This window comes from Aptenodytes patagonicus, chromosome 17, assembly GCF_965638725.1.
Source record: "Aptenodytes patagonicus chromosome 17, bAptPat1.pri.cur, whole genome shotgun sequence".
Lineage (NCBI taxonomy): Eukaryota > Metazoa > Chordata > Aves > Sphenisciformes > Spheniscidae > Aptenodytes > Aptenodytes patagonicus.
This window is the reverse complement of record NC_134965.1, coordinates 5,793,411-6,075,142: the sequence shown is the minus strand read 5'-3', so window position 1 is coordinate 6,075,142 and position 281,732 is coordinate 5,793,411. Positions and strand designations below refer to the sequence as shown.

Genomic DNA, 281,732 nt, shown 5'->3' with positions numbered 1-281,732 from the left:
TGGGAAAGCAAAATAGCACCACAACTCTAATCAACAAACTCATCTTTCCTAATGCAATGGGGAAACTGCTGTGACAGTTCTCCATGGGGAACATTTAGGGAAAACAGCTCCCTCTCCTCCTCTTAATGCTCTCTGCTGCTTTGTTTGCACACTCTGTGGGTTATTTTGAATTGGCTTTGGCAAAGGTTTTAGTCTTCTATGACTGGGGGAATCTCCAGCCAGCACAGGGGCAGCATAGACAGCTGTATAACAGTGCTCTGCAGAGGTCATCTCCAGGACAAGTCCTTGAAAGGATCTAGCTGGGCTGTTCCTAGACCCCAAGTATTGCAAGGTATAGGAAAATCTGTGGATATCCAGTGTAGTCCATGCCAGACTGTACGAAAGACAAGAATAAGGCAGCAAAGCCACCTCTGCATCCCAGCTTTTCTTCCAGCACCGACAACAGAGCTAAACTGGATCCCAAGTGTTGGCTCGTATTTCCAAACACTTTCTAACCATTGCAAAGAACAAGTGCTTAAGGGCTTGGCTGTATTTATGCTTTTGCTTGTCTTTAATAAAAGCTGCATTTATAATGCATGATTAATTATTTTGCACAAGTCTCCCTTTTATGGGAACCTGTGAAATGTAAGTGATTTTTAATACCACCTCACAGACATCACTCCTTCTTCCCACCCCCATTACCATTAATCCACGCTGTAGAAAGATGTAACATTTGTCACTGGTTTATTATGAAGTGCAATGTTGCGAGTTATTTATGAGCTTGCTATTTATTGAAATATTTGTGGGTAGTTTTAGCACTTCAACTCTAGGGTGAGAATCAGCCACGTTTTACCCACTGCCTGGCAGAACCCTCTGCTGTTTAACCACTTCACTCCCGCTCGCTGGATGTGCCCTCACAGCACGTTGCCCAGGGATGTGTTTTAGGGCAGCCTTTCAGCCATGTCATTTCCAAGGGACCGGACAAGTAAGCTCAATTACCTCTTGTTCTCATTACGTGGAAGGTGATGTTTGGAAAGGACCCAGAGGCAGTGGGCAGAAACAAGCAAGGAATGGAGACGTTACTGAATTCTGATTGCTGGAAAGATGGCAGTGTGGGGGTCTCACTGCATAGGAGCGAAGCAACTGGCCAGACCACAGATCAAGCCAGTCCACTATCCAATGCCTAATAACAGATACCCAAGAAACAGCATTAGAACAGGACAAACACATAGCAACCCTTCCCCAGAGCATTCCCCCTGCTCCCAGCAATCTGCCACACAGGAACTTTCCATGTGAGAGCTTTGTGTCTGTCTTTAATAGACCTCAAGAGATCTTTATTCCTTGACTGTGTCCAATCCCTCCTCAAATCCACATAGGCTTTTTTGTACCACAATGTCCTGATGGCAAGGAGTACCACAGCTTAAATTACATGTTGCCGAAGGAAGTATTTCCTTTTGCTTGGTTTGAACCTGCTATCGCCTCTTCTCACTTGATGCTTCCCTGCGTATCCGAAGCTACCTCTGCACCGCAAGTCCACAGGACAACCCCTGTCTCTATTGCACTTCAAGCCTGAAAGGAAAAAGCTGGCAGATATGCCAAACAGATGGAGAGAATGGGAGATAATAGTGTAACGATTAGGTGAGGAGGGTAACAAACAGCAGTCAAGAAAAGCATCCGTGAGCCCCAGCACTCCTGCCACTCAGAGAACAACTGTCTCCAAGCCCATGCTCTGCTCTGCCTTGTACCTAATTGCAAGAGAGCCCCTAAAACCCGCTGAGCCAAGTCACTCATGCCTAGCTGGGATCTCTGTCTATTCGTGGCTAGCACAACCCAGGAGATCAGGAGGACGGGAGACCTTGAGCGGTTTGTACAGAACAACTCCCAGCAGAACGTTGATGTCACCACCGCAGAGGCCATGGCAGTTGTGCTGCGTTCACCTCTTTGGCCGGGAGCAATACAATGGGGGGGAGCAAATTGGAGGCATAAAGCTGGAGGAAAATTGCTCTACAGCAGCTTGGCCCCATGTTTGAAAGTATGCTCTGAATTTAACCAGCTGTGAATGCAATGCAATTGTGGGGTTCCCTTGGTTAAAGTAGCTGAATTCTATGTTTCAGCTATTGCTTTTTAAAAATTCAGGGTAGCTTGATTTGCCACAAGTGAACCTGCTCATATGACCATGATCATAACCTCTGTTGACCTTCTGAGTTTCCCGCTTCCAGCACATAAGTGAAAGGTGCAAGGTCCCGAGCACTTATCCTGCTCCAGCCAGTCCCATGAGACCAGACGTGAGCAAGGACAACCACAAATTTACTGCTGAGACCTTGTGAAAATCTGGCTTCTTCTCTGAACATGCCCTGCTGTCTTTCAGGCACCCATTTGACCTTAGCATTCAAGGATTAATACTTTAGGAAACTGGCCATACAGTGAAATTAAGAGCAACAGTGGTCGTTGCTTATCAACAGCCCAAATTGTACATCACTATAGCTGTATAGCAAATAGCTGCTGCAGGCACAACAGCTAGTCCTAGGTCAGTCCCTGATTTTTTCCTCTACATTACATACCGTTTCAATAAGAGGAAAGAAAGAACAGGAGCCAGTGTACAGCAGTATGGCTTTCCATGAAGGAACAGAAATGAATCTCCTCCATTTAAAGGTGCGGAAAATGAAATACATTGAAGTGTTATACTGTGGAGTTTAGACATGCAAGCTGTGGAAACTTAACCAATCAGTCACCCTGCATTATCCCAGCCACACTAATCATCTACAGAAATGCTCCTAGTCCATGGCAAACACGGAACGAACTTATGTTACTCCACAAGAAACAGAAGAAATTCATTGAAGCTCAGACTGCCAACAAAGCGGGGGAAGCAAAGAGACCCCATGCCTAGGATGGAATGCTCAAAAAATGGCTGTTAACTTGTAGTCATACTCATAGACAGATTATGAGCTGAAGTTGCCAGTCACACAGCTGACTCTGGTCAGCCAGAGGGATTTGAGCAGAAAACACCACGGAAAGCAGAATATTGCCTTTAGTGAGCTCAGAGAGAAGGCTTCTGATTTTACATTTGCTTTTTATCAACTGCAGCTACCTAAGTAGTCAGTTTTCAGCACCTGAAATGTCTTGCTGGAAACTGTTTACAACACTTAGCACTTTGTGCTGAGATCACTTGCTAAAATGAAAGCCCATATTTTATTAAAAAGAGCAGACACTTTGCAGGCACAGTTTTATTTCACTTTAAACACCAGGTGCTCCCCGGCACTAGCAGGATACAGAGATGCTGTACTGGTATGTAGTTTGCTGCAGGTAGAGAGCATTTGAAGGGTGTGAATTAGAGGGCCACAAAGTCTGTTCAAAAGGTTTAGTAGCCGTCAGCAGGCGGATCTGAACACATTTCCCCTCATTCTATACATTTTTGTTCTAATCCTGCTGTGTCTGTGAGTGCTTCTGTTGTGTTAGCTGTAGTTAAATTTCCTTACGCCTTTTCTGACAGAAAATGCTATACCATCAAAACAAGCCAACTTGATTTTGATAAAAATTCCATGTTTTAAGAGAAGTCCGATGATTGGAAGCATTTTGTAAAAATCAAAACAAATCTGGAAACTTTGAGGTTTGGCTTCAAACTACCTTTTATTATAAATAATTTTTGGGGGGAGGACCCACACTCCTACTGCATTTTTTAGAGCAAAGCACAGACACCTGTAATTTCTGAACACTAAACGCTCTGAAATACTGTGGCAGAGCATTTTGATATGGCTCAGTGATTGTTCCAAAGAGACAGCGAGACAGAAAACCACTCAAAGTCTTTTAACTAGCTTTTAGCAGACCTGTTCCCACCTGATCCAGCTGGCTCCTAGACCCCCTTCAGAGGGTCAAACAACATAAAACCTTCACTCACCGGCATTTTATCCTGCGCCACGCACTAGGCCTGATTCTGCTGATGTGAAGTCAGAGTAATTTCAAAGTCATCAGAGCTAGTACAGATCTACTGAGGCATGAATGAAGAAAGATGATGTTTGATTCAGACTCTGTGGTTGCATGGCCTCCAACTGGGGTTCAGTAAAGCAAGTTTTCCACAGTGAAAGTAAGGACCAGCTTCTCTGCATCAAAAGGTGGGTGTCAGTCCTGCTTCCACTCTTTGAACCTAGCCACTTTTTCTTTCACACTGTGCCTCAGTTTCCCTCTCCGCAAATCACAGCTCACTAACCCTAATAGTTAAGTGTCGCTACAGCTCCCTGGTGTGGCTGAGGTCCGGAGCCAAACCACAAGCTCCAGAGCCTCTTTCCCCATTTCTCCTGAGAGCCAAAGTGGAGAGGCATGGCAGGATGCTGGGCAGATTGCCATGCGTTAGACCTTCTGGGAGAATTTTTTGCCAGTCAAGGACAAACTGGGTTTTCAGGAGCTGGTCAGAGTGGGGTGATGGGGTGAACAGCTTTGGGAAGAACAAACAGGATAATAAACCCACCTTAATGCCTACAGAGGGACACAATCTGACCTTATCTATATGCAAATTGCGGTGCCTTCTTCCTCCTCTTTGAGGGCAGGTGAGCTGGCTATAATGTGTCTGATAACAGCAGTGCATTTGCATTCTACCAGAAGCTGTTAGGAACTTTGTTCAGTGACTTAGGCTGTATTTAAAAAAAAAAAATCCCTTCTGATTAGAAAGGAGCTCCATTTGGCTGCCACCTGTTACAGAATCACCAGAGCCTCGGGAAACTTTCAGAGACCAGCTCCCACACCCTTTGTCAGCAGTGTTTGCCTCCTTGTTCTTTGTCATCAGGTTGTATTTGCATGGAAACCAGCCTCTGGTGCTGAGGAATCCATCTGTTCCTACTGTTCCCTCCTCACCAGAAGTCAGGCAGTCCTACTTACAGTGTTTTGGGTGCCTGTGAGTTGAAAGGACCTAAGAAGTTAGAGACTGGGAGAAAAAATAAAGTAAAAGTAAACAGCGGATGTTCTTCCGTCACGCAGCAAGCTTAGGATGGTTCCCTGCAGAAGGAGGCCTCAAGTATCCCAAAAGCAGTGTGCCACACTATTTTTCTTTCCAAAATTAGAGGTGAAATACAGCAGGAACTCAGCAGGATCTGCCCATACAAACTACTATATTCTCCAAGGTTTTGCAGAAACCAGTATGTTCATACAGGCATATGCATACCAACCCACAGTAAAATCCACATCCTCCATAAATCTACATAGCTCCCTTGTCCATCATCTCTTTCCCAATTTCTTTGAAGCTACCCCATCTCCTACTGAGGACCAGTTACCCTGTCCCAAATGCCACCAGCAGTGTAATCATGCTTGCTCCTATCTCAACCAGTCTGCAGTTAGATGAAGTTTGGATGAACTTTCAAATCTGAGGCATTCTGCTCCTCCACAGTCTGACATTAGTCTTACACACTGGCCCACAGCTTTCAGGGGAAGAAAGTAAAAAGAAAGAGTAGTTGGATTTTTAGAGGGAAAAAAAAATGAACATCATGTTTTTATGCAAATAGCCTTAAACTTTGGGTAGGGGCAAGAGAGAATATGGGGGAAGAAATCCATTTAAAAACCTTTCGGCTTCTATTCTTTTCTCCTTTATGTTTTCAGTGTGGCTTTAGTGGCTCTTTAAAGATGTACTACAAAGCTTTTAATAAAAGCCAGAATGAAAGGCAGAATCCTCTTTAAGATCCTAAATCAGTCTTGCAATAGGTGTCTAGACTCACATGTTACTAATACATTAACTTTTTACAAGTGAGATATTGTAACACCCAGTAATCCCTTCAGCTTCTGCTAAATTCCCTGTCAAGGAGGCTGTGTGTTTCTGTTTAGATGGGAAGCAGCAACGTTAGCAATGACCCCTTCCAGAAAACATTTAATAGGCAAGTAGATCACTCAAAGTACTTTTCATTTCTGCCTCTCATTCATTTAGCAGTCCTTTCCACCACTCTATGAGCATTGAGGGTGCGATTGCTTTGCATCATGCAACTGCTGCACTCACTGAACAAAATATGGAGGAGTTTGGGCCTAGTGCTGAGAGCAATGTGCTGGTTTTGGCACTGATCCCACCAAATCTAGGGTTACACTTTCACAGCAATAGCCATTCCATCTTCACTGAGCAGTTAGCCATTTCCTCTGGTCACAACTACCTAGTTTCTCTTCTCCAGGAATTCAATTTTCAGTGCTGCCAGCTTTCAAAAATGTGAGTCCAAGTAAGCTTTTATCAGCCACAGTAAGCATATTCTCCTATCATTTGCAGTTGTGAGACATATGATAGTTTCTAGCTTGCTTTCAGGCCTAAATGTGGCATCTACAAATTGTCTATTGAGAAAAGGTAACAAGCGGTGTCTAAATGAAGCGTGGATTTTTTTTTTTTTTTTCTTAAAAAGACCCAACATTTCTCAGTCACAAGCAGTGGCTGTACTGCATCTGTTTTCAGTGGAGATGCTAACCCGCTGATTCTTTTGCTGGGGAATGCCAAGGGCAAAACAACAGGTCACTGAAAAATCACCTGGTTTGTCTGGAGCTACAGAAAGAAACTGGTTTTGAACTCAGATCCCCTGAGACCCAGCTCTGTACCCGGCCTCTCCACTTACGGTACAACCACAGGCAAATCACTTCATCTCACCGAACTCCAGTTACCCAGCTGTGAAGCGAGGATAAGAAGAGCTTTGTTCACCCAGGCCCTTGTTTGACTTTCCTGTGCAGACTGCAAGCCCTGTGGGGCACAGACTCTGGCTCTTCCCGAGTATGTAGAACAGCTTTTCTTTTTTTTAAATAACCACCAAACGCACCACGTGAATCCATGAGCCCCAAAGACTTAAGAGAGGTACCTGGAAACACAACAGAGCAAGTGTGTTGCTCTCCTGTGTTGCCTGCAGCCTTTGGATGCAGATTCAACTTCTAAGCTACACAATGCTGTGAGCAACTGCCCCAGCGGTCACAAACCTCAGGAGCCCCAGGCAGGCTGCAGCTAAATTTAGATCCTCTCTTCCATGCTTCAGCTGGGATTTTCACAGATTGATTTTCTTTCTCCAATGCAGTCAGGGCTGCTCAGAGGGATGCCTTGTTTCTCTAGTTAGTTATTACCCTCCTGCAGGGAGAAGGGGCCCTGTTTGCACTAGGAACACCAGACAAGCTGTTCTGAGCAAAACGGTGAATGCCGAGTCCCTTCATCAAAGCATCAAGGCTAGAAACACCCCTGCGTGACAGTGACTATGAGGAACCACATGAAACCGTCGCTTCTGCTGCTGCCTCTGAGACAGCCTCCATGCAGAGCAAGGAGAAGGGCCCGAGAGAGCAGAAATCCTGATCCAGCAATGGGAGAACTCCTCAGGTGCTCTGGGGCGCTTTGTGCAAAGTCCAGCCATCTCCCTTCCCCAAGGGCACACAAGCCATTTGTAACCCACACATATGCACAACCCCATCCACTCCTCGAGGTTCGCCTGCAGCATCACTTTCTGTAGGACTCAAAATTATCAAACCAAAGATGTGTCCCTTGCCAGATCAAAAAAAGCTCAATGAAACCGAAACATCTTTGCCCTGGGGCCACTTGATGCTTGCTTTAACTGCATCACTCCATTAAGGATGATAAGATTTAAGTCTGAATGTCTGGTTTGCATTAAGATTAATAGCAGTTGGTTAGCCATATTCCTTGGATATTAACAGCAGAGCTTTTTCCTGGTGATTTCTCATTGCTCCTAACAAGATGAAGGACTCCAGTCTCAGCAAGCAGAAAACTAAGTTTGACTGTTACCAGCAATTAAATGGTCAAAAGAAAGAAAAGATAACCCTGCATCACTGTTAAGCAGCCAGATACCAATTAGACGCATTGCTTTTCAGGATCACCATGTGCATCACTTTACCCAGGTTTCAACCTAAGCTGTGAAACAACGTTTCAAAGACAATTAAAACATCATAAGCAATCATGTGTGAATATTCCTGAATGCAGCTACTAAATAAGAAACAATGACAGATCAGCAAAGGAAGAAATCATAGTTTAATCTAACCTTTAATGGGTATTTATTAACTAAATTATTACCCCAATTTAGAACTAGCCACTTGTTACAGACTGGAACTATATCATAGCTTTTTCCATGTCGAAGCCAAGGCTCAATGAAGATAGCATTCAACAGGTTTATGGGCAGTGAAAACGTCATACACTTACAGGCTGAACACGCCTGATCCCGCTAGATCATCCTGTGCCCACTAAATGGTCTGGACAGAAGGCCACTGGCATATACTGGAAACTAGGGCAGCAAACCAGGGAGTCATTGTAAAAAATGTGGTTAATATCAGAGCACAGAAGAAGTAAAAAGCTTCATCCAGCCCCACATGCTGCAGAAGAGACAGAAGCATTTAAAAAAGCACTCCCTGGAGGAAGAAGAGTGGCTGTCTCTGAGAGAAGACCAAGGGAGCCAAGGTCTTGTGGGTTGCTGGCGACAGGTTCAAGTTGCTCAGGCTGAGAAGGCAGAGCAGGGCAGGAACTAGTGGGTGGAAGCTGGGCGCATTCACTGCAAGAAACAGTGAAAAATGTTAACCGGTCAAAGTTACCATCAGCACAAGCTAGTTTTGCTGTTCCCTGCAGCCCCTAAATCAAGGCTGGACACCCTTGTGAGAGAGATGGTACTCGGGCTGCAGCTGCCAGGGTGACATTTTACGCTGTGTTGCAAGAGGCTTGACCAGCTCAGCGGCCACCCAACTTTTGTGCCGCTGGAGCACCGCCAGCTGGGCCCAACACTGGGGCAGCCTCCCCCTGCCCACCAAACTCCCGACTGGAAGAGCTGCAAGCCCACGTTAAACAGCAGCAGTCAAACATCTCTTGACCACACTCCTGCAGACCCTGAGACAACCACGGTGGCCTTCTTTGCCCTCAGACCTATAAGCCCAAGGCCCTACTCAGTGATGGAGTTGATTAGCTTCAATTTATCTGCAACAAAGCCATAAGCAGAGGAGCACAGCAATGGCTCCGGCAGGTCTGGCCAGCTCTGGATCCTTCTCTCTAATTGTGGCCATGAGCATTAGCCTGGGATAGGATATATGGTAGCGCTTAATTTTATATTAGAGTGGGTAAGGGCTGAATAGGAAAGGGTCTAATCTTACATCCAAACACCGCGGTGATAGGGGAGGAATTTAACCAAAGAGAAAGGGCAGTGTCCACCCACCTTTCACCCTCCTCTAATATGCTCTGTCTTCCCAGACAACTAATTCTGTTCTCTCAGGGATAAGTCGACATCTTGCTCAGCCATTTTTTCTCCTCCTCAGCTGCCAGGGTGGACGCCTGTATTTGCAGCTAGTTCCCCTGGCAGTCTGAAACTCACTCAATTACCAAATCCTTAGGTCTTGGACTCCGCCGCCTGCTTCTTCACAGGGAACCCCATCGCTCCTCCCTCAGGGCCTCTGACCTGACACACATTTCTTCGTATTGAAGCTCACTTCATTAACTGAGCAGTACCTAACTCTCACTTTATTGCTTCCATCTTTGCTTCTTTGGGTTTAAGGTTTTCTAATGCTAAGGGTTTTAGCAAAGCAGATAGTCTGCAGCTGATGTTAGTGCTGCAACAAAACAGTCTACTAATTGCCCAGCCATCTGGAATTAAGCTTTCGGTCTCAGACCTGTCCAACAGTGTCTCCGCACAAGGCAAAGTCAGTTCCTTTGTGTCATTGTCTTGACATTGGCCTACAGTCTGAGATGGGGGGGCTCAGTCCTGTCCTCTGTTGATGGAAGAAGGGTAGAAGGGTAGAAGGGAGACACATCTCATTTGCATGAGTAACCACGCACCGTGCCAGGCCAAATATTGTCATTGTTTTCATCAGAAGATTAATTTGTGCTTGGAAAGAAAAGATTAAAGTGAGTTGCCTTTACTGCACAGACAGGGGGGAGGAAGAAAATTACATTCATTGTGTCTTCAGCAATGGATTCACCCACCCGTATCCCAGTGGTACACCACTAACTCACAGTATTTGGACACAAACAGGACACCCTGGGATAACAAACAGTCCCAGATGGCCTGCTTCTGCAATATAGCTCATGTCACAACTCGATGGATTGTTTTCCACTCAGATTTGTCTCCCAAAATGATTAAAATATAATATTCCGGGGCACTTCTTCCATTTAAAGAAAAAATAGGTGATTTATATATTTGGGGGAAAAGTCTGGAAAGGCAGTAGTTTCTTTTTATGGTTGTACATCCAGGGACATGATCAAGCACTGGTGTTGGTTAAGGCATTATGGCTGCTCTAGCTCCCATCAGTCCTGTAGTACGGCAGGTACCCAGAGCTGCTTCCAGGCCACTCCAGCATGAGGGAGTCACTTTGGGGTTCACATATGCTTCCTTTACCCTGTCAAGCAAGTGGGCTGTGTACACAGTTAGCAAAATCCCTGTCCCCATCACCTACTTCAGAAAGTTAAAATACGAACACATGGAGGAACAGAAATGAACTTCCTTGTGTTTAGCTCTAACCATCAGGGAGGGCTACCCACGTATATTTTCCCTGTGTTTCCCCAAACTTGTTAATACAGAGTCCCAGTGGCCACATACTACCTACAAGGATGCTCCAAACCATAAGTTGATCTCATCTACGCATTCTACACCATCCAAGACAATCTCAGGAGGTTCTGAGAGTCCATAATCCTCAACAATACAGGGCAGAGACTTCATGGTTTGCTTGAGCTCCCTGAACTCCAAAACCCTTTCCATCTGAATGACCACCATTACAAAGGTTATTAAGCCTCTGCTGCTTTTCCCAGTGGGAAAAACAGGTGATCTATGCATTTATTTTATGACAGAGATTTTTTTTTTTGGTACATATATCTGACAAGATCCAAGAGACACTCCCACCAGTCAGTCCAGAAGGTGGAGAAGTTTGCATCAATCTTTTGGTCATCGGGGATTTCATCATAAATCCCATCTTATGACATGAGCTACAAGAAGTTTCACCCCAAGGCCAGCACTGCATGTGATACTGTGACCCTTAGCCTTAATGTGCATATTAACATATCCTGCATGCCTTTGTAAAAGGCTACTAAGAAGTAAAGGACATTTGAAACTGCTGTACGTTTGCAAGAAATAGACATTTGCTGGTAGGTGACTTGCAATGCATTCTAATAATCACGTAATTATAGCTACAATCCACTCACCCTGCCAGAGAGAAGAGCTGAAATTGTTTAAGAGAATTCTCTCCCTGAGGATCCTCACAGCTCCCATAAGGTGACACCACAACACGGCTCCCAAAGCCAGCAGAGGAATGTGGGGGTCCTCAGGAATAGCTGTTTGTGTTCACTAACAACCAACGAACCACCAAGCGCAAGCAAAGGACAGACGTCCAGGGATGAGACGCTCTCCTATGGCACAGTGCTGTCAGGGGATCACCCTCTGAACTGAGTCCTCAACCTAGGTATCTCTTAGGAAAACAGAAAGAAAATCAGAGCTTCATATGAGCTTCTAGGAAATAGATTTATTGCCAGTGCTTTTCTTGGCCTCATGTTTTCCTTCTTGCTGTAGTCCCAGTATTGCAGAGAGGAATGTAACCCTTTGGTTTACTGGAAAAGGATGCTTTGTCCTTTTCCCAGTGACTGCAGCAAGCACAAGGAAATACAAAGCCCAAACAAACCTCCTGGGCAGCCTCAACCCAAGGCTAGTTTGGGATGTTCAAGAGTCAGAAGACGTTTTCCATGATGGGAGTAACATCATTTTGGGGATAGGCAAGATCAAACTGCAGGACATAGGGAGAAGTGACACATACCTGTATTTTGAAAGTACAAAAAAGAACAGCAGGCTACAGTCTGTATTGGCAGAGCAGACAGACAGACATCTATAGCGCAGTGTGAAATGGAAAAACTGAATGTTAACACATGCATCATTTGGACACTGCGGGGACCAGCACTTCAGCCTGTCTCATCAGAAGGTTCTTAAAAGCTAAAACCTGCTTTGCACGCATATCTAAACTATAGGCAGGGTGCATCTATTGCACAGACTCCTCTGGTGCCAAAGGACCATAGCCGCTTCTCAGGGTCTTCCTGAAAGTGTTAGATGTGTCCTAGATACCTCAGATGTGAGCTCAGACAACAGCAAGAAGATCAGGACTAACATGAACTTGATTCAAATCGCATGGGAAGTCAGCCTGGAAAGTAGAGGGAGAGAAAACTACAGAGCCAATGAACTCCAAGCAGCCTCTGTTGCTAAGGAGACACATTACTGCATCCTTTAGTTGGAAATTCCTAAGTGATGAAGGGCTCCATGCCCAGGAACATCACTTCACTACAGCTCAGCCCAAAGGGGATGAAGACACCAATAACCAAGGTCGGGTCATCATCTGGCAGGCTGGAGCAGAATCTCCCAGCCAACTGGACACAACAGAGCAAGCCTTCAGATGGCACCAAACCCAATCACAAACATTAATTTGTTGCAGTCCCTCTGCTAGATGGCTTCAGAACAGGATTTAGCGATACTACATCTTCCTCAGTGCTGAAGGTCACAAGTTCAATCCTCAGCACCTTGGTTATCACACCTGGAAATAGGACAGAGACAATGGTAGGAGAAGGGGTGTGAAAAAGGCAGCACTGGCCAGATGGTGGGGTGGTTTTATGTGACATTTCTACTGGCACAGCAAGCTGTGAATCTGTAAGGAAGGCTTCTTCCACCTACTTAGTGGCTGTACACGGCTGGTTATTAATGCTGCTGCCAGATCCGCTTCTCGGAGGATTTGCTTATCTCCTGTAGTGGATGCTTTGTGAAAGGCTAACAGCTTTTAGGATTGCTACTGGAGACTTCCAGGAAGAAGACGAAAGGTAAAATCAGGCTAAGCTGTTTCCCTGTTTATACAGCAGCTTCAGTTCTCTGCCATCAGAAGCAAGGGGTTATGGATTGATGGACAACAACCCCCCAGTCTCCATGGTGCCTCACAGGGGACACATCACACCTATGACCAAAGCCTGCCTCATCTCCTCCACCTGGAGCCAATATGCTCTTGGCTGAAAAGAGAAGCACTGGGGGACAGTGCTTCTGCATGGAAGAAGTCAACCTTGAGGAAATGTAGCAAAGCTTGTCTCCTGCCTGACCCTCAGGGTGCAGTGGGGGTCTGGGCTCTTTCAGCTGAACCACTGCTGGGTTGCGTTGCTGGTCTGCAGTAGTACCTAGCAGCCATGGATAGGGGTTGGACCCCTCATGGAGCTGTACAAACACAACAAACTGGCAACTCTCCAAGCTGTTGGTTGCCAAACTCAGACTTATGACTCCAAGTGGGAGACTAGACTTTTGTCAGCTTTTCCTTGGCTTAGTTGGGATTGATGCTACAGATCAGTCCCACTCCGTCTCACGCTGAGATGATGCTTTAATACACCCAGCACAGAGGCTTTGACAGCCAAAGGGCGTGAGAACTTCACCCCTACCAGTTCCGTCCCTCTCCCATATGCCTCATAATCACTAACTCGCACAAGCAAAGAGAACTCAGCAAACCCTTGGGCCACAGGTGGCTGCGAGGTGCTCTGAAACTTGCCAGCTGCTGGAACGGGGGGGGCTGTCCCCCATAAATGTCTTTAAAAAAATAGTTTTAATGAGGGAAAGCACGCTCAGCATTCACGAACTCCAGTATTTTTGTGTTATTGGTTCCTATTTTATCTATTATTTACAGGAAAAGATCTATCTGGGGAAAAAAAGAAGCCCTCTCTTCTGACCTCTTTCCAGAACTGACTCAGCAATTTAATTTTTATGCTGGCTACTTTTTTGCTTCTCTTCTCTTTATTGCTAATTTTTTTTAATTTTCCACTTAGAACCCTTATTTGCATGACAGCTCTGTCCAGCCTTAAGCAGATTTTTCTTGTCTTTGACTTTTATCTCATTCTCTCTTCACTTTTTTTTTTAATTAAAAAACAGCTTTGAATTAGTTCACTTAAGCATTCCTTCCCCCATCTTCCTCTCCCCCCAGAGAGCTCCTCTCACTGTAATCCTGCCAGACCCTTCTGCCATCTCAGCACACTGCCATCACAAGAGTAAGCCTTCAGCATGGAAACGTTGATCCAGATTCACCCCTGGATGTCAACTGCTGACTGACTTCCAAGCAGACCCTAGCAGCACACAGGTGCCTCACACTGGTCGCTCCCAGAGGAATTCTGCTTTGGCTATGAACCTGCCCCAGCTATTGTCCCAGAGGGAGTGGTAGCTCTAGTGCATTTGAGTAAATCCCTTCAACATGCAACAAAATGAGCACTTCATGCTTTTAAGGCATTTTCACCTCTGCAGGATTAGACAGGATCAGACCCTCCATACTTTGCAGAGGAACAATTTTAACAGAAGGTCTGAGCCTTTCTGTTTCCACTACCCATTCTGCCCTGGCATAGCCTTTTAGATGACTGGGAGGAAAGGAAAGAAATCATTGTCAAGATGGCTCACTTGGCATTTGCTAAGATCCTAATGAGACCCAGTTCCACACCTACCCTGACATGGCCTTAAGCGTTGCTGCAGAGACTGTTTGCAGAAGGGAGAGTGCAAATGCCTCGTGAAAACATGTGCAAGCCGAGATGCCGGTAGCTACAAATCAAACTGGCACAAATCTGGGTAATGCCACTGATTTTAAGTGAGTTGCTCCTGGCTCACATTAGAATGAGTCAGCTCACGATATGACTTTTTTTAATTTTCCAGGTAGTTACAGAAAAATGCAGAAAGAATCTACGTTGCTAATTGCTTGCTTTGCCTCATTCTGGATTGCTGTAGAGACCCACTGGATCTTGGGGAAGGAGGGAACAAAGGGTTACACTGCTCATTTACCAACTGAAGTATCACTGGTGTTCCTTCACTTGTTTCACTCTTGAAATAGCTACTGTTTAGCAGTAATACCAGTATTTTTCAGCTCCATTTAATGCTTAGCAGGATCATGCTTGCATTGAGGTCACAGAAATGAGCGCAGTGTGTTGGAGAGGGAGACCCATGTTGGCTTTTATTGTCTGTCATGTGTACTTGTATCATCCCAGCCACAGCAGCAGAGAAAGCCACACAGACTAAAATTGATCTTGCTTTTCCAAACAGCTCTGTAATCCTGCTGCGGTGAGGCTATTACCACTAGAACACAGGAACAGGAAAACATACGAGCATAAAGAGCAGTTGGGTCACCCCAAACATCTGTGTAGCTCTCTCTGACAGTGGCCAAAAATAGATACCTAGGAAAAGCACAAGAATTAATAGCAAACATATATAATCTTTCCCCAAATAGTCTCTCGGACTCCAACCTTTGTGTCTCAGGGACATTCAGAGTTGGACAGTGCTCCCATGTATTTAGTATCCCTGAGCAGATTTCTCTTCCATTAATCAGTCTAGTGTCCCCTCGATACTGTATAAACCATCCTGCAGCAAGGAGTTCCTCAGCTGAACTACCAGTGCAAGCAACAACCTCCTTTTGTTTCTTTTAATCCTGCCACCTACAATGGGGTGCTTCACCTGGTGCTTTCTAGTTCTTGTGCTGGAAACAATAGTGCACAACCAATTCCTGTCCATCTTCTGCAGGCCACTCACGACTCCATACACCTTTCTCATACACATCTGCAATCAGTACTCTTTCAGATGGAGGAGTCAGAGCTACCTACTCACCCCTTGCACAGAGGCTATTACAGACTTCTGATCACTTTTGTCACCTTCCTCTGAACCTTTCCCAGTTTTCCTAGATCCTTTATGAAATGGGAAGACCAGAACTGCACAATGCAGGTGGGCTGCCAAAATTAACTTGCTTGGCAGTAGTTCCCACATCCCTGCTGTATACTGTGATCATTTCTAGGGCAGAGCTACAGCTCCCGATGTGTCTGCTAAAAAGAGAAGGGATGCAAGTGGAAGATGTATTTGATCTCTGCCAATTGCTGCTATTCAGGAAAAGGGGCTGAGCAAGATCTTCCTAAGCAAAGGCTAAAAAATCACTGTCCCAGACACAAAACATCTCCCTGCAATCCTGGGCCCATCCCCAGTCTCAATTATTTTGGGACAGGAGAGAAGGAGAGAGACAGAAAAGGATTAGCTATGCTCCACAGAGTAACTGGTGTGATCCAATTAGTGGCCTGTTCTAGGAACATGGCCACTGCTAGGAAGAAGTGAAGCCAATTGAATCCTGTCATCGCTCTCCTTTCATAATAGATGCCAAGTCTGGACTCCTCAGCACAGCTGTCCATCACTTAACTCCCCACCGGGCACAACCGAGCGTAAAATCCTGGCTAGGGGAACGGGAAGCATAATCATTCACCAAGGACCACAAGCAGCAATAAGCAGATGGACAAAACCAAACCTTTCCCCCATCCCCTCTCCACAGGAGGCAATTGCACACATCCTGACAGGCGGCCATGCAGTGCCAGTGCGGAGCAGGCACTTCGTTACTCGTCTCCTGTGTAGCCCACCATCTTCAGTTCCCCGCTATTGCCGTACCGCCTCTGCAGCGCTTTGTGGAAAGCTGGTGTTTGGCCAAATGCAAGAGGCTCTCAGAAGAGAATGAGCCACGCGGCGTTACCAGCTGACATCCGCAGTCTTATCTAGTCTCTTCGGAAAGCTCCTCAACTCAGGGCAACCTCCACCTTTTTAATTTCTAAAAGGCTGATGCTCAGTAATTGTTTAATATCTCCACAGCATTTGCTCCCCTTTATCTTGAAATCCCTGCTGTAATTCATTGACGGAGCCGTCTTTTCTCTTTCTCTATTCCACCGTGTACGTACTTGAAAATGCTTTCATTGTAGGCAGAGATACTTGCTGCTAATTGATGCTTATTATTCCTTTTAAGCCTGTAATTGCTTTTTCTTGTCTAAATTTACTTCTTTCTCCCGCCCCAACTCTTCCTAAAATTGCTTTGGTTTTCTCTTCTAATCAGCCCGAATCCTGGTGTTCGAAAGATTATTTGAACATGTGCCAAAGGTTTTGCTGTGGCTTTGACATGCTGGCTTTTCACATCTGTGGAGTTTACTTCAACTTCTTGAATATTTACAGGCAAATCAGATGGCCTGCAACTGGTAATCTCTCAACTGTCTTAATGAGGGCAAATTTTAGGTGTCAGCTTCCATGCAGACTTTTGATTAGAAGGCTACAAAGGGTCCTTAGATTATCTCATTTATCTCTTACACAACATAGGATTTCTGAGTCAATTCTCTCAGTGGATAATAAAACAAACGGAGCAAGTAGAACAAAATGCAATTTTGTTTGTAACTGAAAGAGCACCTGTGCTTTCTAATGATCTCTGTTTTTTCTTCCACAGGCCTTTACTAGACTGACCCAGAGGAGTTTCCAGCCCACCACTCCCTGGAGGACCGTACTCCCCCTCACTGAGACCTTCCCAGAGCCCTCCTCTGGATCCTCACCATCAGACTATTCACATCCACCCTCACCTGAGACAGGACCACAGTCTCGTTTGGGCACGAAATCCCCACAGGGAAGAAATCCAGTCAGACAGGCAACACGCCGTGGATTTTGCCATCTCAGACTTTGTGTTGCTCTTGGCAGCTGATCCAAGGCACCATGCGAAACAAATGTAAACCCCTGCCAGCTGGAATTCACCTGCGCTGGGGAAGACCTGTCATATTGGCTTTGCTCAGCACCAAGGGGCAAGGACTCGTACCTGGGATACATTGCCCTGCGGTCACAAGGGAAAACGGGACTTCTAGCTGTGTTGCTGAAAATTTGACGGGTCTCAGCACTTCTCAGCTGCATCCTGTCCTGTGATGTCCAGAAAGGCCGAGTGGCCTCGGGAGGCAGTGGCTGTAATGCCAGCTCCAGCGCTGACCATTCGTGCCATTTTTAGGAAGCATCTGTGCCTTTGTTTTCTCTTCCCCTTCTGTTCAGCGGTGACTGCTCCAGCTATGCTTATTTACTTCTTTAAAGTTTTACAAAGCCTATGGAGGTCTTCAGCTTCGCTCCTTAGCATAGTTGTCATGCTATGTCTACCTGATATTTAGGTCTGACCGCAGCAGTTGCTTTGAGCTGCAGAAGCCGTTCTTCCCAGCCTATTCAATTCCCTGCAGCCAACACAGGAGCTGTCCAGATTGCCTGGACTGGACATGAAGCAGAGCTTTCCCAGCAATGAGTCTCTGCTCTTCGTCTGGGCTTGCCTCCAGTAACTGAAATAAGAGGAGGGGATGCAGAAGGGCCAGAAGGAACAGCGGAGCTGATGAGCACAGGAAATCTTCCCACCGGGTTTATAGGAATGAGTAAGCTCTAAACATCTCTCATCAGGAAGGGGGAACAGGGCTGAACTCAGACCCATTCAGCAGCACTCCCAGCTGCAGCAGAGGACTAGGTTTGCTATCAGAATGGCTTCTGGGAGTGCTTTCAATACTTCCATCCTGGAAACATCATCCATCATCTAGCTTATGTCCACATTGCAATCTGATAGCCAGTACAGAACAGCCCACCCAGGTCTCCATAGGAGAGAAGCAGGGGTAACCATGGACTCGTGAAGTACCTGGTGAGCAGCTGAATCTATGCCATTGTAGAGACTCAGCCACAAGCAGACACACCACATTAATATCCCCTGCATCTCAAAATACCAAGCCAGAACACGGAGGAGCAAGAACAGTTACTATCATACAGGAACATTTACTGTTGGGAGTTTGCTGCATTTCATTTTAAACAAGTTTCTTTTGTAGCTCTAGTGACCTGAGGAGCCAGGAATATGAACATTAACAAAAGAAACAAATAAATAACGCACTCCAATTACAGCTTTAATAAGATGCAATGTGCTAGAAGTCCATGCGGATGCAACAGCAATTTCTAATTAAAAATATGCAATTAATTATTAACCTAAAAAAGTTCTAGCATCATTCCAGTGTGTTCAAATCCAAGTGTGCTCTCAGAGTGAATTCAGGATTATGATTGTTAATGCTTGGGGTGTTTTTCTGTTTATTTCTTTCTAATCTTATCAAGGGAAAAGGTAATTTTTCAGCCAGCAAAACTGTGCAGCTGATAGAAGGCCATTAGGAGCTGTTCTGATGGCTCCATCACCCTCACCCTTCTTTAAAGGACTAAGTCTGGCCTCTGTTTTCTGAGTGGTACCTTCTTTAATCCCTCTCAGACACCTTTGTGAGCTTCAGTCAACAGATCGAAGTCCCTGCTAGTGGAGGAAGCCCATTCCGCCTGAAGCATCCATTGACCATATCAGAAGACAGAGTCCAAGTGTTGCTTGGGGCCAGGAGCTCTTCCATACAGGAAAGTGTAACTGGTGAGACTATATAGTCCAGCCTACAACACCACAAACTGGGAGTCCACGAGAAGAGCATGGCAAGAGAGATTGCTAAGGGCATCATGGGCATGTTGTGCATCTCTAAGACGTTCTTTGTTTCGAGAATTAGTCAGGAAATTTGTGGCCATTCACCACTGGAGTGAACTGGGCCCATGTCCAGCATGATTCATGCCAAGTGAGAACTTGCTACCTATCAGCTGCCTTTTCATGGAACAGAACGATGCCACCAAATTTAAATCAACTCAAGTCCAGTAAGATACAAACACAAGAGGTAAGGAAGAGGATTGGTCATGTAATCATCAAATAAATCTGTGATTTAGACACTTCCATGAAGCCCTACCCTTCCATGAAGCCCGACAGCAATCAGGATATTTGCCGTTGGAGCATGAATCTGACAGCAGAGCGTCAAGTAGATTCTTCTGGCATGTATAAAATGTGTGCAAAAAATTAAGAACTAGTGGCTCTGGGCTGCTAGAATAGAAAGCACCCTCAGGAGAGGCCTGAGGCAGTGAAAGTTTGGAGTCAGACATCAAGAGCTTCACATTTTACTGCAGGGGGGCAGATTCAGCCCTCATGGAAGTGAGCAATTTCAAACTTACAGACAGCATAGCCTGATAGATCAAAGATTGGATTGAGGCTTAGGAAACCAAAGCTGATTTTTCAGCTCTCCCAAGTAATCTGGCTTCTGTCTGTGCTTTTGCTTCAAGCTCAATGGAACATGAGTCTCCCTCCCTATGCACAAAGTACAGCACCTGGCAGCTTGGTCCTACCATAACGCAGAGGATATTAATAGAGGAGCTGCACTTCTGTATTTAGCTCCCTGTTTTGGATGAAGATGAAAATGAGCTGAACTGTGAATCCAGCTAACAATGGCCAAAAGCTCCCTGGGTGGAACACAGAGTGATGACAATCCTCAAAATGCCTGGAGAGATCTCCTGCCAGCTGAACGGCTTTTCTGCAAGAAAAAGGACAGCTTTAGGGAAAAAAAGAGAAGCCTAAACAGGAAGGAAGGCTGGAAGTAAAGAAGTTGGAGAAATAGCTGAGGAAGTCTTTCCTCCCCTCCCCTATATAGACTGCTAGAGACCAGCACACAGGCCACTCAACAGCAACACACAAAAACAACCACTGCAGCTGCTTGTCTGGGCAAGGTTAGTTGGCATCTTAATACTTGGAAGCTACTAAGAAGCCTGTCAGCACTATACACAGTGAGAAAAGCAGAGAGAAAGGAGGAGATGGGTCCTCAATGTGCCCTTTATTGATTATAGTTCAGTTCATCTTGCATCTCCATCTTTGGGGCCAAGTGGACGCACAATCTGGAGAACTCTTAGAAATGCCTTATGGCGAGTGAGTCTGAGCTTATGAGGCATAAATAAGGCACTTCCCAGCATATCCCAAGTCCCTGAACTTTTTTCCATGCCACATGGGAGGAGGGAGGAGGCCCTGGGAGGGTTGTGCCTTGTGCCTTGTTCAGCCTTTTTCTCCAGTGAAGACCTTCAACATACAATGGATTGTGCCATCTTCTTCACAGATTTAGCTGCTTTTCAACTGTATTGTGTGCATACATTGTATATGTAGTACATGATGCGTTTTGCACTTCTTTGGGATAGAAAGTTGTTATGGACTTAGGAAGGCAAGTTTGAGTCCTGCTACCAATAATAGCTCTTGAATACACATCTACTTGGGAACTTTCCTCTGAGTCACTCTATGCAGGGCACAAAAAATTATTTCCACGCTCAATGGAAATATATACACTTCAAGAAGTAGAATTACACGAGAAAGTTGCCCTTTTGGGTATTTAAGAGTGTGTAGAAACTTCCCAATTTCCATGAGACAAGCTAATAACCAGCAGAGCAGCACAGAACTTTGCAGCATCTCTAATGCATTTTCCCTCTCCACCCCAGTCCTTTTCATTATGACACATTTTCTTGCTTTTTTCTTCTCTTATTCCAAGTCAAAGCATTTTGACACCCTGCCCTTTGTGAACATTGCGTGTCAGAAGATCTACAAGGATGGCAAATCGTGTTTTCTTCTGTCTAATCTATGCAGGCAGCTGGACCACTTTCATCCATAATCAGGCGCCTCTGGGACAGCGTCACGGTTACAGCGTACCGGTGGGTGGGTACCACTATAATGCAGCAATCCAGCAGAACTAGTAGGTACATGCAACATACGATAGAGGAGGTGATCTAGACCTCAGTGTACATATACCTAAAAATAGGAAGAGATCAAACTGCAGGAGTTGAATTTAGTACTAGGAGAGGCAAAAAAAAAAAAAAAAAAATCACTTCTCTCTGAAGTCAGCAAGCAAAAGTCAGGCTCCGTCAAAGAAGATGCACAGAAACTGCAGGAGAGCAAAGGTAGACTTACACCAGCAGACAGCTGGTATCAGAGTCTGCGCCACAGTAATGGGTGTTTACGGCAGGGCTACCTTTGGCTTGGAAACGGCATTTAAATAGCAACTGGTTTGGTATACAATCACCTTCACCTCTGCTGCTGGCCATTCTAATTTGGCAAATGAGACAAATCCAGATGTTTCAGCATTGTAAAAAGGGAACACATAAAGCAAACCACACACTGGCTTAATTAAATACTTCTCTTAGATGCCTCAGATCTACTCATTTTTTGTTTTTTAAGACGGTTTTCTTATTCAAAAACAAGATTCCTCCTCCCCATCTCTTGCCACGTGTGGCAACTACTCAAAAACATGAGGGAAAAAAGCAGCTTTGTTTAACACAAAACAAGCAAGTATTTGCAGTTGCCAGTTCCCTTTGTACAAACCAAGGTCTGTGTGGGATTTCAGAGGGAAGGGGGGATTTATGAGGTAGGCAGATGCTCAAAGCAGCACTAACATGTTCTGACACCCTCGCTTCTGTCTCCCATATGACAGTCTTGTTTTACACTGAGATTTAAACCACTCAGGCCTTCCCCCGCATGAAGGGACACAAGCATGCATGGCTCCCAGGCTTTTCAAGGAGCCCTGAGGTCCTGCATAGAGGCAGCTCGCCACAACCAGGTCATTTGGGATCTACCACCTCGATCGAGGCAGGATGGGCTCGGTGGAAAGCAGTCCACACATGCTGTGAGGAAGATGCAAACCAGGAGAGGTGAGCTCTGCTGAAGGTCCCCCTGCCTGGGGCATGAACCAAGGAGAAAAGGACAGGAAGAAAGTCAGGAAGGGCAGATTTCCACATTGCCTTTCGCCCCTAGTATCTGCTCGTTCTTCTTATTTTTGCTCCTGAATAAGACTGAACAGCTTTGAAGGAAGCAGAAAGTGATTGCAACCCTTTAATGTGGGTTGCATTAAAGCAAGAGGAACATATAAGTCCAGGGTAAGTTCATTATAACAACCCATCTCACACAGCAGAGTTTCTTATTGCAAGTGCATAAATACATGAAATAAAAGCCTTTCTTCATACCTGCAGGCTTCACCATCCAAACAATCCCTCTTTTTCTGAGTACAGTGTTCTTAAGACAGTTTAAACCCTTGTTATTTGTTATGCACCATTATAATCCCCTTCTTTAACTCTGCATTATTGGCAGGGATTTGAAGTCTGAACACGCAGCACAGACTTTGATGCCTTGCTGAGACATCTTGCTACTTATTAAGTAAAGAGGGAAGAGCGGCTGGGCCCAGAGTTGTTTGTGAGGAGCCCAGTCTGGTGCCCAGGACAGGAGAGAGAGCTGGGCCCACACGTGGTCCAAAGGAGCAGCAGCCCCATGTGATTGGAGCCAACCCTTCCCATGGCACCATGGTGTCACCACTCCTGGGAGACAGTGTGGGCCCAGCTCTTTAAAAAAAATCTTGTTTGGTTATTTCTGAAGATGAGGAATTTTTCCCAAGGAAAGAAAGACAAGTCCCAGGAAGAAAACTGTTATTCTTTATAAAAAAATAAAATAACTTAGCTAAAGCCAAGCAAAATTTAGCAGTAGAAAAACAGCTTGTGAAATTCTAAAAATGTAGAGACAGATGTGGAAGGACAGGATTTCTTCAACAAGGATATTTTTACAGTGGAATCTGTGAGGCCCCTAAACACGAAAGCCTGTTTCCCTCTCCCCGTTCACCCGACACTGGAGGAAAAACCTCTGAAAAGTTGCCCTACTGTCAGGGCAAAAGAGGAAAAGAGGCCAGTTTCTCAATGTAGCAATGAATGCAGGGAAAGCGAAGGAAGGGAACAAAGATCTAATCCATGCTCAGCATGCCACAGACACTTGCACAGCCCAAAGCACAGGTAATTTTAAAAGAAGCAGATCCTGAGATGGCTACTAAACCAAGTAAGTAAGGTGCAAGCTCTCAGAGGAGACAAGGGGAGAAATTGCAGCCCTGCTTCAGCTGCTCCCGGCTACTGGGCAAGTCCTGGGGTAAAAGTGGGACTCATACCACGGAGAAGCCTGCTGCAGCCCCCCTTTGCAGTAAGCGGCTTTAAAACCTGCAGAGAAACCTGACTGGGCCACAGTGCTGACCCCCATGGAGGGCACTGCTACAAATAGTAGGGCATTCAGAGAGGCCTGCAGGGACTGCTGGCCAGGGTTCCTCAGCTGATTCGCTTTTGTTTTGCGGATAAAGGAACAGGCATTGAGGAAAGGTTTTCAAAGGCTAAATGCTTGGAGCCCAAGTTCCTTCCCTGGCCCGCTAAACTATTAATTTATTTCCATTTATTGAAGAGTGCAGCCAGAACTGCAGCTGCTGAGTGTGACCAGGAAGACGTGCATGCAGGGAGAGCTGTGGCCATCACACACTTCTGCAGAGAAACAACAGACAGAGCAGCCTTAGGGGAAGAAGAAAGGGGCCTGAGGTACCTCCAAGGGGCTTTCTTGAACTCCCCCTACTTTGTGTGCTCAGTAACAGGCCTCAGGTGATTTGGGGCAAGATCCATCTTTGTGATAGCCAATGAATTGCATGTCCCTGCTGGCTCCAACTGTAGAGATAATCAAAGAGAGGAGAGCATGGAAGAAAGGGCTGCAGGTTCCCTGTCCCCCTGCCATTACAGCACTGCCTTGTTCAGTACATGGGTGCCCTGGACTATAATGATGAAATGGTCAACCAGCTCCACTCAGCCAGCAGCTGTACCAGGGTTTGGCTGCCAGCATTTATAGACAGGCAGGTTTCAGGGGGTCTCAGCAGGAAGAAGATAGTGGCAATGGATGTGCAGTGAGGTCACCCATCCACCCACCCATCCATCTCGTCCCACCCCAAAGAAATTAGCAACAAATACATCATCACTGTCAAAATAGATGCTACAGCCTGAAGATGGGCACCAAACTACCAAACTCACGGCAAGATGTAGATTTCGACAAGGGATTTGCACCATGAACTGGAAACCATGCAGGAAATCTGTACTCAGGAGCAAGGCTGGAGCTCTCTTACAGCACTGCAGTGTCCATGCCTCACTGCTGAGCCTGAAGTGGGGAAGGAAGGACAAATGCAAAAGGCATATTTGTGCATTCCTGTCCATCCTGATTTGATCTGGAAACTTGTCAAAGCCATTAAGGGACAAACAGCAACACTGAGTCTACCTGTGCAATCAGATAGGTACCTGCCAGAGTTAAGAAAACAATATGTTGCTTCATTTTATTAGTTGCCTTTTTTCTTTTAATGAAAGCAAATTTTCAACACACACAAGCCCCAAGTTTCCTTTGCAAACAAATGAAATGCTGGGCTCTCTGAGCCTTCAGAGACTTGTGCATACAATTAGACTCACACTGTTGACAAAGATGTTGGAATAGGAGTTGCCCAAAGAAGTTGCACATGCTGCCTTTGATTTTGCATTTATGATCTATACTCAAATTATCTATATGCTTTGTTAGAAAGAAAGAACTCAACCAACATGCCACTGATCGTTTCTTGTTACCCCAATACTGTGATATGAGTGGATCTGACTTTGTAATCTCAGCACTGTTAATACTGATTAAAAACAAATTATTACATATTTATATCAACCCTGGCAGCAGAGTCTCCCTTGTCCTTCAGCATTAGCAAGTGAAGCTCTGAAGCAGCTGATGCCCAGAAAAGCAGCTCATGTCCCTGGAGAATGGAAAGCAAAGAAGCCCCCTGAGAAAGGAGGTAAGAACTGCTCCTGAAGTCAGTGCTGTTTCAGGGTGGGCAGCGTCTGAACTTCTGCAGAGCTTATCTGTGCCTGTTGCTCACTCCTCTCCGAAGATGCTTTATCCTTTGGATGCAGTCATCACTATAACACACCAGGCTCATGCACAGCGGATTACAGTAATTAGAAAGCCTGCCACACTCTTTGCTGGAGTAGGTAGCAAGGCACAGAGATGCTGTCACACATGATTCAGTCTAGAGCGAAGTGATTGCTGTCTACAAAACTAATACAACAAGATGAAAGGTGCTTTGTACAGACTGGGGATTATCTCCTACTATCCAAATCCTGCACAATTTGTTCAAATCTCCAGACCTTCTCTTCTTATCGTATCCTGGGCTATTTACATTATGTTTAGGAAAAGAAAATGTTCTTGGGAAAGCCAAATAAAATCCAAACTCTACTATAATTCCAAGACCAGGTTAAAAACACAAATAAGGAGTTTTATAGTAATATCAGTGTGTCCTGGCCTTGATCACAGCCCTGTCGTGGTAGGTGCTATAAAAATGTGGAGTAAGACATCCCTTGCCTCAATGACATAGATGTCTCTTAGAACTTCTAATCCTTTCTTTGATGAGACATGATGCAGCTTGACTGGAAGCCCTATGATTTAAAGCCCTGCAGAGGGGTCTAGCCAGTGAGAGTAAAGGAAAGGCCCAAATAGCTCCTATAAAGTATTTTATTACTGAGGAGATACTGTTAAATTGTTTCGTTGAACTTGTTTAAGATATTTCAAGTTTACAAAAGAAAACCAATTTTCAAAGAGTAAAACTGTTGGGAATTGATTTCATTATTATTTTTCCAACACAAAAGAGAAAGAGTCCAGCGAATAATCCAGTCAAATAGATTCCTACAGAAAAGGGTCATTTTTGCAGAACTGTCATTTTTGTCCATTGGGAAATTCAACATTCCTTGAGAAGTCACTCTCTCGTCAATTTTTCACCAATGAGGTAAGAAGAGTCAGAGCTAACTGAAAGGTAAGAACTGTCTTTCCAAAAGAGTTACCCTTTCTTCCACTGAAATGTTGATTTTAAAAGATTTCACACATTTCAAAGCTGGGAGCAGTTCTAATAACTTTTCCCCTACTCTATTTTGTTAAGTAGATAATTCTTCAAGCCAGTGACTCTTATAGTCTTTGTACGGACTTTAACACAACAGAATCCAAATTTCCAACAGTGAATTAATGTTCTGGAAGTAATTAGAAAAAGTCTTGTTTTTTAAAATCCTGATTTAGGATTGTATGGTGCTAGGGATGTTTGAACTCCATCAAGAACAAATTCTGCATCTCATTCCTCAAAAAACAGCCCAATAGGATATGTTTTCTCCAACCCAAGGTCAATGACTCTCTTAGTACCAAAAAAAAAAAAAAAAAAAAAAAAAATTACAAACCATCCAATGATATAGCTAACACAACCTAACACATCCCAAACAGCCTTAATTCTGCCCAAAGGCACTGTTAGCCCCCTACTTTCTGCAGCTGTGGAGAAAGAACTTAAATGCAAATCACAAAGATCTTCTACGCTTATCTCCGATGCAAGTATGAGACCCATACAGGACATTGCTCTTTCTGTGTTCTGCCCACCCCATGCCTCTGGCTTCCCCCCTCAGAGAGGGTCTTGCATCAACCAAAACACAACCTGTGCTCCCAGGTGGAAATGGAAGGCCTTGTGCTCAGGGTAGGACAACAGCCAGCCTTCAGGAGGCTCTTATTTAACCAGGTCCTGTCAAGTGGCTGTTTCCTCAGGTTGGAGAGGCACTTAGGATACACATGAGCAAGACAGATGATCAAGAACAAATCACTGACTGCTCTGAGAGGAATGGGAGATGAAGGGATTACTTTGTCTCCTAGTTCCCAGTGGTTGACAGCTCAGCTTTGGTACGGGGGCAGAGAGAAGGTCGTTCAGACACCATTAGATGGTGCTTTTGCTCATTTCCAGCGCTGCTGGCAGGTTTCCCAGCAGGCAGCACTCAGAGGCAGTCACACCATCGGAAGCCAGAAGAAAGCGTAGTACAAAAACAAGGAAAAGGGCAGGGAAATATAGTAGAAATGAAGAGGTCTGAGGAGGTGCAACATTATTAACTCCTGTTGCGCCCACTCCAGACAGAACAGTCTTTGACATATGATCTCTGGGCACCTCACTTGGTTGACTTGACAAATGGCTCTCTCCGATTCCTAGAGGGGAAGAAAAATAATAAAAAACCCCTACCCTTGGGTCATGCTACCCATCCAACTTATAGAAATCATTTATCATTTATCTGATAGCTTAAGCATATCTGCATAATAAGTTACACGCAACCAGAGAAGCTCTCTGTATTTCACAAATCCTTAGCAATGCATTTTTTAATAGAAAACATCAATCCCAAGTAGCCCGAAGGAACAATCCCTCTTTAATCATCCACCACACTGAGGACTAATTTTAGACAAAGGCTCAACGCTCCAAGTCACCTATACCATGTAATAATGCAGATGATTCTGAAATTCACAGGGAAAGGTTCAATCGCCTTTTCAAAGCTGGATTGCAGATCCTGCGTTAATTACTACGGGAAATTACATCTACAGAAATACTCAGCAAGGCTTTACAATAAATGCTCTCTGATCTATTCCTGCTCAGCCTTGAACTCTTTGTGGAATATTTGTAAATGTAATGGGTACTTCATTTTCACCACTGCTCCTGAATAATTCATACAGTGGAAGAACCTTGCATGGTTCCGTGAATCGAGAGACTTGGGGTATTTTGTTCTCTATAGTTAATGGATTAAAACAGTTTTTTTCAGCTATGAAACCAGGTAATTTATCACCGCAAAAAGAAGCATGGTTCATACATCACTGGCTCAACCTAGAAACACATCTGTGAGTATGGATAGCAGAACTTAACAACCAACAATTTTTAAATCATCCTATGTTGTCCAAAAAGCCAACGAAGTTGCAAAATGAAATGCTGAAGAACTGCCTTGGATCAGTCAAAATATTTTATTTCCTTTTTTTCAGGCATTTCATTCAGACTCAGCCTTTTTTTTCCCCCACGAAACAGTACATTTTGAAACATCATTTTGAAAACAGAAAAAGAAATAAATCAAAACTCCTTTCCATTCAGAGAATGTCATAACTGGGAGCTCCAGCACTTTCAAGATATTCCTCCCCAGCTCCCTTCCAAGCAGAATTGTCAAAATCAGTAAGATTTCCTGAGCAATTTCTGTTTCATCAAAATGACATTTTTCAAGACAAAACTGTTGCAACAAAAAAAAAATCAAAACCAAAACTCAACAAACCTGAACATCTCTGATCCAATTGTCTTTGACAAAAAGAGATGTCTCAAAGATGCAAAACCTTTCTTTGGGGGAGTCCCAGAACATCGGTATGACACATCCAGGTTGAGCATGTAAGTTCCTCTTAGGTAACCAAAAAAAGAGAAATGAAAACAACCTGAACCCCAGAGACCAGAGATACCTTCAAATATGTTCAGAGCCAAGCAGAGACTTTCCTAGATGGCAATTCTTACACCATTTTAGCTGAGAAAATTCCAGGTTCCAACCTTAAAATGTGGGGACAGGAATACTGATACCTTGTCAGCGTCCCTCTCTGGAGGTGTGCACTGACCTCTCTGTCCTGTACCAATGCAAGATTTGGTGTTACAGCTCCTTCCATGAGTGTTGGTGCAATTTGCACTTAAATCTCTGTGTTCCTGTCTGCTCTCATGCTGGCAGTTTTACCCCTTACCAGGCACTAACTCTCAGTTCCCACCTGATCTCTTCAATTAGAAGTGAGGAGTGCCTAGCCAAGTAAACAGCTGCATTGTCTCTATCAAACAAAGGTAATTCATCAGAGGAAAATCCAGAGCTGTCACACATTGTTGGGGTTTTTAAAGGCTGTGTTTCCAAAGCTTCGTTGTGGGGCACCACCTCCACTTTCTCAATGTCAGCAACAAATCTGCTCAATTCACATGTTAAAAATGAGTCCTCATACCCCTCTGCCAAGAGAAAATGCCCATGAACTCACTTGGGGAGATCAAATCATTTTCTTTTTGGCTCTATCATCATCACCAGCCATAAAAAGATTCCCCAGGCCATGTTGGACACCTCCACAACCCCTTTCCTGTAAAAGGATTGCACAGCTGTAGCTCAAGGCATAGGCACAAAGTCAATCAGGATATGTAGATAGCCCTCATTTAGAGGAAAGTTCATAATTCTGTTGATTCACAAGGCATAGAAGACTGCTGTGTTCTCCCAGAGCAGAGCTGATTCTGCAGGGAAAACAGTGGTAAAAATAGTGAAAACCGCCTCTATTTTTTTCCTCCAGCAAAGCAAATGTGACTCAGATGCTTGCTGTTTGCTTTCAGAGGACAGAAGGGTCATTTCTACACAGTCACTCTGCTGACCTTCATCTCTCCAACAGCGTGATCTGGGTTTGGGTTTTTAAAGCAATGCTGTGTGTGCTGGGGCAGGACAGATGCTTGACCACTGAATCCCAGAGCAAGGAGGGAGATCTGAAATGGCACACTGCAACAAAGGGTCTGTCAAGCCAACAGGTGCTGTAGAGAACAAATTTTCCATTTTGAGCAGAAGAGGTCAGCAGTATCGCAGGTGCCTGTGATGGAGCCGAACAGCTGCCTGTTTCCCAAATTCACAGGGTTGGGTTTACCATTTGAACCAAATTCCAAGCCCTTATCTTTGCCAGAAAAAAAAGGTCTTTTTTTGTCCCACACAGATTTGCAGAGTTCAGGGGCAGAGAAGGCCTAATGTAGTGTCAAACCTCATTCCTTTATATCACAGACACCACATCTTTCTTGCTAAGCCCTGCAACAAACCCTCCCTGAACTGATGCAGCATGTCCTTAACCCACAGCAGCCAGCCTGAGCAACCTTTGTGTGAACAGCTATTTGCCTACCAGAGGAAAATCTCCTTGCAAATCCCAAAGCCTGTGGAAAACTCACCAGATTTTGCCAGTGTGTCGTGGTTTAAACAGGGTAACGCCTGCCCAGCAGAAACAAGGAACTTGCCAAGACAGATAGCTCTAGAAAATGGAGCACTCTGCTCCAATTTAATTAAAAAGGTATTTGGGAAAACGATAAGTGCATCACAGAGCTCAGTACTATCTGGGGTAGACATGGAGCTTTGAATGCTTTTAAAAGCAATTAGGAGAAGACAAGAATCACCATTAGCCTAGGGGCAAACGCATGAAAAAGAAAACCCACAAGCCATTTTCAGCCCACAGGCAAGAAAAACGGGGGAAATGCCACCTCCAACCCAGAGCTCAGCATGGCTACCAGAGCATCCTCCCCTTTGAAGCCCAGGCTGAGTCTGTCCTCCAAAGCGGAGCTATTCAACGCACAGGAACACAAACAAGGACTGGCTTTTTCTCATCAAGCTCAGTCATGTTCTGCTCTTTGTGGGCAGCTCCGTTCAATACATGACAGGACCATGATTTATTTACACAGTTTTGAAATTCTGGGGCCTAAAATGACTAAATGCAGAGAACAGGTTGCATGAAACAAGCAGGCAAGCAGCGGGGCGTCCTTCCTCTGCCAGGCTCATTGGATGTTTCCAACTGCCTGATTCATGTACCAGGAAGGGATGTTCATGAAGACAGACATGTCAGCCCTGTCTCAGAGGGGCCAAAGAGGACTTTTGTATGGCTCCAGTCCAGAAATAGGAATCAATCTTCACAGCTGATACTGCTTCAATCAGCAGGGACCCAAGCAACATGGGGAGCACCGTGCTGATTGCCCCCTTTGCCCAAGAGTTGTTTAGCAGGTGGAGGGAAGATACTATTTTTGTTTCCTTTCATGCCTTTCCTGCTTTCCCTTCACACCATTTCACCTTTGCTGCTCTTTTTCCTCCAGGCGGGAACTTCAAAGTAGGCAGAAAAATTGTCAGACCAGCCTGGAAAGAGAGATTTCCCAAGGGACCTTCCCCAGTTCCCCATCACCCACCCATCCAAAGAGCCCTGAGCACCAGTTCACAGTCTGGGTGTTCACTTCAAACAAGAGGCCACCGGGCCAGTTCAGGCCCCAGGGTAAGCACCCTTCTGCTCACAAAAAAGGAAGAAAATATCCTTCAGCTGGTACAGCCTATCCCACTCCAAGCTTTTGCACCAAAACTACTTCAGCTGCTAGAGCTGCGCTCCCAAACTGTATGGACAGGAACCTCTTTTAGACAGAGACAACAGTACAGCATGAGATCGCAGACCACCGGACAGAAAGGGAAACTGAGGTACAGCCATGGGCACAACCCACCCAGACTCACCTAGCACACCAGTGGCAAAAGAAACAGCAAAGTCCAATATCCTACATTAATTTCAGCAGTATTTTCACAACAGTCACTCTGCTTGGCTGGAAAGAAATTAAAACAGTGGTGGTTAAGGTTATCATGATGTTCTGCAGACATGTTTGACTGACCACTTAAACCAGCCCTTGCAGGGCTGGCAGGCAGAAGAGAAGGAAAAAGTCCTCCTCCTGTCTCAAGGAAAGAGACAGCTCGAGGTGGAACCAGAGGATTAATCTGCTACACCGAGACGCCAGGGTCATTGCTTGACTCTTTTTTGCAGGCAAAAGTGCGCCCCTCTGCCTTCTATTTTGATCATCACTTATGCCTTCAGCTTAGTATTTGGTTGTCCAGAACACACTTAAATATTACCAAATACTCTCCACTTACAATAAAGTGAATTTCAGCTTTTGGTTTCAATTGCACCACCATTAAATATCCAGAGAACCCAGACTGTAAGATGGTCCCTCCAAATGTCTGCATGATGAGATTGCAGCTAAAGAAAACACAGCAGGGCCAGAGGTGAAAATCTGAAACGTTGGAATTCCCACCTGTAGATAGTTCTGGCTGAACATCAACATCTGCTTTCATCATGAACAAAAAATTTAAAATCTCTGAATAGAAATGCCAAGAATTCACTTTGGAAGCATGCAGTTCCTCATTTCTGATAATTATCCAAAAAGCAGAGACATAAATAAAAATATGGTAAATGTGTTGTTTCCTTATTGCAAGGTAAAGTAAAAATTGTGTCTCACTCAAATCAAAATAAAAGCATTTGTTTTGACACATTCCAGTTTAAAATGATGCTGGAAGAGACATGTTTCCATTCAATGTTTTGATTTTGACAAAAATGTTTTCAAAAACAAAAAAAAGTTTTCCTGCAGCTTTTTCTGCCAGCTCCCAGAGGGATCAGTCAAAGCTTCCTGAAGCTCAGAGTCATTAGCAAGCTGTCACATAGCTGAGACCCTAAAATGCACTTGACACATCAGATCACAGTTCTATCAGACCTGGCAAGCGTGCCATTGCTAGATCTTCATGTCTAACTCTTGGATCAGACTCCTTTAGGATTCACTCTCTTTTCTGACAGAGCAAGAGAAAGGAAATTAGCCTAGTTCATCCCCCCAGCCAAAATCACAGGTTCATCTGCTCTGCAGAAAGAGAAATTTATGGAGGATCTCATGACACTCCCACTGTACAAAAAGCACAGTTGCACGCAGATAGTCAAGCCTTCAAGGTGAAGGGAGAGCAGCAGCACCCAAGACCTCAAAAAAAGAGCAGAAGAAAACATATCGTGTTTTCTTTATAAGCATGATGCTTATAAAGAGACAGGCTCTTGGGGATCTAGTGGGCACACCACACTAAAAAGGCCTCCGCCTGAAAATGTCTCATCCTGAAGATCCCATGTAAAAGCTGCAGAGTGCAAAATATACTGGTCTTGGCAGAGCAAAGGATTGGAGTTGACCCATCTGGCAGCTGACCTTGCGTTTCCTACAGAGCTGAGCTATTTTCAGATTGGCTGCTTAGATCACAAACCTCTCCGGCTGTTCTCTCTTTGAGTATCAAGATAATGACTTTCTGGGAAAAAGATTGTTCTTGCTCCAGTAAGCAAACCCAAGGCCTCCACAACATGACCCCGCACTCGGTTTTCTTGTTGTAGTTGAAATAAACATATGTTCCAACAGCACTGATGCAAGTCTAAGTCCAGGTGGTCATACGGAGCTGTTGATGGAGGCAGATGTCCCCATTTATATACAGGCAGGTTTAGGGCATGGCTTGTTTGACTTTTTCAGACAGGTAATCCCATCAGTGCTTTGTGTGGATTTCTTGCTGCTCTCATGGCTGTGATATGGAGCTTGTCTGCATGTGGTGGAACTTTTGCCTATATCCACCCCAGAACAGCATGCACCTTTTCTTGGCTTTTCTTTTCCTTTCCTGATGGACATTGGGACTTTTCCAAATGACAGTGCTCTCACAGAGAGCCCCATGACATGCAAAAGGGAGAGCCTTCCAATTGCTGTGAAGTGGCTCAACTTCCATGGCACATCTGCAGTGCTCAGGAGCACTGGGAGTCCAGCTGGATCCCAAGTGCAATCCTTTATTGTTACCACTATGATCCTCCTGAAAAAGAGATCAGGTTCTCCTCAGATAGGAAGCATCATAAGGGGCATAGTGTCCTGTACCTTGGACGTTAGACTGAGAGCTCAGAGCTCCAGCTCCTCACACTGACCTTGTCCTCAATGAACTGGAGCAACCTTGGCTTTTTAGAGTATAGACTTCTGCGTCCTCTCTGGGAACATCTCACCTTCTTGTGTCCCACACTCAACTGAGACTGAAGTTTTATTAATACATAAAAGTGTCTCAGCCCAGATCTGGCTAAGGCTCTCTCTTTTCATGAAAGGACATTTACTGTTCCCCCCCCCCCCGCAGAAACTTGTTCTTTATGAAGAAAACATGGAGTAAAACATAAATGAGGAGCTGACATTCATCAGCCTATCCAGCAATGCCAAAACTTATGGTTGGATCACCCAGACCCTCTGGATCATCATTAGCTATCAGGGTATTTCAGTCAAGTTTGCAAGATGCTTTATATCAGTCAGGAGAGACTTTCTAATCAATGGACACAGTTTAAAGCATTTTGGATAGGGAAGCACGTACGTAGGAACGTGAGCCTGAGCACAGATGTATAAAATTGTAGGTGATCAAAGGTAGTGCATCCAAGGCAGGATTAAAAGACATTTAATACAGCTTTTCCCAATAAGCCTGAGAGATGAAAGAACTGCCACAAGGCCTTGCTGGAGGCTTAGAAATTGCTCTGTGAAATCAGCTGCAATTGGTAATTAAATGGAAACCTTGGGGGTGTTCTGAAGACTCTTTTCATAGCCTGGCATAAGGCAACTCATCTTCAAATTACGCAGACTTTTACCTTCCACGGAGGTGAAAGTAAAACACCATCCTGCTGTTCCTACACGTCCTGCCTCAGAGCAGCTGGCTTCATCCATGAGCAGAGGTGGCTCGTCAGACCTCTCTGTGAGAGGGTCAGGGTGCATGATCCAACAGTCTGAACCCCTCAGGACACTCCTGTCTTACCAGTGCCTGCCCTCAGTTGACCTAGCTGTAAAACGGGTAACTCACGATTCACACTGAGTCTGCAGGTGTGGCCAGGTGCCGCAATAACTGTGCCCCTGCCTCGTGCAACACAAGAAAATCAGCTATGCTACAGAAGTCTCCCAGCAGGTCCCAGAGGACCTCCTCCTTCTTGGAAGTACACAGAGCTCCTACACAACTTCTTCCAGCATAGGTCTTTGCTCTGCTACAGGGAGAGCCCAAGGCAGGCAGGAGATCCCTTGGTTGACTGGGATGTGGGGAGAAAAAGGAAAATCCTGGTCCTGAGAAAAGACAGGAGAATGACTATGTTTTGTTTAACTGATTATGATAGATTGGAAATTCTGAGTGTGCACAGGAAGATCAGGGAGGGAAACCAGACCACAGCAGAAAGCACAGCCTCGTGGGAAGAGCATTCAAATGGATCTGAGGAGATTTTGGTCGGACTCTCAGCTCTGCTACCACTTTTCCTCAGTACGGCTGAGACATAGCCCTTCACATGGCCCATTTCCCTTCTCTTTTCAATAAAAGGGGTCAGTCTTTTTTGATCTATTTGCAAGAATGGATTATTTACTGTTTGCTTGCAGAGTTCCTAGGGTAAGAAGGGCTATAAACAAAGCAAACCTTCTACTTCGGATTGCAGTTCTACAGTGTTTGAAATGCCTGTTTGATGCAAAGTGCTTTGTTTCCTGTTGTAGCCTTTCATTTCTAGACGGCATGACACTCTTACTCTGTGGCAAAGTACTCTTTTAGACAAAGCTGAATCTGCTGAAAAGTAGCACTTCATATCCCATTTTCAGCAGAACGACAAGCAGCAGGTGAGGGCAACTCAAGTCCAGACAGCTCGTCAGCTGCTGAAAAACAAACTAAGATAAAAAAGGTTTGAAAAAGAATTAAAAGGAGGTTCAATTTTTTTAAAAAAGTGCTAAATCTCCGCTGAATACAAGGCAGGTAGCCAGAAATAGCTGCCACTGGGAGAGATCGACAGCTGATATAAATAGTAGTGACTCATAGTGTAATGGGGATCCAGTTTAGGGGAACAAAACCCTATCAGTTGCTCAGACAAAGCCTCCTACAGCAAATGCCTCTGACCAGCGCAGGCCTGAATACCTCTAGGCATCTGGAAATAGAGGTTGGGATAATACCTCTCAGGCAGAAAGCCCTTCGCGGCAGTCCCCTGTCCACTAACCATCCACTGCTGTGGATGGCTTTGGTTTGTGGCCTGGGACAGAAGGATTTATGCAGTGCATAAGGATACTGTCTCAGACAGATGTCAGAAAAAATCTCCATGCATCAACTGTACGCAGCTGCTGCTGAAACCTCTCTCCCAAGAGTCCCTCCTTGAGGGCCTCACACGCACACACGTTCTTTTAGGTGAATGTGACCCACACACACATGCGGGGTTTGGGAAACAAACAAATACCCTTTAATTTCTTAAGGACTATGCAAGCTCTGAGCAGAATGTAGCTATATGCTTTCCTAGCTGTGAACCAGAGCTCCAGGCTTTTCCACCCACTGGTTTGCAGAAGTTGCCTATCTTACATCTGCTAGCAATGGCACGCAACCACTACAAAATTTTTGCCAGCTGTATTTGGCCCTGCAAACTCATATAGACTAAAGTTCTCCTGCATGTGTTACACAGCTGCCAGTGTTCAAGTGCTAAACGTTCCCAGAGGACATGGCCACTCACACACACACCACAATTCTCGCTGCTGCCTGCCAGCAGTCAGAACCCATGGGCAAAGCCAAACCGACCAGAGAGGAAGGAAGCAAGAGGGAGAGATGGGGTTCTTCATCATGAGCAGAAGTCCATTGATGGCTGGAAGGCATCCCTGGGATGCCAGGTGAAATGTTGACTATCTGGTACTTGTAAATCCTTTACCTTCCTTTTGCTTTTAGGGTCCTGGTAGCTAGCCCTGGAGGAGATGCCAGCTCTTTGCATCCAGCACTTCCAGCCTCTGAAATTGCTTCCTGCCCTGTGCTGATGTTGAAGTCAATCCCAGAGGCAGAGGAAGCCTGAGAAACAAAGAAGTATGAGCCAGGATGGGCAGGCCAGCAGCTGGGATATTGCACAGAAATGGCAGTCTCTCCAACACAGAGATGCTTTTCTTTCAACTGCTTTAATTTTTTTGCCCCTCCATATAATTCTCTAATAATCACCCTATTAACAATGTTCCATTTGCCACACAACTCGGGATATTAATCCTATTAGCTGGTACTAATCCTCTGCAAAACAAAATAGAAATATTCACTCTCTCATTTTCTCAGGGTAAAAAAAAAGGAGAGAAAGAGGTGGGGAAAACAGAAGACAAAGATGCTTTCAGAGGTTTGCTGTTTTGTAAGTTAATTGAATGGAACTGGGTCTCCTGTGGTCTCCATATAGGATTCCATTATCACGTAATGGGGTGTCACATACAGCCTGTTGATAAGAGACAGTCTGTCAGATTAAGCATTAACTATCATATTTGGAAACCATGCATTTTTCTACCCATTGGGGCATCAAAACACAATATCCCATTTCCCTTTTCTTCCCCCAACACCTTCTTCCTTTACTACACGCTAATTAAGAGCGGGGGGGGGCGGGGGGGGGGGGGGGCAGGAACTGGCCTGTGCTGCCGAGCCCAAGATAAACTTTGCTGAGTAGGGAAAAAGAAATGAAGTGAGCATCCCAGAGAACAGAGGTCTTTCCTATAGGCTTTCATTTTTCCTCCCACCTCCTCTTGCGCTGTATTTTTTCGTATTTCTGTGAAGAATTGCTAGCAGTTTCCATTCTCCCCTGCTCCACAAGGTGAGACTGGCACCTACTGGAAGCTGCCTGGAAAGGCTGAGACTGAGAACAAAACAAAAAAAACCTTTTCTCAGTCTAGTTTCGTCTCTAGCTTCACATTATTTTTCCCCCTTCATCAGACAAACAAACAGCTCAGCAGACACAGCAACAGACAGCACCCGCTGGGATAAGGATTTGACACAGCCCCATTTTTTTAAAGGTGCTCAATTTTTAAGTTGTTTCGTGGTAATTGGGGGTAACCATCATTAGTCACTTCATTTGTGTCAGCCCATACGGAGGGAACCGCGGGCAGAGGTCCTGATAAAGCTCCCAAGGTTATTCTGGGTCTTTGAGACTATTCACTCTTCTCATATGTCTGAATACCTAATGGAAGCAAGAGCAAACATCCCTCCAGGTACAACATCTATCTTCATTAGTTTTGTCTCCCCTTCCCCCACAGCTCTAGGCTGGTACTGAGGATTTCCTCATGTGATGTGTTCACATGCTGGTCCATCCTCTGGGATTTAGATTTAGACCCCAAAACACTGCTCTTCCATGCTTCTCCCCTAGCCATAGACTTATTCTTTGATGTCCCCCCTCCAAAGCCTCACTGGCCAACCTCAGTTGAGCGGCAGCTTGGCTTCATTCTGCCTCTCTCCCTCCTCCCATCTCTCCTTGCCAGCCCCACTCCCCAGCCGTAACACCAGCCTTGTTCCCACTCCAGACCTCCAACACAGCTCGTACACACATCCAGGAAAGTCCAGCCACCCACTGCTGGTCTCCAGGCTTCTGTAAGCCCTGGAGAACACATCTTGAATCCATCACCTTCTGATCACCCAAGAGAGCAGCTCTTTCACAAAGGTTCCCTGCTAGTTTTGCTCTGTACCACACTGTGTATTTTATCATTAACTTTGATACGCAGAGCAACAAGCCTCCCAACTCGGAGATCATCACACCAAAAGCCACAAAATAGGCACCACAGATTAAGCGTAGGCACATAAAACAGAGGAGAGGAAGGGCTGCATGCCACAGCATGATGTGGAAAGATCAAGGGAGAATAAGAGAAGAAAAGCCAGAGAACAGAGCAAATCCAGCAGATTTTTAGCTGAACAAAGTGCAGCTGGAGGCTGGGAACATCTCATGGACTGGAGCTGCCTCGATTATAGGGCTGCAGATCTTATTAAGGGAAAGTCCTCTCTCTATTTACACTCTGCCTACCCCCGAGGCTGCTAACCTGAGCACGCATGACTCACCATTATGAATAAAGCTGTCCCAACACAGGGCACCAGACATCTCCTGATTAGCAAGTCTCATCCTCCCTCTCGCAACATCTCCATTAGGGAGCTCTGGCTCAATAGACTCCCCCTTTTTTTGAGAAGCAGCGGCTTGTCAGACACCTGTCAGCACCAACAGACGAGGCTGGCCAGATGGAGCTGACTCACATCCCCTGGCTGGGGATGTTTCAAACAGTCCTCTGTCCTCAGGAGCAGCATGCCCCTGCTTCGAAAAATACAGAGTTCAGCACATTGTAATTGCTATGGGCTGCACAAACAAATAGATGTTTGTTTGTACAACAGCTCTCCAGAGCGGCCTCAGCAGTTCTGTGTGTGCAAGGTGGGGTGAGATGTTCTTCTCCACCTCCCACATTGATCCGCTCTCAGCTGGGAAGGAACCAGAGGCACACAGCATGGAGAAGCTCAGCAGGCTGCCCTTGGTGTGTGTGTCTGGGGGTGGCAGAAGGAAATAGAGACTCCTCCTTCCAACAGAGCTTCAAGATGTCCTGCTGCCTTCAGGAGCGTATTGGATAATGACCAGGAATCGGATGTACTGGAGAGAAAAAGGAGCTCCATTACACTGATGCAAGCTTGAAAGGGCTGTTACAGCATCTGTGAAATTCCTCTGGATTTACATGGGGATAAAATGGAGTAGATTCACCACTCTGCGGGACTGACTGATAGCATCTACAGCCACTGATGGGAGCTGGGATAAAGCGAAGAATCAGGTCCAGGGGAGTACATATGGGTTCAGCCACCAGCCAGCTCTCTGCCTGGCAGCAATTCGTAGCCTGGTTCTGAAATCAATAGAGGCTGAGAGCACTCCACAGACAGACTAAGCCAGGTCTGTAATTTACTGTAATTCTGAGCTGCTAGATGACTTTCTTCAAGTTTTCCATGAGGAACAGATAGTCACAGTGGTGAGTTACTTCCTGTTGTAGGCTTTGTTTTCCTTTTTTCCCCTTCCTGATTGTCACCCCAACTTCCTTTCCAGTCCTGAGGAGCAAAGAGTGCTATTCCAGCCTCCCACCATGCCCTCTGCTACCTCAGTGCTGTCAGTCTGGGGGAAGAGAGAAGGCTTTGCTGGTTTTTAGAGTCTAACTTACTCTCCAGCTTCATTACCCCCACTCCGGCAGCTACACAGATATCTGAAGAGGATCTAGCTCTACTGATGCTTCCATGAACAATTACATCCCAACCACCACTTGGGAGATCCCACAGCCTACAGATTCAGCCAAAGAGGACCAAATGCTCAAGTAAAGCATTTAGTGTCTTGGATTATCTCCTCACCTGTGTTTGACAGCACACACTTAGGAGACCCACCTATAGGCAGCACATATAAATAAGAGCTGCTCTGGAGAGGCCTAAGATGACTTGATGAGACAGTGTCATTCCCTCTCATGGTCCACATTTGGGATTTATTGCTCCAAATACCAACATATGCTACAGGCCCTCTCTTTGGCAAAAGATGATGTTTTATTCTCCTGAGCATAGAAGACTTGTCAACCAACTACCAGTACTGAGTTGTGACTCTCATTGCTCTAAAGAGATCACTTTGTGTAGCTGGTGACAGAGCCCACGTGGGCTTCTTTTAGGAAGGAGAACCACCCCCAGCATAGTTCCAGATTTGCACTGCCAGAAAACCATAGCTGGCTATCTCGCTGCTAGGAACAGCTTGGGAAAGAAAGATTTTGACCTCTTTCATCTTGACTGGGTCAAGGGAACACTGACTCTGGTGATGGATGGTTGACTGTAATTCCTGCCTACTCATTTAATCAGCATGAACAGACAGAAGCATGAGCATGCTCAAAAGAGAAAGCAGCAGGCAGTGGTGGAAATCCCAGAGGCTCTACAGAGCAGGGAGGTGTGAAGGGGAGATGCTGGCAGGGGAGCAACACACTGGGGCTATAGTTCTGATACGAGGGACCACAGGGAAGGAACCTGGGGCTTTTCCTTGGATGAGAGTTGAAAAACAAAAATCACCTCCACTAGCTGTGCCATTTCAGAGGCTGAAACCATGCTGCAATGAAAGAACAGCCCCTAGCATAGCATAAACCACAGCATGTGCCACATCCTGCCTGCCTGCCCATGGGCAGCCTGCCTGCCATAAATACATAGGGGCATTCAGGCATGGAGGAGAAAGGAGGGGGTCCAGCCATACCCAAAGCTACTTTTACAATCTCGCAACATGAAAACCAAAAAAATCTGCTCTTAAGGGAGCCTCCTATCCATCAACAGCCAACACACACACAGAGTTTAAGGCCAGAATAGACCACATGGTCTGATCTCCTGCCTAAAAAAGGGTGGCCAGTAAAATTTCTCTGTTTCCCGACCCCGATAACATGCCCCAAAAACAAGAGCACCCAAACTCTACCCCTCAGCTCAGCAGCGGTCCTGTTTCCACAGGACCATGTAGCCATTAGAGCATTTTCAAATCAAAACATGGTGGTGTGGTGTGGTGTGGTGTGGTGTGGTGTGGTGTGGTGTGGTGTGGTGTGGTGTGGTGTGGTGTGGTGTGGTGTGGTGTGGTGTGTGGTGTAGGGGGCTCTCCACGTGCTCCCTGGAGCTGGCACTAACCTCAGGCCCCCAGCCTGATGGCCAGTGGGTCAGACAAACTATCTCTGCTTACAGAGGAGCAGAGTGTTGTGTAGCCAACAGGTTGGAAACAGGAGAGGCCAAAATGGCACCACAGCATTTCTGGGCTCCTGCACAACCAGCAACAAGGCAGCTCCACGGCTGCTGAAGCAGGGAAGCAGCATGACTGAACACATCCAGGTTGTGCTGTCAATGAACAGCCTGCTCCGAAAGAAGAGGGACGCATTGCGAACCAAGTCTAGCCCTGAATGTCTATTTTTGATGTAGCAGGAGTACCCTCTAGTGGGAGAATAGCTTGGAGAAAGCCTTTAAAATCATTGCATACACACACAAATGCAGAAATTTAGATCTCAAAAAAAAAATGCACTGAGAGTGAGCATAAGACAGAAACAGAATGGGCTTGAAAACAGAGGGAAACATAGTATCGTGGGGAAATAAAGGCATAAAGTCTGATTATGACTTACAGTGTTATTTTTTACTTTTCCAAGAAAGCCATCTAAAAATACAGTCAAAACCACTATGTCAAGTATTACCATGCAGGGAGAGCACTGAGTTGGAAACCAAATAGAAAGTCTACTCATATTCATGAAGCCAGGCCAAGACTGTTTAAACACCCAAAGGTCACAGAAAAGCCTACGGCTGCATGTCTTAATCCTGCTTACTGCTTGAAAGCTTCTGGGTGTGGAAGTAGTCTCTGTACTCATGGCAGAAGCCCAACACGTTTCCTGAGGACATCAGAGCTGGTGAAGCCGTTTTGCTTTGGCTCATGGATGAAAGATTTTGCTGTTAGAGGAGGGGGGGAACTGGGCAAGGACTGATGCATTAGACATAAAGGATGCAGAGGATGCTGTAAACTGTATACAGATGGGATCAATACGCTCTCCCCAGTGACCCGCTCTAATATCACACTGACACCACAGTGACAGGTACAGTATTAGAACCTCAATAGAGTGGAATTATGTAGTACCTTCGGGGCCCTTCCCATGCAAAAGCCTATCTAACCTGAATGTTATATATAGATCCATTCATCCACTATTGAAATGCACCTACCTCTAGGGAGAGGTTCCTGGTGTCTAAGCCTGCAACCCTTCTGATTTGGGCAAAGATAAATACAGCTGGGGAGTCTGAGCTCTTTTGTTTTCAGATTAAAGATCTAAGCACTGTTTCCTGCAAAACAGCAATTGTAAAGGAGTGAGTGGATTTAAAGAAACATAGTCCACTTTTACAGCCAGGGATAGGAAGGAAACTAAAAAAATCCATGCCAGACTCAAGGTGATCTTTTCTATAGAGATGTAGCCCAATTAAGCATCTCACAGAAATCCGTGCTGGTAGTCACGCAGTCAAGTGAAGCAGGAGTGAGAGTTGGGAGTGGGAATGCTTTGCAGGTCAGTTTAGAAATGGCGGAAGAGGTGACAGGCAGAGGAAAGCGGTGGGTTAAGCCCAGCATCCCCTGTGGGAAATGGCACAGTGCTCCCTCTGCATAATGTGTCATGTGCAACCCACAACTTCCCTACTTTCTTCAAGCTCCAGTTACTCCCAGGAAATTTGGCTAGGGTCCTAGAGTCCCAGTTTCTAGTAGTAACTATCAAATTCCCCTTTGATCCCACCGTCAGTTCAAAGAGCCTCCTCCCAAAGACGATGCCCCCACAGTGGAGCTCACCGCCACCTTCCTGGGCCAGACTCACCATCCACCTGGCTGCTTCAGTCCACGGGGACTTCCCAGCAAAGCATTGACCCAGCAAGGCACAACATGAGAATTACAGTAGCATAAAAAGATGCCAGTCCTAGGCACTGATTTCACCCTGGATCCTGCTTACTTCACTGGGAAGCCTCCTGGAAAAGATATTTACTCACCGTACAGAAGGGAGGAGCCTGGCCCAAGGTGACTGGGCTGCAGAACTGGACCAGAGCCCAGACCTCTCCCAGAGGTTTTCCTCTACCAGAGGCAGAGGGAGGGAGGGAGGGAGGGTGGGTCTGGCTCTGTGGAGGGTTACTCTGCCTTCCAGAGCAGAAGGCAGAGAATTCCCCATTTCCCACGCTGCACACTCAGTTAGACAGATGACATTATGTGTGCACGAGCCTCCATCACTGTAGAAAGGATAGTGTAGATGATTTCTTGGAGAGAAAGGAGAAGGGAAAAAAAAAAAAGAGAGAAGTTTGAAGTAAATGAGGAAAAAAAGAGGAAGAGATTCTCTAGATACAGAACATGCCACTGCAGAACCAGGGACACGCCTAGGGAAATTTTTAAAAAGTTTAAAGGAAAAGCAAAGCTAAAAAAAAAAAAATGAAAAAGGATCCCATTAAGATTAATGCTTTTTGGCTTTCCATCTCCCTCCAGCACGGCTCTTCCATTTCCATAAACCCATTATCCTCACTGCTGTTTCACTTAATTGGAAAATGTCTATTGCAACCTAGCATGTTCCAAGACAAACCTTGGGTGTATATATAACAGGCACTTAAAAGCTTTCAAATATTTCAAATTTGCCTAACACAATTATGTTAACAAAAACCCTGCGGGACGACTTTTTTTTTTAACAAAACAAAAAAACAAACACCAAAACCACCAAAACCCACAATAGTCATAAAGCATGTGTTCACAGGGCTAGAAATGCTCTTACATTTATCCTGATTAGCATTCACTAAGCTTTTATGTGCACAAACAGTTATTGTCAGGGTAGGGAAGAGGGGAGAATAGGAAATGACAGTAAATGATTTGGCTGGTGAAGGTCAGGGAACTGAAATACGGATATTTGTTTCACTGCAGTGCCACAGTGACAGCACGCCGAACAGGGAGGTTGTGCTCCAAGTCCCCTCTGAGCAGCACCCTCATGGGGAAACCCCCGAGTTGTGCTTGGGGAGGGCAGGGGCAGTGAGCAGAGCCTGGTCAGGACCTCACTTGGAGGAACTGGGACTTTCTGATGGTTTCTGTCAGTTCTACAATTCTAAGAAGCAAACAAGCTCCTTTGCCCGAACTCCTTTTGCTGTCTCCCTTCCCCCATCCCCACCAACCTCTCATGGAGTAGCCAGGAGCTACTGGGGTGACCATGGCATCAAGACACGCTATGTGGATTCAGATGCTCACTGTGGGAGCTGGCTTGGTGCTAGGTACATCAGCCCACCAGGCAGGCTAGGACCTGGCTTTTGTCACCAGTTGGCTACAGGACAGCAGGAGTTGTGGGAAACGGAGCAGGAATCAGATAAAGTTTTCTACCCTGATAAGTGGTGGCTCTACTGGTTTTTAGCTGGTAAGGATCTCAGCAGAATATTTTTAAGTAGACTTGTGTGCACGTATGCATGTAACAAGTTTACAGGGTCCTTTAGAAGATAATGGCTAATTTTTCTGTTTTCACATGTCCCAGCTACTCTCATCTTGGTTGTATTATCTTGACAATGAATAAACTCTGCTATTCTTGTTTTGTACAATAACCTCCACTCCATCATGACACTAGTGCACACCACTATTAAGACAGAATGACAAAGATTTCAGCAAGCTTTATAAAGCTCTTTGGAGATGAACCCCACTGTACTTCAAGGTAAGTGCCAGCCCTGGCCCTGAGAAGCTGCGTTAGGGCACAAATCTCTCAAATATTTGCTCTGCTCTCCTTTCCAGCACATCTAGGCTGCTGTCCACAGCCACTATTCTCCTGCTGACCTACCCACTGTGTAATGAATACCACACCACTTCAAAATACGAGATTTCCTCTTGCTATCCGTGCATCTGGCTCAGTCCAGCAACGCCCGTGAAGAGAATGCCAGAAATGCTTCCCATCTGCAAGAAATGCAGGAAACCCCCTTGACAGTATCCCTGAATGCATCAAGAGACCTGCCAGTGGTATTCCTGGCCCTGCACCTTCACCCTGCCTGTTTTGTAAAGGGTAAAGAGCTGAATATGCCAGGACTTGTATCAAGTGTATCACAGCATCTTCCCCTCCAACTTTGTTCTCCTTCCTCATCCACACCAACAAACACCTCTCCTCGGACCTGCCTTTGCCTTTCTGGGGGAATCCTGAGAGCATGTAATCTACAGTACAGGCTGAAAGTAGAGGCAAACCATTTTCTGGCAGCAGCACACAGGCAGCCATAACCAAGCTGTCTCCTGCAGAATGGCATTGCCTGTGCCAGAGCCGGACTCTGTGTCCTCAGCTGGACATTTACTGAGGTGGATAGCTGCTCCTCTTCCAGCACTGTTTAACACGCACTAATCCTGCATGTAGAAAGTGCCTGTGTTGCGTAATGGTCCTTGCAACGCAAGTGGAAACTGCTAGCTCCTGAAGTCTTTTTGGAAGAAGAATTGTCACGCCCAATGAATGAAACAGCAGCAACAGTGATGATGATGATGGTGGATGATGGTGGATTGCAAAGTCTGGGCATCCAAAGCAGTACCTAGACTTTGAGGATGGCTCCTGTTGCGTTTGTGAGTGAAACAACTACATACCTTATGCTTGTTGCACTGCAGTTGAGTGAAAGGTCTGAGGTGGGGAGGTGGCTACACACACTTGGGGTGTCCAGGCTGAACTGAGACTCCCTCTGCTGTAAGGGAACGAAGAATGAGAGGGCTGTCAGAGGTAACTATTGCCTTGGACTCGCTATTTCCAAGGCAGCACAGCACCTACAGTCCAGCTTTGAGTGGCACATCTGGCAGCTAGAGCTGAAAAACAAAGTCTGTGCTGAAGTCAAAGTGTGAGGGGGCATGCAGTCCTAAAGGAGGTTGTGGAGCATTAGCAAGATCTGAGCGCCGAAGGGGGAAGACCAGGAAGAAGGTGAAATGAGGATTCCTGCTAGCCAGGCAAGAGAGAACCAACTCAGAATGCTTCTAATAAACAAAAAAATTATGACACAATGGGAGACAGATTTAGCATGTTTTCCTGACAAGTACAATTTGACTCCAATGGTCCCACACCACACCAGTTCTGTCTCTGTTGCCTCCTCCATAAAGACATTAAATCAAATGTTGAAGCTGTTGAAGTTTGCAACTAATGATATGATGCCATTGTTCATGCTGCTGGCTGCTTTAGATGCAAGTGTTACTGAAAGCCCTGATAACTTATCTGTAAAAGAAACAAGGCTCCTGAAAGAGGCTCACTTCTGCTGTGGAATAAGAACAGAAGAGGCTGGAAATACCAAAACATTTTGCAAAAGCAACCAAGAGCTGCAACCTACGAAACAAGGATGTATGCCTTAGAGGACACAGACTTAGTACAGTCCCAACTTCCATTCAGCCACAGCTATATGATCTTTTTTCTCCAGCTGTATTCCTGGCTAACCCTAAGGCCTGATATATGGCTGGTAGAAAGATCTGCTCAGTGCCCAGTTAAGAAAATGCTCCTCTAACTTCTGCAGAGACTACAGGGCCACACTTCATGTGGGAAACCCACAATTAGTGAGCAGCCTGTTGTTCCATGCCAACGGAAAGCACACGCAAGGTGTGGAAGGTACATACCAAATGTGTGTGCATGGCATGAGCAAACGTAGTACAAAGAGAGACTGAAATATCGTCACATCTTTCCCCTCCCCACGCATCAGGTGGTGGCTACAGCCTCACCCAGACAACCAGGACACAGGAAAAAGTCACTTTTGGTTTATTGGTAATTCACACAGGGAAGAAGAGGCTAAGTTGTCCCAGTGACTACCCAAAAGCCAGGCAGGGAGACGTAGAGAAGAGCAGCAAATCAGGAGAAGACAAATAGAAGTATCTCCCCATAATTCACAAATTCACACACTCACTGTTTCCTTCCCCCCCCACTGCAGTTCTGCTTAACCCAAGAGACAAATTTATTGCTCAGCACAGATGTCCAGACAGTGCAATTTATTGTTTCAAGACAGAGGCCAGAGATGATAGCAGAGATGATAGGTCACTACACCTAGATTAATTTTTTTTAACTGTCAAGACAAAGGGTTATGATATGGTCATGTTGGGTGCACGAGGAATGAGCAGGAAGAAACAGAAATTTTGGAACACAACCAGAGAAAGCAGCAACTAAACTGACATCTGATTTGGTACATGAATGTTTTGCAGAGCTTTGGACTACATAAGCAACTAATTTCCTCATTTAGCTAGCTCTAACTCTTAGTCCTGTCTTCTGCTAGTTTCAAAATCACTGGCCCATCTAACTGGCATTCAAACATCTACTATTCCAGATGCAAACATAAGTGTTTTTTCTTAAGTCCAGCACTACATTTTTCTGAGGGAGAGATCATGTGCATGTTCCCAAAACAACAGGGGAGTTTTACAGTCCTGTAAGAGCAGAGGAAATTGAGGGCTGATCTGCGTGCTGCTGCACAGTGCAACATGCCTATGGCATGTGAACAACCAAACCCAGTATGTGTTATCACAGCATTTTTGCACTGCCTGCTCTAAACCTGCTGGCCCATCACATTGACAGAACAGCAACTCCGCTATCTATTGCCCTAGGGCTGTTCTTCCCTTCCCTACCCTCCTCTGGGTCCAAACACGATTTCCCAATATGATTTCCTCCTTCTCCATCACAAGAAGAAAAAAGCTTCTTTGCTTTCTCCTCTAATGGAGGCTGCATTTGATGAAGCAGCACCGTTATTAGGGGAATGGACTGTTAACAGTATTTGGGCATTTCTTAGTAATGAGGGCAGTGAGATGGAAGGGGGGAAGTAATCAAAATACACGTACCAGATGGGCTATTTCAGACACATTTTTCTCCCTTAGCACCTGTGAAGGGCATTGGCTTTCAGCAGGGACATTTTTTGTAATGAAGTTAAACCCACAGAGCATGGTGGGACAATTTGTATCTGCTCACAGACAGGAGGAGGGAGGGAAAAGCATTGTCTTCAGAGGAGTTTTCTGGCACTAAAGGGATTCTGCCTTGACTAGGCCCAGGGGAGGGGGCCGAGAGCCCCGTTTCTCTACCTGTCCCCACCACAAGCAGAGGATGATTCAGTCTCCACAATCTTTTCAATCATTTCGCTGTTAGAGGACAAAAATAAAGGGGGACAGGGAACAGATGGAGAAGCTTGAGGCAGCTGCAATTACAGAGAGCACGACACAGAGTTGCACTGTGTCTCAGGCTGAGAAGCCAAAGCCTGTACAGAGCCCTAACACCATGACATTAACTGCTGCGTTAGCACAAGTCTCACTGTTCCTTCAAATTCCGCAGTGGTGAAAAACATCCTTAGGACAGAACAGGGAGCAACTCTCCTTCACTTCAGGGAGGCTCAAAAGTGCCAAATGCAGGCCAGAGTGAACCCCTCTCCAGGTCTCTAGGAAGCCCAGACACTGCTCTGGCAAAGCCATGGCTCCAACCATTTGTAGGGGATTGCCTGCTCTGTGAAGGAGCTGCTTAAGGAAAGTTGCTTCAGACAGGGAGAAAGGATGTCAGAATGGCACTGGATGCCTCTGAATATGGAGAGGTTTTGCAAAAAGATGTTTGCAAAAGGATGGAAAGGCAAGTCTTGGGTGTGAGATGCTAGGCTAGAGGCTAGGCGAGTGAAGTGTGTTTCACCACTGAATCAATGCCTCTTCAGGTAAACCAGACAACTCAGCCAAGGGCCACCATATAAACCAGGCTCCACTAAAATCAACAGTATCGACATCAGTGCTGGGCACCATAGTACAGTATCTGCTGCAAAAATGAGGAAATTTTGTGGGCAGCTTTGGTACAACTGCCAGGACCGAGGCAAGAACTGTAACAAGCATTGAAATGTAGAATTTTTCCCAGCCAACCCGAAAGTTTTTATACCACGAGTTTCCAGCTTTCCACTACTTGTTGAGCTGAGTGCATCTTCAGCCTTGAAAAGGGAACAGCTACAATTTCAACTCATGTTGCTGTGTACAGAGCATAATAAGATGGTAATCCTACCATTAGCATACGAGCTTTATTTACCCAGCTGTTACCTGCAGATATGACAAGTAACTAAGGGGTGCAGGGTGGAACAGGCAGAGCTCAGCGATGTCAACATGCAAAGATGTTCTATTATCTCTAAAGCTGACACAGTGAGGATGGAGCTTTAACATGTCTTCAATACCATGCTGCAAACACTTTGCCCCCGCCCCAATCTGTCTGAAAACCATCTCACAGAAAACGGATGCTCTAAAGTAAAACAACAAAACCCAGCTATCAGTGTACTATTTGTATGAAATAGGCAGCAGGAAATTGTGGGTAAAACCTGCCTGAGGCATTTGGCTTTGAAGGACAGAAAAAAAAACCCAACCAAAACTGTGCTTGCATTCATAGCAGAAGGACCCGCAGCCACAGGGCTGTCAGGAACACTACTGATCACCAGAGGACTGTTTTATTGCTCGGCTTGTTTTGCATTTATACAGTGATAAAGTAGCAGGAGTTCCTCAAGCAGGAAATGGTGGTATCAGCTTTACCTTTTTTTAAAAGGGAATTTAAGGTGAGACTTGGGAAAAGGTTGGTGCTTGCTTTATTTATTTGTATCCCCTTTCTGGTCCTGTTTGCTTTCTAGTCAAGAACTCTGCTTCTTCAGTGTGCATTCAATATTAAATTGCCTCTTACCGTACTAACAGCCAGACTTGCCTTGAAGAATATGCTCCAGCATTTGTCAAGGAGAAAAGGATTAAGTGAATAAGGACTTCAGCCAAGTTTTATTGATATTTTTTTTTCCCAGGTACTGGTATTTAAAAATTACAAAACTTCCTGGAGTATTTATTTATTTATTTTTCCTATGCCTACATAAGCACTTTTTTTGTTGACGAAAACATCTCAAGCTTTCATCTCAGCCATCCCCATCACAAGCAGGACTTATCGAAGGTCACAGAGTCACTGGCAGGGCAGGGAATCAGACTCCATCTCCCAGATTTTAGCCTTATAAATCTGGCAGCGGCCAGATTCTTTTTGTCCGGAATATCCTGAACTCGCTACCCCAAAGCTGGTATGGAAAAAGACTGAAATACCACCTTGATGTTCAGAAAGGGCTTTGACCCTTGAATTTAGTTGCAAGCACATTCCCCAAGGAAGGCACCTCACCACGGGGGCCAGCACAGGCACTGGAATGCAGTGTTTCACTGCCGACAGCACCTCCAGTGCTGAGCATCGCAAAGACATTTCTTATCACAGAGGAAATGAAGAACCTCCCAATGGTTTCTTATAGGGAAGGGAACAATCTTCCAAGCCTACAAGGACTGTCACCTCTGGGTTCACCTTGTGATAAAGGAGATATTTCCCTCCCTGTATTTCAGAGACAGCAGTTGGAAAAAGCTACCTTTAAACTAAGTTTTTAGACACACATGAGCAGCGTTCAGGGGGAGGGATAATGTGCCGATTCAGAAATATGACACATCCTTTGCAATCACTCTTTATGGCTTTGACTCCTTAAAACACCATGGGCTCCAGCAGCGTTTCACAGACGGTTCAATTGCTCTCATGTAGCGCTCTGCCGCCCACTTCCCAAGTTATGGAGGGGCTAAGCTATATTTCGAATGAGAACCACATTAGCCGGTGGAATGAACATGGCTATAAGGATCCACATCAATACTGCTTATTGCACCAGAGGTCAAGATCCTCAGGCTGAGGGCAGGAGAGGATGAATCCCCCTCTAAAACCAATGCTGAAGGAAAAGATCTGGCTAGCTAGATCCCAAAGATCAAAGCAGAAATGGAGGAAGGACCTCCCTGCTCTGCAAAGGATGTGGTGGAGGCCTTTTGCAACGCTCCTGCTTCCCATCCATCCACATGGCGATTGAGAAAGGTTACCTGGAGGGCTGCAGCCCTCCTTCAAGATGCAGGAGCAGTCTGGAGAGACAGCAGGACTAGTGTTATGGAGACCAAAATCATGTTTAAAGCAAACTTCTGATATCCTGACTGCCTCTCTGAACAACGTCCCTCTTTTTTATCTAGGGACTGCTGCCCTCTCTGACAGGGCAAAAAAAAATCAAGAGGGCGCAGTTTGGAAATCCTAAAACTGCCTGCAGAGTAAAATGGGATTGGAAAAGTCCAGATATGTTTATACTCCCACACGTCATGAGGCTGCCCCTCAAGCAGGACAACAGCTAATGCTAGGTATGAATCCCCCTTCCCACTGATCAAACAACACTGTAGCAAAAGCCTATCCTCAGAGTAAGGAAAGCTTTAATCCTGTTTGAAAAGCCTTCAAGGCAGGCTGACTTCCCACCCAGCTTTTCCAGCAGCAAGGCAAATCCCAAGTGCTTTTAACTCCATTGCACTGTAAACATGCAAGCATTAACAGTCCTCAGAAGCACATTTCTGAGTGAGCCTTAGGGACCTTGAGCAAAGTAAATAAAGTGGCAGAAAGCCTTTCTAGGGGTTTCATAGCCTCTAATTTCCTCACCCAAGAGTCACAAGTACAGCAGCTGTCACTTAAAGCTCTCAGCAATTCACACATCCCAATCCAGCTCTTGCTGTTTGGTGTTTGAGAAACACTCAAAGCCATCTCCTCAATTGTCTCCAGAGTAAATAAAGTTCAAGGCAGTATGACAAGAAAATTAGAGGCTGTAAAGTCTTGAGAAGCAGTTGTAAGGTAAACTGTCTTGCCCGGTGCAAGGTGCATTAACTTACAGCCCCTGTAAGTCATTTCTCCCTGCCTGGAGTTTTTGCTCAGAAGAGCTAGCTACTCTCCTGGATACTCCAGTAAGACACCCAGCTGAACAAGTCGAAGTCGATACTGCTACCCTGACAGGTGGGTGCTCAAAGGACAGAGCACTCTAGTGTGTCAATGGTATTTCTCCAGCCCTGAGAGAAGCAAAGCAGAGGTGGCTCACAGATGAGTGCTGGAATGAAGGTCTGGAGAGATGCTTAAATGGTGGGATGTGCCTCTGGAAAGAGGACTGTTTGTGCAGGAGGGACTCCAGACGACTGGAGGAGCAATGCAAAAACCTTCAAGTGCAGAAATGCAGGAAGAGCATTAGCACAGACACAAGGTCTTGTTATACAGCAGGAGTAAAATGGGAAGAGGACAATAAGGTTCTAGGAAGGGATAAAGGAACAACTTATAACAGGAGGGCAAATAAAGTGAAAGTACAAAGGAAACGAGCAACATGGCTAGAGAAGGGCCAGTGCTGCATTTAGACAGGGAACTTGGGCCTACCGCCCTAATGCAGAAGCTCTCATGATAAAAAGAGAAAGGGCTGGGACAAAAACATGAACAAGCATATGACAGATGTGACCTCAGCATGAAAAAAGATTCATCGATCCATCAGGTTTGATCACAGGAACTAAATATGGAATGTTCAGGAACAAAAGTAAGAGGCAAAGGTGGGAGTATGTCAAAGACAGTAGGTAAAGAGGGCAGATAGGACAGAGGATGAAAACAGGAGACTTAAGTTTGGCTCAGAGCCATCTTGGGGAGAGAATTAGAAAGTTCTCTGGGTGGTAGCAGGCTGCTGGTCAATTTTGAATCCCAAAGGAGAAACTAGAAGGTATTCCTGAGTAAGAGTGCCAGATTTCTTCACTTCTTGTTGGGACACTTTGTTTTCCATGATCTTGGGCTGGGGGCAGGGAGTGAAAATTGCTCTTCAGGAGATCTAACATGCTATTCTGTACAGCACTCTTCCTTTGCAAAAAGAATGTTAAGATGGAGAGGATAAAAGATGAGAAGTGTGGGCAAGGAACCAAAAGAAAAAGACTACAAGGTATGCAGTGCTGTAAGGGGAGTGGCCAGGCTGGTGGCAGGCAACCGGTGGACTTCTGCTACGAGTCCTGCGATTCACATAGTCTAAAAATATCACGATTGTTCTGTGGTGCCAGAATTGTTGCATTTCAGTTGCCACGATAATGCAAAGAGGGCAGAAATAACTGGGTGACCTTGAACATCCAAGACACAGAAATAAGATCAAACAGCCTAGAACAGTGGAGTTTTTGTCATGCATTCACTGCCTGCAAGTAACAGGGGATCTAGATGAGTTTGGACTCTCAGTCCTTCCAAGACCAGCTAAATGATGTAACTGTGACAGGCGCAAGTGTGACAGAAGCGAGGCATTTCCAACAGAGAAAGAGCAGCAGAAAAATCTCATCACCCATAGTCCAGTTCAAAGCCACAACACGTAGGCACAGAGGACCACCACGAAGACGTTCAACGGAACAGAAGGCTTAACAAACAGAGGTTGAGATTTGCAATATCTCCAGGTAGCTGCACACAGAGCCCCCAGCTCCTCCATTCTCTACCCAGCCAGGCTGCCCAGAAGCTGGAAATGTGCACTGGCACAGCACGAGGCCTGGCTTAACACACCTCCCCAGCAAATGGCCAAGAGGTTGAACTTGCTGTAACCTTGGCAAAAGAGATCTGCCTTTAATCGTGCTTTGTGGCTGAGCTTCTGGGCTCCTTCCCTGATGCAGAGACATGGCAGAAAAAATTGCAGCCTAAAAGTTGAGCTTTTAAAGAAAAAAGCTTTCCCTGCTATATACATCATTACCCAACAATACAGAGTAGCTACTTAGAGTATCTCTACGTTTGTTGAGTAAGAGACCTGATTTTAAAAGCCAGCAGCTTTATCCATGGTGTAATGTATCAAGTGCAAACTGAATTGACACTTATGCAAGTCAAAGCAAATGTTTTTAAGATGTGACAGCAGAGCCATTACCAGCTTCATATATTTCATTCTACTTTTGTACACACAACCAAGCATATTATTGGCTTTTTATTTCCCTCCTTGTTTGCTTCAGGATTCCGATTAAAGCAAGGAAATATTTCATGAACTGCCAGGTTGTGCTTAAACCATTAAGTCCATCTATGAGAAATATTTATTGTTTTAGGAAATAGGAGAAAAGGAAAGCTGGAGCACTGGTGATACATCTCTTCCACTTAGAAAACAGAGCAAAAGCTTTTCAGATTCTTGCTATAGCCAAAGCTCTGATTCGTGAGAGGCTAAAGTTGGCTCGGTATCAAAAGCTGTTAATGGCCAGATGATACAGAGCCCTGATCTGCTCTAAAGCTCCTGATTCTGTTCAGCTTTGTATTGAAAACGTTAATGATGATAACAGAATTTATGCTTGGTTAATATCTCGTAATAAAATCCCATAGGCCTCTGTAATAGTCCTTTTTTGCAGTCTCCCCTCTCCTGATGCTGTTTGTCTGTGTGGCCCCCTTAGCCTTTAGACTGAAGCACTGAGTCTCCTTTGGCATGAGCCAGTGGGGTTTTACTGCTAGCACTCCTGAAAAAATGCTTGCTTTACCTGACATGAGATGGCAGGAAGGCAAGCAAGGTCTGAGAGCCACAACCATCTGCGGTTCATAGGAGAAACCCAAGCAGATTTGGGTGCAAGTGCTTGACCTGCTGGAGCTCCAAGGAAAAAGAGAGCAGACAGTGCAGCAGACCAATACCAAATGACATGATGTACCACGGCACTGCGGAACAGACCACCTCATGCTGGTACCACCAAGATCTTGCGCAGTGCTGTGCCGAGGCTCTGAAGAGGGCTTACCCAAGGGCCAGGTACTCCCAGCAGGCACCTGGCAATGCCAGATCAATGCACTCCAAGAGCACAGATGCAGGGAGTCACAACTGACTGGGAAAGGCAGGACCAGCAGATATTGTCCCAAGAAGTCCCACTATGCAAAGGTATCCAGTATGATACAAGACAGAGTGAGATGCCAGGCAGCATGCCAAAGGCTCATGTCAGCACAGCGTCACTACTGTACCGCCTTGCTGATTTGACTGTGCAACTGCTTTATTTGTACCCAGATCCAGGGTAACTTTGTGAAATTACAACCTAAAAGACCTGTCCTTTAGACAACTTGCTAAGCAGAAGTGGAGCACATGCACATTCTCTCATTACCAGACATGAAACGAAGCAGAGAAGGGAGGCACATTGTTTCTGGACTTGCTTGGGATAACAAGACACAAGGGTACATTTCCAACCATGCTGGAATGAGAACCTGCACCGTTTCACTACATCTTAAAGCTGGATGCAGTCTAAAACCTGAATAGCCACAATTAACATAACCAGTTCAAGGGCAGACAAAACCTAACCTTCACTATGGGAACACGTTGTCTTCCCTTTTCATTCTGTAGGGAAACACAGGGCATAACAGGAGTTGGTCTGCAATGGAGCTGGTAGACATCAGCACATGAAGTTTCTGCTGTTCAAGCTTCCACAGAGGTGAGGGGACAGTCACAGCTGAGGTTACAGCACACAATGCCCCGTCCGCATCTCCAGGGCAGGTACAGAGCTGAATGAGTAATGGACAGGGGGGAGAAGAAGAGGTGATTTAAGAGGCTTCTAAATCAGTTCACTGAGATGGCTGACCTTCTGACAGTGACTTAATCAGCACAAAACATTTTCTTGATTTGTCACCAGGGAACGGCAAAATATTCTCGGAAGAACTTCATCTTTTATCTTAAGAACTATTTACATCAAGGATGTTAAGACACAGCCTTAACCACACATATAGCATAACCTTTGGAGCACAATCAGGTTTGCTGTTCTTATGAAACACTATCTGGGAACACAGTCTTTCTTGCCTTGACTTGTATCTGCTTATCCACAAAAGAAAAAGCTCTGTGTTGCATCATTTTTATTCATGAAGATAAATCCATTGTGTATTATTCTAATGATCTCTTAAGTCTGCAATTTGTACCATTTTATAGCACTAAAAGTTAGAGAAGCAGTAAGCCATGTATTTAAGGCTGGTAACTTAATGGGAATGGCATTAACTACTATTTCAGATTTTTAGTTGTCCCCCTCCCCATTCTTTGTAATTACCTTGTTACTTAACAGCAGCATCAGCAATTTTATTGATGCGCTTTTAGCACAGGCCACTACCAAAGGACAAGTGTGCTGGAGCATGTTATGGACTCCAGAGGCAATTTTATCTCCTACTCTTTTTAAAAAAGTATGACAGAATTACCACCTCTCCCCCATCCTTAAAAATCTGCATGCATTGGCAAGGCCTGCTTCACAGATATTTTTAGCTAGTCATCTTTTAAAAGATAAAAGATCACTTTTGGCCCCCAAATCAGAACCCAGGTTATCCTAATAGATAATATCCTCTAATAAGCCTGGCTTTCTTATTTCTCTTATAACCTTTTGGGGTGAGGGTATGGGGGGAAATCTGCAACCCCATTACGATCAAGTCTAATTCATGACGGAAGTCCTTTTGAATAGGTAAACAGAAGTAAAGAAAGTTTTAACAAAAATATCATTGTGATCCTTCACTTATTTCTGACCTGGGTGATACTGGCCTGTGAACCTTTAAACGGCCCATGCTCACTCGCCCTGCTTCCTATTGCTCAGAGGAAGGAGTGCCTGGCTCTGTGGGACCCCACACAAGCATCTCTCCCTGCGGCCAGGCCTCTTACCAAGGAGACACCATGCCCACAAACAGCCAGCTGGTATCAGCACTGGCCAGCACTCCCGCTCTGCTATCTACCTTCTCAGCCTTATGAGGCTGTCTTATAAACCAAATAATTCCACATTTGGCAGTGTTCAACCAGCATCTACCTTCATTAATGAATTTTCTGTACATCCCCACAGCTGCTGGGGAGAATGAACACTGTCTTGTAACAACCCTTATATGACTGGCAACAGATCTGGGGAGTTGTATCCACTATTCCATTGTGCACTTTGTCCTGTACACATGCACCAGGAGAAGACAAAAGGTCTAGCACAGAGCTTATCAGCACATGGCAGGCATTTTAAGCCATCTAGCAAAGTAAAAAAACATGTTGTGCACGTAAGAGAAGGAAATCCCTAATTGGAAACACAATTGTCTCATAAGAAAGGCTCCAAAATCAACAGCCACTCCAATTTATATGGTGTTTTATTAAGCCAAATAGCCCCCAAGATCTTTGCAAGATGAAACTCTAATAAGGCTTATAAAATTAGCCCTCTATAATAGAGGCTAGGGCCGAGGGGGTGAGTGTCAAAGGCCTTTAAGCATGTGAACTGAAACAGAAATGTAAGCCTGTCAAATCTTCAGCTAATAGAGGCCCGAGGAAGCTCAGAGGGGATCTGCAGTAGTTTCAAGTGCAGAGGTTCTTGGGAAACAGGTAGAGCAGCTGGGATCCAGCCACCCAGACTAGGCAGACAGGGCAGGCTCTGATGTGGGACTGGGCACCACTCTCAGCTCTGTGACATTCCACTGTCTGGATCAGAGCCACATGTGCAGGACACACCCTCAGTCCATAGAGCACAACTTTGGTAGATCAGCTCAGAAGACGCTCCCCCAAGTGGAGAGCAAAGGTCTCCTGTCTCACCAACACCAGACTTCCCCGTGGTTTCTAAAAGGAAGCTGCGTCTTCATCCCAGCCATCAAGTCATTTCACAGAAGAATGCAATTTTAAGGCTTTTTTATTCCCTCTTTCCCCCTCCACCCACATAAGAGGAGAGAGGCTGAACGAAAAACAGAGGGGACATTTAGATTCTAGCCTTTACGGTGCATCTGGAAGGCAATGAGATACTACAGCAATGAGCATGCGATAAGGAACCTGAACAGGATGGGGAGCACTCATTGTGCATGTGACATCATCCGCAGGAGTACATCCTTTGAGTACCATCGCTCCATCATCACTGTCCTATCCAAGTGGTAATACACAAGTCAAGGAAAGCAAAACCAGACTGCATACAAGTCACACCTCACTGCACTGCGCGGTTCTGCAAAATGCACTAAAAAAACCCTCAGAGGAAAGAACCATTGCACAACTAGTTTCAAGTCTATTTTGAGTTGAACACTGGAGTTGTCGATACCTTGTTTCCAGCACTTCTACAGTGGTTTAAAAAATACATAAATTAGCCATGGAAAACCCAAAACATAAATTTGTTGCAGAAAGAAATGTCTCCTTCCTTTTGCAACAAAGAGAGCAAGTATTTTAATTGGGTTTACATTTTCTGGTTGTTGCTATTTTGTGAGCAAGTTTATAATGGCAGATCTGTGCTTTGTGGCGATGATTCAAGAAGGATGTACCCTGCCCTGCTGTGAAGGTGGAAGGCTACACATAGCCTGTTTTTTAATCAACACATCACTTGTCTACATGCATGAGCTAACAGATTAAGTAAGGCTGTCACTAGTTTCAATGTCTTTAAGATCATCTTGCTGAAGTGTGGGGGAAAAAAAATCTGTTTTAACATTTTCTTAGACATAAATAAGTGGTACATGAAAATCATTGTGGTTCCAAGGGTTCAAAGCATGCCCATCCATAGGGAAAGATATGTAATTTAGAAGCCACGTGTCAGGGCCTCAAGTGCATCAACAGGCTCTGCAATCTTCCCCATGCCTTTAGGACTCCCCCACAGCTCAAGACTGACCTCCAAACCTTGGCAGAGACTATGGCCAGCCTATAGAGGCAGCTTGTGGTCCTGCAGGCTTCTGCAACACACTCCTGCTCTCCTTTCTCCAAGCCACTTCATTTTAGCCGTGGAAAAGGGATGAGCTCTCTGCAGAAGTTCTCCAGGCAATCGCAAGCATCCCACTCCCAGCATAGCATTGAACTGGCACAACATCCCCCAGCCTGCAAGACCAGAAAGACTGTCTGTACTGGGACAAGCAGCTCAGCACCCAGAGGGACTGCTGTGAGCACGTCCTCCCCCAATGCCACGACGGACCCACAGCTGGCCACCGGGAGACATAGCACCTGATTACCCAAAGGACAGCATTACACACACTTTTCAGCAAGTGCCTGTGCCCGGTCACGTACCTTCCTGATCCTGACCTGCTGGCTTAACTTCCCAGCTTGACCTCAGACCTGCCTTGGCACTTTGGACTTGGCTGTGGCTGACCCTGGTTGCTGTCACTGGACCTGCGCTGCTCTTCTTGCTGGGGTACTGTGGGACTGCACCGCTTGTCAGCAAGGCCACAGCCTCTGCTTGCCCTGCTGTCACCCTTGGCTCCCTGCTCATTCTCCCTTGCTGCTCCCTGACAACATGAGCCTGCAATTATGCCTAGAATTAGTAACAGAGGAACAGAAGCAGCCAGACGGGCAAGTAACTGGCCTAAATAAGAGACCATCTTCCTCTGAAAAACACAACTCAGGTATGACTAATGCGCCAGAAAGCTCATGTCTCAAGTAATCCCCTGCTCAAGACTTTATCAATAATGCAAATCTGGATTGTGGAATACAAACCCCTTGAAACTTAATAAAAGAACTAGCTTAAGCACCACGTTAACATCATTGAAATTGGTAAGTAAGGAAGGACAGCTTCAAACAAATTGCACCTCAGAGCCAGATAAGACCTATCTCCAGGCGACTGGATGAAAGACAAGGAGTTCAGAGTAGCTGTTCTCACATCCAAAGTGAAGAGGCTCCGAGTGGAAAACAATGGGTGTAAGAATTAAACACACTTGCCAACCAGATTCTTCAGAACTGAACGGTTATAAATTGACGGGGAGGTCTGTCTAATGCTATTTTAGACATTCCAGAACTTGGCAAAAATTCATCCAAACATGGGGGGGGGGATGTTGGTACTATGCTTGCATTGTGAAAGTCACCCAAAGAGCCACAAATCTAGGTGTCTTACACCCAGCTCAGTTTCCCCTCACATCTGTAGATGCCTGTGCTAAAGTCTTTCTGCCCAAATACCCCATGACTGTCCCAGCACAGGCATGTGCTCAGTGTTGTCCTGAAGGCAGTAGTAGGGTCAGCCACAGCCCAGCACACTGACCCCAGCAGACTTAGTTTGGCCCTGGAACAGGCAATGCTGCTACAGGAGAACAGACTCTGAGGGAAACTGGACAAAATCAGCAGTGTGTAGCACACAGAAAGGAAATTTCAGAGGCAGCAGACATGTGGGCTGAGAGAACAGGGAACGTACACTGGGTACCCGTCAAACTGGTGCCAGGACTTTTGGAGGTAATGTATGAAACTGTGGATGGTGCAGAAAGAAGGGAAGAAAAGTTAGAGACGAACCTACGAAAAGCTGAGATTCTTAAATGAACACACACCATTAAATTATGCAGACTGTGCAAGCAGTGAACTGCAGAGGTAAAGCATGCATACCACACCCCAAGATCTGCCAACCAAAATCCCAGTTTCTCAGGCTTATGGATGGAGCCTGATCCACCCATATCCTGATCTGGATCCTGATCCTGATCTTTGGATTAAGGCTGTGCTGGATTCTCTGTTACCATTTCTGTGAGAGGCTTCTTCAGTGAATACCACCTCCCTGGCTAGCTGAAGACCAGGGCTGGTGTTTGGGTTGCATGTCCCTCACAGGATCCACCCTGCACTATGCCTCCCACTCACAGAGCCTCTTCTGAGGTTGTACAACTATTCTGCAGTGTCCTCAGAAGACAGTGAAGGCATCAGCACTTCACATCGTATCAGTTCCACCCACCCCGCATTCAACACCCACAATGTGCGCGCAGCAGGCTCCAACAGTACAAGCAGAGCACCATAGGAGCCTGTCAGGAGGAATTAGCCCCGTGTCTCCCCCAGCGCTAGCACAAGCTAACAGGATAGCACGGACAAGCCCAGCAGTTCTCAAGAACACTTTATATGTTGCAATCCAGGGTGAGAACATCTAGTCTGGAGCCAGGCTCCAACCCAGCTCTGAGTACCAACTGCAAGGAGATAGCTGAAATGAGAGTAACGCAATTTCAATATCCTCACAGAGGTAAATGCATTCAGTTGCCTCAAGGCCTCTGTAATCATTAATTATTAACTTAATGTCTGTCTTCCCTGAGGTATCCATTATCCTGTGTATTAATGGGCCTTCCAAAAAGGCAGGGGGTAAACAGCTTGCAGATTACCTGATAGTATTTATGAAAGTTTGCAAATTGATTTGGTTGGATTAGAAAATGCTTGGCAGCTAACTGATCTCAGAATTTGGAAAAACAGCAGTGAACAATAAAAGATGTTTTCTTTCCTCTCAGCTTTGTCTGCTTAGAAAAGCAGAGGAGTCAGGCACGGCAGTGCTGGCTGTTCTTTTGGATGCTTCTCTTTCCTGTCTCCCATCCAAAGTGTTATTAAGGAAAGCCTCAGGCAGAAAACTCAGTTGTAGCAAGAGGTAACATTAATGCTGCCGTGTTCTAAATGCCCCTTCACAAAAGTTAAGTCAATCTTATTACTAAGACCTGGATATTTTCTCCAGGCTTCCATATTTTCACTGCCAAGCTATGGGATAGGTCTGAGCGGTCAGATTCACAAAAGGATTTCAGTGAACAAACTCCAATCCAGTCCAACACCGAGATCCTCTGAGCTGCCTGCCTAATCCTTTAAATACCTCCAGATCCACAAACACGGAGTGAGGTAAGGGCGACAGGCTGAGTGTACAGACATTTACAATTTGCACTTTCTTCTTGCATAAGCTGCTGCTCAGCTTATTTTCTGACTCCCAGAAAGCTGCTTTTATAACCCTCTGAAACATCTCATTTAACCAAAGGAGTATTTGTTCATTAGCCTTACTTGCAGCAGGATGCACATGTCAGCGTGGGAGTTCAATCCCCAAGGATATGACAAGACAATTCATACTGCAACACACGGACTCTAGAGATGCTTCAGTTCCAAGTTTGCAGCTCATCTCTCACCCCAGTTCCACTGGCTGCCACCTCCACCCTGGTCAAAGTATCACAGTCAATTTGCAAGCAGGGCAACCACATCTGCAGGCTGTTCAACATAAGACTGACCAATAGTAAAAGCAAGCATCTCCCCCTTCAAAAGATAAGGCAAGCCTGAGCAGATTACCATTACTATTTTTCATCCAGAATACCATATGCTTTTAATAGCCACATGCACAACAAGCAGCAGTCACGTTTCCAATCTGCCATGCAGTTTGCTGGGCCCCTTGTGCTCAAAGACAGATCTGTATTCTATGATTCTATTTGAATGTCAGGGAGTGATTTAAACTGAGACCAAGTAACAGTCTTTTCTTAATAGATTTTTGGATACGTTGCAGTTTGCTGTTTACTCAGGTAGCATCTGTTCTTCAAGCAGAGGAACACGATACTGCTCTTTCATGTAAATTCATGGAAGAAGTTATGATTTTATCCTATATCCTAATAAGCATTCAAACTCAGTTTTTAAAAGGAGAACCTTGTTTGTGCTGGAGTTTTGTGCCTGTTATTTTATCATAATTTAAAATCAAACTAGTCAGACACCAAATTATTTCCTGCTGAGAAATGTGCAAAGGCTCCCTTTATTCCTATATCCTCTTTACCACTGGCATCTTATATTTATAGAATGTAGATGGAGAACTTAACATCCATGTTTTCTCCTTTAAAAGTCTCTCCTTTGATGTAGTTATCCATCCAGGAGATTGCTTTGATCCTTGCAGTTTTACTAATTCCAAATATGCAATTATGCTTATCTAGTCCTGGAGGATCTGAATGTTCCAAGCCATCCCTCATACACTGCCAGTTTACCAATACACCACAGCTCTAATCAAAAACAACTTGTTCTTGCCCAGAGCACTACAGGCTACAGACTGCTCATCATCCTGAAAAACCCAGGAGAGCCTGTTTCTCTTTGCCTGGCCAAGTCACAGGATGACAGGTCTCTTTACGGAAGCAGGATGGAGAACAGGCTGACATACTGCCTGTGATAGAAGGGCATCTCATCATGCTGAAAACTGAGGTTGGTGAGCAAGTGGAAGAGTCCAGAAAGAAATGGTCACAATGAGGAACAGAGCTCTGGGCTCTCAGACAGCTGCACCAGCTGGAAGCCTGCTAGGTCACCTGATCATGCTGCCTTTCCCTCTCTCTTCCACCACTTTTCAGTCATTCAAAAGTCATTGCTTACAGGGCTGGCATTTGATGCCAGGAACCAGGAGATATGTGAGAAACTGGACATCATGGCCCATGAAGGAACTGAAGTTAGTAGGGAAGGCAGCAAAAATGGCACAGGGAGCAGTTCTCCAAAAAGACAACCATATTCCCCCTCCCATCAACCACAAGGAGAGTGGGCTGAGACTCTGATTTCAGGCCTGTTTGTCGCTTGTTTTTAAATATCTTCTCTCTTATAATGCCGCGTGAATGAAGACTGGTTATCTAAAATGGCCCGATCTCTCCCCAGGGAAGCAGAGAAGGAGGCAGAAGAGGAGGAATGCCATTATTTCATGATGGGATCTAAAGTAGCAGGGGATTTCCTTCCAGGTTCCAGGGGGCTGAAACAAATTGAGATGCATCATCCTAATGCTTCATTGCTCAGTATTTTGACACCACATTATTGCTTAGCACCTGAAACTGATCTGATGGAAGACATGACCACAGCCGTGTTTTCCCCTCTACTACTAACTTCTTGTTTGCCATTCCCCATTTTCAGAAAGACATAAGAATGTTTTCTAACATGTTAAAGAATGATAGGAAAAAATAAAAAAGGGGGAAGAAGATAATCTGAAGAGGACAGCAAGTGGCCACAACTACAGTACAGCATTTAAATAATTTTCTTCTTACATGAGCCCAGACGAGCCTGCTGGAGGTGCAGATTTCTCCCATCGAAAGATAAGTGCAGGTTCCCTTCCCTTCCCTCCCTACACAAAGGCTAATATTTCTGTTCTTGCAAATTGAAGGTCAAAGTGGCAGTTTCTGTGCAAAAGCTTCTCCTACCAACAGCACAAGGAAGAAAAATTACCTACTATGGCTTAGCACCACCCTGGTACTACCAGCAGCTTTTCAAGTGGCAGATTACACATGGAAGGTAGGGAGCTGAGCTGCTAAATCACCCTCTTCTATCCAGCAACCCTGTCAGCAGCAAGGCAAAGCACATTTTTCATGCTTCGCTTCAAACAAGACTGACAACACCAGAGCAGCCCCAACAACATCTTGTATTTAGTAAGTCAGTTGAGAGATTAAAGAGGACTTTATTTTGCCAGTCTGCCCTAATGAGAACCACTTTTCAGGAGCTCTCAGTAGTTCAGACAGGTACGTGACAGAGGTTCAGTGTTTGCCCTCGCAGAGTGAATCCTGATGCCACGAGGGGGTGCAAAAAAAGAGGCTTGCAGCTGGGAGAAGACAACTGTTACGGGATGCTGTGTGCACAATCCTGTTACACTGCTCTAGTGAAAACCCTTCCAGGAAGAGTTGTAGCAGTGGAAAATTAAAGTAGGTGCCTGGTGGTGGAGCTTTTATGAAGTCGCCTTTCCTTGCCACACTGCAAAGCTCTCGCGCAGGCAGAGTTTGCTCCCTACAGAACTTCAGTGGCCACCATTACCTGAAGTTTCAGGCAGGGTCACCGAAATCTCAGCAGAGTTGTGTTTTGCAGACTCGCTGCTTCAAAGTTGCAGCCTTCTGAACCAGCTTTTCCAAGTTTAATTACTTGCCTGACATTTGATAAATCTCAGTGAACTCCCTTTCTTTGTAAGGGAGAACTGCTAAAATTCATTCTTCTTTGTATTACAGAAATTCCCATCTGGTCCTCCTCCAGAAAAGCTTAACGCTCTGCTTGCACTGCAACAGGTCTTCCTGCCCCAACAGATTTTAGAGTATCAGTCCTAGATACAAGATATGCCTGTTGTATCTTTCTCAGCTTTATGTATCAGTGTTTTGCCTGAAAAAGGCAGGTTAATCATAAGATTGTTTGTAAATTCAGTGGGGGAAGGATGGTGTAAGTTTAAGATACCAAAATCATTAAGCACTTAGAAAAGATTTTTGGTAAAGTTTTAAAAAACAGACCCAGTAACAAAGTTACACTTTTTATGACTGCCAGTTCAAAAATTCCCCCTATCGTCTCACTACTTGTACCTTCAGTTTTAAAACTATTTGTTCTACTATAACACCTGGCCTCACTAGGTGAGAGCAGATATATCCCAGACTGTTTGCTAAAAAGTAGGTTCATCTTTCTCTGAAGAAAGATGACTCACTAGGTGATTCTACAGACATTGAACTGAAACATATTTAAAACTTAGAATTTCGGAACCTCACTTTTCTCTCCTCAAAGAAACATTTGTCTGCACAGGTGGTGCACCTTTGGTGGCATGGGGTGAAAACAGAGGGAAAATGGGAGTATACAGAGGTCATGCATCTTGGAAAGAAAAGAGGAAGGAAAAAAAAGTACCATGGGTATACAAATTGTTCAAATCTCATTCCTTTGCATAGAATATAAGCATCAGGCATGTAACGTGGTCCCAACCAAATGCAAGTACCTAACACACTCCATCTGCACAAGTAGCAAACAATCCAAGCATATTTTGGATGATAGATGTAGGACTGGCACGTATATATCACTTAACTATCTGGAGATTTGATCATCAGATAAGCAAGACGACTGTTAAAAAGCATCTGCCTCACAGCACAGAAATTCAGAAGCTCATACTCTGGAAGTTGCCCAGACTCAAAAACTGCTGCATTTGATTTTCATGCCTCTTTTACCCTTAAAAGATAGATGGCTCAAAGTCACTTGACATTTGTACTAGAAAGCCAGAGCAAACAGACAAAACTGGATAAGGGCTTCTCTGCTATGTCTGCTAACAAAGAAATGGACAAACATGTCAAGCCAAAAGCCAGAAGCTCTGGGAAGCATGTTCGGCAAGGCTGCAGCTCCTAATAGATCCAGAAAGAGAGGCTGTTGACAGTTTCAGTGTGGAGCGCAGCACTAGCAGTGAAGCTAATTATCATGGTAAGCAGTTGCCGTTGGCATTGGTTGTTTAAGACACCTCCTATGCTTGAGGGATGGCTCTGGAGGAAAAGGAAGGTACGGTAGTAGAGGGAAAACTGGAAACTTGCCCTTCGACAGCATCTAACTGCCTTATGAAGATGTGACGTGATCTACACAGCTGCTGCATGCACAGTTACCCTCCTACCAAATCAGCAGCTTCCAGGCTTGATTAGACTGCAGAGCTGGATAGCATGGGGTTTATATTACAGATCAGAGACTTCTCACAGGTTTTTTAAAAATGCAGCCTGACCTCTGTTCTAAAACACTTTAGGGAATCTTTGTCCCAGAGCTTGAGAAAAAGGTAGAGCTATAAATTAAAACTGCATTAGTAGTTTCTTTGGTGGTCTGCAGAGCAGGAAGGAGAGTAGCAGGGAATTTTTTTGCATTTATAAAAAGTTATACCCCAAAATTATATGCAGTGCTTTAGCATGGAAACACAGATCCAGCAAAAAAGAAAAAATAAAGTTTAAGCACTGTATTGCTCAACAGAGAGGAAATGGCATTACTGAAAGACCTAGTACATTAATTGCTGTTTCTAGCATTCCCATAATCCTATATGTCTTTGTGATATCTACATAAAAGCATAAACCTCTTGTTCTTTCTGAAATAATTCTTTCTATGCAGTTTCATATACATGGAACGTACAAAATTTGGACACTTTTACTTGCAGTTGGCACTATTTCCAGGTGATTTCTTGTTAGCGCATAGAGAACTTTGATCTACTTTTAGCTAAAAATCGAGTTATATTCCACACATTGGTTTTATACCTAAAGGCTAGTCTGAAATTAATCCATAGACATACTATTTTATTGCTTTTGCACTGTATTTCCTGTTTTAATGCTAGATTTTTTTGATGGAAGGTAGCAATCATTTAAACTTTAAGAACAGTCATCTTGGGGACACAGTTGTCAGATTTAAGCATCAGAAATTATATAGGCAGCTATAAAAGGATAGGAAGTGAATAGATCAATATTACGAGGTCCAGTAATTCTTTGAAGTATTAAAATTAAATGGGAGAATTGTTTGCAAGAACAACTTGATGATTTAAGTTATGCAGCGACGCCAGGGGCAGGTAAGAAAGCAGCTAGCAACCTCTGTATAGTGTCCTGAAAGAGTTAAGGACATCTTTATCAAAAAGATGCCCTGAAGCAAGGGCAGGCTAAGTAGGACTTGCAGTATGATCCCATTCTGAAGGCTGGAAAACAGAAAGCCTTGACAATTTTAGTGCGCGGAACAGCATTGGCAGCCACTTCATCTGTAGGAGAGTCACTGGGGGAGCATTTATAGAGAACAGATCTCTAACATTACACAACCCCTTTAGAGGGTCCTGTCAGCATCCTCCATATCACTATTTACATGCAGAAAATTAGCAAACCATCACAGAATTAACCTTCCATTTCTATCACATAGTTAAACATGTTTATGAGCGAAGCCCTGAGCGCATAGTAACATACTGCTTTGTGATATCACTCCTAAGAGAATCTGGCATTGTTTGGAAGCATTTGGTCAATGATTTTTTGGTGCTCATTCCGCATGCAGAGGAGTAAGGAATGTCCCATCACATTAACTAGAACACCGGTTCCCCATAAGGATGTGGGTATTTGAAGGCAAGCCCAGGATGCAGCAACCCTGCCAGTTTGAAGATCTACTCAGAATTCACATTAATTCAGGAAGAGGTACACAGCTCACACGGAAATGCAGCGAGTCAGAGGAGACCAAAGCTCAGCTAAAAAAGCTACGCATAGGGCAGGACAAAGCTGGGTATCCTATTCTACTCTGAATTTCAACCAGATACATGAGTGTCATTTGTTGTGTGGGAAAAGTGATCCAAATCATGTCAATATTCATCCCATCTGACTCTAAGGATGCAGTACAGGTGAGTTAAACTCTTAATCTAAGATGACTTTACATATTTCACTGGGATTTCAAAATTCAGCCTGTAGACCTAAGCATTTCAGACAGGTCCAAAAAGCAGTTACTTGGTTTAGTGTTTTTTCTAGGACACAGACATTTAAGGCTGCAGCATGAAAGTTTGGAACCTTTAATATTTTGCTGGGTCTTTGAACATGACAAAGCAATTCTTCCTCACTATGCAAGTCCAAAGCAACAATCCAGATTTCTCTTCCAGTCCCATTTGAGGATAAATCTAGCTAGAAACCCCCTTTTATCTGCCTTTAGAAGGTAACTTTCTATCAGCAAAAAAAGCTAGTAAGATTATTTAATTAATGAAGAAAACATCTACTTTTGGTTCATTTTCCTGGTACTGTTATTTCCCAATGCTTTTCAAATAAGCCTTTGTTGACAGATCGTAACAGAAGAATCCAAACAAAGTTTCAGCTCAGTGCACTCCTAAAGGAGGAGAAAATTCCCCAATCTGGTTCATCTGTACCAGGTAATGGGAGAGTACGCTGGGAGGTGGAGATCACTCTAAGCAACACACATCTAGAGAAACGGTCATCCTGGTTATCTCACTGAAGTACAAAGGCAGGATCATTCACCTCATGTGTTTAGGCATACTGTCTTTCAGTGCTCAAGAGCCTTCGGGGCATCTGAGATTCAAATTGGAAGCCTCTGGTTTCAAAGTTTCATCAATGACTTGGTCTGCTTCTCAGCAGTGATATTAGCCCAGGCCATATTTAAGCTAGCATTAGCAATTCAAAGCACCGCAAAGCAAGGACATAATCCTTACAGGGAGTGGAAACCTTCCTTTCCTACATTTTCTAGCAGCAAAATGGTAGAACCCTAAATTAGCAAAAACAGGGCAAAGTGCGGAAGGTTCCCATGGGAGAGAGGTTAACCCACTTGTTTCAGATTTCAGCTAAGAGGTTTCAACACCAGGGTAACCTCAGTGCCTGTACTTTCTATGTAGTGAACACAGCAACTATACCTCAGTGACTAGCTTACAGTAATAACTCTTCTCACACGTTGCATAATGAGGTCCCGTGTATAGCCCCAGAAGTTGTTTAACCCTCAAAAGTGACTTATTCCAGGCTGTCAGCCAAGTGAATGCTTAAGTAGAATCTATGTAGCTATGATCTTCACAGGCTGGTATTCATCTTGTCTCAGAAATTGTTTAGGGCAGAGAGGTTAAGGAGAATAGAGTGCAGGTTTAAAAAAGATTTGTTTCTAAGAGACACTTCACTAGATTCGTTCAATTTAGCGAAGAAACTAAGGTTAGGAGAATGGCTTTTAGAAACTATTGTCTCATAGTAATTTAATACACAGGTTTTCAAAAGAAGACAGAAAGCAGTTAAATCTTGCAGTTCAGTTAGATAAGAAGCTATCTTATTAGTATGTATTAGATCTAAACACCTTAAGAATAGCTGTCAGCCTCCTTACAAGGCAAATCCTACACCCCTTCCTTTTAGACTCCACAAGCCAAGCTACCCAGAGCTTTTAAGGGGTCCTGTCATATCACAGACTTACCGACTAGTCTAAAAATACCCCTGAAAGTAAGGAGGAAAAGACACTGATCTAGACAAGGCAATTAGACCTGGTTTAAAGAAAATTCACCGATCAGACAGGCATCATTCTCAAATAGTGTTATTCAGCACAGCATCTCCTATCATACGGGGAAGGAGTCTTCAGAAACACAGGAGAGAGAGTAAAACTCCTAGCTCTGGGCCTGAATACAGCCCACACCTCACTCTCCCCAGGCAAAGAACCAGCAAAGCTGCTGCTTGGGGTTTTTATAACAGCACGAGGCCGGTTAATTGGGTTTCATCTGCAGCAGGTGGGTGTTTCCAACACTGTCAGCATCTGCTCAGACAGTTCACATGACCTTGTGTGTAACGGTAATGGTGTAACTGCAAGCAGACTGGCTTTCTCCAAAATTACCAACAACAGATGATAACCAAGATGGAAAAGCTTTTTTTAACGTTGTTTTAAATGTATTTGCTTCAATGTGCAGGTGTTTTCACTCACTCAATGAGATTCCAGAGTTGGAATAACAAAGGGGGAAAACTGGGAGCCAGGAAGGAATGGGATGAGAAGACAGAGGGACAGGCCAAGCCTGGACTTTAACTGAGGGGCCTCAACAGCCTGGAGAAAGGGGCCAACAGGAACCTCATGAATTCAGCAGAGCCCCTCTACCTGGGACAACTTAGTCTCCATGAGTAAGTGCAGGCTGGGACCTGATTTTCTGGGCAGCAGCCCTGCAGAGAAAGACCTGGTGGTTCTGGCAGCAACAAAGTGACTGTGCAGGTATTTGGCTGGAGATACAAGGAAGCCAAATGGCAGCTCCTCCGTTCATCTTAAGTCATTTGCAAAACCCTTAAGATAGAAAAAGGAGTTTCATTTCATTGAAAGCGAAGCAGTAAGATATCCCAAGCAGCAATAAACCGGCATCCCCCAACGTGCTCTGAGGATACACAAAAACAAATAGCCCCAAAAGGAACATTTGCAGATAGGTCAGAGGTTTTGCATTTGCTTTGGCTTTGTTTTTATCCCATTCCCATGCCCCCGGGCGCTGCAAATGAGACAGAGGTATTGTGACAACCCATCCACTCTCCAGAGGGGGGAAACAAGGCACTTAGCAATCATTACCACTCACGCTGTTCAGGCAGGAACCCAAAACCCCTGGTTCCAACACTGGAATCTAGGTGCAGGGTCTCTGGAGCAGAAGCAGCAGCAAATAGCCCATCCCTGGAGAGCTATTCTCTGCATAAACAGCTGCATAAACAGCTCTGCAGTGGCAGTCACAATCTGGCTCTGGAGACTTTTATGTCTCCAGTTTCTAATGAGCATCAGTTTAATATTTTTTTAACATCCTGTCTCCCTAATAAAAGTCAGCTCCAATGTGGAATTGGCTCTAAGAATTGCAGTCCCCTGATCATAAATGCTTTCAAGAGATGTGGCATGGTGATGAACACGAAGGTTGGATTAAGGTTTAGACTGTAGCTTTTGGGAGTCATACAAGTCACTAATTACACATACAGCCCTTAGCACAGCAATGTGTAACGCTGCATACTACTTCGGGAGAGATTCAAAGAGAAATAACGTAGTTTAGCGCTAAAGTAAGAAAGTTCCCTGTAACATTAAACAGCAGAATTTCCCTCCAAGCAGAGGTTTGTCTATGCCTCCTTAGCAGGTGGCATCCTGAGGCTCTGTTAAAGCCCACAGATAACAACTCCTACACTTGCTGAACAGCAGAGGCCAAGAGCTGAGGTCTCCAGAAGTCATCTTGTACCTGAATTTCCATCTGCCTTCTGAAACACGGTCTTGGCTGTGGAAAGCCTAAAGAGTGCTAATACTTCATATAGCTAAAGATATCCCACAGCCTCCTTGGGCAGGACAAAATGGAGCGACTGTCATTATTGTTACTCAGATATCAGAGTGAGATTAGATCTGCACTCAGGCGTATCTCAGTCCCACATAGCAGGCAGCAGGGCACAATCTACATTGAATTTATTTAGGAGTTTCTTTCATTTAACTGTCTGTGCTTTGAATGTATGACACCCATACAGACCAGCTGTCGAGTACAGATTTGACAGATGTGGCTTGAAAGAACATAGGAAAGTGCACAGCAGCCTTGGGACTACTTTGTATTAAAGCAGAGAACACAGATTACCTGAGACAAAAAAAGGAGTTAAAACTGTCTCGGCCCTGTCTGCTCTGTATTGGTACACAACTGCCACTTAGTATAATGAAGAAAGAGAGAAGAGAAATTGGGAATTTGAAACCTGCAAGATTCCTGGCTGTTAAGATAATAAGCAGTGCTTTGCATGCATATGCTTTTAACACAACCAACCACAGATCTGATGGGGACAATGAAAGGTAGGCACCAATTAAATTGCACCGTTTTCTTTCTGGTCACAAGTGTTACTTTGCAGGAGAACTAGTCAGAAGTGTTTCAATAAAAAGCTGTTTGCATTCAAAAATAGCCTTTTTGTCAGAAGCCTTAAAGACTTTCCAAAAGAAAAAAAGACAAAAAAATTTCAACTTTTATAGCCTTTCTTGAAAATATTCATGTTTTTCTGAAATTAACTTTAGATGTCGCAAAGAATGGTATCAAAATGATCTCTAGGTTTTAGCAACAGCAATTCCCTAACAAGTTCAATTAAAAAAAAATTCAGCCGTGGTTTCAATCTCATTCTCAAGAATTCAAAGCTAAAATTTTCAATTAAAATTTTGAAAAAAATCTTCTCCAAGCATGCAGAAATGACAAATGAATTTGGGAAATGCTTTGAAACAAACCAAAATAAAATTGTCAACCTTTTATTTTAGCTTTCCTTTGTTTTCCAAAAACAGGTGTCATCTTTCAATCAGCACCAACATATAGTATGAGATTTGTGTTCACTATATACTTGCATGTGTAATGATGCTGATATAATTTGCAGCAGATGTACATTTGGGGAGAAATTATTTTCCTCAGAATCTATTTGTGTGGGAGGATGAAGTATGGTTATAATGAAGGTGCTGTGGGAGCTGAATGACTTTGCATCTCAAGTACAGGTGCACTTGGGTGTAACTTAAACATAGTTTGCAATCTCTCTAAATGGAGCATTTATAGCCAATTACACTTGTCATTCACCCTGCAAATACGTCTATCTAATTTAACAGCATATGCAGTAAGCAGAAAAATAAAGGATATTATATTAGCTGACAGCAGAATAGAGGTGTAGATATCAGCATCTGTATATATTGCACATTTGGCAGATTTCTGAACCGAAATATAATGAATTCAAATAGTGGCCTCCAATGCCCTTATTCTCGCTGCATCAGAAGCCTCCTGTCAAATGTAATTTCCTCCAGGAAGACATGAATTTAGCTGAGCCTTTCCAAAAGCTGTCCAAGTGATTTGGACACTCACTTCTCATTACTATTAACAGCAAATGGGCATAAGAACCTCCTAAACGCCTTTGGAAATCTCTGACACATGTTTTCGTGGCTGTTAAATTACTCTTTGGGCAACCTGCACTTGAAATGATAAATTTCACATTTGTTTCCCTGTACTCAGATATTCACAATGTCCATGCACCAAATGTCAAGACTTTCCCTCAAAAAGACAGCTGAGATATGGTAAGAGAGAGGGCAGAGACAGACTTTTGCTGTGTTTGGATTAAAGGACAAAGTTCAAATTCCAAAACTCTCTCCTCCGCAGAGGGCTGTATATACCACTTTCAGGATAATACCACATTCATTGTCATCTTTTTGTCACCGCCCTAGGCAGGCACGTCACTGCGATGGGAACAGGGATGCAGAGTTACATGGCTGTATGTGTCATATGCACTGATCACAAGCACTGCCCTGGAGAGCACTAACATGGAGGGAAAAGAAAGGTGAAGTACCATCCGTACATCTGATAACATGTCCTACAGAAGGGAACAGCTATTCTTTTGAGATCCAAATTTTTAGCGTTACACCTTAGATTAAATTTAGTCCCACTTATGGTTCCAGGAAACACCCCTCCTGTCCATAAGAAGAAAATACAAATGGAAGAAAAGCAAACTTATTTGTAAACTGACACTAGATTATATTCTCCCCTTTCCCCACCAAATTGAGGGCCAGAAAGAGGCTTGTAAGAGATTTCATTCCTGTTATATCCAGCTTCAATTTCTCACACCCTTAGAAGCCAGAAAGCCTTGTAAGCCACTTCTCAAACCAAAAGCACTGTGAATCCTTTCAGACTGAACTGCCATCTACCACTCTATGTTTGATTTCACCATTAAGCCTTTAGTAACTTTTCCTTTCAAAGCCCCACAAAGTCTTACCAACAAACATATATGCAAATAAGTGAGTAATATTGAGCTTTATAACTCCCTTACATGGCTTCTTGATCTGTTATTTAACTGTCATCAGTTCCCTTTTTTCCAAATGTATTTCATGTATATATGTCTGTTTTCTATAATCTCCATTTCTCTTCTCTCTTGTATTTTAATAAACCACATGTCCAGATTCAGCATCTTCTTTAGCAGCCAGAGAGGGAGATATATTTGTTCATTGCAGTTATTCAAATTCTAAACATCTCCCTCCCTTTATTTGATTTTAGTGAGATTCTGGACATTTTCTCAATACCAAGAAGATTGAATTCATTGGAATGTAACTCTGAAAGAAGTCTTGCATCAAAACTTTAATTTCAGTTCAAAACCGCATCAATTTAAGGTATCCCCAGAAGATCTGGACAAGGTGAACCTTTTTTTATGAACTGTTTTCAACACTAGTTTAAGATGAAACTAAAATTGTTTTTCACTTCTTCACACTGAGAAAAAACACACAAACAAAATCCGAGACCATTATTTCACCTTCACACATATTCTAACTCCTGACAAGACTCCTGATGGCTACTTAAGCAAGGACACATTTAAACCTTTAAATCTGACTTTTGGGGCATTATCTTCCCTGTATTAATGGAATAAACTACCTAAAACAGAGCTCTACTTTCCGAGGGGGCTCTCTACTGGTCTGTCATTGATGACTCGTAGACAGAGAGAGCATTATGTTAAGAGGCTCATCTCAGCAATTCCAGTATTAGCTACCAAGAGAGACACCAGCAGTGATTCCTCACTGATCCTTTGAGAAACAGCAGTGATTTGTCTCCTAGTTTTCTCTCAGCTTTCGGTGAACTCAGTGTCCTGAGTTTGTGGAAAGACGCTCACTTGATATATTGCTCTAGTCACAGCTGTTTAAAGGTACTTCTTGGCCAAAGTGGGAGTTGGAGGAGTTTATTCAAATAAAACTGTAAAACCCAAAGTAATTTTAATTCCTCCCCTTGCAAACATACCTTCCCACTCAGAATAAGAACAGGAGATGCACATTGCAGCTTCAGGGAAAGAAAGTGCTTACGTGGAAAACTTAAGAGCAGTAACCAAAATCAGGGCTTTTCAGCCCCATGCCAGTTGAAACTTTCCTATTACTTCCTAATGTTATCTCAGACCTGCTAGCCACAAAAAGATCACAAGCTGCATAGTTTCAACTTTTCACCCATGCCCTTGGGGCCACAGTGGAAGAACAGCAAAATTAATGCTCCAGGCTGAAGAGTCTTCAGCTACATTGCTCCAGAGAAAGAGAGCTGGAATTAAGAGTGCCCCAGCTTTGCCGCTGTTATTCCCAGCCCTTTCAAAAGCAACCAAACATCAGTTGTGTCTGTTTCTCGCTGAAGAAATTAATCTGAAACTCACGTTTTCTCCCGGCAGCGTTCTGCCACCTGCCTGTGCATACTGCATTTTATCCCGGGTCAGGTCATCAATCTCCAGCCTCAGCACAACTCTCCAGAGGGGAGCCCTCCTATTTCACTTACCCGTCCATGCTGCCATCTAAACACCCTCCAGACTGAAAAGAGCCAGAAGGCAATTCATCTCACCCTAACTTAAGCCTCTGAAATGCCCTCAGCAGGTTCCTCTACTGATTATAGACACAGCCGAGTGTAGATCATGTTGCTGACTTCTAGACAGTAAAAGTTAGGGAAGCGAATCCTACTGCTGAGAGGTTGCTCAACTGCCTTATTTAAATCCGATACCACCACACTGCAGCGAGTGTCAGCCCCCGAGTCTATCTTTCCATCTCTTTTACCAGGCTCAAACACTCAATGAATGAGAGATCTCACCAAAAGGGATGCCGTGAACACTGCACTGTGCTCTGTGCTCCCTGCAAGCTCTCTCTGAACAGTGTACCCACCACATCTTTTCCTGGGTTTTATTTTCTTCCCCCATAAGATGTCAGCGTTAATGCAAACTGTTGCACCAGTCACTGCTGGTTCTGTAAATAATTTCTCAATGGTACATCTTTTTCAAAGCAATTTGAACAATTAAAAATTTAACCACATTAAACTCGCCCACATACCTTTAATCCGAGTCTGTCAAATGCATGGTCTTGGAGCTGAATACATAGAGTCTTTTGGTTCAGCGTTTTAAAACTGGAGCATAGTGCTGGTCTGGATGTTTTCCATGTAAAGTCAATAGCAGTCAAGAAGTCCTTCATGAACTCCCTGAATCCTTCTGCAAGTCCTCTTCTGTGACTCAAAGCCCCAGTTGGATTTGTTTGGGGGAGCTTGTTTCTTTTGTTTTGGGGTTCCCACCACTTCTGGGCCATGAGGGACATGAAGGCGTGTTTCTATTCTGAGATCACGGATTGAACGCATTGTCCGAGAGCAAAGTATTGCAATGTAAAGTATTGCAAATTAATGCAGACTGACTGCTTTATAGCCAGATCCTATTGATCAGAAATGCTTATCTCATGGACTTCATCCCAGTTTTGTGACCAGACGCAGTTATGCTCATCCACAGCTCCAAATAGTGTGTTTTTTGTAGCTGGAGTTCGGCGTGCCGAGAAGAGGAAGACTGCCTGTAGCTCACCTTGCAACTAGCTGGAGGCCAGCAAAAAGACAGACACGTGTCTGGTAAAGCAAATTCTGTACCTTATGCCTCATACTCTGCCTTTGAGGTATAGCAAAGCAGGTCAGGGACAGCCCAGCTGTGACAGCCTATACAGCATCCTTTTCCTGGATGAAGGCAGAAACCCTGTTGGTCGTGTGTATGGCATCCACTCCAGCTTCCTCAGCAGCCTCCTGGCACACTGCAACAGAACTTTCGTCAGAGAAACAGGGACAGCTGCCACCACCAGAGAGCCAACAGCTGGACTGCAGGCATGTGCCCATCTGTACCAGGATGAAGGGCTGTTTTCAGGGGGCTGGGGTGATACAGCAGCACCTCAGGGCCTGCACAAACACAGGAGAGTGCTCTTGAAGGGCCTACGTCGGGAGCCCAAGCACAGGGCAGCACCTCAGGCTCACACAAACACAGCGTACGGCTCTTGGAGAGACAATTTCAGGAGGCCAGGTGACAGAGCAGTGCTTCAGGCCTGTGCAGACATAGCGCAGCACTCTTGGAGGGCCCATTTTGAAGGCCAGGTGACATGGCAGCACCTCAAACCTGCATGAACATGGCACAGCAGCCCTGAAGGGCCCTTTTTGAAGGCCACATGACATGGCAGCACCTCAGGCATGCGCAAACACAGCATAGCACTCTTGGAGGGCCAGTTTCATGAGGCTGAGGACAGGGCAGCAACTCAGACCAGCACGAACACCGCGTAGCACTCTTGGAGAGCCGATTTTGAACGCCAGGTGATACAGCAGCACCTCAGACCTGCACCAACACAGCGTAGCACCCTCGGAGGGCCGATTTGGTGATGCCAGGGATAGGGGCATCGCCTCAGACCTGTACCAACATGGCGTAGTGCTCACAGAGGACCGATTTGGGAGGCCGGGAACAGGTCATCGCCTCAGACCCGGACACGCACGGCGCAGCTCTCCCGCAGAACCGCCCGTCTGGCGGCAACGCGGCATCGCCTCAGTCGCGCCCAAGGCGGGAAGACGCTCCCCGGCGCCTGCGCGTGGCGGCGCAAGGGGCGGAGCCTACGCTCGGGGGCGGGGCCAGCGCCGCGCGGGCGAGGCCAACCGCCCGGAACGGCGCTTCACGCACGCGCACGACCTGGGCGCCACTTTCGGGCGGAAGAGGTGGGACGCGGCGCAGCGCGCATGCGCTGTGCTCTACGGAGGCCTGCGGGCCGCGTTTAAAGGCACGGCGATGGCGGCGGCTCCGGCCTAAAGCGAGGGCTGGAGGGTGTCGCGTCCGCCGGCCGGAGGCGAGGGCGGGATGGCGGCGCCGTGAGGATCTCGGTGAGCCCTTCACGTCGGCGGTCGGCGATGGGCAGGGCGGGGGCCTGGGGCCCGTAGCGGCGGGAGGCAGCGGTTGGGCCGGGGCGGGCAGCGCGGGAAAGCGGCCTTGGGGCGGGCTGGGGGGGCGGGGCTCGCGTGTGAGGGGAGAAGGGGCTGGGGGCCTGAGGGTGAGGAGGGGGCTGTGGTGCGGGCGTGCGGAGGACGGGGGCCTGTGGGGCAGGCTCTGGGGGTGATGGAGGCCGTTGGGGGCTGGGGGACCGGGCCCCGGATGGGGAGGCAGCTGTGGGGCAGGCCTGGGAGGGAGGGGTGAGGATTGAGGGCTCTGAGAGGCCCCACGTCCCACACCAGGCATCAGGCACGGGGCCCACAGGCGGCCGCGGGGCGGCTCAGTGTCTCCTCTCTGGCTTGCAGCACACGCCGGAGCAGGCTGGATGCCCACAGGCAGCAGGACACTATCACAGGCTGCCCGGGCACTCGGCAGGGGCGCAGGACTTTTCTTCCTCCGCACACAGGTCTCCTTGCCAAGACCCTGCCTTTGCTGTGCTGGCCTCCCCAGGGCCGGCCCCAATTACTGGTACCAGCTGCTGTTAAGGAGTGTATCTCTCCGGTCCACAGGCAGAAACCGGGGTGGTGGTGCTGGGGCTTTCCATTTCTCCCTGCTTTTGCACGCTTGGCTTCGCCAAGCCTGCACAGCTGCAGAGGACATGGCAGAGCAGAGGTACTGTGTAGACTATGCCAAGCGTGGCACGGCAGGCTGCAAGAAGTGCAAGGAGAAGATCGTGAAAGGAATGGTGCGCATTGGAAAGATTGTTCCCAATCCTTTCACGGAGTCTGGCGGGGACATGAAGGAGTGGTACCATGTGAAGTGCATGTTTGAGAAGCTAGAGAAGGCCCGGGCCACCACCAAGAAAATCGAAGACATCACAGACTTGGAAGGATGGGAAGAGCTACAAGATGGGGAGAAAGAATTAATCAACAAGCACATCTCAGGTGAGACGCAAGGCAGCACCTGGGTCACTTTTCTACTTTACTCATTTTCAAGGTATGCCACCGATTGCCACACAGTCGTGCCTTTACCACGAAATCCTCACTGATGTATTAGTATGACCTAGTGACAAAGTGGGTAGCGCTGCTCAAATCTGTGTCTCAGCTCCATAGGAAAGGGAAGAAGTAGTCACTTCTAGAATAGCACTTCTTAATTGATTTGTCACAACTGATTATGGAGAAGGTCTAGGTGATTTAATTCACGTGCGGACACGGGCAGATAAATCCCAGGAGGAGGCATCAGTTATCTTCCATTTTCAGCTTTTTTCCCCATGATCTTTAGTAAACTATGTAGTCATTTAACTTTTGATATCTGAAAAATGTTCCTTCAGTTTTTTTCTCCTCTATCCCCAGTTCTTTTAAGACTTGTTTGTTGCAGTATATCTTACATAATATGTTGAGGGATGTACGAGATTATTTCTGACTGCTGGTTTGAACCTCACTGTTTTACAGAAGCTAATTCCAAGGCTGCAGGTACACCGAAAAAAAAAGTGATAGTCCAAGCTAAGCTCACTGCCACAGGACAACTAACTACAAAAGATCCATTAGCTCTCATCACTCCATCACCAAAGAAGTTCTCTGGCTTCACAGGTAGGACTCAAGAAACTGATTCTGGGAAATCCTTCTCTTCTAATATCAGCATCAGAGGTGTTTTAACTTGGCTCAGATCAGTAGTTTTTTATCGATAGAAAATGGTTTAGTTTTAATTACTTTTTTAAAGTCTGGTTTGCCAAAAATTGTTAGTGCTTTCTTAGGCTGTCAGTCTTGAAAGAACTGATGTTAGAGTTTCTGGTATTCCCAAGGAAACAAAGTTTATGCAGTAACCCGCATTGTCAGGCTGACTCCACTACTGCCTTAGTCCGTTGGCCACTTTCAGTCAAACTGTGAAGATACAGACTAAAGATATCCCACATGGAGCTCAAAACCTCTAAAAAATTGGTTGTGAGGGATTCCCAGTTGCAGTGTTCGTGGAAGGGAAGACTGTTATTCTTCAGCAGCTTGTCCTGAGAAACAGCTGCCAGCGGGACAGTCAGTGTGTGAGCACTGACTGACCTGACACAGATGTGTAGCTCTGAACCACCCAGAGCACGTGTTGCCACATACACAGCCAAAGAGATGAGAATGTGTAGGGGTGTTAGTATAATGAGAGAAGAGGGGATGGGGACGTTTTTCCCCCATTTTGGAAATGATCTTAGGAAAACATCTTGCTGTGAAGGGCAGAGGCCTATAAAGTAGAAATAGAAGAGAAGCGTCTGCCAGCAGGAATTCCTTTTCACCAAGGTTTAATCATATTTGTCTGGTAGAATTAAGGTCCAGAAAATTCTGGTGTACTGTGAAGAGCAAAGCTAACGAAAAAATAGTTTAATTTTTTTTATGGTAATTAAAAAAGTCACAAATTTTGGCGTAGCACACATCATTATTCAGTTCTAAAGCTTTGCCAGCATACTGGGATTGTTCTTTTCAGCTTGCCAAGCAGAGGTAGCTTCAACTTCAAAATTTGCACCACATTGTACTTGTTAAAAAAGCAACTTGTTATGTCTTTGATGCAGCCAAGCCAAAGAATTCAGAAGATGTCTCTGCAAACTCTTCCCACAAGTCTAGCCTATCTGCAAAAAAATGTGATCCGAAGCACAAAGACTGCTTGCTGCGAGAGTTCAGGAAGCTCTGTGCCACGGTTGCTGAAAAGCCTAGCTACAATGTGAAAACACAGATCATCCAGGATTTTCTGAAGAAGGGATCTGGAGGAGGTATGATTCCTGCTTGGCATTCTCAGCATATGAAAGCCCTCTCAAAATCAACCTCAAAGTATTATTTCAAAAGCAAGGGTGAAATAAAATCTGATTGCTGTGTAGTCCAAGCTGTGTGCTGTGATGATTTCTGAACTATGGAGATAATGTTTGCAAAGTGAACTGTTTAAATAAAAAATTCAGATAAGAATGTCTTAGTCTAGGATTGTGGGGAATGGTTGTAGGTGCTGCCAAACTTAGTGCTGAGATCAGATTTGGAGGACAATTGTGGGTGTTTCCCCTAAGAAATCTCCTTTCACGTGAAGCAGAACAGCATGGTGGAAAGAGGAAGCCCGAGGTGCGGGGCTTTTTTCCCCAGGGCCATGCTAATGGGCAACAACCAGAGCCTGTATGTGAAAATAAATTGTGACAGTTTCTAATGGTCTGTGCCTTGTTTTCCAGATGGTTTTCATGGTGATGTGTACCTGACCATTAAGCTGCTGTTACCAGGCGTCATTAAAATTGTTTACAACTTGAATGATAAGCAGATTGTAAAGCTGTTTAGTAGGATTTTTAACTGCAGCCAAGAAGAAATGGTCCGGGACCTGGAACAGGTGAGTACGGACAGCAGTTCTCTTAATTTCTGCTGTTCAGTCCCTTGGTATGGAAATTCTGTAATTTTTTTTACTCCTATTTGAAAGATTGTTAGCTTGACTGTTAGAATGAGAGTTGGTGATTTTTTTCTTTTTTTTTTTTTGCTTTAGCAGTTTTCATAGCACTTTCTGCCATCTGGAACCTTTAGAAAACAGTATTTGAATAGAAAGCAAGATACAAATTCACCTGCAAAACTTTAGAAAGCAAGACTAAAATATCTAGGCAAGTTGGGCTGCATCCGCTTTGTCTAAACTGCTTGGTCTAGCATATTCCTATGTAACTGATTTATATTACTTTTTTTGTAACATCACGTATCAAAAACTCTGTGATTCAATTAACAGATCTGTTACGGTGAGCTTAAGTTGGTTCATACAATTAAGCTACGCTCATACAATTGCAAGTGCTCACATGCGTGTACTTTATTCCTGTGCATAGGAGTTGGTAATTGACTGCACGCTTCTGATTCACTGCAAGATGGAGAAAATAGGTGAATCAGATAATGAAGCTAATTCTTTCACCTCTGTTTATTGCCTTGGTATATACTGCCTTCTAGTGACATCACTAGACTGTTTCAGATCCTTGGATTTACAAGTGGGTTCATCCTGAATGATGACCCACAGAAATAAAGGGTCTGTGATGCTGCAGCAGTGAAAAATAGAGCAATGAGATGATACTGGTACTCTTACTTTTTTTTTGCAAATGAAACAGCTGAGAAGCTTTATTCTGTGTCGTGGCAGCTTTTTTCTAATGTTTGATTCCAATTCCTTCGTGCAATCCCAGCATCATTCCTGTGCTTTATCCTACTTTTTGGAACCATGTTGAATCCCCAGTGGCGTCCCCATTCTCTAGCCATAGCTCTGATCCACAGCCTTTTGTTTTTGGAGACAGGGAGATGTTTCCGAGACCGTCCGCCTCTTCTTTGAACAGAGCAAGTCTTGTCCTCCAGCAGCCAAAAGTCTCCTGACCATCCAAGAGGTAGATGAATTCCTAATCCAGCTGTCAAAGCTTACTAAGGAAGATGACCAACAAAGCATGCTGCAACATATCACTTGCAGGTAAGGAAAGTAATCGGCCTCTGAAGGTTTACCCTAAAACTAGGAGTGGTTATCCGCGTATCAGAAGCTGGAATAGGTGAAAACTAATCATAAGCCACAGAGACTGAACTTTGCATCTGTAAGCCGCTATCAGTGGTTTGATTAAGACACCCTGACTGCTGACCAGCAATGGAGAACATGTACGGCTCCTGTTCATGCCAGAGAATTTCATCCTTGCCTGTCAAGACACTGTTCAATCGGTACTAAACAAGTGGCTTGCAGAACTACCTTAATGGTACTTAGCTGTTAATTAAGTTTCTGTTCTTAGGTACGTTGGGAAAAGCCTTCAAGCCATTTAGACGTGTTGAAGATTCTTGGTCTGGCTCAGTTTGTGTTGATCTGAGGCTGAGGATGTTACTATCGCTTAATCTTGATGCGTTAATTAAGTGAATTTTGGAAGGTGCGTCAACACTGAGGCAGAATTAATATTGGCATTCAAACATAAAGATGCTAAAAAGCCTTTTGGATATTCTCTTGTGCCTCTGAGATGTCACTAGTAACATGTGTCCTCATTTGAGTTTAAACCCTACAGAAGGGGAGGATCTTTTTTTAGAGAGGCCTGGATCAGTTAATTTTTTTCAGCTGAAAAGTAGTTTAGTCAAATGTCTACCATTTCTGAATCTTCTCTCACGCTTCAGATGTACGGGCAACGACCTGAAATGCATCATCAGGCTAATTAAGCATGACTTGAAAATGAATGCTGGAGCAAAGCACGTGTAAGTCTTACCTTTCATTGTGAGATAAAATCAGAAGTGGGCATTAGCCTCATAAGCCAGGAGCAGCAGACCTGAGATTGATCCATGTTTCCCTCCTCTCCTCAATTTGTTAAAGGTTGGATGCTTTGGATCCCAATGCTTACGAGGCGTTCAAAGCATCACGCAACCTCCAGGATGTGGTAGAGCGAGTCCTGAAGAACCAGCAGGAGGCTGAGAAGATGCCAGGTCTGAAGCGAGCCCTCAGCGTGCAGGCCTCTCTGATGACCCCGGTTCAGCCCATGCTGGTAATGTTGGCTCCCCTGCAATGGTAACCTTCAGCCAAGCAAGAGATGGAGTTCTCATATGTACTGTCAGAGACCCTCACCTTTAAGAATCAGTAGACGGATAAGTGACTGTGTGTGGTACGAGCTAATAGAGTGTGCAGTGCTGATTTTTATGTTTAATGCCATTTTATAAAGTGTTTTCCACCAAGAGGCCAGTATTCAGTGTACTCGGTACTTGCACCTTCAGTGCCACTGCAGAAGCTGAAGTCTTGACTTGCTTTCAGTCCAGAAGTGACTTCTTTTGTTTGTTTGCTGTTGTTCCAGAAGTTGATCCTTTCTCTGGAAATAGCGTAAGCTTTCCATTAGAGATTCAGATAAGTTTGAGATTCTGATCAGAGATTCAAATAAGTTTGTTTTTTTGTTTGAACAAATCGGAGTTAAATATTTACTTCTGGGCTAAGTGCACTGCTACAAAAGGCACAGTACTTACACCTTTAAGAATTTGGAGGAGATAAGCACTGAAAAGCTGTAATTATCTGGGCATATGCACATGATTCTAAGTAAATGAGTAACTAAGAAAAGGAAAATTTAGACTAGATATCAGAGGCCCTGGACAAAAAGATCTACGAAGGAATTGGTAGTTCATTCATGAACTTAGGTAAGAGTAGCTTTATTTTTAAATATATCATCTGAGTTTGTTTGGAACTGACCTCTCTCCACCTTTCTAAGGCTGAAGCCTGCAAGTCAATTGAGTATGCCATGAAGAAGTGCCCAAATGGCATGTATGCAGAGATCAAATACGATGGCGAGCGGGTGCAGGTCCATAAAAATGGAGACCATTTCAGCTACTTCAGCAGAAGCCTCAAACCTGTCCTCCCACATAAAGTAAGCACCTATAAAGTCTCTCTTCTGTTGTGCCAGCTCCTCTATAAACACGGCTGAATTTCACAACAGTTTCTATAGGCAAGGAGGATACCTTGTGTTGCAGACTTTTTTCTAATTTATGTAGATACTTGGAATTTGGAAATGCAACACTTAATTGTAATCAATTAGTTTTGGTGGACATTAAGAGCTTGAAACTAAAGTTAAGCTATCTGCCTTAGAGTCCTCTTTATACACTGCATTTTGGGAGGCTTGATGCCAGTTGGGTGACTTGGTTACATTTGTTCAAGACTCATTTTTCTATTTGTAGACTGCTGTCTGTACCATAGTAGAAAGTAAAGCTAGTGCAGATACGCCTACACATGTCTCAGACACGCTTCTGGAGAAAACATCTGCATCGGAGTGAGTCCCGCTCTTCAGCCAGTAGATGTATTTTTCTTTTCTTTTTTTTTTTCCCAAGGTAGCCCATTTTAAGGACTTCATCCCCCAGGCTTTCCCTGGTGGGCAAAGTATGATCCTGGATTCAGAAGTTCTTCTGATTGACAACAAAACTGGCAAGCCACTTCCTTTTGGGACTCTTGGTGTGCACAAGGTAAAAAAAAAAAATCCTTTGTTGTGGTTGGAGGCTGTTACTCTGCTGACTTAAATGCACTAGCATGCGATCTGTTATCACAGGATAATTTAAGAGATCTGGTGCTTGCTAGAGCATCTGGGGAAAAAATAAGTTCCCTGAGAAGGTTGATGCTAATGAAAAGATACTGCTTTAATACAATAGATTTGATATTAACCTAATCATTAGCAGGACAGTAAGAAAACTTCAGCTCAAGATAAATATTAAAAAACCCTTGGAAAATCTTGCAATTCCATCATTGCTTGAGCAACGTATGGCAGACTGGAAGACCACAATGATGCAGAGAGTATTTAGTCTGTATGAATATTACGTAGTGCTTATGTCTAGACTAAATGGTGGCAAGGAAGAGGACAGTAAAATGAAAATTAAACTGTAAGTGCTTTAACTTAAAGTAGCCATTAATCTGAAGTCCCTGGAAGGCTTGTTGGTTTTTTGTTGCAGCAGTAGTGACGGATGCTACATTGCCCCAAGTCGTTAATATTTGTGGCGTTATTTCCCCGTCACTAGGAAATTAGCATGTTTTACCTTCTTAGTTTGTGCTTTGACACATTCAGTCTAAATCTTAACTCTCAGAATACTTCTGTCTTTTAGAAGAGGCCTAAGCTGATTATAACTAAAAGATTATGGAGATAAAAATACATCCTTTTGTTTCTGTTATTTTTCTAAAACCCCACATTGCTGCTTGCTACGACTGCAGATTTCTTTTAATCACTCTTAATTGTCTTTCAGAAAGCTGCTTTCCAAGATGCCAACGTTTGCTTGTTTGTGTTTGACTGCATCTATTTCAATGACATCAGCCTGATGGACAGGTATGTGGCTGGCATAGTGTGGGAGTAGCCTGACTGGTTTCCCAGCATGAACCTGCTGGAATACGCTACCACTGCAGAGGGAGCAGTTCACATTGGCTGTTAAGACTGGCCACTTACCCCTGTAAAATCAAGACGGCATGGGAGAATCCTTGCTCTGCTAAGGAGTTTCACTATGGAGCTCCGTCTTGCTCTGCAATTCCAAAATACCAGGATTAACTGCGTTTCAGCTGACCTGAGTGTGGTTCAGTACCCAGCTCATCTTAGATCCTCTGAAACTAAATGCACTCTTAACACAAAATTTCTGTTTTATAACTTACTTCCCGGAGGAAAGTAAGAATTGATTGTCCTTTCTGGAACTCTGTAGGATAAATCATTTAATTATTTAATAGCTTTTCTCAATCTTCATGTGACTGGTACTTCATGTTAAAATTGCTCGCTTGTCCTTAATTATCCGTATCCTGGTTTAGGCCTCTGTGTGAACGTCGTAAGTTTCTCCATGATAACATGGTTGAAATCCCCAACCGGATCCTCTTCTCGGAGATGAAGCATGTCACAGTGAGTTCAACATTAAAATAGCATGCATGGTGATCTCATAGATTGCACTCTGGACACTTCGTTGCTCCTTTACCTCATGGCCTTTTTTATGATTAATGCTGCAAACCCAGCAATTCCCTGCCTGTCAAAATGGTTCTACTTCTGATCTGTGTGCAAGACTTCCTGAGATAGCGTTCTTCAAGAGGGCCGTGCCTGTGCTCCCATCTTGTCTAGGCTACAACCACTTCAGTATAGTCTTAACTTGCACATCTCTGTTTTTGGCTTCTTAGTGATTTTGTAGCCATTGTAACTTCGACATTGTTAGGAGGAGCTAAAGCCTGTTGCAACTTTGTACTGTGCAATGCTGAGCTGTGTAAAGAAGACTGAAGTATGATTGAAGGGAGCTAGACTGCTTCCAGTTCCCAAACTGGCAACTTCAAGTGCCACACAGCCCAAATACATCCCGAGTGCTAAAAACTGCATTTAGACAGCAGCATGCTCAGTTTTTCCTTTGATTGTTATGCACAAAGCCCTGTGGTCCGTTATTTCTCCCCACTGCTACTGATTTCTGTTTCACCTTGGTTTTGGTGGAGAATGCTTGGACATTTGGGGCAGAGAAAGCAGTGTCTTGGAAGAAGAAAAGAGCATAGGTCCCAAGGCAGTTGGATAGAGAAGTAAGCAGGCACTGCTGACTGAGGAAAATCTGATCTTGTACGTATGGGACATACTTAGGACACAATCAGTGTGGCTACCTTGTCTCTGAGGAGTATTTTTTAACTAACAAACCGTTCTCTTCTTGGGACATATTCTCAGCTTAGTCACTGGATGTGCAGCAAAGAGAAAACGTATGGGACTCTCCTTGGAAAACTATTTTATGAAATTACCCATTCATCTCTCTGCAGTTGCTTTGGTTTTAGTGCACCGCTGCTCCAAATAGAAAGCCTGAAGACCACAGCCCTTTGACAGCCTTGAGCTAACCACGATTCCTTTCCTTTTAAGAAAGCTTCAGATCTGGCAGATATGATCACCCGAGTCATCCGTGAGGGACTGGAAGGACTGGTGTTGAAAGATACGAAGGCAGGTTCACATTTACTCTTCACTGATGCATGCTGGGAATTGGGGAATAACAACAGACAGAGGTCTGTGGATGAAGCACACAAGGCTGACCATCCTTGAAACATCTCTGGGTTCTTATCGATGCTGACATCCAATCCAAGTTGCTCTTATATATCTGAGCACTGCTGTGCTCTGGTACCGCTAAGCTGGATAAAAGCAAGGGCTGTTTGAGGAGATAGCTGTCCACCGGATGGTCTTTCTGACTGGGGGTTCTTGCCTTCTTTTGCACAGGGTAATTATGAACCAGGAAAACGACACTGGCTGAAAGTGAAAAAGGACTACCTAAATGAGGGTGCGATGGCTGACACAGCAGACCTGGTGGTGCTGGGAGCTTTCTACGGACAAGGCAGTAAGGGTAAGTCTCTGGAGTTGGCTTAAGTCAGAGATCTGTCAGTTCAGAAAACTCTCAAGTGGTTTCCTGTTCCAGGCCTCCTGTAGTATTTGGTCTCCAACCAGAATGAGACTGGCTGTAGCAGTGACTGTGTGCTGCAGCCCATCACCTGCCAGGCTATGAGCTTACTGTCGGTTAGTTGGCACAGCAAAGCCTTAGGTCTTGGGCTGGGCCTCCTACACAGTGGAGAGGCTCTCTGTTCAGCTTTGTATATGGGAGCTGATGCTGTGAAGCCATCACAAGCCCAAGGCCCTTTGACTCCCAAAGATGGAAAAGGGTTTTGGTTCGTTACTTCGCTTTTTGAAAAGCTGTGGCTTGTCCCGTAGATGATGTGAACACCCTGCTCTCCCCTCCTGCAGGTGGGATGATGTCCATCTTCCTCATGGGCTGCTATGATCCCAAGAGTGAGAAGTGGTGCACTGTGACCAAGTGTTCCGGTGGCCATGATGATGCCACCTTGGCGCGTCTGCAAACAGAGCTGGATATGGTGAAGATCAGCAAGGTGAGAGGGGCTCTGGCATGGAGGCGATCAAAGGAATGCTCAGCAAGGGGCTTGGTAAAAGCCGCCTTCCTGCCGAGCTACCGTTGAGGTGCTGGCTAAATGCAGAATTGAAGTGCTCTGCTGGGAATGAATAGAGGCTTGATTAGAGTAAAAGCAGATAAACTGCTCTGACACAAATGAGATGGAGGTGCAGCCAGCTCCTGAAGAGAAGTCGCTGCCTGAGATTTGTACTCGGACACTGAGCGGGAAGCCAGGCACCACCTGTTTCCTGCTAAGACAAAGTTTTATTGGGAAGAGCAGAGCAAGTACCATTTTTGGGGGCATATTGCAATTGGTGAAGACAGTCACTAGATGGGGCTGTAGGTGAGAAATGCTCAAGTCAGACTGTTGTCTTGTGGCTAGATAACCTGACATGTTGGAGTTAAGACTTTTTTGAGTGACTTATTCAGGTGAGGAATCTTATTTTTCAAGACTTGACATACAGAGAGCTGAATTTTAATATTTACTTGATATCCTGAAGGCCATTTGCATCACGGTTATAGAATCTTAAAAAATGTGTAGTTTTATATGAATCACAATTGGAGCAACAATGTTACCGTTTTACATATAGAATGACAGTAATTGAGAGCTGTGTTACAGATAATTTTTGTGATTCTCTAGATAAGAGAAACTGCTGCACATCAGTGCACCTTGCACTGCAGGCGAAAGCACATTTCATCCATACGAAGGCAATGTAATACCTATGTGCTAATCTACTTCTAGGTTATCTTTCAGCAACTTCTTTTGTAGAAATAGGTTCATATACGATCATAAGTGCTATCATTTTGGTTTTCTGCTTTTAATTAATAGGATCCTAGTAAAATTCCAAGGTGGCTAAAAATTAACAAAATCTACTACCCAGACTTCATCGTCCCAGATCCAAAGGTGAGTGCTGTCATACTCATTTAGCTATGTTTTCCAGCCCTGATACAGCAATCTACTAGACTTCATTGAAGTGTACAAATTGTCTCTGTTACAAGATTAGTCTTCATACTTGGAACAGGAAATTAAGCGCAAATTTTTATCTCTGAATCTTGCAGGTGCATTTGAGGCTAAGAGCTTCATGAAGAAATCATACCTGCAGCACTTCTGGGAAATACTCTTGTGCATTAAATCCCTTCCAGAAATGAACTTACTTTAAATTTGAGGCATGAAAAATCCGACTTAAAACGGTTGAAGCACAACTGTAACCCAAAAGTTGCTATTTTTTTACAAAATTTATCAGTATGCTTTGTGCCATGTATGTCTGATAGAAAAGGTGTTATTCAGAAATTGGCATTATATATTAGTTGAGGATTTCTGACTCGCTGAAAAAAACAGAAGTTTTTCTAATTGAGGTGACCAAGAAGGTCAGTTTGTGTATATGGAACTCTGTGTGCTGGGGCAGGGAGGGGGGGTTGTTGTAGAGGAACACAGACGCGTTAGACTTAGTTCATCAGAGAACACAGGAACGCAATGTGACTTCCTCACTACTGTGTTTAGAAAGCCCCAGTGTGGGAGATCACAGGGGCTGAATTCTCTAAAGCTGAAGCCCACACTGCAGATGGGATCTCCATTCGCTTCCCTCGCTGCACCCGCATTCGAGATGACAAAGACTGGAAGACAGCCACCAACCTCCAGCAGCTTAAGGTGAGTTAACACGGTATGTCTGCAGCATGTTCGAGAATAAGTTCTGACAACAGTCTATATTTAAAAAAACAAATTCAGATAGCGGGGTATGTAGTGAAGATATCTGCTGACTGGTACCTATGATGGCATGTTACATTTTCCATTTATTCTAGGCTCAGGCTGCTTGCTGGATTATTTTGATGTGAATCTTATTGTTTCATGGGGCCCCTCGAGTCTCTTGAGCTGTTGTGTTGTGCACTTTCAGGAAAGTCTGTGCTGGCAGCTAGTCGTATCAGCTCTTGTAACAGCCTTCATGGTGAGGAATTTCCTTCCTGAAAGAAGTGACCTTTATTCTCTTAAGTGTTTATGGTCATTCGGTCTCCCATTAATTGCTGAGACTGGGGGAGGCATCTGGGAAGTGACTGAGGTTAGCCTGAACCAATTCCAGGGTGCGGGGGCCCAAATGGCAGTCTGCCAGGACCCCTGGGGCTGCACCCACCCCACGCTGCTTCTACGCCTCCTTTACTGATAGAAAGCGGTTGGCTTGCTGCCATCCCCAGCAGTAAGTCAGCTGTTGATGAGCTCTGTTCTCAGTCTAGTTATTGTCGTTCGGGCTGTCTTCACGCTGCCTACAGGGGTACTGGCAGCAGGTTCAACTGCTTGTTATGCCATCGAAGCAAGGAGTGTTTCAGCCCACCTGCTGCCTAGCAGTCTTTCTGGCTCCCTATGCAGGTAGGGGAGAGAAAGGTAAAATACCCTCTTCAGACAGCCTATTCCCCGAGCGAGCAATGGGTATTGTTCATCTTTCAGGCTAGGGAGCCAGGCTCTGAAGAGTTTGTCTTGCTCTGTAGCAGATCGTGTGAATATGGCTTTTGGTACCTCCCGGTATGGCTTCCCTTAATGTCAAGCAGCTGGGTGGAACGCAGAGAGCTTGAACAAAGTTGACAGGAAAATGGCTACAAAGAGGTGCAGAAAGAAAAAGTATATGAGCAAACACTTTGGGGGGGGCAGGACAAACAAGAGGAACCACATGCATTATGGCTCTTGTCTCGTATCAGAGGTTTCACTGTGGCTAAAGGCAACGCTTTGTTTCTGGTGGGACAGGAGCTGTACCAACTCTCCAAAGAGAAGGCTGATTTCAGTGTTGCTGCTGGGGAGGAAGACGAGTCCACAGCTGGCAGCAGTGGGGAGAATGAGGGAAATTCCCGGTCTTCCACACCACACAGCACTACTAAAACTCCCCCAAGGAAGTCACCTGCAAAAGCCCAGAAGCTAGAAGGTAAGATGGTGCTTTCCAGGGAGAGGACCCTCAGGGTGTGTTCTCTGCATTTGGGGCAGGCTGGCTTTGGATCTTTGCCTTCCGTCCGATGCTCGGGAGATCCCGTGGCAGCTTTCATGTGCATGTCAGGGTTAATGGGCAAAGCTGTTTAGACCCTTGGTTTGGTCTGTGGTGTTCACAGCATAGACTGAATAGCCACAGCTCTGAGGTGTGCTGGGATTGAGAGAAGATGGAAACAGCACTGATGGTGCTGTTCAGGTTGGTGCTTAGGCAACTCATTTAGACAATAAAAGCTCTCTGAGATTATATGCTGCTTAGAACATGTATCTTGAACCTAGCAGAGTCTCAGTTATAGTTAGTACCAGAACTACTTTGGAGGGATTTCTCTGGGACTGCAGTCCCTTTTAATCTTCTTAGATAAAGGTCCTTAGCAGACTGTGTAAGACTGGTCTGAAGAGCAAACCTGCTGCTCCTGTTCCTGCAGATCACATGCCCTTTGGTTAGACGTTTTTGGCCATGAACCAGTATTTAATTTTATTTGGATGAAATTCATGCATATAATAGGCCACCTGGATGGAGGGGATTTCCAGGTAGTAAATTGCAAAGCTGTGAAATGAGTTTGCTTCACCAGCGCTTTGTCACTGGGGAATAACTTGAAGCAAATTTCTGAGCAGTCTCAAAAAGGCAGTGTGGTGACAGCAAGGAGGGAAGCTGAATAGCAACATCCTGGAGATGAGGGCAGGAAGATGCCCTGCGCCATTTGCAGCAGAAAAATGTGTCTTACTAGTTATATTCTAATTCATGGATTTTTCAGAAAGAGGGGGGAAAGGCCTTTTACCCTCCTCAGTCTTCTCCCCCCACTTTAACACACAATCAGTATCCGGACAGAGAGCACAAATGAGACAAGTTTTTGTTTTTAGAAAGCAAAGCAGTCATTGGATCCCCTCAAAAATCAGAGGAGAAACGAGGGGAGAAGCGAAAAGCATCTGAGATGGATGACAATGGAAAAAAGGTACGGACAGCTGGGCAGCAACCAGTTTGGGGTGGGAGGAAGCAGAGGCAGTTTCAATTGCCTGTTCACTTTTGCCTTCCATCTGGAAAAGTCTTTGAAATCTTCCTATAGCAGCACCCTAAATTAAAATGAAATGCAAAGGCAGAAATAGCAGCAACAAGCCCCCTTGTAAAGGAAGCGGATGGCTGCAGCTCTTCTTTCCCGTCTGCAGAGCTGACATAACTGGGTTTGTCCTGCTAAAGGCCGATACCCTGTTCACCCACCAACAATGTCCTGCTCCACGAAGTGGAGTGATTGCTGAGCAGCTACTCTTCCCGACTGCTGCATATGGAAGAGCTGGGAGCTGTAAAAGGAGAGAACTGTCCTTTCTAGCCCATTGTGCAGCAAATTGTAGGATTGGGTTAAGAATCACTGAGATATAATTTCCTGATAAGCCTGGAGTAGCTGTTTTGATGTCAGCAAGTCCTCTCCCAGTGCGGTTATGTTCTCCTACTTTAACTAAGAAGCATCAGCTTGCAAAGACGAAGACGTTAAGATAATGTTTACTGGACCACATCAGCATCATCACCAAGGGGAACAATGGGGTAATAATTCCCCTCAGCTAGGGGTAGGGAAGCACTATTCAGCTGTAACATCTGGCTTTCAGAGGAACTGTATGGGTGTTGCTCTTGTGTATGATTTAATGGCAGTCCAAAGAGCAATTTACAGTTGCCAGGCATGGGATTAGAATGATAACCTCGGGAACTGTGAACGGACTCGTTCATGCCTCAAAGAATTTAATGTGATTTCCAGACCAATCTAATGTTTTTACCAACCTGTGCTTCTCATCCTCTTTCACGATACGCAGACGCTGCTGGACATATTCACTGGTGTGAAGCTGTACCTGTCGCCCTCTGTGAAGGACTTCGACAAAATCAGGCGGTACTTTATAGCGTATGATGGGGATCTTGTGCCAGAGTTTGACACAGCCTCAGCAACACACGTTATAGGGGACATTGATGAGAATCCTGGTGCTAAGCGTGTGTCTCCCAAGTGGATCTGGGAATGCATCCGGAAACGGAGACTGGTAGCCCCATGCTAGCAATGCGGGGCAGCCGACCAGTCTTGACACAAGAATTCCCTGAAGGGAACAGCTGAGAACTAGGTAGGTGGAAGAAAGGGTGAGATTCCTCCGTGGAGACACGGATAGAAATAAAATGTCCAAGTCCATCAGCGGTAGTTATAAAGATCCATAGCAACCATACAGGATTAATTAAAACAACTCTCTGAAGAAACGTCACTGCTGAATCCATTTTTCTGCCCATAATGTAGAACAAGGCACTTACTAGGTGCTGGTTTAGTCCCCTTGGGTTTTTAAAGTTTGGGTATTTTTATAGATAAATAAAACTGAAGCAGTTTCTCCTTTGCTGTCAGGACTTACTTATTTTCCAAAGGTTATTCTCTGCCTGGACAGGAAAACAGACCACCAACTATGTGAAACTATTGGCTGTGCTGCCGGGATAATTTTGCTGCATGGCTACAATTTACACGAAGGACGCGCGTCCTCCTGGTTTGACTTTTCTTTCCTGTCTTTTAACATTCAGCACAGGTCTGTATCCAGAGTTTACACCTCTGCTGTAGGTTTCATAATAAAACTAGGACACCAAATAAGCTTCCATTACAGCAACTGCTGTAGCATTATCCAAGCATCCTCTTGGAGTGTTTGTTTTCTAGAACATGTTGCTCGTGTTCTGCCATTCGTGTTTCAACAAGTAAAAAGCTGAGAAAGGAACTCTACCATCTGGATCTTTTAGGATAGTTGACAGACCTCCTTCTCTGAAGCAGCTCAAAACTATTGCAAGTACTTGAATATTAATGAAATAAGGAAGATAGTTAAAATGAACCCGTTTCTAAAACCTGTTTTGCAAATGACAATGTGCATTTGCTGAATAACTGCATGAGCCCTGAAAGCTCAGAGTGCCAGTGAGTGGTCCAGTTTGCTGCTTCCCTTAGTCTCAAGGGTACGGAGTGTGCTCTCCCCTTTGTAATCTTCACAAAGTTAAGATTGTACTGCTAAAAAGTTAGTGTTTTCAGTTAACTTGTTTCCTTCAACCTCTTCTGTACTCGTGCCCCACCCTCTAATGATCCCAAGCCTTTTCTGGCTGAAGTTCAGAAGTAGCTGTAGGATCTCTGCTTTCTCTTAGCCTGTTGGCAACAGTCAGAAAACAAGGTTACCTAAATCACATTTCAACTTTATTATAAAATTATAAACCAAACTTCTGTACCAAAACTAGTAAGTTTAACCATCATAGTACCAAGAGGATTTACTAGAGAATAACAGGTCATTTCAAGTAGAATATTAACTTTTAAAATATTTAAACTATGTACAGTGTACATAAAGCACATAAATATTTCCATTTACTTTATTAGTTCAGATCATTATATTCCTTTGGATCATTAATCAGTTTCCTCCAGATTTTGATTTTCCTTTAAAAACAACTCAATCATATCCATAGTAGAGAATCCATTTTTGCAAGAGAAACACTGTAGTCAGGAAAAAAAAAAGGAAAAAAAAAAAGAGAAAGTCCTCCCTTCAGAAAGCACGTTTCAGAGTCATATGGTGGGTATATCTTCTCATTCCTAAAATTTCAGGCATTGATCTGCAACTTGATTTATCTGCTGTAGAAAATAAGCCTACCCTCTACAAGTAAAAGTACATCTGTCCACAGGGGAATAATCTTCCTGCTAAATTCCCCCAGCCCTGAGTTTATTGAAAGATACAACAACATGAATTTTCACAGTGAATTTACTAAATGAGGCTGTTCAACACTGTATGTGTTATTCCTGTACCTCTCAAAGAGGTCCCTGTGAACCTCTTGAAGAGTAAATACAGTTAGTGCTTACCTGCATTTTTTTTTATTTTTTAACATGATGCATTGAATTGTACCAGTACTCTTCTCATGCTGGACACTGTTGAACTGTAAGCCAAAGATTAGAGAACAACCCAAACAGGGAAAGAGGTAAAACTCAGAATTTTTAGTTCAATAAACCTCAGCAGCTCTTGCATTTTTGTGGAGTTCAGAGACCACCTCAATAGTGCAGAGGTTCTGCTACCTACCGAGTGGCAGATTTCTTCATCTTAAGTGCTTTTTTGATTACAACTTGCAGAGTAGAGACCCTCCACTCCATGCCAGTTGAGAAGTGAGTTGCTACTCATGCAATATTCCATGTTAAAGATTACACAAGTTTAATTTGCTGTTAACATGTATTACCACTTATTGCAAAAGTAGATGGCTTTGGTGATTATTTCTGTATCTGCACTTCCACTACTCCAGAAGCTGTAAGTGGACACTTGTTTTTTATGCTGTTCCTCTGCTGGCAGCCATGTGGAGATTCAGTTTGAGCACTAAATGATCACACACACACCCCCATAAAGGGGAAAGCTAGACAGGAAAAAACCTGCAGCAGAAGGTACTCAACTTCACAAATGACTTGAAATGAGCGTACAGTCTCATGGTAGCTGAAAAACTTAAGGCATCAAGATTCTGAAACTTAGCTGAGTTACCAGCCAAATGGACTGAATGCTTGCAGGCCAGTTACAATTTTCTCTAGCAAGGCTTCCAAATGAACATGCTGGTCATAAGGATAGCTGCAAGGGCTTGCAATTGTCTCAGATCAGACCACAGCACCTCCTATCCACCCTCACAAGCAGAAAGAGTACAAAATAAATTGGTTTTGATAAGCAGTCTGAATGCAACAGGACTGTAAAATTGAGCAGAGGGGATGATAGGGGGGAAGCTGATTAGTAAACAGAAGCATCTGCAGTGATGCTCACTCATCTTACTGATTCAAGGGAGATAAAGCTTGCTTTCTTTCATGTCTCCCCTCTAAGAAGTCACCTGTACTTAAATATGATTGTGTAACAATGAAATCCTCACTACTATTAGCTGTATGTTTTCCTCACTAAACCCTCTAAAAGACAAGCCTTAGATTCATAGCTCCTTAACCAGGTGAAGTCAGTTCAGTTTTAGAACAATTGCTGGCATATACTGTAAGGAAGCCTGTGAAGTCAAAGGAATCAACAACAGTCAGACTGGAAATCTCCCTCTCCCTGGCATGTAAACAGAAAACTACCACCACACAAGGTAAGGCTGTATGTTTCACAGAGTCTCACTCCCCTTACATTTTTCAATAATACAAAGTCCATCTTCAAATAAAATTACACATTTTTCCACAATTGCACTAGGCTAGAATTATGCTTATTCTGAATATGGAAATCAGAGGCTGGCTGCCTGTCCTGCAAGCATAAGAATTTAACATTAAATTAAAAAAAAAAAAAATTAACAAGCACAGTAAAATTTTAATCTTTGAAAATAAAGTCGTTGCTGGGTGTATAGCCTAAGCAGCAAAACAAACGTCACTTTTTGAGACCCCGGTCCACTTTTGTTTATTATTCAGGGGAAGACATGAAGCCTCTGAATCTGATCTTTGTGGTGGAAAGCCAAGCATCCATCTATGCCCAACGCTAGTGGATCAAGTTATTCTAGGATGCAGGTTGTTAATGATGTCTGTGTCTGCTGCTGGCAACAGGCTCCAAGGAGTCCAGGCACTGTGGTGTAAAGCACTATAGTGGGAAGAGCACAGCCAGGCACGGCTTGAGCAAGAGCAACTTTCCCCAGGCTTCATCCTTCCCTCACTTCCAGCTTCCAGTGGGGTCCATATGCTAATCTCTGACCTATCTAGCGATTTTGACCATTTCTCTAACAGCAGATGAGGCTTTAAGGCATCGCCAGTCTTCCTTACACACACCTAGGACTTAAAGACGTGGACAGCCCTTATCACGTACTGCCTGCATATGGGACATTCGCTCATCCGCTTCCCACACTTGGTGCAGGTGACCATGTGGCCGCATTCTAGCAGGACGCAGTCAATGGGTGCATCCATGCAGATTTTGCAGAGGTTGTCCTCCGTGCCAGGGAGCCCAGCACCACCTGAGTAAACAAGAGACCACAGTTTGCATGAGACAAAGAGGTATGTCGGTTTTGTGCCATCTGTGAGTTGGCTTTATCAAAGGGCTTCCCTAATGTACTTTTATACACTGAAGGTCTGGAAAAAAATTCCCTTTGCGTCTACACTGATGAGGATATATCTGCTCCATCAACTGGCAAGGAGCAGAAAGTTTTATCTTTTACACAGTAATTTCTGTGTGATGAAAACAGAAATACCACTGAGAATCTTAGCAATGAGGCAAAGGAAGCAACATTGGTCTCTTCTTCCAGGTAACAAGTGATAGGACGAGAGGAAACGGCCTCAAGTTGCGCCAGGGGAGGTTTAGGTTGGATATTAGGAAAAATTTCTCCACCGAAAGAGTTGTCAAGCACTGGAACAGGCTGCCCAGGGAAGTGGCTGAGTCACCATCCCTGGGGGTATTTAAAAGACGTGTAGACGTGGCGCTTAGGGACATGGTTCAGCGGTGGGCTTGGCAGTGTTAGGTTGATCTAAGATCTTAAGATCTCCATGATCTTAAGGGTCTTTTCCAACCTAAATGATTCTATGATTAAGACTATCACTCACCAGTTTGATCGTCAGTGTCGGAAACTGCAACATAAGAAGAGAAAGTTATTTGGTGAGAATAAGAGAAGCTGGAAAAAAAATTTACTCAAGCAATATTATTAAGCAGGAGATGAAAGCCTTGAAGGGAGATTACTAAACCAAAACTGCTTTTTGCTGATCCCCATGCAGAGGTTCAAGCTGAATCTCTGATCAGGATAGGTTGTTCAACTGGCAAGAAACTTCCTCTTTTACTGAGCTTACACAATAGCTAAGACTTCACAAAGATAAGCAACTATCTAAAGTGATGTCTCAATTTTTAAGACAGCCTTGGAATTTATGCAGTGTTTGCCTTCCGAGAACTACACTTTCAGTAGCCCCTTGTGCCAGTTTCTTTGGTGTTACACAATCTCACCGATATTGTTGAGCACAGCTGAGACACATGCACAGGCAACAGAGAAAAGGATAAATTCTGTCAAAAGCACAAGATACAATGAAAGAAGAATGTAAAACCGAAGTGGTTGTCTTAAATCTTTTGTCATTCATAGAGGGCAAAGCTTAGAGAGATGTGTTTAAGAAAACAACGCTACTTTGGACAGCACTGAGAAACAAACCTATCTATGAAATCAAAGTGTTAAAATATGTTTCTCTCTTGTAAATAATTTACAAGTATTTGTCTTTTTTAACTAATCACCTAGAATTGCAAACTGGCACATAGTTGACTGAAAGTCAAGTCAGATACATTCTCTATGCACCTCTATCACACCACTATCCCCTCATCAGTCACCTGTGCAGGCCCAGCAGGAGCAGGTAGTGCACAAGAGGAACGCTCTTGTGATCGAGAGGACAGAGTCAAACCACAGATAACCACAACTGTTCAGCAGTGCGAGCCACTGTCACTGAGCACATGCCCGCTCTGAATTGCCCGGCTGCTTTTTGGTGGCATTTTCCTGCTAGAGCAGGGCATCTTCCTGCTGGCTTTGCCAGTTACCGTGAGTCAATAGGTAAGAGCTCACCCCAGTGCTTAGTTATCCGTCTACAGTCGTGGATCAGCTGTTCTGCGGGTGATGCAGTGACCAGTGCACCTGCCACAGCTATACAGAATCCCAAGATGAAGGGCGCACAGTTCTCATTTGTTCCTACTACAGGGACATCGCTCTCCAGCGCTACCATAATGCTCTCCTCTTAAACAAGTACAAGTAGTGGTGAACAGAGTTTAGCTACTTTCACTCTAACATGCATATCAGAAACACTCCCTCCATTCTCCTCACTTGCACAGAACAGAAATGTAAGATAAGTTCTATTCCCTTCTGCAACTGTCCGTAGAAAGGGAGAACCTGGAGAACAGGTACATGCTTGCTAAGTTTCTTACCTAGATGTTGAAGGTCTTTCTCTTTATAAAGACGAGTCACCCTCTCTAGCAGCTCCCACTTTTCACAGCAGCCTTTGTAGTTGACAAAGTTGCGAGCAAGAATTTCCTTCAGCTGTCGCACAGAGAGCGCATTGATGTCTCCGATGCTTGTTAGATCAGAGAGAGAAGCCTTCCTCCCCTGCACCAGGTTATCTTCTGAGTCAGTAGACTGAAAGGGAACAAAGATGGAGTGATTCTTGCCCTCAACACCTAGCAATACAATTTAAATCAACTTTCAACACGTGCACTAGCAGGAATTCATGTTTGGATGTACATATAACTCTGATTACTCTGTAAATTCCTCCATCTATCAGAAACACAAGTCCTAGGATGGAAATAAATAATTTCTATTATTATAGTGTCCAAGTGACACCAGTTTTTTCTATATGTGGAGGATAAGATGATGCTAAAGAAAGGGGTTGATTGGGTCTGCCGGTGGTCAGCCTGAATTACTGTTTAGCCACCCATTTCTCTGCAGTAATGATTCTGTGGTGTCAGATACAGCCTAGAAAACTTGGTATTCCTTGTCATCTAATTCCAGGACACACAAACCTGTGTCTCCTCCTCTGTTGGTGCTTCTGCTGCATTCTCAACTCCTGTCATACCGACTTGGCTTGGAGGCACATAACCATTTGCCTAGAAGAAGAAATAAAGCTTTCACCAACAGCGTATCTCCGTGTGTCCGAAGGGAAATAAGCTCGATAGTTCAGCACAACTGCAAACCCTGCCCACTGGAAGGACGAACTGCGGCACAAGGTAAAAGCGAGGCACGCTCGCCGAAGGCATTTCCTGTGCAGCACTTACAAAAACAAACTTTAAACAAGTGAATCTTTTTGAAACTGAAGTGCAGCATCTGACCCTTTAAAGCCCCACTTTATTTAAACCCTGATAGAGTACTTGTACAGTAAGATCCCACATGATGTTCTTGTGAGGCTGGATCAGGAGGAGACCAATTTTATACACGTGTGTGTATATATATATATATATATATGCAATCCTTCACTGAAGTGTTGCAGTGTGACATGGTGTGGTATCACAGCTCTGATGGCACATCGGCTATCAGTGCAAGGCTCTGTATAAGACTCCTCTGTAACACAGCTCAAAGCCTACAGGTCATCTTCAAAGTAACCATACAGAAACACCTCCTCAGGTGGGTTCTGGACTGGACAAACAGGAGATACTAAGTGAAAGACCAGCAGCAACAGAGCTGGAGAATGAGAAGGGGCAGTTGCTTTGAGCGCTTAATAAAATGAAAGGAGCTGCAGTGCAATTCTAGCCTACTTGCCTTCAGCGGCTGTCATTCCCCTCTGTGGTTTCCCTACTGACAAAGGAGACTGTAATGTTACCATCCTACTTATCTAAGTGGTGAGTTGTTAATGTTTACAAAGCAAAAGAACAACAATAATGATGATGAAAGAGCCTGAACTGTAGCAGGATGTCATACAAGTAGAGACAAGAAGCTGAAATGTATCATGGGGCAGAAAGGGAAGACAACAGAGCTGAATTTGCTGGTAAAAATTGGAATGGCAATATCCAGAAAACCAGAGACTGAAAAGTCCTTTTAATGATTTGTAAAAAATGTCCTCCCAGGAAAACTCTTCTTTTGTACTAGATATGTCTGCTGAGGAAGGAGAAGGTACATGCACTTTCACAGCTCTGGGCCACAGGGAACTAAATACACCTATTAACTTCCTAATAGGACTACGAGCAAATGTCAAACACTGAGTAAACTTCCCATACCAGAAAGCAGAAAGACAAACAAAGCAAAGTCAATAAAAAATAATTAAGCTCAAATGCCCCTGACAAGGTTCATGAGAACTGCAGGGTTCATCATAAACTGAAGACTTAACAACAGACTCGGGTTTTGTCTTCTACTGATCTGAGTGCAGAAGACTCCAAAAACGCCGCCCATCTCACAATCATCTTTCCCATCAGTTTCAGTTCCAAAATTGCTTTAAACCATGCTTGCTGTCTTGCACACAAATTAAAGAACAATAACAACCATTTCATCTAACCCCTACATACAGCTGTCAGAAAGTTGTCAACATCAACACACAAGACAGACCTGTGCGCCAACACAGACATCAAGTACCAAAGGAACCAGTCACAGGAGTATCTAGCAGCAATGGCAAGCGTGGACCAGAGCACCAGAGAAAACACATCTCAAAACAGTGATGATGTTCTCAGAGTGAATGTTCAATTAAATTCCACTAGTATAGAAAGGGAACAGCACATCAAAGTTGGTGACAGCAAGTCACAGTTTTACACAGCAAGGCAGTGTAAAATAACTCATCTTACTTTCCTAACTATTCTGTGAGAAAGTGTGAAGTCCTCACTTCAAAATTAGAAACAAACCTGAGAAGAGCATGTGTGAAATGCAACTGAAGTATTTTGTCATCTGTTCTAAACAGAAGCCCTTCTTGTTTTTTAAGCAGGCATCTTTAACATAGAACTTTTTTGGCACATTATCTACTTGGAAAACCTCATGCAACACCTTAGCAGTTAATCCAAAAATAGAGATGAATGAGTTTGCAAAAGATGCTTCTGGCTAGAGACTGTACCTGTTGATGTTCCTGAGCTAGTGAATTTGAGATGGGATCTGCAGACACTGGAGACGCATCATGTGAGGTAGAAGATGCTATGCCGGTTGGTGGGAGAATCACAAAGTCTTGCTGTCCAGAGGTACTACTATTAAATGGATTTGTTCTTATCTGATCTTCCTGGGTAATGACAGGCTGCTGGCCAAGGATCAGAAATACCAGGTCCTCCTTTTCACGACACAACTCTGTAGAAATCTCACGGAGTGCCAAATAGTCTCGCAGATCCTTCACCTTCATCTTTATCAACTCTTCCCGCTGAAAAGCTGTGGCTCGGAAACGCTGGCATAGATGGCAGAGAAGGGGACCACCTTCAGGCTGGTTTGAGCAGGACGTACAAAAATTCTTCTTACAGTCCAAGCAGATGTGCTGTTAAAGAGAAGGGAACAGAATCAAACCGATCCACCATGACCTGCAACAGAGGTGCATGACGACCGCAGGCAGTGCTCCCCTACCATCTGGAAGCCAAAGTACGTAGTAGCCTCTGTTAAAGCACACAAAACCTTCTAATTTATGAAGAAGTGCCAAGTGTGTTACTCATATTCCTAGATGAGAAAAAGGATTGATCCCATGAGCAGATCACTAGATCTCTCCATGAGGCAGCAGACTTTCAAGTAAATTACAGCTAGTTGTGCATTGCTTTATAAAACAATGAAATATTGCTCTGTGCATTAAGAAAGCTCTAGCATTGGAGGGAACTACTTAAAAACTTTTCTCTATTTTATAAATTTAATACTTATTTAAGTAAGTATTGGAGTGACCTCCCCCCCCGCCCTTTTTTTCCCCTCCAATTTGCTGCAATCACTAAATGAATCTTTTTTTCATCGTAAGAGGAAAAGGAAACAGCAAGGCTTACAGTCTCTGACAGACATCAAAGAATTCAATATTTATTTATGCAACAAAAATAGCCAGCTTATTTTGAAAATAATATGCACACTGTGTGCCAGTTAGGTGCTAGACAGAAAGTGTTGGAAGTTTTGGAAATATTAGGCCCCAGATGTTTAAAAACTTTACAGATTGAATTCTGTTGTTTAATGTTTATATTTTATACTGTTCTGGTCTTGTCACTCAGGGCTCGATTTTCAGAAGTTCCAAGCACTCACAGTCCGTGTTGACTTCTGCAGAAACTTGACTGTTCAACACTTTGGAAAGTCAAATTCTACATTTTCCAATAGGAATAGCAGCAGAACAGCCACATTACGCGCCTTTTAAAAAAGTCCTGAGGGAAGAAAGAACTGGTTTCAGTGCTGGTTAAAAATGCTAATTCACAGTCTCAGAGAAGACAAGTATCTCTATGAAATCCTGACATCGACCCTTCAGAGCTATGCAAGGAAAAATACACATGCAGAGTTGGAGAAGCAACAAACTCAGAGACAAAAAAAATTGCTTCATTAATTGCTTCTAGTGATTAAAGAACATTTTTAACTTCACAGTTCAAAGAAAGCAGATGTTTCTCATGTTTTAAAAGGTGTAAATACACTACTTGCTTACATAAGCACCTTCTGATCCCCTTTACAGCCTGGCAGCCCCCTTGCCCCACACACACCCTTACAATTATAATCAACAGACTTCTCATTTAGACCCTGTAATAGGCTTGTGATGACAGTTAGTGGAAAGAATCCTGATTTCCTGCCTAAGCATTTTAAGACATGAAAAGTTCTACCACAGAGAGAATCTCTGGTCATGCAAACTTGAAACCTCATCTCAAAATTGCTGTTTGGGGGCCTGCCAAGTAAAAGTGACTTTCATCAATCACAAAGCAAGACAGGAAGGGCAATCTCCACATACCATCCAGTTTTCAGAAATTTTCCTTCACTTGGTCATTATAAAAAACATTAGTATGTAACTGGCTTTTTTTGACCCTACAATTGCAGAAGCAATCCAGTTTCTTGGGAAGTTTTCAGGGCAGAGACAGGAACTACTGGTTGTGCATGTGTCTAAAGCAGGGGAACAAACACTCCACAAAGGCAGAGTAATGGAAAATAACCCCGTTGACAACACTTTCCCTCTCTCGATCACCCATCTCTGACAGGGGAGCAATCAGAAGAACTGGCGGGGTGGGGGGCGAACCACAAAAAAACTGCTTTACTCTGGCAGAGGGAAGCCTCCCCCGTGCTCTGCAGGCTGCCAAACTGGCTCCAAAAGGAACCGCTTGTATGGCCAGGGACCTTCCAGCCAGAAAACCCCTACTTCAGTGCTTACATGTTTAGGTATCACGTAAGCGAGCACAGTACAAGGGCTGCATTATCCAACATGTTTTTTGCAAGCAATTAACAGTAATAACACGAGTCTGCCTTAGTTATCAAATGATACATTTGAGAAGTCAAAATAAAACCGGGCATGTCTCTGGCTTATCAGTTCACCGCTAGGATTCATCTTCAGAGAAAAAAAAAATTCCCCAGGCTGTATCTGAGCATCAAGTATTTAAACACGCACAGAAGCTGTTTGCCACATCTCAGTGTTAAGCAGCTTTTACAGCTTTGATATATTTGTTGAACTCTGACTGAAAGAGCCATGATTGAAGACACTGTTCTCTTCAGAACGATTAGTTTCAAATGTTGCTGTAAATTAAACCCTGTTACTAAAAGGTCAGACCACTTCTGAATGATGCTTACTAACTGGCAGCACAATCACAGGACGGTCAAACAGAAGTGAAATACTGTAAATCAGAAGCCTGTCCAGAATGGAAGCTGTTCCTGGTTGTTTGCTCTAACAGCTAGTCTCCCAGAGATACCAGGATGGGGCTTTGATACACTTGGCTCTTCTCCGCATGCAGGGTAAAATGAAGAAATGCCAACATTCAAGCTTTCACTACGGCTACTGTCGTTCACTTGGGGTTTTTTTTTAATCTTACACTCTAGCTTGCCAGGAGCTTTTTCTGTAAGTATGCAAAGAAAAGCATCTTCCTGAAAATGTCAGCCAATTTAAGGCACTGAAATCAGAAAATGGGGGAGGAAGGAATAACATTCTGACGTATCCACCAAGAATGCCTGCCGTAGCTTTCTATCAGCAGAGAGGGAAATGAAGAATGCTTGTTTTAAATTTGAAAGATTTTGTGGAATCAGTTTGCTACAGAAAACCAAGATCAAAAAAGTCATCTAAGAGAAGTAAAACACCAAAAAACCTCAGAGATTTTTGCTACCATGATTAAATTTTACATCCTTTAAAGATGCTCCAACAGTTAAAAGCATCTTATAAATACATGCTCCATTCAAACCTCCCCTACCCTAATCCTTTTAGTAGGTGCCATGTTATATGAAAATTAAAATACAATTATGATAAAAGATCAAGTACTTAAGATACCATCATTCTGCTTTTTTTTGGGTGGGCGGGGGGTGTTTGTTTGGATGGGTTTTTTTAAAAACAATCTATGTTATCCTTATGGTCACCAGTGTGGAAGGAATTAATTTTTATCTGTTGTATTTCAGTATAAACATTAACTGGACACTAAAGTTCAAAGTACTGCCTCTCTTGGGACAAAATGCAGAGTTTTTGGTGCTCTCGTTGCAGCAAAGTGAGATTTCATACACTTCTTGGTCCGCATCAACAGAATTAAAGAATTAACATGGCTTACAGACACGTCAGTGTTTTACCAGTTATGTACTCAGTTCTTTATCTCAAATTCTCTTCTGGCAACCAAGGCCCGATGGATGACCTCGCAGACCTTCCTGCAGCTGTTGAAGCTTTGCCACCCGTAGCCATCTAGCTCAAGTCAGTCCCTGAGATTACTGCTCAGTAGTTGTGGTGGCAGAAGGAAGGTGGAAGGAAGGTTTAGGAGCCCCCGTTCACAATACAGAATATAAACCTCAAATTCATTTTCATTAATAGTCTGCACTGAATGGGAGCAGCTGAGACACAAGCACACGTTGCACTCTGCTGCCCCAGTTACACTGACAGCCAACTCCAGCAAAAAAACAGGGAAGTCTGCTGGGGGCAGAAATGTCTTAAATTACTTTAGCAGATCCTCTACAATTTGCACACCAGAGCTTTACCTAGCCCCAATCAGTCAGTGTGTTTTCGCATATCTGGAGCGGTACTGATGACTCTTATACAAGAGACTGCTTTAAAGACAGCTTATATTAGAACATATGTTTTAGAAGATACCAGGAAAAATGGGACCATGGTTCTAGCACTGCTACTGTATAGTTGATACTTAACTGCATGAATTGTCTTCAAGAGCAGAATCGTCTACATCCACTATTTGCTACTATGCAGAAGAGTAAGCGCTGGATTCAGAATAATTCTTTCCCCAAGTGTTCGCGAAGATACGTCGCATTAATGAGGACAACATTAAAGACAACACTATGTGGAGTCATGTGCAGTGACTGCACCATTCCCACCTGACCCAGAATCTGCCTACTGTCAGAAATCTAAGCATACTGACATACCCAAAGTGTATTAACATACATACCCAACCCCCAAAATATATTCCCAAAATTCAAATTTGTAGTGATCTCTGGAGCAATAACACTTCTCAGTGCAAAAAAACATAAACATCCCCATTGTTCTGCGAGTAGAAAGCAACAGCTCTGCCAAGGCTTACCATTTCTTAGATATGTGCCAGCATGCACGAATAAAAAGGTGCAAGAAAGACCAATTTATTAATTTCCCCATCTAATCTAAAAGGGCTGTAATTTTTAAGTTCTCACATTATTAAGTTCAGTAACATGCTATATATAAGACACTTAAGCTATACAGATTGGACTCTGAACAACTTTCCTCACTAAAACATTTTTCAAGCAGCATTATAGGAACCACCATGCCCAAATAACGTCCCAGACAGGGTTTGCTGTCTAATTAAAAATCTTGTGGCAACAATTATTTTGGCATCTATATCCGCACAAATGAAGTTTACAAACAAGATTAAATGGATTTGGTCTTTTTTTCTTTGGCATCAAGCTTCAGCAATTCAACACACACCCTCAATAAACTTATATGGCTTTTTAGTTGAGCAACAATAGTTTGGAAGAGAGATACGTACATCATCTTCTACTGAAAGCACAAATGGATTACTAAACTTCTCGCCACAACTTTTTTTTTTTTAAAGGACATTAGTGTTTTTAAATAACAAATTTAAAAACTCGTGTTCAAGTTAATGCTCCTTTAAATGATTATAAGCAGTTTGGCTTGCTTCTTTCAGCGCCTGGGAAAGCCAAGTCTACGGAAGGTTAACTACCACATTTCCAGTCATCTTCAACTACATCTGCTAATTGCGAAAGAATGACTAAAGACACAGAAGCAAAGGCAAGCTGTCTTTTCCCATACCGTATGTCCTCAACTCGGAGGCCTCTGACGTGCACCCGTTTCTCTTCAAATTGGCTTTTCATAATTAAATGAAAGTCAGATGGCATATTGCAGTCAAACTGAACACTCCCCTAAATCAGCGGCGCCAGAGAAGACGTTTGCGACTCACCTTCCTAGAGGAGTTGTCGAAGTGCACACCACAGGCTTTGCAGCTCTGTTCAGAAGCAGTGGGAGACGGGTAGGAGCTGTACCCAGGGTTGGAATAGGCTTGGGCTCTGGCTCCCTGCTGCGGCTGCGGCTGCATCTCTTCGGGTGAGCCATCCAGACAAAGCCAATTACAACAGCTTGCCCACATAGTAACTGAAAGTGGAAAAGATACACGTTAGAAATGACACGGGAAAATCTGTCAGCTAAAGTGAGAACAAAGCATAAAATGCATATTTAAATTTCCCACCAGCAATTCATTTCTGACAGCGTGTTTGTAAGTTTTGATCTTTCCTCTAACTTACAAGCACATGCAAAAACCACACACCCAGTCCAGCATGGTACGCCTTTCCTGAGAAAGGACAAATAAAGTTCAGGATAGTTATTACTGGAATTTCTTAGAGTTAAGAGATTACAACAAAGATAAGATAAATTTTATGTTCCAGTTTGCTGTACAAGACTATGATCAAGTTGGCTGTAACAGGCTGTCTCTATTCCACGTAACCCGTAATACACTGACTTTGTTTTTTGTGCATTGGGAAAAGCAAACAGAAGCTCAAATTATGTCTCATATATTATTTAAACAAAATCAGCAGTAAGATCATAGATGCCTATTCTTCAATTTTATTCTAAATCCCTCTACAGATTTACAGCTACAAATCTAAAAAGACAAAATAAAAGACAAGGACAGTGGAGCCACTGATTTAACATATGCCAGTTCTCAACTGAATTTGCAGCATTACAAGGCTAAATCATCACACAGCAAGTAAATGTCAGTAACTTAAGAAAAATCAAATATTAGCTTCTGGTAACTTGGGAAAACAATTGTATCTGAGACACAATTGCTTGTGCAGGTTTTTTGCAAGCCAAATAATTTTTTTATATATATATATACACACACACACTCTTACCTAAAATTCTAACAGTCCAGAGCAAAATGCACAGTTTTGGAGCCTTCTAAGACCACCCATGTAGAAGTATTCCAGAAACACACTGCTATAAACTTGCTTTTGGGAGTTTACAAAGAAATCTGAATTCATCTGGGCATTCAGTTTCTAGAGCATACACCATGTGTCATCACTTACTGGTAAACAGAATACAAATTGCCTCCTCTGCATTTCTGCATTCACACTGTAGTTCCTGAACTCTGTTTCTTTTCTGTCTTAAAAATTGGGTCCATCACTGATAGTGTTGGACTGCTCGATTTTACAAACATCTGGAAATAAATCATCTCTCAGCTACACAGCCAATTCATTTCTTTCGCCTCAGTAAGTATTGCCACTGTAAAACTCCAGATTCCCAAGGGAAGGGGGCTGGTATGAGTCCCAAACGTTATTTGGTACAATATACTAACGTACTGTTCTGTTGAATTTTTTTTTTTTAAAGCTGTGTTAAGTCTTTTGGGTTGATGTACTCAAATTGAGAAGCTTTTGCAGTTTGGTGCTGTTCCAGTATCTGTAGCTTTAGTGGCATCTTTAATCCTTTCAAAATCTAGCTGAATTTGGCTCGTCAAAGTTCCCGCTGTCACTGCAGTGGACGTATGCCTTTCAAAATCCACAATGGTGAGCTTACCAATGAACTCTACCCTGCAGGCTCAGCAGATTTTAATGTTTAAGTGAAAGTCTACAGATTCATGACAGAGAAACAATTCTTGGCGTAACTGATGTGCACAATGCTGTAGTGTAAATTGCACTCAGACTGGCAAATAGATCTCTAATAACGGAACAGTAACAGACAAAAAGGAACACCAGCTGGCTGCTGGAAGGACAGGGCTGACCAAAGGCACGGCAGAGACACACAGGCCACAAGACTGTTACTGCAGATATTCATGATATCAAAGCCATCAAATGCTGATTCTATCAAACACTGAAAATCACAACACTAAAGCGGCATCAATATGTTCTCCATCCCCTACAATCCTCTCACCGAGTGCTGACATAAAATTTTGGAGGTGCCTTGACCATCCTCCTCCCACATCATTTGGAGCTATTCTCAGCCTTAACAAGCAAGCTGCCAGGCTTCCCCAGCAGCTTCGGATAGCAAACCACCTTGGCAGGAATGTGTGTTCTGCACAGAAAACACTTGGGATAGTCACCACACAGCAAAACGACAAGATCCTTTAGGCCACCAACAACTTTGATTCGTGTTACATCCCTGTGTACAAAACCTGGTGTCAGAAGATAATAAGCTTAAACAGTTATTCTTTATAAGCATAAACAAGAATCAATGAAAAACAGTGTGAATTCTTACTGACACTCAGGGATCTGAAGCCTGAAAACATTAATGACCTAACTGCAGCATCTTAGCCTAACGATTAGTTTCACATGCCACAGTACTCATCCTGTATAAGCAGGGGTAATTATCACTTAATAAATACATGGAGAGAAGCATTCCATGAACAGGAATCACGTATCATCCATTTGTATTAGCTCTGCACTGCAGTCAAAACGCATACTTTAGATATACATAAAAGAAACAATCACTCTTTTTCTTTCTGCACATTAATTTTAAAGCTATTGGTCCCACTCAGAAGTTAACACAACCTTTCTATTGCAAAAATACTGAATTTCTATTTTAAACTATGTTGTTTGGAGGTTTAATTTCTTCCTAGGAATAGCAAATCTAAACAACACGAAAGCTGCACAGTCAAACAAGTATTCACAACCTCCACAGCAGTGGAAAACGGCATCCATACTTAAGTTCCCTTCCTGTTTCAAGGACCCCTGCAAACTGAAGGCCACCCACGATAACAAAATACACAAATGCTACTGCCTGCCCCAAAAACTTTGTTTTCCTAAAAAAAGACAGCCCACTAATTCACTCTGCAACATTGCAACATGTCAAACATTGGGAAGAAAAACACAAGGGAGTGCACAAACCAGGATAAAGTAAGACAGAACTCAGCATTCAGCTGGAGTTGTAAGTTTTGTGTAATTGCCAGGGAATGAAAAAGGTTGACAAAAGGCTCAGATGTTGCTTTAGAAGAACCTTAATCCTGCTCAACTACAAAAGCATGGAAGGGAAAGGTCCATAAACAAACAACTAATAACCAGGACTGTCCTCTGATCTGTAACGTTTTTCCAAAGATATCTCCCATCTTTAAGAGAAAGGAGCACATGGAAACACGGCAGCCATTCATACAACTCAGGCACACTACTTCAGCCTGTACCGGTGTATGTCAGGTTTTAATTATTCAAGGACCTCTACATATAGGCGTAAGTTTAAGTTAGGGCTTGCTTATATGCAGTGTTTACATCGACAAAGATGCTTCACTGAAAACCGCTTTGTGCTGACAGTTGATAGCCACACAGAAACGGACGGCTCTCACTTCACTATCAGCATTTTGGGAGGCTGGTGTGTTCCTGCCGAGCATGTACTTTGCGCTGTGAGCGGGCATTCCACGTTTCTTCCGTGCCACTGTCAGCTCTTACGCAAAGCGGGATTCTCCTCCAGGCACACTGAGAGATACCTGCCAGCCAGCAACCATCATCTCTCAACACGGCATACAGGTTGGGGACAGCAGCCGGGCGATGCCGCAGCCTGCTCCAGCTGCAGCTTAGACCGCTCCAAGTGCAAGAAAAGGAGCTCACAAACGTTTCCACCTCTGCCCATACGGTGGTCATCATGCTCTGCATCTCAGTCAACACTGCCCCAACTAATTTTGTAGATAATCTGCTACCATTTCCAAATTCCCAGGAGACCACAATGGCTGAACAGCAAGAATTACACTGTTGATACCTGGAACACGCAGTGGACGCTACATGGGAACTTAAAATGCTGCCACCAGTTAGGCAAAGCTTTGCTAACCGGCAGCTATACTACCAAGCAGACATGACCGAGGCTTAAGATGCTAAAAGGCCTCTGTATCTGCCTACAGCTGCACTAAGACAGCGACAAGAAACGCAGATAAGATTCAGCAGCTGCTTCAAGAGGGATTTTTCCTTTGTTCTGTACAGCATCCGTTTTAGACCTGAGGAAATAGGCACTGCCAGTGGGAGAGGACTGGTAGCAGCAAGCAGAATTTCACGGTGAAATTCAGGATGGCAATTTCCTAAATATCTCCACAATGTTTGCTACAGTCTAGTTATTCCCTTATTTATTTTGTTACCCATTCAGAGGAATGTGGCGGACACCATCCAGAAACTGATAATTTCCGTAAGCAATGCTTTGACAGATGGGTTGTTGATACAGATGTGACAGAGTTTGAGCATCATAACTAGAAAGCACTGCCCTGCGTAAAGCCCATCAATCCTTTGCAGATGAATAGCTGTTCTGCATGCAAGGAGCTCCCTAATTACACCGAAGCAGCAAATAAATGCCCAGCCACAAAATTTACCAGGAGAAAGAGCTACTTCTTTGTTGTGCTCCAGGGCTGGGTAAACACTTACAGTAACCTGACTAGTATTAACATGTCAGTTTGGAAAAGTTAACGACACCATAGATTTCAAGAATTCTCAAGCAACTTCTTGAATAAAAGATGTTGACTTACTGGCATGACTAATGTTACAGGCATTACTGATATCAGCAGTCTTCACTGTTCTTGGACATGATGCTCGTACTGGCCAACGGGAGCCACGGAAAACAACTGTTTTAACTATGCAGCTGAGCGTGTTTTTGGGAAACTGAAGTCTGTGTGGCAGGCACTCAACAGATGACTTCTGGCAGACAAAAAGTACCTGCCCTAAATCCTGACTGCATGTTGTGCTTGGAGCATCGGCAAGAGCAAAGGGAGAAGGAGCTTCAGCAAGGGTGGAGATGCAAGATTAAACACTATCCTGGACCTGCAAACACATCCACCCACATGGCAATCATCACGCTAGGCTTGTTGTTGGGAAGGGGGATTGTTTTGTCTTCTTTCTTGAGTTTCTTTAAGGAAAAGCCAGAAGAAATGCATAAACATTGGACGAGGCAGGGAGTTGCTTGCCATGGTCTGTGGGCAAAGCAGTGCTAGCACAGTACCACGCTCTGACAGACTGCTCTTTTTTTCCCAGTATGAAGCTGTGAATGCTGTGACTCTTTTCACTGATTTTAAACAGAAGAGTGAAATTCATTTCACCACCTGTTCATTAACACGTTCTATACATCACCATGAGTTTTGTATAAATTTGCAAGCATGATTTAATTCCAGAGGAAATACCAGTGATGTCAAAGTTTTCCTCCCATACACTGTTGAAGATAGTCTTCATAATGCAAGCCTGGATTTTTATATTTTCCATCTTCATTAAAAAAAGTGTTTGAACTCAGGTTCTCACTATATATGCAATATTAATGCCATAACCTTGCTGGCTGGAGTATGAGAGATCACTGTCTACATACAGAATTTATTACATGTGCTTTGTGGATTTCTATCAAAGGGTAGGCTTTGGCTGTATAGGAAAACTGTGGTTTATGTTTGAATATAAAATTTCCCTTTATTTTCCTAAGAGTGCAAACAATAAGGGACTAGAACAAGTGAAAGGAACATCTCAGAATCATTGAGCTTTTGGCTCAGTATAATAAAGCTCTTGATGACTGTGTCTGGCTTCTTTTCGTGACTGCTCAGGAATTTGGGGGCTGGAATGCAGTAGCACCAATGAGACACTTGAGTTAAGGGATCAAAAGGAACTGAGCTCCCACGGGCAGCTGATTTTGCTCCCACACGAGGAGAAGCCACAGCAACAAGTACTCCTCCTCCTCCTGAGAGGCCTTCAACCACTGGAACACCAGGGCTGATGACCCTTGAAGCTACTGCGAATGGAGAAGGGTGCCAAAAAGAGAGGGAGATGCAAGACAAATAGCAGCTTTGCTAGGGCATGCTTTCCTACAGTAATGCTTGCTCATTAGCTCTATCAGGTGCCCTTGCACCTCCTCATTTAGAGGAAGACTGATCACCACAATGAGCTGCTTTTCTATTAGCTCCTTGAACCATCAAGCTCCTCTTTCCATCTCACTCACTGAGAGGCCATCCTCCATGACTACCTGCTTACTCCCTTTCAGAACCCCCCTATGATCCCAAATTGCCTTCTCCTGTTTCTCAGCAGTTTCCACGAGATTAACGCAGAGTGTCTCAGTCTTCTCTCTCCACCTTCCCCTCACTCTTTGCCAAACACTGGGTAACTGCCAAACTGCAGAATCCAGTAAGGTCTGTGTGCTTCAAGTATAGATGCTATACAACAAGGCATATCCAACCTGTTACCCATTGCGTGGCCTCCACAACAGCAAAACCACATTCATTGGTAAGACACCACTTTCAAGGCAACACACCAAGACTAGGATTAATGTTATTCACAAAAGCAGTAGTTTCTGCCATTTCTAGTAGCTTGAAGATCACTGAAGCCAGAAGAAGGCAGTGTGGCTTTAAAATACTGATGTCTTGCTAAAGCACATTTAAAATTATTATTTTTGCATTATTATTCCATGCTGTATCCCCTACAAAATTCATCAGATCCCACTTTCATGAATGCTGTTTTGCAATGATTTAAGTATTTAATGAGTTAGTCATCTTGGTGCCTCATTAATAGCATTGCACAGTTGCTCACTGTTACAATTTACTTTTTTTTTCCCCCCCTTCAGTAAACCTGCACTGATAAGAAATGCCTTGCTAAAATTAGTTTCACTAATAACCTACCACTTACAAACTGAATTCACAGCTTGCTTGGTCAAAAAAATTAGTATTTACTTGATAACAGAGCTACAGAATAATCTGCTCAAATGACATTTATGCATGAAGTATTATTTTTATCAGCCTGTGTCACAGGCACACAGACCTGAATTATGATAAATGGGAGCAACCATATGTCGGGACAGGTGGAAAAGTCAGCAAATTAGCCATTCGGAGGAGGCACAAGGGAAGGAGGCAGGTTGCCAGTCTGAGCATGACATTTGCAGAGGTGGTGTCTTAACCAGTACGAAGTGTAAGAAAACGAAGAGTGGGGACCAGCCCTGGCTGTCTATCACAAAGCATGTAAATCTAATTCGCTATATACAACAACTGGTTTGAACACATTAGATTTTTATCTAGGGATAGAAAAAAATATATATATTTATGAGTAAAGGTACTAGTTCACATGTGCCTAAGGTGACAACATGCACATCTTGCAAAAATATGTAAATAAATATCAGCACAGCTAGAAACATGAGTGTTCAGAGGGAAGAGAGACCGAAATTTTGGTATGGAAGGAGGAGGCATTTTTCCCTTTTGTTCTGTGCCTTCAAAATGTCTGGAGACATTTCACATCTCTAATCATCTAAGTATGCAATACCCATAATCTTTACAAAGACAAATATATGATTGCTCACCAGTCTGATCAGCAACCTTGATGTCAGTCTAAAATTTTTCAGGTGAGAAACTGGCCAGCTACAAAGGCAGAGGACAGAGCATTCAGGTCAATCTGCGCCAAGCATAGTCAGAACTGGGTGTCCAGGTTAGTTTCTGTGGCGTCTTGGTCAGACTTCTGTGCATCCAAGAGTGCCTACGCTGTCGGGCACATCAGGGCTAGCAGTTGCACTTGAACAGCATCTGCATACTCACATCCACTGGCTGCTTTCGACGGACAGAGCACGCTGATAACTGGCACCCCATGCCCATAGGCTGTCTAGACCATCCCAGTTGGATGTGGACAGTACACGGCTGGTAGTTCAGCTTGTGCCTTCTGGTAATCCATCTTCAGGCCCCCTTTAATACAGAATGACGCAGCTGCATCTGTGCTTCTCCACCTCGGAGATGCCTTCAAAAGCCTCTGTGTGTGGGCGCCAGGTGTCTCAGAAGGCAGGAGATGCGGCACATCCCAGTGCGTCCAGCCAGGAGCCAGATCCAGGAGCGTGGCACACAACTGGATTCAACAGTGTGCACGCTTACTAGGTGCGCTGCTTCTCCGACCATGTGAGCCCAAAGGAAGAGAATTTGGCTGCACACCAGCATTTTAATCAAGGAAGTGACATTCATTTACCACAGAGCAGAAAGTAAACAGCGTAGCCCGTTGGGGCAGGGTGCAAAGCAGTGCAGGAAAAAGCTGGAACGGGGCCACGGTAGTTCAGCACAGAGACAGCCACACACAACTTCAATGAAATGCTATTGCCTTAAATTATTGCTGATTCAGAGAGAATAACTTCCTAGTTATATGGTACAGAGGAAACCATCATGCAGACAAAGATCCTTTTATACCGCTATAACCTGGTTTACAGTGGAGTAAATCATTTGCAAGGTAAGCCCTTCGAAAATTTGCTTAAAAGATAGGAAAATGAAGAATTGGAGTTCTCAAATACATGAAAAAAATACAGTGGGTATTCTAAGAACATCTTGCAGCTTTATCAGTGTTTATCAGCATGCTATGTAACAAGTAATCTGCAAGCTTACTCTCAGCAACACTTGCTGATGCTGTTTGTTAGAAGATTTACAGATCTTCAGTGAAAGTGCCTTTGCCCATCAGCAAATCCCACCAATACTGTTACAAGCACAAAGGATCTAAGCTTCAAGCACCTCTTCAAAATTGGAGAGCTGCAATTTTGATTTTAAAACTGAGAAAATGTTTTTAGAAAGCTGTGTGATTTATAGAGCATTGCATGGGAAGCTAATTCCAAAGGCAGAAACAGAAACCCTCTCACTTGACTCCCAGCCTTGCACCTGAATTGCAAACTCAACACTCGCCCACTTTCTCTCTCCTCTGTAGCACAAGTAAAACCAAACGATTTTTCCCAAGTTTAACATGAGAAGCTTGGAAATCCTGTCTGTTTTAAAAGGAACTGAGTACCTGGGGTGTGTATTATTTCTATATAAACTGTTTATTTTGACCCAAAATTGCACTTTATATATCAAAAAATGTTTAGATTAAAAGTTCTTCCTGCTATTAGCTGTAATTAGGTCTCTAGACATCTGCCAAGATGGAAATTCAACAACAGCCTTTTTCCTTTGCAAGTCAGTGACATTCTTCCAGCAAGTTAACACAAAACAAAACAAAGTGATTAATGAAATCATGTGACGAGTTTTAGAAAATTATTTATCTTACCCAGTCTATCTTAATTCCTTAGTCCCATACCTCTTCCCAAGTCATGTGCTGTGACCTCAGACCAACTATCTCCCTTCCACTCTCCTGCTATGCCGAAAAACAATTAAAAAATCCGGAGCGCTCTTTCACACTGGTATGGTATTCATCAGCAAGACAAAATTAAGTCAGCTGTAATATATAGCATGAACCAAGTCAGAAATAGAAGAAAGAAAACTTTGGAGAAGTAAGATTCCAGACTACTCCATTTTGCTACCATTCCCACCCTCCTAGCATCCTGCGTGGGTGTCTCTCTATCCTTTGTCCCACACAAAAGTGGCAGTGAAAGTGGAAGCTCTCTGTCAAAACTTTAGCAATGAGCAGTCCAGGAATCCTAGACTATTACGTACCATTTCAATCAGTCCTTTTCATTACGGGGGAAAAGGGCAATGCTGCCTTGTGCTCTGAATTTTTTTCTCTGCTCATTCACATCATCACAAGTCTTCCTTGGATTTAGTTTCAGCTGTTTTTTCAAGCAGTAGGTAGCTGCTAAAATTGTATTTGCAATACGTAGCAATAAATTGCTAAATGAAAACCTGAAAATTTAAATAACTGTGTAGCTTCCTTAACCAGCTCTATTCAAGGGAGGTAATCATTCCATACTCTCCAGACTTCATCTTAAAACCCACCTAGACCACTCTTCTGTGACAGCCACGCGGCAATAGCTGGAGGAGGTTAGCTGGATCTGTGCCCACCTGAAAGCCAGAAATGGTCTCCAAAGGCACAACATAAGCTTTTCAGGGAGTCTTCCTCCTCATAATGCTACAAATACCTTGCTCTCTTTGCAAATTTTACATTGCCCAGAATAGAAAGTTACTCAAACTAAGCTTCTGCTGCATGAACTAAATGACTTCAGCATTCAGATATTACAAACAAGCAGGAGCGATTCCACAATTTAACGAGGGACATCAGGGGAACAGCTTTGAATCACCTTGGCTTTCACCATGGAAGAAGGTAACCACTGCGGGATGGCATTAATGATACTCTTCTAAACGGGGGGAACGCAGGGAGCTGGAGAATAAAGGGGAGGAGAACGGATGTCAAGTTATATTTTCATCATGTCACTAGAGTTCCCACTTCAGATAAAAAGAGATCAAGCTATTTCCATTGAAATCCTTGGCCCAAGAGGCCTATGATGACAGCTGCACATCTTGTTTCATCGTGACAGGAGGTTTCTCTCCAACTGGATAAATTACATATTCATAGAATCATAGAATCATAGAATCATTGAGGTTGGAAAAGACCTCTAAGATCATCGAGTCCAACCGTCAACCCAACACCACCAGGCCCACTAAACCATGTCCCTAAGCGCCTCATCTACACGTCTTTTAAATACCTCCAGGGATGGGGACTCCACCACTTCCCTGGGCAGCCTGTTCCAATGTTTCACCACTCTTTCAGTAAAGAAATTTTTCCTTACATCCAATCTAAACCTCCCCTGCCGCAACTTGAGGCCATTTCCTCTCGTCCTATCGCTTGTTACTTGGGAGAAGAGACCAACACCCACCTCGCTACAACCTCCTTTCAGGTAGTTGTAGAGAGCGATGAGGTCTCCCCTCAGCCTCCTTTTCTCCAGGCTGAACAGTCCCAGTTCCCTCAGCCGCTCCTCATAAGACTTGTGCTCCAGACCCCTCACCAGCCTCGTTGCCCTTCTCTGGACACGCTCCAGCACCTCAACGTCCTTCTTGTAGTGAGGGGCCCAAAACTGAACACAGTATTCGAGGTGCGGCCTCACCAGGGCCGAGTACAGGGGCACAATCACTTCCCTACTCCTACTGGCCACACTATTTCTGATACAGGCCAGGATGCCATTGGCCTTCTTGGCCGCCTGGGCACACTGCCGGCTCATGTTCAGCCGGCTGTCGACCAACACCCCCAGGTCCTTTTCCGCCAGGCAGCTTTCCAGCCACTCTTCCCCAAGCCTGTAGCGCTGCATGGGGTTGTTGTGGCCGAAGTGCAGGACCCGGCACTTGGCCTTGTTGAACCTCATACAGTTGGCCTGGGCCCATCCATCCAGCCTGTCCAGGTCCCTCTGCAGAGCCTTCCTACCCTCGAGCAGATCAACACTCCCACCCAACTTGGTGTCGTCTGCAAACTTACTGAGGGTGCACTCAATCCCCTCATCCAGATCATCAATAAAGATATTAAACAAGACCGGCCCCAGTACTGAGCCCTGGGGAACACCGCTCGTGACCGGCCGCCAACTGGATGTAACTCCATTCACCACAACTCTCTGGGCCCGGCCGTCCAGCCAGTTTTTGACCCAGCGCAGAGTCCACCTGTCTAAGCCGTGAGCCGCCAGCTTCTCGAGGAGAATGCTGTGGGAGACGGTGTCAAAGGCCTTGCTGAAGTCCAGGTAGACCACATCCACAGCCTTTCCCTCATCCACTAGGCGGGTCACCTGGTCATAGAAGGAGATCAGGTTGGTCAAGCAGGACCTGCCTCTCATGAACCCGTGCTGGCTAGGCCGGATCCCCTGGTTGTCCCGCTCATGCCTTGTGAGCGCCCTCAAGATGAGCCGCTCCATAATCTTCCCCGGCACCGAGGTCAGGCTGACAGGCCTGTAGTTCCCCGGATCCTCCTTCCGGCCCTTCTTGTGGATGGGCGTCACATTGGCAAGCCTCCAGTCTTCCGGGACCTCCCCCGTTAACCAGGACTGCTGATAAATGATGGAGAGCGGCTTGGCGAGCACCTCCGCCAGCTCCCTCAGCACTCTCGGGTGGATCCCATCCGGCCCCATAGACTTGTGAGTGTCCAGGTGGCATAGCAGGTCATTGACTGCTTCCTCCTGGATTACGGGGGGTTCATCCTGCTCGCCGTCCCCGTCTTCCAGCTCGGGGGGCCGAGTACCCTGAGGATAACTGGTCTGCCTGTTAAAGACTGAGGCAAAGAAGGCATTGAGTACCTCAGCCTTTTCCTCATCCTCAGTGACAATGTTCCCCCTTGCATCCAATAAAGGATGGAGATTCTCCTTGGCTCTCTTCTTGTCATTAATATATTTGTAAAAACTTTTTTTGTTGTCTTTAACGACAGCGGCCAGATTGCGTTCTAGCTGGGCTTTTGCCTTTCTCATTTCCTCTCTGCACGACCTAACGAGATCCCTGTACTCTTCTTGAGTCGCCTGCCCCTTCTTCCACAAGCGGTAAACTCTCCTTTTTTTCCTGAGTCCCAGCAAGAGCTCCCCGTTCAGCCAGGCCGGTCGTCTTCCCCGCCCATTCTTCTTACGGCGTACAGGGACAGCCTGCTCCTGCACCTTTAAGACTTCCTTCTTGAAGATCGTCCAGCCTTCCTGGACCCCTTTGCCCTTCAGGACCGTCTCCCACGGGACTCTCTCAACCAGCGTCCTGAACAGAATTCATCAACAGTTCATCTTTGGAATGAAGCACAAGCATATGTGGGGGCAGTCGAACAGAGGAGAACGAGAAGCATTATCCCAGACACAGCTCCTCCAGCTTATAAAAACCCTTACCTCCAATCTACAGAAGCAGGGTAGGGACACAGAAGATAGGAGGTATCTCACCACAAATTGCAGCGATGTGCACAGAAACTCCCTATCTCACCTGGTGTACAAAGATTCAGAGGGATGAAGTACTCTAAAGCAGCTGTTCCCAAAATAAAGACAGTTATAAGTACAATCTTAAGTCTTGCAGTGTTATTCATCCAACAGCTGAGCTTGGGTTGGAGGTGGTACAGCATTAGCAGTCAGAATTACATTAAGCTCGTCTGAAATTGGGACTGCAGTTGGCACTAATGCTCTAAGGACTCCATGCTATCGCTGTCTCTCAGACACCCAGAATCGAGAGTGTTTGCTGATAAGCTGTAATACAGTTGGCAATCCCATAAATTACTTTTCATGCCAAGCTTTGGGTTTATTTTTTAAACACTACACTTCTAAATCTTCCCCCTCCACCCCCAGAAATCAAAAGATAGCCTCAAAATTCCTCACACACAAAGCATACTCTTCCCCCTCCCCCACCATTTAGTAGAAAATCAACCTAAACCCCATGGAATTCATACATGTGGAAAAGTGCACGTTCAGATCGATGATGCTGCAGTAAAACTGCATGCAACAGAGATTTGAGTAGACTAGTAGGCAACCTCTAACCTATTTAAGTGTAGCCTGAAAAAAGATCATTTTTATTTGGCTAGACTGAAAAAGATCTGAACATATATAATTGAGGCACATCATAACAAGTACAAGCACTGCAGACTCATTTCTTAGCTATGCCTATTCCAAATTAATCTCAATTCAAACCCAAACTAGGTGCTGAAATAGAATAAAATGCAACTGCATATCATCTCCTTTGGAAGACATGTACAAAGACCAGCACATACGTCACATCTGAAGCGGTGTGGAAAGTTCTGTTCTCCCAGACTGCAGAAATACTTAGGAGTCTGTCAGCAGTTAAAGAAAGGTCCAGGATATTGAATACAGCACTGAAAAGCAACAAACCTGAATACTAGTTTTGTTACTGAGACAACAAAAGATATCGGAATTAAAAAAGTGAGTTTATTTATGGCTTAGTCACCTCATCTGTGGACAAGGAAAATACTCCACCCTCATTTGAAGTAAGTTAGTACAGGTGAAAGTTTGAGAGAGACTTTGAAGTTGCACTCTTAAAGCATTTCCGTAAATACTATTTTTGTGCCAATCTCCATTTAGCACGGAAGCGTTTGAAATTCAAAATTACTTACATGTAGCCCTGGATAAGAGCTTGAAAACTGAGGGAGAGTTCAAGCCTTACCGTCCAGTGTCTGTCAGTACAACTAGCATGAATGCTTTTAACATTCATGGGACAGATGTGAAAGTCCATTTCCAACCATCTACAGTGGTTGTTTCTAGGGCTGAAAGATTCTAAATTGGTTGCTTTACCACTGCCCTTGTTCAATTGCCATGCCTCTCTTCTTCCAGCCTCAATCTCGGCAGGCCGTTAAGGACTAGTAACCCCAAAACAATGCACACTGAAATCTGGGCTTTATTCAAACTGAAACATCAACAAACCCAACAACCACCTTGTCCTGTATTTTTGGTTACTGAGTTGAAGCGTAACATCCCTAGGAGATTCAGAGACTGAGAGGATACTAGGTAATGAAAGCTTCAAACGGCCTTTAAGGACCTGCATCTTCTGGATTCCCTCCCTACCTTTGTCACAAAGAGGAAATTCCCCATATATGGCCCAAGCTGACAAGCAGATTAGGGTCACATTTCAGTTCAAGACTTTTGGCAAGCCCAAGCATTCAGACATCATGAGTCAGTGCTCCAGAAATCATTGGGGTTTATAAACCAATAAATCTATTTCAATTTGATTTTTTTTTAATTTGCCTTGGGTTTGTTGGGGTTTTTTCCTCAATTTTTGCAGTACACAGGCATCGTCACATTTTAATTTTGCTTCTCTCTAACTGGGAGGAGCACTTTTTTCCATTCTGGGTTTGTTTGCTTTGTAAAATAACAGACAAGATTTTCATATTAGACTAAATCCTGGCATTGGGGCATTAAGGAAAAAAAAACATACCAACTATCATGGAAGTTGGGAACAGATACTACACTGTCTTGTACTTTCACACAGCCCTTTAACAGCAAAGAACACTTATTTTTTAAATAAAACCTCAAAACATCTTCGCTTCTGTTCTCAGATCCCAAACAAATAATAACTTATCTGGCATTTCAGCACAAGCGGACATGACTTTTGTGGCTAAGCAGCAGCCTGCAACACAATCTGTTCCACCAGTAACCTGATAACATCAACATGAACTTTCTTCCATTTTGAGTTCTACTTTTCTCAGTTCAATAGTTCAGCAGAAACGGCCCCATTTTTTGATTACACACACACAAACCACATACCACTTATTCCTATTTAAAAAAAAGAGACCTGAAGCTCAACAAATTCCATTGGGTAATTACTTTTAGATTAGTAACGGGATAAATTAATATGGGACAATTGGGGCTGAGGATTTTTGGTTTCAGTTTCTAGCTCTGTTACGGACGCTCTGTGCATCTGGGCCACTTCAATTCTCTGTGCATCAGTCTTCCGTACATAAAATACAGATAATACCTCATCAGGGAACTGAATCAAGTTAATATTTAATTTCTTCAAAGCAGTAGTCATAATGCAGTTAAATACTTTCAGAGAACTATCACAGCTCACAGAAGTACGGCACTTCTGGGAAGAAACGCTTATAGTGAACGACCTCCTTGCACTTTTTCAGAGCATCCTAACAATTTAACATTAGAACAAAACACATAAATATTAAAAAAAAAAGGGTAAGACAAGATTATTTTGAAGCCAACTTCATGTTTCACACAAGTGCAAAAGACAACGCAAGTTCAGTTAGTTTTTTGGTCTTTTTTTGTTGGGGTTGGTTTGTTTTAACTCTTTACGAGTTCACAGTGAAAATTATGGTAACATGCAGAATAAAATATTGCTCAAAAAGTTTGTTTTTACTTAATGGGACATTTTAACTTAAAAAAAAGTCTCTCTGACAAATGTGGCCATGTCCAAAAAAAAAAAAAAAAAGACATTTTTGGTACTTGAAACAAGAATAATGCCTGAAGGAGGCAGCACACTATCAAATTGCTGTTTAGAAAAACATCTAGGATTTTAGATTTCAAATCTTTTGTGGATGTTGTAAAAATTCCTTTTTATCTAAAATTTCAGAAGGTTTGATAAATACTTTCAGACTGTTTCCTCCATAATCAAGGATTAAAGCTGATCAGTCAAGTATACAGTAGACAGTAACAGTTTATATCCTTTTCTTCACATTTGTTTTTATTAGGAGAATTTTTACGAAATACTACCATGTATTACACATTTAATGTCAAGCTTGCATCCATTATTCCAGGCAGAGCAACAAAAGCCTTAGCTTGTATTATTAAGAGCCACATCCAGAAGTAAAAAAAACAAGCTTAGGCCTCCATAACAGTCTCTTACCAAATTACTTGGGTTTTGAGCAGAACAACACTTGGAAAACACTGATGGAGAGACAGGACTCATTCCAAGAACAATCATCTTACTTCACTTAGAGAAAGTAAAGCCTTTCATGAATTAGGCTTGGGTTTGGCCTACATTCCGTTGTATGAAAAGGCTTCAATATATGCAGTTGAACACATTGTTTGAAAATGTGATACAAATAGCATTGAACGCAGCAAAAGGTGAACAAACTAAAATGATAAAACTGTATTAAATGTGCTATATATGATCTGTAAAATACACACATTTTGAAAATCTTTAAATAGGTTTTCACCCACGGAAGAGTTCAAAGATGGTATCAGCACCATTCATGACTATCAGATAAAGCTATCTACAGATTTAAGATGTCTCAGAAGGCAGACATCGGCAGATAAAAAGAAATACTGCAACTACTTTGTTTTTAAGCGAGTTACTTTGCTATATACAAGTAGTCATTTACTGGTGCTTTGAATTCCAACTGCATTCTCTATGCACATTTTGTAGGCATTGCAGTTCACTTCTGAAGCTCCAGCAGCAAGCTAAACGACATATTTCAATTCTTTTCAGGAATTTCTTACTTCACTCAGAATGACATTCTTGATTTAGTTATTTCCATTGCAAAATCAGTCTGTGATCTGTCTTCAAGTCAGAGAAGCAAGTAACAAGAAGCAAAAAGTATAAATAACAACAGAAATAGAAAGAATAATAAGTTAGTCAAAAAGAAGGCTGAGGTTTTGGGCTTTGTTTTTATTAAATGACTGCATCAACTCCCTCTCGCTTCTCTTGTGCATATGAGACGAGATCTTACTCCTCTTACCCGAGAGCCCTTCGCACAAAAAGATGCACAACGACAGACTAGATTTGACTAAGCCGACAAGGAAACACATGACCACATGCAACAACTGATAAGCCTTTCAATCCGAGAAACATAAGGTAAGAATTATGCAAGTATCAGCCTCTGACCGGAAGAAACCTGCGTTCTGAGCTCCGAGAGCATAAATCAGTCTCTATAAAAACACCAGCTTCTATTTCTACTTTTTTGATTATACAGTCAAAAGGGATTTTGAAATCTACACTTTATTTGGAATCTGAAAAATAAATGGTTTCCAAACTATGTTGTAATGCTTGTGTAATGGCCTCAAGACAGCCAGTAATTTAGACAGCTGTGCGACTAGCCACGGAAGCTGCATTTTAGAAATCGCCCTTCTTTGGAACAATTGAAACTTTCTCCAGGACGAAGTCCGCACACAGAGAGCAGTGTTTCCCTGCAAGCATGTAACAGTTTCATTATTGTTTAACTACCAAAAAACAGCTCCAACAATCTATCAAGCTTGACATTTTATCCGTCTCTGCTGCTAGCCCAGAATACAGGGCATATATAGGAAGAGGTTCAAGGATTCAATAAATTATTTTGTTAATCTAAACAGAGAAACATTTCCCTTTTAATGATTAATTTGCCAGTTTTAAAACCTGTTCAGGAAACCATGGGCCTGTTTGTCCTCCAAATTATCAAATCCAAGTATTTATAAAGAAATCTATTCCACCAGATGAATACAAGCTCCATCTTAAGATATGTATAAAACAAATTCAAAGGCAATCCGATAGAGAAGGGATTCCTCACTGCAACAGAGCAGCAGTACCAGTTGCGGTTCCAGCCCAGCCGTGATTTTTGTAACATTAAACTACAGCAGAGTATTAACTTGCTGCTCACCAACCCTCCCATCCCGAGAACGCCACTGCTCAGCAGGTTTCCAAATAACTGTGGCTCAGGCAAAGGCCTAAGAAGCACCAACATACTCATGGAACAAAACTTACCAATGCATGATGCAACCTCGCGGAGTATGTCCTCAAACACAACATTGGAGAAATTATTCATCTGAGTGACTCTAACAACTCAAAGTAGCTGGGTGAATGAAACATGGGAGTCATTCACTGATGCCATTGCTTTCTGAGCAAGGTATTCTGACATCAACAAAAAGTGGCATCACATCAGTTTCAGTCTGGATTTCCACAGGATGCAATATTATGGTTTCTGACTCATTTGGGGAGCAAGCCAAACCAGTATAAGCTCATGCACATAGTAAGTGGCATTGATTTAATGATGCCACTTGTGACATCGCAATTTGAAATTATCCGTGTATATAGAGAGAATATATAATGCCCAAAGGAATTATCCTTCTGCAGTAGAGGTTACTATGCAACAAGCTACTCCCAAAAGAGAGTATTTTAAATTTGCCTGTTTAAAAGCTCACTTAACATCAGTCTAGAGGCTAAACTAAAAGACTCCAAGCATATGCTGCTTAAATATATTCTTATAAGCGTATCCCACAACCTTCTGAATATAAATAAAGAGGTGGCAGCATTAAAAAAAGCTGACGTTAAATTAATATTTTAGTCTACACTGAAATACAATGTGGAAATTCCTATTCCAAGACTATTTGGCAGAGAAGCCAGAGGGCATTAGAGAAGGAAGCCTAATTAATATTTTGGAGTAAAGTGAAAACCTCAAGAGCAATTAATGTGAAGAATTCGTCGATTTTACAGACACTGAGAAGAATAAACAGTGTCTCAGAAAGCAACAATTCTTTTTAAAGAAAGTCCCTTATGGGAACATAAATTTAAAAAGCCAAAAAGGGCTTTCAGAGGTTAGAATAAGCCATCGCTCAGTTCTGAGGAAACCGGCTGAGAACGAAGGGAGAAATTAATTCAAATTTTGAATTCTTGATCTGACAGTCATGCTCTGTTTCTTAAAGAAAACTAATTTTTCAACCTGCAATGTTCTTTGAAGACTGAATAACCGACTTCAGAGGGACATACCATCAGGTGGTTAGAAGACTTGGCATGCAGACGAGTTCTGTTTCTGACATCAATTCAGCGGTGATGCGATTCTCCCCACCTGTGAAACAGAGATTACAGTTATTCATCCCTGCAAAATGTTCCGTGCTCCCTGAATGCCAGCTGGTGCAAGTTCAAAGTACTAATTTCCAGCTTCCTGTAATGGCCGTCCCCGGGAAGCGGAGGATATCAAGTGTGATGGGGAGACGCAGATAGGTACTATCAAGACTAATGACTGGAATTACTTTGGGGAGCAGGAGACTGGCTGGGGCTTCGCAATGGAAGCAGGCGATCAGGGGAGGGCTGGAGAAACATTTGCGCCACGCGAGCACATTTAAGCGCAGGCAGATAAATAGCAGTGTCATCGCAGCAGCACAGACCTTACCACAGCATTGACCGTAACGCTTCCCGAGAAGTTAGATCAATACTCAAGTATTTAGCCCACACCAGATTGCTAGCAATATTCAGGTAATTTAAAGCCATGCTATGCTTGGAGTCAGAGCTCAGACTATAGAGAAATACTGAGTTCCCTCGGTTTTTACTACCACGTACCAACAGGTCCTCCTTCCCTGGTCAGCAGCAGTTCACACGCAGTTGTGTCCAAAAAAAGGGACATGTGCACACAATTATCTGCATCTCACATTATCCTTCTGCCAGCAAAGTGTTTTATTAAGCACCAAGTACTTGGTTCAACGTACTTTCTGATTTCTTATCTTCGGATCAGGCTCTGTATCCCTTCGGACTGGTCAAAGGCTTTAGAGAAGAGACGCTCTGAGATATCCTACATACATATAAAAATGCACTTTTCCTATAAGGGATGGGAAGGTAGCCTAAACTTAATTAAACACAATTTTTCCTACATGTATTCCAGTGAAACCAACACAGACTAGATGAGGACAGCATTTTACCTGGCTAGCCGTGAGGACACAAAGCTGCAGTACTGGGTCAGACACACAGCCTGTCTAGAGAGGCTAGACAGGCACACATCCTCCAGAGGCAGGCACACGGATATAAGAACACCACAGCAGACGACTGCATGAAAATCTGCTTACACCCTTCCACCATGCAAAAGCTGGCTCAGAGTCTAAAGCACAAGTTTTAATAACCCTTCTATATATAGCACTGGAGATTCAACTCAAATCACACTCTAGCCTGATTGAAGAGTTTACAATCTAAGTTGTTATAACAACAAACCATGGTACAAAGTTGCATAACAAGTGAAAATTACACAATTAAAAAAAACACAAGCAAAACAACAACAAAAAAAACCCACAAAACCATACTGAAGTCAACGACAATAAAGAGAAAACTGAAGGCCTGGAGAAGAAAAAAAAAAAAAAAAGAGAGATTTCGGTCATAAACTCAACTAGTGACCACCAACCCCAAAATATAATTCATATATATTATTCCCTTGTACTCTCATTGCAGAGTACTGCATTCAGCTCTCATTTTAAGTTGACTCCTAAGAGCCCAATCACAGGTGCCTGCCAATGAGAAAGACTAAGCCTCACTGAAAGTCAGCCTACTTTTTCTACTCTACAATTAAACACAGTATTTAAATGATGGCTTTAAAACTAATCCAATTCAGCAAAAACTCGAGCAATTAAGCATTAAGCCATGAACACCAATGTCAAGACAATCAGCTTTTAATTAAAAGTTCAATTGCTATCAGCCGAGGAGACATGCAAACCACAGAGTGCTACAGCCGGGTAACTCTGCACCGGGATTCACACAGCCAGAGAGGATTGCCCGTAATGGAAAATACGACAATAGCCTAAGTAAATTGTTTTGTTTCATTAGGCCCAATTGTTCTACCAAAAGCAATTATGTTTACAAAGAACAAATACAAGATCCCCCTCCCCATCGCTGTGAACACAAAACGTGTTAAAGAGATAACAGTATTTGATGGGTGGCGGTAAGTAAATGCAAGGATCTGGAATTCGTAAGAAACAACATTAGAAGCTCACAGCTTTGTGTTCCAGTTCTCGGCTCTGGAAGAACAAGGTAACAGTGGAAATGATCACAAAGGGTAAATACTCTTTTTGTTTGTGTCACGTAATCATGTATCTGCCTTAATGATCATTTATCTTAAAATACGAGCTTCAAAGTTTTGAAATACAACCGACTACAATGTAAACACACAAAAAATGCCAACTTATAATGCACCTGTCATTTACCATCCTAATGAAATGGAGAACTGAAAAAGCATTTTGTAAATCCAGTAAGTTCTTTACCGATCCCATAATCAGGTTAGAAAGAACAGAAAACTGCCACAAGTTCCTACACTGCCGTGAAACAATTCTCCAAAACCAACATCCAAGACCTCCCGTGCTACCCACGGAAGATACGTTCTGTGTCAGAGAGGAGGAAGTGAGCTCAAAGAAAACACATAAACAAAACCATTTTATGTCTCAGCAAATTAAACATTACCCTGAACATATCTTAATCAAAGAACCATAAAACTAAAACATTCCTATCTACGCTTTAATATTATACTTACCTCTACAGTATCTAAGTAAGCCTGGCCATCCTTGCAGTGTTTGAAAACACGTGAAACGATCAAATGCAACAGCTTATTTATCATACGGTCATAACATTGAGCGCATTCATCCTCAGCTGTTTTGCCACGTCCCTGATCTGTAAAGGCTCAGACTGGACTGCATGCATGATCTCACTGCAGAGAATTGACATCTATTAACCTGCAATCACATGCTGAAATACTGGTAAGAAACCAACTTGACGATACGTCAACACTTTCTCCACAGGAAACACCTTGACCAGTTTACAGGAACAAACTGTTCTGAAGAACACTTGAGTACTTTTATTTTCTGAACTCCTTTTGCCTTCTGCGGCAAAGGAAGAACTCTTATCATTTTCACTTTGCCATACACCCACGATTTTGAGCAGAAGCGGGGCAGAGTTCCTCATTAAGAAAATAACTTGGGTCCTTGCCACCAAGGAAGCATCGCCCACCCCAGCTACGCTGCCACCATACCAAACAAATTAGTAACACGATAAAACGCAAAGAGACAGCAATTTAAGCAGAGAGCTGTACTGAAGGCTGGCGCTTATCCAGAATTCCTCAGTTCTCATAGCATTTCGAGCAGAATAACCTACTGAACCTCAGAGCGCCTTTCGGAACAGAACTCAGAAAAGAGTTCCTGAACACCACTTTCTAAACAAGAGAAAAGAAGCTGTCCCCACCTCGTTAGGGAAACCCTGCAAGCGCTCCCCGTGAGGGAGCCCCTTCACCCCATCTTCCCAAAACTAAAATCCAGGTGCTCACAGCCCCTTTCCAGCCTCTCCCTGTCTCCCTGCCAGCCCTGGTCCCAGCAGCCCCACTCTCCCTGCCCCGTCCCCCCCCAAGCCCTGGCAGCCCCGTCCTGCCCCATGTCCCCCCACACTTGACAACACTCCCAATCCACAGCGGTTCCCCCACCCCACAGCCCCTTGATAACCCTCAGTGGCCACTCCAGTGCCTCACAGCCCCCACATTTAACTGCCCCCCATTACCCCATGCACCCTCCCTACTCTGTCAGCACCCCCACTGCCCCACACCCCCCAAACCCTGGCAGCCCCCTCACTGCCCCATATCCCCCCAAACCCTGGCAGCCCCCTCACTGCCCCACCGCCCCCCAAACCCTGGCAGCCCCCTCACTGCCCCAACACCCCCCGAACCCTGGCAGCCCCCTCACTGCCCCAACACCCCCCGAACCCTGGCAGCCCCCTCACTTCCCCAACACCCCCCGAACCCTGGCAGCCCCCTCACTGCCCCACATCCCCCCAAACCCTGGCAGCCCCCTCACTGCCCCACATCCCCCCAAACCCTGGCAGCCCCCTCACTGCCCCACATCCCCCCAAACCCTGGCAGCCCCCTCACTGCCCCACCGCCCCCCAAACCCTGGCAGTCCCCTCACTGGCCCAACGCCCCCCAAACCCTGGCAGCCCCCTCACTGCCCCAACGCCCCCCGAACCCTGGCAGCCCCCTCACTGCCCCAACACCCCCCGAACCCTGGCAGCCCCCTCACTGCCCCACATCCCCCCAAACCCTGGCAGCCCCCTCACTGCCCCACATCCCCCCAAACCCTGGCAGTCCCCTCACTGCCCCACCGCCCCCCAAACCCTGGCAGTCCCCTCACTGGCCCAACGCCCCCCAAACCCTGGCAGTCCCCTCACTGGCCCAACGCCCCCCAAACCCTGGCAGCCCCCTCACTGCCCCACCGCCCCCCAAACCCTGGCAGTCCCCTCACTGGCCCAACGCCCCCCAAACCCTGGCAGCCCCCTCACTGGCCCAACGCCCCCCAAACCCTGGCAGCCCCCTCACTGCCCCAACACCCCCCGAACCCTGGCAGCCCCCTCACTGCCCCAACGCCCCCCGAACCCTGGCAGTCCCCTCACTGCCCAAAAACCCCCCAAATCCTGGCAGCCCCCGCGAAGGCCTCACGCCCGCCCTCCTCTCCTCCCCTCCCCCCCCAACCTGGCAGCCCCCGCCACAGCCCCATCCCCCCAAGCCCTGGCAGCCCCCCGAAACACTGGCAGCACCCCAACCCCCTCACCTGCCTCCTTCGGCAGCCCCGTCCCGGAGAGGGCGGCGGGGCCGGGCCAGGCTGCGGGTCGGCCCCGAGCCCTCCGCTCGGCGCGGCGGCGGCGGCGCTATGGCAACTGCCCACCGCGGCGGCGGCCAGCCACAGAGAGGCCGGCCAGAGCGGCAGCCGTAGAGCGGCGAGCTAGGCAGCACCGGGCGGCCCGCCCCTGGCGGCGCGGCGGCTTCTCTAGCGCCCTCAGGAGGCCGAGAGGGCAGCGCCGCCCGAGGGGCGCGGCGGCTCCGGGGACCGCGGGTTCGAGCCCCCGTCCGGGCAGCAGGGAGGGGGGGCTGGGGGGGGTCCCGTGTGCTTCGGAGGAGTTTCTGCTGTGTGCACGGGGGCTTAGCCTCATTGCACGGGAAGCGTACATATACATACAGGTACACCATATGTATCTATACAGCCGTATATAGATATATACACACAGCCATATATACACAGACATGCACACACACCCCCCACGTGTACATATATGCACACAATACGTATAAACACACACTTATATATGTATTTTATACATATCAAGGGCAAATGAGCCCTCAGTGCCAAAAGGCATCCCCACTGCTTGGGGCGAGGGGTGCTCTGTCGGCCCTGGGACGGGTTTTATCACCTCGCTCCGGGCCTTTCCAGCAGTTTTCCAGCTGATTTAGGCAACGGGAAGGAGCAGGGAGAGGGGACATCCCCGTGCGCGCTGGCACAGCCAGGCCCTGTCTTACACGGTTGCAGAAATTCCTGTCTGAGCACAGACAGAAAGGCTGAATTAGGATATTTAGGTCAGAAACTCTTTTCAGCCTAATTTTATTATGCAAATTTAGGGCAAATCAGCTTGAGTAAGAAGTCAAGTTTTTCCAGATCGGGTAATAGATTCCCATAGCCTGAACCCTTCTGCTGTCCCCGCACCGAGCAATAACCAGCACCCACAGCAACGCCTGCCCTGCGGCAACGCAGCCAGAAATTCAGGACGTCACCGTCACCTCGCACGCAGGCTGCCTACCTCAGCAGCAAACCCGGGAGCGGAGGAGCTGCTACCCAAAGCTCAGCTGTGCCCCGTATCACACCGTCCTCCCCAACCTATCCAGCTGTTTCCCAAGAGGGCACAAAACTCCGGCAGCTGCAATCAGCTGATTGCCAAGGAGAGAAAATCCCCCCAGGTCACGGCTATGCCCAAAAGCCTGGGATGGGTAGCTTTAGAGGAGCACAGCCCACACGTCCTCACCTTTCCCCGGTCTCTTCCCAACCGCCTGGCACCGTCGCCGTTGAATCACCGTCCCATGACTGTTCCCCAGTGACTAAGCAGAAGAGCAGAGTTTCTTCTGTCATTTCCTGGGGGCCACAGCAAAGCAGCACGCTGGGAGCACGGCTGGTCTCACGCCAAGGCCGATGCAGGGTTCAAAGCGGGCTGTTCCCCTTCTTATCCTCCTGCTAGTTAGGGGAAGGAGACAGCAAGAAAGCCCCCTCGGTTCAAATATAACCAAAGAGGTTTCTATTTGGCTCTTCCCCTGCTCCACACTCCCCTGCGAGAGCTTTGCTTCCCCTACAGAACCTCGGGCAGAGAGGTAAAATAGTAGCGCAGAGTTTTGGTTGAAATTTGCGTGTACCAGCTCTTTATTCACAGCTTCAAGAGACATAAGCTAAATTTTCGGCTTGTAAGGACCAGCCACATCAGCATGGGTCTCCAGCAGACAGGAAAACGATCCTCCTCCTTGCCCCAGCCAGCCAGGCTGCAATCACTGGGGCCAAACCTCCCCTCCCAAGCTTGGAGAGCCCAGAAATGCAAATAAATACACAACTTTAAAATACATTTATTTTTACTCAAAACTGTTTGATGGTACAGTTCATGTTGCTTTGGCACACTCCCCGCCTCGGGCAGGACCTGCTGGGAGCACAGCCTTTCCCACAGCCACATGCAGGGGGCTGCAGTGGCTGGGTGGCCACGATGGAGGAGCTGGGAATCTGTCCCGTAAATCACAGCCCTGGGAGCACCAAGAGCTCAGTTTTGCAGGAAGCACAGCTCTGGCAGACGGGCAAAACAAAAATCTGTGCTGAGACCTGGCACTGCCTCTTGGGAAACCAAAATATGCGTTCACATACCCCTTTTAGCTGCTCCTTCCCTACAGCAGCTATTTGCTCAGGAATACAGGGCTGTAACGGTGTTGTCTACGCTGGAGAAATTAGCCCAATTCTGGGTAAATCAGACTCCTCTTTGCCCAGCACAGCCTTAGAAGGTTCCAGGAGCTGTACTGCTGTGTTATTAGTTTAATGAGCGTGCCCCGATGAGTCCCAGCCCCCACAGCCTACATCAGCAGCCTTGGAAGTGCAAGCCAAAGCTCAGCTCACCTGCCAAGGTTTCTTATTAAGCAGAGGATGAGGGTGTCTCAAACATCTGGGATCAAGAGGAGAGGCCACAATCCATCCCAGCCTCCCATCTCCTCCCCAGCACTGCACGAGCCTCCAGGAGATTGCCCAGAGCAGGCAAGAGCACCTAAAAAGCACTGGAGCAAGGAGAGATTATTTTAAACTTCACCACATGCAACTGAGTAGGTCCTTGAGCATCAGGCAGGGCCAGCTGGTGTCAGTCAGGACTCATCCACCCCAACTGATCCAGATCATAAGCTTCATCAATGAACAGCAATTCTTTATGCAGCACAGTAGTGCCCCAAAAATACCAGCAGCTCCCTACAGGGTCTGGTGTTACTCTGGGGAGAAGGTCAGATCAAGCATCCGATTATGTCCCTGCTCATCAACAGCCTGTCCCACCCCAGTCCTGCTAGGGACTAAACCTCAAAATTTTAATTAAATTAACAGCAGTTGCCATTAATTGAATTCCAGCTCTCAACAGCCACAGCAGTATGCAACATCTTTTTATTTCTGAACCACTGTGGGCTGCCCAAGGATGATCAGAGCTCTGGGACCAGAGAGGGCAGCGAGTTATGGGGGGAACAAAACCACCGCGAGGAGTCATGGGTTTGTGCAGGGACATGCCAGCTGGTCCCAAGCCAACACCTTAGGACAGGGCTGGCTGTGCTGGTTGAAGACAAGCCTGCAGCAGAGGAGAGGACCTGGTTGTCACACTGCCCACACAGCCCAGCCACTGCAGGCAGCATCTGCTGAGGCAAGGAGATCTCCAGGGAACCCCACGCTCATTTTATCCCCAGCACAGAAGAACAAGAGCTTCTTCATGTTGGTCCTTCCCAGGGCTGCAGGACTCAGAGGCAGTCTGTAAAACCTTCAGCGTGCTTGCCTGCTTTTTTTGCAGCTCTCTTGGACCTTGACATTTGCTTTTCCGCCCGCATCAGAGTCCCTGTGTGGGTGTCGCGGGGCTCAGCTCCTGCACATCACCATTTCCAGTATCCAGCTCCACCTGTATCCCCGTCGGCTGCAAGGAGGAACAGAGAGGAGCTTAACCTCATGCTACGGGGACTAAGGGCAAACCTGTACATCACTCCACCTGCCCCAGAGCCAAAAATCCCCAATTACATCCCCTTGAGGATTTCTTTCTGCTGGTGCCCTCATTTTAACTGGGTCTGCTGAACACAGAGATACAAACAGAGAATGCAATTTAATAAAGAAAGAACATCTTGCTCCAAGATATCCCCAGACACGCTTATTTAGCACATCCAGGATGCGTTTCACTGCCCAGCACACCACCACATACAAATCCATTTGGATCAGGCCACAGAGCGGGCTCAGAGCCAGGAGGCTCAGGCAGCGCTGCCCCGTACGTAGGCAGCATTCAAGCCAAAGTCACCTCTGCAGGTGACATGGGTCACCCAGTGAGGCCTGATCCTGCCCTACCCCCAGGAGGAGCCTCCCTCTGCTCCGAAGCCAGGTCCACATCACATAGCTTCTTCTCCATTACCAGAGGGACTGGTCCAGGGAACCTCACCTGCCGGGGTGACTTTGCCAAGGAAGCGACACGCTGCGTGGTGGTTTTCTCCCAGGTGGCTTCTTTGCTCTCCAGCAGCACCCGGGTGCTTGGCACAAAACTCCAGGAGCGGCCAAGGGCTGGCTTCAGTGGACCGGTGCTGCTGTCCCTTGTCACCTGGTTAGTCACCTGCAGCACAAACAGGCTTATCAGTGCCTGGGAAAAGCAGTGCCACGTGGTGTAATGAAACACTGGAGATCACCAGGAGATAATGGCCAGTCTGCTACTTCTATGAAGTTTTTTTCTTCTCCATCCTGAGCCCTCCTTCTTGGCACACCCATGCCATCCCCTCTAAACATAGCCCATGCAACTGTCCCAGACATGTACTCAGGTAGGAGCTCGCTCGTATCTGCAAGCTGCAGTGACTCCTGGTGCTGAAGCCACCTGCAAAGTTTAACTTGGAGCCTCCAAGCGTCCTTCCAGGCACCCTGTCCTTGTCACTTTATCACTAATCAGAGCAAAGGGCAGGACTGTCTCGACGCCTTCCAGTGCCAGGTTCAGCAGACCACCATTTTCTGTTGTGGCCTTCCCAATTCAAACACATTAACTGTGGTCCCAACAACCTGTCTGGGTGCATTGAAGCAAAAGCAATTGCTTGGCCAAGAGCTGGGGAAAATGAGAGCAGGGCCCCTTCCAGTTCCCAGCTCCTGCAGGATGATGCAACGCCCTGCAGTTCCTCCAAGGCAACTAAGCAAGAGATTACTTAGTAAGCTGGCCAGCCCCTTAAATGAATGGTGTTGTATCAAAAATAAATACAAACAACCTTTCAATCTGTCTGTACTTAACTCTACCCTTGCTCAATCGAGTGAATGACTTGTTGGCTGAGGACAGCAATAAAAGCAGGCAGCAAATCAGCCCTGTTCTTGCTCCACACTTGCTAGAACAAGACATCTGCGGGCTGCAGAGAAGCGGAGCTACATCGGGGAGCAGAGCGCTGTGGGATACAGGTCTCTTGCTCCTGCTTAGCTGGGAGCAGGGTCCCCCCTCCCAGGGGCTCCAAAGCCTCTCCAGGGCTCCTCGCCATGGCACACGCCAGCACGCGAAGGACAAGGCGCAGCAACACTCACCACAATGGCAAGGCTGAACTCCCTGGCCAGTGTCTTCAGCTCCCTGGCTAGCTGCATCATGATGGCCAAACCTGGAGAAGGACAAAGCATTTGGGTGTTTGGGGATCAACCCCCAAAGTGCATCTTGGAGGCAGGTGACATCTAGATTTGCATGAGCACTAGGTTTAGTGCCAGTGCTGGTGTTCACGGACACCTTCAACCCATTCCCATTACCAGCACCCCAACGTACCCATTGCACCTGCACACTCCAGGGCACCTCGGCCAAATGGATATGGCACAGAGAGACCAATCCCCAAGTCGTCCTACACCCTCCTTTCCTATCTTAGAAGCCCGAGGCCAAAAAACCCTACAAAAGCACCAGGAGCTCCAGACAAAGCTGGCCAGATTGATTTAACAGGTACGGGACCACTCTCCAGCTCACAGCTTCATTTCCTATAGCCCATGGCTGCAAGGGGACCTCCTGTGATAGCACTGGCTGCCACCCAGGTGTGCAAGACCCTCTGGAAGGCGTTTGAGGGGCCTCCTTGGCATCTCAGCCAGCAGAAAGCCCCTCACTCCTGATTTATGGTCCTTTCTGGCAGAAAGAGCCTCAGGGGAGCTTTGCAAACTGTGCCAGCAACCATGATGTATCTGTGACACTGTAAGCAGAGGTTTTAATCTGTGAGCAAACAGTTCAGTGCCTCCTCTGTCCCCTGGCTGGGTTTCAGACCACCGGCATGAGCTTGCATGGCCACAGCCAGCTTGAACGTTTGCCGATAACACTGCAAACAGACTCCCCTTTTATCGAGTTGCAAAGGAAAAGCTGGGAGCAGTCGCACCCACATTCGTCCTGCTCCAGCTCCAGGCACAGCACACATGGGAGGAAGATGCTCTTCAGGACGAGGTCTGCAACCTCATTGCACATCCTAGCGAAGCAGCTCACCCTCTGACTGCTTGCCACCCAGCAGTGGGTAAATCACAGCCGAGACAGAGTCGATCACCACGATCTTGAGAGGTCCCATGGAGCTCACGACCTGAAAGAAGGAGGCACCATGTGCAATGTAGAGAAACAAATCCAGCAGTTTTGGAGGTTGTGAGCTGCACTGAGGCTCAAATGTCCCTAGGACAGGGTGATTTGGTGTCACTCGTCAGGCACACAAGCCCTGCTGCCCTCCTTGCAGCACTGGGGAAGGGAGAGGGGCCCAGACCCTCACTCCTACCTGCTGGGAGAGGCGATCCCGCAGCTCCTGCAAGGCTCTCAGCATTTCATAGATGTCGAACACACGGACCACCTGGATCCGCTGCAGAGCCTCCAGCTGCAGCACAAAGTGGCATCACCAACAGCCTCACCCCCTCCAGGACTCCTGCCTGCATTATATTCCTCCTGCCCCAGCTGCTACCAGCTCTTCACATTTATACCGTGCCACGGAGTCAGGGACCCTTATTTCTTCCACATTTGCCTCCACCCCGTGAACACTGTTGTCCCCATTGCACTGATGGAAGAAGCAACGCGGACTGAGCTCAGGGAGCGAAAGCAGGAGCAACTACAGCAACCCCTCCCCTTCTCCCCAAGAAAAATAGTGCAGTGTCTGTCCCTGAGCACAGCACCCACCCGACCATGGGAGGAAGAGTTTGGGCCCAAAAAAGCCCATGGGGACAAAGGCAGAGCTGGACAGAAAAATCGTCTCTGGGGGTTGTCTGCAGGCAAGAGCCAAGGCAGTTTTAGTGCGAGTGGAGGGACCAGCTCCAGGGGAACCTGCCTGTTCTTCCTCATCCTCTGCCCGGGCTCGAAGCATCTGGTAGAGACGGGAGGCGGTGAACCCCCCCGTGGAGTCGAGAAACAGGACGTGCTGCCTGAGGCCAAGAGACACGCTGGCCGCAATGGCCAGGCACACCTGGAGAGGCAGGGACCAGGCGTCAGCCAGCCCTCCCAGATCCCTCTGCTTCACGTGCCTGAAGGCATCATCTTCACCCAGCCTGTCCTCTCCCCTCTCCTCCGTCCCACTCACCTGCGTCTTCCCACTGCCTGGTGCTCCCATGAGCTCCGTCACTTCCCCCGTGTACAGCCCGGAGTCCAGCAGCTGGTCCAGGCTACGGGTTCAACACAAGGTGGGATTATCAACACCCCTTCAGCCAGAATGGCAGGGGCATCAGGAAGCAGCAGTCCCCAGATATTTGTCCCTAGAGTCTCCTTCCCAAATGCAGACAAGTGCCTCAGGCTCTGCTCCTTCCCTCTCCACATTGTGGGCAACAGCAGATCTGCAGCGTGGGGGCTACAAGAGGACAGTCCCGAGCTGGAGAAGAGCTGTGGTCCTGGTAGCAAGGTTTGAATACCCAGGGTTTCTCTGCATAGTCACTGTAACAACCCAGCGAGGAGACATGGGAAAAGAAGAAATAAGGACATGCAATAGCATAACTCATTTCCATGCCTGATCTAGACAGTTTGGACCATCATCACTCACCAGTCCTCCCAGATCTATAACCCTCTCCTCCGGAGCCCTCGAGGGAAAGGCTGAAAGCAGCATGTTGTCTAGTCTAGAAGTGAGACACACAACCACTTCCCAAAAGGTGTGCAGGCTCTTGCAAGGACAACGGCAATGTCATTCCCTCAAGGGACACAAACCAGCTGGCTTTGCAGCCACAGGACAAGAAGAATAATCATCTCTGCTCCCAAAAGGCAGAGACAGGCTGTGGCTGGATTTTTTTTTTTAAACAGCTGCTGGAGATGGTTTGGAGACCACTGAGCCTGCTCAGGGCATCACCACATTGAAACCCAAAGCCTGCATTGGGCAACCATGGCCTTTTGCAGCAAGCCCAGCCCCGGGCGGACCTGCTGGCTTGCTGGGTGATGTACCCACCTTGGGCTCCCAGTGGGCAGGATGGCCGTGGAGCTCTTGAGCTCCTCGTAGAGGTCTGCTCCATTGGCAGGGAAGGCAGAGAACTGGGCCAGGAGCACACGTCTCACTGCAACGAGTACCTGGGGGGCAGAGACGCATCTGAAAACGGGACTGAGGAACTCCAGGGCCGACAAGGTCCCCCCAGATAAGCCCATCCAAGCTGTGAGCTGAACAGCTCCTGAGCTCCTCGATTAACGTACCAGGACTTTGGAGTCACCCTTTACCTTGTAAGACAGGGAACACTTCTGGGCAACGTCCTCCAGGTCTGATGACACGAAGTCCACCACTGCAAATAACACAAGGGACAAGAAGTTGGAAGCCAAACCTGAACAGACCACGAACACCAAAGAGACGACCAGCTTAGACAAAACCTGCCTGTGGGCACCAACAGGCAAAATGTCTGTCCCCTCTGCCAACACTTCCAGTGGGTGGGCAGGATGCCCCACAAAATGGAGCATTGGAATTTTTCCTCTTAGATGGCCCCACCGCCCATTGCAAAACAAATTGTTTCTTGCAAAACAGATCAGGGAGAGAAGCTGGTAAAAATTTTCCCTATTTTGCTCAAGAGTACCAAAGTCTGAAGGGGCTAGTGACTGACCCAAAGTGCCAGCCCTGGGCATACCAGGAAGGGCTAAAGCCACAGAAATTAGAAGAACTAGTGGCCCCATCTCTGCTCCCAGGAACCACTCAAAGATTCATTTTTTCAGATAGATGTGTATGTTATTGGTTGAAAAAAATAATGGTAAAAAGCAGTTCTTATAGGGGAAACAGGGATTACAACATCCATGGCTCCAGCACACGCAGGATCTCACAGATCCCATTTAACAAGAATAAAATGGTGTTTTTCTCAGCCCTAATCCAATTTCTCAGAGCAAGTAAAGAATCCACCTGAAGTCTTTTCTTCCCCCCCCCCAAGAGCAGGCCTTGCCCAGGGTACAGCGTGCCAGGAGCTTGGGCGTTTTTCAGAGGGAAAAATACACAAACCCTCCCAAAATACCTTCTAAAAGCCATAATTGATCGTCCCTCAAAAAGCCTCTGCAGAGACCCCTACCATGTCCTAACACTCTCCTGCTCCTATGGAGAAGTCCTGGACTCATCATATCCACCCAGGGGGACCCAGAAGACATCCAGCAAGGAGGACACGGGAGGGATATTGCACCGACATCACCCTTCCAGGGTGTGGGGTGACGCGGGCACAGGGACTGGAGCTGCAGCCCCCCAGGCTCCTGCAGTCAATGCCCAGCGTGCTCATGGCAGACAACCTGCGCCCGCTGTCCTTTTCTCTATGGGGCTCTAAGAAAACTCCCCACTGCAGCTTCTGGGCTGCAAGCCAAAGCCACAGAGGCAGGAGATCTTTTCCCGAGGCTGCCCCACAGCCCAGACCACTCAGCCTGGCAGATGGGTCCTGCACGGGAGGAGAGTGCAGTGCCACCCCAAAATGTGCAGGGAATGACATTCCCCAACCCGAAACCCCGCTGCCGCCCCATTACCCGTCCTGATGCCGTTCGCCCTGAGAAGCTGGATCATCTCTTCGGTGAGACCAGGGCAGAGCCCAGCCCGCAGGACCACCATGTCCCTGGCCACCCCCAGGACAGAGCACTGCGGGGCCAGGAGAAGAGAAGAGACCTGTGGAGGAGATGGGAGAGTGGATTCGGCACTGTCCTGACACAGATCACACCCCACATGTGCAGCAAAGCCACAGCCTGCTCCCAGAGCTGTGGACACTGGGGAAACACTACCCAGGCTGTGTCTGGGATGGGTGGTTACGGTGAGTGTTTAGTCTCCCTTTAGTGCCAAACAGCCCCAAATTCTGCAGGCAGGCGCAAGCAGGCTGGCAGAGGGGCACTGCCATGGCTCAGCCAGTAGCTCCTGCTCACGGGGTGCCACAGCGGGCGAGCGCATCCCCATCCCGGCTACCTTTAACAGAGCCCTGCGGGGCAGACGTGCCCACGTGAACACAGAAAGCCCCACGCCGCGTTTCCCACCCCATCCTCACCACCCTGCATTCCCTTTGCACCCCAAATGCACCTCCTGCTCCCCCAGGCACCCGAAGCCGGGCTGCCCCAGGGCCCTGTCCCCGTCCCCCCGCTGCTCCCCTTCCTGCTTCCTGCAGGCAGCGGAAGGGCCGGGCAGGGCTCATATTTGCACTCCCATCTAGTGGCTGCACAGCCAGGCTCCAGCCTCACACCTAAACCCCTGCGCAACCGCCAGCCCCTCCGGCCACCACACTCCCCAGCCAGGGGCTGCACAGGATTTTCCTTCCCTGGTCCTTCACCAGGCCCAGCAAAGACCCTGCAAGCAAACGGGTCTCCTGGTCCTGCCTGGTGGGAAGCGCTGCCAGCCTCTGCCTGCAAACACCCCTCTGGAGCCTCTTCCCTCCTGGCTGGCCCCAGCGAGGAAAAACTTCTCCAGCTGCTGACACCCAGGGGTCCTTCTGGAAGTGCACACAGATAAACGGGGGTTTTCAGCTCACAGCACAGCCCGATACCAGCAGAGACACTGGGGGAGCACCTGGAAGGACCAGAGCCTGCTCGGGAGCTGCAGCAAACCTAGAGCAAAGGAAACAGAAATGGGAGTTCCTCTTTATCTATAGCAACTCCCCCAACCACCAGCTGTCTTTAAATGACCGTAGCCCAGGTGCCAGCAATGCCACGGCTCCTGGGCTCTATAAATAACAGAACCAGAGCCTGGGCTGACTGGTTTTGGGGGCAGGTGCTGCTGCTGGAGAAGGCTGGGGAGAATCAAGCAAGCTAGTTTAAAAATTGAGACAGGCTGAAGAAATAGGAGATAGAGGCAAGGCAACTCGAGTCTTTTCTTACAGGGTTGTGTGTGTTTCTGAGTAGGGCTTGTTTCACTTTTAAAAGTATAGCTTGTGTTCAGAGCTGGGTTCTCTGCTGCTGGTGTGGCTGGGCAGACCCATGGTCCCCTGCAGAGCTGACAAGGTCTGAATGCTTGCTGGGAGAGCAGCTGATGTGAATAGGAAAAAAACTTTAATTATAATTTCTGAAGTTATTTCAGAGATGAACCTGAGCTCTATACACGTACTTCAGCTGCCTTAAATTTGCATTAGGGGTTTTGGGGGGCAGCTCTAAAAGGGACTGTATACAGCTTTACCCTTAGGAGAAGGTCTCTAATGCTGTGTTGGAGAAAAGCTCAAGCCCTGGGTGCTGAGCACAGTTACCTCTGCAACCCTGCTGTTGATCTAGAGATACTGGAGCTCATCCTGGGATTTTCTGGAGGGTAATTTCACCATGGACCTTGCCAGCTCTCTGCAAGGTCCTGGATTAGAAGGTGGCTTGGAGCCACGAGGTAAGGTGGGATCCCAGGACTGGGTTTGGTTAGACTCGTCAGCCGATGCTTGCAGTTGGGGTTGCAGGGTGGAAAATGAAGCTGCATGGGGGTGGTCTTCGCTGCCCTGCAGGTGGGGAGACCGCTGTCCCCGAAAGGGGCTTGCTGCAGGGGAAGCCCGGGGACTGTCCCCTTCCCTGGCCGCCTGGGACGTGAATCTCGCCAGGAAAAGCTTTTTTTTTTTGCTTTCTCAGCCGAGGCCTGAAGAGGGCCCCCCGCACTCGCTGCTGAGGCTGCCGGGGCGGGGAGCCCGGCCGCCTGCCCTGCCAGCCCCTCCGGGGGCTATCAGGGAGCGCATTTACACATCTGCTCCAGCTGCAGAAAGGCACGGGGATAAGGTAACTCCCGGGGCCGGCACCCCCGTCCCGGGCAGCTGCTCTTCTTCCCTGCTGGTGTGGTGTAATCACCGATACCCCGTCCCAAAACCGTAGACTAAGGGGAGCTCAGGTCACTCTTAGCTCTGTCTCGAACATTAGCAGCAACAAACACAATTTTTTGTAACTTAGTTTACTTGAAGTACCCGCAGCGCTGCTGCTTGTGAAAATGAAGCCTTTATTCTGGGTAACTCGAGAAAGGCTGTGCCATGTACACCGTGAGTACTGAAATGAAGCAAGCGGACCCTTCCCCTGTACCTAAAGCAACGTGGGAAGGGGGTTCTGGTGTGTTAGCCCATGTGAGTCCTAGAAAAGCCACGGTACTGTGTCTAAGGCGGAGACGGCCTCTTATACCCTTCACAGATGTGGCCCTTGTGCCTTGGACCTATCCCCAAACAGGGGAAGGTGTTTGAGCTGCCCGCAACTGCCGTGCGGGTGATGTGCTGCGAAGGGACCTCCAAACTGCTTTGCAATCGCCTCCTGCCCCAATACCAGGGACTGAACGGTGCTGTTGGTGCAGGGTGAATAAAACAGGAGACCTGAACAGGGCAGTCTTGTGCCAATTCTTGCTGCATAAGTTCCACAAGCTCCAACACAGATCACTGGTGTTAAAGATAACTGACTTTTTTTTTTTTTCCCCAGCAGAGCTTCAGTGTGGAAACGCGTTGTCTGCTATAGCTCGGTTCTGTGGCATAAGCCTGACCGGAGCAACTGAGCTGATATTGGTCGGCCTGTGCTCCCCTCGGTCATTTCCCTGTCCCTACTGCCAGTTCCCCCATTTGCTTTTAGCTGGGATGCTCGTAGGTACGCTCGGGAAGGCAAGGCCTGCATTTTTGGGGGAGATAAGTCACAAAGCAGAATTCCTGATTGACTGTGACCCCTGGGAAACAGGGAGGTTTGAGAGGCTCAGCTCTTTTGGAGCTCAGTACTGCTCTCTCTACTGGTGTCACTCAAATTGAGACCCGAGACACTCGTCACAGCAGTGGGCCAGTATGCTCTGGCACAGATGTCTGTGCTGACGGGCTGCCAAACGAGGGGAGGTGGCAGCATGGGACACGGGTGGGATTTCCAGCAGGGTGGGCTCCCAAAGGCCCTGCAAGGAGGAGGCAGCACTGGGTGCGAATCGGCTTTCCGTCCCAGGGTGTTCTGGAAGGTGCTGGGCGCTGCCGCAGCTGCTGGCGTGGGGCCGCTTGTCCCTGAGGCTCAGCTGTCTCATGCTTCCCTAAATAGAAAAGGAAAAGGGTCTGAGCACTGCAAGGGGGGTCAGCTATTCCAGCCGTGGGCTTTTCCGGCATGAAACCCCCCTGTTCCTGCTCCCCACACCCTGTGCAGCTCTGCAGGTAGAAGGAAGCTGGGATTTGCCCCGGTGGGTGGGAGAGGATCCCTTCTTGCTGCAGAGAGGTGCTGCCTGCTTGCATGCAGGTGCCCCCCCACGAGCTGGGCTGGCTGCCGGGGACCCTGGCTCGCAGCCTTCCCCAGGCACTATATAGCGGGGGGGGACAACGAGGAGGGGGACAGGCTGCGGTGACAGGTGACGCTGACAGGCAGCAGGAGCTGCCAGGTCCTGCCCAAACTTGGAGCGGGAGGCGAGCTCTTTCCTGAGCCACACAGACCCTTCGTGGTGCTGGCGAACTTCTTTAATTCTTCTTTTTTGTTGTTTTTCTTTCTTTTATTAATTGACTCCTAAGGATCTACAGCTGTAGGAAAAGCTTCTGAGAAGCCACAGTCTTGAGGAGCAATTTAGGTCTTCATTTTCCAAACTCTTCAGCCTGGTAAGCTGCTTTCATTAACGTGTGTGTTAATTATATGTCGGTCTCATGGTGAAGCTCAGCTTGGGGGAGTAAGGCAGGTGACACAGGCAGCTGAAAATGGGACACAGATTGATATTTTTCCTTAAAGCTCTCCAGATGGAGGATCCCATCCAGCTGAAAGAGGAGGGCAATAAATACTTTCAGGCCAGTGACTACGAGAAAGCTGTGCAAAGCTACACTCAAGCCATAAAGCTCAACAAGGACAAGGCGCTGCAGGCGGTGCTGTACAGGAACAGGGCAGCGTGTTTCCTCAAAAAGGTGAGAAAAACTCCCGGCTTGCCTGGGCAGTGCTCAAGGGGAGAAGAGCAGGGGGGCAGCCAAAGGTGCACAGTGGACTGTGCAGTTTGTCCATTTATTGAATAGGGTGTTTGCAAACTGGTCTGAAATTATTTGTTCTGGGCTTGTCCTGGAGCTGTAAAGCTGCCTCCCTGCTTCAATCCTGATGGGGCTGAGCACGCCGGTTCAGCTCAGAGATGGTCCCAATTAATCGCTTTGAAGCAAAAGCTTTTGGCAGCCAGCCTGCCCCACGCTTGCGGGAGAGCTCTGTAAGCCACAGGTTGAGGTGCGGAGGCGTTGCTCTTGCTGTCTGTCCCAGCACAAGAGAAGTGGATGTAGGTACTTAGCAAAGCAAAAAGTTATTAGTATCTGTACCAAAATTGTCTCAGCTCCCTGCAGTCAGCTTGTAACGACCTGCTGTGGGATTTTAGCCGATTGCTTGCATGTTCCTGAATTTTCACTAATCCAGGAGAAGTGACACCAACCCAGAACAAAATGCAGATAGGCTGTTGTGAGTATCCCCTCTCCCATCGCTGCCCGCGGTCTGTTGCTGCATCATCACCAGCGTATGTTGTCTCACCTGTGTTACAGACCCTTTCCTCTCTCCCCTGTCAGTGATTAAAAGGTACCTAAGCCCCCGTCTTTCCTTCTGTAGGCTGCTGCTGGTTTCACCGTGGTGTCCTGTTAGTAACTGGGAACAGAGAGGTCACAGTGTGCGTCAGCAATGGGGACGTGCCCTGCTGTTCCACTGCTAACAAATCTCACCCTTCTGGTTTAACAGGAGGAATATGCCAAAGCAGCCTCGGATGCGTCTAGAGGTAAGGAGGGGGCTGTTTTGAGAAAGGAGAGCCGCGTTTCTGGGTGTGCTTGCTCCAGCCTGCTCTCACATCTGCTTTTGGGGCGCTGTGGTCTTATTCCTTGATGTCCACTAACACCCAAGTGCTGAGGCCACAAGGGAATTAATTGAGAAGGTACAAAAGAAGATGCACCGATTTGGTGCGTCAGTGCAATTGATGCTGATCAGGTACCAATTCACTCACAGTGTTAACAACTACATCTCAAGGAGCTGTAGTCACTGTAAAGCAAATCACAGTTTACACAGAGGATTTCCAAGAAGCAAACTCTGATGCCTGGTGTTTTGGATCACTTCCCCAGCTATTGACATCAATGCTTCGGATATCAAAGCCTTGTACCGGCGCAGCCAAGCTCTGGAAAAATTGGGGAAGTTGGACCAAGCATTCAAAGATGCTCAGAAATGTGCCACCATCGAACCCCGCAATAAAAACTTCCAGGAGACCCTGAGGCGACTGGGGGCCAACATCCAGGAGAAGGTAAATGCTGGGGGAGCAGTACCAGGTTTACAGACCAGGTGTGGGAAGTCCTTGCTCTGGGTTACGCTGATGGACTGTTGGTCATACTGGAAACTTATAACAATGTAGGGGGATAAATAGGCTCCGTTAACTGGAAGTTCTTACTTGATGCATGTAAATTTGAGGATCAGATTGAATGGTTAAATTAAAAAGCGTGGCAGCTCACTCCTGAGGCTGGCCTGGTCCCGAATGTCTTGGTAAGGTCTTGGCAAGGAACTGGACCAGCTTTGGACTGGGTCTGGCAGTCACCACATTGACTTAGTTACCTTTCTGCGGGTGTTGTGAAGAAGTCCCTGCATTACTAGGTACCATGAGGTCTCAGAGACGATGGCTTAGGGCTGGCTCTGCCCATGCTGATGGGTCTGAGATGGGTAACTGATGCTCTCCGAGAAGTGACACCTATTGTTATTCAGCTTAGATTGTCTGTGGTTTGAGGGTCTGTGGTGTCCTTGAAGTGGTAAAGGAAAATTGCTCCTCGATTTTCTCTCTGATGCTCCATGCACTCTCTGTTGGCACAGCTGCACATTCAGTTCTCCACAGACTTGAGGGTGCAGAAGATGTTTGAAATCCTGCTGGATGAGAACAGCGAGAAAGAAAAGCGAGAAAAGGTGAGAACTGTCCTGGACTTGACAGGACAAATTGCTGTTGTTTAATGTCAGAGGCTGCACCGAGGAGCAGAAGGCTGCGTTCCCTTCCCCGCACCCCCCAGATGGAGGACAAGGTAAGGAGCTGGGACATGAACTGCACTGGGACAGACAACCGAGAGGGGAAATGCCCCAAAGAGGCATCACCCTTGTGCTGTGGGAAGGTGGACCAACCTCCCAAAATTCCAAAGGTGGGATCAGACTGGACTTCTTGGGCCCATCTCTGCCACCTTCCCCGTGTTTCCCTCCAAGCAGTGACCCATTTTTCTTGGGCGGAGCGAAGCCAATCCCCAGATGCACCTGAAGAAACTGCCTGGTGGGGTCAGAGCTGGTCCACTGCATCCATCAGGAGATGGCCACCCCACAGCTCCCACTGGGACATCCCAGAGCTGCACGGAGGTGTTTTGGAGGCTGCCGTCAGGGCTGTGCCGCTGACCCCTGGTTCCTCTTGTCTCCCACCCAGGCTGCAAACAACCTCATAGTCCTGGGGCGGGAAGAAGCGGGTGCTGAGAGGATTTTCCAGAACAACGGGGTCAGCTTGCTGCTGCAGCTGATAGAAACCAAAAATGCTGAGCTGATCCTGGCAGCCGTGAGGACGCTTTCAGGCATGTGCATGGGACATAAGGCTCGGGTAAGTAATGGGGTACTCGAGACCTTCACTGCTATTGCCTTGCACCTGGGGGAGCGGAAAATTGCAATAGTTCACGATGTTTGTGAGCAGTGGGAAAAAATTAAATCCTACAAATAAAATTTTTAATTCTGGGGGGAAAAAAACCCCCACTTGCTTATTTATATTTAACACAGACTTTTGAAACTACCCCTGTTACTGTGCCCCTCATCTCCGGGGTCAAAGCTGTACGTGTTCCCTACGGCGCCTTCATGCATGGTGGCGAAGTAAGACTTTCGATGAGTTGTTACTACACAAGTTGTGGTGAGCATGGCTCGGTCATATCCCTGTCCTTCATCACAGGTCTCAGAAAAGCAACAAATAACAACTAACTTTGGGAAAGTTTTGTCCAAGGCTTAGATGAAGGAAAGCACGGAGAACCTACAAGAACATTAAGACTCCTGGGAAGGGTCCCAATGCAAGTCCCAGGGGTCTCTGAGCCAGCTAATATCTTACTCTACACCAAGACAGTTTTTATCTAGTATAAAAATGGCTCATAAGAAGCCCTGTCTGTGTTATGAGGTTGGAAGCAGGAGATGGACATGTGCAAAATGAATAGGTGTGTCAGTGTAATGGCACAAAGGAGTTGGGGGGAACTACAACACAACAAAAATAAAATCTACTGGATAAAAATCCAGTGGAGTGGAGATCTATTTTCTTTTCCTGAAACATTAACTGTTGTCATATGCAAAAAGGCTGTTCTGCAAAGCCCACTAGGTCAGTGTGTTCCTGAACATGCCTCCCGTGAATTACTGATGTGCCACCATCCATGGGGACAGGCTGCGCGATGACATTGGGTTTGCTCGCAGCCAGGATGGGGTTTGTGCACCAAACCGGCTCTTTGTTAACAACCTTGCGTGAGGGACTCTTCCAAACCCAGCCATGCTCATCTCAACATCCTCGCTGGAAATAGTCTGTTGCATTACTGGCAAATCTAGATTTTAGGAGTTGTCTTATTATAAATGAAAATGAGAATGAAAAGCAAAACTCTGCCTTGTACTGACTTGGGATTCACCCAGGAAGATACTTTCTTTGTACAAGCGGAGGCTGCCCTTTCTAAATCATGCAGGATTTAGGAAAGGCTGTCACCTTCGCTAACAGCTGCCCTGCTCTCTCCTTTCTGGGGCCAGGCCACCGCCATTCTCCATTACCTGGGCATTGACAACATTTGTATGTGGATGTCTGTAGACAATGAAGAAATCTCCCTGGCTGTCTGCAACCTCCTGCAGACCATCACTGACTGCTTGCTGGGCCAGGGGAAAGAGGAGCATCACGGGAAGGAGGAGTCTGTAGTGCTAGGTAACGGTGCACGACCTGGCGGCCCTTCGGTCTTGCTGGAGGGGCGGGCGAGCAGGGAGGGCTCTGCTCCTGGGATGTCCCCTTTATTCCCTGGTGAAGTGGGGACTTCACCCTTCAGCTGTCCAGGATCACAACCTGCACACAGCTCTTATCCTGATGGTGTTAACTTAAATACCTGTGTTCCAGCCACGCAATGGCTTTGAATGGTTTTCACTGGGTTCACCTGCTTTCGAAGATAATTTCTTGTAACTGGCTGGTACTGTCTTGCTTCTGTGTAGATACTAAAAAAGATTTGAGGATGATCACAATGCGTTTGCTGGATATGCTGGTCAGTAAGAAAGTATCTGGGCAAGGGCGAGACCGAGCTCTCAACCTCCTCAACAAGAATATACCGAGGAAGGACCTGAAAGACCATGACAACAGCAGGACCACCTTTGTCATCGATAATGGTGAGTCCTTCCCCGCCATCCTGTTCTGGTTTGGGAGATATGGAGCTGTGTATTCTTGCCTGAATACCTGTAGAACTGATCCTCTCTATAAAATAAATCCTCTCTGGCTTTTTTTGGTACATGCAAGCCTGGAGCAAAGTTAAACTTATTAGCAGGAAACAGTATTAAGACTAAGAGAAAAAAAACTGTGTATGAGAACAAGAATTTTTCAGTTTCTAAAGGACTGACTTAACTTCTCTAAATACATTGCAATGTATTTGCTAATGTTAGGAGGATTTGGCTTGGATAAATTGTCTACCTTAGACAGGATGAGGTGAGCACCTGCTGAGCTTGCTGGATCCTTAAACCGGTCATTTCTAAAACTGGAAGCGGGTGAGGAATTTGTGTGGGGTGTGTTTTTATGCTAATTCCAATGCATATGTGTGTTACCATTTTGGTGGAATTTATTTAATAACACGTTAGCAAAAGGAGGGTTAAGACATCCAGAATAATTTGAAAGTCACTGACTTTTCCTCAGTGAAAGCCTCCATCCTTGGAGGTCAGTAGGTTTAATGCCTCCTGACAAAAATAACTGATCCAGACAGGGACCAAATGCACAGTTTTGTTTATCTCACTCTGAGAGATGGATAAAAGCCTGATGCTGCAAACGTAATCTCAGCAGCAGAAGCTCCTCCCCAGTAAATAATTGAGTGTCGCCTTTGTTTAAGGCTTATGTGATTAGGCTGCAAAGTAATTGAAAACCAGCCGGCTGGCTATTTCACTGCAAAGAAACCAACAAATAGTATCTTGACTATTGTACTGACCCTCTCCCCTCTAACAGCCATATCTCTCATTGTCTCCAGGCTTAAAAAAGATACTGAAAGTGGTGGGGCAGATTCCTGAGATGCCTGACTGCCTGCCGCTGACAGAGAACACCCAGCTGACTGCCTCCGTCCTCCTAAATAAACTCTACGATGACCTGCGCTGCGACCCGGAGCGTGACAACTACCGGGTGATCTGCGAGGAGTACATCAAGTGAGTTGGGGCTGGCTTACTGGAGCTGAGCTGGCCCAGAGGCACAGGAGCAGGAGGTCTTAAGGATGAGATGAGACACTTGCAATCCACTTAGATGCCAAATTGAGGCCCTGGGAGATAATGATTTGCTTGAGATCCTGCTGGATCCTTCAGCTGGGATCCTCGGATCCTTGCATTGTACTCCTACCTGCTGGATCACAGCCTTTGCCTGAATTTGGGCTCGGCTGTGTCCCAAATACCTATATATTTCAGCAGTGGAGCTCAGTTCCCAATCTGAGGGAAGGCGTTCCCTGCCCAAGGGAATGAGAACTGTAAGCAACTACTGTTCCACGTGCTGACTCCCTCTATCCCATGCAGGAGCAAAATTGACCCACAGGACATGGATAAGACACTCCATGCCATCCAGATGGTGTCTGGAGTTCTGCAAGGGCCCTTTGACTTAGGCAACAAGCTGCTTGGCATGAAGGGAGTCATGGAGATGATGGTTGCCCTGTGTGGGTCCGAGAGGGAGATTGACCAGCTGGTGGCTGTGGAAGCCCTCATCCATGCCTCCACCAAGCTGAGCCGGGCCACCTTCATCATCTCCAATGGGGTGACGCTCCTGAAGGAGATCTACAAGAAGACCAAGAACGAGAAGATCAAAATCCGAGCCCTGGTGGTAAGGATGGCAGCCCCCGCCTCTGTCGCCTGCCACACTCACAAGCTTAACCCCAGACTTGGGAGAGGGGAGAGGTCCTGGGAACATGTTGGGTTCACTCACCTCAGCCAGGGAATGGTTTATGGTGCTTCCCCCTACAAGGAAGGGGGAGATGGCAGACCAGGAGAGCACATGGATTATTGGTAACTCTGAAGGCAAAACGGGATAATCTTCCATTTAAAGACATCCAATAAGAGCACAAAACCTCACTTTACTGTGCTACAAGCTGAACGATCTACTGGGTATTACAATGCTTCCTCTTTGTTAGAACTGACTTCAAACTTTAGATATGGGATTGGGCTGATTTGGGGCAGCAATACTAGAGGATTAATGAACCTTTCTCACTGGTGTATCCTCTTCATCCTCCTCAGGGTCTCTGCAAGCTGGGCTCAGCAGGAGGTACAGATTATGGACTGCGGCAGTTTGCTGAGGGGTCCACTGAGAAGTTAGCCAAGCAGTGCCGAAAGTAAGTGATTTTACTTTTTTTTTTCCTTCCGTTGTTCCATACTTTGCAAAATACAATATGCTCCTTTACCCAGAGATCCTGCCCACACGTTGCCTTCACTTACTGTTGCTGCCTGACAGCTGGCAGTGCCCCCAGAGCCATTGCACTGGGACCTGGAGCTCTTCTGTGCCTCAAGCAACCATAAGTTCCTCCTGCCTTAATATCCAGATAAGCCTTCTCCCTCACTCACTTCCCACGTGAGACACCAGACATGGTGCCTCCCTCTTTGCCAGCACGGTACAGCCTAACCAAGTGCTATCTAGAATATGCACAAGTACCTTTTAAAGGTGAATTTACCAGGTGGACTAACCAAGGAGGTGGGATGAAGTTAGGAGGTGACCGAATGGGTGATCATTGCTGCTGGCAGTGGGTAGCAGGGCATCACGTGTTTCACGTGATGGTGAAGGCAAAGCAGTGCTGAGTAGCTGTCCTGGTCTGTCTTTCCCTGCAGCATTTAGATTGCTCAAGTTGGGCCATGGGAGGAAGGTCATATCTCAGGGGAAGCATCCACAGTCTTTAGAAGCTGCAGCAGAACCTGAGTACATGTTCAGGCCTGAAACACTCTCAATATCGGTTTTTCCTCCTTCTCCCAGAGAAATCAGTCCTGGTTCCCAAGATAGAAATGTGGATGTTTTTCTCTCTTCCAGATGGTTGTGTAACACCAGCATTGATGCTCGCACCAGGAAATGGGCTGTGGAAGGGCTGGCATATCTAACCCTTGATGCAGATGTGAAAGATGACTTTGTTGAAGACGAGCCAGCCCTGCAAGCTATGTTTGAATTAGCCAAGGTCTATCTCCTTACGTTGTTCCCTCATTCTTCTGGTAGCATCAAGTTCTCCCAGCTCTCCAGCCCAACACTGTCTTCCCAGGCAGGAGGAGCTGTGACCCCAACCCCTCACCTCTAGTTTAGCAAAAAGTCAGTTTTGCCTGTGCCATGGAGACACCTCAAGGTTGTTACCATCCTGCTCTTCTCCCAAGGCTGAGGAAGGTTGCTCTTACCTTTACTGTCAGCAACTGCATGAAAACCAAAGGCATCAAGGTGTTGACAGCATCTGATGATCTCAAACAGCCTGTTTGACCATAAAAACTTTTGTTTTTCCCTGCCCTAAGCTATAAAGCTGGGGATGAGCCTAAGAACACTTCAGCTAGTGTAAACCACCATGATGGCAGCCCCAAGGGACCTGTTTCCTTGCCGTGTCCTCCTCACCCTCACATAAGCTTTTATTTTTCTGCGCAGACAAGCGACAAGACTATCTTGTATTCTGTGGCTTCTGCGCTGGTGAACTGTACCAACAGCTATGATACCAAGGAGCTGGTCCCAGAGCTGGTGCAACTGGCAAAATTCTCCAAGCAGCACGTGCCTGAGGAGCATCCGAAGGTAGGTTGTCTACAGCTGGGGAGCTGTGAGGAGATGCTTGGATCTGAAGGCTTTCTTTGGTGTATCCGTTGTCACAGACCTCAGGTCGCCCGTCTCTGAGGCTGAAATTGCTTTGCTCTCCAACCAGGCTTGGCTGTAGTCAGCAGGATGGCAACTGCTAAGGGGCTAATCTCTTTCCAATGTCCCCCCCCCAGGACAAGAAGGATTTTGTGGTGAAGCGGGTAAAGCGGTTGCTGAAAGCCGGCGTCGTCTCTGCCTTGGCCTGCATGGTGAAGGTGGACAGTGCCATACTGACGGACCAGAGCAAGGAGCTCATCGCCAGGTGCCTTCATCGCTGTCGTGGGAGCTGGGAGTGCTGGCCAGCCTGTGTGCCACTGAGATGGGCACCCGGGCTGGCTCCTTGCTTTGTGGGGTGGTACATTCTGCCTACGGGGGCGAGATGAAAGGGAGGTGGAGAAAAGATTTAAACCCAAAGTTTTTCTTAAGCAACGTCATAAAAATCCACGTTCTGACCTTGAAGCCAGCTTACAGGGCTGCCTTGCTAGGATGCATTTTGAACTTCTAGTCCTCTGTACTGGTTTTGGCTGGAATAGAGTTCATCTTACAGGCCTGGAAACTTTTTACTGTGCCATTTGTTGCTTCCTCCTAGAGTGCCGTGGGCACTGGGTTAAACATCTGGAATTTACCTGGTGGATCTGGCACCCCTGCAAAACCTTAGCCCCCTTCCACAGGGGACATGGGTTATTGCCTTCCCGCGTAGCTGTTTCACTAAGTGATGCTGTGCTTCTACAGGGTGTTTCTTGCCTTGTGTGAAGACCCCAAGGACCGCGGGACCATTGTCGCTCAAGGCGGTGGAAAGGTGATTACTTTCATGTTTGCAGCTCAACCTTACGTGCAGTTAATGTCTGTTGGGAGCCTGCAACGTGTCTACAGTGAGGGAATGTGGCAGAAAAGCATGAGATGTCTTGGTAGCCGCTGGGGCCCAGACTGACACTTTAGTCCTATCTCTGTAAGCCTCCAAAGAAGCAGTCTTCTTGAAACAACTGTGTGAGCTACAAGCTCTGGTGTTGGTGCGTATTTGAGAACAAAAGCAAGACGCCGCTGTGGGCTACAGTCCAGACCCATTTCTTCAACAAACACATCTTTAGGATATTTTTCACTTAGTTTAGTATATTAAGGCAATCCTGTAAATCTTCTCAGAGGCATTGAATGCTTTCCTGTGTGTCACTAGGCCCTGATACCTCTGGCTGTGGAAGGCACAGAAGTTGGCAAGATAAAGGCTTCTCACGCTCTGGCAAAAATTGCTGCTATCTCCAATCCAGACATGGCATTCCCAGGGGAGAGGGTAACCTTAAAAAAAAAAAAATTCTTGATTATTCCTTTAGCAAATGAAAATTTGCCAAGATCTGTGAGCTGGAAAAGCAGTGACGTGCCTTCTCTTCTTAGGTGTATGAGGTGGTGAGGCCCCTCGTCAGCCTGCTGAACACAGAGAGAGACGGCCTCCAGAATTACGAGGCTCTGTTAGGTCTCACTAACTTTTCAGGAAGAAGTGATAAACTTAGGTGAGTTTAGCTGCTTTTTGACGTTCTTTCTTCCCCAGGGGTGAATGTGAATTTCAGTTCAAGTTTTCTTGTAGGACTATGAACACTGGTCAGTTTGAGCTACCTTTGGCAGAGCTACAAAGGTCTTGGAACTAAGACTCATAAAATAGCCAGAAAGAGGAGAGTGACTCATTTTCCTCTAGAAAGAGGAAAGACATGAACCTAACCTGCAGTGGATAAGAGATAAACCACGTCATGAGCTCCAGTGCTGTGGGCACAGATTTGTTTCAAGGCCTTCCCTGTCTGCAGTTAGTATTTTAGAAGTCGGTTATTGCTTGTCCCATGATGCATTTTGACTGCTCTTCAACACAGGATGAAGATAGTCAAAGAGAGGGCCCTGCCAGATATTGAAAACTATATGTTTGAGAATCACGACCAACTTCGACAGGCAGCCACAGAGTGCATGTGCAACCTGGTGGTCAACAAGGAGGTAACTCACTGGGCATCTCAGACTTGACTTGTGTGTGCCAGTTTGTGACCCACTGCGATGAGGCATTCCTAAATGTGTTATCTCTGGATATCACGGGGTGGGGTTTTTTTAGGTTCAAGAGCGGTTTGTGGCTGATGGAAATGACCGGCTGAAGTTGGTGGTGTTACTGTGTGGTGAGGATGATGAGAAAGTCCAGGTTGCAGCGGCAGGAGCCCTGGCCATGCTTACAGCAGCACAAAAGAAACTCTGCTCCAAGATGACTGAAGTGGTAAGACCATAGGTGATTACTGGCAGTGTAGACATACCCTCGAAGGGGCCTGTCTCAGTCATGAAAATGCCTCTCAAAAGGAAGGTGTAGTCCACCAGTTTGATAGTGAGGAACTTAGTGGTGAAGCTGAGACCTGGGTGTGCATGCTCCTAGTCCATCCCTGCACAAAGTAAACCAGCCTGCCTTATACCAGACTTCATCTCAGAGCTGAAACATTTCTATATAGCCATTCTTCAAGCGAAGTCCAGGATGCTAACTGTCAAGCAAGGTTAGGAACGCAGAATATTATTCTATAGGCCCTTAAAGCTTTTGATAAATAACCTAAAATCCAAACCTTGTTTCAGTCAGAAATGAGAAGAGCTTGATAGATAATCTATTGAGCTTTACAGATCCCAAAACATGTCCATTCCTTGCACAGATCTGTAGGTGCTGAGAATTCAGACCCTGCTGAATATCTGTGAAGAGCTGTGGTTGAGAACTCACGAACCCTGTTGTGTTGCACACACGCTGATGCTGGGCACTGGGGCTTGTTAGAATAAAAATGACTAATCAAGTCAAAGGGAGGGGCTCAGGAAAATCAGAGTGGGGAGTGGGTGGTCTGCTTCTGGTCATCTCAGCTGTGTCAATGCTCTGATCAGATTCTTTGCACAGAGATTATCCAGCAGCCTAAACATGAAACGTGTTTCATGTGGTGCTAGTGCCATGAAAGCTTCTGGCTTTAGTGTAACAAAAATTGGGTTTAAAAGTTTGGAGTCGGGTTATCAGATAACCCTACCTGACATGAGTATGAAGAGGTGAGTCCCTGCGCTTCCTTCTGCTGAGAAATGCCTTGCCAAACTCGCATTCTCGATTGAGGTATTCTTCAGATCAATACTAATGATCTCTCTCTCCCTTGAAGACCACCCAGTGGCTTGAAATCCTGCAGAGGCTCTGCTTGCATGATAACATGGAAGTGCAGCACCGAGGACTGGTCATCGCTTTCAACTTATTCAGTGCTGACAAAGAGCTAGCGAAGAAGCTGGTGGAGACAGAGCTCCTAGAGATTCTGACATACATTGGCAAGCAAGAAGATGACCCCAAGAAGCAGCACATCATTAACGTAGCACGTGATTGCCTCACAAGGTGCATGGATTATGGGCTGATCAAACCTCTCTCTCGGGCATGAGGAAACAAAAAGTACCAAAAAAGGCTGAGTGGGGAAAAAAAGCTACTGAGAAATGTGGAAAAGTGAGAGCCCTGAGGAAAATCTAGTGCCATTGTCAAGGCACAGAATAGTCTGGGGAGAGCTTTGGAGGATCAGAAACTGTATGAGGAAAAGGGGGGCATTTGCCTGGGAAATTTGAAAGGTGTCCATCTGAGTAATTCCCAGATGGTGTAAATCCTTTCTTTGCCCCCATTCGGCTGATCATGATGAAAGCTTCAAGGCCCAGCTGTGAAAGAGTTGGTTGTGTTGGAAATGTGCCAGGGGGCTGTTGGAAGGAAACTCAGCCGAGATGAAATCTGTTCTGCAACCACCTACAGCTCCTGGTACTTCTGGAATTCCTAGCAATGGTGGAACAGGGCGGGTTAAATGCCTCCTCTTCTGTAGTCAGAAAATAGGTTGGGTTTTAGCTGTGTGCTTTTTTTGTTCATTTATGGTATTTTTAAACAGCCTGAAGTGGTGTGCCAAAGTGTGAGGATGGTGGATGAACTTTCAATAAATTCACTACTTTGTTCCATGTGGAATTCCTGATCTGCTTGTATTAAGCAAATGGAAAATCTAAGGCAAGTCCCACTTGCAGCTTTGCATCATACCCAGGAAGCTGGAGTAATCGGTAGCACAGGCTCAATTTTCACCACCTGCAAACTCTCCAGTGCTGCTCAAATGAACACGCAAAGTCACCATGAAAGGCTGTACGAGGAGGTGGCACTAATGGGTTAAGCGGAGGTTCGCACCAGGGCGCGGTGTCTGGCTCAACAGGGAATGTTGAAAATATCTCATGGAAGAAGCGGAATGAGAAGCAAACCCACCAGTTGGTCATCACATTAAACTTTATTATGTAAATATTTACATTCACGTGATAGGCATGGCATGAACATGACAGGCATAGCGTGATTAAGTGTTGAGGTTTGGGGGTTATGAAAGGAACCACGGGGATGGTCTTTCCTTGTACGTTGATTAAGGAAAAAAATGGAAAGTGCCTCTAGCTTCCTGAAGTTAGAAAAGCAAGAATTCTTAAGGTAATAGGTTTGACAACCTAAAGGCAAATTTATTTGGAGGGTTATGCCAGCTGTGTACAATGTCTTCTCCTTATTGTAACCACATTCAGTAAAATCGCTGGTGCTTTATAATCACACTAGGCAGCTCTCAGACTTCTTCCAAACCGAATGAACCCCACACTATGGCTTGTTTTCAACCAGCCTTCAATTTTGGATACCCAGTTTTAGGAATCTTGGCTGTCTTTCAAAAGTACTTTGCATCTAACTCTATACAGAGAGTTTTATCTAACCAACATGTCTGAAACGAAGACAAAAATGCCACTGGTATCTAAGGGCAGTTATGCAAAGTCTTCCTTCTCCCACTAAAGCTCCTCTTCGGAGCAACCGGTTTCTTCTAACCCATACTGACTGTTGCCGAAATTGAGTGGGGAAACTACTTCTGTAAAAGCCATTTATTTGTATTTCTTAGCTAAAACATGGACAGAGGCCCCATTTTTAGTTTCCTAGGTATCCGAACAGGGGCTGTCTTTTAAAAAAAAGGCTTCTAACACTGGATGCCTGTGCTGTTTGGTAACTTTTCTGAGCAGAACTGTGAGTATGGGAGTGAGCTGGTGAAAGCCAGAAAGTCTTCCAGTTTCCTGTCTTGGCATAGTGGCTTTCACTTGGCAATGCGCCTGCATGCGGTCAAAGGCTGAGCATCAGGTTTTGCAAGTCCTTGAAAGGAGCCTTCAGGGAATGATGTAATTCTACTGGCATTCAAAGTATCTCTTCTCTCTGCATTACTGAAACCTTACATTTGATTTAAAACAGACTGTAGAGGCTTTCCAAGAACTTCTGGGCTTTTAGAGAGGACTGGCCATTACAAAGGAAATCCTTCTACTTCAAATACAGAGTAAAAAAATTTCAAACCTATATAACCATTGACCTACCAGGGCCTTGTTGGGATCCTATGTGGTTACCTGTTTCCAATTACCAAGTGTAGATTTAAATTAGCTCTGGATGCTACACAGACCAATATATTTGTGAAAATTTTTTCCTGAAATGGAAAGGATTGAGGAATAATACCAAACACAATGCTTCTTTCTAAGCCAGAGAAACGACGGATGCTGTCAAGAATAGCGTGCTCCTCTAGCCCTCCCTCCATTTTTGTTAATAATATATTTGACTTCGACTTCATTTCTGATACTAGTATTCCATAGTATGCTTTTACTTCTTCATCACTGTAGCACAGAATAGCAATATCTTTCTCAGAGTAACCCTTTTTAAGATATGTACGACAACGTTCTGCCACATACTTCGCTGTTCCCTTTCTGTCTAGGTTGTGTTTTACTTCAATACAGCCTTGCACAGCATGAGCACACGTGGCTCTGCACAATAACTTTTCCAAACGCTGGCTGGGGATATTTAGGGTAGAGCACTTTACAATAATTTCCATCTTTTGTTTTATATACCTATAGATATTGTTAGCATTACGAACCACTTTGGTTAGCGACTCGACAGGATCATGCCGTGTTGCTGCTGGAAGACCAGTTGAGAAGCAGTGATTTGTCTGTAAGTAGTCCAAGAAAATCCAGAAAAAGCCGGGCTCAGGGAGATACGGTGCTGAAGTTAGAGTCAAGGCTTTGTTATACCAATCACCTTCCCCATCTTGGAAATTCTGTGCTTCATCAATTATTATGTGCTTCACATTCTCAAAGCTTGCCTTCAAAAAGGTTACTCTTGTCACAGCCTGGCAAATGTTTTTCTGCCTACAGAAGAGATACAAGTAGATTAAAAACAATCTCTGCGTTGCATCTATTTATTAGTAGGTGTTCAGGATGTTGAGAAAATAATTTGAGCATTACTAAAACCGCATCCCAACTACATACTTCAAACACTGCAATGGTGGTGGACCACATAGCACACCAAATATACCAAGCAGTACTCAGCTATGTAAAAATGCTGGTGAAATAACAGGATGTTGAAATGAATAATGGGAGGAAATTTTTAATTTAAAAGATTAATTTAAATTTTAAAAAAATAAAAAATTAAATTAATTAAAAATTAAATAAAAATAATTTATATTAAAAAACTTAATTTAAATTCCCCCATTTTTAAAAAAGGAAAAAAGGAAGACCCAGGGAACTACAGGCCAGTCAGTCTCACCTCTGTGCCTGGGAAGATCATGGAACAGATCCTCCTGGAAGCTGTGCTAAGGCACATGGAGGACAGGGAGGTGAATCGAGACAGCCAGCATGGCTTCACCAAGGGTGAATCCTGCCTGACCAACCTAGTGGCCTTCTCCACTGGAGTGACTACATCAGTGGACATGGGAAGGGCTACAGATGTCGTCTGTCTGGACCTCTGTAAGGCCTTTGACACGGTCCCCCACAACATCCATCTCTCTAAACTGGAGAGGGATGGATTTGATGGGTGGACTGTCTGGTGGGTGAGGAATTGGTTGGATGGTCGCATCCAGAGGGTAGTGGTCAACGGCTCAATGTCCAGATGGAGACTGGTGACGAGTGGTGTCCTGCAGGGGTCCGTATTGGGACCGGTATTGTTTAATATCTTCATCAGTGACATAGTGGGATCAAGGGCACCCTCAGCAAGTTTGCAGATGACACCAAGCCGAGTGGTGCGGTTGACACAGCAGAGGGACGGGATGCCATCCAGAGGGACCTGGACAAGCTCAAGAAGTGGGCCCACGTGAAGCTCGTGAGGTTTAACAAGGCCAAGTGCAAGGTCCTGCCCCTGGGTCGGGGCAACCCCCGGTATCAATACAGGCTGGGGGATGAAGGGATTGAGAGCAGCCCTGCTGAGAAGGACTTGGGGGTACTGGTGGATGAAAAGCTGGACAGGAGCCAGCAATGTGCGCTCGCAGCCCAGAAGGCCAATCGTATCCTGGGCTGCATCCAAAGCAGCGTGGCCAGCAGGTCGAGGGAGGGGATTCTGCCCCTCTACCCTGCTTTGGTGAGACCCCACCTGCAGCATTGCGTCCAGCTCTGGAGCCCTCAGCATAAGAAAGACACAGACCTCTTGGAGTGGGTCCAGAAGAGGGCCACGAAAATGATCAGGGGGCTGGAACACCTCTGCTATGGAGAAAGGCTGAGAGAGTTGGGGTTGTTCAGCCTGGAGAGGAGGCGGCTTTGGGGAGACCTTATTGCAGCCTATCAGTACTTCAAGGGGGCTTCTAAAAAAGATGGCGGCAAACTTTTTAGCAGGGCCTGTTGTGACAGGACAAGGGGGAATGGCTTTAAACTAAAGGGGGGTAGATTTAGACTAGCTATAAGGAAGAAAATTTTTACGCTGAGGGTGGTGAGGCACTGGCCCAGGTTGCCCAGAGAGGTGGTGGATGCCCCATCCCTGGAAACATTGAAGATCAGGCTGGACGGGGCTCTGAGCGACCTGATCTAGTTGAAGATGTCCCTGCCCAGGGCAGGGGGGTTGGACTAGATGACCTTTAGAGGCCCCTTCCAACCCAAACTGTTCTATGATTCTATGAAATACTTACCGTACAAAATCTCTCAGAGGCTGGTTCTCACATACATAAAGAATCTCCTCTTTTCTGCACTTCAGCATAGTTGTTATTTTCTCTATGATGTTCAGGGCCACTACAGTTTTTCCTGTTCCTGGTAGACCATAAACATACAGCTTCTTAGTTTTGTGAAGATTTTCTGACAGCAGCTGGTATTGTTTGATGGTCAAGAGGTTCAAAAACTCAGAACCAACGCGGTCACTTAAAAAGGACTTGAAAGTCAGCAGAGCTACTGTGAGAGCATGCAAGAGGGCCTTCAAGTTGTTGCTGTTGATTAGGCTGTAGTTTCGGGGATACATTTCTTGAATATTCAGATCCCATTTTTCTCCACAGTCAATTTTGGGAGGCAAAGTCAGTAGCTTTGGTATTACACACAATTTGTGAATATAGCCCCCCGTGTTGACTAATTTCTCCTTCAGCCTCCAGGCTATGCGTCTTGAGTATTCAAACAAATCCTTTGAGATAGGATGCTTACAGATTGTATAGAGGATAGGTGGCCTATCCTTGGCTATTAGGAGAACATCACAAATTATGTCTTGGTTTTCTGGCAAGCCGACCTCAACAGCCCAGCTTCTGGAAAATATCAGAACTCCCTCAGAAAGCTGCTTCGATTGATTTTTCATCAGAATATCCAACCCTGGATGCTCCTGGAGGAGATCTTTGCAGAGTTTTTCTGGAGTATATATTATGCTGTGGGATCTCACTAACAAGGCAAAGGAGAAGAAACGGTTAGTGTTAGTATAAGACATGCAAATCCAGCCCTCTGAAATGATTCTGTGGGAATTAATATTGGTGAAAGGCTACAAATACAGACCATAGCTGCCTGAAATACCTTTCTTGCTTCTTCAAAATTTTCCTTAACCATTCCATGTGTTTCCAGATTCTTTTGCACCGACCACTTCCTCAGGGAACTCAATCCTCATCTCCCACCCAGGTCTCAGTCCCTTTGCTAAAAATGCCAACACAGGACCAGCTGTTGCCAGTCTTGTTTAGGAGACCTGGCGAGTAAACAAAGAAACAGTAATGGCTCAATACAAAAGCCCCCGGACACCTGGCTGATCTTGCAATGCCACAGAAACGTTGGACTGTAACTGGCAGCAGACTCTGCACCCTGGTCCCAGCCCCACTCACTTTATGTATTTACATTGGGCTGATTCCAAGTGACCTTCTCCTCCCGTCTTTCCCATTTTTCCCTGGACTGCGAAAAGATGTTGGCATGGCTGTGCTCGGTCCCCAGAGAAGTTCAGCTAGCTGAGCTCCGGCATGTACACGTCAATAGCTGGCAGAAGATCAGTCCTTGGGGAAGGGGGTCATTAGGCATTTGAATGCAATGGTGCTGTCAGATCTGCAAACTATTTCCATCTCTTTCACCTGTTTAAAGAATGTCTTCAAACTCATCTTTTACCTTGACCATACCCTTGAGATTCATGTTGTAAACCTACCAGACAGTGAAAGCAATGTGCAGACCTACCTGGAAACAGTTGCTCACAAAGATTATCAACATTGTCAACGGCCTGGTGGGAATAAACTGGCTTGGCAAGAGGTGGCCCCTCTGTCAGACTGAGCTCTAGCCTAAAGGTCTCAGAAAACTTTGAAAGATCTGGAAAAAAAGAAATAAAAATGTGTGATACAGCATGAGCATTTGCTGTCCCTCTGAATCTGCTGTCCCCTGAATCCCAGTGCAAGAGCCACAAGCTGTCCTCGTGCTGGTTTTAAATCTTTTGCTCTTCTTTAAAATGACAAATGCAATGCATAGACAGAAATCTTGCAACTCACGTGGACAGCAACTGCTTAGCAACAGAACCGGCTCAGGTCACGGACCGTGGAGCTGCTCTTGGTTTCCTTATCTCATCAGCTGCTGTTGTGACCTCTGTTAGTGATAACCCTTTCACTGCCCAAGAATTAGCCAATGAACAACTTATCTGTCCATAGCTCTCAGCTTACTAGACCGGCAGCAGCAGTGGAGAATGCCCCTAAAAAGCAGGAGGGAAAGTATAGATTAAGCCTGAAAGCAAATGGCAATTTGCAAATGGCAACTGCCATGGACTATGGCAATTACGTCGAAGAACATGTGCGCTGGGGTCTAATCTCAAACGCAGTCAACTTGAGGCATGGAGAGCTCATGCTGCAAAAGCAGGCACTAACATTGGCATTAATAAGCTGCTAGTCACCAGGACCTGCTGCAGCCTGAAGCAAGCATTAAGGAATGTAAGCAGCAGAAAGACAGGTATTTAGCAAGGACCTGAAGCAGTCAGACTGGTTTGGTCAGGCCCCCAAAGACACTGAAAAGCAGGTAAGACTGTCTAAGGCAAACAACACTGCCAGGCCAGGAGCAAGAAAATAAAAGGAAGTATGGAAAATGGAAAGGGGTTGTCCCGGCTCTTTTGGACCTGGATCAGCAGCGGTCATCCACGCAGCCCACTCCTCTGCTCTCAGTCTCTTGATGGTGCTGCCTTCCACTAGCCATGAGTCCGGGTCTTCGGAAAAAGCGACGCAAGTAAATGGCTGAATCTTCACAGCGCAGACGTAGCCACAGTGATCTCCAGCCTCGCGGTATACTTTGAAGATTTTTTGTTCATACCTTATGTTGTGTGTATTTCCACTCCCGCAGAAATGGAAGAGGGTTAATTTGTTTTGAATGGAACTGATTAGGCAGTGTAATTTTTCAAGGTCCTCATCATCACTGCTGAATCCCTGCACTCTGCTGTCATCATCCACACCGATCCATAAATACCCGCCGCCTGTGTTTGCAAATCCAGCGATATACTGAGGTAATATCTCTTTGACACGAGTCAAAATTTTTTCAGTTCCATAGTGCTTAAATTCCACAAGTCCTGACTCTGTGAAAGTCAGCGTCTCTCCATGTCGCAGTTGGTCCCTATTAAACAACTCATCAACAGTGTTATTTATAATATTCATGTCTCCTTCAATAGCCCATGTCTTCCTGATTTTAGCAGGTGGTCCTAGGCTAAGCTCCCCCCTGGCGTCATTTTGCTTTTCTTTAAGGAACAAAAAAGCTCCGGTAGGCTTCACGTGGGAAAGAGAATCACCAGATTTTGCATACAACCCAGTACTCAGGCTACAGATACGTGGCTTTGCACTTGTAGAGGTTAAGGATGTGTTTTCACTGCTCCAGGTTTTAATAAAAATCAAAAGGTAATTACCTCGCTGTTCAACGTCCAGGTATTTTCTCCAGTCTGGAAACAAAAGAAGAGACCGAAAAGTCTCTTCTAAATCTGGTCCGATCTTATCTCTTTCTAAGTTGTAGTTTTCATTTTCAATCTCTGCTTTTACTACACCTCCTCCAGAGTTCAGCAAGGCACACACTGCACAGGCAAGGGTGTATTTTTGATCTTGTTTTGAATTTTTTGGCATCTTTTTTCTTGCCTTTTCACCAAAACATATTTTTCCAACACACAAAACTACTTCAGGATACTCCGTTTCTAAATTAACCCAGACCTTCTGCTGTTGTTGACCGTTTTCAAGAGCCATTCTGGGCCTGAAATAATTGTAAAAAAATTGCTTACCATTTATGCTGAAACATCAATCTTCCAAAGACTTCCAAAAACATTAGCTAAACAGTGGCCATCCTTTGAACAATAAATACACCGAGTCACAGAGTTGAGAGCAACAGGAATTTTCCTCCACTTCCAAAATAGAGTGCTTGCTTAAAAACCAAATTTGTCCCCAGTGCCCAGGTGTTTAGTTTTCTGTCCTTGAGCATGAGGGGATGTAGGGACCTTGCTGCCATCTGTCCCTCTGAACACAGAAGCAGCCTCAAATAGTTTACAGCCAGGCTCGTTACTCACTTCAACACCATCCCCTTACATATTCCTGGACTGCATGCCCCCTCCTCCTCCCCTGTAATGACTGAGAAAAGGCTGTGCTTTGATCTTAAGAATCCAGTAATCTTACCAATTAATAATCAATAAATAATAACAACTGACCCTTCTACTTTCAGCTCTATTTGGCCACCCTTGCTGGTAAGGCGGCTGAATCTTGGCTGATTGCCACTTGGCACTCGGAATGCAGGCAAATTTGTTGAAATGGTGGCACACTGCATCTGCATCGGATTTAAGCCAATTCCTTAAAATGAAATCCAGCCCCCTTGCTACGAAACACATCTGTGGTACAAAAGCACCTGGAAATAAATGAAAACGTGCCTAGAAGAGATCTCGCCTGTGACAGGAGCGCAGCTGGTTTCCAGTAGCACAGATTTGCCTTCCGCATGGCCAAATACTAAGCCAGAGAGCTGCGGGGCACAAAAACTCCAACACGCACCTCCACCATATCTGGTACAGGAGACAAGTTTCCTGCCTTGCCTGCCTTTCCTGTGAGTTAGCTCTGCTGAGGAACGTCGCTCTGCTCCTCGTAGCTTGGACTTACGGTACAACTAAAGCAGCAAGGACATTAGTGTGGGCTAATTTTTGCTACCAGGTAGAGGGATTTTCCCATCCAGTTCCACAAGCCCCCCTCTAGCTTGCTGCAACAGGAGAGCCTGGCTGACTGCTGAGATCTCAGACTCCCCCCGTGTGACGGAGAAAATTACTTACCCCACCTCGTCTTCTTTGCTCTGGGCTAAAACGTCAATATTTGAAATATCAATTTTAAATCCTTAAATATTTAAGTCCCAGAATGATGCGCAGCAGAAATGGGTACAAAGCATCCGGAGCGTGTTACTTGTTTTCTCCTCTGCCCCTCCCTCTATTAAAATCTCTTAGAAACAAAACGTAGCTTGTTGCTGGTTTCACTTCTCTGGCGGTTTTGTTTTCTTCTCCTCTGTGTTTCCTGTGATGAAGCACCAGTGTCTGCAGATTTCTGGATCTTTCTAGCTCTATCTGAAGTTTAAAACTAGTTTTTGCTGGGAGCCCAGACCTCCGGAGCTGTTACTTCCCTCCCCCTGGCACTTTTCCAGCAGCCAAAGTCTACCAGAGAAAAGAGACAATTAAAAAAATAGTTTAGAAGAAATCCCCAACTTACAGCATTTACGTACGTCATCACTTGTTGAGTCTGAAAAGTTGGTGTTCCATTAAACTTTTAGTCAGAGAGATAGTTCTGGAAGCTGGGAAGCAGGATACCAAGCTAGAAAGTCCTGTGCAGAAGATAGATACAGTCTGCATGTCTTCATTTGCAACATTTGCAATATGAGATTCAATTTTCTTACCTTTTTGTACCGACAAAGCACACAAAAGGTAATAATTTTATACTGAAATCATGCCCATATACAACTTTCGCCTGAAATAATTAAAGTTATGGGTTAAAACTCTCATAACTTTTCCCCATGGAAGTGATCCACGCAGGGGGCCACTTTGGAGCATCCTCAGTGTCGCCTCCCTCCTTGGGTCCGGCAAAAGCACCGAGACTGGGGCAATAGTGAGAAGACTGAGAACAGGGAAGGTTGTGGGCTTGACTGCAAAGCCTTGAGAAGCCTCGTGCAGCAGTGGTTGAGCGTGCCCTGGGTATCAGCTCAACGAAGTCGTGTATTTTTTTGAGGGGAGATGAGAGAAAATGAAATAGTGGGGAAAAAGAGCAAGCTAGCACTAGATTGTGGAAACTTGCTTGCAGAACAGGAAGGAAATCGAAACATTCTGTTTGTGGGCAGGATGACAGCTTCATGCACAAAGTAAAAATGCTTTTTAGCTTTTGATTCTATACTGTGTATAAGAGTCTCCCGCTCAACCCCCTTGGCAGGAGCCGGTGTAATACCCCCCTTCCTTGCTTTGCCCCTTGTCCTCTCCTTTCTCTTCATCCCCCTCCAGACTCCATTCTGGTGTCCCGGGCTTCTCTTTACTCATTACAAAGCACAGTTTTTCCCAGTTGAATTTTTCATGGTGCCCACCGCCGGTTACTGAAGACTTCCTTACCTTCCTCGCAGATTTCTCCTCCGTGGGCTGCGCAGAGTCAGAATGAAACCCACAAGGTGAACGGGTGGGTTAAAAAAGCTTTTATTCCTTGAACTCCAAGTCTCCTTACGTAGTTACTACGTCACGGGGCTGTCTTTGTCCCTCAGACTGGATCCTCTTGATCCTGCACAAAAGAGCGCCCGGCAGGGTCAGAAACCCCCTCCCCAGGAAAACCACATGAAATACATCTCCCGAACAGGCGTGCGTGTTACGCAGCAATTTCTTGCAAACTGCTGCCCACCAGGAGGAACCGAGTTTCTGCTTTAAAACAACAGGATGAATTTACCCATCTGGCCCTAAACAAGCAAGCGTTTTATTTCAACTCCTATATTAAATCATGATACTTTTCCTTCCAAAGCACCTTCTGTTCAACTGCTGGAACATCTTTATTTCTCCCACATATTTTTTTTTAATTTCTTCCCTCTTTTTTTTTTTCCTCTTCGTTGTTTTCACGGCGATACCGCGCTCGTCACGCTGCCCCTTGTCGTGGAGCCGTTGCTACACAACGTGCAGCCGGGAGCGCCCGGCCCTCAGGACTGGACGGCGTTTGAGGCAGCGACTTGTCACCGCCTTCTGCCTCGGCTCGGCAAAGTCGCGTCGCTGAGGAAACCGAAGAAAGACAGCGAAACGGCTCCGGCGGCGGCTTCCGCCAGGGAAAAACCGCCGGCCGGGCCGGGCCGGGCCTCCCCGGCTCCTCAGGGCGGGAAACGCTCGCGCCGCGCCGAGCTCCGCTAACGCGCCTTCCTATTAGCGCCCGCCCGGCCTCGCCGGCAGTGCCGCGCGCTGCCATTGGCTGTTGGCCACCGGGGGGGTGGGGCAAAGGCGGGCTAGCTCCGCCTCGGCGTGGCTGGGCCTGCGGGAGCGCGGTGGGCTGAGGGCGGCCTGGGGGCGGCGGCGGCGGGGGGGGTGGAGGGCCCTGAAGGGCCTGGGGAATGTGGGCCCTGAGGTGCCTGGGGGGTGAGGAGGGGCTGGGGGGACCGGGGCAGGGCAGCCGAGGGCTCGGTATGCGGGGGGCCGGGGCCAGAGAGGCAGAGAGGGTGCTGGGGGGGGGGGCTGGCTGAGGGGGGTGAACCCGACCGAGGTAGGGCATCTGGGGCTGAAGGGGTGGTGGGGGTGACGAGCAGGACAGGGGCAGGATATCTGGGGGATAGGGGGATGCAGGGGGCTGAGCAGGGCAGGGCATTGGGGGCTGAGGGGGATTGGGTGGACAGGGGCGGAGGATCTGGGGACTGAAGGGCTGCAAGGGGGGGAATGCAAGGAGGGAGATGAGAAATAGGGTGCAAATGGGTGGCATGAGGGAAGGGCTAGATCAAAGTAGGCCTCTGGACCCTTGGAGAGCCGCTGACTTCAGCAACATTTAAGGTATGACTTTTTTTTCCTCTTGGTTTTGCCTGGTACTGGCTCTCCTTGAGCTTCTCGGAATCCCAACTTGTGACCTACCTTCCCTAGCTCCAGCTTGGTTCTATCAGAGATGTCCCCCTCCTCCCTTCCTTTGCTCCCCTGCTAAATGTGCTTCATCCCCTTGTTATCTGTAACACTAGGAGATAAGGAGAAAAAACCAAACACTTAATTCATGGATGAGCATAAAACTTAAATCAGCTCCTTTTATCTGTTGCATGCTTGCAGATCAGCCAAAGCTTTAATTAATGCCTATTTGGAGTCTCTTCCGCCTTGTGGGGTGGCAGCAAAAGGGACCAATGTGTATGGGTGTGTCAGGAGGAAAAAGAGGGGTTTTGCTGGCTTAGCTAATGGTGTTTGGGAAGGGGAAATGGAAAGCCTTTGCCTGCGTTACTCAACCAACATGGCTTTGTCCTGCACACAGCTGAACGAACAAGCTCTGCATGGAGAGACTACCTCCGTACTGATGGTGCAAAGTACCGCCGCCTCCGTGCTGCTGTTGCGACAGAGGTGGGTACAGGAAGGTAGAAATAGCAACTTGGGGCTCAGTTTTTCAGGCTTGTGTAACAGCCACTCCGGTCTCATCTCCCAAGGGTCAGTGTTAACTTATTGCAAACTGTCCTGTAGAAAGCCATGTGATCCTGAAAATAATTAATCTGTGTTTGTTGGGGGTGGGGAGGTGTGTGTGTGTTTGCTTTTTCCTCTAGGAAAAAAAACTTTTCTAGTTCCTGACTTGGGAGCAAGCTCCTTAATGAACGGAAATAAATTTGCCCAAAGCAATGATGAGCGAAGTATAGTCTGAACTGGTATTGCTGAGACTTTGTGTCTTTGCTCTGACCAGGGCATGATCACGTAATCTTCTCTCTGAGCTTATTTAGGCTAAGCTCATCTAGAGTAAACAGCTTTGCTGCTTCTTGAAACTTTTTGATGCACCCTAAAAATATTGAAAAAATATTAAGAATTTTTAGCAATTTCTTTTACCGGCAGAAAATCAAAACCTTGATTTGAAAAGGGAGTAGTGCAAATACTTGTCTGGATTCGTGTGTCTTGCTGCTGCTGGGTTTAGTACCGAGCTTGCAGTGAGAGGGGTTTCTTGTTTTTTCTCCTCTGTGCGACATGGCTTACGGAACTCCAGATACTCTGCCACTGTATCTTCTCCGTTTGTAAATGCAATGCAGGCTCCATAAAATGGAGTTTGAGCTGTCTGTCCTGTAGACACCTCCTTAGCAGTTGGTTCAGCTGTCTTATCTAGTGATTGCCAGTGCTGAGGCAGGAGTATTTTTGGAAGCGAGTTGTGGTGTCAGGCCTGGCTCTGGCGCTCTGCTCTGGATGAAGTGCAGCCCTTTTGGGGGTGGGGGGTGGGGGGAAGGCTGGGCTAATCAAGCAAGTACAGGAAAAGATACGGAGCTATTCTCTAATCTAGTTCTTATTCTCTTCCAGGTCTTGGTGGCAGCTTTACATTCATTTCTCTCTTCCTGTGGAGAAGGAAGCTTCTATGGGGAATATGTACCTAGGAGTATAGTTATGGTGGTTTTCTCTTAACAGAAGCCATGTGATTTCTGTTAAAGAAGTAGGGAAAGCAACTCAGTTGCTAATGCACTAATTTTTTGAGAGTGTCTAGATGAGTTGAGGTTTACTAAGCATTTTTAAAAGACTTGCAAAGTCAAGTTCTGACAGTAATGTACTGGGCAACTCCAGTGCTGCTGTTAATGTTGATGTAATTGTATTAAGCAACAGAACAAAGCATCCTGAATGCATAAATGATACCTGACCGTATAGAAGTCACAAATCAGTATGTAAGTCCAAAGGTTGAGTTAATAAAGTTGGTGTTCCTTGAAAAAATCTTTTCTTGTCTGTCTTTAGACCGTCATGGCTTTAGTAACACTATTACAGTTAAAAAGTAGATAAACAGGAATGTTTGTATAACGCGGATCAGTTTCGTAGGTTTGTTTTAGAGCAATAAACCTGATAAATGGGTATGTATTTGGCTACTAAGGACAGGAGGGTTAGAAGAAGCAGTCAAATCCAAGTTGGTATTCTGCAGCCATCTGCAGGAACACAATAAAATCTGCCAGGTAACTGCTGAGCCTGTCACCATTGTGGGCTTAACGCCTGTTAGTCAGCTAGGCATTAAAGAGCAATTTAATATTCCAAGAGTAATTACAGCTGTTCGGAACTGTGAGGCTTAGATGTGGGTGGTTCTGTGCGGGTCTCAGAGCTGCCGTGGAGTTGGCCAAATCCAAGTTTGGCAGGGACAGGGCGTTGCGCAGCGTGGTGTGGGGAGAGGTGGAGTGGAAGGCAGCCAGGGCCTGGCAGGCGGGCATCTGGTGGCCGTTCTGGAGAGAGGAAGAGGGATTAACTCTGGGAGAAGGAGGTGTAGAGGCCCTGGAGCGGCGTGCGTGCAGGCAACTCGGTTGTGCTGTCCAGCAGTTGGTGAATCCTTCTGGGCTAGAGGGGAGGATGGTGCAGAACTTGCCCAAGAGCTCTGCAGTGCTGGCGGGTGAGTCGGCATCGGTCAGTCTTCTGTCCCAGGTCTGCCCAGCTCCTCACTGAGCAGCAGACAGATAATTTGGAAAGTATAGGAAGGATAAAAGGAAAATAAACCTATCCTGAAACTGACTCGTCAGGCAAATCCTTCAGCCCTTATTTAAATGAGCGGTTGCACTAGAGTCAATGAGACAATCAGGCCGCCGTCTGTCTAATCAGACAGGTTATTGTAAGACCGTCCAGCAGCAGCGGAGCATCTTGGATGCTGGTTTTTCACAGGGATGATCTCTGTGTATGAAGCAAAACTGATGTAGCAAGCGATGTGAATTAGTATCCAGCCCAAAGCCGGCTATGTTAAGAGTGATTTGAAATCTCGGAAAATCTCACACCTTGATGCGATTTCTTTTCCAGTAAGATGTGTGTGCTCTTACTGGCTTTCTAAAGGAAGTGTCTTTATGGATCCCGTAACTACTGGAGAAAGGAGAAATGAGACAGTTTATTATCATTTCATACTGGCACAGGCAGAAGTTGTATAGAGATAGTAAGACAAGCGTCGGGGACAAATCTCATTTGTTACAACAGGTGTTTTCCAGAGCATCTTCGGGAGGATGCAAATTACTGTATTTTCTCACGTTATTCAATAACCTTGCTCTCTTGCTTGCAGGTGAGGGAGGATGTTAGCGATTTTTATCTTCTGAAGCAGAGCTAAAGTGGGGGGAAAATGAGATGACTGGTTCAGTGGATTAAATGTTAGAACGTATCTCTTAATCTGGAAGGACCTTGTACTTCGTGCAGCAAACTTTACTCTTCATATTCTATAAGCAAAGTCACCGTGATGAGTAGTGGAACTACTCGGTAGTAGCGAACTGCTGCTCCCTAGAGCCGAGTCAGGAAAAAACCTTCCCCGTGAAAAATCAGGTGTCAAGCAAGAACCAGCCATAACGTCACACACGTTTTCTTTTCTCCTCTGTTCAATTAAAGGATGCTTTCTTATGCTATGAATGTGCTACATGGTTGGGACTGGAATAATTGCAATGTAATACTTAAACATAGACGTTAAAGATTCCCAGCCTACAAAATACTAATCTTACATCCATTATCATCATCTGCAAAGATGAAAGCAGTTTTAGTCTAGTCTCCCATATGTAAATAGAGCCCCTAGAGGAGTAAGCTCTGTTTTTCCAATCCTCAGAAAAGAACTAAGTTAGGTTCTCAATCAAGAAACAATTTTGCTTTATGAAAGCAGATAATAACAGATTCAAAGACTTAACAAAACCCAACTCTCATCAATTGGCACAGTTGCTGCTTTAATCTGGTTTGTCATTTTTCTCCCTTGTGCAGAAAATGTAACCTCCCTCTTGTATCCTTGTTTGTACACATCACCCCTTGTTCCTTTAAAGAGAGGAAAGTCTTAATTTAGAACTGTTGATGGGAATTAGGGGTGCGATGTTCGCAATTCAGAGGTGAGTAGCCTGAAAACGCAGGGAGACTCTTAAGAATAGCACGATCAGAGGAGAGGTTTAAGCCTGTCTCTACCTCTTTGACAAGCACTGGTGCCAGAGCTCGCCCCGGGCAGCACGAGCGCCTGGGAAGCTGCTAAGGGAGGAATAACTCACCTAGAGAATTTTCCCTACCTCTTTAATTTGCTGGCTCATGCCCTCGAGCAGGGCTTTTACCAGGGACGCTCTTTGATCCTCACATCTGCATTCTTCTTATCCAAATCAATGTTTCTTCCCTTTTGGTTGGTCTTTGAAGGCATCTCTGTGCTGGCTGACAGATTGTGGCTGTCCGATCCCTCTGAAACTGTCAGAGGATGTTTGAGCAGCTAATAAACAACGGGGAGAGCCCTACCAGAATTCACAAAGGCAGCAAAGCTCTGCTGTACCACCAAGTTCAAAGGAGCTTTAGAGCTCAACGATGAGCTGTAGTGGTCAAAAGTGTTCTATGGGACATAAGAAGGGGCGAATTTAAGCTCGCTGCTACCCAGCTGCTAGCCTCAGAGACGTATCTCTGAAAGCCCAGGGCAGGCCTTTCAGCTCTCAGGAGAGTACAGTTTGACAAGGTGCTGCAGCTCTGTGGCGTAGCCTGTGATCGGGCAGCGCTGGTGAGTCTTCACGTAACTGTACACACAGCGGTAGCAAAACACAAAGCCAGATGTGGACAGGGCGGTAGCATTGACGCGAATTTTGCGGCACAGAGGGCACACGGTCTTCAGTTTGGGTAAGAGAGCTGAGCTGGCCCCGTGGTCGAGGTGTACAGGGGGTGGAGGAGTAGGGAGCGCTGTCAGAGATTTGATCGTCTCTTGGTTTTCTGAGGAGTACCACCAGTCCAGGAACTGGAGGAAGAACACACTGACGGACAGCCCGGTGGACAGGGAGAAGGCGATGCCACCCAACGCTTTCCTCGCTGCTGACTGCACTTGTGTTTTAATGCTGTAAAAGAGAGAAGATACGGAGAAATCGTTACTACTGCATGTTTGTCCACCTGCAAACCAACGCAAAAAGGACCTGGGGAGTCAGTCACTGCTTCATACAGCTTCTTAATGCTAAGGAAGTTGGTCAACGTATCCCATGTTTGTAATGAGGCATCTGCTAGGATGTTTCTCTCAGGTTCTTTGTATTTTAAGAAAGCTTCAAGTCCTGTTTTGTTCAGAAGTCTAAATTGGAAGAGTTTGGATTGAGGGGACCTGGACCATAGAGCATTTCACTCATGGATCATCATTTTACAGGACATTAAGCATGGTCATGACTAGCTGCTGCTCAGAAAAATCAAAGAGCTAAGTTTCAGTCCTTTTAGCAATATTGTTGCAGTCTACTTGCCTTGTCAGAAAAGTGCAGGTGAAGACTGAACAGGATAAAGGCTGGAGTGCCAACCCCGCCCCTCCCCCCCCACCAACACTGCAATTTTATTACCACAAAATCATGTGAAGCTAATCCCTGCTACTTGTTTCCTTATTCACACTAACGATATACCCTTTTGGAGCACGTTTTGCCAGAGGTAAACTTCATCTTGAAGAATTTCTGGAGAACAAGACAGTTTTACTTGCAGCATCATCTCCAAATTAACGCATCTACAGAACCCTCTAGAAAGCAGCGGCTAAGCCATGTTCTGACATACCTGTGTGTTTGACTTGAGGTGGCTCCAGCCAATTTCTTCTCCAGGGCCTTGATGTCCTCTGCAGTCAGTCTGACGAGGCGAACGCCAGCCAGCCTCAGCATGGGTGAATGATGCTGAGCTTTCCCGAGGATATAGCACAGTTGCTGGACAAGAAACCAGCCCTCCCAGGTCATGTTTACAAAGGGGTAGGCAGCTAGAAAGGCTCTGTAAAAGCGCTTCCAGGACGACGATGGAGGGTGGATGGAGTACTCATCCTCTTCCCTCAGGCTAGACACCAGTTTCTCTAGCTTTCCTTTCAGGTAAGGAACAAGAACCAGCAAGAGGAGAGACTTCCAGTGCTGCCTCTTTGGCAGGCCAGCAGTGGCCAGAGGCTGCTGTCTGCAATCTCCTATCGGTATCCTCTTTAAGCTATAGAAGTTTTCAGAAAAGGAGGCGCTGCACCTGGCCAGATAGTGCTGCTGGAGCAGCAAATCCAGAAGGACATAGATCTCATCAAACCAGTGCCAGAGGAAGCCGTATCGGCCGGGATTAGACTCAGCAAGCACCTATTAAAAGGGACACAGAACAGAAGGAACTGGAAGCGGAGTAATGTGCTAAATTACAGTCGCTATAAATTATGCCTCCAGTGCATAAAGCGAGCTGGGCGGGTCAAAACTGTCACGCTATCTCGGGAGCTTGGCCAGAGGTCAACCCTGGCGATGAACGGCTCGGCACAGAGCTGTGCAGCCTCTCCAGGGCCCCTCCCTGCAGCAGTTTCCCCACAGACGGTTCACTCAAGACGCCGCTCACCTCAGCGTCCCGCTCCCCGCAGCGCGGTGCCCCCAGGCCTGCGGGGACGGGGACGCCGCCGCCGGCCCCTCCTCTCCTCCCCTCCCCTCGCCCCAGGCCTGCGGCCTGCCTCGCCCTTACCTTGACCAGGTGCTGCAGGGCGGGTTTCACGGCGGCCATCAGGCTGTCCTGCGCCACCGCCTCGAAGATGGAGGGCCGGTCGTCGCCGGCCGAGGCGGCCGTGAGGTGGGCGCCGAGCTCCGCCATGGCGCCGGCTGCGCCCCGCCCCGCCGCCAGGGGGAGCCCCCGCCCCGCAGGGCACCCACCTGGCGCAGCGGAGCACCGCCCCCCGGAAGCGCGGCGCGGACGGCGCTCTGTCTCCGCCCGCGCCCCTCTATGGTGGCAGGGGCGCGGCCGCTCTAGGCGGGGGAGGGTTTATTCTCGCTCCTCGCGAGTCCTCCCGGCCCCTCCGCTCCGCTTCCGGTTCCGCCGCCGCCCCCACAGCGGTGTGTCCGTCCCGCCGCCGTGAGTGGGGCCGGGGGAGCCGCTGCGGGGCACGGGGGGGGCCACTGGTGGGGTACCGGGAGGGGGGACGGGGTTAGGGTGGGGAGGGGCGCTGGGAGGGGACGCTGGAGGGGGGGTGAGGGGCACCGGTGAGGCGGTGGGGGGGGGGACGGGGATAGGGTGGGGAGGGGCGCTGGGAGGGGACGCTGGAGGGGGGGTGAGGGGCACCGGTGAGGCGGTGGGAGGGGGGACGGGGATAGGGTGGGGAGGGGCGCTGGTGGGGCGCTGGGAGGGGGTGAGGAGCGCTGGCGGGGTACTGGGGCAGGGTGGAGAGGGTCACTGGTGAGGTGCTGGGAGCGGGTGGAGAGTCACTGGGAGGACTGGGGAGGTGGGTGCGGGGGCACTGGGAGGGGCACTGGGGGGGGGGGGGCGAGGGGTGGGCGCTGGGAGTGGGGACTGGGCCGTGGGGTCACTGGGCGGGGGTGAGTGCTGGGCCCTGGGGGGAGGCACTGGTCGGGGGTGCGGTGGGAGGGCGGGTGCTGGAGGTGGGGGCGCTGGGGGGTGGGCTGGGGCTTGGTGGGACCGGGGAAGGGAGGTGGGATGGGAAGGAGCAGAGCAAGTTACTGGGACGCTGGCGGGACTGGGCAGGGATGAGGGCTGGGGCGCTGAGGGGGACTGGGCGGGCACTGGGGGAGAGCCGCTGGAGCTGGGAACGCAGGGGAGGGGAGCTGGGATTGGTGGGGGATGCTCCTGCACCTGGGGGATACTGGGCGAGGTCTGGGGGATGCTGCTGAGGGGGGAAGGCTGGTGGGCAGGGGGTTTGAGGGGGCTGGGGATGCCTGGGAGGAGAGTGGGTGGGTGCTGCGGGTGGTGGAGGGGCTGAGAGTCCTGCTGTGGGCTGAGGCTGGAGGCATGTGGCGTGTCGGGGGCTGGCGGCAAAGCTGGGACGGAGGGTCTGAGGAGTGAGGAGGTGATAGGAACCACAGGGCATTTGAAAACGGGGTGGGGAGCACCAAAGAGGTGTTTGATCCCCAAGATGGAAGCAAATTATCTACCCCTAGCACATGCTGTTTCTAAACTCACATGCTGCGGGTTTCTAAAGCTGAGGCGCTGCTTTCCCTTTGCCATCCGTGTTCGGCCGCTCTGTTTAGTTTCCTGATGCTCCGGTGGCCCTGAGCCACGCTTGGGCTATCATGCACCTACTCGAGAGGCTTTGCAGGCAAAATGGGTGCAGATAAGAGGTGGTGGCACCAGCTGGAGTGTAAGCCAGGTTAAAGCAGGGATCACTTTAGAGATTTAGGGGTTCGGCACTGGATTGTTTCAATGCTAGGGAGCTTGGATCAATACTGAGGCCCTAAACCTGCCACCTTCCCGTTCACACCTATGTGAAATCAGTGGTGGGGAGCTGGTCAGGCTGTCATTTGGAGTCATGCGTGGGGCAAAGCGGGTGTTGGTCAGATGCAGGATCTAGTTTTCTGTGCGGTTTTGGGCTGAAGAGGCTTATCTTTCTGGTTATGATGGTTCCTTAGTCTTTTCATTTAATCATATTTTTGGTTCAGTCTACATTTAAATGTCAAGCCAATGCTTATAGCATTAAGCATTGCCAGAGCTTCTGGAGAAATTCTTCTATTTCATCTCTTCTTGTTTGCTGGGGTTGGAACAGGAGCCTTTTGCTGTCAGCTTGAACACCTCTTACCTGTTTCCACCTTAGCAAGTGCTAGACACAGAACAATAGTAAGGAGGGGGCAATCTGATGTAGATTTTCTCCTAAAAACCAAGGATGTTCATGATGTGGTAATTTATCTTGGCTCTCTCCAATTTAGATTTGTGTACAAGAAGCTGGCATTTTCTTGAGTTATTTAAAACATTGCTATTTGTTTATCTGGGCTATTTTGTTTTTGGCCTTCATCTGGGACTTGCTGTAAACCATGCTGAGTTTGCTTAGTGGATGAGATAATACTCAGTACTGCTAGCAAGCTGTCTCTGAACAATGTGCAAAGCAAGCTCTGACATACATGAAGCAAAAATCTCTGTGCTCATGAGAAAAAGAGCTTTCTCCTGTGTTGCACTTGGAATATGATAGTTTGCTTTTTGACCTAAGTCAGATCTTGTTTACATCTATCAAAACAGGTTGTAAATACATGTGCTGTGCTTAGCCTTATCTGAGTCTGAGTGTTTCTAGGATTCTTCATGTTTCCAAGTCTGATCTGAAGTTAGAAAAACAGTGAAATGTCCTGCTTTCGGGTTTAAAGATCACCTCTGAAGTTCAGCAAGGTTTCTGTGTAGCTTTATGCAACTGGGATGATGTGTATGGTGGGTTTTTTTTTTTCCTCCTGGATTTTCTCTATAATCTGCTGCTCTGGCCACTGTTAAAACAACACTGGACTCGCTCAGCTGGGAAGTATGATCCAGGTTGACAAATCCACATATAATGCAAACAAAGAACAGCAAGGCGATGTTCAATGCCTTTTGCATGGCACCATGCCAAATACTCTCATAGAGGAAAACATTTAAGTCATCTTTTAAGCTGGGCTCAAATCCGAAGGACTGTGTCAGCAGTAACATTGCAGCTGAACACGGGCTGTGTTTTCAATTATAAAACAAGGCCCACAACAGCTTCTTCTTTTGTGACGCTGTGACTTTTTTGCTGGAAAGATTGCAATGTTGTGGCTCATGCGGCTTTCCCAGCCCAGCCTCTGTTTTGGAAGGAGGGCAAACCTCTCCTGCAGGACGAGCGTGCTTCCAGAGCTCTCCCCAGGCATAGTTTGCTCTCCAGCTTGGCAGGAGCAGAAAGGGAGAGAAATCAAACCAAACCCAGTAATACTGCCTGATTGGGATGAGGCGGTAACCACGCAGGTACAGGGCAGGCAGGAGCTCTGGGAAACCGGGCTAAGCAACAGGTTGTTTCTCATCTGGTTGCTTGGCAGTTGGACAAGACGGCAACTGCTCTGCATTGCCATGCTGTAGAGCACGTTGAAGGTGGTAGAAATTGTGGCAGTACCCCTCAGGTGCTGCTGATGGGGATTTAACTGCTGAGGTATTAAATTGATCAAGGTGGATGGGGGGGAGAAAAAGAGTGGTAGTGGTGTTGGGGTTAGTTAAGGGATGAGGAAGGAAAGTGTTAAGAGACAGCAAGCTGGTTGCACTGCTGGGCAGTGCCTTGGAGTTCAAAGCTAAGCTTGTCCTTTTGTTGCTGAGCCAGCAAGACCTGTGAGGTTTAGAGGCAAGACAGGCAGCATTTAGGGAACAGATGACTTGCTGCTTTGCTGGTAGCATTTAAGGCCATGGAAGTATGTACAAGAAAAGGGGAATTGGGCAAAAAAAAATAGAAAAAAGGAGGAAGGAGGTAGGAAAACCCTTTTTTGGGATGGTTTTAGGGTCATAGGTTCTTAGCACTGATGCAGACTTTCATCAAAACCAGTAAAACTGCCCACTCCTATGCTTGGTTTTCAGCCAGTACTTGAAAACTGTTTGAGTCACGTTTGTCACAGAGCTGGCAATTGTAAGAATAAAATGATGAATATCCACATATGTTTGGGCATCCCTATATTCTAAGGTATTAACAGTTTGGTTCTGCGGAGCAAGAAAAGTGCTGGTGAGACCATTCTCGTGGCTGTGCTAAGCACTTGCTGTCCCAGCAGCGTTTTTTCAGTCCTGTCCACAAAAGTGCAGCGTAGCACTGAAATAATACGCTTGTGTGTGTGTCAGAGGTGGGATGTCAGGTCTTGGCAGGGAAAGATTTCAATTTCAAGCTTGAGAAAACTGAAAAGTAATGGCTTTTCTTTTTAAAAAAAAAAAAAAAAAAAAACAACCAAACCCAAACAAAACAACAAACTGCTTTGCATCTCCCGGGAACAAAAGAAGGGAAATAAATGACAGGGCCTCGGGGTGGGTATTGCAAGTAGGGTTAATTGTTCCTTCCATCAAGATGCAACACGGGAAAGTATCATTAAGGGGGGTTGACGGTTTCCTTTGTCTGAAACATGGACTTCTCGCTTCCAGTCGAGATATTAAATGTGCAGTGCTTTTTTTGGAAAATGAAATTGTGTATCCAGGGGGAAGACAGCTGCAGAACATGTCAAGATCTGCTGATTATAAGGAGTTAAAAACTGCCTTTTCTCCTCCGAGATTGAGAGTTTAAAAAGCTGGGCTGAGCACTACTGCTTTCCCAGCCCGTCCACCTCAGGCTGTCGTGTTTTCACTAGCATTGTTCATCTGAGCCCTTTAAATCCCTGGGTTCACCAAGTAATGTCAGCAGCAGGTGCAGAACAAAGATTGTGAAACTTGTGCCTGTGGATGTAAAGCATTTGCTTCCTCCTTTACGTTACACGCTCACCAACCGTCCTTTCTCCGAGTTCCTGCCTTGCAAACTGGGTGTTGTCAGCTCTGAATGCTGTTTGACTGCTTGTTCTTTTTTTAATGATTATTCTCAGGTGTTTTAAGGAACTGGAACCATGACGGACTCCAAATACTTCACAACCAATAAAAAAGGTTAGTGTTAAGTTGGTGCAGTGGATTGGAGGTGGTGGGTGGCTATTTTTGCACAGCTTTTTTAACTGCGTGCAGAAGAACTTGTGCTTTCCTGTTAGCTCTGTCCCTGTTTCTTGTCTTAATCATCCAGGGAGAAACTTCTAAAGTAGGTCGCATGGTGACAAAAGACAAAACTGATGTATTATATGGTTTTGTGATGCACAAAATGATCCAAATCGCTGCTTCTTCAAGGATCAGAGAACAAAACATTGGGATTTGAGTGCAGATCTGGTCAGAGACAAAGTTTTAGTTATGGACTAACAAGTTCAAGACTGAGGATGGTTGTTCCTTTGGGCATCACAGGATTGAGTTGCTTGAGAGACATTTAATATTTAAGGTATAAGTGTATATCTCTACATTAAGCTGTTGCAGAGATAATGGGATTTCCTATTGCTGCTTCCTTCAAAGCCTCAGTGCTCCGTTTGACTTTCCCTTGGCTTTACTGTAGGTGTGGTGGTCACCTCACCTCAGGACAAGCTGCTGCCATTAAAAATGGGAAGACGGGAAAGGATCTTTGGGGACGTTTTACCCTTTCAACTGTTTCAGTGGAGGACTTGCTCTGCTGAAATTGTCCCAGGCAGATTTTTTTTTCTAAGCTGTTCTTAAACAAAACAGTGTTTATCCCAACTCCTGCTAGCTGCAATTTAAGCCTGATGTTGCTCACCTTTCTCCAGTCGATGCGGAAAATGGTTCGCTCTAACCTCTCCTTCTCAGAATGGCTGAATGTTTCTGATGCCAGTGAAAAAACTACAGTGTTGATCTATTTATGTTTCATTAAGCTTCAGAATGAGCTCATAAATTAAGCAAATGCAGTTCACATCTTTCTAAGGAACAACTCTACCTGTAAGTTCGGTCCTAAAGTATCAGGCACATTTTTCTGGGATGGCTGCAAGAGGCCAGCCTTGAGCTCTAGCGAGCACGCGGCTGCTGGCTCAGCTCTGCTCTGGGGCACCATCTCGGTGTGAGTAATGTGAGCATCTCTTTCTCAGGCAGGAGGTATTACAAGTGGTCACTGCACTGCGTTCTTCAGAACAGTAACTTCTCTTCTTTTTTGAAGTACCTGTGGGACTTTTTGTGCCAGGCTCTTCAGTAATTAGTGCTGCTGATCTGATAAAGTGGCATTGGTGTGTAGGAATCGAAGGTTAGGGGCTGGAATGTACTTTGCCGGAGATATTTTGATATTTGTAATGTGTCCTCAGCCTGTGGCTTCCAGTGGGAGTATTGCTCGCTGTCCTTTGGGAAAGCTGTCTGTCAGCTGGAGGTGTTGTCCTTCTCGCACCACGTGCTCTGTCTGGAACAGGCCTGATAAGCAACACATGCAAAAGGCAGCTTTATTTTGCAAACTTGCTTTGCCACTTTCGTGATCCAGCCTGAACTGACTTTCCACACAGTAATATCTGGAAGAATTAGTGTCATGGGAAAGGCTGCTTCAGCAACCTCAGAATCCAGGCGAGCTGTGTTACTCTCTGTTTTTGTTAGTAGTAGCTCTGTCTTTCTAGCTTGGAAGGAATTTATTCCACTGGACTAAATTTGTGCTTTCCTGTTTCTGCCACTGTGTATCACGGCATTTCAGCTACACTGCAGTCTGCTGTTTTCTCATTGCGTTCGCAGGAAGCGGGCGATGATGAGCAAAAGTTTAAAAAGTCTGGGCAAAATTCCTAGCAAAGTTAGCTTTTTCTTGCAGGCGCTGATCTGGCGCCTCCAAATATCTTTTCATCCTGGTTATATAATAGTTGCCTCTGAGAAACAGACGCTGCAGTGATGTGGTTTAGTGTTCTAGAAGTGGGAGAGCTGCAACATGGAATCATAGAACGCAGCGTGGTTCTTGTTAACTGCTTTTTTTGTTAGCAAGTTATAGCCCATATCATTCTCTGAGTGTCGCAGCTTTGCTTTTCATTGAACTGTGTTCTCCGTAAAGTCTAGCAGCTTCCACATGTTGCTGTACCAGTTTTATGGGAACAACAGGCCAGGAAAATAAAAAGTCACTTTTAAACTACCCCTAAAGCAAGATCCTTTTCTTCTCCCAAGAGGCTCAATCTGTTTTGTCTTCTGCCAGGAGAGATTTTTGAACTGAAGGCTGAACTCAATAATGAAAAGAAAGAGAAGAGGAAAGAAGCTGTAAAGAAGGTTATTGCAGCCATGACCGTGGGGAAGGATGTCAGGTAAAAGCAACTTTTCCTGCACCTGTAGCAGCTCTGGTTCTCCTGGGAGTCTGTTGGGTGTAGTGGCACACACCTCCATGGAACAGCTCTGAGTTTGTCATCTCGGCTGGGTAGTGAGGCTGGCTGTGTCCTTGCATATGCTATGCCTGAGTCACAGGTTTCTCTGTGAAGGAGAAACTGTTACTGAAAGCAAAAGAAACAACCGTTTTCAGTGCCGGTTTAGCTAGGTGCCTATTAGCCCTTTTTATTTAAAAACCCATCCAGAATTCAACCATTTTATATGTCACTTTAGATGATGTTTTCTCACTGCTTGCTAGCCTGGGTTTTAGTGTTAGAAAGGTAATTCCAAGTGTTCTTCTTAGCCTTACTTGTCATAGCATAAATTTAAGCTACATTTTAAAATGAGTGATTTTTAAATTGAACCTTTGCCTCATAGCCACTAAAGGACACAGGCATTTACCTTCTGCAATACTGTCCCCAATACTTTTTTCTGTCTTTGAGGCAACCAGAAAAACTTGCTTGAGTGAATGCTTTCTCCCTTCCAGCTTCTCCTGTTACTGGAGTCTGCCATAAAGTCGCAGTAGTCCTGGATTCATGGCAGTGTGGTCTGTTGCCACGGAAATTAATATAATGTTGCAAATTTAGCATCATGACTTCATCGTAGAATGAAGGAACAGATAAACTGGAAGAAAGAAAAAACAATCTTTTTGGCCAACAGCACTTGCCCTTCACCTTTAGATCTCTACAGCATACCTGAGAGCTGCAGATATCCTTGTGTAACTTTGTGTTCGTCTGCAGTGCTGTTTACGGATTGCTGCTTGGTATTTGAGTGAAATTCAGCTTGTCAGCGTTTAAGCTCCTAATCCCTCCAGAGTTTACTAGTCTGAAATTTGGCAGGTTCTTTGTAAGTGTCCCGCATTACCAAAACATTTTTAAGCAACTCTTTTTTTTTCTTGTGGGTTCATTTCCAGGCCTGGCATGGTAGAGTTTTCTTGTTTGGTGAACTCCCCAATTAAAACACTTTTAGAAAATTAATTTTCACCTTTTCTAGAACTGACCAATGTTAAAGCCCTAGAAGAATTTAAATGATTAAGCTATTATAAAAGCCATTGCAAGCTGTTTTGGGAGGGAAGACCTCTCATTAGACAGCAGGGTGTCTAGAGTGGAACTCCAGTTTTCCTGGCTTCCTTGATATTGTTACTGTCCCCTTTGCATGCTGTGCAATCTCACTGCTTTTTCTCTATTCTTGCCTCCTGTTGTCTTCCAGCTCACTCTTTCCTGATGTTGTGAACTGCATGCAGACCGACAACTTGGAGCTGAAGAAGTTGGTCTACCTGTACCTGATGAACTACGCCAAAAGTCAGCCAGATATGGCCATTATGGCTGTCAACAGCTTTGTGAAGGTAACTTGCTCTCACAGCTCATCAGAAAATAGTCCAGCACAGTGTCTGTCACCACGTGTCCTTTGTCCGTTAGCCTTTGTGAGCTGCTGTTTATCTCTGCTTTTGTACTTGAGTCTCTGGGCTGGGGGTGCTTGTAGAGGAGCAGAAAGTAAGAAGTTGGCATGCTGAATCCAACAGGTCTGGGTCCTCTCTCTCACTTGCTGCTACTAGTTATTGCAGAGGAGATGACAAGCACCCCTGTAAGTGATTATGAGAGAGCCTGCTACAGGAAAAGCTGCTTCTGTCATTTTACTAATCATTAAAGACAATCTTCTGGTATTGACTAACAGATTTTATATTGTTCATCTTCCAGCCTTTGTAGTATCTCTGTCATACGGATATCTAATTCTTGTTTGAATGTTTCAGCTGTGCTCTGTGTGGAAAACCTTTATCTCTGGTGAAACTGAAAGGCGGTTCGCTGGAAAAATAACAGCCTGATAGCTGTATTGCCTTTAATTCTGTTGTCAAGTTGCCTCTCCTTATCTAGGAGATGTTATTTCAGTCCCACGTTATTTGAGTTAAAACCCAGTGCTTAGGAAAAGTTTAAGACTCCTAGAGCATTATAAAATCTGAGACACTGGGGAATCTGATTGTGTTTTAAGTTTCTGTTGTGGTGCCTGAGGCTGAAAGAGGTTAGAAGACCTAGGCTGAGAGCAGGTCTGCTCTTCTGGCCAGAGAAGATGTCCCTACCTTCCTCTCTGGAAAGAATATTGTTGTCTGTCATATCTTTAAAGTGTAATTCTGTTAGAATGGACTGAAAAACAAACATGATCTTTTCCAGCTTCATGCTTTTCCATGCAAGGAAATGTCTGATGCCCCTTTTGGCAAGTTGAGGGACAAGTGTTAGCAAAGAGAAAGTGTTGACACTAGTCTGCACTAGCTCAGCACTTCACACGCAGTTCACAGTTCAAGGTGTTGAATGCACTGGTAAGAGATGTCGCTTCTCTTGTATGCGTTAAAAGTGATGCATTCAGGTGTTTTTTCAGCTGTAGGAAATTTAAACAGTGAAAGGTAAATGTACCTTATGCTTTTGTAGGTCATTCTGCATCCATCCTTTTATAGGCTGATTTTGGAGGAGTGTTGCTCAGAGACATAGATGGATTGGATGTATGGAAAATTACGTAGGCTTGAAGTAAAGTGTTAGATTCCCTTCTGGTTTGTTTGGGGGTTTTTTTCCTCATCAGAAAAGCACCTCTGGAGTAGCCTTTGCCTAGTGCTTCATATGTTGCAAACTTAAGGGATGCTTGTGTCTAAAACTGATGGCCTGTGAGAAATAGGCCTTGATGACTTTTGCATTGTGTTTAATTGTTGACTTTTCCCATTATATTCCCTTTCTCCTTTAAACCAGTAAGGCTGGAAACCAGTATTTTATTCTGTCTGAAAGTTGCCTGTGGCTAGCTTTTGGGTGATGAAAGCTGCCTCTAGCTTAGCTGTACTTTGGATTTGGCTGCTAGATCATGTTGAAAGAAGCTTTGCCTGGGGAGAACCAAGGGACACCGAGATCACAATTTTACTATTTTACAAGCTGTCATAGCCTGAAAACATCTTGATGGTGTACGATGTTTCTGTGAACCAGTAAGTTCCACCTTTTGTCCCTGATCTGAAATAATTGCCTTTTTTTAGCATGTAATCAGAGAATGCTTTTTGTTTGAAATAAGAACAGCCTGATTCTGGCTGCAGGGAAGATATCGGTGGCTAGTGGTGCAGATTTGTTTACTGCACATTCTGTCCCCTTGCAGGACTGTGAGGACCCAAACCCTCTCATCCGTGCTCTGGCTGTCCGTACAATGGGATGCATCAGGGTGGACAAGATCACGGAGTATTTGTGTGAGCCTCTTCGCAAGTGTCTGAAGGATGAAGACCCTTATGTACGAAAGACCGCAGCTGTCTGTGTGGCGAAGCTGCATGACATCAATGCCCAGATGGTGGAGGACCAAGGATTTCTGGATTCTCTGCGTGACCTGATTGCAGACTCCAATCCCATGGTAAAGTATATGTCCTTCCAGCGCATTGCTTGAGTTTGTAATGGGCAGATAATCAGAAACATGAAGGCTTTTTAATTGCAACTGATGCACCGTGATGAATGCATTACTTAGAGAACGGTTGTTGCCTCAGAAAATAGGAAATACCTTCTATTCTTAGATCTGTTTGGGCTTTTGCCTGTTTTGCCTGTCTGGAGCGCTGCAGCAAAAGTTTAACTTCCTGATCAGATGAGTCAGAAGAGCAAGAAATACTTGATGGTGCTACCTTGGTGACAGCTTGTAGCTGTTGCCTTCCTGCAGGCTTTGGCTCTTTTTGGAGTAAGAGGTTGGATGAACTCATTCACTAATGCAGATAAATCCGCTGGCCTGTAATGAGTGGAGAAAAATCAATGCTTATGCTTTTTAATAAAGTTAAACGAGTCGTCAGAGCAGAGGTGGAGATCAAGACCAAGAATTTCACAGGAGTAAATTACCTACTAAATCAGTATTTCATCATAGTTGATGAAGGGTCCATTTCCATGCCAAGCATCTTCCACTATTATTTTGTAACTAAAAGATGGTGGACAATGGATTGAAGTGCCCCACTGCATAATCCTTTCATTCAATATTTTTTTCCTGTGATCTGTTGGAATCCAGTGAGCATACCGATATCGTCGTAGCTCCTAGCAGGGAAGAAAACTTCTGCAGCTCGGTTTGACTCAGAGTTTAAGGATGTGACTGCTACTTTTTTAGCTCTTTTAGAGCACAGATCTGATTTGACTTTGCTTAATGGCATAATATCACATTATTAGGGCAAGTCTAACAGCTCTTTCTATGGTGCATGAATCAAACCACATAAAGCAAACTGCTGTCCTGTTATAGCTGAATTTGGGCAGGTTTGGGTAAGTCAAATGCAGGTGGTAAGGTACCAGCCCCTTTAGTAGGAGAGTGAAGGCTGCTGATTGCTTTTCTTATGGCTGTCTAAAGACAATAAAACTAAAGGTGTTTGGCTGTCACAGGCACAAGTCTGAGCTGTGGTGCTATCAGATGATATAGGCACCTATTGCCTCTGATATCCAGCTCTTTCACAAGCTGTTCTTTTTTTATGTCTCCCTGATTATTTTTTTTATGCCAGGTTTCTGCATGAATATTGATGACTACTTGAAGATGCTCTCTCTGTCTAGGCAATTTTGAGGCATATAGGGGAACACCTGCTTTTTTAATTTAATGCTAAGGGTGTGCCTTGCAGCCTCTGAAAGTACTTGACTGGGCTGCCTTAGATCCACTTAAATACTGGCCCCTGGCATTCACTAGCTCACAGGCAGCAATGGAGTGTGCTGTGGACAGGGATATAACCTACTCTTCTCCTAGCCTTGGTTCCAACTTTTTAATTTTCTTCTGCTGATTATAGCCACGTGGATATGAGTTGAAGAGCTCAGGCTGAAAAGATGTGGTACTTCAGGAGAAATTAATACGGTTTTGCTTGCCCTTTCTGCTCGTTGACCTCTATGGAACTAACTGTTTTGGTAAATGAACCGTTGGCTGTTATAAGAGCACTGATATCTATTTCAAAAGTACATTAACTTAATACTGACTTAAACGAATGGAGAGAAGAGGAGAAATACGAAAGGGCAGTGTATGCTCCATTTGCTAAATAAACCACCAAAAGTAGCATAGGGATTCCTAATAAAACATCAGTACAACTAATGAGCTCCTTGAGCCCATCCCATGAGGATGGGTTGCGACAGCAAAACCTTTGCAGCTGCTGCAATCGATTGGAGCTCTACAGCTACCGAAGCTGTGCAGGATCAGAGTACCTGCCTCATGTTGTACTCACCTGCTCTTCCCGAAGCTGAGGATTCACAGCAGGAGAATGCGATTTGGAGGAGTGATAGTGATGAAGAGGAGAGGCCTGTGGTGTGTTTTCAGATTTGCAGGCTTTGAGAGGATCACGTGGCTGGTGTTCAGTGTACTGGTTTCCCAGGTTTTACTGTAGACAGGGCATTATATTCTTGCTTTTCAAGGGTGCATGGGGAGAGATTTTACCAGGTTTGGGGCTCTTACAGCTGCTGACTTAATACAATATTTAATCTGGTTATGATTTTTAGTAGATACACACATTCCTTCTAGTTAAGTTTATTGCTTTGGTCCCTTTTGGAATTCATGCCTTTGCAGAACAGTGATTCCCTCAAAAGTACAGGAACTATCCACCCCTAATTAAGGTTCATCTTCCTAGTCAAACCGTCCAGCTCGCTGCTGCTTTCTTGATGTGAAACTCTAGTGGGAGTTCTGATGACCAGGAGTTGTGTTTGCCAGTTAAGTTATATTTGTGTGCAAGTTGATATTCATTAAGGTATTTCTCAGTGATCAGGTGGAATGCAGCTCTGTCTGGAAGCTCTTTTTAAGTAAAATGTGTGTATTGGTACTGGCTATCAAGAGAAAGATTACTGAAAAGAATGATACAGATGGATCTATCCTTATGGCCTATTTCTTTGTAAATGGTGCATCTCAATCATTGCAACCTGTTATCGAAACTCATTCATATTTATATTATAAACGTTTCTCCTCTTTTGATGACTTGTGGAAATAGGCAACATTAGACACTTAATGAAGCAGAATTTTGTAGACAGGAAATCCACACTTGTTCTCTTTTCTGAGAAATGAGGATTTTGAGCAGGAGCTAAAAAACTTCTGTTGAAAAATAGTCTTCAAGAAGGGTTTTATTATGGTTTTGTAATTGGCTGCCTCTAGCACATGAGCAAACACTAAGCATTCTAGCTGAGTGCTGGGTAGAGTAACAACTCCATCTGTGGCTTGCTAATTGCCTTGTAATTGTGTAGAGATCAGGGTGTGTGTTTCTATCAGCTCAAATCACCCTCATCATAATGATGTCTGATTAAGTTGGAGGTGACCTTGTCAGAAATGTTTTGGGTTTGGTTTTTTTTTCCATATTTTTGGACTAATAGTTTATTATCATAGAATCGTGCAAACAGAGATTGGGGATGTTCAGGGCATTGCTTTGAAGTCCTGTTGAGGTGCTGTAGGTGCACAGCCAAGGTGCTTTCCCCCTTTATCTGGGCTTTTTGTTGTCAGGATCTGGCCTTTGTTCAAATACAGTAATACAGTGACCTTCTGAACAGCTGTAGGATTACACCCTTCCAGATGAGCTGGCTGTAGTTGTGATTAAAGGACTGACACCTGAGTCTGGTGGTTCCCTAGCCTTTTATGAAAAATCTCTGTGGTAGCTTTGCAGTTTCTCCTGGATGAATTAATTCAAACTTCTAATTGCATATATATTGATATGGATATATATGGCAAGTTACCAGATGGGTTGGTGGCTTACTACATTTCAGCTGAGTTATCTGAGATGTCTTACCTTGTGCAGCCAATGGGCCAGTAACGCGTACAAGGGCATGGTTCAGTTACTGGGTGGTTACACTGCAGAAGTTTGATTGTGGACAGAGTCTTTAATCTCATTTTACAGATGGGCCTAATGTGCTTGTGGCTGCCCTTTGTCACTTGGGATCCTGCTGAAGAGTTTGCCTCCATAGAGGGAACCCTCATTTCTTCCCAGAGCTGTCTTAAGGCAAACCCTTCTCCTTTTTTGCTGTGCATTTCCTTGCATGAAGCTCAGCAGAACCGGGTCTGGATGAGTATAAAGCTAGGGCTTGGCTGCTTTGGGCTGTTAGCGTGCTGCTGGACTTATTCAGTCCTAAGGGCCTTTCTTGCTGGTAACTTTGGTATAGCGCAACTCAGAAAGCATGTCCTCCCATAATCCTCATGTTGTTCTAACAAAATACGGTTTCAGTATGACATCCCAGGATTTTTGTGTACTCCTCATACACGGGATGGCAGATTACTGCAGAACACCATTCACACCCAACAACAGTAGATAATAGTGGGGTGAGAGAGGTAGGTCTGTTACGCACCTGCTGATGGCCAGAGGCGCTCTGAAATCTTGGACAAGCTTTTTTTTTTTCTTTTTTCCTGATACTGTCTTGTTCTGACATTTGTGAATCGGACCTAATGACTGACTGCTCATCGTTGGAGCAAGCGCTGAGCCCTGGTGATGCAGAGCAAGACCACGAGATGGCAGCAGTGTAAAGCAGAACCAAAGCCGTTGGTCATTAGACACCTTATTTTGTAACTCGCTCCCTCCTGGCTTTTATCACTGCACTTGGTTTTCTTCAGGAATGTAAATATTAGCAGAAAAACATAAGAGGAAACCCATCTTAAGCCTTATTGGTCTTCTAATATTTGAATGGAACAACCTTTCTCTCCAAATATTTTCAATCCTTGACCTTCTAGGGTAACTTTTAACCCATGGAATAGTTTTCTTGTCAATCTGCCTGGTATTCACATGGATTAAGTTAGGTTGATGTCACCTTCTCCCAGATCTTTTCTAGGTGCTGTTGGGTTTTTAATTTCTTCTTGTAGCATTTCTTCTTCATATTCTGTGTTGTCACTGTGATGTGCTGGATCAAAGCTTTCACAGGTGTGGCTGTCCTGCTCCTGTGTTTTCATGGGCTGTATAGACATAGCACTTATGTGCTGTTCAATAATATGTCATGTTTTACACCATCTACACATCACAGTTTATTGGGAGAAACAGTATTGTGAATCAATATGGAGTAAACTGAGATCACATAACAAGCTGATGAGTAAATACAGTGTGTGGAATATAATTAGTCTTTTGTTGTGCCTGTGGTTTGTGGTTTTGTTTTTTTTTTTCCTTTAGCATTTAATAACCTGCGCTATGAAGGGAATCTCTTGAGCTCTGGCAACACAGGTGGTGAGGTCCATCTTGATCTAATCAGAATTCCCTTTAGCAGTATTGAGTTTCTGTAGTTCACAGACTAGACTAAAAACCTATTGAAATAAATCACAGTGCTTTCTTGTCTCTCCTGCTGTGACTGCAAGCCATGTAGGTTCCTCCTCTGCCAGCCAGAACTTCAGGGCGTATGTCTGGGCTTCCTGGATGACCTTACGGAGGAAGAAGGTCCTCATTTTGTTCTTTTTTCTTACTAGCTGGCAAGCAGTATGTCTTTCTGAGACCATGTTCTGAGGAATGAGCCTGTTTAGAAACAGAAGCAGCTTGTGCCTCCTGGACTGTCCTCTGCTGCATACTTTGCAGGAATTTTATCCCTCTTTGTGTAATAAAGCTGAGAAATGATCCCCTTGCTGAGAAACTGTTGGTGGTCCTCCGAGTCCCAAAAGGATTTTGTGGGAGGCAGTCTGGGATGTGGGACTTCTCTGACACAACAGGGAGTGGAACATCACCTTCTTCATAGGCACAGGAAAGCACTTGTTCCTCATGGGGAAACCTGGACTTCTCACAGCTGTGTGTTTTCCCCTCTGCAGCTGATGTTTTATCTAGTACAAGGAGTGAACCACCACTGCTGGATGAGTTCATGATTCCTGCTCATGAAGGATGTAAGGACTTGAAAATTCACACCCTAGTATGGAGCTGAATATTGCTGGAAGCTGTGGGCTATGCCTCTGCAGCATGTTGGGGGCTGCCTCCAAGATACCCTGGCTGCCTCACCGGCCATAAAATGTCCTTCTTTTCAGCCTAGGTGTTGCAGAATGAAGGCTGTATCTTGAAGTCCCGCAGTCGTGTCTGTGTTGGCCCTGTGTGTGGTTTGGGTTTTTTTTAATCTATTTGTGCTGCAGGTGGAGATAATATTTCATTCCAGGAGACACCTGATGGCGTTTGTAGGCATTGGTAGGTGGAATTTGTTTACCCAGTGTTGGATATGTTACAGTGAATGAGACTATTGCTTAGGGGCTGATGAAGAGTGGTGGCTTCACTTTGGGGCTCTTTATAGGGCGTTCCTGCTGTTTACATGAGGCTGCCCAGGAGGGAGAGCAACACTTTTTGCAAAGTAAACAGACAGCTAGCAGTAGCAAGCTGGAAATTAAATAGGTAGAGGTTGCAGAGGAGACTGTATAAAAGAGTGGCTGTGTTAATGTATGTGGTGGGATGCTTGAAAGAGGCAATGTGGGAGGTCACCAAGGGAGTTCAGAAGCCAGCTTGTGTGTCTGTGTTGCAGCAGTCAGGCTGCAAAGATTTAAACTGGGGGAGAAGGGAGAGCTGCTGTCTGTAATCGATGGCACAGCTTCTGGTTAGCCACGCTGACTCTGCTTACTCTGCCTGTGGAAACCCAGTTTAGGCTTCGGGCTGAGCTCCTGCAGCTGCTTCTCTAGAGGAAGGCTGCAGTCTGACTTACTGAGTAGCTGTTTTTTTCTCCAGATTGTCATCCTAAACAGGTCTGAGGGAATTTCAAGCCTGTATGTGGGACCTGATTCTTCTTGGTTTGTTTTTGGTAGGCTTGTGGATGAGGGATGCTGGTCTCGAGCATTTTCTGTAGAAGCTGTGCTTTTCCCTGCCTTTTGAATACTAACACTCTGGCAGAGAGATGCAACGAGTTTGTATAATAATGCATGAATTTCCATGACTCCGCAGAGTCTGTCCTCCCAGACTCCTTATTTATAAAGCCTAATTGACAAATTCATCCATCAGAGACCTGTCTCCTTCCAATTACTGCCACCAGTATGTGTCTAATTTCCAAAGCGTTAGTCTTGCTGAATAGATCATTCCAGGATCTCTACTATCAATTAGAGTGCTGGGGAATTCTGTTGACGTGTGTCTGGATGTTACATTTTTGATCGGAACAGACACTTCTAGCTATTGACAAGCACCATTTGTCACAAAACGCTGTGGCTATGATGTTTTTTTAACTCTGCACCCCCCTTTCTAGGGCTGCCTAAGGTTTTTGTTGACGCTTGGCTGGCGCCTCTCTTCTAAATAGCTGCTTGGATGAGACACAGCCCTCTTTGCCACTGGGTGGTGCCGGTGAGAACCTCTGCAAGGAAAATTGCAAAGGGCCTTACAAAAAAACCTGCAAAAGAAACCTCCCTGGTATGTGATAGGTGCCTGATCCAGGCTGGGATCAGACCATGGTGCTTTCTGGAAGAAGCATAGCAGGTTGCAGACCCTTGGTGGCTTCCTATAGATCTTAGTTGCCTGCACTGGGGGGCTCAGCCGTACCAAGGAGAAACCCTTTGTGTTGGAGCCATCCCTGAACAGCTTCTTGCCCACCTACTGCAAGAGGTTCAACAGTTGGGGGAAGTATGGTCTCCTGTCTTGCAAAATCAGAATGTGTTAATTGTAAGGACACGAGAGCAGGAATGGTGTTTTAGTCTGCCACAAAGTGGCATTTTTCTGCAGGGCATAGTAGGAGCAGGGAAGTGCAAAAACCAGTTAGGGCAAGCATGTGGTGGGAGGCATAACACTTTGACTTCCCTTCCATTGCTACCTCCAGAAAAATTCATTCCACTTGCAAAAAGCCAGCAGGAGGTCTTCCCCACCCAGGCAATTTTCGGGACGTGGTCAGGAACTGATCGCTTATCCAGCAGTGCGGTTCCAGGCTTTTAGGCACTAAAGTACAACCTTCTGCAATGGAATTAGTGGAAGATGAATGACTTACCCAGAGCTCTGGAAATCTGTCACAATTAAGGCTGAACAGGTGACCTGTTACTTTCTAAGACTGTTCATAGACTGGGGATGTGTTAGTCTCCCAGGGTTTTAATTTAAAGCCACACACGTTACATGCATTAGTGATGTGAGAGGTTCATAGAGGCTCTGACTTGCCTGCTTGGGCCATTTTAATAGTTCGTAGACCATTTCTAGGGAAGCGAAGTAAAGGGGGGCTTGTAGATGAAAGAGATAATTAACATGAGCAGAAGTAGGGGTCCTGTACTCAGGAAAGAGAGCTTGTCTGTGTTGGTACTTGTTAGGGACCTTTCAGGCACACAGCATCATCTGTGGCTGTGAAAACAAGTGGCCCTGTGAAACACATATCCGTGCGGATGCCCCTAATATCCCACCTGGGAGTCTGTGCTTAAATGACACGAAGGTGCCATGCAAGCTCAGCATGCTCTTTGAAAATATCAGCACCTCTCTGTTCTCAAAAACATCACGTGGTGCCTGGCTCTCTTGAGGGTAGGAGCCTCCAGCTATGTGGGGAAGGCTGCCTTTCCTCAGCATCTTTTCAGTGTCTCTTAATTTTTCCTCCTTTTCTTCATTTTCTCCTCATTTTAATGGGATGGTAAGCCAGAGGTTCCTGTTTCAAGCAGCAGAACGTTGTATTTCATTAACTCTGTTACACGCTTGGTTTAATTTCCAATTAGTCTGGGATGCTAGCAAAATAATCTGATTGCTTTGACTGTTTGGTGTTCTAGATCTGCCTAGCTTCCCTCCTGTCCCCCCCACCCGCTGCAAAGCTTCTCCGTGTGGGTTGATAGGCAGACACTCAGGTTTTCACTCACCCCCCTTCCTCCTTGTTGATGTATTTTATACCATTTGCTCTGAGCTAAAGGTTTGAGCTGCCAGAAGGAATAACTGGCAAATCAGTGTTCCTACCTCTGCAGCTCTCCGTGAGGTCAGATCTGGTCTCTCTGGCTGCAGAGGGGGTTTGTCTGTAGGTGGGTTTAAAAATGTTGGGTTCTTGTTAAATCTGTAATGTTGTTTTAAATGCGGGGTTTTTTGGTTTGGGTTTTTTTTTTTTTAATAAGAGCCTGTGAGACTTCATTATCCTCATCCCAATGACACTTCTCCGAGAGTCTAAATTTGTTGGGAAATTCCAGCCAAAAAGCAGGTTTATTGTCATTCAGCTCAACTGTGCTCTAACGGGATGTTGCTGTGACTGCATTTGAATAATGTTGAAGTGTCCCAGGATGAACCGATTTAAATCAGCAAGCCAGGGACCTATTATTATTAAATCTTCAATCTGCTCTGCATTTGTACTTTCTAGGTGTTTTTTTTAGGCTGATTCTCATTGGTTGGTAGCTGTTAGCTTAAAGATGGTATTCTTAATTGCGAGTCAAGTGAGGCATTTTGCCATGGAGTTAACTTGTAAATTTTAAGCTTTTCCTGTTCATTAATTGTTTGGGCTCACATATCTTTGGCTAGTGCGTTGACCTCAGGGGTTTTTTATTATTTTTGAGAACTAAAGACTATACTAGATGTTAGTTTCTTGTCCTTTTAGTCTCCTCCTTCCAATCTGTGAAGTAAGTTATCCAACTCTTGGTTGGTTTCTCATCACAATGAACTTGTTGCATGTTTTGAAAAGCAGAGAATACTTTGTTTGCTAAAGAAGCTTATGGCTTTTTTTCCTCAGCCAAGGTATGGCATTGGCTGTGAAACTTCGCCACTTCCATGGAGAGCTTCGTTCTATACCACTTGTAAAGCTTTAGCTGTACTTTTGATATGTCCCCCCAGCAAGTACATCATCACTGCTGTTTATTTTCAAGGTAAAAAACCCAACCTGCTGTGTAGCTTATTTTATCACTTTGTACCTTGTACTTGCTGTTCAGTGCAGTTGGACTTCACTATCTTGTGTTGCTCTGTTAAGGAAGAAGTATCAACTGAGTTGAAGACTTAAGGTTCGGCTTTGATGTTGTAGATTTTCTTTGGCCAAAACATTTCTAAATATCTCCAATGACACTTATGTGACTGCCAAAGTATATACTAGGTTACCAGCTGATGTAATACGTGAATTGGTGTTCACTGGTTCTTAATGGACTTTTTTTCCATACCTGAGTGATAACTGTTAGTATCCCAAACTGTGGACAACGCTTCAATCTTTGTTTACATGTTGCCTGAGCCATCGCTTGGTGGGAGCTGTCAGCAAAGTAGGAGTTGTGTAGTGGAATGAAACCATGCAGTGCCGGCTTGTATTGCTCTATGTTCCTGTCTCGTAATGAAGCCAATGGCAGTGCCAATGAAGAGAGGTGAGCGTGCATATTTGAACCAGTGTTTATGTTGGACTGGTTCCTGAAATCTGTTTTCATTTCAACTGTGCTGTGGCTGTGTAAAAAGCCTTGAAGATGCTAATTATTTTTGTTGGCATACCGTAACATATCAATATGTTCAGTGCGAATCGCCAGCAAGTACTTTTTTTTAAATAAATGTTGCTTAAAGGTTGAAGATATTCCCCATTCCTTCCCTTATCCCCTTTTGCTTAATTTATCTTGTTGACAGCAACACTGTTCTGCTAAGGTAGAAAGTGAGGACCAGCTGTAATTATGGACTATGAGATTGTATATCCCAGCCCATCTGGCAGAACTGAGCTACCACCAAATGTTTCACAGCCCCTTCCGGTCCTTTTTTTTTTATTTTTCTTTTGTAACACCCAAGGAGACCACAGCCCATACTCCTAAGTGCGTCTTGCCATTTGACAGTCTTTCTCATGGATGCTTTTAATGGAAATCTGACATCTAGCGCGTTGCCATGTAGTGTCCCATCCTCAGCTTTGATTTGGACACTTGCGTTTACGCTGCCATGCTAGTTCCTGAAAAGAGCACAAAAAGGTCCTAAAAGCAAGACCTCATTCACGGTCAGGTCTCTGGGTTGGAGCTACTGTGTACCAGGCAGCCCACAGTAACAGCATTTCTGGGCACCCTTTGCCTGTGGCAAACTCAAAGTAATAGACTTCACTTATTCTGCGAGGAAAGAAATTAAGCACAGCTGCTTTGACTTGTACTTGCCCCAGGGTTTGGCCCAATTACTGCAATGAAGGGAGTGACTGGCAGTGTGAGTGCGTTTGCCAAAGCTCAGCCCTATTCCTTCATACAGCTGACAGGTACCTTTCTGCGATGCTTTGGCTCTGTCACTTTTTTATTACTTTTTTTTTTCCCAAAGTCCTCATTTCATTTTATAAGTGCTTTTTCATAATGGTTTTGAGCTTTTCAGTTGCTTTTATGATTTGTCTTCACTTGTAAACTTCCAAAACATGATGAAATTAAAACTCTATTTTACTTTAGTTTTATGCTGTGTCACATTAACCACTCAGGAATTAGGCAAATTAAATAATGGGAAGAATAAGCAGCATATCTTAATAAGTTACTCATTAAAACAGTACAAGAAGACAGCAGTTCTGATTGCTAATGATTTTGGTGACAGAAGGCTCATTTAACTAACGAAATCCATAAAATCTTGGATCAAAATCCTATCTCTGACCTCTAGGTGTGAAATGCAAAACAATCAACATTACTGTGCTTGTGCAATGACTTTGGAATATATTGGTTTAATGACAAGCAGTGACGGGAACAATGCAGAGAATTTTCTGGTCGCGCTGTTCTTGTTTTCAGTGTACTACATCAAAAGCATCTTTAGTCATCCAAAGAATCAGTTTTAGATAAGATGTTTCTTTGCCTTAATCCCATAGAAGATAATGCTTAAGTCTTCATTTTAGCAGGTATGAATTGTCAGTTGGGCTGGACATGATATACATTGTAAAATATCCTGAAAATGCCTTTTCATAGGGTATATCAGTTTTGTGTGTCAAACTCAGGCTTAAATCCCTTTTCTAGTCAGTTAAAAAAATAAGATGTCTGCAAATTTTCTATTTTTGTATATATATTCTGCAACTCTTCTATTTTAAAAATCTTCACATGGCATCTGTTAGAATAACTGTTGAACTTGAGCATGGAACTAAGAATTAGAAGTTGTGCTCCCTCTTCTTGCTCTTGTCAAGCTGGACCCTGGATCTCCTCTCTGCTTCCTTTCATCCATGCTTAGAAAAGAGAAGACCTTACATAGTCTTAAATGTAACAAGAATATTTTCAGTGATGAGTTGTGCTGGAGTGCTTGCTTTAAGGGAACTCTGTAAAGCAGACAAATGGATGCTATGGAGACTATTTGGAAGTGAAATATGTGTTATTAAAAATTTTAGTAGGAGTTGTCCATTTTAGGGAAATTGTGTTTGCTTTCAAACTGGGTGACCTGACAGAATTGCTGCAGAGCTGCAGGCTGCCTGGCACCTGACATCCCTTACCGAGGAGAGGGTTCTTCTCGTTTCTCGGATCGTGTTAAGGAGTGTGCCACAGGACTGCCAAGGGGAAATGAGGCAAGAGGCATCCATTCCTGAACGAGTAGGGCAATGAGAGGTTTTGAGACCTTGATTACATCAGTTGAGCATCTCCTGGAAGTGGGGGGAGATGATGCCTACTTAAAGCAAGCCAGGGTGGAAGTTTGGAGCCTGCAGGAAGGCGAGATGTTCTTGTTTCGTGTGGATACTCTCTGATGCCATCTCTAGCTCCCTCCAGAGTAAAGTCTGTTGTGAGGTCCTAGTCCCAGGTCCCCATTCTGTCCAGAGGCGACTTTAACTTTTGTTTGTCTTCAACAAAAATACTTTCAAGTTGTAATTTCTCTAGCAAAATGCTCTTTGCACCCATGCTGGCTTTTTGTGTTTCCTTTGTGTGTCAGCAGCCCCCTCCTGCTGTGCTGCTATTCTTTCACTTCCTCCCCAAGAGACTCCTCAAATTTTGGCAAAGGGCAAGGTTACAGTCGAGCTTTGGGCTCTCCAGGTTGTTTGTGAGGTTGTACTGGGTCCCTGAAGGCTCAGATACTGACATGGCGGCTGCTGCTGAGCAGCTGATGGCACACACGAGGATCTCCGTGCTTGTTTCCCATGTGTAACCCATGCTAAGCCCAAGTTAATCCCTGCCAAGCCACTGGTGGCATGCTAGCAAAGAACGCATCTTCTTCTCTCTTCTCCCAGGTGGTAGCGAACGCTGTGGCTGCCTTGTCGGAAATCAGTGAATCGCATCCCAACAGCAACCTGCTGGATTTGAACCCTCAGAACATTAACAAGCTGCTGACAGCTTTAAATGAGTGCACAGAGTGGGGCCAGATCTTCATCCTGGACTGTCTGTCCAACTACAACCCCAAGGATGATCGCGAAGCTCAGAGGTATGCTTGTTCCTGCTCTTTGCACCGGCCATTCAAGGTTATTTGGTAGCGGGGCACTTGCAGGCTTCTGGCAGTGTTGCAATTCTGAAAAGGGCTTGTAATAACAGGGGGGGTGTCTCTGTTCAGGTCTGTAACAGCACAAATAAGACTTGAAGTAAAAGAGGTTTGAAAGGGAGGCAACTTTTGGTAGTTTGGTCTGGTGCTGGAAGCCTGCCCCTTGCCTTTGCAGAACCACTTTCTCTGTTTAATTGTTAGCTTTTTTAACTTTTTTCCATTTAAAAGGCTAGTTCTTATGGCAACTGGCACTACTGAGAAGGGATCAGCCCAAGACCAAACCTATAACAATGATTGACCCATCTGGAAGCATTGTTTGGAGGATTTTCTGTTTTAAAGCAGAGCTTTCAAATCTGTTTTTGCTACTTTGAGAGGCAAGAAGCCCTTACAGGTTTGGGGGCTTCCGAAGTACTGCAGGTCTGAGACTGGAATATTTTTTCCAACTAAAAAGTAGTCTGTGATATGATAGAACTGAAAATAAAGCTAGGGAATTACTTTTCTTATCACTCCAAATTCACCCTTGTGCTTTTACCTTTAGCTGCAATGACTAAACCTAAATACAAAGACCTTAGGGTGTAGGTAGTGGGGTGTTAATTCGTGCACTTCAAGCCTCCTCTTCATCTGTGTCCAGAATCACAAAAAGTAAAATTCTGTACCCAAGAGAACAAGGAACCAGCAAGGAAAATTACTTGGAACAGAGGGATTCTCAGACTTGATATATTTCATGTAGATGATGTGGGGGGTGGAGGGGGAGGAAGGGGTACAAGCCCACATGCAAAATCCTGGGCAGGCCTTCTCGAATTTGATGGGTTTCTTCATTGACTGTTTTTTGAAGCACAGCAGATAATCCGCTTTTTTAAAAAAGCCTGCCAGTAGCCTTGCTGATTTTTTTTTTTTTTCCCTTCTACCTCCTTCCCCCTTGTGCTCTGTTTCTGTGCCAGGAACGGCTATTAATGAGTGCTAGAAACCTGCAGACATCTCCAGGGTGTTAGGCCAGTATTATCCTAGCTTTGTCAGAAAGGGACCGCTAGTTTGAACAACTGTGAACATGTCCCTGTTCCTCATCTGTAATTCCTCTGAAGGGTGGTGTATAAAACTGGATGGGCAGTAACTACGTTTACTCCTTTGTGTGGAGCTTAACTCTCAGAGCCTGCCTTATTTCAGATAGGAGAATGGCAGCACCTAGTTTTATATAGGGTTCTCCTTCACAGCAAGGCTGGTGTCATTACCCCTGTGCATGGAGAAACTGAGGCAGGGAGAGATGAAGCAGCTTTGGCAAGCCAGGTGACCTTGGGCAGCAGCAGCTGGGGACTGCCCACGACTTTGACTCCTCTGCTCTTCACTTAGCCATGCTGCTTCCCTTCCAGGGTGGCTGAAAGCAAATCATTCAGGGAAAGAAACTTTGAGGCACAGATGGGAATAAGATTGTTCTGGGTTAGCAATATGCAGGAGGGGGTGGGAATAAACTTGACAGATGCTGTAAGAAAGACCATATGAACCCAAACTTCCTTTCTGCTTGGGATGGGTTGTTTAGGATGCTGTTGATTATAGGATCCACTGAGGCAAGTGGTGAAGCTGAGACTTGGGAGGGTATTTAGGTCACTTTTTCCCTATATCTTCAGAGTAACAGACACCTTTTTTTGCAGAAACAAATGGTTGAAATGGCAGCAACACCCCAAGCAAGCCAGAAGTGTGTATCACCTCTGAATGATTATATGGGGGCTAAAGTGTTTTTCTGATAGCTGTTTTGTTAAAGTTGTGTTTGTAAGTGACAGACGAGATCACAGAAATAGAGAATACTACCAGGCAAAGGCAGGAAGCACTAAAAACTGAACATGCGTTGGGACTGTAACGCTGAGAGCTGGAAGAGTTCCTGAGCGAACTGTGGCAGGAGAGAAACTTGAAGCTGTGAGAGGAGAAGTTCTTGTTTGCTTCCTGCTGTGTTCAGGAAAGTAGGGCTTTGCCTGTTCTTTGTGAACAAAACCAAATCAAAGAAGTGTCTGAAGAAGTTGTCTTTGGCCATGTACAGTCTCCTAAATTCAGATAAGATCTGAAAAAATTGACATTCTGAAATGCCTGTGAACCTTTTCTTACTCCTCTGTCTCAGTATTTGTGAACGAGTGACCCCTCGGCTGTCTCACGCCAACTCGGCAGTGGTGCTGTCAGCAGTGAAAGTCTTGATGAAGTTCCTGGAACTTCTTCCCAAGGACTCGGACTATTACAACATGCTGCTGAAGAAACTTGCCCCTCCGCTGGTGACCCTGCTGTCTGGAGAGCCCGAAGTTCAGTATGTTGCCCTGAGGAACATCAACTTGATTGTGCAGAAAAGGTAAAGCCTCAGGGGGGTGTTATTCCTGGGTTGTCAAAGGGCATCTGGTTATCTCAGATCTTCAGATATTTCCACGTGCACAGAACTTCATTTAATCCAGGTTCAGATCCCTCAAGGGATGGATTAAAGTCTCATGACTCTGGTAGCCTGAATTAGTTTTCTTTACAGCATACTTGTGATACCAGTATCATACAGTATCTCTTTACCCGCCTCGCTCTTCACCACCTTTTTAAGAGCAGTAAGAGCTGCCCTCTCCTTATAGTATAAATCAGATTGCAGGTAGGAAGGAGGGTGTAACTGTACAGTTCATAGTGACCTGTAGAAACGCAATGTGCCTATACTATTCTCTTCAGCGTAGAAGAGCCAGGCTGGTGACATGCTGACATACAGTAGGTGTTTTTTTTTCACCAGTTTACTCCCATGCGCATGTTTAAATACTGTTGTTCCTTGCTGGAAAGGTGGGATAGGTTGGATAGCACTTTGTGATTGTATTCGGGGCAGAGTTACTGTACACTGGCATCTCGCAAGTGAAAGCAGAAAATGAGTTTGGAGGTGGGTTTTGCACTGAGATGAGGATGTTATTCTGACATCCACTGACTGTCTGCAGTGGTTGGCTCAGCAGTTCAAATGGAGGAAGTAGAGATGTAGGCATAGTTAGAGACACTTGAATTCTGCATTTTGTATTTAAACAATCTTTTTCTCCAGCCTTCTAACCTTCTTAAAATTGTTGTTCTCATATGTTTGTTTGCGTGTCTTGGACACAAAATGACACCATTCTGTTTCTCAGTGAATGTTTGGGTAGATTTCTAAACAAAAGATACCTTTGGTTAGGATAGAGCCCATTGTTTTTACCAGTCTTGAGTGAAACAATGTTATGTTCCCTCCAGGCCTGAAATCCTGAAACAGGAAATCAAGGTATTCTTTGTGAAGTACAACGACCCCATCTATGTCAAACTGGAGAAACTGGACATCATGATCCGCCTAGCTTCTCAGGCAAACATTGCCCAGGTCAGCTGAGGAACTTCTGATGTGTTTTGGGGATGGAAAACCCTCTCGTGGTCCTTGCATGAGGATGTATGCAACTACTGCTAGTGTTGTCCTGGCTTTTAGGCATCACTGTCCCTGGTATAGTGCTCTTTGCAGCTACTTAATGGGAGGTGTGGAGTTTCCTCCATAATTTAAAAGTTAATAGCAGGGTATGTCTTGGCATCGTGACCGTTTGGTAGTTCTTGCTTTACAGATTACAATTCCAGGAGGAGAGCTGATGTCTCCTGTCAAATGAGTCACTGCTAGTGCTGAGGTTGGAATGAGAGGCTTGTTTCAAGTGAGAGAGGTGTGCCTGTAATGGAGGCATTCAGAAAGGCCAAACATTACTGAAGTGTGAATTTCAAGTGTATTAGTTAAATTGTTAAACCCTTGCACAGGCACTCTTCAGAGCTAAAATAACCTTTGCTTAACTTGCTTCCAGAGTGGAAGTTGCACAAAGCTGAAGCTAAGCTGAATTGAGACTGCTTTACAGTGTAGATCCTCCTTGGATTTGATGTAGTTTTAATCCAAATTCCTTTCTTAAAGGAAGTGTTCTCGAGTGGCACCCTGGCCACAAGACCTAACACTAATGCAGAATGATTAATGCCTCTGGTTAGTGCTGTTACTGTCCTATCCTAATTGTCTCAAAGCACTTTTATTTAATGTGACATTTTTAAGCAGCTCTCTTCAGCTCTCTTCTCTGATGTTTTTTGGAACAGAGCAAGGTAATTCACGCCCCTTTTGTGCTGGGGACATGCAAAACATTTTAAAAATCAGTTTCCATGAGAATCTATTCAGAATTTTCTATTTACTCTTGGTAGGCTCCATACCAATTTTAATGCATGATGTTTAGATAATGCAGGTTGTTTGGATGAAAGGCAGTGGTGTCTGGAGGGCAGAGTCTGGGACTGGGATCTGCAGACTAATGAATTAATCTCTTCCTGGTTCTAAAGAGGTATTCGTAAAAACAACACAAGCTTCATCAGAAATACGCCCTGAAATGAGACCCAAGGAGAGCAGGTTTCTACCTGCATCCTCCCTGTGTGCTTGTCGAGACTCTTCATCTCCATGCTTGTCCTAGACCAAGGCAGCAGACTAGCTGAATCCGAGGCACTCGGACTCGGGCAGTATTTGAAAAGCATAAGCTACTAAACCAGTGTGCTCTAAGTACTGTGCAACATAAATCATCCAAGGAAATAATAAAACTTAAAAACACAGATGTCCTGTCTACTCCTTGCAGATTTATTTGTCTGCAGTCTGGCCTTTCAAGGCCTCTTTATCTTGTCATTGTTCTGAGCAATTGGCATCGACTAGAGATTTTTCAAACAACTGTCTTGCTTTGTGCTGTTCACCTCTCCCTTGCAATCTATTTGTGACATCACAATGAAATCCCTGATGTCATGTTTGACATGAGAAACTGAAACAAGTGAGATTTTGAGGGAATATAAATTGCATAGGGTCTTTTTTAAAAATCATTTTTTCTAAGCTACGTGATTTGTTTAAGACAAAGTAGCTTTTTAGTTAGTGGCCTGTAAGATCCCAGCAGGTCCTGGTTTAAGCCCTTGTTCAGTTTCCATTAGCAAAAAAAAAAGAGTCAAAATAGTAAATCTTGTTCTTAAGAGGGGAAATATCTTCACACTGTTATTAATCTCTGTATAGGTGTTTCAGGGTGTCCTCAGATCTCCTCTGCATCCTCCTTTGGGATCCAGTAGGGATCCAGAGGTTCATCTCAGCACAGAAAAGGAGAGATCAAAAATGGTGATTGCTGAGAGCTTTGCATACAATGAATATACAACAATAAGTAGAATAAATGGTACATAAAATCTGTGTGCATGGATGCGACCCCTACTTCACTGTATTTTCAGTGTAAGAAGGAGTAGCAACATTTAAGTTTGGCAGGGCTGATTTTGCCCCTAGCTTTTGTTTGGCGAAACTTGAAAATAATCTAGACCGAGCCATCTTTTGGCTTTGGCCAGCCTAGACCAAGTCTTGCTGCCTAATCCAAGCCAGTGAGTTTCAGAGATAGAGATTGCTTGCAGAGTTTGACTGTGTTAGCTTTGAATGTGTGTGGCTAGCTGTGGAAGAATACATCCTGCTTGTGTTCTGGTATTCAAGTAGCATCATTTGACAGAGTGGGATGTTTGCTCTGTGTGACCCCAGGGACTCACGTTGGTGTGCTTTCTCTGCAGGTCCTGGCAGAGCTCAAGGAATATGCTACTGAGGTGGATGTTGACTTCGTGCGCAAGGCTGTCCGAGCAATTGGGCGCTGTGCCATCAAGGTTGAGGCAAGTATCTGAAACGTGAGGTTTTCTGTGGCTCTCTGTCTTCAAAAACAATGATGGGCTTCGCCATCTCGTTCCCGCGTTACACAAATTTTCTTTGCTCCTGTGTTGGCAATCGAGTGACCTGGATACGTCATGCTCATGGGCAAAGCCCCAGCTGAACAGTAGGGCTTGTGAGCTCCAGTTGAGTACATCACAGGAGGGTCCTCTCAGACCTCAGCTTGCAGGCAGAGCAAGGCAGCTAAATCGTCCTTGATGGAATATTTTACTGTACTGGCTTCAGTGGAACAATGACCACTTATCCATGGGGACCTCCTTTAATAGCTTTTGCCTGACCTTTTGAAGGGGGGGGGGGAGAAGAAGAGATCGTGCAGAGGAGCTCAGTATTATGAACTGTTTTGTGTGTCCCGTTTCAGCTGAATAGAACACATGCATAGAATTACAGAGACCTGGGGCACTTAAGTGCAATTTGCACAAACGTAGTGACCCTATCTGCTTATCTAGTGTTAAAGGTCCATATAGCTTGTAGCTTCTTTGGAGTGTGCTCTCTTTAGCCCTAGATGCTTTTGCAAATAAGTTCCCAAGAACCTCTGCAGTTATCCAGAACAACAGTCTGAAATGTCCTCTGCTGGCTGAACATCCACCAAAATGCTTGTAATAGAATATTTTTATTTTTTTTAGCGATGTCCCTGTCAATTTCCCTGTAAATGAATCTGGTATGCCTGACAGGAGCTCAGAAAGCCTGTGAAGAGAGAGAAGACTTATGCTGTGGTGTTGGTACTTTTCAGTAAACTGATAACCGAGTGCAAAATGTCACATAAGTGCTCTAATTTCAGCTGAACTCATTTAGCTTTTGCTAAAGTGTGTTCCCATGAGCATTGCCTGACAGCAGATTTAAATAAAAACCTAATCATGCCTGGCTGAGTATAGTGTCAGTGCACAGGTTTCCCTTGTTTCAGCTAAGCTACTGTAAGTCTGTGTAAAGAGGACACCAACTTCTGTCCTCTTGAGAGAATCGACCGCCCGTGCAGCCTTCTCTTCCTTCCTTCAGCTCTTAAAGGCTTACCACTGCCATGGGCTTTCTTTTAAGTGTGGCCCATTAGAGCAGGTGATTGCTGTCTCTATTTCATGCCTGCAGTTCAAAATACCGGAGTGCTCCTTCCATGTTGGGTGCAGGCAGGAGGCTGTCTGAATGGAGCCACAGCAGTGACAGTAGAAAATGCTCTTGAGCATGGAAGAGGGCCCATCGCTTTCAGAGAAGTTAAAAGAAGCTGGTGGCAGCCCTTTTTTGTAGCAGTGCTTGTGCTGGGGAGTGGGAGTTTGTGTTAGTTCTCAGTAGGAACTTTCTCGCTAGGATTTGGCTGTGTGTCTGTCCTAGTTTCACATGAAAGGTGGTGTATTCCTGCAGTATAAAGGTGTTTTTAGAAGTGTTTACCCTTTCCTGCCCTCATTCCCTACATTCTTTCTTCCCATCCCCAATACCATGACAGTCATATTCAATATGCAAAGGACTAATAATAATGTCCCAGCAAATTTGCAGTGACCCTCTAACTGTGTAATTGTGTGTCTCAAGAAGTAGCGTTAACCTTGATTTTTAGCAGCGCTCCTTTGGAGACACTGCTGCTAAAGATGAGGTCTGTTTACTCCTCTGACAATAACCAGATTTAAAGAAGGCAAATATAGAGCAACTCATTGCAGTGTCCTCATCTCTGGGTTAATCCCTGTCCCCAGTGCATCTGTGTTTACTAGAGGCTGTTTGCACTGTGAGTTATGACTAATGGAAGAGCGTTCTCTCAGCCATCAGTGTCCAAGTTCCCAAGGCTTAGAAATCTGCTTTTTGACATAGGGCACAGCTGGCGGGAGCTGTTGATGAATGAGTATTCACGGGGAACCTCAGCTCTGCCTTCAAGGATCCTACCTTTTGACTAATTGTCTCTCCTAGAAAAGTAAGACAGTAAATAAATTTGTCTGCTATGATGTGCACCATAGAGCAAGTGTGGCATTACCTTTGCTGCGCAGCAGTGCGTGGTGCTAACAGCAGAGGTAGCGCTCATTTTGGAAATGTAAGCAATACCCATGCTGAATAGCAAGGCTGATGGATTTTGCCCAGGTTTAAGTAGTCATATTGGTTTGGGGGATGTCAGAACAACATCAGTTTGCATGGATAGACTAGCTGGGCTCAGAGTTAGCTTGAGTACGTCTACAGCAAACCGTGTGGTGTAGCTAGACTTGACAGCATGAGGTGAAGGTATCTGGCTTGTGCATTGGTTTGCTCCATTGACAGCATTAGATGAAGAAGTCATCTGATGCTTTGATTGTAAGGAAACAAAGCACCGCTCCTATGGGAAAAGGAAATGAAGTGGATGCAGTAAGAATAGTGATTCTTCTGGAGCAAAGGAGAAGTAGAAGGAGCCGTATTAGAGAGGGATTTGTTTTGGTTCCAGGAGATTCTGCCAGTAGCCTAGGTCTTAGAAATCATAGAATAGTTTGGGTTGGAAGGGACCTTTTAAAGGTCATCTAGTCCAACGCCCCTGCAATCAGCAGGGACACCTTCAACTAGATCAGGTTGCTCAGAGCCCTGTCCAACCTGACCTTGACTGTTTCCAGGGACGGGGCATCCACCACCTCCCTGGGCAACCTGTGCCAGTGTCTCACCACTCTCAGTGTAAAAAAATTTCTTCCTTATAACTAGTCTAAATCTACCCCCCTTTAGTTTAAAAACATTACCGCTTATCCTGTTGCAGCAGGCCCTGCTAAAAGTTTGTCTCCATCTTTCTTATAAGCCCCCTTTAAGTATTGAAAGGCTGCAATAAGGTCTCCCCAAAGCTGCCTCTTCTCTAGGCTGAACAACCCCAACTCTCTCAGCCTTTCTTCATAGCAGAGGTGTTCCATCCCCCTGATCATTTTCGTGGCCCTCTTCTGGACCCGCTCCAACAGGTCTGTGTCTTTCTTATGCTGAGGGCTCCAGAGCTGGACACAGTGCTGCAGGTGGGGTCTCACCAAAGCAGGGTAGAGGGGCAGAATCCCCTCCCTCGACCTGCTGGCCACGCTGCTTTGGATGCAGCCCAGGATACGATTGGCCTTCTGGGCTGCGAGCGCACATTGCTGGCTCATGTCCAGCTTTTCATCCACCAGTACCCCCAAGTCCTTCTCGGCAGGGCTGCTCTCAATCCCTTCATCCCCCAGCCCGTATTGATACCGGGGGTTGCCCTGACCCAGGTGCAGGACCTTGCGCTTGGCCTTGTTAAACCTCATGAGGTTCACACAGGCCCACTTCTCGAGCTTGTCCAGGTCCCTCTGGATGGCATCCCATCCCTCTGACGTGTCGACCGCACCACTCAGCTTGGTTGGTCAGGCAGGACTTTCCCTTGGTGAAGCCATGCTGGCTGTCTCGATTCACCTCCCTGTCCTCCATGTGCCTTAGCACAGCTTCCAGGAGGATCTGTTCCATGATCTTCCCAGGCACAGAGGTGAGACTGACTGGCTTGTAGTTCCCCAGGTCTTCCTTTTTTCCCTTTTTAAAAATGGGGGTTATCTTGCCCCTTTTCCAGTCAGTGGGAACTTCACCAGACTGCCACGACTTCTCAAATACGATGGATAGTGGCTTAGCAACTTCATCTGCCAGTTCCCTCAGGACCCGCGGATGGATCTCATTAGGTCCCATGGACTTGTGCACCTTCAGGTTCCTTAGGTGGTCTTGAACCTGATGTTCTCCCACAGTGGGTGGCTCTTCATTCTCCCAGTCCCTGCCTTTGCCTTCTGTGGCTTGGGCAGTGAGGCTCGAGCACTTGCCGGTGAAGACCGAGGCAAAAAAGTCATTGAGTACCTCCGCCTTCTCCGTGTCCTGGGTAACCAGGTCTCCCATTTTGTTCTGGAGAGGGCCCACATTTTCCCTTGTCTTCCTTTTATCCCCAACGTACCTATAGAAGCTCTTCTTGTTGCCCTTGATGTCCCCGGCCAGATTTAATTCTATCAGGGCTTTAGCTTTCCTGACCTGATCCCTGGCTGCTCGGACAATTTCTCTGTATTCCTCCCAGGCTACCTGTCCTTGCTTCCACCCTCTGGAGGCTTCCTTTTTGTGTTTGAGTTTGTCCAGGAGCTCCTTGTTCATCCACGCAGGCCTCCTGGCGTTTTTGCCTGACTTCCTCTTTGTTGGGATGCATCGCTCCTGAGCTTGAAGGAGGTGATCCTTGAATATTACCCAGCTTTCTTGGGGCCCTCTTCCCTCCAGGGCTTTGTCCCATGGCACTCTACCAAGCAGATCCCTGAAGAGGCCAAAGTCTGCTCTCCTGAAGTCCAGGGTAGTGAGCTTGCTGTGCGCCCTCCTCGGTGCCCTAAGGACCTTGAACTCCACCATTTCATGGTTGCTGCAGCCAAGGCTGCCCTTGAGCTTCACATTCTCCACCAGCCCCTCCTTGTTGGTGAGAACAAGGTCCAGTGTAGCACCTCCTCATTGGCTCCTCTGTTGCTTGGAGAAGGAAGTTATTGACACATTCCAGGAACCTCCCAGATTGCTTATGCCCTGCCATGTTGTCCTTCCAACAGATATCAGGGTGGTTGAAGTCCCCCATGAGGACCAGGGCTTGTGGGCATGAGGCTGCTCCTATCTGTCTATAGAGGGCCTCATCCACTCAGTCTTCCTGGTAGGGTGGCCTGTAGCAGACCCCCACTGTAGTGTCACCTGTCCCTGCCTTCCCTTTAATCCTGACCCACAAGCTCTCGGTCGGCTCCTCACCCATCCCCAGGCAGAGCTCCACGCACTCCAGCTGGGCATTGACATAGAGGGCGACACCCCCTCCTCATCTCCCCTGCCTGTCCTTCCTACAGAGCCTGTATCCCTCCATCCCAACACTCCAGTCATAGGCACCATCCCACCACATCTCCGTGATGCCAATGAGGTCGTAGCCCTGCAGGTGTGCGCACGTCTCTAACTCCTCTTGTTTATTCCCCATGCTATGTGCGTTTGCATAGAGGCATTTAAGTTGGGCCCCTGATGAAGCTGTCTCACTGGCTGGAGTTCCTTTGTGCTGCTCTTCAGGCGCTTTCCTGCTGACCTGTGTTCCTTCTCCAGGCTCTGGGCATCTATTGCTGGCCCTGGCATCAAACTGGTAGGAGTGGGATGGATTGAGGTTCCCCTCCCCCGGCATCTCTAGTTTAAAGCCCTCTTCACCAGCTTGGCAAGCCTATGACCAAAGATGCTCTTTCCCTTCTCTGACAGATGGACCCCGACAGCCCCCAGCAGACCAGGTTTCTCAAAGCGAGTCCCATGGTCTAAGTAGCCGAACCCCTGGCTGTGGCACCAGTCCCGTAGCCATTTGTTGATTCACCAGATTCGACTGGCCCTTTCAAACCCCTTCCCTTTGACCAGCAGGATTGATGAAAACACTACCTGCGCTCCGTCCCTTACCGGGGCTCCCAGGGCTCTGTAGTCCTTCTTGATAGTCCTCAGACTGCTCCTGGCTGTGCCACTGGTGCCCGCATGAAACAGCAGCAGCGGATAATAGTCAGTGGACTGTACGAGGCTTGGTAGCCTCTCGGTGTCATCCCTAATGTGAGCCCCCGGTAAGCAGCACACTTCTCTAGAGAGTGTGTCCGGTCAGCAAATGGGCACCTCCGTACCTCTCAGAAGAGAGTCGCCTACTACTGTCACCCGTCGCCTTTTCTTAGTGGCGCTGGTTGTTATACGGGGGGCAGATGGGGCTGCCTTACTCAGCTCCAGCATCTCTCCTGATGTGACGGGTCTTTCCTCTTCAGTCTGCAGAGCAGTGAAGCGGTTCTGCAAGGGCACCTCAGGCTTCGGGGGAAGTCTCTTCCTCCTGCTGGTCCTTGCCGTTGCAACTGTCCATTCTTCTGCATTATTGACCCCCGCTCCCTTCTGCGTGTGCCGGTGGGGGAGTTTTTGGCTGTTTGGCTGTGGGTCCACTGCAGACTGTGCTTGGAACCAGCTCTCTAGCTCCTTCTCCGCCTCCCTGATATTACACAGCCTTCTCACCACCTCCTGCAGCTCAGCCACCTGCTGCAGGAGGTCCTCTACCTGGGCACACCTTTTGCAGGCAGGTCTGCCACCTGTCCCTGCCCCAGGAGAAAGGTCTAGATGCTTCCTGCAGCCTGAGGTCTGCACTGCAGCCTCTCCTGTCAGCAGCTCTGCCTGGGTGGAGGCATCTCCCGCCGCTGGGGTAGATGGTGCAGACCCCCCAGCCGGAGCCGCGGCCTTTGCTCTCAGACGAGTGCCCACCATTCTGCCTTGAGGGTCAGGTAGGATGAGTGCCCTTGGCCTTTGCCGATGGTCACAGAACGGTGCCTCGTTGCTGGGTTATGTGTACTCCAAGTCTCCCACTCAGCCCGTGGAATGCCCCTCCTTCTAAGAGGTGCCCTCCTGCACAAACTGCCACGCCATGCCCTAGCTGCCATGCCATGCCCTGGTCGCTACTGCTCCCTGCCTTTTGCGGGAGTGGGGGGTGGCTGCTATTACTGCTGGTCCCACCTGTGCCTCATCAGCCACCCTTGTGAGAGCTGCTGGGCCCCTGCACTCCCCTGCAGTTTAGCTGGCTCAGGAAACCCCCCTGTACGCTGTGATCCGCTGCTCCGCTGCGGGACACGCCTGCACCGGAGCTGATCGCCTCTGCGAGCTTATGACTGTGAGCGTGGTACGTGCTACTTCAGTAATCTTGCGGGCTTTCATTTGGCTTCTACAGAAAAGCAAAGCAATTTTGACGTTGGTTGGTTGTCCTTCCTCACTCCAACTTGAGAGCTGTTCTGGTTGGGGCGCTCTTTCATCAGTTTGCAGATCACTGCAGTCCCCAGGGATGTCCACCTTCAAATAGCAATGTGTTTACAAGGGATGGGGTGAGCTGAGATGTATTTTGTTACAGGGAAATTTTGTTAGAGGGACTGCTCTACTGTGCATGTGCCCACGTGACTGCTCACTTTCCAAGGGACTCTTGGGCTAAAAATCAATACTGCATATTTCAAAGTGGATGTTGTGCTCTTCCTGGAAAAATCACGCATTGAAGTGTCTAAAGAAAAGAAAGATAAACCTTAATTTGCTTTTCCTTGAATTCTGCAGCTCTTAAAACTTTGCTAGTTGTAGGCTCTGATAGGGCTGGACTGCTTGTTGCAAACAGTGACTGATGCTGTAGAGCAGAATTGGGTTACGACAGATTTACCCCGAGTGCCCCTTAAGGCCACTTGTTAAAACATCTAGTGAAAGTTGTTGAGAAACCGGTAAGAGATGAAATTGCAAGCTTTGAAGCATCTGTCTTGCAAGGACTTTGAGTGGGGTTCCTGGTGTGAGCCAGGTCCACAGTCAGTCTCCATGAAATGGAAGAGTCTTCCAGGTCACAGGCCTCGAATCTCTTCTTGAGCAGGAGAAGAGATCAGAGTAGGACATTGTCAGATTGCCATTTCACTGCCTCCATAGTGGCATAGTACCTGTAAAGCCATGCTAAGGAGGGAGAGTTATCATAAAAATATATGATAGCAATCATATAATTTTATATGATACCTCTCCTTACTCTGATACCAATTGTATTGGATCTTTTTCTGTTTGGTGTGAATTTCAGGGGAGAGTCTTATGGCCTTTAGTGCCAGTTTGCAAAGACGGAGCAAATGCTGGTTTATAGTGTCTCTTCTCTTGGCTGATCCCCTCGCCAGCATTGCCACTGTTTGTGCTTGTAGGCTGTGTTTGTAAAATACCACAGCTAGAGTCACGAGGGCAAGAAATCACCAAGAGGTTTTAGTCTCTGCTTGTCCCAAATTCAGCTCTACAAGTCTTGAGGTTTGTCCTTGAGACTTTTGCCCATTCTCAAAAAACTGATTCCTGTGATTTAAATGCCATTTCATTCCTCCTCCTCCTGCCTAGCCTTCAAGTGCTCTGAAAGTGAAGGGGACTGTTAGCTCACTTGAATTGAAAAATCCACCTACGTTGCTATTGTTTGTGCCCTACGATGTTTGTCTCGATCCTGAATGCTTTATGAATGTTCTGATGGTGACTGCCTAGGCAGTGCCGTGAGCATTCTGCTTCTCACATTAATCACCAGCTGTGTAATGAGGCTTCATATGCGCTCTGCTAATAGCCAAATTGCTGTCCTTATTTGAGACTCTCCAGTGGTGGATTTGGTTGCTCCTGTGATGTCCTGCCTCACTGTGCTATTTGGGATTAGACCTCCCTGAATTATTTGCCTCTAACTCCAGTTCTGGTTCCTGGAGCATGCCAGTGTCCAGTCCTTGTTATCTTATGGCGCCTGTGGCTGGGAATTTTGAACTATTTAATGTGAAAGCTGCATTAGCAACAGCTGGATTTCTATTTATAGCTGTATCTTCACATGTTGCTAGTAATCTCACCCCAAAAATACTGACCCTCTTGCTGGTGTGAGCTGCTTTTTGCTGCTGTTCTTGCAGCGTGATCGACAGCGCGGTTTTCTGCTGCCTTCTGGCTTCCGCAGATACCTTCCAGCAGTCCCTGTCAAAACTCTCCCAGCTCTGGTTGCCACAGCTTGGGCAAGTCCAAGAGAGCTCATTCGGTGGCCTGTTTCAGCTGCTAGCCAGCAAGAGGGTGATATAAGTAGTAATGCAGGCAATGTTCTTAAGGTCTCTTGTGTGGTAATCCAGCTATCTACTGGCACGGTTGCTTCAACCGTTACTTATTGCAGGAGCTGGAGTAAGCTGGTGTCTCCACTGTAGTACACAAGCACTTGTCCACCTGTAGTTTTTTTTCTGGACACGCATACTGAGTTTGGTAGCTGTTGTCCTTTTGTTTTCCCCCTCTGGGCCTGTTTCATATGCATGCCTCATTCCTCAGCATGTGCTGTGGGCTGGGAAGGAGTGTTTCTTCAGCTTGTTTTAATTGTATTGTTCTGTTCTTCTCTCTAGCAATCTGCGGAGCGCTGCGTGAGCACACTGCTAGACCTCATCCAGACCAAGGTCAACTATGTGGTCCAGGAGGCCATTGTTGTCATCAGAGACATCTTCCGCAAGTACCCCAACAAGTAAGTGAAAGTCGTATAAGGTTTTTGGAAGCCTTTGTCTGCTAGCATCAGAATAGAGCAATGTAAAACTCAGCATAGCTTACCAGGGCTCTGAAGTAAAGGTGGCCATTTTTCTGAAAAGCAATGTCCATTCTGATTCTAGCTCCTAGTACGGTAGGATTCAGATGTTGGCTCTAGATGAGGTATCAGCCTGACACATTATTAGTTTGAATTGAAAGCTTTTCCTTCCCCACTGCTCCATATTGATGCTGAGTATAAGCCTTAATCAAAAGATAGTAAAGCTCTTACAGAGAATGCCAGAAGGAGAATTTGACCAAGTTTACAGCATCAGGCTTCTGGTCTTGCTCGTCTCCTCTAGAAGGCTTATCTACAAGGCCATGAAAGTTCGTGGCTCTCATGGTCTGAGATCCCAGTCAGATTATGTTGAACAAAACACTGCTGGCTTTCTCAATCGAGTGTTCTCTCTGTCTTGGGCAGTACTGGGCTTCTTTTAAGCTGTTTCTGCAATAAGGTTTTGTCTCCTTAGCTACAGAACAGCAGCAATGTCTTTCAGCAGAGACTTCCTGATCACCTAAAAAGTAATATGGGACATCTGCAGGCTGCTGTGGCAATTTCTGCTGTCAGTTACAAAACAGATTGCTTGCTTACGGCAGGGATACCCACGCATGGGAATAGGGGAAGCTAAATAATTAGTGTGGGATATTGTCTGTTTTACAGCAAAGCCTTTGGGGAAGTGTAATATCCAGTTTAGAGTTACCAGTCTGAAGATGCCAGCGAGGCTGTGGGATCTGATACAGACTCATGGTTTGAACTGTTGGATCAAATGTTCCCTTTAGCAAAACACAGAGGGAGGCAGCTTTGTCTTGAATTCCACATCTGGGTGGTCTTGCTGATTAATGAAACTGCAAAGCTCTTGAGGACCCTGTGAGATCTTAGTGCTCAGCTTGGAAAAAGAAAAAGCCTAGGAATATCTTCTGTAGTTGAGTGAAAATGCTGCTTGTTCCGTAGAAATGCAAGACATTGTAATTCAGTGCAGGATTCTCTGCAGAACGATGTGGGCGGAGGTGGAGTAACACAAGTTTAATTCACCCCAATAATCCACCTGTACTCTGACAAATCAGGTATGAAAGCATCATTGCCACTCTGTGTGAGAACCTAGATTCCCTGGATGAACCAGATGCCAGAGCTGCCATGATCTGGATAGTGGGCGAATATGCAGAAAGAATTGACAATGCAGATGAGCTGTTGGAGAGTTTTTTGGAGGGCTTCCATGATGAAAGTACTCAGGTAAAATTGTGTTGTGCATCTTATCTGTAGTGTTTCATGCAGTGTATGTATGGGACGGACGGTAAATATTATTGCAGTGGTCAGAAAATACCTCCCAATAAAAACTTCAATATTTGGCTAAAATAAAACTCTTGGGAGTCTGTAGACTTACTCTGTTGTCTGTATCTCCCAAACTCCTCTTCTTGGAAGGATAAGACAGAACAGGAGGGGTTTCTAGATGTTGCATACTTCTTGGGGAATAGCCCTACTAGGGACCACAACATACAGAAGAATAGTGATGAGATGTATAAATCTCAGCGTGCTGATCAGGGACTTGTCTGCGAAAGTGTTTTGCAACAGGCAAGAGTCTGAGTCTCATTGTAGTGGGTTTCACTGGCAAAGAATAGTGTAATGCTGTTAAAAGCATAGGACTTGAGTTTCATATCAGTAAAGGGTGTTGAGACTTGGGAGACATTGCCAAAGCATGGATGAATTCTCTAATCTCTACTGTGTCCCTTTCTCTTAGGTGCAGCTCACCCTACTGACTGCTATAGTGAAGCTCTTCTTAAAAAAGCCTTCTGAGACACAGGAGCTGGTTCAGCAGGTCCTCAGCCTGGCCACGCAGGTAAGCCAAGATATCCAGTGAACCAGAGCCCTCCAGACATTGTGTTGGCCTGCCGTGTGGTGTCTCCCATCTGCCAGGCCAATCAGCTTTGCAGTAGATAGAATTCAAGCTTGTTCCCCTCTCTCCCAAAGTGACTCCATTTAAGGGCTGCTCTGTGCCTGTTACCATGCCATCTGGCATCTACTCTCTCCTTCTTAGCTCTTGCTTCATCCTAATTCCTTCCCCGTTCCCCCACCAAATGAAAAGTTAGGGACAGGGTAGAGCTATGAAGAAACCAAAATGCTTTCTCCTTGATGGTGGCTTGCAGTTAAAACATCTGGAGCTATGACAGAGGGAAAGGGCCTGGCAAAGACTTTGTTCTGTGAACAGCAAAGCTTAAGCAGTGCTATGAAAAAGAAAGAACTGAGGCTTGGTGGTTTTTTTTCCTTTGTACTTGGATGCTGTCAACCAATGTGGCAGCTTTGCTGGAGGCTGTAACAGTGGGTTAAGATCCTGGATTCATTATGCATGAGGTGATGAGTTATGAGCTCAGATCACTGCAGGCTGGGCTGGGCTTGAGCTGGCAGACAGAAGTTCTGGAGGACAGAAGTGGAGATGTTCTGGTGGCAGGAGTGGGTAAGACATCAGCTGATCCTCCTACGCTCCCTGGCTGTAATGACTGGGGTAAATGTGTGATGGAGTAGTCCAAAAAGAGCAGCTCCTCTCCAGACCTGCTGTGTCAAGTGACGAAAATAGTCTCCCAGCTGTTCTGAAGGGGCTGCAATTGTTTCTGAGCAGAAAACCTGGAGTCAATCATCAGCTGGCCTTTTTGGTCCTCTTTGCTGCAAGAAGTCATGGCTGTGGACTTATTAGTACTTAAAACTTCTGTTCATCCCTTTGGGTGTGTTGCATTGGTCAGCGGCAAGAAATCTGTGGCCTGCTTTTGTTGCTTCAAAACCTGCTATTAGGCAGGCTCTGAGCTCTTCCTTAGAGAGTAGTGGGCCAAAGGCATGCTATATCATTTGCCTAAGCCAACAGAAGAAAGGTACTAAGTGTTAAAACCCACTATGCTGAGTCACAAAACACTTAATGGCACCCTAGGAATATAATAGGTGTCTTTTTTTGTCACAAATGTTGATTCAGTCTGGGTTCTTGTATTTTATAGGAATAATAAGTCAATGTAGGACAACTGGCTGTAAAACACTAAAAAGCCTATGCTTCAAGGTCTGATTTCTAAGTAGAGATACTGGTTTTCACTTGAGTGGGAGAGGAGTTGCACGTGTGTTTCTTTCCCCAGCTCAGGTATTGTTGCACTTTGAGTGTCTCTTAGGGTATGTCTGCATAGCAAACTGCAGGTGTGATTGTAGCAGGAGCCAGCTTAATCCAGCCAACACTGGAAAAATAGCAATAAAGCAGCTGGGGATGGGAGGGACAGAGATGTGTAGCAGGGAACAAGGTCCCTGGCAAGCCCATCACCTAACGGATGGCACAGAGCCTCTACGTCTCCATTGCTGTTGTCTGTCTGGCATGGTGGGTAACTAAGCTAGCATGGGTTCATTGGTATGCACCACAGGGGTGCATGCAGACCCTGGGGAGTGGAGAATTGGGAGAAATGTGGAAAGAGAAGATCTGAGCCTCTTGTTCCAGTAGATTTACTAAAGTTTCAAGTCTGTTTATTTGGCTGTGAGAAGAAACAGTCAGTCTTGAATCTGTATGTGCCTGCAAGTAGATAGGAGCGTGTGGTCTTTCATGTCTGCCCTTGCAGAAGCCCTGCCTGATCTGCAGTAAAACAAGGGTATTACTGACAGCTGGAGAACCGATGAAGTATCCTAACTGTGTATCATTAGCATCTTTCCATACTTCATTAGATAACTAAAAGGCAGGATAAATAAGATCTCTTTTGGTATGAAGAATACGGCTTATTAAGATCCATCCTGTAGCTCTGCAGGGTCTTTTTGTCCAGCAGTGCCCTTGCGTAAGTCATACATTTCCAGGAATCTTGGATCACTCTGTTACAATATGCAGTATTGCATGTCTAGTCTTAGTATGTGACAGAGTAATTTCAACCCACGTTCTTTTCTTCTGTCTGCACTCCCTTGGAGTTCTCCTAATACTTACTGTTATGTTAAGTGGCAGGAGAGTTTGGAAAGCGGTTGATAGCTCTGTGGGTTTGGACAGTTGTGGGATGTAAATCCTGGACTTTTTCCTCCCTGACCAGCTGAGCAGGAAACTAGGCGTTAATACTTTGGTTCTCACTTTTAATTTTGGAATGTTCATCACAACAAGCAGTTTGTAACATCATTCTGAAATTGGTGACTGTGTCGCTACTGGATGGTTGGGATTTTTTAATCCAGCAGAATCACTGCTAGAAAAATTAAGTGATTACAGGTGTTAGTCCCCTTCAAACCTGTGACCGATGTATTGCTTTGTCTCAGGATTCTGACAACCCAGACCTGCGGGATCGTGGCTACATCTACTGGCGCCTTCTTTCCACGGATCCAGTGACTGCCAAAGAAGTGGTCCTCTCAGAAAAGCCACTTATTTCTGAAGAGACCGATCTGATTGAACCAACTCTACTAGATGAGTTGATCTGCCATATTGGGTCTCTGGCTTCTGTGTACCACAAACCACCAAACGCTTTTGTGGAGGGGAGCCATGGGATCCACCGCAAACACTTGCCAATTCACCATGGGAGGTAAGCTGAGGCATCTGTGGTGATAATGGAAGGATCGGTTGTTTCTTTCTAGCAAACAGTCCAAAAGATGCAAGGATTTTTTTATAACACTCTAGTGGGTTTTTTTATCGATTGTGTAGGGGCTTGCAGGTCATCCAAGGAGCCATTTCATTGTAGGATTTAATCCTGGGTACGTAGTTTCTGAGTTCCTGGGTCAGAAGACAGGGGAAGTATCAAAGTTCTTGTGTGAGGAGAAGCTAGAATGTTTTTTGTAAAGACACTGGCTGTAAGCCCTCTTGACATGAGAGTGTGAATAAAAAAGCAGAAGCTTTGGGTAACTGGTGCAAGGGTATACTTTCAGGAGGAGGCCGAGTGTGGTAAAAACAAGCACCTTACAGAAGGATACACTTCTTTGATTTTGTAAGAGCTTTTGCTTCAGCAACAGCACAGCTTTACAAGCTTCATTTGTGTAGAATAATACCAGTTTCCTGGAACTGGCAAGTACAGGGATCCTTTGCTGTTGGAATATGAAATGGGGAAGGACTGGTAAAACTACCTTTCTCACTTGGTGCCTATAAAGCAAGGGGAGTGTAAAAGCCATCTAAGCCCCATCACTGAAAACTGTTTGGGCTTAAAAGATGGCTAGACTGACATGGTTCTGTCTAACCTTTGGGGTGGAGGGGGGTGCGAAATGCTTTGGCTTATTGTCTGGAGCTTTAATGCTTCCCTGTGATCCCAGTCCTGGAAGTGGGTTAGATCTGCATGAGCAGGCAGTATAGTAGTCCCGGGCTGTGGCGGTGTTACTGTTGAGCCTGTTCCCATGGTTCCTCATTCAGGTAAGCAGTGCTGTTTGCACTAATGGTATTAATTACAAATGCAAGTGTGCTTTACAGCAGGAGGCAGAGTATCCAGGCTTACCTCTTAATAATATTCCCAAAGTGACATTTGGAGTGCTATTTTTTGCTGTTGCACTGATAAATCAGTGTGCGATGCTGCTCCTTTTCTATTTCCTGACATCACTTCTCTGCTATTCTTAGCAACTAAAGCTATTTCTGTAATGACTAGCTTTGGGAAGCCGAGTTGTTTTCTCCCTGCCTGTGAAAGTAAGTCTGGCTGCATTGACCCAGGACGAGCAAGCACAAGTCTACCAGTCAGACAAGAAAAGCAGTGGCTACATTCCTTAGCTACGTCTTCTAGTCAAAGATTTGCCTCAATAGCAAAATGAGCTGGGGTGGGGGTAGCTTTGGTCTCCAGTGTTACCAGCCTTCCTGTACACTGTTTCAGGTCACTACAGAAGCTAACGTTTTAGGGGGTTTTAGTCAGCCTAGTCACATGGCTTGACTCTTACAGCTAATGTTCAGACAGTCTGATGACCTCAAATGTTTTCCAACTGTAGCAGTATTGTATATTACCCTGGTGGTGTTTACTACTAAATTACCCTTTACTTCAACATAAAACCTTCAGGCCTCAGTCAGCAGTGGCAAGCTGAGGAAGCCAGAGCTGGAGGAAGGTCTGAAGGGTGCTCAGCCGAGCATGCTGCATACTGATGCAGTGCTCTAGCCCATTTGGTAAATTAAAAAAATGAGTGGTGTTACTTAATGGCACACCAGGCTTCTCTGATGTGAGCTGACCTCATAAAGAGGCCCTGTTATTGTGGTTTTCTGCTTTACTGTTAGCAAAAGGACAGTAAAACCTTGCAAGCTGATGCCAAGGCCTCCTTGTACCATGTCACAGCATACCAAATTGCCACTTTCAGCCATGAGAACTACAGTGAGCAGCTCTGCAGGAGCATGGTTGTGGGGAGCCTGAATTTGTGCATCCAGTATGATTTCACTGATTACTAAGAAATCGGTTTGCCTCTTTCTGGTGCTGAATGTGCATGAAAAGATACATGAAAATCTGTCAGTTTAAGGCAAGTTAGGGGTGTCCAGTGAAAGATAACCTCCTCACCTAGCTATTTGGAGTTATCGTCATTACTTCTGCACTCCGGTAATGACCATTCTGATGGCTGACCTGTCCACTAAAGACTGAGGTTTTCCTTCAGATTGCACAGGAGATAGAGGTGGAAGTGTGGAGGTGTCCACAATGAACGTGGCTTAAGAGAGTCAAGATAGCGTTGCCTTGAGTAGATGGGCAGAAGTAGCTAGATGAGTGGTGCTTTCCTGGGTATAAACCTAGGAGGAGTTAGTTATGGTTGGCAGAATATACTACATTGCATTTTGATTCATTTCATTTTCATTCAGAGCAGTGTAGGACAGGTTCCTTTCAGCTCTCAGCTGATGGAAAGACCCATTGAACAGCTCACAGATGGTGAGATGTTCCTGCCTCTTCAATGAGCCCAAGTGTCCTAGAGTTGCAGATGAATCCTAAAGGTGGGGAAGAAATCTCCTGATGGCTTGGCAGTGTTTCCTCATGTGGTGGCTCCCACCACCCCTGCTTAGCTATAATGTAGCTGGGAAATTTGGGGAGATGTTTACAGGGCTCCTGGGAGAGGAGGAGTCTGGTTAGACTCTGGCAGGAATCCACGTTCCCACACAGGTGGCTGCAGGAAATTTTTGATTCTGGTTCAGGCTGTGCATCCCTTGTGACACCCAACATCTGGGAACCGCTGGAGGCTGAACTCATTGGAGGGCCAAATCTCCAACTCACATGGGCAAACCCAGCTGCTAGCCACTGCCCAAGACTATAAGGGAGAAAGCTTATATCGAGTCTTTTTGCCCTTTATAACCCACATATTCTTTATTCTTTTTTTTTCTTTCAAAGAAAATGCAAAGCTGTTTATACAAATCTCTTTAAAGCGGCCCATTCTGTACAGGAAATGGAAGGCTTGGTGTTTTGTTTTTTAATACAAACTGACTTAGTTTTGTCCTTTCCTAATTTCTTGTTGGGCTTCGGGGCAACTGCAGTTACACAAGACCTTGAAGGATTGCTTTATCTCCATCAGAAGAAGGATGAGTAAGTGTTGAAGAGGTGTAGTGTTAAAGGGATTACATACTGGGAACGAACCAAGTGTGTGCACTACCGGCTTGTAATGGTGCCTCTGCTCATACATGCTGTTCTTCCCCATTCTCAGGTTGGGGGTGGGAGTGGATCACGGTAACCACTTGCTCTTCAAAAATGTTTTAGTTAGCTGTTCTGCATACTCAGAAGTCTCCCTGCTGAAGGCAGAAGCAGAAAGGACAACTAATATTAGTACTGTTAGGGGTCTAAAGCTTTTAATGCAAAGAAGCTTTCAACCCTTTCTGTCGCTGCCTGGTAACTAATTCATTCTGCAGTCCTTATGCTACATCTTTTCCTCTTGGCACTGAAGTTGGGAGCAGCTTATACTCTGTTGCTAAAGCTTTCCCCCCAGTAACTGAATAAGGATAAGGAAGAGAATTGTGGCTACTCAAAATCAGGAGCTGCAATCCTTACAAAAGAGCCCCCATGTTAAACACCTTGTCAGGATGCTAATTCCCATGGCATTTGTGTGGAATTACCTGTTGGCTGCATCTGCAGTAATATGAGCTAGAAATAATTTTGTCAGTTACTGCTGGCAACAGGATACAAAATAGATTTTAAGTTATCTACAATATTAGTGTCTCTGGATTTAAAGAATAAATACATTGTAATGAGATCTCCAGGAGCTACAGTCAGTCTGACTTTTTTTTTTCCTCTCCTTGTTGTAAAATTCAGTGGTAAGTGAATATAAAAGGTAGCCAGACTGCATATGATGAGAAATTTTAGAAGCTGTATAATGAGCGTTTCTAGACTAGTAATTGGCATGCCTGCTAACTCAGAGGAAAGGAAATTCTTGATAGAAGGGAGGAATCAATTTTAGATTGAGGTCTTTAATTAGAAAAGAGTTGTGGAGCGTGGTGCTGGTCAGTAGGAGGTAGTTAATCCAGATCTGTGGGGAGTGGTTGAGCTTGCACTGGTTAGAGTGAGGGCTCAAGGGTTTTACCAATGTTAGGTCTCTGAGGAAATCAGTATTTACACCCCACCACCACCATGTTTACATGTAGTTCTCCAGGCCCAGTGGGCTGAAAATCATCTCTATAGGTTTCTTCTGAGCTGGGAAATAATTATTTTCAGTGCTGTAGCCCATGTAGTACTCATGGCTTACGGTTTTGGAAGGGTCTGTGATTCTCAAGGTGGGCAGATTTCACACCTGAAGATTCCCTTTTCTGAACTGAAAACCATGCATGATGCATGGAAAGGCTTTGTGCTCAAAGCGTGTGTTGAAGAACCACTTGCCATAACACACTGCCTTGTACGTGGCAGTGGTCAGATCAGCTGCTAGGATAAGCTTTTAACTGGCTTCTGCTTGTCAGCCACCTCTTGCTGTGTTTCCCCATGCTGGGAATCTGAAGCTGGAGGCCGAAGGTGACTAATGTTTCTCTCTTCTGCTTCTTGTTCCTCCCACCCATAGCACTGATGCAGGCGATAGCCCCATGGGCACAACGGCCACTACAAACCTGGAGCAGCCGCAGGTCATTCCATCGCAGGGCGACCTTCTGGGTGACCTTCTCAACCTGGACCTGGGACCCCCAGTGAATGTTCCCCAAGTGTCCTCCATGCAGATGGGTGCTGTGGACCTCCTGGGAGGAGGACTGGACAGCTTGGTAAGCAGCAACCTCTTTAGCTTCAGCTGATGCGAAGTAATTGGAGCTGTGCTTATCTCTGCAAAGCCTTGATCATTTGTGCTTGTAATGCTTGGATCACTGAGCTCCCAGTGCTGAGTCCTAAAACTCCAAGAGGATTTAACCAGTGCTATTGTACCAACTTTCAGCAGGTTTTTGCTGCTATAAAACGAATGTTGCTGCATGCTGTAGAATCCCCGTGGTCAGTGGATGTATTTGTTCCATGCTTTTTCTGTCTGTAGAAGAAAACCAAAAAGTTGTTTTAAGGATGTAAAGTGTCCCACTGCTTTGTAATTGATTCAGGCTCCCTTTCAAGAAGGTGTTTGTTCCACCCGGTTCCCAACCCTACTGAATTTCAGTGCAAAACTCTCAGGGCTGCAGGCCGTAGCCCGGTGTCATCCCATTTGTGTATTCTCCAGAGTATGTCATGGTTTAATATCGGTGACATTTTAATTGCAGTTAGGTCAAGAGGGAAGCACTCTGCGTAGCCCTCCCCATGCCGCAGCTGCTCACGAGGAGGTATTCTAGTACTAACAGGGTCAGGCTCTAGGGTGCGAGCAATCGCACATTGCTTCTGCTCCGGAGTGTGAGCTGGGCATGAGCTGCAATGAGAGAATCACTTAGCAAGGAGACCGCGGCAGTGGAGGGGAGCTCGGTGCTGTGGTCTTACGCTGGTGGCAGCCAGGCATTGAGAAGTGAATGTAATCATCAGCCTGGGAGTAGTTCCCCAGGGAGTGGAGCACAGCACGCAGATCCCTAACACCCTGGTGACTTGCCCACAGGGGTAGGAAGCAGTCTGGGTATATTTGCACCATGTAACCTGAGTAAGACTACCCCTGTGAACGTAGTTGGGTGTTTTTCAGACCTACGGTGGATTTGTCTTGCTTTGGTTTGAGGTTTGGCTTGTAGTGAGCTGGGTTGGGTTATCTGCGTGCCTGGTTTAGGTGTGCTTTCAGTTCTGAGTCAAGATCTGAGTAACAGAGGTAGGAGGCAGCTGGATGAACCCCAATGCAACAAATCCTTACTTGTCAAATATATATATTTTTTTTTTTTAAGCTGCCATAATCTTATTAAAGCAGACATTAAACATGTTTCCAGCTCCAGCGCCTCATGAGCTAATGAACTGGAAACAATCTAACCCTTAATGGCATTGGCGTTCATGGAGGTCAGATGTACTTTAGCCTCTGTGCCATCTAAACAGCAGTTTGCTTATTTAGCAAGGAGAGTGCTTTTACGCTGGGGAGATAGGGGATTAGGGAAATGGTTTAAACTGGAGTGACTGGGAAAGCAGACAGTGAGCCCAGAGCAGTGACCTTTGCAGCCTTTGCCCTGCATTGTAAGACATGCCACTAAGAAACTGGGATTTTTAATTGTGTTAAGGCATTGCAGAAAATGGTGCTATCTGTGGCGGCTCAAAATGGTTAGGAGTTAAATTCCTCTGTCTATACTGTCTTCCAGGCCACTTATAGTAACCTTTTGTTTTTCATTAGTGTCAGAGACAAATAAATGGACACAGCAGGAGGACTAAAACTTGGTTTTGGGAAAAGAGTTGTCTCACAGTTGGCATTAATGTGCTTAATTTAGTGACCTGCTTTGGCAGTAGAGCTGTTAAGTGGATATGGTACTAGGCTTTTACTTAATATTTTTCTCAAGCCTTAAGTAAATCCATGGGGCTGTGGAGTGTGATCAAACAAAGTGATCATGTCTGAACAGGGAGTAGCTGTGCCTCAGGCTGCGTGGGCCAGCACTGTCTCAGCTGAATTACTAGAAGGGGTGAGCACTAAGCAAAAATATCTGAATGGTGGTGCATTTCCCCCCCCCTCAGAATGCTTTCTATTGAAGTGCTGTTGCATCAAATGTGCTGTCTTCTCCGGATCCCTCGCATGTATAAGTGAATCTTTTCCTGGTAAATCTCTGTATTTCTCTGGCTTTCCCTTCCCTGATAAGCCTAATTAGTGTGTGAGTGAATGTGATTTGTGTCTTTGTTTATTGTTGTGGGCATGTGTTTAACAAGTATCAAGCTGAGTTAACCCTAACCTAGTATTAGCGAAATTGCTAGGCAGTGTCTCTTGACTGCATGGCTAGCCAAGGGGATTGGTGTTTGGATCTTGGGCTAATATTAAGCCACATTTGTGCAGTGCCAAAAACAGTCTCAAACTGCAGGTACGCACATGCCTGATTTCTGTATGTGGTGAGGGGGTGAGATGTGTCCCAAGGTGCCCCCTTGAAGAAGGGCTGAGCTCTTCACCCTTCACCAGGGATCAAAAACGGCTGGGAGCCAGGGATGGTGTCACTTGGGCTGCTTGTGCAGTCAATTAGTGGGGTTGGAGACTGAAATAAAACCTTCTTCCTCTGTCCTTATCAGCGTTTTGCCTATCAGTGTATCAGTAGGCGTTCTGGCTGTCGGTGTAGCAATCCTTTCCTCTTTCTCCTCCAGATACCTTATACACACACTTTCTTTATGCTGTATTGCTGCCTGATACATTCTGCTTTGAAGTTTCCCTCTCCATTACTCCTAAAGTCTTTTTTTTTTTTATGCATTTCTTCCCCTGTTTTGTTGGGAAGACCAAGGCTCCCATACTCTTGCATGAAGCAGGAGTGGTGTGAGCAGTCTCTCTCTCCTCCTCAAACCAGACAGAATTTACTTCACTTTGGGCCCTTGCGCTACCAGAAAGTAACCCTGTTTGGTTGTGAATGTGGAGGCAGCTGTCTTCCTCTGTGTGTGCTGCTTTGGTCTTTCTTTTCCCATCCCTCCTGTTGTCTTAAGAGTTTAAGTAAGAGTACTGGAACCAAGCGTGGTTGGGGTCTGATCTAAGGAAGGATTGAATATGCATTTTCCCAACAGGAATTTGTCTAGTGTAATTTTTTTAAGGCTCCTAGTGATGGAGTTTGTACTGCCTCTACTGTTGATCTCTGTTTTCTGCTCATCACTAGCAAATCCCTTTTGGATCTCAGGTGACCTGAGAGGAGACAGGAGCATGAGATACGCGAATGCAGTGTGTTCTCTGCATTGTGCCTCTGGCATTATCTCTCAGCCTGAGCGGGGACCTAAGTTGCTCTGCTGCCAGAGTAGAGCATCTCCAGACCCCACTTCCATTTTCCAAGCAACAGTTTGATGTGTAAAAAAGCCTAAATAAGCCTCTCTGTTACAGTGGAAGAAAATGGTTTGGGATGTGCTTGAGTTTATGCATAAAATCATGGTCTGTTGCTGTGATGGTGAGATTGCGTCAGTACTGTGAGTGTCTCAAAGGCGGCTGAAGGTCTGGAAGAGGCTGCTGGCAGGATCTCAGCCAGTGTGTCACATTCACTCAGTGTCATGTGTTGATCCCCTCAGATACTTGTTGCAGCTCTTGTATATTTGATAACGCCTCCTTTTCTTTGGAGGGGTGTCTGTCTTCAGAGGGATGCTCTTGCAATAGAAGTCTCAACAGGACTAATCCAGAAAGATCAATAGCAGCATTAACTTCCATGGCAAATATTATTCCACATTTCCATTTCTTAAACTGTTGTTTTTTTTTTTCTTCCAGGCACTTAAATAGAGACTGCATGGTTTAAAACTGGATAAACACCAAATTAATATTGTTCATTTGAATTTTCCTCAGCATTGCTAGATATTTATCCCCATGACCAGTGAGACTCCAGCTGCTTGATAGGTTAATTTCTTTAGTGAGTAACTCTTATTTTATCTCCATAGTGAGTCCTGTAACTGGTATTAAATGTAACATGCATATTGTGCATGCACAGATGCTGAGCATGTGTTAACAATTTAAAAAAAAAAAAAAGGAGAAAAAGGGCCTTTAGTACAAGAACAAGATATGCTTTGCTTATAACCAGAGCAGACTCGCTATATGACTTACGGAGAGTTGTTCTCTAGTGAACAGAGCCAGCACTGAGTCTGCTCCGGGTTGTGCCCCTGTTTGCCACCCTGGGCAGATCTTGTTCTTCTCTGCTTTGCTTTCTTTTCTGTAAAATGGTGACCAAGCCCACTGTTACAAAGCTGTTTGAGATCTCCAGCTCCACAGTGTAAAGTAGTGATGTCAGTCACTAATACGGGAGAAACAAAACTTGCTGGGCCAGCAGGTTGCCGGATGCAGAGTTGCGCATGCTGAGAGCTGGAGTTTGATGCTTTATTACCTTAAAGCCGGCTCTTAAGTGGCTGAACTTCATGCAGATTATAGGCAGCCCTCCAACTCCTGGTTTACTGTTGATGCAGTGCTTTGTAGGATGTCTATTCATGCTGTAATGAGCCAGGGCCGTTTTGCCTTTAAACCTTTTTGTGTGTTCATTTGCTCTAAAAATCCATTGGGCATGAGAGCTCCGTGTTGCCTGGCACATCGTGCAGCTCCCTGTGAGCCCGTGCGTTTAACGGGAGCAGGGCACTGTGGCTGGGAGCCAAGGAGGCTGGCTTTAAACCCGGGGGCAGAGCAGTAAATCTGTAGGAATGGACAGGCTTGGATTGTCTGTTATGTAAGGATTTTATTTAATACTCTAGCCACTCATCTACAAGAGTATTATTGATTCAGGGCTGGCAGCTGATCAGACTGATTTATGTCCTGAATTGTAAAGCTGTTTGATAAACACTGGATGTCCACAGTTTTCTGTAATACCTGGACTGGTTTGGGCTGTTCCAGGTGGAGCTGTGCCCCTCTATGTAATCAGGTTGGCTATGGGGGGGGGGGGGGTCTGACGCCAGGGGTCTCTTCTGCATGGTTCAGGGCCGTGTCCCACCACTGTGCCTGCTCTGAAGTGTGATGGAGGGCTGGGACCTGAGCACTGGCTCACCCTCTCCTGTGGGGTGTCCTGGGCTCTGGGTGCCTGTAGGCTTGGCAGCCTGGGACAAAACGCCTGCTCCAGCAGCGCTGAATGCCTGCCTGATCCAAAAGGCTACTTATTTTACCTTTTCCTGGAACTACAGTGTGAGAACGGCTATGCTAGGTCAGCCCCAACATCCATTTATGCAGTGGATGTGATGCTTCCCCAGGGTGCTCCTCCAGCCTCCAACAAGGAGCTGAGCGTCTCCTTTCATCTAGGCTGCTCTGGTTTGATGAGCTACAAAGGACATCTGTTAGGATTTCTGACAAAGGGCATGTGTCCATTGCTGGAGCAGTGCTGATACAGAAAAGGAGCTCTTCTGGTGGGTTGCTCATTCATGTCTGATTTAAGGGTCTTGTTGCTGTTACAGTAATAGGACTGCTAGAGCTTTGTAGAGTTGCTTTTTTATGCTTTAGAAAACGAAAATGGCTAGTACTTAGTTTCGGTTGCTGATGGAAATCATTCAGCAAGGAAAAGCATTAGCAGTAAGTGCTGCTGAAACTGGTGGCCGTGGTATTGGCAGCATGACCTGTCCTCTACCACCTTTGACACAGCTGTCCTTGGTTTGGACAGTAGCCCTTCTGCTCTGCAAGCCTGGCTTGGCAGCATGAAAACAGACACATAAAATAAGCAGCAAACGAGGTACTGAAAATGCCTCTGTGTGAGCCACAGCGGAGTCTGCAATGAGATATCTACAGCCCGTCAGGAGGTCAGAAGATGCAGACCATGCATGATCTGTCCTGCAGTTAAGATGTCTCTAACAGGATTAGCCCAGATCAAGTGGCCTGCTAGCAACTGTGCTCTCAGCATTTCAGTCAGCCCCATCGCCTGATTCTTGTTAGGTAAATGCCTTGTGTTCCTTGCTGCTCTGTTACCGAGTGCGTGCTCTCATCTAGCTCCTTGAACTGTGATGCGGAACTCTTGGTTTGGGGTGCGAGGGAGAGAGGAGTCAGCAATTGTCCCGTTAACCCATGAATTATGGCTTCATGAAATGCACAGCTGCTGTGAAAGCCCCGGCTATGCTATGGACGCAAGGCAAAGCGGTTGCTGAGCAGTGGTTGTTGCAGCTTCTGTCCCTGGCTCCACCCTCCCTGTTATTTTTTTTGTGGAGCTCCAAATGCCTCACGTCATGTTGCAGAAGTGATTGTAACCCCTCCGGATCACATGAACACTTCAGCAGAGTCACTTCATTACAAGCTGCTGTTACGATGCAAATAAACCCTCTTAATGCAGTAACTCCAGCACTGCTGCACTTCATAAGTCAGCATAACTGCTTATATGGAGCTGAAATTACAGGGCAGATGCTCCTCAATTGCAGAGCAGCCGCAACACCGTTCGAGACAACTAATACAAAGTAAAGACGCCAATGCAGTTTGGGAAGAGGTGCTAGTACTATTTTTGTTGATGTAAGATCGAGCCCAGCCTCTTCTTTAAACTCATGTGGCAGCTTGAGTGCTGTTGTGGCAGGATGAGTTTGGAGGGAATAAAGAGAATTCCTGTTTGAAGAACTTTGTGCGTTTGGTGGCCAAGGCTCCCTGTTCATCCCCTGCTCATCTCCTGAAGCTGGCAGCTCTTCATCCTGGACAGAGGCTTTAGAATCATAGAATCATAGAATCATTGAGGTTGGAAAAGACCTCGAAGATCATTGAGTCCAACCGTCGACCCAACACCCCCATGCCCACTAAACCATGTCCCTAAGTGCCTCATCTACTCGTCTTTTAAATACCTCCAGGGATGGGGACTCCACCACTTCCCTGGGCAGCCTGTTCCAATGTTTCACCACTCTTTCAGTAAAGAAATTTTTCCTCACGTCCAATCTAAACCTCCCCTGGCGCAACTTGAGGCCATAAGCTGAAGAGCTTTGTGCTCTTCAGTAAGAGGCAAGCCTGCCAACTTTGGGCTCAGGATCGGGGCTTTGCAGTGCCACAAGTTCCCAGCCAAAAGTTCCCCTTGGCCATCCTGAGACCAAGTGGCAGCCCTCATCCACCCCACCTTCATAGCAAGCGTTTCAGCCTGGGTAGGGCTGGCAGCTGTATTAACGTGATCCTCTCCTCCGCGGGGCTGTTGCCTGTTCCCATGTAAGGCCGGTTCACATTGTCCTTCCGACAGGAGTGTCTTCCTGCCCATGAGATGAATGGAAATGGTTAACTAGAGCTGCCAGCCCTGGGGAATTGGTTCAGCAGCACTTCACGCCTGACTAATATCTGCTGCTTTCCTTCTGCACTCTGCCTGTCACTCCAGATGGGAGAGGACACTCCGTGGGTAATTGGTTCCTGTTCCCTCTGTCTTCCTCCTTCCCTCTTTCTCACACACGTCACTGTTACCGTCTCTTCTATCATTTTGAGTTTGGAATAAAGTTAGATCTTGGGCATCTTGCAGGAAGATTGGGTAAACCGGACCTGTAGTTTCTGAATAGGGAAAGCGTTGGTGATACGGGAGGGTGACAGGCAAGAAAATGGAGAAAGGGACTTCTGTGCTGCTACAATGGGTACTGCACCCCGGATCTGATGTGGAACTGATTAGTTCGTTATTAACTTTTCTCCCCTTTAATTTCTGTTGAAGTATGTATGTTGCCACTTCTCTTTTCACAATATAGGCAGAGCCAGCTCTGCCTGTAGGGACGTGGTGAAGCTGCCAGCTCCCTGGAGCTTGCTCTGCAGCTTTGTAGTACACATCTGCAGCGCTTGTTCCCAAGCCTAGGAGCTGAGAGAGTGGCAGGTTGCTGTGTGCAGACCCCTCCTATGAGTAGAGTGGGACTTCAGGAGGGAGCACGTCAGAGTCTCCTGGCATTGGAAAGAGATCTTTTCTACCACAAAGCAGAGACGTTGGGTGCAATCTAGAAATGTAAGGAGGCTCATGGTAAATTCTCTGAGCCAGTGAGGTTTTTTCTCCGCTTTGTAGGGGGTGAGAGCTGGAGTCTCGACTCAAGCAATAAATCCAAATTCTACTTTTCCCCCAAGGCCTGACAGCTAGGGAAAATGGAAGACTAGCAGACAGCTTGAGGAACCCCGATATGTAACTCCTTCCCTCCTTCACAGTGAGTGCATGGAGATACCAGTGTACAGGTTTCTTCGGGGTTGGATTCCTAGCCTGCAGCTTCTTATGATGAGTGTAGTAGGAAATGGTAGAATAGTTAACATCTGGCTTGATTATGTGGAATTACTCAATCATTTCCATAATACCCTTTGTAAAATGCTTGCTGCTTGATAAACCAGTCTTTCTCCTGCTTCAGACAACAGTACCAGAAATCCTGCGTGCATACAATAATATCTGGAAATGAACTGGATTCTTTACCTTTTTTCTTTTCCTCTGGACTTCACTGCCTGTCAGTATAAACTGTGAAGTTCATCTGCATGCAAGACTGAATAGGGATGAGGTGTAATAGTTGCATTTATTACTCCTCAGTGAGCCAGTAACAAGATGTAAATGATCTGATATATTAATCTAAAATATGGCTTGGCTTAAAGAGCAGTCTGTAGAACAAACCTCTGCTCTGCCAGGCTGTTTCAGTGGGGGAGACCTGACAGTGTAATAAGCCCTATTTCATAAGCTCAGTATTAATTGGATTTGCATCCTCTGGCTGGCTTCCTTTGGTCTGTGACTGATCCTTCTTTTGTCTTTGAAATTGCTCACTCTTACCTGTTATCTCTTAAGTAAGCTAAGAAAAACTGGACTTGCGCACTGCACTGCCATGGGCAGCAAGAGGATGGGTTGCTGTATGAAGAGGTGGCTGTTGCAGAAGATGAGGGACCTCCTGTAAATTTCGGCCATGACTTCAAGTAGGGATAAAATGAGTCTCACACAAGGGAAAAAAGCTCTTAAGGCTTCTTAACAAAAGGCAAATTGTATGTGATTTGTACTCCTCTAACACCTACTTATGGTAGCTACTAGTGCATCAGGTGGCTCCTGTGGGGGACTAGGGGAAGGAGAGATGCCAGGGGATAGAAGGGGGATCCAGAACAGCACAGGGATTTGTCAAATTTTACAGGTTTTTTTGGAGGCTAGTTATCATCTAGTAAGTCACTGTCTTGCAACTTCGCTGCTGTTCTCAAGGCGTTTTATCCTTTTTATCTGTGCTCTGAGAGAAGTATGAAGCTTTATGGTATCTCTCAACCAGTGTAAGATACACTTGCCATGAGATCTCCCAGGGAGCAGGCTAGCAGGGCCCAGAACAACGTTGAATTTCCAGGTCTGTTGTGCAGAAAGGCTTGGAGCCTTTTTGGCTTTAAGCACATGCACTCCTGGAAACTTCTGCTTTAGCTATATGGTGGGTTTTTTCAATATCTTACCACATCAGCATATATTTGAATAACGTAACTAGAGCCTTTGTTGACCCGGTTTGTCAAATGCTCTTTAAAAGCAAACAAACCGCCCAAACCCTGACCAAAGGGAAGAGCAAAGCCATCGACGAGGCGAGCTCTGCTGTTCTGGTCTGCCAGTCCAGCCTTTTCCCCGTGGGGCTGGCTCCTACCTCACCCCTGTACTTGCTTCATCCTCCATGTATGTTGTCGGGGCATGATCCTTGTCTAAATGTGACACACAAAAACCCTGCACTAGGCCAAAAACTACCATGGTCTTCTGAACAAAAGCCTAGGACACAGCATAAGACAGACCCGGACCTGTTGGAGCGGGTCCAGAAGAGGGCCACGAAAATGATCAGGGGGCTGGAACACCTCTGCTATGGAGAAAGGCTGAGAGAGTTGGGGTTGTTCAGCCTGGAGAGGAGGCGGCTTTGGGGAGACCTTATTGCAGCCTATCAGTACTTCAAGGGGGCTTCTAAAAAAGATGGCGGCAAACTTTTTAGCAGGGCCTGTTGTGACAGGACAAGGGGGAATGGCTTTAAACTAAAGGGGGGTAGATACAGACTAGATCTAAGGAAGAAATTTTTTACGCTGAGGGTGGTGAGGCACTGGCCCAGGTTGCCCAGAGAGGTGGTGGATGCCCCGTCCCTGGAAACATTGAAGATCAGGTTGGACGGGGCTCTGAGCAACCTGATCTAGTTGAAGATGCCCCTGCTGATTGCAGGGGGGTTGGACTAGATGACCTTTAGAGGTTCCTTCCAACCCAAACTATTCTATGATTCTATAAGCCGTAGAGATGTCTCTGTAGTTAATAAGTGCTGCAGATCTGTGCTTGTTTCCTCCTGGCTACCAGTCATCTGTCAAGTGCTTTATAAATATTCACAGGAGTGGTGTTGTACTCACAAACAGCACTTGTAGCCAGCTTTGGAGTCTGTCCTGATCACTGAATTCTCTCAAGCATGTAGAATGGTGTGGATGTTTTAAAAAAAAAAAAAAAAAAAAAAAAAAAAAAGGGGCTTTACCACAGAGAAAGTGGTCTGGATGCTTTCTAAAGGGAGTTCACGGTAGGACAGCTTCTAGGTGGGCTGCAGGATGGTTTGGCAGAACGGCTCCAGGGAGGATTTAGTGTTTGTGGAAGGTTGCGCGGGTGGTATACCATGGCTATTTCAGTCACTTCAAACTGTAGCTGTGTAGCTTGGCAGAGATCGTTACTGAAATATCCTAGTGCGCTGTAAGGTCTCTTTACTGTTTGAGTGGCCCATTAGATCATGAAGCTGGTTCTGTCCCCTCTAAGGGAGGGGAGCATCTTCAAAGGGAAGACAAAGCCCACCTATCTGAGCTGCTGTAATAGCCGGCATACCTCCCGTTCTCTTTCTTCCTGGTTATTGAAAAGAGCCGCATGTCAGAGGAACGTAGCCAAGATGCATTGTGTTTTCCTGTAGTTCGTAGCTGTTCCCTAGAAAATGAAAGCTTTCAGGAAGTGAGCTTCCTGTCAGTTTTATTTTTATTCCATTTCACAGTTACCCCACTGGGTTTTGTGGAGCTGCTCAGGACTGCTGGCAGCCAGCATGGTGGGTTGAAGGGAAAGCACTGATGCATGAAACATGAAGAATTGCACAGAGTTTGTGGTACAGATGACAGGTGCAAGAGGGGATGAGTGTTTGTTCTTATTAACCTGCAAAATGCTCCTGTCCGCAGTAGGCGTGTGGGGTAGTTCTCCAAATAGCTCTGCTCACACAACAGCAAAAAAAGCCCCTCTGTTCCCTGTGCTTTCCCGTCATTGCGTTTCTGTCTGTCCTGTACGCAGCAAGTGAGACGTGCTCGCAGCAGTGCGGTCAACTGAGCTCCACTCCGGCCATCTGACACTTGGCTTAAATGAACTCGGTCTTTCTCTCCTCTCTCTCCTTCTCTCTTTCAGCTTGGCAGTGACCTTGGCGGGGGCATTGGAGGAAGCCCGGCAGTAAGTGCCATTCCATTTTTTTTTTTTTTTCCCCCCTCAATTTAAAAAGCTGCTCAAAGCTCAGCATTTTTAAATACAACCTCACCCATTACGTGCTGGAAGATGCTTAAATCCCTGAAGATGTTTGAAAATGGATGGTTGAAAACTGCAACCAAAACACACAGGTCCCAACCTATGTTGCTTTGAGTCCAGCTGTCACCTGGGCTTTCCTAAGAGCAGCCAGGGCCAGAGCTCTTGACTCTATCTGCTTAGCTCTTCTTGCTCAGAGCTTTTCATTTGAGCACCAGCGTTAACATTGGCAGTACCCCAGTCCTTGTGCAACTGCTTTGGCAGCTGAAAGGCCAAGGATGGTTACCTCTCTACTCACAAGCCTGTTCTGTTGTAACCCTAACCCAGTATCACCACGGGCTTGTCTGAACTCAGTGCTTTCCTCCTCCCAAATGCCACATAAGATTTTTCCTGGAGATCAGGATCAGGTGCTCTGAGCTTTCCTACTACGCGTGGTCAGTGCTGAACTCTGCCTGCCACTGGCCTCCTTCTCTGTGCCTGTGCTTTGTGAGTGTCCTAGTGCCTAGAGCGCTTGCCAGGACATGGGAGACTTTCAGGCTGCTTCCAAAGCACCCTTGGCTTCAAATGCATGCCAGCTTCTTCCAGGAAAGCACGGGAAAAGAATGCAAGATGACTTGGAGATGCAGTGAGCAGGAGGGAGTGCGCCTCCAACCCACACCCAAAAGCAATCTTCTGGAGAAAGCTCCAGTCCCTCTCCCCAGGACTGCGTAGCCAGTAATTCAGTGAGGAAAGCATACTCAGCTCTGGAGCGAGGGCTTTTCGGAGACCCTTGTTATGGCTGCAGTCATTCTCTCTCCTTCTTTCCCTGTGAATCTTGCATTCCTTTCTAACTTCAGCATGAGGGCAGAGGAGAGCCGGTGGTACAGTATACCTGTAGCCCCCAGGCAGTACACACCAGGATGTGGGAGATACTTACTCTGTAGAGATCACACCTACAAAGCCAGGTCTCTGCCTTCCTGGGCCAGCATAAACCCACCAAGCAGTTCTGTAAAATGACCAGTCCTCCCTGTCTGAAGGGTTGATTGAAACACCACATCTCAGGTGGGTTCCTGAACACAGAACAGCAGTGAGACTTCAGACCCGGACCAGTCACCAGTATTTCCTATTGCCTGCCTTAGTCATTCTGCCTGTTTCTGGGCTGCTGACTGTGGTGAATCCTGTTCTCAAGCACATAATTCTTCCTGCTCGCAGTAAAAAAAGAGAACTTGGGAGCCTGACTTGAGCGTGACTATCCCACCTTGAGCTGGGCACCTGAAGGTTAATATTCCAGGTTTGGTGCCCTTATTTTAAGTCCTGAGAGGGAAGGATTGCCCTTCTTGCAGAAAGGTTGTCCTCTGGCAGGCAGAGACAACTAGTTCTGCTTCATGTAATGAACGTTTTGGACCGTAGTGCTAAGAATGCAGAGCTCTGGCTTTGGGTGGGAGTACGCGATATGGTCATGACTCCCTTGCTATCTCTGGATATGCAAAATCTCGCAGATTCCTGAAGAATGCTGTAGTTGGGAGAAGATCTGAAGCATTTTTTCTTTTCCCTGGGTTTACGTAGGGTAGATCCACAAAGCATATTGTCTTTATGAGAAGGAGAGATGGAGAAGAAAGATTCCTCTACAGTGGGAATAGGTAACAGGAGCTATAAAAAATGATGTGAAAGCTATTGCATGGTTGAGGTGACAGCCGAGTGTAGGGATTAGTTGCCAAGAGCTTTGGAATTCAAATGCATTATTTAGCACTATTGATAATTCAGTGGGGAAGCTGCAAACGGCTTTAAAATATTTAGGATATTGCCCGAGTTCATGCTTTATTTAATAAGTAGTGTTCTTCATATGTGATGTTAATCAGTGCCTGTTCTTTCTAACTCCTCCAGGTGGGGCAGACCTACATTCCCTCTTCCGTGCCAGCCACCTTTGCCCCTTCACCCACCCCAGCAGTGGTGAGCAGTGGACTCAACGATCTCTTTGAGCTCTCATCTGGTATAGGCATGGCTCCTGGAGGATATGTGGCTCCGAAGTCTGTACGTAAGGAAAAAGAACATCCTCAGTATGTTGCCTTACCTTAGTCTGAGATTGCTCGCTTGTCCCCTTTATTGTTGGTCTTTGGTGCTGTCAGGGCACCTTAGTTTAACTCAGTCCCATTAGGGATGCCCTGAGTTTTTCCCAGGCAGAATAACAGTGTGTTGGAGACCATGTTAGTTGCCAGTTACAGACTTCTGGTTTTTTAGCAGTTCCCTCATTTTGCCTGTAACAATATTACTCTAAATAATGGCTTATATAAGATACGAGAATTTCAATTTTGTCAGAGCAGCTTTCCTGGAGACCTACTTCTTAGCACGTTTCCCCAGGAAACTGAGCGCAGGATACAGTTTGCTACAACTTTCATAGAAGATTTATTTATTTGGAGGAATCCAACGTGACAGTGAAGATAAAATGACGTGATTGGGATGAGCGTGCCGCAGTGTAATGTGGATAAATGATCTGTTGGTGACAGAGATCACAGATGCACTGACTGAAGCATGCTTAGTCTGAAGGGTTTGTGAGATGCAGAACATGGTTCTGGTAACAGTCACAGGGAGCTCAGGGTTAGCCTTTCATGCCTGAAAGGCAATAAACAAAAATTAGCACTCTTATTAAATGGTCAATGGATGAATAAACTAAAGTCATCCTATGAAATCTAGGACCTCAAGGTACTGCAGAGCATACTCAAAGCTTTTTTTTTTGGTCCTTAGCTGCTTGCAAGTATTACACCATATATAAGACCAAGTACGAAAGAACCTAGTAATTTTGAGTTAAGTACTTCATTTTGCACCCCTCAAATTTGAGTCTGGGTTTTTCCCACAAAGATGACTTGGGAATCCAGAACCCGAACAACTAAGTATCAGCCCTGTGATTTTTATTTGGTTCAAACTTTGGTATTGTCCTGCCTCTAATAGCCCAACAGATCCTCAGAGAAGCCTGTCCATCAGCAGACTTGGTAAGTCTCGCATTAGTGTGATGGACACAAGCTTTCACTGTTTCTTGTGCACACTGATGTTATAGTATATTTGAATTCTTATTTGAGTGCTGTGAACAAATACGGATTAGGAGCAGCAAATTTATTTCTCATTGGTGAGCTTGATCCTTTCAACACCCCATGTCTTATCTTCCCTGTAGTGTTTCTTTAGCATTTGTGGGCTTAATGTGCCAATGTAGCTGGATTTCCGAACTCAGGACTTCTCTGTTGTTTGGAAAACTGCGCTTGTCTGTTATCTTCAGGCCAGACTTCTCATGCTGAATGACATCTCTTGTGTTCAAGGTTTGGTTGCCTGCGGTGAAGGCTAAAGGATTGGAGATCTCGGGTACGTTCAGTCACAGGCAGGGACACATCTACATGGAGATGAACTTTACCAATAAGGCTTTGCAGCACATGACCGACTTTGCCATTCAGTTCAATAAGAACAGGTAAGAAATCAATATACTTTGTCCGCTACGTTAAAAAGATTGTGTGCTCCTATGAAAGGAATCTGTATCTACACTGCCAGATATAAGGAGAACTTTTATGTAGGTGTATATTTTATGTAGGTATGTATATTATGCAGTCATGGAAACAGCTGGATGATACAGCCTGAACTCTCCATCATACCACAGTTGTGTGAAAGGGCTTAAAATACAGTCTGATAAGTCTGTGAGGAAACAGGCAGCAGACGGTCCTGTCGTTCTCCTAGCTCTGAACAGCATCTGCCCCACTTAATCTCTGCAGAGAGATTAAAAAAAAACAGCCTCATGAGTTGTTAGGCAGGTTAGTGGTTTTATAGCCAGTAAGTGCCTTGAGGAAGGCAACAGCATAAACAGGCAAGCATTTGAGCTGCACGAGTATCAATCTGTAGTGCCTCTACCTCCTGACTTAATTGCTGTGCTGCCCCTCAGACTGTCTGGAAGTACAGGTCTCATTAATAAAGCTATTTGTCAATGAAGAAATTGCAAGGTAAGAGCCTATGGCACATGTTTTCCCTGTAATTGGCAGCAGAACAATTTTGTCAGAAGGAGCAGCCACTTGAATGTTTAGAGCATACAGATTGTTCTCAGAAATGCATCTCAGCCAAAAGACATGACATGGCAATGCAGCCACGGTGTCTTCCCACAAATACCCTTCTTAGTCAGAGAGCTTATTGTGTGGTTTGCTATGTTATCTTGAGCAAGGACCAGGCTAGTTCTTATCAAGACTGTAAAGAATATCTTGTGACTGAAATGTTACCCATATTTCTTAATACTCCTTCCCTGGGAAAGGGTTCTCTATACTAAAGATCCACTGAAACCATCTCTTTAATATCACTGTTAGTCTTGCAAATTTGAGATTTCTTGGGATGAATAATATTTACTTACAAAAGACATTATGCTAAGTAAGTCTTAGTAAATGTTCTCCTTGGACTGCTATATTTTCTGGAGAGTTTTGCTAAGTTGCTACATGCAAATGTTTCATGCAAAATGGCCTGAAAAAAAGCTGTTTTTCTTGTGATTTTTTCCCCATACATCAAGCTGTGTTCTAGCCACACCTACATGGTGGTACTTCAGGATGTAAGAAGTTTAAATACTGTACAGTAAAACAGCAGTTTCTCCTTTTGCAGCATATCAGCACACGCTCCGTATACAATCTACTACTATTTACTCTTCTACAAATACTGTTCTCCTGTCACGGCTTTCCACTGTGGCTGGTGCATTGGAAAGAGCTGCAGTGGGCTGGCTCTTTAGGTTTAAATATTAAGGTTTGTGATTGGGAAGTTTCTATTGCTTTTTCCCCCTCTCCTGCTGCTGCTAATCACATTCACTGCAGTCTTGGGATAAAGCATTAAAAAAAAAATAAAAGAAAGCTAGAGCTCTAGTGTGCTGTAATACCACAGCCACTTAGTAGCAAAATGCAACTTTCTCCCTCTGAGTCTAAGGGAAAACACTAGGGTTTATGTTCCCCAAGGTGAAATGGCTGCAGAAGGCCGATCACATGGCTAGGCCCTCACTGAGCATATTCTTATTTCAGCTCCCTAGAGCTGAAAACTATGGAGAGCAGAGAATGGGGCTTCTGCTGGTTTCTGAAAGAGTGACATACCCAAGACACGTGCAGCTGACTCTGTGCAGAGACTCTGTATCAGTTTTTTTAGTGTATAAAATAAAAATACTCACCTATACATCTTTGTTCCTGTAAATGCTCTATCACCTCTGAGCTGATGTGAATTGCACTAAAGAGAAACGCAGTCACAAGTGGACACCAAAACCCTCTTATGCATCTGAGCTTCCATCTGTTTTTGGAAAGAAGCCGGTACATAGTACAGAAGTGTTATGTTAAATGTTAGCTGCTTTTCCTCTTCTCCACACTAACTAGAGGTGCCTGTGGAATTAAATGCCTCTTGGACTGGAGGGGCAGGTAAACATTCTCTTTGCTATGGTGGTATGCGTCCCCAGCTGAAGGAGCCTCAAACCAAGCAACAGAGCCAGACACTGTCATTTGGGACCAGACAGCTGGCTGCGTTGATTCATTTGTTCTGCAGTGCTCTGTTACAAACCACGTACTCCTCCTTGGCTACGCATTTGTTCTGTGTTGGCTCCAGTTCCTTCTTCCATAGCTCCCAATGATATAACAGCCATGCAGTGTGTGATATACTCTACTTCTAGTGCTCTGCAGCTCTTTAAGAGAGAGCCCACAGGCCTGAGTCTGAGTCCCGGTGCCGCTCCTTGCTGGGCAGGCTGCTGCTCAGCACATAGGCCAGTGCCGTGTGGGTAATGGAAGAGTTCCCAGACGCGGGTCTCCTGGGCAGGATGGTGCATGTTGTCAGTGAGACCGACCTGATTGAGTTTCCTGTGACTTGTCCTACTTTGAGTGTCTGCTGTAGTGCACAATGAGAGCTGTGTTCCTCCTCTGGAGCAACAGCAGGGGCGGCTCAGGAGTAATGAGCCAGCTTGTGCTTGGCAAAAGGGGAATAGGTGTTGGGCAATGTAGTGCTGCTCTCATCACCTCTGTTTTTCTCTTGCCCAGCTTCGGGGTCATCCCAAGCACCCCGTTGGCCATTCACACACCTCTGATGCCAAACCAAAGCATTGATGTCTCCCTGCCCCTCAACACTCTGGGACCAGTCATGAAAATGGAGCCTCTGAACAACCTCCAGGTAAGGATTGTCTTGGGCAGCGGGGAGATCAGCAGGTGCTCAACCCAGTTTGTTTGGCTCAACACAATGTGCTAAGACTCTAGTAACAAAACACCATGTGTGTAGGGTAAGCAGGCAGACCTCATGGATGTGGGCCATGAGTCTGGCCAAAACTTCCTATTCCTTTTCCTAGTCTCTTCCAGGAGGACTGAAGCAGATACCTCTTGAATTTTGTGAGTTTGCCTTTTCAAACACCTCAAACCCACTGCTTGCATCTGTGTAGATTAAGGTCTTTGCTCCAGTAATGCTCTTCTGTAAACTGGGCTCGAGGTTTGGTTGGGCTTATGAACTGGAGCTGGTGTGAACAGAGAAAGTGCATGCCTGTGGTGGAGCAGGCAGTGAGAGCTGTCAGCAAGAATTGAGGCAATTAAAGGAATTGCAGGAAAGATGGCAACTGCTGAGTGATTAACATTTGTCTAGTGCTCTTAACTTCCAGGGTGCTTTACAAAGGCATCCCTGCCCCAGATAGCTTAATCCTATTCGAACAAGAAGTGTTCCAGGAAAGGCAGGGGAGAAGTGACGTAAGCAGCCAGTGTTTTTATTAACGAGGCTGTTGGTGTGTGTTGGGAACAGCATTCCCTAGAAGAGGCTTTTTATCAGATTGGGCTGCCAATCTGATAAAGGCATGATGGATCCAGGGAGATGTTCCCCTGTGGTTTGAACCAGAGACTGTCTCCATCAGTCCTGGCATGCCTCAGGGGCATTGGTCTTGAAGAGCTCATCAGGCAGACAGTTCTCCCTGGAAGGAGGCTCCTACCTATTGCTGCCATGTGCAGCCACTCTGTGGAGTGCAGCTCAGCGAGTGACTCCTCTCTGCTCTGTGTAGCTGGGTCCTCCAGGATGATTTTCCCAGTATCCCAAAAGTGCGGTTAACTTGAACTGTAGCATGTCTCACTTGCCTCAAGTCTCCAGGAGATGGAACTAGGTTGGGTTCCTGTAGCGTAGCAGCCCATAGAGGGGAATATTTTGAAGCAGCTCATTCTCTTTTTAGATTAAGAGAATGCAATGGAAGTTACTATTTATTCTGCCTGAGCAACTGTTTTTCCCTTCTTTTGACTTCCATTCTGGGGCTTATGACTTATTGATGAGTCTTTGGGCAAACAGCTTGAAATAGCTTCTCTGGCGCTCAAACGAGCAGTCCTACACTCCAACTCTGAGCTCAGTCATGCGATGGGGAAAGCATGCGGACAGTGAATGAATTACATGTGCTTGTCTTCCACAGAGGGCCCTTCCAGCTTGTGGAAAAGCTGGATTCCCTCTGCGTCCAGGTCACGAGTATGTGGTTGCATCACTGCATTTGGGTCAGCTGTGGTAAAATGTACCTCCTGCTCTGAAGCAAATTTGGAAGTCTCTAGGAGGTGACAGTCCTGCTCTGCCTCCATAACACTGGGGATTCTCTCAACAAGGCATGCTCAAGATGCTGCTTCCTTTGATCAGGAAGGAGGTGAAGTATTTGGGTTATTAAATCTCTAAAGGAATCGGAACACAGTTTGTTTCTTGCAGCATCTTCTGCTAGAACAAAGCAAAGAGAAAACATGTGAGGAAACCTCCAGCTACCTTATATTGAGACAGCGGAGCATTCATTAGTGCCAGACTTAGTTGCTAATTTGCTAGCTCTTGCATTGCCATAGAAGTTGGCTGCCCTTTTACAATTGGGGAAGCTGCCATATGGAGTAATAGTATATTTCTCTGCAAAGAGTTGAATCATGATAGCAGATGCCAAGTTAAAAAGAGCACTCCCCTTACTTTTTTGACAGCAGTGGGTTTGATGGAGATCTGTCATTGCCCTGACAGCCAAGGCTCTGGTTTTGTTTTGTGAGTTCATGTAGAAATTATCTGTCTTGAAACATTCAGAAATCGTTTTGGTGACCTACTTAGGGAACAATTTATAGCGTAATATAGGAGTAGAGAATACAAATGTTCCTGTATTCATTGAAGAACCAAAACACTCATCAAGTTGAATTTGCTTAATGTGGTTTTGCTGAGCTGGGGAACATTGAAGTAGATGGAGGGCTGGTTTGAACCTGGGGATCTTATGTTCATCTCCTATTCTGGTGGGGGTTTTTTGTTTTAGTAACACAAAAAATAAGTCCTGAAGTAACCAAACTGATAGCTTTCAACTTTTTGTCATGTTAATTGGAAACTTCAAAGACTGGTTGTACATTCCTTAGGCAAGTATTTCAGAAGTAATGAATTCAAGTCTTGTTCAGGTTATTTTTATTACCGTTTCTAATCTTTCACCCCACACAGCTGGCTTAATCTTAATATTTGTAATCATGAAAAGAAACTAAAATATTTGACAAGTTAACAAAAAAGCCATTTTTACAAGAAGATGAGGAAGACTGAAATATTTTCAGAGACTTACTTAGGTAAAATATAACTATGGTTCCCAACTGAAGTGTCTTCTGTTTGCCAGTCACCTTGTACCTTGTGATAATGAATAGCAGGCTTCTCCCTCCCATCCCAAAGTAGCGATGATAATTTTCTTGACCTGTTGACTCAGATTCAGCCCCCAGTCAAGCAGTGATTTATTCAAAGGATAAAGCCAAAGTTAGACTGGGCACAGCACTGTAGGGCTGAACAGACTCCAGTCCCTGTTCTCTGGTTCATCTTTTTTATTTCTTAAAGATTAAAAAGCTGCTGTCAGGATGTCTTTGGAGCGTACCTGTTGCTAAAGCAAATCTGACTTAGGAATTTGTGTGCTGTCCCCCCTTCTGCGGGGGGACACTCTTGCAGTGCCTTGTCAGCCTTTCGGAGGCTACCTGGCGCTTGTGGGTGCTGTGGCTCCCCTGTGCAGAGCTGCCTCTGCAGAGCACGGCACTCGTAAGCGGTAACAAGCTCTTGCCTAAAGGTGTGCGAGAGGCTGCGTTGAGCTTCACAAGTATTTGACAGCCGTGGCTCGTTTGCCAGCCAGGGAGATGGCTCTGGTAGTTATACAGGTTTGCTTGGGTCCTGTAGTTGCCTTTTTCACAGTCAAAGCAGTGAAACCCCTCTGATGACATGTAGGCTGTCAGGGTCGTACCTGCTAGAAGAGCTTGAGTGGATGGGGTGTCTTTGCCACCATGTGTGAGACCTAGAGCTCTCAAAGAGGAAAATAGGTTCTGAAATAAGGATTTGCATTGGCGAAGGAATCTTCTTTCCAGATGCTTCTTTGGCTGCAAGTCAAATTTGGAATAAGAAAATGCCTGGGATGAGAGCCTTTCTATGCTAAAGAAAATCACTGTTCCTAATAAATGGCCTTTCAAGGGCTGTGAAATACTTGATTTTTTTGTTTGGATACATGAGAATTGCTCCCCTAACCCTGGAAATAGGTGAAGTGGAGCGAGCCTGCTGTGAGAGTTTCGGAGCTCAGGCCTGGCTTGTCATGGCATGAATACGATAATCTCTTCTGTGAGTTGGTAACCGCTTGCAGGAGACAATACAATTGAAAACAAGCTGCAGGGACTCCCAGAGCAGTAGCAAGTCTGCCTGAGTCTGGAGCATTGCCATTCTTTAGGGATCCACATTCAAAATTGACAGTGTGTTGCATTCCCCAGCGTTACCTGCTGTCAACTGCCAGGGCTGCTTGTTGCAGCTACTGAGCATGCAATTGAAAGAAGCATAGCTTCGGTTTTCCAAAATGCCCGTAAAGTGATCTGGTGAGCATTGAAAGGGAAGGATCTGCGAGCTGCATTTCTTCCTGAAAAGTGACACTTGGAAACACAGACCTCTCCCTTGCTGCTAAGCAGTGTGAGGTGCAGAACACTTTTGTTTCTTCCAATGAGCTTGGCAAAACATTTCTATAAAGGCAGATGAAGGTCAGCTTCTTCACTGAGAAAAGATCGGTCTTGCTAATGCGCTAGATCATACTTATCCTTCCATGCTCAGTTCTGCTGTAACTCATCACCTGTGCTCCTCCACTCTTCAGTGTCTCGCTTGCAATACAGAACCGCTGGAGCGCTCATTCATCAGAAGTGTTAATGTATCTTGGGTCACAAATGCAGAGCTCTTGGTACTTGGAAACAGATTTCACACATTCAATTCTCCATAAAAACAAGGCTGAGAATCAGTGTGAGCAGCAAGTCCAGCCAGCAGGTGTTCTCCCTTCAGAGCCTGCTTGATAAATGGCACAATATCTGCCTGTGTGTGAGCTGTTTCAAAATTTCTGGACCAACCACCACAGAACAGCCTTGAGTGGCTAGATGTGGAAGGTGGTTTCTTGGGTTTGTTGCCTAGGTTATTTTTTTAACAGCCTGTATTAGTGAGGGTCTTATTCTAGCAAAGAGAACCCTCCTGGAAACTCCCTGAATTAAGGATTCATATCACAGCTTGGCGTCTGCGGCCAGTTCCTAGCTCAGCTGTGGAAAGCTGCTGGCTTGCTGATTTAAGGGCAGGTCTGCCACATGGCATAGCACATTTGATAAAATGTACGTTTTGAATTTCAAATACAGCCAGGCACGCATGAGAGCGTAACCCTCCCAGTAACTCGCTGTTCCCCAACCATTGATGTATGCGGCGTGCCCGGAGATGACAGCCGCAGCCAGGGGCGCAGCACCCAGCCTCGCTGTCTGCACACAGCTCTGCTGCCCGGGCTCGAGACTTGTGCCTGTAGGTAGAGCATCTGGCTGGCAGCGGCTGCCAAACACCCATAGGATCCCAAGAACCCTATCTGTCAAACAAAATGAAGTGAAGTAGCTAGCACTCCCTGGGGGCATCTGACAGCCAGAGCAGCAGACTGTCACAGAATAAACCATGACCTTGGGCTGGCAGAGGTAAAAAAGACTCTGCAGAGGAGAGTTCTTTTCGCCTTAACGGTTTGGCTGTTACCAGGCTCTAAAGCAAAACCCAACTTGAAGTAAATCCTTAATTTAGTGTAGGTGCTAATGGGATTCCAAGTGGGTATGTTGTGTACTTGCTGCTGATGGAAAGCATCTGTGTTGCTTTCAGTCTTGACTTTGAAAGTTGGTTCTTACGCTCAAGTCTGGAATTTAAAGCATCAGAAACACACACTATTGAAGAAAATAAGTTAGCATTGTTCTTATGAGGTATCTCTTGCCCAAAATACCATGTGTTGGCTATCAGAGGGTTGCACTGCAAGAAAGGGTGTCAGAAGGGTGCTCATGCTGCAAGGTGAGCAAATATGTTCCAGGGGTTATTTCTAGAGGTGCTGCTTCCTCTAGTCAGATCGTGAACAAGAGGTAAGTGATTGGGAACCCTGTGCCAATTTTTAGTGGGCTCACACCTTTTCAGCAGTGAAGCATCACATGAAAATCTGGCACCTTTTGACTTTTATCTCTCAGAAGCTTTGTAGTCTGCCTGACTAAATTCACAAGGTAGTAATATTTTTTTTTTCCTCCTTTCAAAAAGATTGAAGATGGAAAGCCATTTTTACTTAAAATGCTTCTGTTTCAACTCTCAAATGTCTGAAGCTGAAGGTCTTGTTAAAGATTTAATAGTTCATGTCCAGGTCAGCAGGTTAAAGCTGCAGAGCCACAGGCAAAGTTAGTCTGTAGTGGAGGATTTACTGAATGCAAGTGGAGGTGCCTTTCAAGCATGTCAAACCCGGAGAGACTTCTCAGCTACTGGTATCATTTTAGATGTCATTGATTGTCTCAGGCTGATGTTCCCACCTGAGGAGCACTGGATTTTTTTGGCAAGTCGCTGTTATTAGCTACTCAGTTTCTCACAGGCGCTGCCGTGGATCCGCTTTCTGCCTGCGGTTGCTTTTGTAGCCTGTCAGATGGCATTGGATGCTCTTGATGCGGCCGTGCAAAGGTTGAAGCATGACCTTGGAAAGCTGTTGTCAACTGGTAGGGCCTCTTAGCCTCTTCTTGGTGCGAGTTTCCCCATCCAGGTATCTGCAGGTGCCTTTTCATGGACCAGGTCTTGGGGACCACAGCACTAAGAGTGCATGCCTGGCTGTTTGGAGGAAGTATGTGGTGTTGAATGATGAAAGCTAGTCTCAAAAAGCTTACCAGTCTTGTCCTAGTGCTATAGATTTAAGGAGACTGTAGCTTTTTCCTTTCCTGTTTGGAAAAGTTATTTGTAACAGCTGGTTTCTTCATCGTTACAGATACTTGCAAGGTGACACGTGATGTCATTACTGAACCCAATGATGCAGTTTGGGAGGAAGGCTGGCGTGTGGCTTGCTTTTCTTTGCTGGGAAGAAGTTGCACTTCAGAGCATCTTAATTGGGTAGCTTTCCAGAGTACAGCCAAAGCAGCTTACTCAGTATGTTTCTGCAGAGTTGAGAAGCAGGTCAGCAGATACCTTTTTATAGCTTTCTTATAGCTGCAGGGACAGGGTTAGCATATTAATTTGGAGTGTGCCTCTAAACCGTGACTAGAGAGAAGGCACTGCTTTCCAGCCCTTCTTGTAAGAAACTGCTGTTGTATGGCAACAACAATTAGCTACAAAAGCTAAGTAACCTCTGTTGTTCTAAAGCAAGGCAATTAATCATTAAATCGGAGTTGGAAAAGATCTTTGGTCACACAGTGTAGTCCCTGCTATGCTTTGTTGTTTTGCTACAGTTCCTCTTATTGAGAGCATTGTCAAGGCTGATTTTAAATACTCCAAGCGCTGGAGCTTCCCCAGTCCTCAGGAGAATTTTGTGCTGCTTAGTAATTCTCACTATCAAATTTTCCCAGACATTTAGCCTAAGTTTTCCCTCTTTCGGCTCATCTCCATGACTATTCTATCCAAGCATAGCATCTGGAATGGCTACGCTGCTGTCCCTTCCCCAGCTCTCCCCTCCCAGATTCAGAGGTGCATTTTTGGCTACTCACCCAGTCTGTTCAATCACATTTTGCAGAGGTGAATCACTTAAATTCATCCACCAATCTGCTTTTGCCCTTCTGACTTCAGTGCCTCTACCTCAAATACTAGACACTCCAGCTTGCAAGTATGACACCAGCAATCGAAGCATGTAACAGCTCCCTATTACAGAGGGCCATTTCCTTTTTTCTTTTTCTAGGTTGTACCATCATTTACAAGGTTTTAGTGAGCTTTAAACTAATCTCTTCTTAAGCTGGTTTGCGCTGTGGGAATTAAATATAAGCTGCTACCTTTAGTGATGGCTGAAAGCAGAAACCCCACAGGCTGTCACATCTACCTTTCTGCTGTTCTTTGCACTTCTGGGACCTTCCCAGTTGCTAGAAGAGTTCATTCGGGAGCTTGATCTCCTACCACTTGTCCTCTGGCTTGCATGCATGTCTAATCAGCTGACTTGTGTTTGAATTCTCTGGTTTATTCCCCTCCCTTGTCTATCTGCAGCTGTTTTTACCAACATTTGGGGGTGTCTTTCTAAACCTGCCACTATGGGACAATAGATTTTCTCAGCAGAACACTAATGTATGTAATTATTAATGTGCACGGAGTTTGTCTTGGCATAGATCTTTGTAGCAGCAAATTTATTTCTTTGGCTTAGCATTTAGCACGGTCTGGTTTGTGTTTCAGCTGGGTGACAAATTGGAGAACTCCTTCTGGGATTTTTCAAAGGAAGTAGGGGCTCAAATGGCTCATGAAATTCAGGGCTCCCCACACAACCTCAATTCTAGGTCTCTCTTACAGGCTAAGTTTCCATCGTTGCAAGCAACGGCAGGTGTCTGCTGAACCGTACTCCCATGACAGGCTATCGCAATGCGGGATGATGTGAGGAGAGTGTGAGAGGTATAGAAATAAAACCCAGAGCTACCTTTGTGCTATATTATGACAGTGCTCTTTCTCAGACCTCCAGTTTGCTCCTGCTGTACTGTCAGCTCTCAGCCTGGGGAAAACTGAAAGTGAGGTTGCTGGCTGTGTTAGCAGAGATTAGTCGGTAATGTGGCAAGTGTGTGTGATAAAAGACAATGCGGTGCATCTCCCTGGCTGGCAGAATTTAATGACACTGAGAATTAAGTCTTTTGTCAAGTGATCTTTTTTTACCTGCCCTGATTGCTCTGTAGCAGGGCTTTCTTCTTCCAGGAATCAACACCTGGCACACGTTTGCTATATAGCTTTCACAAAGGTAAAGGAAGGAGACTTGGGAGATGCTGCAAGGAAGGTGCAGGCAGTGGACCAGCTTCAGGCTTTCTAGAAAGTGTCTGGGCTGAGATATGACTAATCAAGGAGTCTGCATGTTCAGACATGACTGGAGAGCTGGGGGTGAAAATAAAGAATACACAGGGGTTTAGAGCTGGGAAATTACAAGAGTGAGATGACAAAGAGGGGTGATGAAGAAGCCCGTGTGCAGTATGACAGACACGATAGTAGCTGTGTGCAGCCAAGAGAGATGAATGTACATTGGAGGTGGAAGAAGTGAGGGGAGGGAGAGGCTGAATGAGAGCAGAAAAGAGCAAGGATGCTGGCGGTGACCCCATCAGTGCAATTGGCTCTGAAGCAATATGGTGAAATGCTCATAGGAGAAAATTGAGCAGCTTTTAGTGAAAATGGAGTGAGCACAGTGGGGTGGGACTGATCCTTGCCTGAAACTACCTAGAAGCTCAGCAACATCTCTCCAGGTAGTCTCATGTTCAGAGCTGGCCTCTGCTCAGAGAGAGCACTCCAGGGTGCGCGGGCAGGCGATGAGACTGCACAAAGTCTTGGGATCCCTTTGGACTTCCAGCTGATAGAGGAACTTTAACCACCCCTGTTTCTTCTGTAACAGGTGGCTGTGAAAAACAACATTGATGTCTTTTACTTCAGCTGCCTAATTCCTCTCAACGTGCTTTTCGTAGAGGATGGCAAAATGGGTGAGTGCTTTTAGGTCTGTGGTCAGCCTCCCTCAGCCAGACTGTGCTCGCAGCGCCCAGCTGGCTGCAGTTGTCCCATGGCTGAGATTCACATGGGCTTGTCCATGATCTTCATGCCAGTGCATCTCAGCAGCCTGAATTGATCTGTAGTGGTTTAGTAGCCTGTCCCTGTTGTCCTGCAACTCCAATAGTTACCAGAACCCAAGTCTGGCAGAGAGAATTGGAGCAGAAGACAAGGGGTGGATCTGTTTTCTTTTGAAGCTGATTTTTGGGTTGGGTTTTTTTTTTTTTGAGGGTTTGGGTCACTCAAATGGGTCTAGGATTTGCCCCCATATCACTTTCACTGTAATTCGTGTATTCCTGGTCACCATTATTAAATTGTTGTTTGAATTGGCTGGGAAGTTGCTTGAAACGCAGCTTTCACTAACGTAATCCTAAATGTGTGGATCTCCCTCCTTCTTGTCAACTCCCGCCTGTTCTTGGTTTGTAAACAGCTCATATGGTAAAGACTGTCTCTGGTTTTGGGGTTCCAAAATCTGTCAAAGCTTTGCTGCTTTTACAGTGAGACTGAGGTTGTTACAGGAGCAAATCCTGGATCTGTCCACGGCAGGGCACAATGTGACGAAAAGATCTTTTGCGTGTCTACCTGTAACATTCTGCGGTGAATTAACTAATGCTACGGTCCTGTGAGGATCCAGGAGTGCTGATCGTCTTTCTCGTTTCTAGAGCGCCAGGTCTTCCTTGCAACATGGAAGGATATTCCAAATGAAAATGAGCTTCAGTTCCAGATTAAAGACTGTCACCTGAATGCTGGTGAGTAGCTTAATTCTACCACGCTGAGAGCACTTCTGATGTATGGTCACTAGACATCACCTTATTAATAGCATTGTCTATGGCTAACGGATAGATGGGTATTACACTTATGAACAGAACAGCCTTGGATCCTAGGGCTTGTTTCAGCCAAAAACTTTAGCTGGGTCCCCATAAAAGCACATCTAAAATCCCAGATCTTAAATTTTGCCTATGTGTTTCTTCCTTTCATTCTGGACCTTGTATTCTTGTTTTCCCTTTTCTGCTTTGCTTCTCTGCAAAGCTGCTCTTTTAAATAGAGCTGAACACGGTGTTGGGGCTGTTCAGCAATCCCGTCCTGCTACTGTGTATTTCAGGCAAGGTTTTCCAGCCCTTTAACCTACTGTGTAATCTTGGGCCAGTCACTTCACCTTTCAGGATCTGCTTTTTTCTATCTGTTGTGAAAGAGTAACCCGACATACCACTATAAAATGTTTTGACATCTATGGAAGACAGGCCATGTGAGAAGAGTTTTGGTCTGCTGTTGTTAGCTGCTATATTGATGCATTTTGATCGTACTCTGTCCCATTCAGCTCCATGTTCGGCCGTCTCTGTGAGCATCCTACTTGTACGTATGACCTTACTGCTGCTGAAGGATGAGGGAGTGTAAAAAAAGTGGAATGGGGCCAGCGTAGCAGCTTTGCTCCTGTTCAGGAGGCTCTGGGCAGGAGCCAAGTGATTCTACCGAAAGCTGCTATGTTTCATAGGGGAAAAAAGTGTCCCTATTGATTACAAACCCTGTAACCTTTTTATTCTCTCGTGTCTGCTCTTACACAATGAACACCCTCTTGCTTCAATTGCAGACAGAAACCATGGGTCTCTTTGTACTCATAATTATTACTATTTTGGAATATAAAAGATGGAGCATGCAAGAGGGGAAAAAATAGCAGCTGTTGGACCTTATGACTTGATTTCACTGTGGGGTTTCAAATGAGAACAACCTCTGCGCCTCCCCCAGTCCTCCCTCTGCTCCTGACTGAGCTTGGCATAGCCTCTCCCCCTGCACTGCAGTGCTGCTGCCGGTAATGCCTTCTGCCCCGGCCGTGCCCTAACCGCGCCGTCCAGGGCTCTTTGTATCTCAAATCAGAAATGTTGGTAGCTTCTCATTTTTGGTGCTGGGGTGTTGCGGTGCCAGCTAGCAGAGGATGTAGTTGGGAGGGAGAGAAGGGGTGTGCGTGGCTGGGAAGATGAGCACTGGCGATCCTGCAGACTGGCCTGTGCCCCCTACTTCCTCTGGAAGAAAATGTTAGAAAATGTGGAGTGAGAGGCAATGCTCCCCGTTCAGGAAGGGTTTGCCATCCTGGACCAGGCTGCTTGCCCAGGCCTGTCTGAATTGGTGATACTCAGTGGAGAACATGTTACTAGTTCGTAGGGAGAGCACAGGAACACTGGGTGGTTTCTCTGCAGTGGTATCCGCAGCCATTGCTGGGGCTCAGGTGAGAAGAGGCTTCTCTCAGCGCTCTAGCAAGAGCCCTGGACGCAGTGCCTCTCTCGAGCACGATCTGTCACTTGGGATGCTCGGGGGTGTGCAGGATCTGCCAGCCTCTTTGGCTTATGTACGGGAGAAAGTGGGTCATGTCTCATAAACAGATTTCAAACACTTCCATCCACTGAAGCTTCTGTTTTTGTATTTCCGCTGCCGACACCTCCTCCCTCGCAACTACACTGGCCGTTTCCTTCCTTGACCACCTGGGCTTCAGCAAGGAGCAGGCCAATAGCTTGCAGGAGGGAAAACTAGGGAAATCTTGTGTGCTTGTCTTAGTCTCTTGTATTTTAACTACTAACGCAACCCTGACTCAGTCTGCTGCTCACCTTGATTTCATCTAAGCAGTAACCTCCTCTAGTACAGACCATCCTAAGAGCATCAAACCTGTCTGTACAAGGATCAGCCGGGCCCCAGGCCCCATGGAGGGCTGGGCTTCCAGCATTCTCAGGGATAGAGACTTCTCACAGTGTGGTGCACACTGGGGCAGAGAAGTAAACTGAGTGAGCTCCGATGATAGCTGAATCCATCTTGCTACTAGTTTATAGCAGAGCAAGGGTGCACGTCTGGCCATGTGCTGCAGTAGGGCGATAATCTTTCAAGATTCACAGTCTTGATCATTTAAATCCAGTGAAAATAGCCTTGTTTTAAGACACCTCCTTTCTTCCAAGAATAGCAACTCTGGGTATAAAATCTTTAGGAACTTGATCCTTGTGGAGGAAAGACTGGTTCATGTTCAAAAGACTCTCTTGTAGGAGATGCCTAACCAGAATAAAGCTCTCAACTTGAGCTGTTGGCAGTTCTATTGTTCACCGATGAAATACCGCCACGTGCAGCTCTCACATCACTGCATAAAATAAGGTACGCAACGGCTGCCGTGGCAGAGCTGCACAGAACAAAGTCTGCAGATTTCAACTGCTCCTAACTAAAACTTAGGAGGTGCTGAGTTTTTGCAACCCTTTGACACAGACGAAAAGCTTCTAAGCGCTGCCAGCTCTGCAGAGGTGTGCAGCCACCGTGTGAATCGTTATCCCTCCTCTCGCATCCGCTCAGATAAGTAATTCATGCCTAGCGTGAGCCCACCCACTTGGTGGCGAGTTGCCGCTGAGGCTTGGGGACGCACCACACCATTCATGCTTTGGTCTAACCGATTCCAGCCCAGTGACGCGAATTTAGTTGTGAACTAAAAATACCTCTGCTCCCAGCTGATGTGCCCTAATCGCAGCACTACCAGCCACTAATAAAGCTGCGTGGCTGCAGCAGGCGTTGGACAGATGGAGCAGAGCGTGCCGAACGGCGCATGGCTGCTGCTGGGCAGAGGGCTGATCAGAAGTGTGGTCCCTGCACCCTCGGTGCCTGGCTTTTCTTCTCCTAGCTGCAAAGAGCCTTCGCTTTCCTGGGCGCTCAGATCTGCGCTGTTTCTGCACCGCGTGAGAAGTGGGGCTGAAGTTATGTGCAGACATGCAGGAGGCCCTACCAAGCAGCTAAACAGGGGATGCTGATTTTCTTCAATGGAGAAACTGAAATTTGAATTTCTTTTTCTTTAAAGCGAAGTGAAATGGGCTTGGAACAGGGATTTTTAGGTGGCTAGGATTTTATCTGTCAAGAAAGCAGCTTGTGCATTTCTCGTACCTCCAGGGCTGGCTGTCTGTCACTGTGCAACAGTCACCTTGCAGCACCTCCTGTGTAAACTGCAGGCTTTTCCCCAGGTTATTTCTTTTGTTCCTTCAAACAAAAAGGAGATAAACACAGTCCATCAGTGGAGATACTTCTGTGTGAGTCTGTGCTCCTTGGCCTTTGTAGGTAAAAGATCCATCCTGTGCCCACGAGGCAAGCCAAATAGGATTGACTCAAGCTTTGATAGTTTGCAAGGGGGATGGCAGAAAAAGCTCCCATCCCTGGCAGCTCACCCCATAACAGGGCACCGGACGACCAGAAAATCTTGGCCGCTGCAGGTAGCCCACAGCACCGCAAGCTGAAGCCTAGGATAAGGTGCCAGGCTGTGGGGTGAGAAGCAGGTACCCTTGAATGGTCAGAGCTTGCCACTCTGATCCCTGTCTCCAGCATCTTTGTTTCCAAAAAAAAGCAAATCCTGGACCCTTGAAGGTATTCCCACAGTGCCCAGTGACTCAGTGAGAGATGAGTGCTTCATTCTGGATGAGGGATTTGGGGCTCAGGTTCCCAGCAGTGAGAGATGGCACTGTTCTTTAGGGCTGGAGCCGTATGGCCATGGAGGAGCGAGTCTCTCTGGAGTTGTATCATGGGGCCAAGGTGTGCCTAGGATGCGCTGCACATCTTGAATTCATTAGAGCTGTTTCATGCATCTACCTCTTAAGAAGAGGCTATGATAGTTCCATGGAGAAAACCGTATTCAGAAATACTACTCATAACGAAAACACAAGGTCATGGTTATACCCCAGCATTGTCATCTCTTATGAATCCAGTGCTAAATTAATTGATTTTGAGGTTTTTAAATGAAAATATAAGAATCAAGTGCATGAAAATAGATTCCTAGACTGTTACAGCTCAAATAAATCTGGGTGCTGCTGGTGGAACTATATGAACTGAGGTTTCCCCTGCAACTGAGCATGTGCTAAAGCTCGGTTTGTCTTGTTTACACTGCTTTTTCAACATGCTAAGTTTGATTAAATTTTAAAGGACCACTACGTTAAGCTAAGATATGCAAATCAGATTAGCTAAATGTTTTTCTTTTTTTAAATTCTGCTTACCCAAACCCACAAAGTGAAAGAGGACAAGCTGACTTGCACATGGAGATTAAATACCATTAAACAGGAGGCAATTAGTTGCTGTGCTGTTCAGCAGTTCTAGGAACTTTGGTTTTGCTTGCTTATTACTGGTCCACAAATTGGTGTGAAACAATAGCTTTAGTGTTTGGAGTTGAATATGGCTTTATTGGTATGCAGTGGTCACTTTGTTTCCCTGCCCCGAGTAATTTGCTAATGCTAGAGCAAAGAGAAATTGGATTTTCTTGCTGGAACAACCTGGGGGACAATCATACACAAGCTTCCCTGGTATGTGGTTTTTTTCTGTATGTGTAAATCTAGTAACCTGATCATTTAATAAATTATAGAACTGTGCGTATTACATGTCTTAGAAATGAGTCTACTGTCATAATATTGACCAAAGCGCCTCCCCACTGGATCAGAGTCTGCAGATGCGTTTGGTATTTGAATGCAGTTCCTGGCTGCATGCTCAGAACCATTCAGGTGTTGTTAGAAATGGCATGGGGATGTTTTCAGCTACGACAGCATAAAATATAGTCATTAAATTTTACTTCCTGATATCCAGTGCTTGTTGCAAAATGCCACGAAGGTCCAAGTTCAAAAAAGGTATATTGTCGATGTTGATTCTGAGTTGTGGGTGTGCTTTGTGAAAACTCCCATTGTTGCCAATTGGTCATCTTGGCTGTTTGAGTTCAGAAGTGAAATTCTTAAGCTGTACGGGTAGAAGACTTAAGCATGTCCTTTGATTTACCCAGAAGGAAAGTGCTGTTGAAAAGAATTGGATTACTTCAGTGCAAGGGAGCAGACCTTGTCCAGCTGTTCTTTCCTGCCTGCCTGTCTTTCCACGTGTGCTATTTAACTGTTGGACTGAGGAATTCAGTAAAGAATTCTGTTTTCCTTTTCTTTTGCTTTTAAAACAAAAAACTCCACAAACAACAACAACAAAAAAACCCAACCCTGAAAGATGGACTGATGCCAGAGGCTTCCCTGGCCTTGGTGATGGGGAAATCTTTCTGTATCCTTACATTGTGCTTCAAGAGGGTTTTGAGAATAAGCATCGAGCCAAAAGAAAAAGCCCTGCCGAAAGTTGCTTAGCCAAGGTCAGATGGAGACTGCCGTCTTGCAGAAGGACTCGTGTGGCTCTAGTTTGCAGAGTCACCAGACTTGACGTGTGCGGGGAGACGCGTGCCCAGGCAGCACGGCTCAGCCCTCCTCCTGCCTGTGCTGGGCACTAACCACGGCTTCGGTGGGTGCTGTGCTCTCGCTCGGAAACCAGCAGCCCTGTTCAGAGCGGGGCTCAGCTCTCTGCTCCCAGCAAATAGCTGCCTTTTTTTTTTCTTTTTTTTTTTTTAAAAAGGCTGTGCTGTCACATGGCATTAGCGGTCCTGCCTTCAGCCAGGCACAGCCTGGCACTGTTGCTTAGCAACTCTGCCCTATCTCCAAAATCCTGACACTCTGGAGCACAGGAGGGATGGGAGCTGCTACCTGGCGGGAGGGGGATAGGCTTTTGCCAGTCCCCAAATCTGTGCTGAGAGGGGGGCAGGAGGAGTCAGGCAAGCCAAACATCAGCCCTCCAGCCTGCTCACGATTGCTCTGGGTGTCTGGCTGAGATAGGGTATCCTTTGGTACGGTTTCTTGCGCTCTTCAGAGGGTAACTGAGGTCAGACAGGGAGATGGAAAACAGGCTTTCCTAGGAGTTGCCCTGCCTCAGTTTCCCTCCCTGTACCCCCCTACAAGCTTGGAAATCTGCCCCCCAGCAGAGGCAGTGGCTGTTTAAATCGCAAGAGGTGCCATCGCACAGTTAAAGGCTTTGGCGTAAGAGCAGCTGCTCTGCAGCCCCGTCTTGCCCACTGTGCCCCCAAAGCGCAGCTCCCCAGGCAGCAGGAGCGCTCCCCTCCTCTGCCATCACACCGCGTGATGGGATAGCAGCCCCACAGCTGCCAAAGTTACGGCTTCCTGCTTGCAGCCTTGCTTCCGACCCTGCACCCACGCTCCCTGGGGAATGCCTTTGCTCTGACAGCATCCCCCGGCGGAGACTGCTGCCGGCAGGTATAAAGATTGCTGGAGAAAGTCTCGAACCCTTGCTAGCAGTTCCGCTTCCAGGATACATGCCCAGAGGGGCTTCAGACCGGTGAGGTTTAACCACAGCCTGTTAAAATTGGGCAAACAAAATCATATTTAATACCAATGTCCCTTGCAAACAAGGATGCAGTCTCTGAGCCAGCGCTTGTGTTGAACACCGTGCCTTCGCAAAGCTCTCGCTGGCTTGGGGGGCATGAGGAGATGGGATTTGGGGCTTCATCGCTAGTGGGTGATGTCCCTCCAGTGCAGGTCTCTCCCAGCCACGCTCCCTGTGAGCAGGAGACTGCTCTGCATTGCCCGTTTCCCTAATCTGGATGAGTTTGTTGTATAGAGGAGGAGTAGAGGTGGGAGGAGGAGACAGAGGGAATGAGGGTTTTTAAGCAAAGGATCTTGTTAGTTACTTATATCTGCCAGTTTCCATAGTAACTGGGGAAGAGAGGAAACCTAAATCTGAGTGTGTCTGGGTAGCTGGATGCCTGAACCCTCCTCGACCTGCACGCAGCCGCTCTGAAGCCTGAGGAGCAAAGGGGTTTAGCCCAGCCGCAGGCGAAGGGTCCAGGCTGCCCATGGAGCTGCTCCGCAGCTCTGGTTATCAACGCTGCCCCGGGGAGAGGCAGCGGGTCCAAGTCTCTGCATCAGTGTATGGATTTGTGGGGCCCTTTCTTTCCTGCTTCTACCATTCCCTGGTGCATGAACGGACTCTGCTGTCCCCTGTCTAATCCCTCCATGCACCAGCACAGACTTGTGTCCATTCTCAAATCTGGCAGCGATGCCGGTGGATCTCGGTGCTTGTAGGTGCAGGGATGGGATTAGAGCTGCACGGACACTTTGTGCTGCTTCTCTGCTGCTGTCCTGCTCCTCGAAATGGATCCCACATTTCCAGTCTCTTGGCTTTCAGTGCAAATTGGTTTAAGGCCACTTCTCTCCCTTGCTTTCTGTTGAAAGTGCCCAACCTGCTGATAATGGCCCAGCGTAGATGGTGTTCCACCCTGCCCCGGTGTTCCACCCTGCCCCGGCAGAGAGCTTGAATGCTCTCTGCACCAGGAATGGGAATTTGCCAGTGATGCTTATCAGTGTGGAGTCTCCTCCCTGAGCCTTCCACCCACAGTGTGAACGTGCCTCTCTTACTGGCATCCAAAGACTGAGGTTTGCTCTGCTCTGCTGTGCTGAGAAACCCCTTGGCATCCAGAGGCCCCTGGTTTGGGTCTTTGTGTTCTGCGTATTTGCCTCTGCGCTTGTTTCTTTGAGAGGTCCCCTAGAAATAACGTGTGTCATAGCTACATCCATACAGGTCTCCAGGTGAAATCACACATCATCTGCGAGTGCTGAGGTCATACAGTGTGTTAAAACCGTATCACAGCCCTATGATGTCTAGAGACAGATGTCTGTGGGTTTTTACCCTTTCAAGTGATTGCTTTTTAAAAAAAAAAAAAAAAAAGGAAAGGATTTTTACTACCTTGTAGGACATTGGTTTGGCCAGAGGTGTCTGTGCGTGAGAGGGGGGGAAGCAGAAGGGAGCTGTCGTGGTTGGAACGGGACCTCAGAACCAGGCACCCAGGCGAGCCCCAGGCAGGGATCTTTGTTCTTCTCTGCCTTCGTCTTCTGACTTTCGGCTGCCTCCAGGTTAGCCTGCCTGGGGCTTGTTGGGGGTTATAGGTAGAGCAGAGTCCTCTTACCCTCTGAGCTGCAGACTCTCGCCTTGATAAAGGCAGCAACTCCTGAGTGACCCAGGGCAGTGAGCAGTAAGTGAAAGCCCTGCAAGATGGGCAAATACTTGCAAGGGATCACAGCCTGAAAGGAATGAGGTGGGTCCGTGGAAGCAAATTGGAATTTTTTTCTCCTTGTGTCATGTCTGCTCCTGTTCCCAGGGAAAATTCTGGGACAGAAGTTGGCATTTCCTTGTGCGCTTGCATCCTGGGAACGCTCCTCTGGGCTCTCCTGTTTCCGCAGATGATGAATCTGAATTAACAGATGTGTTTTTCTTCCTTCTCTCTGAAGACACCGTTTCCAGCAAACTGCAGAACAACAACGTCTACACCATTGCCAAGAGGAACGTGGAGGGCCAGGACATGCTCTACCAGTCTCTGAAACTCACCAACGGCATCTGGATCTTGGCCGAGCTTCGCATTCAGCCGGGGAACCCAAACTACACGGTGAGGTGTCGGACTGCGGAGGGCACGTGGCAGAGGCTGGGATCCTTCTAACTCGCCTCACATGCAGAGCGATTTCTCCCTGCTTTGCCTAACGTGCTTGTTTTGGGGGAGATCCTGTTAATTTGACTGAGGGGGTTAGGAATGCCCACTGAACGGGGAAAAAAGTGAGAAACAACAGAATCGCACTGCTCTGTTACCAGTGAGCTGGGATAATGCCCACTCAGCAATGAGCAGTTACTTGCCAAGGTTACCCAGAGATAAAGCCAAGAGACATTAGTGAGAAAGCATTGCCAGGATGCCCTTCCCCCTCATAAACAAGGAGAAATTTATGCCCTGCTGCGTTCCCGCAGCGGAGACCGGCTGTCTGGATGTCAGAGGCTCTTTGGCCTTGTGCTGGCATCGGCCTATGGCTGATGGGAAGGTGCGCTCTGTCCTGCATCACGCACTCCTATAGCTATTCTCTTTGACTTTGCTCCCCTTCTAAGGACCTGTGTGTCTGTGTGTCTGAGCACCCTGGTATTAGAGGATTTATCTCTTGTTGGAAGCTGTTCCAGGAGTTTCAAGAAAAATCCATGGTCTGGGGACCCACGGGGCGAAAGCGAGTGTTGGAAGGTGATTTAAAGTGTTTGCATCAAGGATTGATTCCGCAAGTCTGGCCTCAGCCTGATCCTTGCTTTAGGGAGGGGTGACAGCCAAGTTTGTGTCCGTCAGGACTGAGCATCAAATCGTTAGAAGCCCCCAGGTTTAGTGCTGTGATTTACAACATGAGGGCAAGCAAGTCCCTTGTCTCAGAGTTTGGGGCAATGTCCCCTTCCTTCATGCCTGCAGAGGCACCTACGTTTATTAAGGAATTTGGGAACCCCACAGTGGGAGTTCGCTTTCATGTACCTCCAGCTTGTAGCAAGCTCTGAAAAGGCAGTTTGGTGTCGGTGATGAAGAAAGCAGTACCCAGGAGAAATGTTCTGGGTGACTGTCATCAGCCACGTCCATGATCTGTCCAACCCATGCTGTCGGTCAGACACTTCCAGGTGCCTTCATGGAGATGGTAGAAAGCTCCTGCTTTCCTTTGCACCACCGCTAACCTCTCCTCTCCTCTCCGCAGCTCTCCCTGAAATGCCGAGCTCCCGAAGTGTCCCAGTACATCTACCAGGCCTACGATGCCATCTTGAAAAACTAACAGGAGATCAGCCTGTGCCTCACCCTGCAGAAGGAGGGGGGAGAAAGGGGTCCCCAGATCCTCCTTCACCACTGGTGCGGGGAAAAGCACTCTTAACTGGAAGCAGCTGTATTCATGTGTAGGATTTCAGTCAAAGGCACTGATTAAACAAGGTAGCAATTAGTATCCACGTGCTAATGATGATAAGGAACAAACCCCTTTGATATTTTTAGCGTCCATGGAGTTTGTAACCACTGCTTCGACTATTCCCACGTCCCCCTCGCCCCTCACTCGTTGTCCGTCCTCGTGGGCTTCTCCATTTTGTGCCAATGTTCAGTGTTTTCTAAATGGCTTTAGGCGTAGTTACGATTTTGTAAAATACCGCTCATTGAAAAAAAAAAAAACAAGCAAAAACCACAAGTCGGCTCATTAAAACAACGCAAAAGTGTCGAAAACATAACACTGCACTTTATTTTATATTTTTATACATTTTTTTGAGTTTTTCTATTGTAATTGGCTTAAAGGGAAGGCGATTCCAAGGAAGTATTGGGAGCTCTGCAGGGATGTCAGGCTCTAGCAGGGTGAGCGTGGCCTCGGGGAACTAGGAACAGAGCCATCAGTTCGGTCCGTGGAGGCGGATGGAGCCCTAAAGAGAGGGGTTTTTTATTACACTTGTGCTGGCAGACTCGGCTCTGCTTTTGATGGTGTGTTTTCACTCCAACCATCTCCCTGGCTCATTAGCTGCTGACTTGAGAAGTGAGGCTGCTTTTGCGTGGGGAGGAGCTGCAGACCTAGATTGATAACGGGACAGCGGTGGATGAAATGAAGGAAACGAGCCCGCTCTTAGAGCAAAAGGCTCTTGCCAGAGCTCCAGGTATGGTCTCTGCATCCTCACCCATCCACAGCCCCTCTTCTTGTTCTTTCCGTGCCTGCTATGGCCAAACTGCCTTCTCAGCCATCCCCTGAGCTGTGCCACCTTCACCTGGCGCTGTGCTAACCCCCGGCAACCCCCGAGGCTCGCGCTGGTAAATCCGAACATGGCAGTGCTGCTTCCCCGCCGGGGCTGCGGGCATCAGCTGTGCCCCTACGGAGCGGGGCCGCTGCTGGCAGTGTCCCGGCGTGCCGCGGGGAGTGGAGCGGCTCTCCCTGTTCCCGTGCTGTCCCCCAAAACCCAGGCTGTGGCGTGATGGGAGATGGTTCGAGCTTGGCGGTGTTTGCACCCTGCCTGCCTGGGGGCTTCAGGTCCCGGCTGGGCTGAGTCGAGCAGATCGTGGAAGTGTTTCTTCCATTTGCCGCTTGGCTCTTTGTGCCCAGAGGCACACGGTAACAAGGGCCAGTCTCGGGTTCCTGCTCTCACCCCCTGTCCCGAGCAGCCTCATGCCCTGGCCCCTCTTTTCCGACCTGTCCTTAGGGCCAGGACTGCTTCCCTTTCCAGTCCATGGCTGTGGACTTGCCACATTGCAACCACTAAGTGCTGCAGCAACAGCAGTGAAAGCAAAGCCTCTTGCATGTCAGTGCTCCATCCATAGCTTGTCCTGCTTAAACCAAGCCACTAACCAGAACGGCTTCGCCCTCCCCAGCATGCTTTGACACCATCTCCTCCCCAGCAAGCAAAGCTCTTATGCATAGCAACCCCCATGTTGTCTTTCTAGATGCCACGTTCAAAGTCAATAGATGTTTTACGGTGGGAAATGATTCATCAGGGCTTTGGCACTGTCTGCAACCAAGAAGCCAGTGCTGGGAAAAGGTCACAATGCCCTGGAAGAGACTCCAGCAGGGCACGGGAGCTGCAGGACCCCGAGGAAGGTGGTGTCCCTGTGCTCTGGCTGGGGAAAAAGTGGGGCAGAGCTGGACCAATCCAGCCCTTGAGCCCTGCCCACGTGTGCTGGGAGGTGATTTGCTCCAAGCCCTGTAGGTGCACTGCAAAAATGATTAATAGAGCAATTAAGGAAGCACCAGTGGTACTGAGGGCGATGCTGTGTCGGGGCAGGGAGGAGATGGTAGAGGGTCAGGAACAAACACTAAACCTCCTCCACTAAACAGCCGATGTAGCTTCGACGTGGGGAGGGGTTGCTGAGCACCCCCTTCTCTTGCCAAATTTCTTCCCAGCTTTTCGGGCGCGTGGGTGTCTCTGTGCTGCAGGGCGGAGCCTGGGCTCGGTTGGTGGCCTCTCGCCCTCCTCTCCTGCCACGTCGCTCGTTCGAGTGTTCGCCGCGTAGTTGTGTTGCTCTTCAGGCTTTACCTGCCATCTGTGTCAATAAACTCATTTCCACTATGCTGTGGCTGTGTGTGGCTCTGTGGGGCTGGGGAGAGGATCCGATTCCCCTGCTTTTGGCCCTGCCTATGGGAGCCAGCAGGGCCAAAGGCTGGATTTGGTGGGAAGGAAGCTGTTCGCTCACCGGGAGCTTTCTATCCTCTTTTCACCAGCCACTTCTCTTCTACAGTAGAGACCCCCCCCCCCCCAAAACAGGTGCTTGCAGGGTGAGGTAGCAAGCATCCTCGGGCCTCTGCCTCCGGCTGCTGCTCTCTTCTCATCTCGAAGGGCAGCAGGAAAAGAGCCCTGGCTTGCAGGGGGCACTGGCACCTTGGCACGGACAGCCTCTGATGAGGAGCAGAAGATGGATGTACCCATTTAGCCCTGTCTGGGCCCCGAGTGGGCTGTGTGTAATGTGACCTGCTTTCCCTGCGGTGAAATGATAAAATCGTGTGAGTCGGTGATGCATTTGGATTGCTCTGGACTGGTGCTGGCATTTTCCAGAGGGCTCTGCCATCGCTGGTCCTGTCTCGGGCAGGATGGGTTGGGCTGCAAAACCTCTGTACCGGGCCAGAGCCAAGCCCAGGCAGCCCCAAACTCAGCCCTCGAAGTGGCCAGAAACGCAACGACACAAGAAGCAGGTTTGGGAGGTGCTGCTCTCGAGCAGAGCGACTCTTTCCCTTGCCCCTGCCCAGCCTTAGCTTAGCGGCACTTGGAGATTAAGTAACTTCCACCCTCTGAGGACCTGGGGTGGCAGGTACCGTATCAGCCCATGATGCTCTGCACTGGCATGTTTTTGTCTTAGAAGCTGGTGTATGTGTCTAGAAGCAACAGTGACAGGCTGGTTTGGGGTCACTGATGTTGCTGTCGTGTCCCTTTGTGCATCCCTGGTGTGCCTGGGATGGGCTGCACGCCCAGCCGTTGCGGATGGGATGGGATGGCCATTCCCCGCTGCGCGTCTGCTCCTGCATGGTGCTGGGGGTGAGCCTGGGGCAGCATTTGGCCCAACAGGAACAAAAGCTGCTGCAAGATGCTCAGGCCTCTGCCATGTCGGCCGCTGTCCCCTTCATGTCCCATGGCAAAGGGAAAGGTTTCTCCCTCCCTCCCTCCCTGTTCTGCCAGGGGCTCCTTAGGGAGAAACTGGTCTTTCCTGCTGCTCTGGATTTGCAGGCACACTCATGCCCTGTAAACGGGGACATGCCAATCCCGGGCCATGCTGTACCTTGCAAACTGGGTTTGCTTCATTAGCATCGTTAGCCTCCGGTGCTGGGAGCTCAGGGGACACAGGTGATGCTCCCTGGGCTGGGAGCTGCCACGGGGGGGGGGGGGGGGATGGTCCCCACAGCCTTCCCTGTTCCTGAGGCCCACGCCGTGGGGCAGGGACCTCCCAGGTTGCTCCTTGCTGCTCTGGCTGGAGACGGGGCCAGCCCTGCTGCGCTGGGTGGGCTCCCCAAAATCCCTGCTGCTCCTGCTGGCCTCACACGCATCCTGCTCCGTGCCAGTGCATGTGCTAAGGGCCAGCGTCGGGTGACAGCAGGTCCCCGAGCCCACGATGCAGTACGGGAAGAGGCAGAGACTCGCCTGAGGATTTTGGAGCCTGTGGCAGAGGCGGGGGCTGACCACAGCCCCCTGAGCCATCAGCTCCGCCTGTCCCCTGCTGCCGCCTGCGTGCCAGGACACGGGAGCTCTTTGACAGATGATTTTAGGTTTGCGTCGGTCTCCTGTCGCTGAGGCTGGGATAAGCCTCCCAGCCAGCGGGGACGTGCCAGGATCCAGCCCCGCTCCCTTCCCCCCTCCCTCGTATATTAAATTTCACAAATAAAACTGCAAGTGAAGAGCATCTCGGAGGGAACTGCTAAAAATAGCCCTGAGGCTGGAGCCTGAATTGTGCAGGAGAGTTCACGTGCAGCCACGATCCCTGCCTTCTCCCAGAAATATCCCAGGGCTCAGGACTGCTTTATGGAGATGCGGGGAAGGGGAGCTGGGGGGCTGTGGAAGACGAGCAGCATCTACAGCTGGTAATAACTCCCAGGGACACCTAAATAGTTCCCTAGCTGCGAGCATCAGGCAGCTCTGCAGGGAAATAAGCCCCAAATCTCTGAAAGCCTGGGTGTAATGTGAGACACGGAAAAGGGGCTCTGACTCCCTTTGCCCGTTGCTGATCTCAGCCCCAGCCTTGGTGCAGAGCAGCACAAATGCTGTCCCGTGTTCTGCCAGCTGCCCTTGTCCCCCCGAGCTGTGGGGCTGTGTCTGCTGTCCCCTTTTCCCCCAGGAAGGATATGGCAATGTGTTTCCACTTGTACCCCCTCCTCACCCTGGAGAGGAGCCCCTGGAGATGATGTTTTTCCCGGTTAAAGGTGCTGACGAGGCTGGGGGGAGCCCGGCCGTGCCGTGGCCAGTGTTCAGGCTCAGCCAAGACTGCGTGATCGCAGCCAGACCCATGGAGACATCCCAGTGCTCACTGGTGTCAGAGTGAGCTGGAGCGGGGTTTGGGGTCTGCTTCGAGGAGCAGAGAGGTGCAGGGAGTCCATCAGCAGTGTGTCGTGGGGGCCTGGACAACGCTCCCCAGAGACGCAACCAGCATCTTCCTCGCTATCCGGCGCGCAGGTAAATGCTCGGTGTGGGGTGTCCCAAAAATGCAGACACTGCAACGGAAATGTCCCTCCTTTGGTGGGGCCTGGCAGCACCCCGAACTGAGAGCACCCCCCCGGTGACAGCGGGCACAGAGAAAGCCCCAGCCCTGCCAGCTGGACCAGGGGCTGGCACAGCAAGGAGGTGATGTGCCCGAGAGCATACCCAGCAGCAGTGTCAGAGGAGGGAAAGGCTCCCTGGGAGGGGTCCTACCCTCCTCCCCCAAAGAGGTCTGGCTTCAGGGGGCTCCCACGGGGTGGGCATGAGGGGACAGATGCTGCTGGGCGCCGGGGAGGGAAGGGGTGACGGTGTTGCACCCAGCACACTGCAGGGGGGACATGGGAGGGTCTTTTTCCCATCAGCACCTCCCCAGAGCCCCGGGAGAAGCCGGTATCCCTCCTGGATTCCTGCGACTCGGCCTGGGCATTCCCTGCCTCCTTTCCCGGGCTCTGCCTCCTTCCCTCCCCGGGCACTGCCTGCATCCCTCCCCGGGCATCGCTGCCTGCATCCCCGCCTGAGCAGAGCCTGCCTCCCTCCCCAGGCGCTGCCTGCCTCCCCGCCTGGGCATTCCCTGCATCCCTCCCCGGGCACTGCCTCCATTCCCCCCCCGGGCGCTGCCTGCCTCCCCGCCTGAGCAGTGCCTGCCTGCCTCCACGGCCACCGCCTGCCTCCATCCCCGGGCACCGCCTGCCCCCCCCCCCCCCCCCCCCCCCCCCCCCCGTGCCCCGGCCGGGCTTTGCGACCCAGCGGCGGCCGCACTCCCCGCCCGGCGCCCCCCGCCGCCGCCGCCGCCCGGCCCCTCGGTAGCACCGCGCCGGGCGGGGGCCGGGCCGGGCCGGGCCGGGCCGGGGCTCTGCAGCGGGGCCGCCCGCCCCGCGCCGGGCTCGCCGCATGGCTCCACCGCCCGCCGGGGCGCCGCCGGCTCGGGCCGCCGCTGCAAGGTAGGGGGGGCCCCGCCGGGAAGGATGGACGGGGCGGGGGGGGCAAAGTTGCTGCTGGGCAGGGCCGGGGGGGGGGGGGGGGGGGGGGGGGGAAGGGGGGGGCCGGGGCGGCGGGGCCGGGGGGGGTGCCCGGCGAAAGTTGAGCGCCGGTGCTCCCCGCTCCCCCCCCGCCCCGCCGGCCTGGGGGATGCGTGTGTCCCCCCGGCACCCCCGACCTCCTCCAGCCCCAGCACCCCCCCGCGGGCCGGTGCCGGGGATGCTGCGCTGCCCGCCGCGGCGAGAGCACCCCCCCCCCCGGGAGGGTCGGGGCGGGATGCGGGGGGCGGGATGCTGCCGCCGCCCCGGCCCCGCGGGGGTCAGGGCTTGCTCCTCCGGCTGCCCCCGGCGTGGCGGCGGGGTGCCCAAGGTCGCGGCGGGGGCCGGGGCATCCTTCCCGGGAGCACCCTGCCAGCCTCCGCCCGGCCCTGCAACCCGCTGAGCTCGGCCTTGCCCTCAGCGCCTGGGGGTCCGCGGCCGGTCCCCGCTCCGCCACCCCACTGCGGGGCCGCCCTGGCTGCGTCCCCCCTCTGCGCCTCAGTTTCCCACGGTGGCACGCTGGCGTGAGATGCTCGTGGGGCCGGGAGCCGTCAGGTTGGCCTCTGACGCTTTAGGGTGCAAGCCTGCTTTCTGGGGCCCATGAGCCAGCTTTCCCCGTGCATGGTCCCCGTGTGCCAGCCGGGAGGGGGAACGGGGTTTTGGGGTGGCACGGCAGGGCTCAGCCCGCTCCGCGGTTCAGGGCAGCCCCGCGGGTGCTGGGCCTCCGGCTGTGTCGCTCCATCACCCGCTGGCCCCACAGAGGAGCTGGGGTTGCTTCTGTGAGATGGAAGGGCTTGTGGGGACAGGGCTGTCCCTGCAGCAGAGTGGCCCCCCCCGGGACTTGCAATGACAGTGCTTTCTGCTGGTGGAGAAAGGCCCTGGCAGGGCCAGGCGTGGGGGCTCCTGCACACACACACCCCCACACACACACCCCGCTTCCCCCCCCCCCGTTTCCCTGCATGTGGCACGAAATGCTCCCGCTGCCGGGGCTGGGGCGAGCAGGTCCCCAAGGGCTGTCAGCACCCGAGGGGACAGTCCCAGCGGCACAGCGTGCCTTGTCCCCCAGCCCTTGGCACAAACCCGCTCTGCTGCCCCTGGGGCTGGATCAGGCCCTGCTGAAGGCCTCCAGTCCCGGTGTGAGGAAGGTGAGGATGGTGTGAGCCATGGCCCAGCCTGGGGGACGACGGGAAGCCCGGCCGCCCTGGCACCCAGCAGCAGGGACCTCCATGGCAGAGCTCTCCTCGGGACAAATAGCGCCCGTCAAAACAGGCAGGACAGGGTGGTTTGAACCTGCCGCTTTCTGCCAGCTCGGGGACCGCTGCCCTGTGCTTTGGTTTTCAGGGAAAACAGACAAGAACATCACAAATTCGTAAAAGCATCCCACACTTCGGGATAAAGCACAAGCCACTTCCTAGAGATGGGAGTGAGCAAAAATGGGACCCTGGCCCCTCACCCTTGCTGTTTCCATCACAGCTCCCGGTCAGGAACCCGGTGCCAGCAAGCATTTGGGCTCCTCAGACTCAGCTCTCGCATCCTCGTGCGTGGGTTATCACCCCGTGTCCCCCAGCACCCGTGGTCCTGCCCTGCAGCCCCTCTGGCCTCAGCACGTGTGCCAGCAGCTTGTGGGCTCACCCCGTCAGCTGGCTCGGAAATTAGCCTCCATCAACTTAATTGCCAAACCGCTCAAAGCCTGAAATTAAACATTAAAGCTGTCGCTCGCAGGCTCAGAGCAATCTGCCCCCCGCCCCAGCAAAAGGCAATTCTGGCTGTCCAAGCAGAGGGAAGATGGATTCCCTGGGTCGGGGCAGCACTGGCATCGGGATGGAGCAGCTGGTGACAGTCCCCGCGGGTGCTATGGGCCAAGTCCCCAGCATGGCCCAGGACTCTGCTGCTGCCGGGCTGGGCAAACCCCGAGCCGCAGATGGTCCCTTTCCTGGAGGTTTCCTTCCTCTGGTACCGAAGGGCTGAATGTGCCTGTGAGAACCTTCCTGGGACAAAGTTCGCTCAAATCCTGGCTCTCCTTGGCTCTGCAGGGTGGGAGCCTCCGAGGGGGACCCTGGGGTCTCGCAGTGCTGAGGCTCCTGCTGGGGATATCGCCCAGCCCTGGGGGATGCTCCTGCTCCCTGAGAACAGGCATAACCCTTTTTCCTGGTCTCCTGGTTGGAAAAATATTGCCTGAAGCAACAGCGGGGTCTGCCAGGGTGTTTCCAGGATCTGACCAGCTTCTCCTTGGCCTTGCAGTGACAGGCTGTCCCAGAGGGGAAATGCATCCTGAATGGGGCTGAGGCCCCCTGCGCGGGAATATGCATCCTCGGCACTGCGGGGGCAGCACCAGGGCAGCGGCCGGCGCGCGGCGGCATGGTGGCAACGTTCAAGATCGCCGTGCTGGGAGCCCAGGGCGTGGGCAAGAGTGCCATAGTCCGGCAGTTCCTCTACAACGAGTTCAGCGAGGTCTGTGTGCCCACCACGGCCCGCCGTGTCTACCTGCCCGCCGTCGTCATGAACGGCCACGTCCACGACCTGCAGATCATGGACTTCCCCCCCATCACCGCCTTCCCCGTCAACACCCTGCAGGTAGGGGCATCCCTGGCTCGATGCGATGGGACCTCCACGTTGGGGGGCCTCCAGTGACCTCAGTGGGGTTTTGCTGTATAACCCTGTGGGGTCCCGGTTCCTCCTCTTCGGGAGATGCTTCTCCCTCCACGTCAGGGTTTGCTTGCTAAAAGCCGGTGCGAGGGATCGCATCCTCATGGCTACTGGCTGAGCAGGTCCAGGATAATGTGTCTTTTAAAGCTTTTTCACCTAAAATGACGGCAAACACGGGAGGGACGGCGTCCCACTCTGAGGACCGTGGCTCTGGAGATGCCTAGGGTCACATCCAGCTGGGCGGTGGATCACGGAGCACTGGGATCTGGTTCCAAGGCTGTCAGAGCCGGCGCCAGCAAAGGGCTGGGGGACCGTGGCCAGAGCATTCGGGTGAAAACCAGGGGTTCCTGGAGAGCCAGACCCCAATGCACCCACTGCCCGAGCCAGGCGGAGCGGGGCTGCTCGTCCCCTGACGGGGTGGCTGTCACCCCCCCAGCATTGCCTGGGCTTGTCCCCGGAGTGCTGAGCCCACCAGCTCCTCCTCAAACCCCCAGCGCTCTCAGGTGTTTCCAAAACAGCTCCAAAAGGCAGCGTGGGATTGGAAAGCGTTGCCACCAGTGCCGACTACTTTGGGGGGGGCTTAATGGGGAAAAAGAGGGTTTTAAGCTCTGGTGGCAATGCCACCGGTGGGGGCACCTCCGCAGGAGCTGGGCTGTCTTGTATTTTTAATCAGTATAATTATATTGCTCTCGTGCCCGATGGGGACAGGGTTATAGGGGCCTTGCAGCGCTCCAAGTTTCCCCTGTGCCGCCGGGCAGGAGGCGAAGTGAGTGCTCCAGGGGCGAGGAGGAGGTTTAAAAATTAATTGGCGTGTGCAAGGAATGAAAGGTCAGCGCGAGAGACAGCCCGAAATAGCAAAGGGTAATTTATTGCCACGGCAGACGACGCTAACACACTCAATTAACTCCTTGCCTCGCTGCGCTCAAGAGGAGGCGGCCGGTGGGAACAGATGGAGGTTTCCAGGGAAGAGAGGATGGTCAGAGGGATGTCTCCGAGGGGAAAGGAGAGGACCGTGGTGGGGGATACGGCTCTGTCTGCTGGGAAGCATCACTGGGCTCTGCTCCGTGCCCGGGAGCAGCACCCCTGCGGCGATCTCCTGGGAGAGGAGCAGGGGCCGGCGGCTCCCTGATGTCCCGCTCCTGCATGGGACCAGGCGGGATGTGCAGCGCAACCCTCCTCCAGCCCTGAGCATCCCGGGAAACCTGCCCTGCGCGGGGAAAACCATCCTGACGTCACGGCGCCAGAGCACCAGTGTGGTGAAATAGCTGCAATTTATTAATCTCCCAGGTGTATCAGGACTCAGAGTAACCTGAGAAACTGCCGCTTCATCCGCCTGCATCTCTCTGATACCGTGGAGCTACACATCGTCAGAGGGGCTGCGTCATGCCGCTCGCTCTCAGCTCCTTCCTGGGCTGCGGTCAGCGACGGAGACCAACCCACACCCCAAAACTTTCCTTTTCCCAGTTCCCTTTGGTCCTAGGTCTTCTCGTTTTGCCTCATTCTGATGATAAACTCAGAAAGGGATGATTCACGGTACCGAAGAGGTTTGCTCGGGGAGAAGTGATGCCTTTCCTCCTCGGTGCGTCTTTCTCCTCTCCAGTTGCACTCAGGAGGCTTTGCGGTGCTGCCATTCCCGGGTGTCACTGCAGCCTCGGTACCACTGCTGGGCTGGCAAAGTGGCTGGATGTGGGGCAGATTTTCACTCCTATAGCATGGAAAAAAAAAATCCTGTTACTCCTGGAAACCCAAAGCTTTCCTAACAACATGTATTTCTTACAGCTTCAAATTTTGGCTGTGGGGCGGCCACCCCCAACTGCCTCTGCCCCGGCTTCCAGTCTCACTCTGGCAGACGCAGCTGCTGCTCCTCTCCTGTCCCCATGTCCCCGTGTCCCCTCCAAAGAGCCCTGCCGTCACCTTCCCCCTCTGACCCATGGAGCTGCTGGTCCATAACCCCCAGCCCCACGGAGCTGGGGCCGGGCTGAGCTCTGCTCAACCCTCAGCATCCTCCTCACCCGCCCTGCCCGAAAACCAGGGTGCATCCCTAATTAACACACCTAATTAGCAGCTCTGGAGGGTGAAGCTTTACATCGAGGACAGGGGGTTGCAGTCAACCCTGCTCCCAGCTCACCTCCGGACCACTGTGCATTAGGCAGGCTGTAATCCTTGCTCAAGAGAGGAACTGGGGCTGACAGATCCCGTTCTCTCTCCTCTGGATTAACAAGGGGGAAAAGGGATCTCCGGAGATGCGGGGGGGGGGGATTGCAGAAGGGCCGCGGGGGGCAGACGCAGCCATCTCAGGGATGGGTCGGGGCAGAGCAGAGGTGAGCTGGCTGCTGGGTGTCAGGGCTGGAGAGCTTGCAGCCCCCTTGCTACCTGCCGGCGTAGCAGCCTCCTTGGTGTGCCTGGCCCCAAAGCAGTGCGGGGCATCCCCCGGGCACAGCGATGGGGCTGAGCCAGGATTGATCCCTCTCTGCACCTTGCAGGAGTGGGCGGACGTGTGTTGCAGGGGGCTCCGGAGCGTCCATGCCTACATCCTGGTCTATGACATCTGTTGCTTTGACAGCTTCGAGTACATCAAAACCATCCGCCAGCAGATCCTGGAAACGAGGTAGGGACCACTTCGCCGGTGGGTGCATCCCCCTGTGGCTTCCCAGCGGGGCGGTACGGCTCGCCCCAGCGCTCCCCTGCTCTTGACATCGGAGATGAGATATTAGAGACTGGGGCAAAGCCCCTTTGCAGGGCTGGGAGCCTAAAAGCAAAAGCAAAACTGCACCCAAGGGCAGGAGAAGGGACGGGACCCCAGGCAGGTATCCCCTGTGGGCGAGGGCAGCCATCCCTGGGAAAGCAACTGGGGCTGGCACGCCGGGTGACTGGCCACAAGGACACGGGGACAGGCCAAGAGGAGGCACGTCCCTCTTGGCAAGCCAAAGCCAAGTGCCGGTTTGGGATGGGTTGGGGTCCGCGGGCCGGTCCATCATCACGCTGTGCCCCGTCCCCTTCTGTCCTCCCTGACCGCCCGCCCTCCCCAGGGTCATCGGCACTTCGGAGACGCCCATCATCATCGTGGGCAACAAGCGGGACCTGCAGCGGGGCCGGGTGATCCCGCGCTGGAACGTCTCCAACCTGGTGAAGAAGACGTGGAAGTGCGGCTACATCGAGTGCTCGGCCAAGTACAACTGGCACATCCTGCTGCTCTTCAGCGAGCTCCTGAAGAGCGTGGGCTGCGCCCGCTGCAAGCACGTCCACACCACCATCCGATTCCAGGGCGCCCTGCGCAGGAACCGATGCACCATCATGTGAGCCCCCCCTGCCCCGACGGACACCCCCCCCCCCCCCCCCCCCCCCAGCCATGCCCCGGCGGCTGCCCGTCCTCGGGGACCGCGGCTCCCTGGCGAGCGCTGGCATCACCGCTCTCTGCAGGGGTGATGCCGCGGTGGGAGCTATGCCGGAGGCGCCTCGGGGTTTGTTTCCCCGCTGGCGCTGGCACCCTGTGGTGACATCTGGGGACGGTGCACCTTGGGCGGTGCTGGGCAGGGTGATGTGGTGGCCACTGGCAGGTCAGAGCTGGTGGGCGGCTGGGCTGCCTGGAGGTAGTGAGGGGTGAGGGAGGACCTCAGCTAAACCCCTGAGCCCTCCCCGAGCCTCCGGCGCTTGGGGCCAAAGCCGTCCCGGGGGGTTTGTGTCACTGCCGTGCCTGAAATACCGCGTGGCACTGGGGGGTGGAGGAGACACCTCGGACGGTGCCCAGAGGTTGGCTGTTGGATCCGTCCTTGCCGGCTCCTGCCCTGGCATCGCAGGGGCAATGCTTGCTGCTGCCTGCCATCACCTGCCCCCCGAAAGAAAATTGTCCAGCGCCTGTGGCCTGATGCAACAGAGGTAGCTCCATCCCCGGGGCACGGCAGAGCCGGGGGTCCTGTTTTCCTCCCCGTGGAGCTGGGGTTTCTCCCCTCGGAGGGCAGAGCAGCCTCCGGCAAGAGGCCAGGTTACACAGGCTCTTTTGGCTCAGTTGGGTTGGATTTCCAGGCAGAATTTCCGGATAAAAGCAAGAAAGGGGAAAAAAAAAAAATAATAAAGCCCCCATCCTGCCCCTTACACCCCCCAGGGTGCCAGGTGCTGCTTCCCCAGGGCTTTGAGTCCCCCTTCTGCTCTGGTTCAGCCAAGGAAGGCTTCTCCTTCCCCACCAGCCTGTCGAACACCAAATAATCTCGAAACACTCCTTGCTGGGCAGGTCACCCCTCCGCTACCTCGCATCCTGGGCTCAGCGGGCGACCGGCTTTGCACGGCTCCGACCCAAACCCCCGGCGTCCCCCGGGCAGGCAGGCAGCCCCTCCCCGTGCCATCGCACCCTGCCAGCGGTGCCACGAGGCAGGCGCGACCCACGCCAGGCTTTCCCACGCGATGCTCGCCTCCATCCACGTGAGACGGTGGTGGTGCGTAGGCAGCCTCCGAAGCAATAGGGAGCTGGAGTTGCATTTCCAGTTGCATTCCTTCTTTTTTTCCTTAATTCTGTGCACAGGAAAGTGAGGGCCCCCCCCCCTTTTTTTTTTTTTTGATCTTTCGGCTTGTTTTTACACCAGACTTGCAGTTCACCTGCATCTTGTCCTGCAGGGCGGGTGGCAAAGCACAGCCTGCATTATCAAACGGTGTCGGGGTGATGTGCCGGCGAGGGGCGAGCAAGAGGCCGGGGGGGGGGTCGTGGTTCCTCCTTCTTGGCTGCTCCCTGTGAGACACGGGGAGCCCCCCCAAGGCAGGATCCGAGGCTGCTCCATCCTCCGGCAAAACCATCTCATTTCTGGTGTACAGGTGTTCAGCGCCACGCTGGGCAGTAAAGCAAAAGGATGCCAGCCCCATCTCTTCCCCTACGGCCAGGTGTCCATCTGACAGAAGCACCACTGTGCTCTCGGTAACACTTTCTATTAAGAGTAGGTCCAGCTGAGCTCTGGCACGGTGCGTTTCACTGCCCCGTCCCCGCTGCCGGGGCCATGCACTGCCCTGCAGCCCCAACGCCATGGGGTTGGGGGGGGGGGGGTCACCCCACTCCTCCCTTCCCACCCCCAGCAGCCGCTTCGGGAACCAAACCCCGTTCCCCTTGCTCCCCCAAAAAAAATTAGGAATAAAAAGAGGAAAGGTGACAGGGGGACATGGGTCCGTCTCAGGTGGCTGCGAGAGCCCCGGCCGGGGAAGGGCAGCAGCACTCATCTCCATCCCTCGCCTTCACGGCAAACCTACCGGGCTTCGCCACCAGCCCCCCGACCTCATCTCGTCAGGATTTATTAACACGTGTAAGTCCACGTTATCGGTCTCTGGCTAGCTTTATCCCTCCAAATTGTTTGAGAAGGAAACTCCCTGGTAAATGCTAATAATAAAGCATTTATAAAGTGCTCCGACGTACACATATCAACGACTAAGCCAATACATTGTTTGTTATAACCCTGTAGCCTGCAGTTTATAGCACAATTAGTTACAGGTTTTTATAGCATCTATTTAGTATTTTGGAAAAAAAAAATGTTATAAATATAATTGTTATATTCTATTGTACTTTATAGACAGAGAAAGTTATATTAGTAATAATAACTCTTAACTGCTTCGACAACATTTCGCAGCTCGCAAGAAAAAAGAGGGCTACAAAGAGCTACTTTCCCAAGAGCTCAGGAGGGGGTAGGTGGTGGTACCCGCCGGGTACAGGCAGGGAAACCGGGGGGGGATGGTACCTGCCAGGTACAGGCAGGGAAACTGGGGCAGGGAGGTCCGGAGCGTGGCCAGGCTCGCGGGGATCAGAGCAGCCAGGAGCACAGCAGCAGCTACGTCCAACCTGCGCCTTGCCCCTGCTCACACCCTTAGTACAAAGTGTTACCGCTCGCCCAACGCCACCCTGGTCCTGCTAAAAATAACCTGCTCCTGAGCCTGGGAGAGGCTGAGGATGTCCCCACCACTGTCCCCAGGGCAGTGCCGGGTTTCTGCACCCGTGCGCGTGGTGCCGCAGGAGGCGACGCCTGGGTTTGGTCCAGCCCCGGCGACGATGCTTCCCTCTCCTCCTCCTCCTCCTGCCCCGGTGAGTGTCCCGGTTGCCTGGACTTGGCTTTACTTTCTCCCCCCCCCGGACGACTTGTCGGAGATTCCCGAGGTGTCTACACCACCTGTAACGCCCTGCACCCCCTTCTTTGAAACCAAATTAAAAATCAGGTCTGTCCCCCCTTGTTCTGTACCCGCCTCGCTGCTCTTTGCCCCTGGCGCCAGATTGCTCGTCGCCCTGCTGCCGCTCTCACAGCCCTTCTGCGGGAGGCGATGGTCCAGGGTGGGGGAATTTGTTTCTCCCCTGCAAAAGGAGTATTTGTGCAAGCAGGTTTTGCATCCGCAGGTCCCCGGCTCTCACCCTTGCTGCTCCTCTGCAGGGGTGTGGGTCTGGCTTCATCCTCTCTTGGAAGATGGGGCTCTTCTGGCCCCTGGGGTACTCTCGGAGGGATGTTTGCCGTGCACACGGACAGCGGACCAGCAGCATGAGTTCCCTTCACCAGCTGTGGCCCCCCCATCAGGATTAGCCTCTCTCCCTCCCCACCCACACAGAAAAGATGCTGCAACAGAAGAGCTTTGGTATGTCTCTATTGCACAAACAACATTGCCGGGTCCTTGGCTGCAGGCTCGGGAGCGCGGCGGTGCCTGCAACGAGCCTTGGTGACAGCCATCACCCCGACCGTCAGAGCCGAGGTGACCACCGATCACCCCCCCCCGGGTCTCCCACCTTCGCCCATAAGGAAGCCCGCGGGGCTCAGCAAGGGTCACCTCCTGTGACCCACCCCCCCCCCAAACTGAGCGACTCAAACACTCATTAAGGCTCTTGGTGCTGTAAGACATGAGGATCATTAGTCCCATTGTACAGACGGGGAAGGCTGAGGTATGAGATGGTTTGCATGCTTGGATGCCAGGTGCAGGGTGTCCCTGCTTTAGGGGGACACCGTAGGGGCCGGCTACACCCCTCTTCCCTGCAGAAAGTGCCCCAATTCTCTCAATTCGGGGCTGGATTTTTCCACCCAAACCAGTACAAGAGCACCTGTTTAGGAGGAGAATTACCAGTCCAAGAAAAAACCCCACGGGGAAGGAGGGGGTGCAGCTCCAAAGAGCAAGGCGGGGGGACACCCCCCGGGTTGCCTGGGAGCAAATCCGTCACGCTGCCCATGCTGACCTTGGGCACCGCAGCTCCGGCTTCAGCATCGCTCCCACCTTTGGATGAGTGAGGGGTCCGTCCCCGCCGAAACTCAGGGTGGGGGGGTCAGACCCATGCCTCCTCATCGTCCTCGGTCAGCCAGGCGCCGCTGTCGGCTGGCGAGGGCTTGGCCCCGGGGCGGGTGCCGCCGGGCTGGGGGTGCCGGGAGGGCCCCAGGGGGTGATGCTGGCCCCGGGGGGCGGGCAAGCGCTGCCCCAGCGGGGTGGGGATGCGCGAGGGGCGCTTGCCCGGCCTGTGGTCCCGCCGGGGACGCACCTTCGGCCGCAGCTTCAGCTTGTAGATGGAGGGCACGCGCTCGGGTTTCTTCAGGCACCGCCGGGGCTTGGGGACGTTGCTGGCCCTGGCTCCCCGTGGGGTCTGGCCACCCACTCCCAGCCCCTCCACTTCCCCCCCGGCCGGGAGGGTGGTGGGCTGCGGGGTGCCTCGCGGGGGTGTTTTGGGGGCCCAGCTCCCCAGCCCCACGGGGCGCAGGGGCTGATGCCCACGGGAGAGTTCCTCCACCACCCTGCCGTAGCCGGGGGGCTGCACGTGCCCCCAGCACCCCTGGAGCCCCTCGCACCCCTCACCAGGGCTACAGGCTCCCCCCGGCTCATCCGCCAGCACCCCGGGTCCCTTGGCATCCCCGGCCCTTGGGCTCGGGGCTGGGTGGCACCGCTGGGGGCCCTGGGGACCCCCCGCAGCAGCACAGCCCTTGCCCCTGTCTGCAAACTGGGCCGGGGGAGTGGGAGGCCGGCAGACGGCCGGGCTGGCTTTGACGGAGGATTTAATGCTGCCGTCCTGTTTCGGAGGCTGGCTGGAGGAATTTCGGGGTGAGGGCGGTTGGCCCTGGCCAAGGGCTCCCCGGCTCCCTTCCCGCGGGCTTTTCTGGCTCTGTGAGTCTCCCTGGGCATCCCGGTGCAGGGAGGGGGCACAGACCTTGATGGGGCTGGGGACACGGGGTGTCACCACAGTGGGGACCCCCCCTTCCTGTGGTCTGGCAGCTGCCACAGACGATTTGCCTCCTTGCTGGGTGCTTTTTGGAGGTGCTGGTGTCAGCCGGGTGCTGGGTGCCGCGGACCTGCCCCGTGCCGGTGCCATGGGGGTTTTCCCTGGGGTGATCCCACGCAGCACCCTGGGGACCCCCAAGCTGTCCTGCGTGCCGGGGTCCAACTGGGAAGGGGTGGGTGCCCGGCACATCACTCTGCGGCCAGGGGAGCTGGGTCGAACGGGTGACCTGGATGGTGGCGGCTGCCTCCCCAAAGGGGCAGCTGGTGGCTCCCACGTCCTGCAAGGAGAGAGAGCAGAGAGGGGCCGGGGAGCTGCTGCTTCCCCCCTCCATCCAGCCTGGTGCTGGGTATCTCCAGAAGGAAAGGGAAAAAAAAAATCAGGGATGTGAGAAAAACTGCTCTGAAACCAGGCGGTTTGGGGCACGAAGCACCTCTGCATCGCTTACCTGCCCGAAGGGACTCTCCGGGGCTGTGCTGGCTCCCGGCAAGGGCTGGCACCCGGCGGGCAACCTGAGCCCTCCGGCGAGGGGCTGGCAGGGGGCCGGGAGCCGGGGGGGGCACGGGACCCCCAGGCGACGGGGGGCAGGGGGCTCTGCGAGCGGCTGACCAGCAGCAGGGGCTGGGGCTGGGGCTGGCCACGGGTGGCTGCCTTCGAGGCCGGGCACAGCCAGATCTCATGCTGCACTTGCTGCTGGGGGCTCCTGGTTTTCCAGGCTTGTTTGTGAGCTGCGGGGAAAATGGGGACGGGCTCAGCACCCCTGTCCATTGCACCCACCCCCGGCTGCAGCCCACCCAGCCGTCGCTCAGCATCCAGCCCCCTGGGGATGCTGGTGCAAACCTGTGCTCCCCGCAAAGGATATTTTTGGGGTCCGGCTCCATCCAAAAGTCTGCCGTGACCTCTAGTGGCCACCAAAGCCGAGGAGAGTCCCCAAGACCAGACATTCCCCAGCAAAGCAACGGAGGCATCGTGGTAACGAAGCCTCCCGCTCCTGCAAACGGCCCCAGAAGCAGCGAGACCCACGATGGACCCCCACCCCCCACCCCCACCCCCCCTCACCCCAGCCACAGGGCAGAGCCACGGGGTTTGGGGACGCGGGGACTCACAGAGCGAGGTGCAGCGGCATGGGTCGTGCTTGTCCAGGTAGTGCTCCAGCGTGTCCCAGCCACCCCCGACCCGCACCATGATGTGCTCCCGCAGGATCTGCATGGGATGCCTTGTGCAGTGAGGCCTGGAGAGGTGCGTGTTATGCACCCAGGGGACACACACACACACACACACACACACACCCTTTTTTAGGCAGCCTGGGGGTGGCATACTCAGCCAGGCTTCGTCCTCCGGTGCTCGAGAGCTGTGGGCTTGCCCTAAGTGCCACCAGGTCTCCCAAAGGACACCTTCATCCCCGGCTCAGTGCCACCGAGGCAGGGAGAGTCTCAGCTCCTGCTGCCATCCCGACAGGCACGTTTCACCACCCCAAGGAGAGTGGGGAGCCTTTTGGAAAAACCCCTCTCCACCATCATGTGCCGAGCCCTCTGGGAGGGCCAGGCTGAGGGATGGATCCAGGCAGGGACAGAGCATCCCAGTGTTCCCATGGCTGGGTAAGACCTGGCTCTGGCTTGGCGTGGGACGGCAGGTTTTGTCCCGTACACATGGATAGTTACATCCATGCCAACACGTACCCCAGGGCCGAGCTTTCCTGCTGCCCTGCTTCGGGGATAACAGTCAAAAACCCCACATTGGCCCCATTTGGGCGATGGATTATGGAAGAGGCTTCGTGGGAGCAGAGCAGGATTCCTGGTGCCTGTGCCCCAAAAGCACGGGGCGAAGCAGACTCACCCGGACAAAGATGAGGGTGTCGGAGTCACCCACGCGGTATTTCCCTTCGGATATCTTGATCATGGGGAACTGCACGGGGCAGGTACAGCGGCTCACCAGGTGCTGGACCTGCGGGCAGCAGGGATGGGTCCTCACCAGGGCTCCTGAAAAGGGTCCTGGGGTGACCATCCCTATCCCCATCCCCTTCCCCATCCCGCTCCATGCCCCTCCGTACCATCTGGTCGAGGTTGTGGAGGTCCCGTGGTTTCCTGGGGGGCCGGGGCAGGGGGGTGTCTGCGGGTGGCAGGTCCAGCTCCTGGCGGAGCTCCTCCTCGATCTCCTCCTCCATCTGCACAAGGGTCGGGGCGCGCATGCTGAAGCGGGCGGCGCGGCGCGCCAGCTCCAGCAGGCACAGCACAAAGTTCTTCTCGTTCTTCCTCAGCACCAGGTCCTCCGTCTCGAACATCAGGACGTCTGGGGCAGGGCAAGGGTGGACTGAGCCAGAGCGGGTGCGTGGGGACAGGGACGAAGGGGACGGGGGGGGCACAGGCGGAGTCAAAACCTGCCCAAAGGGATGTTATTCCCTGGAGCCATCCTGCTAGGAATATGGCTGGGTCCAACAAGGACTGGGATAAATTCACAGAGGAAGAGCCTTCCCCTTGAGCGTCTACAAGCAAAGGCGCAACGGCTGTTTCATGGCATCCCAAATCACAAACCCCGGTGGTTGGACGTGCTGAGGACGTGTCACTCCGTGCCCTTCCTGGGCACCTGCTGGTGGTGGGGACAGGGTGACAGACCCTTTGCTCAGAGCCAGGACCGCTCCTGATGTCCTTACGGCCAGGATCATGCCGTGCATGGCAGGGCCACGCTGCGGCGTACGCCCTTTTCCATTTCCACCCACCCAGCACATATTTGCACCCAAGCAAACACGCCCGCTGCGTGCCAGCACCCTGTAAAGCTGCTGCCAAGCCCGGAGGAGCTCGTGCAAGAAACCCCAGCTCAGGGACACATGCGCATGGTGCTGCCCGATGCTGGGGTGGCACTGGCTTTCGGGGACCTGGGGTGATGCCAGGAGCAGCTGGAGGGAAATTGCACATGGGGACACAGGGCAGCTGGAGCCTGGCATCTTACCTTTAATATCCATCTCCTTCCTGCACCACTGGATGAAGTTGGAGACGTTGTCCCTGGCCTGGAAGGTGCCCGGCTGTGCTGCGAGGTTGCAGGCGACGCCGGTGGCAGGCAGGCGGAGGTGGCGGGCCACACCAGGGCAGGCACGGGCAAACTCCCCGGCCACGTGGGTGATGTTGTTGGCGTGGGAACAGAGCACGGCCCCCGTCTCCAGCACCTCCACGAAGGTGCCCACCTCAATGTCCAGGTCGTACAGCTCCTTCAACCATTCAGCCAAGTCCTCCTTCATGGCGTAGAGGTACTGCTCGCTGGACTGGTAGGGACGGATGCTCCGCACCGCGGCGCCCGGCGTCCCCCACATTTTGCCATAAGACTGGGAGGAGACCAAGGGAAAGGGGTGACGGGGACACAGGTGATGGGGACATGGGTGATGGGGACATGGGGACCTGCCCTGGGCTGTGTCCCCAGCAGCCACACTCACCCGGTGCCGCTTGCTCTCTGCCACCCGGGATGGTGACGCCGTCCTCCCAGTGTCTGGAGCCTTTCTGGGGTCCAAGGGCTGTAGTGCAGCTTGGGGAAAGGAAATCACCCTCCTGGGCAGTGGGTGTTTTGTTTCCTTCCCAAGTGCTGTTCCCTTCTCCTTGGTGACAAGGGACTGGCTGCAAACACTCCCCGTTAACCCTTCAGCACCTCCTCCTCCGCCGGGAGCCCTGCTCCTTCTTCTCCAGCCGCTCCAGGGGTGGATTTTCCATCGAGGCCCCCAGCTCTGGGGCATTTTTGCACCCATTTTACGGGCTCAGACACTTTGCTGAGATGCCACTGCATGCTGTTGCAAGCCCAAACACGGCATGGCGAGGAGCCCACCCGAGCAGGGGAGGCCCAGCATGGGTGACCCCAAGCACAGCTCCCTCCTCTCTGGGTGGGGTGCCCAGAGGGATGGAGAGAGGCTGAACACAGTGCTGGTCCGGTGTGAGGACCTCTGAACACATCAGGAGGGTGATGCTCAGACCGGTCCCTCCACAACCCTCCTGACCTCCACACACCCACCCTGGGGCACAGCAGCACCGGGAGCTGAAAAGCCAAACCCCGAGGCGAGAGCTTCCCAAAGCTGTACAGATCAGATCGGGGCAGAGACCCCTCAGAGAGAGCCGGTTCTGATGGTGGTCAGACTCTCAGACTCCTCAGCTCAGCTGTCCCGCAGGGTTTCTGTGCAATCTGGAAATGTCCCAGCGGAGAGAGCTGGAGGAAGAGGCTGGAGAGCTGCGAGAGGTAGAGGGTAGCAAGAGAGACACCACTGCCACAGCTTGCTCTGCGCTTTCCACCAAGACATGGAGCAAGGAGTCTGAGAGCCGAGCAGCCCCAAGGAGTCCCGGACCCCCACGCTCTGCCCCCCGGCTCCCCCTCCACCAGCTCCTCCCACCAGCAACCCCCGGGGCAGCGCTCCCAAGGAAACACCCCCACGCAAGCATCTCCACTCGCTCTCATCATTTCATTTCATCTCATCTCCTGGTAAAAATGCCAGCGGTCGCTCATGTTTGGGTGTAAATCCCTACACTTGAACCCAGGCTCATCCCTTGATCCCGCTGCAGGGAACAGGCGGGTCTTGTCACCTCCAAAGGTTGGGGGCCAGAGCAGGTCCCTGCAAGGACACTGCTCCCTGGGAGCCCCCTTCGCTTGAGGGCTTGTACCATCCCTTAGGGAGCTGGGAAGCCCTGCAACATGCAACGTGCCAGGGCTCAGCCCAAGCTCTGAGGAAATGCAGTAGCTCTACCTGCAAATCACAGCACAAATGCATCAATCCTCTCCCCCAAACCTCTTTCTGAAAAATAAAATAAAATAAAATAAGCACGAGCGGGTTTTATTTGCCTGCCCGCCTTTGGGGTTTCTCCGCACTGTGCGCCCTTGCAAACTTCTTCCCGAATTGCCCACAACAGCGAGGTCTTTGGCAAAAGCCGAGCTCCTCCAGGGATGGCCTGACTCCAGGAGCTGGGGCTTTAAGAAAATAACTACACGGGCGAGTGGGCACTGCTGGGAATGTCGGAGACTCCCTCCCTAACCCAGGGCTTGCAGAGCTGCCCCAGCACCCAGGTACTTCTGCAAAAAGCAAATCTGCCAGGGACATGCTGGCACGTTGGGACTGAAATGGAGCCTCTCGTGGGCTTGGGGGTCTTCTTGCTGTGTCCGGGGACCCCGTCCTCTCCCTGGAGCCAGCTGCTGATGCTCACTGCAGATCGCGGTCCAGCCAGCGTCATTTTGGGGGAGGAAATGCAAGAATCCCAGCTATTCCCCCGGGCTGGAGAATGCGTGGCAGGCTGGCCGGAGGAGTCTGCGCCTGGCATGCCCTGCCAGGGAGCCCAGCAGGAGAAAAGGACCCTTGTGACGCAGGATTTTCAGCCAGGGCAGCCAGTGGAGCTGATCGTATGGCTCAGGGTGCGAGTCCACCTCCCCCAGGTTCCCCCCACTTGTGGGGTGCAGGTGATGCAGCACAGTCACCCCGTCTCTGCCAGCAACGCCGCGCCCAGCCCCAGCCCTGGCAGCATCACTCGTGACCCCAAGGCATCCCGACAGCACACAGCCCCAAGAAACACACAGTGGAAAACAAGGGAGGAAAAGCAAAACCCAAAAACAGGAGAGGATTTGAGGTTGTCCCATCCTCAGCCTCCAGTCCCAGGGCAGAAGGGATGCCTGGCTCTCTCCTAAGGGGACATGAAAGGGGATAACGATCTGCTGCTTCTCTGCAGACCTGCAGGTGTGGAATACCCCTGGGGTACAGACGGGCCTATAAATCCTCCCATCTCCAAAAAGCTGTACATGGAGCAGAAGTCACGCTGCTCTTTTGACCCTTCTCGAAGCCCAAAGCAGATGTCTTGACAGCAAGACCTCATTCAGCGCCAGCCTTCCCCATCAATCCCCCCATCACCCCCATCAATCCCCCCATCACCCCCATCAATCCCCCCATCACCCCCATCAATCCCCCCATCATGCTGCAGATCCCACGGCTGGTGGCAGCCGAGAGGGCTGGGGAGACATGGCTCTGGGCAGGAGACATGAGCGGAGACGGAGGCAGGACCGTCTCTGCAAACACTGCGACACCGCCTGCGCCGGCCGGTGGGTCCTTCCCCCTGCAGGCAAAACGCTGCCCGCTCAATGGGCAGTACAGGCAGGACGCCCCGGCGTGTCGCGGCATGAAGCAAAGCAAACAGGAGCAGCAGGGAAAGTTTCAGGGCGCTCCCTGTCCCGCAGGAGGCAAGGACCCACCTTCACGCACCACGATGGGCTGGGGTGAAGGTGGAGACCTGGAGGGCCCCCATCAGCATGAATTCATCCTCCACGCTGGGAGCAAAACCTATTAACACATCCCAAGGTGTGGAGAAATCCTCAGTAATTTGGGATGAGGTAGGGAAGAGAGTTTCCACGTTTTCTTCACCATCAGTGAGTTTTCAGTGGGATCCATCTCCCCCATTTCATCCAGCAAGCATGAAAGCTGAGGCCAAATCAGCAATACCCACTCCAGCCCCAAACACACACATGCATCTTAAATACAGCCCTTTCAGGAAACAGGAGATTGGCTTTAAAAAAAATAAAATACAAAAGCATGACATGAAACCAAGTAGAAATCCCAACACTGCGTATCCAGAGGTTCATTTTATTTGCCGTCAGGTCTCCAAGCCCTTGGGACTCCCTGCAAGCGACGTTGCCTTATTATCATTCAATTCAAAATAAAAACGAGGCGGCCCCGTCTCTTTGGCAACACTGAAAGTCCCCTGAGATTTTAAGCTGTGAGCAGATGAAGTCCCCGTGTCCGTGCCTGCGCAGGAAGGGCTCACTCACAAATACCACGGAGAACAGACAGAACGGCTTGTGTTAGCTCTCTGCCCTGCCAAATCCACGTCTCAGCTGGCATCTGGCAGCCCCGAAAGCCCTCAGGAAGTACCAGCCCCGGCCCCCTGCCTGGGGCAAGCCCGGCTCCTGCCTCCTCTGCGGAGAAGGTCTAGGGTGGGTGAGGGCGAGCGGAGGATGCTGAGCTGAAGAAAAGAGTCCTCAAAGCTGCTGGCATTCTGGAGGGCACCCCGACACGGCACCCCGGCACGGCAGGACCGGCCGCAGCCCGGTGCCAAAGCCACCAACCCGAAGCAGGGTACCCAGAGCCAGGGTCCGAGTCTCATGGGAGAACCATGAGCAAAGCAGCAGCCCACCCGCGTGCAACCCCAGCATGGTGAAAAACCCCAAATCTCTCAAATCAAAGGACATTTTAAGAAAGTTGAGCCCTGGCCTGGTCAGCACCGACGGCTGGCATTTGCCGCCTCTGAATTCAAGCCTCGGGGACCCGACGCTCCCCCACCGGCTGTGGGGGGTGACGGCCCTTCGCAGACGTGACCGGTGACTCAGTGCACAGGAGCCGGTGGCGTTTCCAGGTGGGGAGCCCGCTTTGGGAAAGGAATGAGGAATATGCAGCCGAGCTGTCCTCGTGAGCCTGCATGCACAGACATGTCCATCTGTCCTGCTCACCCTCTGCTTTTCCCCTCCTTCCCCAGTAATTTTTCAACCCAGTTCATCCAACCGTGGCAGAGGGGCACGGGACTCAAAAATACCTTGATCCCGTCTCTTGCAGAGACAGAGCAGAGGACAGACACTTTGTCTGCACACAAGAAAGGCTGCCAGGTGAGCACAACCCTTATTAGACACCGGAGAACCCACCCAACCATCCCAAATCCATCAGAAAACCAAGCTGCAATGGTCCTGCTGCCCTCGAGCTGCACAGCACTGTCCCACAGCGACACAGTCAGCCTCCCTTCACCCCAAAGAGGCTCCTACACCAAAACCCTCTGCTTTCTCCCCCCAGATCCCACGGTGTTGGTGTCTCCAGCCTGTGCCTCACCAGAGAGCTGGGATGTCAATGCAGCCCAGCAAAGCACCGGCAGGGGATGGGCTCGTCCTCCAGGTGCCAACCCTCCACCCCTGG

General features: G+C 47.3%; 9 protein-coding genes, 1 long non-coding RNA gene and 1 other non-coding gene across 24 annotated transcripts; 6 read left to right on the top strand and 5 right to left on the bottom strand.

The window, feature by feature from the left end:
• Window positions 1-77,224: 77,224 nt before the first annotated feature.
• LIG3 (DNA ligase 3) lies at window positions 77,225-93,827 on the top strand. Of its 5 annotated transcripts, none has more exons than XM_076354665.1 (20): window positions 77,225-77,331; window positions 77,722-78,321; window positions 78,829-78,966; window positions 79,926-80,123; window positions 80,565-80,716; window positions 81,645-81,811; window positions 82,489-82,566; window positions 82,682-82,850; window positions 83,559-83,714; window positions 84,172-84,303; window positions 85,072-85,151; window positions 85,619-85,706; window positions 86,685-86,762; window positions 87,033-87,156; window positions 87,552-87,694; window positions 88,544-88,618; window positions 89,216-89,362; window positions 90,446-90,620; window positions 91,541-91,632; window positions 92,480-93,827. In XM_076354665.1, exons 2-20 carry the CDS (start codon window positions 77,763-77,765, stop codon window positions 92,711-92,713), a joined length of 2,985 nt encoding a protein of 994 aa, XP_076210780.1. In that variant the 5' UTR covers window positions 77,225-77,331; window positions 77,722-77,762; the 3' UTR covers window positions 92,714-93,827. The 5 variants fall into 5 exon arrangements, with proteins under 5 accessions (XP_076210780.1, XP_076210778.1, XP_076210781.1 ...); XM_076354663.1 differs by having other exon boundaries at window positions 77,270-77,331; window positions 77,743-78,321; XM_076354666.1 differs by having other exon boundaries at window positions 77,285-77,331; window positions 77,844-78,321.
• Window positions 93,828-93,842: 15 nt separating this feature from the next.
• Window positions 93,843-130,066, bottom strand: RFFL (ring finger and FYVE like domain containing E3 ubiquitin protein ligase). Of its 6 annotated transcripts, none has more exons than XM_076354669.1 (8): window positions 129,976-130,066; window positions 125,402-125,480; window positions 106,583-106,773; window positions 101,134-101,538; window positions 99,125-99,208; window positions 98,534-98,741; window positions 97,186-97,209; window positions 93,843-96,602 (listed from the first exon to the last, which is right to left on the bottom strand). In XM_076354669.1, exons 3-8 carry the CDS (start codon window positions 106,766-106,768, stop codon window positions 96,421-96,423), a joined length of 1,089 nt encoding a protein of 362 aa, XP_076210784.1. In that variant the 5' UTR covers window positions 106,769-106,773; window positions 125,402-125,480; window positions 129,976-130,066; the 3' UTR covers window positions 93,843-96,420. The 6 variants fall into 6 exon arrangements, with proteins under 6 accessions (XP_076210784.1, XP_076210786.1, XP_076210785.1 ...); XM_076354671.1 differs by having other exon boundaries at window positions 129,980-130,066; XM_076354670.1 differs by lacking the exon at window positions 129,976-130,066 and adding an exon at window positions 127,920-128,063.
• Window positions 130,067-132,842: 2,776 nt separating this feature from the next.
• Window positions 132,843-139,943, bottom strand: RAD51D (RAD51 paralog D). Of its 2 annotated transcripts, XM_076354752.1 has the most exons (11): window positions 139,899-139,943; window positions 139,361-139,496; window positions 138,095-138,156; window positions 137,832-137,950; window positions 136,983-137,064; window positions 136,734-136,868; window positions 136,194-136,289; window positions 135,917-136,007; window positions 134,995-135,065; window positions 133,889-134,056; window positions 132,843-133,378 (listed from the first exon to the last, which is right to left on the bottom strand). In XM_076354752.1, exons 2-11 carry the CDS (start codon window positions 139,440-139,442, stop codon window positions 133,295-133,297), a joined length of 990 nt encoding a protein of 329 aa, XP_076210867.1. In that variant the 5' UTR covers window positions 139,443-139,496; window positions 139,899-139,943; the 3' UTR covers window positions 132,843-133,294. The 2 variants fall into 2 exon arrangements, with proteins under 2 accessions (XP_076210867.1, XP_076210868.1); XM_076354753.1 differs by lacking the exon at window positions 136,734-136,868.
• Window positions 139,944-143,145: 3,202 nt separating this feature from the next.
• Window positions 143,146-155,727, top strand: UNC45B (unc-45 myosin chaperone B). Its single transcript, XM_076354806.1, has 20 exons — window positions 143,146-143,364; window positions 143,492-143,661; window positions 144,461-144,497; window positions 144,835-145,010; window positions 145,568-145,657; window positions 146,157-146,324; window positions 147,491-147,659; window positions 147,938-148,108; window positions 148,951-149,122; window positions 149,480-149,780; window positions 150,191-150,285; window positions 150,972-151,113; window positions 151,563-151,703; window positions 151,898-152,025; window positions 152,496-152,562; window positions 152,935-153,048; window positions 153,150-153,265; window positions 153,617-153,734; window positions 153,847-154,002; window positions 154,901-155,727. Exons 2-20 carry the CDS (start codon window positions 143,500-143,502, stop codon window positions 155,165-155,167), a joined length of 2,790 nt encoding a protein of 929 aa, XP_076210921.1. The 5' UTR covers window positions 143,146-143,364; window positions 143,492-143,499; the 3' UTR covers window positions 155,168-155,727.
• A 288-nt stretch (window positions 155,728-156,015) lies between these two features.
• Window positions 156,016-166,251, bottom strand: LOC143168399 (schlafen family member 13-like). Its single transcript, XM_076354807.1, has 7 exons — window positions 165,983-166,251; window positions 165,583-165,745; window positions 164,272-164,643; window positions 162,109-163,217; window positions 161,190-161,318; window positions 159,695-160,421; window positions 156,016-157,949 (listed from the first exon to the last, which is right to left on the bottom strand). Exons 4-7 carry the CDS (start codon window positions 163,208-163,210, stop codon window positions 157,157-157,159), a joined length of 2,751 nt encoding a protein of 916 aa, XP_076210922.1. The 5' UTR covers window positions 163,211-163,217; window positions 164,272-164,643; window positions 165,583-165,745; window positions 165,983-166,251; the 3' UTR covers window positions 156,016-157,156.
• Window positions 166,252-166,860: 609 nt separating this feature from the next.
• Window positions 166,861-168,861, top strand: LOC143168401 (uncharacterized). Its single transcript, XR_012996687.1, has 3 exons — window positions 166,861-166,983; window positions 167,444-167,529; window positions 168,460-168,861. It is a non-coding gene; the product is annotated as an uncharacterized LOC143168401 (long non-coding RNA).
• On the top strand, window positions 167,794-167,891 carry LOC143168520 (Z30 small nucleolar RNA). Its single transcript, XR_012996731.1, has one exon. It is a non-coding gene; the product is annotated as a Z30 small nucleolar RNA (small nucleolar RNA).
• Window positions 168,862-169,340: 479 nt separating the features above from the next.
• On the bottom strand, window positions 169,341-173,666 carry PEX12 (peroxisomal biogenesis factor 12). Of its 3 annotated transcripts, none has more exons than XR_012996686.1 (4): window positions 173,533-173,666; window positions 172,624-173,168; window positions 171,141-171,938; window positions 169,341-169,977 (listed from the first exon to the last, which is right to left on the bottom strand). XR_012996686.1 is itself a non-coding variant. In XM_076354808.1 (3 exons), the coding sequence occupies exons 1-3, from the start codon at window positions 173,656-173,658 to the stop codon at window positions 171,539-171,541; spliced, it is 1,071 nt and encodes a 356-aa protein (XP_076210923.1). In that variant the 5' UTR covers window positions 173,659-173,666; the 3' UTR covers window positions 169,984-171,538. The 3 variants fall into 3 exon arrangements, 1 of the variants encoding a protein (XP_076210923.1); XR_012996685.1 differs by lacking the exon at window positions 169,341-169,977 and adding an exon at window positions 169,984-170,211; XM_076354808.1 differs by lacking the exon at window positions 169,341-169,977 and having other exon boundaries at window positions 169,984-171,938.
• Window positions 173,667-173,818: 152 nt separating this feature from the next.
• Window positions 173,819-259,348, top strand: AP2B1 (adaptor related protein complex 2 subunit beta 1). Of its 2 annotated transcripts, XM_076354643.1 has the most exons (22): window positions 173,819-173,916; window positions 178,329-178,386; window positions 180,482-180,587; window positions 181,855-181,990; window positions 183,769-184,014; window positions 196,557-196,747; window positions 198,909-199,130; window positions 200,018-200,138; window positions 202,346-202,441; window positions 211,310-211,425; window positions 212,547-212,712; window positions 213,218-213,316; window positions 215,731-215,990; window positions 220,381-220,573; window positions 231,623-231,664; window positions 233,597-233,743; window positions 235,021-235,166; window positions 237,730-237,859; window positions 246,522-246,606; window positions 247,333-247,419; window positions 255,763-255,917; window positions 257,020-259,348. In XM_076354643.1, exons 2-22 carry the CDS (start codon window positions 178,350-178,352, stop codon window positions 257,092-257,094), a joined length of 2,856 nt encoding a protein of 951 aa, XP_076210758.1. In that variant the 5' UTR covers window positions 173,819-173,916; window positions 178,329-178,349; the 3' UTR covers window positions 257,095-259,348. The 2 variants fall into 2 exon arrangements, with proteins under 2 accessions (XP_076210758.1, XP_076210759.1); XM_076354644.1 differs by lacking the exon at window positions 231,623-231,664.
• A 3,498-nt stretch (window positions 259,349-262,846) lies between these two features.
• On the top strand, window positions 262,847-268,932 carry RASL10B (RAS like family 10 member B). The gene is made up of 4 exons (XM_076354646.1): window positions 262,847-262,899; window positions 265,216-265,548; window positions 268,104-268,228; window positions 268,650-268,932. The coding sequence occupies exons 2-4, from the start codon at window positions 265,333-265,335 to the stop codon at window positions 268,918-268,920; spliced, it is 612 nt and encodes a 203-aa protein (XP_076210761.1). The 5' UTR covers window positions 262,847-262,899; window positions 265,216-265,332; the 3' UTR covers window positions 268,921-268,932.
• Window positions 268,933-272,887: 3,955 nt separating this feature from the next.
• On the bottom strand, window positions 272,888-277,314 carry GAS2L2 (growth arrest specific 2 like 2). The gene is made up of 7 exons (XM_076354903.1): window positions 277,251-277,314; window positions 276,773-277,142; window positions 275,877-276,115; window positions 275,663-275,770; window positions 274,933-275,029; window positions 274,275-274,554; window positions 272,888-274,106 (listed from the first exon to the last, which is right to left on the bottom strand). The coding sequence occupies exons 2-7, from the start codon at window positions 277,128-277,130 to the stop codon at window positions 272,888-272,890; spliced, it is 2,301 nt and encodes a 766-aa protein (XP_076211018.1). The 5' UTR covers window positions 277,131-277,142; window positions 277,251-277,314.
• Between the last annotated feature and the right edge of the window lie 4,418 nt (window positions 277,315-281,732).

Bases quoted from the DNA above. Each gene is read 5' to 3' on its own strand.
- RASL10B (XM_076354646.1), top strand. From the start codon at position 265,333: ATGGTGGCAACGTTCAAGATCGCCGTGCTGGGAGCCCAGGGCGTGGGC. The intron at 265,549-268,103 runs GTAGGGGCATCC...TGCACCTTGCAG, and splicing joins TCCCCGTCAACACCCTGCAG to GAGTGGGCGGACGTGTGTTG. The intron at 268,229-268,649 runs GTAGGGACCACT...CGCCCTCCCCAG, and splicing joins CAGCAGATCCTGGAAACGAG to GGTCATCGGCACTTCGGAGA.
- LOC143168399 (XM_076354807.1), bottom strand. From the start codon at position 163,210: ATGGCTCTTGAAAACGGTCAACAACAGCAGAAGGTCTGGGTTAATTTA. The intron at 161,319-162,108 runs GTCCAAAAGAGC...CTTTTTTTCCAG, and splicing joins GATGACCGCTGCTGATCCAG to ATCTTTCAAAGTTTTCTGAG. The intron at 157,950-159,694 runs GTAAGTATTTCA...TCTCTTCTGTAG, and splicing joins CCTCTGAGAGATTTTGTACG to GCAGAAAAACATTTGCCAGG.
- UNC45B (XM_076354806.1), top strand. From the start codon at position 143,500: ATGGAGGATCCCATCCAGCTGAAAGAGGAGGGCAATAAATACTTTCAG. The intron at 146,325-147,490 runs GTAAGTAATGGG...TTCTGGGGCCAG, and splicing joins GCATGGGACATAAGGCTCGG to GCCACCGCCATTCTCCATTA. The intron at 147,660-147,937 runs GTAACGGTGCAC...GCTTCTGTGTAG, and splicing joins GGAGGAGTCTGTAGTGCTAG to ATACTAAAAAAGATTTGAGG.
- LIG3 (XM_076354665.1), top strand. From the start codon at position 77,763: ATGCCCACAGGCAGCAGGACACTATCACAGGCTGCCCGGGCACTCGGC. The intron at 81,812-82,488 runs GTAAGGAAAGTA...CTCACGCTTCAG, and splicing joins CTGCAACATATCACTTGCAG to ATGTACGGGCAACGACCTGA. The intron at 85,152-85,618 runs GTATGTGGCTGG...ATCCTGGTTTAG, and splicing joins GACATCAGCCTGATGGACAG to GCCTCTGTGTGAACGTCGTA.
- GAS2L2 (XM_076354903.1), bottom strand. From the start codon at position 277,130: ATGTGGGGGACGCCGGGCGCCGCGGTGCGGAGCATCCGTCCCTACCAG. The intron at 276,116-276,772 runs GTAAGATGCCAG...GCCCTGCCCCAG, and splicing joins GAAGGAGATGGATATTAAAG to ACGTCCTGATGTTCGAGACG. The intron at 274,107-274,274 runs GTAAGCGATGCA...CTCTCCTTGCAG, and splicing joins CGGAGAGTCCCTTCGGGCAG to GACGTGGGAGCCACCAGCTG.
- RFFL (XM_076354669.1), bottom strand. From the start codon at position 106,768: ATGTGGGCAAGCTGTTGTAATTGGCTTTGTCTGGATGGCTCACCCGAA. The intron at 101,539-106,582 runs GTGAGTCGCAAA...TCTCTTTAACAG, and splicing joins TCGACAACTCCTCTAGGAAG to CACATCTGCTTGGACTGTAA. The intron at 96,603-97,185 runs GTGAGTGATAGT...TTGTTTACTCAG, and splicing joins CGACACTGACGATCAAACTG to GTGGTGCTGGGCTCCCTGGC.
- PEX12 (XM_076354808.1), bottom strand. From the start codon at position 173,658: ATGGCGGAGCTCGGCGCCCACCTCACGGCCGCCTCGGCCGGCGACGAC. The intron at 173,169-173,532 runs GTAAGGGCGAGG...CCCTTTTAATAG, and splicing joins CCCTGCAGCACCTGGTCAAG to GTGCTTGCTGAGTCTAATCC. The intron at 171,939-172,623 runs GTATGTCAGAAC...TCTCTTTTACAG, and splicing joins ACCTCAAGTCAAACACACAG to CATTAAAACACAAGTGCAGT.
- RAD51D (XM_076354752.1), bottom strand. From the start codon at position 139,442: ATGGTGGTCCTGCGGGCTGGGCTCTGCCCTGGTCTCACCGAAGAGATG. The intron at 138,157-139,360 runs GTAATGGGGCGG...TGTTATTTGCAG, and splicing joins GGCGAACGGCATCAGGACGG to TGGTGGACTTCGTGTCATCA. The intron at 137,065-137,831 runs GTGGGTACATCA...TTGAACCCGTAG, and splicing joins CTGCCCACTGGGAGCCCAAG to CCTGGACCAGCTGCTGGACT.
- AP2B1 (XM_076354643.1), top strand. From the start codon at position 178,350: ATGACGGACTCCAAATACTTCACAACCAATAAAAAAG. The intron at 181,991-183,768 runs GTAACTTGCTCT...GTCCCCTTGCAG, and splicing joins CTGTCAACAGCTTTGTGAAG to GACTGTGAGGACCCAAACCC. The intron at 220,574-231,622 runs GTAAGCAGCAAC...TCTCTCTTTCAG, and splicing joins GAGGAGGACTGGACAGCTTG to CTTGGCAGTGACCTTGGCGG.